Source organism: Magallana gigas, chromosome 2 (genome assembly GCF_963853765.1).
Source record: "Magallana gigas chromosome 2, xbMagGiga1.1, whole genome shotgun sequence".
Lineage (NCBI taxonomy): Eukaryota > Metazoa > Mollusca > Bivalvia > Ostreida > Ostreidae > Magallana > Magallana gigas.
In genome coordinates, this window is record NC_088854.1 from 41,832,679 (window position 1) to 42,088,360 (window position 255,682).

The window sequence follows — 255,682 nt, forward strand, 5'->3', positions numbered from 1 at the left end:
AATTTTACGCAGATTCTGCATTGCGTCGCTTTCCAGGATGACCATGCTTAAATGGGTTTACAACAAAACCGCTATCTTCTATATGAATTTATTTCAATAAGAGATATGTTTTGATCGATGTCTGACATTTTATTTCCATTCGTTTTAAACGTCAATAAAAATCGTATATCATATCTGCTTGTTTCATTCAACGACCATACCATATTTTATTTTGTAAATGTACAGAAAATGATATTTCCTCTAATAATGATTTTTTTCTCCTATGATACAGTAATGCTTTGTTCGCATTGAATTCATTTCCGTTTACTTTTAGGTGGAATAACACATCATCACAAAATGGCTGACCGCTGATCGAAATGACATTTCGTTTTATTAAAAGGATATGAAACAGATAACTTACTCCATAGCCTAGTGGATAAAGTGTCGGACTTGTTATCCGTCCATCCCGAGTTCGAATCCCGCATGGGCTTTTGTTGTTACTTTCTGAAATCATTGTTTTAAATATTCATTTTTTATCCCCAAACTGCAAATTTTTCGCTTATTTGACATTTGTACAGTTTATTTATCATTATATCTTTTATTATCAAAAAATTTCCTGTTAATTTGAATGACTTTTCCTAGGTGTGTTATTCCACCATAACAGAATGGCAGGACGCGTGAGAAATCTGCGACATTGTCGCTCAGTCGGGCTACGATCACTTACCTAAGAGACTTGACAGTTTCTCCGATGTTTAAAAATAGTCACAGTCAATGTAAGCCAACGCTTTGATTCCAGTTCTATAATACACACAGTGAGAATCTGTGTGTCAGAAACCGACTCTTGTATCTATGCAATATGTACAAATATCATGAAAATTCCCAATTGGTAACAAATTTGTATTAGGCTACATGTAAGTTTTTATTTTTATTTTATCGATATATTCTTGTGTTTATTTCATACAAGAACTTGATATTACAAGATCATTTGAAGAAAAGATTTATTTATTTGTATGAATGTTACATAAGGGCGGCGATTTATTGCAGAGTAATGTTTAAACTTTTGTTGTATTCATTATTGTTTATTTTTTGTAAGTTAAAACCCCATATAAGTATCAGGAGGAAATTAAGGTGGTATGGGATACTTCCATATTGTGACGTACTTCCTATCAAAATAAAGAATAAAATCAAGTACAACTATTTTTTTTTTTGTCTTTTCCAAAAGTCATACTAGTAGAACCATTTTAACAAGACCTTGGACTTTCGGTAGGACGTAACTATCTATTTCTTGTGTCAAAACAAGTTAAAAATGTCGCTAGTTTCTAGTGAAATATACACAGATTGCCTGGTCTTAGCTAAATAACCAGACAAATCTGTTGATTTCAAAGAGCTACGTATGAGTGACCAACAATGAAATAGTCAGGCCTCCGTCACTTTGCCGTTTGACACAACCATCCAACGTCCAAGCCCTTGTTAAAATGGTTCTAAATAACAACGTAGCGCAATGGGTTAGAGCGTTAACTACGGATCTGTAAGCCATGAGTTCGAATCCCACTGAGGCTTTTATCACTTTAACCTTTCCAAAAAATTAAATCATATTTTGGTCAATTATTGTAAAATGTGAAAATTCTAAACTGGGAAAGTATTTTAATCATACTGTTCTTTTATCCACATTAATATCGACAGGTGTCCCATACCACATTAAGTAAGACAGCTATTGTACAATATTGTCATTCCTGCTGTGCTTTGTTTAAACACATACATTTTAATTGTTAAAATAATGTGCTGCAGGAAGGACTTTTATAGAAAAAAAACCGAAGAGAAAGATAGTTTTTGATATTTCCTTCAGATTCTAAAATTGCGGATACTGGGTCATTCATTTTTTTCTTCATGAATCTATGAGTTAAATAGTCTACAGTAAAACCAAATCATGTGAGGATCGGGGGGGGGGTGGTTCTGGAATGTTCAGACCTGTTTGGTTCATATCAACAATAGTAAACTTATCATATGGAACGGACCCTTATTCCCTCTGTTTATTTTCTTACTCGTTTCGCTCCTCCGAAACTAAATCTTATCTTGTCTAATTCAGTAAACCACAAAGAATAAAGGCAGATTTAATAGATGCGTTTATTACAAGATCACATTCGGTATAATTGCGTAAATTACGTTACAGTTCATTAAAACTTTACATTACGTAAATATACAAACATGCATGCAATGTATTGGGCGGATGGTAAGGGATATTAGTCCTGACATTCTTGTAACGAACGTCGCAATGACTAAAACGACTCACTACGCTAAAGTTACTCGTGCATGACGAAATTACTGATAATAGAATGATTAATTCTTGCATTGCCACAAAATCAAACTTTTTCTCAACAAATGATTGTAGAGAGGATACCAATAAATCTCCTTCATATTTTTAAATCTTCAAAATAAGTCTGTAGCTGTGCAGTTCGACAGCTGTTCTGAATGATTAAAAAGGCATTGTCCTGTTCTTGTATGCATACTTTTCAAACAAAATGGCATGTAGAATTTGTATTTCATGCTTTTATATCTTTTGGCAACATTTTTGGTCAGTTTTGGACAGAAACAAGCCAGTTCAAGAAATGTTTACATTCTTATCCTCAAATGTACAAGATGGCCATACATCCTCCTTAATCGGTCTTAAATTGAAGTGCGACGTAGTCTCCATACGGAATTCGAAACCAGCGCTTAAAGGCTGAGCACCAAAGTTATTACACAAATTATAAGAATGCTTATCAACTTGTTTGTTTAGGTGGCGGAGAGTTCGCACCAAGTCGTAAAGTCTGACATTAAACCGAGAATATCATTGACTTTATGCATTAGTTATTCCCATAAGCATCCGCTGGCTCCTTTAAATAGTATTTTTAGTTTGTTTTCTTATCTCTCTCGCATTCATAAAGACTAAAATGGGAGACCGTTTAGAAAATGTAAGAAGAGAAAAGAAGTTTATCATCAAAACCAACCATAAAGTTTTAACATCTATAGGTACTCTCTACTTTTCAACCCGCAGGAGATATACGGAAGTGATGTACTAAGTGGTTTTCTTGGAGAGTCAGAGACATTCCGTCACTAAAACAAGAAATTGATGGTACATTATACCTGCCAAAGACGTAATGTTTTGATGTCATTCAGCTACATGTAGGTTCTGAGCCAATTTCACTTCACGATACATAATGGGAACAAATCATTTGAATGCTATCATAGTCGTGAAATAATAATTGCATCTCTGTCTGGTGATCTTTGAATTCAGACAATATCTTTATAGTTGATTCTAGTCAAGATAGTATAAATATACACAGTTGCTCGACGTAGTATAAGTCTTCATCGTTTCTAAAGATTCTGAATTAAGTAAACTTTGACAGTTTAGGGCAAAACAATATTTAACATTCTATGATATCAAATAAATATTAAAAATTTTAGTAATCAATAGCAATATTCATATATGTAAAAAGCAATACTTGTTATTTTAATTTCCGCCACTCTCTTCTTAAATGATGGGGAAGCCCCCCCCCCCCCCCCCCCCCCCGTATCCAGTTTTTAAAAAAATTGAACATTTATTTCGATCATAAATTAGTTACCTTGATCTAAAGCAAAACTTCGATGAACTGATTAAACTACCGTTTATTTATGGTTTATTTGATGGCGTTTTGAACGAATGAGGTGTTATTATTCACGTTCGGTTTCCAGGGATATAAATCGTATACAATTTGAAAACAGTGATTGCCTTTATTAAGATCGTAACTCATTTTCTTTTGTAATCATGCTGTCATTACTTATCAAATGTATACTTCAATATGATTATCAATTCAAAATCTTTTGAGATAGGGAAAGTTATGAGGTTTCCAATTAAGCAAACAAGGATAGTACGTAAATAGCAACCAGAAAAAATATTTTTTGGCGTTTTTCACCAAGACTGCGATGTATTAAACAGAAACAATTGACCATACAACGACTAAATAAATTCGATCCATATACCAATTATTGCTACATGTATATTGTGTATTTCTGAGGAAATGTTAAAAAGCAACTACGTATATGTAAGTCAAAACCTACCCAAACTAACCCATGACGTTTTATTGCTAATCGTTATATACACCCCCTGCGAATATGTTCGGAATGTTTTCTTTATCATTGCTAGGTACGTAATAAATCCATAGGTGCTCGAATGAAAGTTGAGGATACGTCATTGAGATTTGTTCAGTTCCTGTGAAATTTCGAGCGGAAGTATAAGTGTTCGGATAATATTCTCAAAATACGTAAGTACTGGTCATTTTTCATAACATATCCTATTTCTATTTATGTTAAAACATGAAAATCTTTTTAGATATATGTCTTATTTCATCATCTAGAGATTATTTAAACTAAACGATGATATTTAGAACAGAGTTATCGTTCGTGTTCAACCACTCTGCACTTGGTTGAAAGTATAAACATTGGTTTGCTTAATAAAATGCCATGTTTGAAGCTTTTGGCATGCAATACCATGCTTTTAAAAAACTTAAAAGTTTTGTCTGTTTTTATGAAAACTTAATATATCGAGCTATTTTAAAGGAACATTTTGCATAAAGCATTATAGTCTGTTTCACCTTTGATGCTATTACTAGGTCAGGCGCGGATCAAAAACTATTCCTAAAAGGGGGATCGCTACATGTACTCAGCATGTTAATTGTTGCAATAGCAGAAAAAACCTATAATTTATATTGTCATATATATTTCTAGAACTCATCTTATCCACCAATAAAGGCAGATAAAGTTTAAAATCAATAAACTCTAAATTTTATATTTGACTACAAGTACCTAAAGATTCTAGGAAATAGACTATAAACAAGGGGCACGATTTTTACTGCGAAACTGAAAGGGTCAAATAAAACCACTTGGTTTAAATTTAAATGACAATAACATTCGCAGGGGTGATATACATGTATATACAAAATAGAAAAAGATCACACCAGAGGAATATTACACAAGGATACCGCGGTGCAGTGATGCTCTAAGTCCATTGTGAGCCTTTGTAAGCGCCCAATCAATGATTTCTACGGGGGAAAAAATATTAACCCACCATATGCCTGATATTTAGAGCGCAGAAAAGGTATCAATTTTACATGAATTTGAAAATTGTACCATCATTTACAGTATTTCAGAATATAACTAATTTGTTGATACAAGCAAGAGAAAATTTCAATAGAGTTACTCAGAATAATGTGTGATTTGAATCTAGAAAAAAAACAAGATATCTGTGAGCTAATGCTCACTAGAGATACCCCCGCTCTGATGTGAATATGCAAAATAAGCAAAGTCGACATTCAACAGAAAGCTGGCATCCGATTGGTACAGAAATACATCCGATAATATGGCATGTCTAAACAAATAGTGTGTTAAAATTTCAAGCATCTGCGATAAATAGCTGCTAAGGAATCTTTGAGGAAAATTTGTTTGAAAATTTTGGCTAAAATAAACAAAGTACTCATTTAACAGGAAGTTGACGTCCGATTGGTACAAAAATATATCCCACGATATGGCAGGCCTTAACAAACACTGTGTAAAAATTTCAAGCATCTGCGATAAATAGCTGCTGAGAAATCTTTGAGGAAAATTTGTTTGAAAATTTTGGCTAAAAATAAACAAAGTCATTATTTAACAGGAAGTTGATGTCGGATTGATACAAAAATATATCCCACAATATGGCATGCCAAAACAAATAGTGTGTTAAAATTTCAAGCATCTGCGATAAATAGTTGCTGAGAAATCTTTGACGGAAATTTGTTTGAAAATTTTGGCTAAAATAAACAAAGTACTCATTTAACAGGAAGTTGACGCCCAATACGTACAAAAATATATCCCACCATATGGCATGCCTATACAAATATTGTGTAAAAATTTCAAGCATCTGCCATAAATAGCTGCTGAGAAATCTTTGAGGAAAATTTGTTTGAAAATTTTGGTTAAAAAATAAGCAAAGTCGTCATTTAACAGGAAGTTGACGTCCGATTGATACAAAAACATATCCCACAATATGACATGCCAAAACAAATAGTGTGTTAAAATTTCAAGCATCTGCGATAAATAGTTGCTGAGCAATCTTTGACGGAAATTTGCTTGAAAATATTGGCTAAAAATAAACATTACTCATTAAACAGGAAGTTGACGTCCGATCGGTACAAAAATACATCTCACGATATAGCATGCCAATACAAATAATGTGTAAAAATTTTAAGCACCTGCGTTAAACAGTTGCTGAGAATTCTTTGAGGAAAATTTGTTTGAAAATTTTGGCTAAAATAAACAAAGTACTCATTTAACAGGAAGTTGACGTCCGATTGGTACAAAAATATATCCCACGATATTGCATGCCTATACAAATATTGTGTTAAAATTTCAAGCATCTGCGATAAATAGTTGCTGAGAAATCTTTGACGAAAATTTGTTTGAAAATTTTCGTTAAAAAATAAACAAAGTACTCATTTAACAGGAAGTTGACGCCCGATTGGTACAAAAATATATCCCACGATATGGCATGCCTTAACAAACACTGTGTAAAAATTTCAAGCATCTGCAATAAATAGTTGCTGAGATAAATGCGACAGAAATTTTTGTTACGGACGGACAGACAGACAGACGGACGGACAGACAGACAGACAGACGGACACACAAGGGTAAAACAGTATACCCCCTCTCCTTCGGAGCGGGGGTATAAAAACACAACTACAAAAAATGTGTATACCGTATTATATACATCATTTAGCGATATTCTTTTACCTTCTTGTCGAAATTGTCGAGTTATATGCATACAAGGTGCATATTGCTAAGAAAGGAGGTTTGGCATGCATAGAGTTCAAACCCGAGCCGGGGCGGAAATGAATTTAGTAGGTAGTGCTTTATACATACATATGCGCGCGCGCAACGGTAAATTTTATCACTCAATAATATAATTATGAACCACCAAACACGCACACGCCCTACACACCAAATGCTATTGACATACTATATATATGTACTTAAGTTATTCTAAGGAAAGGAAAAGGTGGTAAAAACAAACATGTGATAATACTTATTGACATCAGCAATCGAGCCATTGCGGTAAATACAACCGCGATCACCGCGAGGAAAACAGCAGAGAAAACACGCTATTGATTTTGAAAGTGAAACCACGCTTTATAGAAAAGTATCCTCCAACAGTATTAGGAGGCCACAGTTGCGCACGCGCTCTCCAAGGGAGAGTGGATTTTTATTCTTTTTAAAGTGTGTAATAGAGGAACTAGCCACAGATTGCGATATATCCGTCAAAGGGTAAGTTCCTTTTTTCCCTACTTTTGTGTTTTGAATATAAGAGCTTTCTGCTCTGTATCATGTTTGCGGGGTTTATTTGTGCAGAACTTTACTGGTTTTTAAGAATTCCCAATATGAAAAAAGTTATCAGTATAAATATATGTTTTTAGAATTTTCAGTAATTTTTGAAGACATTGTGGATATCGCTTCTATTTTATTATGGAAAAAATATTTATACAATGCAGTGGTTCTAAAATTTTTAAAACTAGGTCTGTTTTAAATAAAAATACATTTAAAAAATTACAAACAAACAAAAACGGAGAAAAGTTCATATCTAATATCTATTAATTATAGTAAAAAAAAATAATAAAAAAAAAATTAGAAAACAAATCACAGTTTTATATGCTCGAAATTTTTTTTTTTAATTGAAATAAGATTGTATTAAACATCATTGAACAAGAAAAATAAAATGAAGAAACTCTTATATATCAAGAATCACATTATGTACAATGCAAAAAAGTAACTCTACATGCATTTTGGAGCGATATTATATTTCCTCAAATCAAATAAATGATAAAAACGTGGACACTAATTAAGAATTGATTACACAAAAGGATTCGAACTTGCAGCCTAACATCTATGGAAAGATGAGATTTGCCTCCAACAATCTATGAATACGATTCTTAATTACATTGGTACACCGCTGTTATATCTCTTTTTAACATACAATTTGAGAAAAAGCTGAACCAACAAAGCGCGTCTACGAATTGACAACATAATCCCCAAAATTCTTAATTTATTTGTCTTCTTATTTGCATTGTATTTATACCTGTAGGTATTTCATCGTCTTAGCCAATGACGAGCAATCAAGATATGCATGCAAAGTGCATTGGCATTATAGTTTCTACCGATAATCAATTAATATTCAACTCTGTAGTGAATCATAACCGTGACGCAGAAAGGTGCAAATTCTAATTTGTCAAATCCTGTTTTTGAAATCTAAAATATACCTAATTCTTTACCTACCTTTACTACGAAAAAAAAAACAACCAACATTCTTAAATGTCAACTTTCAATTATTAAAATACATTATGATTTCATTAATAGAAAGTTGAGTCATTTATTAAAAAATATTTTTTCAGTTTAAAAACTTTAATTTGCATGGCATTTTTAACTCATTTTAGAAAGATTACCATATCGGTTAAGTCAATTTTTGATCTCTAGTACTTTAAAAGTAATAATGTATGTAATATACAGGGTTTTTCCCACCCCGCCGCCCCTTCTACACTTGCAAACTGTTTCACCCCATATTGAATTCGCCCAGATTCATTTAGAAATAGATACTCTTAATGCAAATTATGATATAAATGTTCGTTAGTCACCCTATGTTAGTCTCAGGTGCAAAAGTTTTGATTTGGTAATTTGTAATAACATGTAATACATTGTCTGTATACTTACAGTTATATAACTTTTATTTATACATGTATGTGAAGTTTTGGATTGTGTTTTGTTTACTGTCACTTATTATTAATTGTAAAAAGTGACCAATTAAACTTTTTAAGGGTGTCACTGTTTTAAGAGGGGAAGACAGACTGGTATTCAACTTGTTTAGAATTCGCCCAGTCTTAAAGAAGTGAAAGGTACGAAATAAAATCGGGTCCGTCTATTTTTTTTATTTTTTTTTTATTTTTTTTTACAGTTTTGTAAAATAATGGCTGCAGCACAGTAATACACTTCTAATAAATCATTACGGAGAAAAGTACACATGTCTTTTATAAGTCTCTTTACATCAATATATACAATTTAGAAAACAACATAAAAATTATGAATATTTATATAAACGTACTTATTCTCTCTCTCTCTCTCTCTCTCTCTCTCTCTCTCTCTCTCTCTCTCTCTCTCTCTCTCTCTCTCTCAAATTTTAAAGGCAATAAATCATGTGCAATTTAGTTTGAATAATTCAAACACTAAGCTGTATCCCCTTCAGCCCTCCTTAAAGGAAAGCGTTGCACAAGAAAAGCATGAAAAGAATAAAAAAAAAGTTTTGTGTATAGAGGAAAAGTGATATCTCGGTCAACTTTTTATATAAATATATACATGCCCATTAATCATTCAAGTAATTGAATAGTTTCCAGCCTACGTTAAAGCTTCGCGTTTCCTATTGAAACCTGTCATTTGTACCTTTAAGCCCAGTTACCAAACCATCACATTCAAGATATCAATTCAGTGGTAAAAGACCTTTGTGTAAACTACACCTCGTGGAGGAGACTGGATTTGCCCTTATTAATGAACACTGTTGTATGCTTGTTAACTCATCACACATTTATTTTTACATGCTGTAGAAATGCAAGGTTACATATATGCCTTTTTCAGAATGCTAGTTTATTCATTTACATGCTGTGCTAGTGATAGGGAAAGACAGGCCCACCCCCCACCCCTTGATAGTGGGGATTTTACCTGCTGCAAAAAGTGAGACTTACTATTGGTGCATATTATCACTGTATATTTTTTTTTTGGCTGTGCTAATGATAAAGTCAGTTTTTTTAGCATTCTGTAAATAGTGTTAAAGTGCACCTTTACATTGCTTTTTCAATATTTATTACTAAGCAAGTGATAAAATTAATCCCTTCACTTGCTGTTATAATGCTTGTGAACTGGACAGCGCGCGTCAATCTAAAAAAATTCCTGATTCTCTCCATCAACCAGCGGGTTATGGTTCCTGTGGTTCTTTTGACCCCTTGACTGATTCTATACTTGTATCTCAATAATACGGATATTTCCCGCTGTCCATCGCTATACAAACGACAGGTCACCGTTTCAAAGGTATTGGTATCCTTTGATTACGGGGATCATATAACCCCATCAATAAGGATATTCACATATGCATTTTTCGTGTTTGCGTAGGATACACTCACATTATGATCTCACTACATTTCCTTGTCTTGTAAAGGAACTCGGTGATAACAATGGTGGTCCAAGTAGCGCAGTGGAGAACTCACTTCTCTCACCTGAGTTTGATCCCCTTGATTTATAGTGGTTGTATCTGAAAGGGTAGATGGTGGTTGCCCGCTTGAATACATGGGTTTTCTATTGGTACTCCGGTTCCCTCAAACATAAATCCCCCCCCCCCCCCCCCGTCTCGCTAACCGTCATACCAACATGAGATATTTACATGTATATATAAGTTGTAGAACTTGTTTATCAATAGTTGTAAATTATAAAGCTCAAAACCATCAGTTCAGTGATAACGAAATATAACTTATCTTTGTACATGTATTGATTTCGTGAACATAATATTTCCATGCAATAAACTAGACATACTGAATGAGAATTATATCAATCAAAAGCCTATTAGCATTTCATCTGTTAAACACATGTTATTGTTGTTACAAACAACGAGTGGCGTTCATCTTGCAACAATGTTAGCATCACAGATTGTATTGGAGAAATAATTACGATGTCACCTGAGGCAGAAAAAATGAAGGTTCTGACCTTACCATAAAAAAGCAAAGATTTCGATTCGTTCTACCCACTGAAAAAAAACCCCAAATTAATTCAAGTATAAAGGATAATAGGAACCCTTCACCCCATTTGGTGATTTGTTTGTTTACTTATTTATTTAATTGCGTCACACGTATAATAAACAATTCACGTTTCCTGGTTACCATCAATTTAACGAATAATACATGTACTTTAAAGAAAACACAAATACGTAGTTGCATCGATTTAATACTGACCACTAAGGTTTCCCAAAGATTCATAATTTCATAAAATCTTCTGCAAACGAGCTTAATCATATTTCATATTTTAAAACCATTAGCCTATAGCTATAACCTGATAAAATCTTCTTTAAACGTGCTTAATCATATTTCATATTTTAAAACCACTAGCCTATAGCTATTACCTGATAACGTTAAACTATGACGAAGCCCAGAAAGGTTATTATCCCAAGAAAGCAAAACTTTTTTATATATATATATATATATATATATATATATATATATATATATATAATCACACCTACATCTCCAAAGATAGCAAAAAGTGTTAGACGATGACACAAGTGTTGAGGTGAAGACATGCGTATACAAAGACCTTCTTAACCAATAAATAGCAATATACGAGCCAAATTGCATGCATTGCTGATCGGTAGGATCTAGTTCTAGTTCAGCATACAGAAGAAAATTGCATGAGGAGTAGACATTGAACGCCCTTTTAAAAACAAGTAAGCATCTTTTAAAGAATTCTGAATTATGATTGCTGTAGAATTGTTAAGATTTTTTTGTCCAAAAAAAAAAAGAATTCTGAATTTAAATTGTTATAGATTTGTTAAGATTAAATTTTTTTATTAAGATTGTTCTATAGATTTGTTTCGATTTAAAAAAAAAAAATCTGAATAATAAATTTTGTAGATTTGTTAATTAAAGATTTAAAAATATAAACTAGTATATATAATGGATAAAGATATGAGAAAAGCAATTGTAAGGAATGTAATGGTCGGGTATTCGAAAAAATTATGTTTCAGCAAACAAAGGCAACATTCGTTTTTTAAAGCACTCCTCCCACGATAACCAAAATGTATTTTTCTCTCGAATCAATTTTTTAAAATCAATATTAAAACTATAATTAGTAATATTTGGCATCAGAAATAATAATGTTAACGTTAACACGTTGGGGGGTATTTGGAATATACAGCATATATACAGCGATCATGACTGATGATCTGACTTACAAAATCCCATGCAGAATTGATTTGCAACAGAGAGAGAGAGAGAGAGGAGAGAGAGAGAGAGAGAGAGAGAGAGAGAGAGAGAGATAGAGCAGGGTAAAATGTATATTACCTTTATGCACTGTCGTCGATAATTATACATTAGTGTCATTAGCTTACAGAAACATAAATGGGCCTACATGACTGGTTTGGGTAAAGAAAATGCTTCCTCACAAATGAGTAAAATGAGTAGGCATAAGGTTGGTTCAAGTTCAGATGATCAACTGTTGTAATGAGTGCATGTAGTTCTGTCGTGTCATGTGTTGAACGGTTCAAACACTGAACCGTACTCCAAACCATGAACCGATCAGGCACTAATTCATTTATAAATTGTAAATAAAACTTACGAGGTAAATGAACTTAAGACAAACGTTTAAAACAAAGTTATACTTTCTTCGTGCTTGGATAAAAAATACAAAGCACAAAAGGCTTGAGGCAATTTTTCTGCCTTTATATCATATTTACTCAGTCACTGGAATCCATTGTGAGTGTAATGAAACGCCTCTAACATATTAATATACGTGCGAATGGTCAGATTTAGCCTTGAGGCATCAGTTTGAAAAATAAACCACAAGTAAAATATATTGCATTCTTTATTGCCAATATTTTGGATGAATAATAACTACAAGTCGATTGACGCTTAACACGAGTCATTTTTTTTTTTCGGGAAATGTTACATGTTACTAGAAGCTGTTTTCCAAACATCCCAGCATTTTACAAAAAAAAAAATTGTCGTCAGTTTTTTGAATCAGGAAGGAAAAACTGGCATAAAATAAAAAGAATAGGTCAAAGGTCACTTAATTATTAATCTATCTTTTTTCTTTTCCTTTAACGCTGAATTGTGTCATGCAAAGAAAATGACGATTGATAAAATGAACATATTTCTTTTCTACTAAAAATGGTTTTAATACGACAAACAGCAGTGTAGCAAAATACAGTTGTATTCTGATGAAACGACCTTGTTCCAGTAATTTAATTACTTTCACAAAGAAGTTTGATTTAACACTATCTATCTCACGTTTATCTCAAGTTTATCTCAAGTTTAATTTCATATGCGTCCATATACAATAATTATAATGTCTTATTACCATATGGGGGTGGGCAAAATGAAATTTTGGAAACGTGATAAAATCGTGTTTGACAAAAAAATAAAATTAAAAAAAAACTCCCACCAAATATTAAAGTTTTGTTCATTTTATTCTTTTTATTTTAAAGATGATGAACTGGGGCCTGACAGTTATGCTTTTGGCGGCACTTACCTGTGTGTTTAAGTGCGAGGACGGATCCGATGCTGAGGGATGGATAGTTGAGAGTACAGACTATAACTCACAAGTCAGTTTACTAAAAAAGCTCATAGAAAGTGAAATGAACAAAGAACGGAGACAAAAACAATTCGAGGAGGAGATGGCCCGACTCTATATGGATTCCTCTCCTTCGGAGCTACGACCTGTTCCACGGAAGAAAAGTTACCTCTGGTTCCGATCGAAATCGAGCGCAAATCCCGTTCAAACTGTACAAACACGTGTGTCAATCGGACAGTCCCTTCACCCGCCACCGGAGGAAACTAACAAACCCAAAGGCTTGTTTCGGTATGGAAAAAAATGAGTGATGCATTAAGAAAACTTTATTTATGTATTTTTCATGGTCTGAAGGTAATCAAATATATGATGGAAGCGCATTGCTTTTTGATAAATACCCCGCCGCACAAAGAATGAATTTACGCCGGAGTTCAATAAACCCGTCTCTGATGTACACTTTGAGATTCTTTGTCCAAAAATTATTACAAAAAATGTTAGAATCAAATTTCTTATTATTGAATTCTTCTTTACAAATATTCAAAACAACTGGGATGAAGTCATCATGTTAAATGTTTTCATCGAGTTTTGAGAATTTGTTTTCATAAAAATAAGCTCTTGTTCAATAATTGTTGGGAGATATTTCCGGGTTGAACTGTTTAATAACTCAAATCTGTTTTGTCAGTGGTAAACAATCATTATCTAAATGTATGTGACAATATATAGAACAACTAATGAATGTTTTTTTCATGTTTATTTTGAAAATACTACAACAAATTAAAATTTTCTGAATAATTTTACAAATTATTTGTTGTTTTGTTCAGTTATGGATTCAAATGAAATAAACAATCTGCTATCAAATGATTTTCAGAAACTTTATTAGAACGCTACAGAAAATGTCACAATCAATTGCTTATATCTGCTAAACCAGTGCATGCAGATATCAAAGTGCAAATTTTTTGGAGCTTTCTGAGATGAATCTAATCTATTGATTGCTGAAAAAATAATTTTGACTGGAGGTACCCTTTAAACGAATGTTCTACATATTCGTTTTTTGAAGATACTTGGGCCATAAAAGGAATTGAACAAACATAAAAGATCTCGGCATGTGTTATCAAAGTGTTCCTTTACCTCAATATTCAGGTAATAGTATTCTCAATACAAAACTAACGACTGACATTTTAATCCCGACCGCGACTTCTCGGGCATTTCCGGTATAAAAACATCCAATGATTAAGTCGTTTCCCATCAATTTAAGTGTCTAATTTGTGATTTAATTGAGATTTATTATTAAGATTAAGAAGCTTTGCTCAAATCCCAACAGATATTCATAGGCGTTCCCTATTTCATCCTTACTGATTTACTATAAAAAACAACAAGGCTTGCAACTCGCCGCCATTTTATGCTACTGGCCGGAGTGACTGAAGTATATACAATGTAGCTAGGCTTGTTTCAAACGACTCTTCTTTTTTTTTTTATTCCTGTTTGGACAGATTTAAAATGGTGTCTAGAAATACCTTAAATATGCATGACGCTAACTTTGACCACTTCCAGCCGAGGTAAAACAGATCAAAATAGCAAAAGTTGTACTATGATTTTATACGGAAGAATTACAAAAATAATCTGATTAAAATGGAGAGCACCTTTGCAGATACCCAGTTTTATAAAAGAAAAAAAAGTAGGGGGGGGGGGTCTTATTGTACTCCGTAATACATCAGAGGCCCGAGAAGTTGGGTTTAACTTTATTCCCTCGACTAAACAATATATCTTTATCGTGTCAATATCTACCGGTACACGAGGGCATATGCGTAAGAAATCCATCTCATTCATTTCAAGTCTTGTTGAAGCTTTTCTTCACCATCGGCTCATGATATACATCAAAGCAGCAATTTCTGACGTAAAGCGCACGTTAATTAAAAGTAAGAAAGAAATGTTCAGACGCAATGTTTTTCTCTTTTTGTTTTTAGTTGGGATATCCTTATTCTCAAGCATAGCCTACATCCACTTCTCTTCGCAAGCCCTAATACATTGTATTTTGACTCTGGAAAACGTGTAACTGTCGTAACCGAAGACGGTTTGACCCATGTTTCGACTCCAGTTTCACTAATAGACCTATTATTTCCATATTTTAAACTAATGCATCCATATATCACAAACAAATCAACAATAACCCGCTGTCAAATTATTTTTTAAACTTCTACATTTATACTCAATTCAGGGAAACTGGAATCAAAACATGGGTCAAAGCGTATACCGTCTTCGGTTCCGACATTTTTACTTTTTCCAGAATCAAAATATGAGGGCTTGCGAAGAGAAGTGGTTGTATGCTGAGCCAGTCCACTTCTCAAAAGAGATATAGGATATCTTCAAAGAATCACGTCATATTCTCGCGCATATTTTGATAAAAAAAAAAAACCACTGGCGTACCATTAAATTGCTATAATTTGCGTGGTTTTCTCAATTTTTTTCCTAGAATTTTCAGTTTTTAATTCAATTTCATTTTGTCACTCAGTCATGGCTCTTTGAAATCATCAAGTTAACTTTGTCTGGCTTTTGAACTATGACTACATGTACACAATTTCTGTATATTTCATTTGTTTAACTTGCTTTGATGCAAGAAAAAGATAGTTACATTCTATTAAAAGTCCAAGGTCTTGTTAAAATGGTTCTATCTATAGAACAAATCAATTGGTGGGGGTCAGCAATTTGTGTTACTTTAAAAGCGATGATTTTACTTGATGACAGAAAATTAATCTACTTCAATGTAAAATTCTAAAGATAATATTCACATATGAGGTGAAAAAGAAATTTGCTTTTTTCAAAACATATTATTGTTTGTTCATTTATTCTAAAAAACAAAACAAAACAAACAAAACAAGCAATGATAGGAAAGTGTAATGAATTCACTTTGTTTTCTCAACTATAAAATAAAAGTCATTGGATGTTAATGAGGGGAGCTGGCCGTGGTAAATTCCAACGTCTAAATGCTAAGTCTCGACAGAAAGAAAACATATTTAATTCTATATAATCCTTAGAGATCAGTGAGCATCCACCTTTAAAATCATTAACCTACCTAACTGTCTATATAGAATTTCAGCGTTTTAAATATTTTTAAAAAGAATCTTGTAGTTGATCCGGCAACGTCCACATTTAAAACAGCAGCGTCAATCTTGCCAGATAAATTGCACCGATTAGACGTTCAAATTGTCGCTTCAGAGTCAATCCCGAATCCTGTCAAATCCCACACATCAATGTGTATATGTTCAGGCCTGTATTAGGATGCATTTTCCCTTATAAACCATACAGTTTGGTTGCAAATCGTTATCAGAACTAATCAGTGCTCCGAACACCATACAATCCTTGCCTAATTAATTCTATCTAGATTTTTTTTTATTGCTTATAGCAGTTCGGGATGGGTTGGTTGTGTTATCAAAATAGCTATTTCATAAATGAGCATGTCTGATATATAATAATTAGTATATTCCATTTACTAAAGAGTTCAATTTGGAGAGCAATGATTTATTGAGTACAAACTGTTGCTCTTTTATCAGATTAAACCAAAGCCTGGCATGTGTCCTATATACCGGTACAATATGTACAATCATGTAGTAAATATGTTTCTAGCAACTTTTCCCGATTTGACGCATCAACATTCAATAAAAACAACAATTATTCAATTGCAGACTGGTACAATAGGACATTTAACTCAACATTATCTAGAACATGTTTTTGTATCGTACAATGTGTTCTTTCATTACTCTTCCCGTGACTTTTTTGCGTTCCTTCAACTTTTTCGTTCTTATTAGATTATTACCTGTGAAACTAAAGGGAACGTTATCTTTATCGCTTTCCAAACCTTTTTGTTATGGCTTGGTAATTGATTTAAAACTTGCTTTGCAGCTTTATAGTGAATCAAGAAACTACAAATCAAGTTCGAGTCTTTTTAGAGCTGTTTTAACAATAGCTTAGACTTTCGGTGGGATGTTAACATTTTGTTTGCCAACCAAAACAAGCTGTCAAATATTGACCTCCTTTCTTCAAAATCGCTATAAGAAGCTCATTGATATTAACAGACTTTAAAAACTGGAAAGTGAAGTAGAGCAAATGTCATTGCGTTCGAAGTATTCATGCCTATTAGCCAATGGCAGGACAGTTACATGTAACCATAAACGCATTCACCAAATCGGAGTATGTCACGAACTGCCAAAAGTCCAAGCTCTTAATAAAACGGCTCTAAAATTAAACAACAGGTGATGAAGAAGTTAACTTTAATTATTTCTAATAATCGGCATTGCATTGCAGTAGTTTCTCCTAGCATTCATAGTATTGATGTTCAAAGTGTTCACTATACAAACGTTGCACAGGCCTAGGGTAACGCGTAATTCTGCTCCCTATAAAAATCAAACCTAAGTCGAAGCGGGTATGGTTGTATTAAGACTTTGGCGTATGCTGAAATAACGTAAGCTAGCTTGATTTTTTTTAATAAATGATAAACCTATGTATTACAATATCAAATGTGCTTTATCAATCCGTAAAAATTAATGGCCAAATTGCATGAAACTCATTCAACGTATTTAAGAAACATATTCTCTTGTGTGTTAACATATGTTATAAATTTATACTCATACTATGCCTTTACAGTCTGTCCCAAGTTATTGCCTCCATCAATTTTTGATGACTTTTAATAAAAATACACATAACTGTTAAAGAAATACAATTAAAATCGATGAAAGGGAATATATCCAAGATATCTTCATTGAACAATTATCCGTTTTCACTCATAAAATTTCAGAGGAACGAAAACAATTTCTTACGGAGATTTATAATGGGAAATGTTTACATCTTTTCTCCATTCGGAAGTACTCGGGATACCTCGCGCAATTTTTTAACGGGCTTATTATTATAGACAATGAAGACAAATGTAAAGTTCATTAATTGTTTTATTCTATATATTTTGGCGATTAGGGCTACGACCTACATAATATAATCTATATAAAATTCACATATGTATTTTTTGTATACAAAGTTACAACATATTTACCCTTATAAACATTATCCTTATAACATATTGACCCTTATAATGCTTATCCTTTAACCTTATCCTTATAAACATTATCCTTATAATCTTATAAACCTTATCATTATAACCTTATCCTTATAGAAGTTTTATAATACTTATAAACTATGACAACATTCATACTGGTACTGGGTGAGCAGAAGTTGTAAGCTATCTAAATTAGATAAATGCGTCTCGAATAAGCGCCAAATGGTTGTCTATTGAAAAGACAACCACCCCCAACAAAGTTTGGTGGAATGAGAGACGCTTAACATATATATATTGTATTTATACTTATGTAGGTGTGGCCACAAGCAAAGTCAAACTAGTTAATATATTTTTTTCTGGAAAACACATTTGTTGCAAAGCCCTTTGTAAGTTAAATAGTAATACACAATTACCAATGTTGGACAGATGAACGCCACCACAACGAAACATCTCTTTTGCACGCCACGTGATTTCTGGGTATTTAATAAAGGACCCACCATTGACCGAGACTAAACGATTCATAAAATTGTTAAGTCTAAGTCTGTAATTGTAGATTGCATAATTGCGTGAAAACGTAGTAATGGGATTTTGCCTATATCATTAGCACCACAGTGAATAACTAAGATTTCTGGAGGAGATTCATACCTTAATAAAAGCTTTACTTTTGGTATATGTCGAACCAATTCATTCCTTCTTTACCTTGCCAAAAAATACTGTAATTATGTCTTTCTAATCCCAAATTCACACCCTCTATGGAGTTTTTGGCGTAGAAGAATGCCCATTGATACGGAAGCGTATCAGTGCCACTTTGTATTTTTTTTTCTTTGAAATTCCAACTTTAAAGTTGGAAATTCCAACTTTAAAGTTGGAAAATGGAAATTCCAACTTTAATCTTGGAATTTCCAACTTGAATCTTGGAATTTCCTTCTTCAAAGTTGATTTTTCCAACTTTAAAGTTGGAATTTCCAAATTTAAAGTTGATTTATCCAACTTTAAAGTTGGAATTCCCAAATTCAATCTTGGAAAAATCAACTTTAAAGTTGGAAATTCCAAGATTAAAGTTGGAAATTCCAACTTTAAAGTTGGAAAAATCAACTTTAAAGTTGGAATTAATAAAAAAAAAAAAAAAAAAAAAAATATATATATATATATATATATATATATATATATATATATATATATATATATATATATATATATATATATATATATATATATATATATATAGAGTGGCACTAATACGCTTCCGTACATTTAATAATCGAGGAACCAATGATCCAAACAACTTTTCCACTACCTATATAAAAAATTAGAAATGACTCTAGACATTACTGAAGTCATATATAATTCTGAAAAGCATTGGAACTCCATTTACCTTGTTTTTTAATTTCTTATTCTGAATGCCCGTAAGAGAAACTATCTGAAGCCGCTCCAATACGGAAGGAATGAGATTTGTAACGAGATTTTGGAAGACCGGCAATTTCTAGAGATTTATTTAATATTGAGCAGAATTGAAATCTTGTAAGGGGACTGCCGTTCAAATGCATGAATAGCTGACCACTAACATTTGGTCTGATTGACAGATATTTTTTCAACCATAATACAGGACATATAGAGTTTTTTGCTGGCTCCATCGTTATCAATACTCCCTTTCCTGACTGATCAGTTTTAGAGAAAGGATTTTTTAACTCAATGTAATCCTCCCCGATTTGTGATTTGTTTTAAATTTAAAATGTTCAATACGAATGATTTGATTTTTGCCATTTGAATTAGCAGTAAATTCACCAACTCGAAGGAAACCATGATAATCCAAAGAAAATGCCGATGAAAAAAGGATAGTCTCAAACTTTGACGAGCATACTAATGATGTCACATTAATAAGTTTTTTGAGAATGTTTTTTGTAATCAGAATGGCAGCCGTGATAATACATAGTCAAATAAAACCCAAATCTGTGAATGTTTTTGTCAAAGCTGCGATAATGATTTTATTTTCGATTTCATTATTAGTGAAGGAAATTATTTAGTCGTAATTTCCGTTTAAGACTGAGGGCGTGTTAGATATATTGATATCAATTTTGAGAGAGAGAGAGAGAGAGAGAGAGAGAGAGAGAGAGAGAGAGAGAGAGAGAGAGAGAGAGAGAGAGAGAGAGAGAGAGAGAGAGAGAGAGTTAACTACTCTTTTGAATGCACGTGTTTCTTTAATATGGCTACATTAATCCAATAAAGATTTTGTTTAAATTTTATTTCTTTTTTGAATCTATACACTTGTACGTTGACTATTATTATTCTGATATGCAATTAACCTTTATAAAACTGTTTGCATTTTTATCCTATCATTAGGTATTGTAGATACATGTAAATGTATGATCATTTTTCGTTTTACCCCAATTATGCCTTCAGCTTTTCTATATTTTACCTGAAGCTGTCCAATAAGAAGAACAATATTGGACAGCCACAGGTAACTTATTGGACGCTGCGTATGGTAAGAGGTGATTTACTGGACCGGGTTACTAATTAGCTTAGTATTCTAGAGTATAGCTTTTGCAGAAAGATGACTTGCCAATACAGTCTCGGTTAATCCGGATATATTTTTGTTGTATATACTTTTACAGAGGGCATTTACCGAAGTCAGGGCTGTCCATTTGTCATGTTTGCTACCTACACTATCTCATATCGACAGAAAAATAACACTGATCATATTCCTATCATAGATCATGAATTTTTTTTTCTACAATACGCTTCGCCTCGGGAAATAGGCTTGCTTGGGGGACTCTGAATCTTGCTGGCTCCATCCATGGTACACTAGTTAGTATTTCTCGAACTGTTTTGTTTTACCGATACAAAATACAATGTATTTTAATAATTCATATAAATATACATGTAATTTTTGTTTAACGCGCTCTCTGATTGGTTGGAAAAAAAAACCTTTTATCGTATGAAGAATCTTGACTGCTCAAAGTAAAAAAAAAAAGTATCAGTTAGGCCACACCAATATTTTTTTTTTTGTTCGTCGGACCCCGCGCGCTCGTATTTAAATAAAACTACACAAATAACATCATTATTAATTACCCACATGCAGGAATTTCTGCGCTGTTTTCTGTTTTATTTCCGCTCTATTTTTTCGAAATTTAATGAGTTTTAATTTATAAATCAGAAACAAGAAGAGAAAATATACTGTGGGATCTTACAGGTTCGTGGGGACGTAATTTCGTGTATCTTTTTTTTCACTGGACGTCCGATGAACAAGAAAAGGGGGGGGGGGGGGGGGGCAGGCAGACTCATCCAAAAAAAGGAAGCCAAAAAAAAAGAAAAGGGGGATTACAACTTTTCCAAACCGTGAAAATCCTAATCCGTGGAGGGAGGGGGAAGCGTACTATACCTTTAACTTCAATTTACCTTAATTTCAATTACCTTATTTTCTTTTCCAAAAAAGTTGGAGGAGGCAACTCAAAGTTAATTCAGCATTTTATTTGTAAATTTAAGAATTTAAGAAAAATGCATGCTTACTGTAAGAAAAAATGGAGAGGGGACCCGCCCCCCTCCGATGCTACGTGTCTAAATATTTAAACAATAAAATGCTTTCTTTGGTGATTCATTCGGGATATGAAGGTAGCACCACTGCAGATTTTTTTTTTTTTGCAATGATCGCTACCTTCATAACGCACATGAATAATTAAAGAAATCATTTTATTGTTTATATTAACATCGTTCTTTTAACTAATTAATAAATTAATCGTAAAAAGAAAGTAAAATTCACTAAATTACTGTTAACGTACATAAGTACGTTAGCTAAAAGAAACAGCCAAATCGTCTCCTGTGAGACTTTGAGTCTGACATCATCATGATTATTTCGTGCAGTCCATGATTTTTATTAGGTAGTTGTAGGTCTCGACCAATCGATTAACAGGGCGTGTCAATTTCAGTCCTGTCAATTTCTTGTCAGTTTCAGCCGCTGTAGATTTCGACCAATCGATAAACAGGGCGTGTAGATTTCAGTCTGGCTGTTTCTATAGAGCTATGAATTAACTATAATTTTTCATAAGAAATAGAGGGAATAATACTTGGTAGATGTAAATATATTCAAATTGCCAGGGTTTTCTTTAAATCTACCATTCTATTATTAACGAGGACGAATTAGTTCGATGGGCTTGACTTTGCGCATTTTTTAAATTTTCATGCAGCCATAGGTTTTGAAATTATAACTTTCTTTTGTAATGTGTTTTATTTTACAAGATTTATATCATATTTAACGTTTATTAGTTGAGAAATAGTGGTTTTATGACTTTTATAGGGTAAAATGGAGCTTACGCGTCAACGTTTCCCGATATTGTAAACTATGCATAAAGCCGAAGAAAATGTACGAATCGATCATTTATTCAAAGCGGCGATGAATTTTCAAAATAATAATTAATTAAAAGAGCATTAAGAGAAACATATTAGTATTCAAAAGATTTTTTTTGTTCAAAATTAGTTTTCCTGGGCCCAAATTCATTTTTTAACATATCCCTGGATTGAACCACGAGGTAAACATTTTTTAAAATACCATTTTATGTTGACTTTTTACAATCGTTTTCACATATTTCATATATATAGAAAAAGAAATTACAAGTATCTCCAGGGCAGAAATACAAATGTATAATTATGCGGGAACTGTGAAAATTTAGCCCATTTTTAAAAAAACAAATTCCAATAAATTCCTAAAGAGTCCATTGTAAAAACTAATAACTTTCGAGACGACTCCCAAGCAAGGAAATCGGGGAGGTAAACAAAGATCTAAAAATAATTAATTTAGAAGTAAAACTTCAGGTAAGGCCTAAGTAATTTCATAAAAAATATCTAGGGCTGAAATAATTCTTGTATAATAAAAAAAAAAATAGTAGAAGTTTAATAATATTCAATAAAAATTTGTTGTTGGGATAAGAAATGGTCTGTTGTAAACATTAACATACAATATTAATATTTATAAAACCATAGCATTTTACTTCTTTATATTTCCTCGAACAACAATTAATAGCCACACAAATGTTGTTAAACACAAATCATCCATGGCTTGGTCATATCCTGTACATGCCCCCCGCCCCCCCCCCCCCCCCCAACTCACTGCCTAGGGTCGCCTTAAGATGAACACCCCAGGGAAAAAGGAGGCCTGACCATAGAGACAGCACCTAGAGTAGCTGCAGACCAAGCCAGGTGGAAATCCCTTTGTGGACGCCTCAAACATCTGTCGATTGAGTGAGTGGGTAATTGTTTCTTTTCAATTTACATTGATTGAAGAAAGACTTTACACAAATGACCACTCATGACAATATTGTGAAAAAATTACAATTTTGGCATGAGGAAAAGAAAAAAATAGTTAACATATTGGAATTGTTTCTATATGTATTTCTATCAATATTATTTACATTAATTTACACTGTATGCATTCATATGATGGTACATATACATGTATTTTGTGACGACTCCAACGAGATGCAATCCATTTAAACCTTAATGGACTAGACTGTCTATTTGCAGGCAAGAATAAAAAACATTAGCTTCTACTGTACGGAGATTTTCGCTACCTTTCTTAGCGACAATTTACGTAATAAATAAACTCTACTTCTTTTGTGGATGTATAAATTTAACTTTATTTCCTCTAATGATGATTCAGTTTGCTTCCTTGTGTATATCTTGGCGCTTATCCTTTCGCCAATAGTGCTGTGTCATTTTCGCCAGATTCCTATTGGTTTTTCAAACTGATTATCCGATATGGATTATTTTTAAATGAACTCGTAAATTTCGAAGTTACCTTATCTCAATACTGTTTCCCTTTATTCTTTCTATTTTGCCACGTTTTCACTGCAAATATCTTAGATTAAACGCTAAGTTTCCTTATGCTGTTAACTGGTGCAATTTTTGTGTAATAAAATTTCAAGGAGAAAGGATCGAGTTATAAAGATGGCGGGAGAAAGGCATAAGCATCTGACAATATTTCCTTCCATTTCATTAGCTGTCAAAACCGATTCTCGTTTAGATGAATCAAGTGTTCCAAGAATACAATGTCTCGGTTGTAAAGTGTGGTTTACTAGTTAATAATGACTCCCAAGTAACTTTTTATAAGGGCGATACGGAAACTATCTTCATAAAACCCTTGTTGATATCATAGTATAGAAGCTATGATGTTGTAACCGAACCCGACGCCAAACTAACAACTTGCACGGGTTATGGACTATTGTAAAAACGTGTCGTTCTTTTGGAAGATTATTTAGCTTTCCTGCACGAATGTCCCCATTTCCGTTCGACCAGAAATAAATGTCGGGGGAGAAAATAAGATATAATTGTTAATTCTCCATTGGAACCGGCCTGAAAAGCAACTGGATAAATTGAACGGGAATTTAATTTAAGATCCCCTTTCATGTTATTCGACAGTGAAATGAGAATTAGGCACATATTATTAGAAAAAGAAATTGCTTAAATAATTTCTTATTCCCCTCGTCTTTCTTGTTCTTCTTTATGCTGATTATTTAAAAAAATGAATTTACGCATCAAAACAATACTCTGTCATAAAAGGGAGGGGGAGGGGGGATGTGAGTGTCAAAACTGTGTAGGCCCATTTTACTCATTTTTATCTTTGAAGTTTTTGTTATAACTTCGATTGATCAACAGAAGACATCCATATTAATACAAACTCCCACTAACATACGTCAATCTTTAGGGTTAATTAAATATGCATATACAGTTCATCTATGACTCACCGAATTTAACGGAGAAAAAGATTAAATCGGAGGGTGCGACTTAACCCTTCTTAAATGTTTCTAGTAAAAGAAATTAATTTGAAAAAAAAAAAAACCGCTAAAAGAAATTCATTTGAAAAAAAAAATCTCTTTTCTTTTGTTTTGTTTTTTTTCCCTAGCATGCCCCTCAATTATCCTTGCATATCAATTGTACACGTTATTGAATTATACCTTGAATGATCAAGGTGTTCTGGTAATTGTCTGACATGCTGTCAAGCTGAGTGAAAGGCACATTATAGAAATCATATACCTAAACGCAAAAATCAATAAGGGACATCTTTCACTGAATTACCATGGAATATCATCACTGTCCGGAAATCCATGTATGGTATTAAACGGGTTTCTTAGATTCGCCTCCGTAATTATACTTCCATATAACATACTCTTATTTCTATTCGAAAAACCAACGAGATTATCATGTACACTTATTAACAATAAAATATGAACATGTATGTATCGCGTGTGAACTACATGTACGTAATTCCTCGCTGTAGATTTTTTTTGGTCATAATAATTTTGCAGTAGGAAGAAATTTATGATTGCAAACTGAAATTGTCATCAACTTTGCAACAATAAACACTGCCACAGTGAAGTCATGATCGGGTTCTGTAACTGTATAACATTTGTTTGTGGCTATATGTATATGGGTAGTCTAAAATATCTGACGTTTTCCTGGCTTTTTAACAATTTTGATATTTTACTTGCCAGGAAATCGTCAGAACCAGCCACATTACGAAAACTGGAAATTCGGAGCCTCCAACTGGAGGCGGCATTCTCGGCTTAATTTTAATAATCATTTATCAAAACTCGCCAATATACCTTTTAAAATAGAAGTAATGTCGTTTTATTAATTAGACGTGAGTTAAACATTTGATTCGACTCTCAAATATTTAATATCGAGCAGAGAAAGCCACCTCAAAATCGTTGAATATTAGTATATTTAGCCAGGAAAACGTCAGATATTTTGAACTAATATACGAATGTGCAATACTCTCCCAGTATCGTATGTAAGTATGATTAATATTTCACAAATTCGGTTTCTTACCAATTTGAAAATAAACATTTTATTATGTATATAACCACTTCAGCTGTAAATGCAAACAAAGATCTAAAAAAGCAGCTATGATCTCTTACGTATAGCACGCAAACCGTCTCTTGGCGCAGAAACGTGAAAATTCCAAAAATGTCTTTTACAACCATTTTAACAGGAGCCTGGACTTTGGGTAGTTGTGTCAAAGAGCGATGTGACGTAGCCCTGTCTATTTCATTGCTAGCCACTCAGCCATGGCTCTTTGAAATCAATAAGATTTGTCTGGCTTTTGAGCTAAGACTGTGCATATTTCACTTCAAACCAGTGTCATTTTAAACTTGATCTGATTCAAGAAGAAGATAATTAAATCTTACCGAAAGTCCAAGGTCTTGTTAAAATGGTTCTATGTAGTGTCGATTGATCATCATCTTAAAAAAATCTCTAGGTTCATTGGGAAAACGGCCGCATTTTAAGATGCTGCACAGCGACTTTCTCAAGGGAGTAATTGAAATTCGTTCATAAATTTACCAGATTATGGAGTTAGACAGTTTGTGCAAGACCCGGCCATGTTTATTGGCATCTATACCACAATCCCATGCAGTCAATTGAGAAATATACGTCCAAAATTCAAGTTTCCGTCGTTTACCACAAAACATTATTTTAAACTCGTATTTGTTTCTAGATATTTATCTTTGACGACTTATGTAGAGATTTGTATTAGCTAAGTGATACGTGATAGCAGAATTGGTGAAGAAATACTAACGTATCTTTAAATCATTCTGAAACTTTTAAAAATGCATATTTCTGCCCCTAAACTCCGTCTTCAGCGTAGAAGTTTTGAAATATATGTAATTGATTAAATATTACGATATTTTGATAACTTATGTAATACCAATGGTAATAAAATAATGAAATTAGAATAACAGTTCAATTTTAAACCCTAACGGTATTCTGAGAATGAGTTGACGTTCGTCTTTTGTTGAAAAAAAAAGCAATGTTGGTTCTCTTTGAGATTTTAACAGGAAACAAGCCGTTAAACAAAAAACCAAATATCAGAAATTGACAGAAGTTCGGGGAGACAAATAACAGGCATTGTATCAGACCTAGTTTGCTTCTCAAATGGTGTCATGATTTTTGTTTGGAAAATGAATGGGAATACCATGGTGATGATCTATACAAGGCGCACCAATTTGACTGGACACCATTCTTCATAACATTTCATTGACTACTAGTATTAGAAAATGAAATAACGTAAGAAAGCGAGGTAATTCCAAGATGGGCACGCATTTTAAAAATCCATCAGTAAGTCTATTTGATTAACTGAGTATTATCTATGGATATGATAAAAAAATTAAAGAACTTTAATAATTTTTAAATTCATTTTTTTTTTGTATTTAGATATGTTTTCAATACTGAAATAATGGTGAAATTCTGATTCCATAAAGAAGGTCTTACCAAAACATTAACAGAGCCGTTTCTCTCTCTCTCTCTCTCTCTCTCTCTCTCTCTCTCTCTCTCTCTCTCTCTCTCTCTCTCTCTCCAAAGTTTCAAGGAACATAGATAGCATTATCATCACCATTATACAATGAAGCATAATAGCGTTGTTTGTATTTTATGAAATAACCAATTGTACCTTTTTAATCATTTCAATGCAAAATTAATCAAAGTATTGCAAATGATTGTCAGGAATTGACCTGTCCAAAATGTATTAGCATACTAGTATTCGGTGGGAAATATGACTGACAACCTTCTCAATGCATTCTAAGAAAAATAACCCTTTCGGAGTTTTCTATAATTTATTCATTTTTTACATGGAGAACTTCTTACTGTTCTCGAAACTGTTATATTTACCACCGGGCTTGGTTGCCGGATAATGTAGTTTTTGTATCATTTATTTCTAAAGACAAACATGATATAAACTGATAATTTAAAATAAAATGTACTCTTCTCATCTTAGCTACTATGTAAATGGATACTTCGTACACTAATTTAACTATTTTTATGCAACCATTTAAAAGCAATTATTATTTGAGATGCATTTGTGATCATCTAAATAAGAATGAAAAATAAATGCTTATATTCACATTAATTTTTTCGTAATTTGTTCGATTAATTTACGTATCGTTGTTTATAAATTCATAATTTACGTTGTCAATGTACATAAAACAGCCACTAAATCGCGCTATTAAAGAACGCTTCAAAATGAGAAATTAAAGAATTTAAAAAAGTGAAAGAAATTTTGAGTGAAAACTTGTTACAAAAAGATATGTTTCACAAGTCATCAGTCTGTGATAAAATATATGTAAACGTGGCTAAATAAATTTAAAAAGTTTATCAAATCCATGCAATGGTTTTAAAATCTTTTCAAATGCAAAATAGCCTGTGAAATATGAACGTCACAGATTTGCAATCCATATCGAAGGGAAATGTACACTGAATGTAAATATGTATCTTTGTCTCTCTCCTCTAATGGAATTTGATTTCGTGCTCAATATGATAGTATCCTGATTCGGTTTTCGGTTTCCCCATTAAGCATAGCTGGATGCTTTCTACCGTTTGTCTCCCGAAATATGTGGATTGCCTCCCTTCATAACATGACGGATGAATAATTTTGGACTTCGCGCCTACAACGAATAAAAAATATTTAGATTGTGTTGGTTTAACAAGTTACAAATAAAACAACAACCTTAATACGCTAAATGATGCTTATGATAAATGTATATGTATATACAGTATATAGAATCATTATTGTTGATTACAAATCCCATTGCTATATATAAAACCCTTTTCAAAGTACTACAAGTATCTTGGTATAAAATACAACAAAAAGTTCATGAGTACGTTGAAGTTTAAAGTAGTTTTCCTTATGCTGGTCATAAATTACAAATTGGTAGAAGCCCGAATTTTACAGAATTTAACTGTATTATTTATTCATGATTTATTTTTAAGAATTTTACACTTCCTTTTGTATAGTAAGGTTGAATTGCATTTAAAATTTAAATTGATTATATTATACATCGACATTTGAATGGAGCAATATCAGCACAATACATGAATACCGCATTTTTAAAGCTTACTGTTTCTGGGAATCTTGCAGATGGTGACATGTGGTGAAAACCTGTCATCTGTGGTCTTTATGCCCTCCCTGGAGAGAGATCCTCTAACGTTATCTGTAAGAACTTTTAAAAAATACGTCACCTTTATGATTCGAAATTTCGAGATAATGAACTCGTTATTACGAGATACTAACTTGTTATCATAATTTTTTTTTAATTAAAAAAAGGCTTTCGTATGACAGTGAACAAATTGCGGAGAAATTAATTCCTATTATTTGGGATAAGTTTTGCACATTTTCAATTAAGAAATGAAGATAATAATTTTTCTATTGATCGACGTATCAAAGAAAAAATTGACCAGAAAACTTCATCAATGCGCGTATGGATACTTTATCGTGTCATGCATTTTCTATGCGTAGTTTTGATTATCAGGGGACTCTGACGTCATAATAACTATTCTACTACAGTTATTGCCAAGATCAAAGAGATGCCGCGGACATTTTTCTCCAATATATCACGAACGTCAGCAATAAATTATCAGATCAGAAATACCTACATGTATTTGTCTCGCACTGATCATGAAAGTACAACTTCAAACCGTAAAAAGTTTTAAATCCATCTAAATTTCACGTGTTAGTTCCAGTCAAAAACGACGTGTATTGCCTCAAATGTTTATTTTTATGAGATCAATGCGGCTGTTACTAGGACCTCCCCAGCAAATTTTCACTGCGTGTTTTTACATAAAATGTATACCGTGCAGTAGTAATAATCGTATTAAATTGTCCTTAAAATATTAGGAATATAACTCAAAGATATTTCATAAATAAGTGAAGAGTATTAAAAATCCTAAGAAAAATTCTGTCGTCTGCATGCGATTCCTTGATACACATGTAAACATTATTAACAAAACCGTTGGGGTTACACAGAACAGCCGTCAAAATGACCCAGATCGTCTCTCTATAGGAGAAACGATCTGTAGAAATACTGGGCGTTAGTAGAATAGAAATAAAGTTCTTGTTTTCGCGAATGTTGCAGGATAACCTCCTCGGTCTCGAAATGTTGTTTGAAATATAAAAGCCTCGGCTAACGCCTCGGCTTTTATATTTCAAAACAACATTTCTTAACCTTGGAGGTTATTCTGCAACATTCACGATATCTCGTACTTTATTTCTTAAATACATGTACGTAAATGGTGTGACCGTTGAACCAAGTGCAGATTTAACACAGCGCAATAGAACAAAATTTACCGGTATTTGAAACAAACACAGTAGGATCTGCATGTCAACTAAAATCACAATAAATAAAGTAAAACGACATTCATTTAATGAATGAGTTAACTCATTCCTTAACAACGAACAAAATGGCGGTTAACATGAGCTGGAGAAAAAATTTTCAGCCCTCAGTACCTCTGATTCACGTTTTTTTTTCACTGATTTTTTTTATATATGTGTCACCATTAAACCTCACTTCGCGAGGCGGGTTTCGTCCCTTCTCACTGCGTTCGGTATCATTTTTAATTTTATTTATTTATTTCAAGTGCACAGTGATGTGCATGTGGATTTTATACTTTCAAGTTTATTCTATAGGACTATATATTCAGTCTGATTATCCCCCTCCCCACTTTTCTCCTTACACTGACGAGTTAATTAGACTTCTAAATATGGAGATCGATCAGTGTATTCATTTAGCTGTTTAACAATTACTTATGAATATAAACTTTTGTGTACATTGTATGTGTATAAGTACTTTTGAGGTCTTCTAGTCACTGGTTCTCTTCCAGTGTTGCAAACAAAATTTTTTTCGGTCAAACTGGTCCAACCCTGAAACAGTAAGACGTGGAGGAACAAAGTTTTCTGACCTCAACTGCTTGTGGAATTTGTCCAGGGCAGCCTTACACCTAAGTAATTAAAATCAAAGCATTACGAAAAAGTCTGGACACTTGGCATTTTTCTTCTTTTTTTCTTTACATATATGAATGTAAAAAAAAAGCTTTTGATAATTATTAATATCACACCGATGGCCATCTTTGCTAGCCAAGGGTATTTCGGTCATTACCGCTACCCATAAATTTTTATGGGGAGTTGAGTGGAGTGGACCAAAAACCCTTGGCTAGAGAATATGACTGATGGTATGGGAAATTATAATTGCCTGAGTTTGTGGGAAAATTATTTTGGGTATGTTCTTGTTGTCTATAGTGAAATGAAATTTTAACAGGCATGTAGCAAACAGGAGAGGAGAGGTGTACCTTTATAGGAAAAATAAACGTTTAATTAAGTCAACTGGCTATCCACTTTTCCTTTGGTCACTTACGTACGAGAGAGTTGGAGGGTCATTGACAATTTTAACAGTTTATCTTATTACAATTTTTTTTTTTATAAAAATGTACGAACCGAAATCTAAAAGCTGAAATATATGCATGGAACTTTTCTTTGCTAAATGATAGTTTATAACTTAATAATCATATCTAAAAGTCTAAGGTAGATCTTGTTAGGAATTTATTGACTATTCCAGCTTCTATAAACACAATAATATCTACGTGTCTGTCGATAAATACAATGCAGAGAGAGAGAGAGAGAGAGAGAGAGAGAGAGAGAGAGAGAGAGAGAGAGAGAGATTACCCTGAAACAGTCTGTTTATCCTTTAAATAGTAGAGACCCAGCGTCAGATGAAGGGTCCCTATTGATTCCATCATGGAGGATAGACTTCCATCCCTTGCTTGTATTGTCTCCTGAATCGCCCTGATATTCTGTTTGATCTTAAAAAAATTCACAAGGGCTGGTTCAGGCCATTGACACTCCCGATGCCTCCACCCGTAGCGACTTATCATTTAATGGGAGCATCGATTTACTGATTTTCATCAAGGGCTGGTTACATAGCCTTAATAACATTATGACAAAGAATTAATTAGTTAAAATAAAAAAAGAGCCCTGTCAGTTTTAATACTTTTCCCCAAGGTTGTTGCTATAAAAGAAATAGAATGCGATTAAAATCTTTTTTTTGTCTTTACCTTCAACGTTATACATAGAGCAATGTAAAATGTATAAGATCATAAAGTGTTCAAAATGGTTACATAGAAAAATATAGCTATTTCACGGTTTTTAAGGGGTGAATTCTTATTGATGTAAGAAACTGCCTCCTTCAAACAAAGTTTATTTGATGTAAACATCATGGGTCGGAAATTTTCTTCAAAATTTCCATTTCAGATTTTTGTTTCAAAGAGGCATAATTTTGAAATCTTGTTTTTAGAAAAAAAAAACCCACATAAAATACCATATGAATAGAATATGAATTTCTATTGACGAAGAGAAAAAAGAAAAAAGAAGTAATTAATTGATGAGTTTCACTCCATCGTGAGTATTTCATTGAAAAATAATTGTTTTGGCTGTTTGCTTTCTTTTGTACTTTACTTATGTAAATATATTTCAATTATTTTTCATTACGACCATTAGAATTAAAATATGTCATGAATATTCAGGTGGAAGGTCACGCTGTTTTAGAAGGACTTAGACACGATTTAAAATTAAAATGTTACTTTTCCTTATCTATGTGTAAAATGGTTTACTTACGCATTTTGAATGTTTGACCAAAATTTGAATGTGTTAAGTCAAGTGATAAGAGAAATGCAGAGGTAAAAAAAATTCATTGTTATGTAAAAAAGCTTGAGTCTTAAATTTGGTTACGAATAACGTAAAGTATGAAATTACCATTTACTTGACAAACTGATTCAATGTGTTCATAAATACAGCTGTAATATTATCAACAGAAAAAAGTATAATTTGTTTGAAAGTTATACCAAGAAAACACACGTGTAAACAATAACAAAGCTCGAGCTTTGTTTACAAACACAGAATTTCAAACTCTGTTACTTGCTTGTAACTCAATTTTTGATTTTCAAATTTTGACAAAGCATTGAAAAATACCTATATTAACCATTCTTAACATTGAAAATCGAAAAATAAAATGTGAGAAGTTTGAGCTCAAATCGTGTGTAAGTCCCTTTAAATGAGTTTCCGAAATAAAATGTTTAATTATGAAAACTTCAAATCCAGAAGTTTCGTTAAAACCTCCAAAACTTACCTCTATATGTGTAATTTGAATAGCTAAAAAATAATGTTTAATTGTTCCCTGTGCCACCCCCACCCCCCCCCCCTGTCTTTTTCTTTTTATTCTCTCTTTAGCGAATAGAGATTTTTAGATTTATAACTTCCTGTTAAACTCTTCCACGAAATAAAAAAAAATACCTAGTTTTTCTTTTGGTTCCGTTGAAAGAAAATAACAGTTAAATCCCTAGCTTATTTCACCTCAGGGACATTCTTATTCGTTAAATACCTCATGTATGAATTACAAAGAATTGGTTTATATATAAAAATAGTTGTTTGAGATGTTGAATAGATAATGCATTTAAAAGCTAAATATTTATGTAACAAGAGACATATCGGCCAAATCGCTCGCCTAAGCACATTGCAGATTGCTTTTTGTAGCAATCTACTTGGAGCGGATCAAAGATCTAATTTCAATTAGATTGCTCTCTCTCTCTTTCTCTCTCTCTCTCTCCTTCGTTATATTCGTATGGTAAATTTAGTACAAAAGGGGTCCATTATTGGTCTATGGTTTTTGGTTGCTTTGACTATTTAAGAAATGACCTCAATGTCTACCCAAGTTATACGAGTATAACCTGGGTTGGGGCAATTTACGCTTTATAATCCGCGAAGCGAAGCGGATTATAATCAAAGAAAAATGTTTTATGTCTTCAAAAAATATCACATATGACTCTTACTCTAATATGTAAAGTAAGTCATAGACTGTCGTGTTAGGCGCGTTTTTATCGAGACTATAATATATTCGGAAAATTTCGGAGTTTCTCATTCTTTTTCAAAACAATGAATCGGGATCGGTATGCGGGATATGCTAAAGACCTGAAATACAAAATGATATATTTGAATATATATGTGCTGCGTCAAATAAAATGACTTTATGTGTGTATTTATTATATTGTCATCTGCAATGCGGTAGAAAAATATCATGAAATGACATCCAAATCAATTATTTAAGCAAAAATAGGAAAACACTGAAAATTTGAATTGACATGAAAATTTGAGCTAACCTGATTTATTTTTTATTCTTTTGAGAACCTTGTGTAACTAAATACCCATGATTATCTTCATAAACTGAAATGTAGATACATGTAAGATTTATAATTCCATTTAGGAAAAAAATTATCCGGCCTTTTTTTTAACAGATTCTACCGGATGAGCATGATCTTACATGCACCTTTAAAATAATCCATTTCTATTTTATTACGTGGCCCCTTGAAATCATATAAACTAATGCATTAAGTTTTAATTCAATACAATTCAACATCAAAATATCAAATTAGTTTGAAATACATAATCTTCAAGAAAATAAAGATGAGTTGATACTTCATACTATGGCAATGATCATACAATTACCGTAAGAAATGCTTTCAGTAACGAACTCGATTCTTAATCATTAATAATAGTGAAATGTTAAACTTCAAAACATGTGGCTGAAAATATATTAAATTTAACCATAAAAATTAGAACAACCAACTCGTTATTTTCTTCTTTGTGGTGTTTTTGTTATGTTAACAACCAGTTGTGATTTACACAACGATTACATTTTTGCGGCCCATTTGACGCTTGCTTCAATATTATTTCTGGCGTGCGACCAGTTCTCGCCGAGTACCATTTCTCGCCAGTACATTGTGACGTCATTTTATCAACACATAAAATTATAAACGAAAAATGTATAGTCATTAGTATTCTACATTAAACATATAAACGATGCTAAAAATATTAAAGGCTTATTAAACCAAGAAATAATTTTAAAATATTTTCAAATGCGAAATAACGTGTAAAATATAAACGTAACATATTTCCAATCCATACTGAAGAGAAATATACACTGAATGTAGACATGTATCCTGTTTTTCTCCTCTAATAGAATCTGATTTCGTGATCAATATATGATAGTACCCCGATTCAGTTTTAGGTTTCTGCATTGAACACAGCTGAATACTTTCTATCGTTTGTCGTCCAAAGTATGTGGATTGCATCCCATCATAGCATGAGGGATCAATTGTCTGCGAGTCTGCAATGAATCAAAATAAAGATTATTGAGATTGTGTATGATTAATAAGCTACGTGTAAGGTAACGGCCTTAATACGCAGTTGATGCTTATCATACATGTATATATCATTATTGTTCATAACACATCCTACTGCTACATATAAAACCTTTTTAAAACTACAAAAAGGTCTTTTTGTATGAGTACATAAATACGTTAAAGTTTGAAGTAGTTTCCCCTATGTGGGTCATGAATTACAGAATGGAAGAAGCCTGGAACATTTCATTGTTGTATAAAAAGGTTGTATTGCATTTAAGGTATCCGATCCATAATAGCCTCAGATTCAATGAATTTGTGTGCATAACAGATATGTATCGGCTTAACACTCAGTATACTTGAACATAATGTTCCTATTTAAGTATCAATATGTAAGTGTGGAATGTGTCCTAATTAATGACCTTTTCCTTTTTTTGAAGAGTTGTCCCCCTTCGCTTTTATTCTATAAAAATTAATTCTACAAAAATCGACATGGTATAAAATTTATTTCAATAGTTTTTTTTTCCTATTGATAAAATACATCTTTCCACCAAAGAGTTTTTTAATACTCCTAGTAATTACTTTTTTATCTTAAAAAATGCGCTTGTCTCCATAGACCTTAATGCAATCTTCATTAATTAATTACTGCTTAGTTAATAATATTTTTGAAAATTTCTCTCGGTTAATCTTTTTCTACTCTTAAATGCTTTAAATGAATATCAAAGTATTAAATACATTATGAATATTCAAGGTTGAAAAATTTGGTCCTAATATGGATCGGATACCTTAGATAAAAATCATATTGATTGAATTATACATCGACGTTTGAATAGAATTTATGCATTATCAGCGCAATACACCCGATTCTTTTTACAGCTTACTGCGTTTGGGAATCTTGCAAATGGTGACATGTGGTGAAAATCTGTCATCTGTGGTCCGAATGCCGTCCCTAGAGAGCGACCCTCTTACGTTATCCGTAAGAACTAAATATAAGGCATGGAAAATTCTTTTAGTAATAACATAAAGCTACTTTCAAGACATTTCATAAAGAAAAACATTAAAAGCAATCTTGACACAACTATTGTGTCCTTCATCTTAGGACACGTTTTTGTTTTTTTAAATTACCTACTCCAGTATGGCCTTTTCAAATATCTGAATTTAAAAAAAGAAAGATAAACCTATAGTTGATAAACTGTTCCAATTGAACGACGTAACAACACAAGTTACACTGGACACTTTTGACGATTCGATAGGCGAAGGATAAGATCAATAGTATTCCCGAACTATTAATCTTCCGAGTTTGTAAGTCACGAAAACGCTCTCCAAAAGCTATCAAGTAACGAAGGAAGTTGTAGTTTATTTGGTAATCAAGATATTTCCGAATTGTATTACGTCTCGCACAGTGGAAATACATGTAATTTTTGTTCTGCAATGATCGCTACATAGGCGTCAGAACCCGGGGTGGTAGCCCCCCTCCCCACTTCTTCTGCAAACTTTAACAGAACCATACCCCGCCCCAATTTTTTTCTTATCAAGATTTTTTATAAGTCTAGCCCCCCCCCCCTTTCCATTTTTGTTCTGACGCCACAGCTCTACCTCCTCAACCCGCATGGATCATCAAAGAAAGCATTCTATTGTTTATTTACAACTTTCTTTTATAGTAAATTAATGAATTGGCACGAGCCTTGTTTACATGACAAAGAATTGTGAGCCTTGTATCTGGCTCATAACTCTAACCCTGACTCTCAATTTTCACATGATCATAAGAAATACATTCCTAAAGCATTGTAAATAATAAAAACAGTAAAATTGAATTTTGACCAAAATCGTGACCATGGCCTTTTATAGCAAATTAATGAATTGATCGTAAAGAGTAAATAATACTGACTAAATTATTGTTATACTATCATAATAATGTACATCAGTACGTTAGATAAAAGAAATAGTCAAGTCTTTTTATGGAAGTTTGAGTCTGACTTCATCATGATTATTTCGTGCAGTCAGTGATTTTTATTAGGTTGCTGAAGGTTTCAGCTGATCGATAAACTGGTAAGAACTGGATCCTGTAGATTTCAACCCTGTCAATTTCTATATTAAAATTAACTTCTGTAAGAAATAGAGGGTTTAACATGGATGTAAATATTAAAATAAAACGTTGTCTTTTTAAAGGTGATAGGGATATATGGGTATGGTAATTTTTTGTTTAATTTAGAGTTGTAAAAATCACAATCTTGTTTTATACAGTCGCGCAAAAATATCCTACTTCATGATGTTTCTCGTTTATATTCATTCGTTTGGATCCATCAATATTATATCATTTTTTTTTTATTCATTTATTTTTCTATTAATGTACATACTGATTTATGTTTTTCATCGGCACAAGTTCACTGTCGATGTCTGATTTTAAACTTTTTGAGTTTATATACAGAATCTATCAACAAGTATATCCATTAAGCTTGTTCACGCTCGGATCTAGAAAGGGGTGAGGCAGACCCTCCTCCCCCTAAAAATTTCAAAGTTATTAATAGGCCTCGCCCCAAACCTATATATCCCTCGGACAACACCCCTACCCTTGAATTTCCGCATGAGACCTATATATAAACTTTGGTGTATGTATTTACTTTTGAGGTCCTCTAGCCCCTCGTTGTCTTCCAGTGCCGCAAACAAGACTTTATCATTAAAATGTCCTAACTTTGAAACAGTAAGACGTGGGGGAACAAAATTTTCTGACCTCAACTGTGTTTGGAATCTGTCCAGGGCAGCCTTACACCTATATCAATAAACAAAATCTGTTAAAATACTTAGTCCAGATACGTGAAGTTTTTATTCATTTTATTTCTACCTTTACACATGTAAGTCAACTCCGTATTCAAAGAAAAAATAAAAGCTTTGATAATTAACATCATAGTATATATATATATATATATATATATATATATATATATATATATATATATATATATATATATATATATATATATATATATATATATACATAGTATATATATATATATATATATATATATATATATATATATATATATATATATATATATATATATATATATATATATATATATATGGGAAAATATAATCGATCCGCGGGGGTGTTAAGGAAGCATATGGGCAATATGCCGTCTTATTTTGACTGTTGTATTCAAAATCGTAAAATTAAATAATTATTTTGAATAAGATCAAAAACTTAGTATCATCCTTTAAAATAGATGTCAGTGCAATAAAATCGGGTAGTACATCACTGCCACATTGGTGCATTATCACGTGACAACTATAAATAGCTTACGTATATTCCTTAACATAAAATGAGATAGAACAACACTACCCCGCGGTTTCCAAAATAAAATAAACATACCAAGTGAAGGCAAAACATTTCAACTTAATCAAAACCGCTGCTAGAATCCTATGTTTTTCCTTATTAAAAATTTATTCATCCGGTTCTCGTAAAACCTTCCCAACTTTTATAAAGTTTGCACTGAAAACGGCAAATTGCATTAAAACAACACTCAACATGGGATTCTAGCAGCACTTTTCAATTTAAGCATTGATTAAACTAACGATACGTGTAAAATTTCAAGTTCAACATACACGGGGTAGTGTTGTTCTAGTTGGATTTTTATATGGTAAACAACGACAGAGGAAAGCCTGGCCGAGAAATAAAAGCAAATTTACATACCTTTTAGCGAATGATTGATAAAACTAACATCTCTCCCAGTATTCTTATGTTCAATTCTCAATAAATCACACCACAATACTTTATTAGAGTTCTTAGATTATTATATTTTGAATATGTTTACAATGCTTTCCGATCAAATTCACACGACATTCAACTTTTAGTTATGACGTCATCAATGTGTAAATCTACGTAATACAAACTAATTTCTGGCAAAAATTGTCTTTGAAGTATTTTTTATTTGTTTTTGGTCTACGTTTCGTTGCTTATATATTTGAATATGTACATAATAACTAAGATTTGTGATTTCACGGAATTACATGTAACTCAGATTCCATATGCTTCCTTAACACCCCCGCGGACTGAGTTTGTGGAAGAGCTCTGGGGCATTTTTTTTTTTGTCTTTAGCAAAATGAAATTCTAGCAGGCATGTAGCAAACGTGAAAATGTAAATGTACCGGCTCATTATCATCATTTATAAAAATATAAACGATTAATGAAGTATATTGGCCATGTCAGGTCACTTAAGAACGAGGGATGGATGGGTAAGGCCATTTTGACATATTTAATCTCACTTAAGAGTGTAAGGGATTAATATAAAAATGTAGGAAAAACGAAGTTTTAAAGTTTATACAAATATGGAACATTTTTTCTTAAATAAGAGAGAGAGAGAGAGAGAGAGAGAGAGAGAGAGAGAGAGAGAGAGATTGAGAGATTGAGGTTACTTTGAAGCACTCCGCGCGTCATCAAAATAGTAAAGACCAAGCGTCAGGTGAAGCGTTTCTATTGATTCCATTCTGGAGGAAAGACTTCCATCCCTTGCTTGTATTGTCTCCTGAATCGTCCTGATATTCTGTTTGATCTAGAAAAATTGACAGGGGCAGGCTCAAACCCTGGACGTTCCCGATGCCCCTTCTTGTAGCGACTTATCATTTAGCGAGAGCATCGATTACAAAGTCTTCATTACATTATGAAAAAGAATTAATTAGTTAAATAAAATTGAATAGAGCACTGTCAGTAGTAATAATATTTCCCAAAAGTGTTGCACATAAAAATAAAGTATAAAAGAAATAGAATGCGATGATTTTTTTCTTTACCTACAACGTTATATATAAAGCAATGTAAATTATATCTGAAACCTTCTTATCAACTAGTATAAGACCATAGAATGAATTTTAAATTGGTTACACAGAAAAATATAGATATTCCACGGATTTTAGAGGGATGAATTCTCATTAATGTAAGAAACTGCCTCCTTGAAACAAAGTTTTTTTGATGAAAACATCATGGGGTTGGAAGTTTTCTTCAAAGATTTTATTTCAGATTTTTGTTTGTATGAGGCATGGTTTTTAAAATCAAACTTTAAGGGGGGGGGGGGGAATGAATACTATATGAATAGAATATAGGTTTCTATTAGCAAAAAATAAATAAAATTAAATAAAAACATAACAAAAACAAGATACAAAGAAGAAGAAAACTGTCATTAATTGATAAATTTCACCCTAAAGTGAGTATTTCATTAAAATAATTATTTTGGTTGTTTGTCTTCTTTTGTACTTTACTTATATAAATATATTTTTTTAGATGAAAGGACACGCTGTTTTAGAGTGACTTAAACATGATTTGAGATCAAAATGTTAATTTTTTATTTCCTATGTGTAAAATGGTATAATTCTTAGAACTTTACTTAATGTTAGAAGTCAGGTTATAAAAGGGATGCACAGATTTAAAAAATTCATTGTTTTATAAACAATACTTGTTTACAAACAGCGTAAAGAATGGAATTACTATTTAATCGACAAACTGATTTGATGTGTTCATAAATACAGCAGTAATATTATTAACAGAAGAAAGCAAAATTCATTTGAAACTAATACCAATAAAACACATGTGTAAACAATAACAATGCTCGAGCTTTGTTTACAAAACGAAGAATTTTAAACTCCGTTTCTTGCTTATAACTCAATATTTGACTTTCAAGTGTTGATAAAGCAATAAAAATATCTTATTCTTAACATCAAAAACGGGAAAAAAATATAAAATTTGAAATTTTGAGCTCAAATCGTGTCAAGTCCCTTTCAAAGAGTTTCAGAAATAAAATGTTTGATATCAAAAAATCAAATACCCCCCCCCCCGCCCCCCCCAAAAAACCCCGCAAAAACAAAAAAAAAACCCACAAAAATCTTACCTCTTTATCTGTTATTTGAATAGCTAAAAAATAATTAAGTTTACGTGGTCCCTGTGCCATTTCCCCCACTGTTCTTTTCTTTATATTCTCTCTTAGCAAACTTCTCAGATTTATAACTTCCTGTAAAACTCTTCCACGAAATAAAAAACTAGTTTTTCTTTCGGTTCCGTTGAATTAGGTGAATTTCTTATTCGTTAAATACCTCAGGTATGAATTATAAAGAATGGGTTTACATATTATCTAAACTAGTTCTTCGAGATGTTGAGAAAATAATACATTTAAAAGCCACACATTTAACAAGAGGCACATGGGCCAAATCGCTAACCTAAAAACAATGTCCCTTCGATCTACTTGAAATTAGATACTAGTGTCTTTTATTAATTTTCAATCTAAAGTAATGATTACATGACAAATTAATTTGTCATGTAATCATTTTCAACTTTAGATTGAAAATTAATAAAAGACACTAGTATTTGATCCACTCCAAGTACATTTAAATCGCTTTTTGTAGCGAACTGCTTAGAGCGGATCAAAGATCTAATTTCAATTAAGATTGCTCTCTCTCTCTCTCTCTCTCTCTCTCTCTCTCTCTCTCTCTCTCTCTCTCTCGTCATTCGTATGGTAAATTTAGTTCAGAAGGAGTCCATTATTGGTGTATGGATTTTGGCTGCTTGGACTATTCAAATATGCTTAACATGTTTCAAATTTGTTGAAACCTAGATGCTTTGCAATGATACAAATTCAAGTTGCTTACGGAGTCCAGATGATCAACATACACCAGATCCATCTCACATCTTATATTATTTTTCTTTAAGGTAGAAACTATTATTTAGTGAAGAAAAATTCCATATATTTCAACTTAAATTTAAGGATCCATTGCAGATAACAAAAGAAATGACCTACAGGGAAGATGGATTTCCGGGAAAAATTCACTTTTTAAAATCAAAGTGTTTGTTATTTTTTATCGTACATATTTCTAAATTTTTCGAATTTGCATGATGAACCTATCATATAGCTCTTGCATTTTTATTATTTATCTTCAAAATTGGCGAAAACAGCATTTTCTCAGTAAAATAGTATATTTCTGCACGGTTTTTGGCCTAGATACATGTATCTTTCAGGACCGGTGTTATATAGTGCCTTTTCCCCCTAGCCATCTTTCCCCCCGGAAAAATGGCTATATAGCAGTTCTTTCCCCCGGAAAAGTGGCTATATAGCAGTTTTTCCCCCACGGAAAGCTGACTATATAGTGGGATTTCCCCCTTTTTGTAGCCAGATTACCCCCACGGAAAACCTACTATATAGTGGATTTTCCCCCATTTTTACTTTCCGGCCATGTTTATTGCGGACCATTCGTGACAATAATTTGCAATAACTGATATGATATTAATTTCTCACAAAAAAGGATAATTATGGCATTTATTAATACATAGAATAAAATACATGGTTTTCCAACCCTAAATATGAACTAAGGCATGCGCCTTCATAACATGCAAGTGTCATCATCGTTTATTTCACCTGTTCTGACCCCTTTTTGGAACACCTTTTACACGGATTTCGGCGGAATACCTCGAATCTTTTTCATCTAATCGATGCTTATCTACAGTTTTGACTTCGACGTTATGAACACGTGAGAACACATTTGAGTGAAAATACGCCGGTTTGGAAATCCAATTTTCCAATGTATTACCATCAAAGTATAAGCTTCTCCCAGGAAACTAACTGACCAATCTTGACTTAATTTCGTAGAGGAAGGGAATAAAAAGTGGAAATGTATTACTCCGTTCGTCCAAAAGGCTATCAATTTTAAATAAATACCGTTAGAATTGACGATCTTAAAAACAGTTATATATTTCTTCTTCTAAATATCAAACGGGAGACAGGGTGCAATGATATGATGAGAAACTGAAATGTTTTAGTTTTACTTTGATTGATGGGGTTCTAAATTATGGTTAAGGGGTATTTTAATTATGTATTAAAAGCATGTGTAAAGTTAGTGTTTACAATTTCGTTTTAAAGTTACGCATATTCATATTTTAAGCACATTTCTACGAAACGCGAGATATTATGATGTAAACATTTTAAAAAACAATGAAATGTCTTCACAACCAGAACAATGTCGGTATCTTTGCTGGTTACTTTGGAAAATGTGAAATGGAGCCTGATTATATTGTCACTCACTATTTGCTAATTTTTCCACTTTTAAGTTTGCAAATTGATTTATAAATATAAAATTTTGAAAACGATGCTATATAAATCAAGATATACGATTCAATTACCTAACAAAATCATACTATTTGTTTCATATTTTTGCAATAAAGATTTACCTGTGTACCATATTATTTCTTCGAACAATTAAACAAGGGTAATTTTAAAAAACAAAACAAAACAAAACAAAAAACAACCAACACATATATTGTGATAAGCTGACTTTTTTTATTAATATAAGCTTGTTCTTCTAATCAACTAACAAGTAAAAAAGTCGTATATGCGCTTAGGTTGGTTATTTATTTTTGATTTTCGGTTTCTCCTTTTATGAATAAAAGTTCATTGATTTATTCATCTCATTATTTATTATATCATTAGTCATTTTATGAATTGATTAAATGATTTGAAGAATAATGAATTTTACCCGCGTACCTTTTTAAAAAAATTTGTTCGTTAATTTAAAAAAAAAAGCAGCAGAATTAAACGTAATTTTCAATCATTTTGATAAAGAAATATATGAGTGATTGTGTATTTCTAAATGATGTTTTTACTTTTAAATGACCGTAAAAATATGTTCATGTGGTCATCTATAGTTTTTGAGATATGGGGCCCTAAAAAATACATATTCTTTATAATTGGATTTCAAACATCGGGCTCGAAAACAACAAAGGCTCCTACCCTGCATGGGGGCTTAAATTTTCGGTATCATCTACTAGTGGTATACCACTATCACTGTGAAAATATGGTTAATTGGTCATCTCTAGAATTTGAGATTCGGGTCATCACTTATAGAACACTATTCAATCATTATAATGGGGTTTTAAACATTGGGCCCTGAAAGAATATACATTGAAAGAATATAGAAAAGCGTATTTACCATCAATGTATTTTAGACGACCAAATGCTTTCAAATTTTTTGAATTATTTTCATGTAAAAAATTAGCTGTTATTAATAACTTATGTAAATTTATCAATATTATTAATAAGAGAGTCAACTCTCCAGGTTGATGTGTACAGTATACACTCTTTCTTTTTGTTTAATATTGTATGTATTGTATATTTTTTCTATGTTGTTTTATACAATATGAGAATAAATAAAATGAAATGAAATGAAACTTCAAGGGCCCCTACCCTGAGGGCTGAAATTTTCAGAGTCATCTTCAAGTGGTAAACCACTGCCACGATAAAAATATGGTGATATGGTCATCTCTAATTTATGAAACATTGGACCCTAAAGAATATGCACTATAATTATTATAATAGGATTTTAAAATCGGGCTCTGAAACATCGGAAACCAAATTTCTCTTAAACAGAGGTTTAGCCTGGATGAAATTTTCACAAACAGACACACAGTCTGATAAATTCATCAAGAAATTCTTAAAACATTCTCGTTTAATACAATTTCAGAACACAGAATTATGCATATAAGTGTATAACTTGTAAAACTTTTTTCAATAAATTACCTAAATTAAGTTCTATGTGTAATTCCATTACACACATGTTCAACTTTTAGCATTGTCTATAAAAATAATAAATCGGCAAAACGAAACTTAACCTGTACAGATAAATGCAGATATACATGTATGCAACCTGGGAGTGTAGAAACGTTGATTTTAATCCTTACTGGATTTCCATAAATATTTTTTATAAAATCTGAACCAAAAACGTGAGGGAGAAACCCTACTGTGGGGGAAAAGCTACTATATAGTAGCTTTTCCCCCGGGGGGAAAGGCTACTATATAGTAGGTTTTCCGGGGGGAAAAGCCACTATGGGGGAAAAACTGCTATACAACACCGGCCCATGCCCCTAAAACAATCTTAGATATTTTGATAGGTTTTGTTCCAAGGGTCGAATTTTGCCAAAAAATAAAAAAAATAAAAACGATAAAAATATCGATCGGAAACTGATTTCTACCATAATGGCCTATATTTACAACTGAAAGTCTATATATGTCCTAGATAGCTCAGTAGCTTAAGCGCTGGCTATATCATACTTGATGCTTTTTGTGCCCGGGTTCGATTCAATCTGTGAGCATACTTTTTCTTTTTAAAATTAACGGCATTTGTAAACGCTGTTTAGTTTTTCATGCAGAATTGTGCATTTTGAATATTAAACGATCTTTTTTCTTAATTGCACACTTGCTCTTTGAATTAAAGATATCGATGGAAAATGTACATACTTCACAACATGTAAAAGCAATCAACCGGAAATATACCCTAGTGTAAGCACGCTTTGTTTGAGAACAAGAATTATTTACTCTGTGTTACTCGAGACAGGTGCCACGTAAAATCAAAGTACTGAAGTGAGTTGATTTTATCGATTATTATTTATTTTAAAATCAACGATATGTTATTTTGCATAGCATGTAGTTTCTTATATGTATTTGAATTGCGCACATTTTTTATAATATGAATTCATAGACTTTTTCGACAATAATTTCGAGAAAACCCCATATGAATCATGTTGTGTAATACATAAAGATAGAATTAATTCCATAAATCTTCGTATCTGTAATCGAAATATTTCTGAGAAATTGTATGGATCCAAGCAATATTGAACTCTAGTCTTGATAAACCAGAAACTATGCTGTATACGTTAATCTCCGACAAGCAAGAGAGACTCTCTGCTTTCGGAGATATACGGAAACAGCCGAGCGTCTGGTTGAATTAGACTATATTGAACTCTGGGGTAGTAATACATACGACTACCAAAAATGTCTAAACTCTTCGTACTGTTTGAAATCTGACAATTTTGAAAGTATCTATAAATAAGTGTCCTTGAAAAACAATGCCTCAGAATACATTACATCGAATTTATTGATTATTTTCTACAACTAAGTCTTGTCAGCGGTGGTGACGACTGGTGCTTACCGGTAAGTCCAAAGACTGTTTCACTTCCGGTTTGCCCGGGTAACTGCATAGGAGAGCTGATTAAAATCAACTTCCCAAAAATCATGCCGAGCTTGAAACTGTTGCGTTTGTCTTTCCAGAACATCTATAGTAAATAGTGTGAGAAGTACTGCAAAGTAGATGCAGTTCGTTCTTTGCAAAGAACGTGTGCATTGGTGACTTTTTAAACCAAAAATGCAGGAGGGAGGTTTATGGATTTTAAAAAAAATGGGGATGGGTCAGTTACTAATTTTCGTCTCCTTGCCATTCCGGCTCAGGTACGTCCCCCTATACAAAGTATGCAGCTGTTAATACAGAAAAGTGTTCAGTTGAATGTACAGTGAATAATGACAGTGTTCAAACGCCTCGTAAAATCCTTCTACATCTACAAACATCATGTATCCTGTTATTTCTGTTGTAAAAACTAAGGCGACGTGCATCATTTGTCGCAAGGAGTCAAAGGGTTTCCGACCTTTGAAATCGCGTCACGCGAGACTTTTCATAGTTCTCATATGTCCTTGGTTGTAAATAAACGCATAATAATTAGAATATCGTATTATAGAATGTAAACTGAAAACAAAACTAAAAAAAAATTCATAAATCATACTACTCGGACAACGACTGTAAAACTTTTTTTCAATCACTATACATTATGAGAACTAGAGCCCAATAGTCTACTGTGTATCGCCTAAAATCAAGATGTGGAACGGAAATTGATATGCTTTTTGCAAAGCTAGAAACCAATACCGGCCCTTTAAGTCAGGTCTAATGTTAGATTAAAGTGTTCCTTTGTACGAGTCATTATAATCAATGTTGTCAATGTATATGGAACAGCCACGAATAGCGCTGTTTAAATAAATTTTTCATGTTTCATTTAGTCATCAGTATTCAACAATATACATATAAACGAGGCTAAAAAAAATTAAAGGCTTATTAAACCAAGCAATAATTTTAAAATCTTTTCAAATGCGGAATAACGTGTAAAAATATAAACGTCACAGATTTCCAATCCCTACCGAAGGGAAATATATATACACTGAATGTAGATATGTATCCTGTTTTTCTCCTCTAATGGAATCTGATTTCGTGATCAATATGATAGTACCCCGATTCAGTTTTAGGTTTCTGCATTGAACACAGCTGAATACTTTCTATCGTTTGTCTTCCAAAGTATGTGGATTGCATCCCATCATAGCATGAGGGATCAATTGTCTTCGAGCCTACAATGGACCAAAATAAAGTTTATTTGATTGTGTATAATTAATAATTTACATGTATAATATAGGGAACAACCTTAATACGCAGATGATGCTTATCATAGATGTATCTGTATATATCATTATTGTTCATAACACATCCCCTTAGCTTGCTACATATAAAACCCTTTTAAAGCTACAACAAGATCTTTTTGTATCATATACAGTTAAAAGTACATAAATATGTTCAAGTTTGGATTAGTTTCCTCTATGTTGGTCATAAAATTACAGAATGGTAGTAGGCTGGAAGGAGTCGTGATTTTTACATTTTCTTGTTGTATAATAAGGTTGCATTGTATAAGATAAAATTTATATTGATTGGATTATGCATCGACGTTTGAATGGAATATATGCATTATCAGCACAATATACCCCATTTTTTTTTATAAGCTTACTGTTTCTGGGAATCTTGCAGATGGTGACATGTGGTGAAAACCTGTCATCTGTGGTCCGAATGCCGTCCCTAGAGAGCGAGCCTCTTACGTCATCCTTAAGAACTAAATATAAAGTACGTCACATTTATTGCATGGAAAATTCTTTTAGTAATAACATAGAGCTAGTTTCAAAACATTTCATAAAGAAATCTTGACACAACTATTGTGTCCTTCATCTTAGGGCACGAGGTTTTTTTTAAATTACCTACTCCAGTATGGCCTTTTCAAATTTCAGAATTTAAAAAAGAAAGATAAATCTATAGTTGATAAACTGTTCCAACTGAACGACGTAACCACATAATGTTGACGATTCGACGGCGAAGGCGAAGATCGATAGTACTCACGAATTATGATCTATCAATCTTACGAGTTCGTAAGTCACGAACACGCTGCTTTCCTCTCCAGACCCCCCCCCCCCTGGAAATGTCAAATTTATTAAATTTACATAATAAATATCCCGAAAATAGGCCTCGCTCCTCTCGGCAACCCTAAATATCACTTTGATCCCACCCCCCTCGTTAGAAAAAATTCTTGATCCGCGCAGGAGACTTATTTATAAACAAACTTTGGTGTATCTATTTACTTTTTAGGTCTTCTAGCCCCTCGTTGTCTTCCAGTGCCGCGAACAAGACTTTATTATAAAAATGGCCCAACTTTGAAACAGTAAGACGTGGGGGAACAAAGTTTTCTGACCTCAACTGTCCGTGGAATCTGTCCAGCGCAGCCTTACACCTATATAAGTAAATAAAATACGAAGCCGAAATGAAGTTTTTCTTCATTTTCTTTTTATACATACATGCATGCATGTAAATAAATTCCGTGACTTAAAAAAGCTTTGATAATTAATATCATAGTATGGGGGATTATAATGGCCTGAGTTTGTGGGAGAGCTTTTGGGCATTTCCTTATTGTCCTTTAGTAAAACTTTAAGTTAAGCATGCATGTAACAAATGATTAAGGGGAAATGTATCTGTTCATTATCATTTAAATAAGAAATAAACGTTTAATGAAGTCAATTGGCCATCCACTTTTTGCCAGGTCACTCAAGAACAAGGGCTTGATGGGTATGGCCATTTTTGACATATCTGTCATGTTATACATTTTGAATTTACCGGATGGCAGTAAATACAAAATGTACAATTTGTCATATTGTAAATTTTGTATTTACTGCCACCCGGTAAATTCAAAATTTACAAAATGACATATCTTTGAAGAGTTTTACATAAAAATGAAGGAAAAATGAAATTTTAAAGCTAAATATTAGGAACATTTCTTTGCTAAATAAGGAGAGAGAGAGAGAGAGAGAGAGAGAGAGAGAGAGAGAGAGAGAGAGAGAGAGAGAGAGAGAGAGAGAGATTACCGTGAAACACTCCGTGCATCTTTGAAATAGTAGAGACCCAGCGTCAGATGAAGTGTCTCTACTGATTCCATCATGGAGGATAGACTTCTATCCCTCGCTTGCACTGTCTTCTGAATCGCCCTGACATTTTGTTTGATCTACAAAAATCCACAGGGGCTAGCTCAGACTCTCCACACCCCCGATGCTCCCACGCGACATAATACCGTTTATCCGGTAATTTTCGCGATGATTCAATTCATGCTTTTTTCGTGAGCACTTTTTCATCGCAAATTAATCAATACCCAGAAATTATATCCGGCATTGTGTGGTGTAGTTAATTTTCAAAATAATAAAAAAGAAATTACTGACACAAATATTTTTTTCCCCTATTTTTGCCAAATTTGTGACACGCGAAAAAAGCCCTCCGGATATACGGTATATTGCAAGTTAGCGGGAGCATCGATTATTTTAATCATTTTTGCAGGGAGTGGTTACATAGCCTACATTTCGACAAAAAAATTATTTAGTTTTACGAAAATAAATACAGCCCTGTCACTAATACAAAAAATCCCAAAAACATGAATACCCCAAAAACATGGAATTCTATCGATATCAAAAGAAAAAAGAAAATTCTGATCAAAAATACTTTCACCGGTTTAGAATTTTTTTATTTTACACTCTTTGACCAAAAAATATTTTAATTTTTTTTTTTTGGAAAGACAAACTTACAGATTCGTATTCAACGCTGCGACCCATTGCGCTACGCCATTAGGTAACAATTTTGGGAGAAAAACATTTTATGAAATTGTCATGTTGTAAATTTTTAATTTACAGGGTGGCAGTAAATACAAAATTTACCAATATGGAGGTGGGCCCATACCACCTAGAGTTTCTTCATTCCTCATTGTGTCTAGTTCAGTCGAGTTGACCGAATATTTGAGAACGACATCTTTGATTAGGTTCGAATCCAGGAACGTTTGGTATTTTTGGTACGATTTTTTAAATCGAATGAAAAAGAAATGTAACGAAAATACTGAAATTAATGAATGTCTGAATAAAGTTATTTTTCAATCTTACATTTGGGATGTGTGCTTAATTTTGTCTAACGTTACTTACTTAGTAAGAACCTTCTTATAAGCATGAATTTTAACGAGAAATTTCAAAACAACGCACGCATCAATGAAGAAAGTTAGTGGGTCATTTTTTATAAAGAAAATTTATCATTTTCAAGATACATGTATATGTCATTAAAATCAAAAGTTCGTACAAAAAAGTATGGATTATCGACGATTTAATTATATAGGTAGATGAAAATACTAGTACATGCTGACAACTTTAATCCACGTGTTTATGTAAACTAATTAGCGGTTATTTATATACGCAATGATTATAATTGCAATCAAGAGCTAATCAGATTTTTTTTAAAGGGCCAAAATCAGATTTATTCATGTAGCTCCGAAAAAAAAACCCCAACATATTTTAAACATGTTGGCTTGTAGAAATCAAATTCTCTTTTGTAAACATCAAAATACCGAAAATATGGTCATCTACTTAAATGCATCTATAAAGATTGAATGATTGAAATGCACGCAAAATGTTGTGTACTTTCATATGCAGGACAAATACAGTCATCTAGGTAGCTGTGTCATTACTTAGAGAGGGCTCTTTATGCATAAGAGTATTAAAGGTCCCTTTCACGTTAAGGGAATAATCCCGCTTTTTATATTAAGTGTGTCGTAAGCTTTCTCTGAGAAAAGAAATATATACGCTTTGACTTTATGAGGATATTATTAATTTTTGTCAATCCACTATGTGAACGATGAAAATCAACAAATTCTTATTTGATAGATACAACCCTTTTATCAACAGAAAAGCATTCATTTTGATATTAGTTCCACGCCCCTTACTGATTATTTATATCGAGAAATACATGTATGTAAAATCATTAAAGAGGGGATGAGTATAGACTTATATGTTTAAATCAGATATATTTATCTTCTTTCATCACAGAAATAAAACTATTTTATTTTCCTTCGTCACAGAAATAAAATATGATTCCCGCTAAAACATTTTTGTTTAATTAAAATTATTAAATATTTATGAATAAAGAATTAAACCTAGATGTAAAGCCTTTTTAAGAAAATGGCAAAGCCCTCAGAGTCAAAACTACATTAATAAAAAAAAATGGATTAATTGGCGAATTTCACTACATTATGAGTATTTTGTTGAAAAAAATGATTGTTTAGGGTTTTTTTCTTTGTCATATGTGTAAATACATCTTTTTTTCCAATACGATCATCAACTTTATAAGATATGTCAAGGATGAAGAATTTTATTTTAGGTAATTGGTCACGCTGTTTTAAAACAATTTCAGAAATATAAGGTTTTAATAATCAAAACATAAAATCAAAGAAATAGGATTAAAAAAATAACCACCCCAAAATCTCACCTCTTCGTTTGTTATTTGAATAGCAAGAAAATAATTCGGGTTTCTTGTTCCCTGTGCCATTTCCCCCACTCTCCTCCTCTCTTAACAAACTTTTTAGAATAAAATATAATTGTAAAAATCTTCCACGAAATAAAAACAAGTTTTCCTTTCGGTTCCGTTGAAAGAAAAAAGATAGTTAAAGGAGGAAGTATTTACACTCTCTTATCTTTCCCTATTGAGTTCACCTCAGCTAAATTTCTTGTTCGTTAAAAACATGATTTAAAAATTATAAAGAATTGATTTTCACATATCTAAATGAGTCTTTCCAGATGTTGAATAAATAATGAACTAAATGCTAATTATTAGCAATGAATGTTTAACAAGAGGCCAACGGGCTAAATCGCTCACCTGAGATCATTCTAGTTTTCCTCTTTTAAATAATTGAAACTCTAAACTCAGGTGTAGAGTGGGAAAGAGTAAAATTTAAAAGGTTTTTCCTGTTTATTCGTATAGAAAATTTCATACAAGAGGAGCGTCGTTATTGGTCGATGGATCTTGGTTGCTCAGACTATTTAAATATGCTGAACATGATTCAAAGTTGAAACCTAGATGCTAGTACAAGCTTTTAAAGAGGTATATATAGGGCCCTTTCCCATCATTTAGCCAAATTAAAACCGACGTGTTTGAACGGAAAGTACCTGTTACTAAGATACAGGCACTTTCACATTATGTTTAGTCGAAATTTCGGACAAGCCCCCCCCCCCCCCCCCGGCCTTCCCAACTTTAAAAAACGATGCTACGGACCTGTGCCATTAAAAATGTCTGATGTTTGCAAAACCAATCACCTAAAATAAAATTCTTCATCCTTGAATTATTCTGTATACATGTATCTTTAGACAAAGCTCTTCTAAAGGTGATTAGCATGGTCTAAAAATGGCGACGGAAGCTGGGTGGTAAGCATATTTTAGATATGATTAAAGCCATGAACTATTATTTGGTATAGAAAAGTGCCATATATTATGGCTTCAAAATTTGAAAATCCATCTACTACTATCTTTATACAGGGCTCTTTTTTACAAGTGTAGACCAACAGAGTCTAAAATGTATCATGTATTTTCAAATTTTGAAGCCAAAATATATGACACTTTTCTCTCAAGGGTTTCAGATCCAAGATATTTCTGCTCAATATTTTTTTTATCATTCAATCAATGTTAAGATATTTAATGATAGCATGACCTATATCTTTCTGCTACCTTTAGTATTTCTAAGACTTTTTTTTTTTTATAATAATAGAATATTTCAAATATTTTTTAAAAATTAAATCTTTTAAAAATAAATGAAAATATAATCATGTTTAAATAACAAAAGTTTTAAAAACTTTCTAGACGTCCACCATACAATGGCCTCTCAATGATCCACCCTGTTAGTATTTAGAAGTGAAGACTCGATGAGCATTTATGTACAGTTACATTAAAAATGACGAATAATTCAAGGATGAAGAATTTTATTTGTGAGTACCAAGGCCCATGTTAACTGTCCTAGATTCCTTGTACAAACGAAAACCTCAAATTTATACCAGCTTTATTGTTACATGTAAATAAATAGTGACAGTGTGAATAAAATTACTTTGTCTATAAATACTTAGAATTAGTAAAAAATTTGTCGAAATCATTGTTGCAATAATTTAAAGTTAAATAATACATAATATTTATTGTCCAATTATATAATATCAAAAATGACATACACCTTTTGTACAAATATTTAACAAAAATAGAAATAGCACCAAGTTCACACAATGGCTTGGCTAGCTGCGAGTTGAGCTGCCTTAAGCAAGCTGCTGTAGGGGGTATCCCTACCCTAGGAGAACATGATCTCATGCTCCACGTAATAATACCCAGACTCGGTTTTGGGTACGTTCATTGCACAGAGTTGGATACTTTTCACAACTTGTTGTCCGAAGTAAGCGGTTCGCTTTTCTTGATAATGGGAGGGGTCGATTCTGCTCACGCCTATTGGAAAAAAAACACCCAATTATGAATCTGTTAAATTTTATTCAAATCGTGTAATGTCTGCCATACATACTAGTATATGATATCATCAGTTGTATTATTTTGTAAGCTTTTGTGTTTACATCCACTTAGTATATATGGATGTAAACACAAATAACAATAGCATGGATATACGGAGTCTAGTATTCGAGTGTGTCAAAGGTCATATGTTCACCGCATTTTTGCACACTTTCGCTTATCTGAAAAAAAGAACTGCAACAAAATGCATTTCTATGAAAGCTTGCTGGTTATGGTGTTCTTTAAGGTTGTGTTTCCGTTTTGACACCTACGGAATTCTTAATACATGAAAACACTCAGTGGGCGTTTACGTCAAGAACAAACTATAATTAGAGACAAAAATACCTAAATGATATAATAACTTTCATCATTCATTCATAAACCGTAGATTCCTTACTTTACGCGTGTATTTATTTTCACGTTTCAACCGTTTTGCATCAAATCGCAAGAACATAAAATTGCGAAAGCCGAATTCTCACCATTGTTTCCTTTAGTTAACATTTCTCCGAAAAAAAATCCAAAAGCGTAATTTTAGAATCCGCAAAACGTGATGATTTTCACGATTTTACGCGAATATTAATTCCTCGCGTTTAATTAGGAGTATAAAATATATAAATGTATAACTATGCATGTTCATTGTTGAAAATCCTTTTACATGTTAATGTTTATTAATCATGCAATCATGTATTTTTTCACAGTCCCGTTTATTTATAGAATGAATTCAATAGCTACCCTATTTAATTTGAGCTATTGGGTAGCTATTGAGTTCATTCTTTATAGATTAATTTGCTACTATAGACTTAAGGAATAAAGAATCATTCTCTGAGTATTACGAGGTGATAATTTCGGTCGGGGCGTGGTCAAATCCAATAAATCCCAAAGGACTTTATGATAGATTTGATCACAACCGACCGAAATTATCACCTCATAATATTCTAAGAATAATTCCTCGTTACTTATATTTCTATAATTTTCAGCAATTGTACGATTTATTATGTTAATATGAATAAGCAAACCCCGCTTGTGCCCCAGTTATACGTCATTTGAATTTATTGGACTGCATACAACAAAATTGAAACATTACAGGAAAAGATACTCAAAAATTTAAATGTTGTAAAATAAAACCCTAGTCAATTGATTTCTGTACACAAATCGAACATAACGTTGGGGGAAATAGATACGTTTTCGACATTGGTCTCGTTGTTACAATTTAATACAAATAATTCGTAGAGTATCACAAACAGAGATTTTTTAAAAGTGTAAGGATACCTAGACTTGGTAATGTCATTATTCTTCTTCTCATTTAAAATGCGATTTTGTATAAGTTACATTAAATTTCCATGTTTTATGTAATGAAATTGTGTCGGTCTTTTTTTCTCAATTGCACATTTTCCTTACTTATTGACTGCAACCCAACCAAGCACTATATCGGTCCGGTCAAACCAATAATTCGATTTTAAATCGTCATTTTAAAACAGAAATATTAAAACCGCCATCATTGTTTTAAACTCCGTCTACAAAACTGAATTTTACTACCGGACGTACATTATAGTTTATGACAACAATGTACCTAATTTTCGAAGCCTATACATGTCTTTGGACATTTTGCTGATGGTCACATGGGGCGTATACCTATCGTCTGCGGTAAATACGCCATCGTTCTCCAGCGATGTTCTAACGCCATCTGTAAGGAATAGTGAATAGAATCAACTGATACTGGTAATATTGACTGATTTGATACGTTACTAAATACAATTTTTACATTCAGCAATGATGCAACATTGGCAGTGGGACGGGACGACTCTATGCTTATCTCACAAATACGTGCATTTTTCTATACTAGTAGTCAGACTTATCATTATTGCTTAAAATAAATTTGTTGCATTTTCTGACTAGAAATAGTCTTGTATTTTTGAAACTTTGTATAATTATTATATAGGCTCAAAATGTAATAATTCTATATAGTATACATACTAACATTTGGCCGGTGTTTACATTATGATGGCTGTGTATACTTGTGTACGTATGCACTTGTGAGTTGCATTTCACACAGAAATCACCGATATGATATCTCTAAGTACTAACTGACAAGCGTGTTGAGTTCTTCAAGACCCTGGTTCTCTTCCAGTGACGCATATAGAACTTTATGGTTAAAATGCCCTAATGTAGACACTTTGAGACATGGAGGAACGAAATCCGCCGCCTTCAACTGGCTGTGAAACTTGTCCAAGGCTCTCTTAATCCTAGGAGAAATAGAAATAACTTGAGAGAGAGAGAGAGAGAGAGAGAGAGAGAGAGAGAGAGAGAGAGGAGAGAGAGAGAGAGGAGAGAGAGAGAGAGAGAGAGAGAGAGACGGAGTTAGTTTGATAATTGGTTAGTTAGTTAGTTACTGTATAATACTAAATCCATCCTCCAGATAGTATACACCCAGTGTAAGATGAAGGGTGTCTATCCCGATCATCGCCGTGGATAGGTTCTCTTCCTTCGCTAATATGATCTCCTGAATCTCCCTCACATTTTGTTTGATCTGCAAATATAGTTTCAATAGTTAAGCCATCTTTTAACGATTGCTTATTTGTCCTATCACCCAAATTACTGGTAATGCCACCTAAAAATTGTCTCCTCCCTACACCCTGGCGAAACAGAACCATATTAAGTATCTTAACATAAAATCTGAGCACAATGATATCTTTGATTGAATTCAAATTGTCAGGAGACCTATTTTGTTCAATTTTAAAAGATCAATAAGTACCCTAACATACCGCCACAAAGTTTAAGGAGGCATCTAAAGGATCAACAGATTACTGATCAGGTCTACCTTAAAATTTTGAATATGATACCGGGTATTTTCGGGCATTAACCATAGTTAAGAATAAACGAATAAAAGAATAAAAATACCAATATCTTAGCTTAAAAATCTATCCATTTTTAACCGGTTTTTTCCAAAGGAAAAATCCGGTTATTGAAATGGTAAAATGGCGGGCGGGCGGGCGGCCAGGATGGTGGCTGCAAAAAGTGTGCCCTTTTTTAAACGGATAACTCCTCCAACAATTCCAAGATAGGAAGTTGTTCTTTAGCAGACCAATTGTGTATATATCAAAGGTGTGCATATTGCTGGGATTTTGATTTCTGATAATTTATGAAAAAAATACCAGCTGTTGAACTTAGTCATTTTTGGCAAATTATTGCATATAGGGTACCCCAATGGTACAGATAACTCCTTCTACAGTTTTCAAGATACGAAGTTGTTCTTTTGCAGATTTATTGTACATATATCAGAGGTGTGCATAATCTAGGACTTTGATTTCTGATTATTTATGGAAAAATACAAACGCGCGGCATTCAATTTGACTGCACCGCTTGGTGTGTTAAAGGACCGACGTCATCCAAAAATAGGCATTCAATGCTTAATTAAAATTAAACTAATTTTAAAACACAAGCATTACATCTTTTTTTTCTCTGTCATATTCTTTCACTTGATAAACCTTTGGGACACATACTGATATAATGGGTATTTCGAGGTCATTTTTGACAGTAAACAAGTATTGAACCGGAGATTTAAATTTCAAAGTCTGTTTATCTTTGTCACAGTTTTCATTTCCTGTGGATTTCGCTGTACACGCCGCTGGCTGCAGATCGTCAACCTTGGCCTGGAAATTTTGAAACCATTTCACCCGTTTTAAAAACACAAAAGCTGGAAAAAGTTAAAATATAACGACCATCTGCAAATACTAACTAGAGGTACTGTGAGCAAGCTCACAATTGATACCCCCCGCTAAGAAAAAAATCATAATGCATGTATTTTTCCAATTATAGAAAATATTGGATGAATCTATTTCATCGTCCATTTTCCATAAATAACAACTGCTCTATTTTTTTTAAAACTGTTGGTCATAAGCAATATTTGTGTGAAGTAAGAACATTCAATGCTTCTCCATAAGAAAGATAATGACCGGACACGAATTTTGCACTTTTTCTGCCAGTGACCTTGACCTTGCCCAAATGACCTTGGGTCAAGGTCATGACACACCCTTTGGTCATAAGCAATATTTGTGTGAAGTTAGAACATTCAATGCTTCTCCATCAGAAAGATAATGACCGGACACGAATTTTGCACTACTTTTCCCCACGACCTTGATTTGCCCAAATGACCTTGGGTCAAGGTCGTGACACACCCTTAGGTCATAAGCAATCTTTGTGTGAATTAAGAACTTCCAATGTTCCTCCATAAGAAAGATATGGACCGGACACAATTTTTTGTATTTTTTCTGCCAGTGACCTTGACCTTGCCCAAATGACCTTGGGTCAAGGTCATGACACACCCTTAGGTTATAAGCAATCTTTGTGTGAAGTAAGAACTTCCAATAATTCTCCATAAGAAAGATATGGACCGGACACGAATTTTGTATTTTTTCTGCCAGTGACCTTGACCTTGCCCGAATGACCTTGGGTCAAGGTCATGACACACCCTTAGGTCATAAGCAACCTTTGTGTGAATAAAGAACTTCCAATGTTTCTCCATAAGAAAGATATGGACCGGACACAATTGCACAGACGGACAAGGTGATTCCTATATACCCCCCAAACTTCGTTTGCGGGGGGTATAATTAGGAAAACAACAGCCCAAAGAACCTTTATTATTTTTTTTTAAATGTTTTTTTTTAACATTAAAGAAATCCAAAGATACTTCATTGCATAGAGCTTTACATCGCAATCTTTTACTATTCTTTCTTTTTTTTGGGGGGGGGGGATTTCGTGACCAAAACCCATGTCTACTGCTTCGCCAAATTAGGGGATATATAAATTACAATACAATTGATTACAGACTTTTTATTCCAAAGTTTTAAATTCAAGTATATATGTAAAAAAAAATGATCATGCCCTCTGATGTATTGTCTGAAGAAAAACATAATATAATGCACACGTTTGCAAAGAGTCAGAACTTCCAACAGGTTATAATTTGCAACATCAAACCTAGCAATTTTGGTATGTAACGTTGTTTTTTTTAATATCTCAGTTGCACCCATCGTCGCGAATTACGACTAATATGTACAGTATTATCCCAGAGTAATGCAGACTGTAGGTCTTGGTTTGAGACGCTTTAGATGAAAATTACAAATGTACGCAACAATGTAATCTTCAAACAGTTGTCTGCGAAATTGAAGAAATGTATTAGACTCCATTTTTCGTTAAAAACGGGATTTCAGTGGGGTACCTTTGCAAACAAAACCAGTAAGGGTGCTTGTCGTGACCTCTATATTAAATCTTTTGTCAACTGCATGACGTCAATGTTCGAAATCCTCGGGCCACCGTACAAGTTAAATATCTGGACTTAAACCGTTTTCATAGCAGCGCATTATATGAAGTATTCAAAAATTTAAAAAAATGTTTACAGTGCTTTCGAACATTGAAATTTTAAGGTCCTGTTACAGTTATGGCCGAAAATAGTCTAGTACTTCATTTAACATCTGGTTTTCCCCCTTTTCATTGTAAATTGAAACGCGTGATTTTCTAACAAAAGAGGCGTTGAACGGAAGTCAACTAGCTAAATACGTTAAACCGTCATTGTTGACCTTCTAATGAAAACTATAAGAATGACAGATGATGGTACCTTACTGCTTTAGGAAGAGAGTCGCTTCACTCAAGTAAGATATTAATCACAACAGTTATAAATTATTTAATATCAAAAACTTTTCTCCAAAAATGTACGTATTCATTTAACAAATCACTTATGCTTCATCTAAAGTATACTGTTACATGTATTTGTTTCCATGTCTTAATTGCTATGCATAAAGAAAAATTTAGTTAAGCAATATTCATACATATAGATAAATGTGCTCTGTATGTTTTTAATGTTGCAGAGGGGCTATAAAATTGGAGAAAATTACAAAAAGTCCTTCCCTTTCAAGATTATTATTTTAGATAATTGATTATTGGGTTTTTTCTCTCTGCATAGCATAGGCATAATTCTGCTTATTAGAATATCATTTTAGTAAAGATTTCGAATCTACAAGTAAAATTGTGAAAAACTATGATCTTAAGTAAATTAAAATGATCCACTTCTAAAACTTTAGAACACAAAACAATAAATCTGATTGTGAAAAAATAAACCCTTGCAAAATGATTTATCTATATTGATAAACATTCCTTGTTTGTAGACAAAATTGAACAATGAATCTGAGCGTGAATCCCTCGTCAAATAGGCTGGACGAAGAGGTCTCAAGGGTCGGCATCCTGAATACAAGTACTGAATCACTGCAGAAGAAAGAATTCGTCAGCGTACTTCACTCCGAGCTTTTGCCGTCCCTGGTTTATGTTTCTCTTCTTCTGCCCCTCGGAGTAACCGGAAATATCCTAACCTGCTGCGTCTACAACCGGAAATGGGAGAGGAAACGCAAAGTGTCTACTTTATTCATATTGACTCTTGCTTGGGTCGACCTGTTGAACTGTCTGTCTACGATGCCTTTCGAGATTGCGTTGTTGGTGAATATCACATCGTTTGACTACCCAATTCTCTGCAAAATCTCCCGTTGGCTGACATATCATCTGAATTGTTTTTCTACTATGATCCTGCTCGGCATTGCGTTGGACCGATTATTTGGCATCAGATACACGTTTAAAAGATCATTATTTGGAATCACGCGATGTAAAATTTACCTTGCTTTCTCTTTCGTTATTGCTGTTCTAACGACTTGGCCGGCTTTGTTTCTTTTTGGAACATACACCAATGTTCACCATGGTATCCTCTCCAAAACCTGTCTCATAGACGACGATTATATTTTGAACCAAAAATCCATTAAACCTTTCTGGCATGGTATCTACTTGATTGTGTCTACTCTTGTTGTGGACATTGTTTTGATAGTAATTTACTCCATGATTGGGTGTTCCATTCACCAGAGTCGTAGGAATTCCTTTAGATTTCGCCGAAGTGGAAGGTTTGCTTCCTCGATCTCATTTAAAAGGTGTTCAATAGACTCGTGTTGCTGCAATACTAAGAACAATTTCAGCTGTTCTAGCTGTAGAATCAAAGCGCAGAACGCACTGACAGACATAGACGAAAATCTCGAAGATGACGTGTTTGTTGATAGTCCCAGAACTCCGAGAGCCCAAAACAAACTACAGTCAAGCAATTCTTTTAATTCGGGAAGTAATCGTAGTAGTAGCTATTATAGTGACCAAATAGTATCAGCGAAAATATCACCAACTGAGAAAAGGCAACAATCATTTAGAAACTCGTTCTCGCGAAAAAGAACGACCAGAGCGCCATCTACCGGTTCAAGATTAAGTCAGTGTTCCAGAAGAAAGTTGAGGTTTGAGTCCTTATCCAATGAGAGCATGAGGTTTGGGCCTCGTTCTGGTACAAGGAAGACCCTGGTGATGCTATGTGTTGTGACCGCTGTATACATACTGACGTTTCTGCCTTATTGCGTCATCGTAATTCTTAGGTACACGTCCCCCGGGTTGTATCTAAGACTCACTAGACCACAGAAGAACATTTATCAGCTGTTTATTAGATCGTACATGCTCAGTATGTCCACGAACTCAATCGTCTATAGTTTTGTGAATAATAATTTCAGACAGGAGTGCTATCTAGTGATTAAATCAGGACTATCTGCATTCAATTCTCGGAAAACTCGTTATTCTGTTAATTCTTGACTTCTTTCTGTCTCCAAAAAAATTTTTATTGTTAGGAAATCTCAGATTCAAAATAAAATATTGTTGACTATTATTCATTACGCTTAAATAAGATGCTAGCTTATCTCAATTTTGTTTAACATTGGACACTGGATTATGTCGGTCTTTTTATACATTTTATGGTATGTTATAGCATGGATTGATTTCCTTATGACGTCATGACGTTGATTGCGTTTGCCAGGTTCAGCAAACAAATTGAACAGCATGCGTGAGCGAGCACTTTTACTTCAAGTCTGCTCAACTGACCTTATTTTAATCATTCATTTAGGAATAAATTTTTAAAGTAAGATGCAAAAAGAGGAAGGAATAAAAGCAAAATCGGGCTGTCCGGCAACTGATTACAACTGGTATAATGCTAGAAAGAAGCCACATGTGTCTAGGACACAAGTCCCAGTCACACGCTACCGTACGGCCAACGGATGGCAATTTTTTCAATCAATTCGTCACCGTTTTCATGCATTTCTTGATCCGTTTTAGTTCGACAGATCCAGCAGAGAGTTTAGACACCACCGGACCAAGGTGTCCGCCTATACATTTGAATGCGATTTGTTTGGAACTCACATGGTTTTCATTGTACTGGATAGCCAGTATACTGCCGTTGTCGTCCGTTTATGTCCGATGAACCCGATTCCCAAAGGGATAATGACCGGCCGTGAAAAGAATACACGTTATTGGCTTTGACGTACTAGTAACCGGTACACAACCGGTTTGTCTACCGTTTAAAGACAGTCTCGGAAGTTTCCCATGTGTTGCTCGTTCGTTTATTGAACCAAACTGCTCATAGTTCGTCAATGGAACGTCATTTGACCATCGCTTGAACGGAGCATTTTCAGTATCCCGTTTTATATGGATCTCGGGAACCTCCAAGATCGGTAAGGTCGATCGACCTTCGTTAATGAACAATCGAAATTGTTGTTTTTATTTTGGTTAAACGTCTCCATTTATTAGCGTTATCCGGTAAGGTGTGACTATGCCATTGCATAATGATGTATTGGTTCAGAGAATATAAGTTTGAGTAGAAAAGATGCCGTGGCCGTTAACAGTAATATTAGGACGACGGTTTTAAAATATGACAATTGTTTGATGTGTCGCATACGTTGAAGAAATCCGTGCATTGCGCTCGATCAGTCTTACAGCCGGTTGAAAGGTAAAAATCTGTTTGATGTAATAATGTATATAAGTTCTAACTAGAATTAACCACACACCATGCCTTTAAGTCAGAATTCCATGAAAATAAGATTTTATATACACATTATCTAGTGTCTTTGCCTGTGATAACACTACGTATCGATTTTGTACTATATAACCCATAATACAAATGAAGCCAAAATGAGGCGCCGGCGGGGTTTTCTTATTTATATTTAAATATTGAATCGTACGATGGCCTAAAATTATATAAATATAAGTAATCATTCTTTGAATATTATGGCAATCGGTTTTTAGAACGCAGTTCGCAGTTCGCAGTTCGCAATTGAATAGTGAACTGCGTTCTATAGAACGCAGTTCGCAATTCAAAATTTAGAATTCATACTTGGGGCCCGCTTGCCTTATATGCAATTGAATAGTGAACTGCGTTCTATAGAACGCAGTTCGCAATTCAAAATTTAGAATTCATATATATTTGGGGCCCGCTTGCCTTAAATGCAATTGAATAGTGAACTGCGTTCTATAGAACGCAGTTCGCAATTCAAAATTTAGAATTCATATTTGGGGCCCGCTTGCCTTATATGCAATTGAATAGTGAACTGCGTTCTATAGAACGCAGTTCGCAATTCAAAATTTAGAATTCATACTTGGGGCCCGCTTGCCTTATATGCAATTGAATAGTGAACTGCGTTCTATAGAACGCAGTTCGCAATTCAAAATTTAGAATTCATACTTGGGGCCCGCTTGCCTTATATGCAATTGAATAGTGAACTGCGTTCTATAGAACGCAGTTCGCAATTCAAAATTTAGAATTCATACTTGGGGCCCGCTTGCCTTATATGCAATTGAATAGCGAACTGCGTTCTATAGAACGCAGTTCGCAATTCAAAATTTAGAATTCATATATATTTGGGGCCCGCTTGCCTTAAATGCAATTGAATAGTGAACTGCGTTCTATAGAACGCAGTTCGCAATTCAAAATTTAGAATTCATATTTGGGGCCCGCTTGCCTTATATGCAATTGAATAGTGAACTGCGTTCTATAGAACGCAGTTCGCAATTCAAAATTTAGAATTCATATTTGGGGCCCGCTTGCCTTATATGCAATTGAATAGTGAACTGCGTTCTATAGAACGCAGTTCGCAATTCAAAATTTAGAATTTCAAAATTTAGAATTCATATTTGGGGCCCGCTTGCCTTATATGCAATTGAATAGTGAACTGCGTTCTATAGAACGCAGTTCGCAATTCAAAATTTAGAATTCATACTTGGGGCCCGCTTGCCTTATATGCAATTGAATAGTGAACTGCGTTCTATAGAACGCAGTTCGCAATTCAAAATTTAGAATTCATATTTGGGGCCCGCTTCCCTTAAATGCAATTGAATAGTGAACTGCGTTCTATAGAACGCAGTTCGCAATTCAAAATTTAGAATTCATATTTGGGGCCCGCTTGCCTTATATGCAATTGAATAGTGAACTGCGTTCTATAGAACGCAGTTCGCAATTCAAAATTTAGTGCGATTGAATAGTGAACTGCGTTCTATAGAACGCAGTTCGCAATTCAAAATTTAGAATTCATACTTGGGGCCCGCTTGCCTTATATGCAATTGAATAGTGAACTGCGTTCTATAGAACGCAGTTCGCAATTCAAAATTTAGAATTCATACTTGGGGCCCGCTTGCCTTATAGGCAATTGAATAGTGAACTGCGTTCTATAGAACGCAGTTCGCAATTCAAAATTTAGAATTCATACTTGGGGCCCGCTTGCCTTATATGCAATTGAATAGTGAACTGCGTTCTATAGAACGCAGTTCGCAATTCAAAATTTAGAATTCATACTTGGGGCCCGCTTGCCTTATAGGCAATTGAATAGTGAACTGCGTTCTATAGAACGCAGTTCGCAATTCAAAATTTAGAATTCATACTTGGGGCCCGCTTGCCTTATAGGCAATTGAATAGTGAACTGCGTTCTATAGAACGCAGTTCGCAATTCAAAATTTAGAATTCATACTTGGGGCCCGCTTGCCTTATATGCAATTGAATAGTGAACTGCGTTCTATAGAACGCAGTTCGCAATTCAAAATTTAGAATTCATACTTGGGGCCCGCTTGCCTTATAGGCAATTGAATAGTGAACTGCGTTCTATAGAACGCAGTTCGCAATTCAAAATTTAGAATTCATACTTGGGGCCCGCTTGCCTTATAGGCAATTGAATAGTGAACTGCGTTCTATAGAACGCAGTTCGCAATTCAAAATTTAGAATTCATACTTGGGGCCCGCTTGCCTTATAGGCAATTGAATAGTGAACTGCGTTCTATAGAACGCAGTTCGCAATTCAAAATTTAGAATTCATACTTGGGGCCCGCTTGCCTTATAGGCAATTGAATAGTGAACTGCGTTCTATAGAACGCAGTTCGCAATTCAAAATTTAGAATTCATACTTGGGGCCCGCTTGCCTTATATGCAATTGAATAGTGAACTGCGTTCTATAGAACGCAGTTCGCAATTCAAAATTTAGAATTCATATTTGGGGCCCGCTTGCCTTATATGCAATTGAATAGTGAACTGCGTTCTATCTAGAACGCAGTTCGCAATTCAAATTGTTGAATAGTGAACTGCGTTCTATCTAGAACGCAGTTCGCAATTCAAAATTTAGAATTCATATATATTTGGGGCCCGCTTGCCTTATATGCAATTGAATAGTGAACTGCGTTCTATCTAGAACGCAGTTCGCAATTCAAAATTTAGAATTCATACTTGGGGCCCGCTTGCCTTATATGCAATTGAATAGTGAACTGCGTTCTATCTAGAACGCAGTTCGCAATTCAAAATCTAGAATTCATATTTGGGGCCCGATTGCCTTATATGCAATTGAATAGTGAACTGCGTTCTATCTAGAATGCAGTTTGCGATTCAAAATTTAGAATTTATATTTGGGGCCCGCTTGCCTTATATGCAATTGAATAGTGAACTGCGTTCTAGAACGCAGTTCGCAATTCATTTTTGGGGACCGAAATTTTCAGGGGCATCTACTAGTGGTATTTCACTTCCACTGTGAAATTTGGTGATGCAGTAATCTATAGTTTTTGAGATCTGTATGGTGTCCGGATAGGGCCATTTGCATTAGCGCGACATCGCGTTCAGATAAACGAGACATTGCGCTAACACATGTACACAACACACCGTCGCGCTAACGCAACTTTGCACAACACGCCGTCGCGCTAACACAACTTTGCACAACACGCCGTCGCGCTAACACAACTTTGCTTAACACGCCGTCGCGCTAACGCAACTTTGCAAGTTTCACAGTCTAGTAGGAAGTCGTGTCCGGAAATATTAGACTGCGCATGCTGAAATATGCATGCACGCAAGCATGGATAAAAAATAAATAAAATGTACTTTGAAATATATATATTATTTTCATTTATTATCAGTGCATATGAATAAAAATATAGTTACTAGTGTGTCACTAGATAAGGATATGAATTTCGTGGATCATTGTTTAGTTGATCCACGAAATTAAATATTCATTGAAGTGCAATTTTAATAAACATTTTGTATTGATAGGTTCATTGGCCACTAATTTACGTATACTTGATATTGTGATTTTCACTTTATCCACGAAAATTGATGCCCTTGAATATCAATGAAACTACAGTATTCAATTGCATATAAGCCCGATTCTCAGAAACTATAGATAACTGCATCACCATATTTTCACAGTGGTAGTGAAATACCACTAGTAGATGCCCCTGAAAAATTCAGGTCCCGAATATGAATTCTAAATTTTGATTTGCGAATTGCTTTCTAGATAGAACGCAGTTCACTATTCAATTGCATATAAGCCCGATTCTTAAACATAGGTAATAACAGATTACAAAGCTCACCGAGACGAAGGATCACCTTTTTGAGGAATCACCTTTATGAGACCACCTTTATCATATTATTTGAAAATCATAGTTAATGATCTTGGATATACATGGATACTGTTTTGACAAAATATCGTATAACAATATCATATAATAAAAATTGTATAATAATCATATGTTCATTTCATAGGGTATTATATGATACAATGTTTATCAATACGATAATATGAAATACTATATTGCATCCTATGATACCAGTACAATATATATCATATATTACAATAAAATACTGTAATAAATAATGATGAAATATGATATTGTAACATATGATATGACATTGTATCTTGTTATACATTATTGTATTTGATCACATAATACAATATCATAATATATTATGATATTGATATGATATGATACATTATAATAATATATGATACAATATCATATCACATAATGCATCACAATATTATACTGTATAATATTATAGCATGATATTGCATTGTATGATATTGTATCATATTTAACACAATGTAGGATATTGTATCATATGATACAATAAAATTAGCTACAACATTGTATCATATCAATTGATACAATATCATGTGATATAGTACTATATTATATCATACAATATCATAGTATACTTTATTGTATTATATGATACAATATCACATTATACAATATCATATAATACATTTTCATATATTGATATAATAATATATTATATAAACCAATCTCATTTCATACAATATCGTATCATATGATATGATATATATTATACAATATATCATATGATACTATATTATGTTGCAATATCATATGAAATAGCATGTGATAAAATATAATATATGTGATATTATACAATATCATATTATACAATATTGTATCATGATAAACAATACTATACATAACAATATCACAATACAATATCATATCATAATGTACAAAAAAAATTGATACAATATCATATCGTATCATATAACTTTTTACAATATAATATATGATATAATATTGTATCATATAAAACAATAGTGTATCATATCATACAATACTATATCATAGGAATCATATTATATCATTTAACAACGAACACATCTATCAAGCAGGTTTTAGATAGGATAATTTTTTTAGCAACTTTGATAATGGAGATCTGCATCTGAAGCTACCTCTGCAGTTCATTAATATTATAGTTAAATCAACTATGCAAGCTATTATCTATAACATTTGTGACCTGTTCCAAAAAAATAAATCTCATCCAGCATCCGAAACATACGCCTCAGATTCAGCATTCAAGCCTGCCAGGTGCATCAGTATCATAAGACGTATCATCCATGCAAGTTTTATGAAGTTAGGACCAGTAATAACTAAGATATAATCATCAGAGGGCACCTGCTCCAAAAACTTTAACAAACTCTTAAAACCTTAACCTCCTTCAGCATCCGAAACCTATGGCTCAGATTCAGCATTCATGCCTGTCAGGTGCATCAGTATTATAAGACGCACCATCCATATAAGTTTGGTGAAGTTAAGACCAGTGATAACTAAGTTATAATCATCAAAGGGCACCTGCTCCAAAACTTTAACCAGCTCTAAAAACCTTAACCTCATCCAGCATCTGAAACCTATGGCTCAGATTCAGCATTCAAGCCTGCCAGGTATATCAGTATCATAAGACGCACCATCTATGCAAATTTAGTGAAGTTAGGACCAATAATAACTAAGATATAATCATCAAAGGGCACCTGCTCCAAAAACGTTAACCAGCTCTTAAAACCTTAACCTCATCCAGCATCTGAAACCTAAGGCTCAGATTCAGCATTAAAGCATGTCTGATGCATCAGTATCATAAGATGCACCATCCATGCAAGTTTGGTAAAGTTAGGACCAGTAGTAACCTATAAATTGCTATCAGAGGGCACCTGCACCAAAAACTCTAACTTGCTCCAAAAACCTTAACCTCCTCCAGCATCTGAAACTCGTGGCCCTGATTCAGCATTCAGGTCTTTCAAGTCCATGAGTAGGTCAAGATGCATCATCCATGCAAGTTTGGTGAAGATAGGACAAGTAATAACTTAGATACAGGACCTGCAACAAAAACTTTAACCAGGTTCGGACGCCGACGCCGACGCCGAGGGTATAGCATAAGCTCCCCCCGACTTCGTTTCGGTGAGCTAAAAACTACCCAAATATGAATTCTAAATTTGAATTGCAAACTGCGTTCTAGATAGAACGCAGTTCACTATTCAATTGCATATAAGGCAAGCGGGCCTCAAATATGAATTCTAAATTTTGAATTGCAAACTGCGTTCTAGATAGAACGCAGTTCACTATTCAATTGCATATAAGGCAAGCGGGCCTCAAATATGAATTCTAAATTTTGAATTGCGAACTGCGTTCTAGATAGAACGCAGTTCACTATTCAATCGCACTAAATTTTGAATTGCGAACTGCGTTCTATAGAACGCAGTTCACTATTCAATTGCATATAAGGCAAGCGGGTCCCAAATATGAATTCTAAATTTTGAATTGCGAACTGCGTTCTATAGAACGCAGTTCACTATTCAATTGCATATAAGGCAAGCGGGCCCCAAGTATGAATTCTAAATTTTGAATTGTTCTAGATAGAACGCAGTTCACTATTCAATTGCATATAAGGCAAGCAGGCCCCAAATATGAATTCTAAATTTTGAATTGCGAACTGCGTTCTATAGAACGCAGTTCACTATTCAATTGCATATAAGGCAAGCGGGCCCCAAATATGAATTCTAAATTTTGAATTGCGAACTGCGTTCTATAGAACGCAGTTCACTATTCAATTGCATATAAGGCAAGCGGGCCCCAAATATGAATTCTAAATTTTGAATTGCGAACTGTGTTCTATAGAACGCAGTTCACTATTCAATTGCATATAAGGCAAGCGGGTCCCAAATATGAATTCTAAATTTTGAATTGCGAACTGCGTTCTATAGAACGCAGTTCACTATTCAATTGCATATAAGGCAAGCGGGCCTCAAATATGAATTCTAAATTTTGAATTGCGAACTGCGTTCTTCTAGATAGAACGCAGTTCACTATTCAATCGCACTAAATTTTGAATTGCGAACTGCGTTCTATAGAACGCAGTTCACTATTCAATTGCATATAAGGCAAGCGGGTCCCAAATATGAATTCTAAATTTTGAATTGCGAACTGCGTTCTATAGAACGCAGTTCACTATTCAATTGCATATAAGGCAAGCGGGCCCCAAGTATGAATTCTAAATTTTGAATTGCGAACTGCGTTCTATAGAACGCAGTTCACTATTCAATTGCATATAAGGCAAGCGGGCCCCAAGTATGAATTCTAAATTTTGAAATTCTAAATTTTGAATTGCAAACTGCGTTCTATAGAACGCAGTTCACTATTCAATTGCATATAAGGCAAGCGGGCCCCAAATATGAATTCTAAATTTTGAATTGCGAACTGCGTTCTATAGAACGCAGTTCACTATTCAATTGCATATAAGGCAAGCGGGCCCCAAATATGAATTCTAAATTTTGAATTGCGAACTGCGTTCTATAGAACGCAGTTCACTATTCAATTGCATTTAAGGCAAGCGGGCCCCAAATATATATGAATTCTAAATTTTGAATTGCGAACTGCGTTCTATAGAACGCAGTTCACTATTCAATTGCATATAAGGCAAGCGGGCCCCAAGTATGAATTCTAAATTTTAAATTGCAAACTGCGTTCTATAGAACGCAGTTCACTATTCAATTGCATATAAGGCAAGCGGGCCCCAAGTATGAATTCTAAATTTTGAATTGCGAACTGCGTTCTTTAGAACGCAGTTCACTATTCAATTGCATATAAGGCAAGCGGGCCCCAAGTATGAATTCTAGATTTTGAATTGCGAACTGCGTTCTATATAACGCAGTTCACTATTCAATTGCATATAAGGCAAGCGGGCCCCAAGTATGAATTCTAAATTTTGAATTGCGAACTGCGTTCTATAGAACGCAGTTCACTATTCAATTGCATATAAGGCAAGCGGGCCCCAAGTATGAATTCTAAATTTTGAATTGCGAACTGCGTTCTATAGAACGCAGTTCACTATTCAATTGCATATAAGGCAAGCGGGCCCCAAATATGAATTCTAAATTTTGAATTGCGAACTGCGTTCTATAGAACGCAGTTCACTATTCAATTGCATTTAAGGCAAGCGGGCCCCAAATATATATGAATTCTAAATTTTGAATTGCGAACTGCGTTCTATAGAACGCAGTTCACTATTCAATTGCATATAAGGCAAGCGGGCCCCAAGTATGAATTCTAAATTTTGAATTGCGAACTGCGTTCTATAGAACGCAGTTCACTATTCAATTGCATTTAAGGCAAGCGGGCCCCAAATATATATGAATTCTAAATTTTGAATTGCGAACTGCGTTCTAGATAGAACGCAGTTCACTATTCAATTGCATATAAGGCAAGCGGGCCCCAAGTATGAATTCTAAATTTTGAATTGCGAACTGCGTTCTATAGAACGCAGTTCACTATTCAATTGCATATAAGGCAAGCGGGCCCCAAATATGAATTCTAGATTTTGAATTGCGAACTGCGTTCTATATAACGCAGTTCACTATTCAATTGCATATAAGGCAAGCGGGCCCCAAGTATGAATTCTAAATTTTGAATTGCGAACTGCGTTCTATAGAACGCAGTTCACTATTCAATTGCATATAAGGCAAGCGGGCCCCAAGTATGAATTCTAAATTTTGAATTGCGAACTGCGTTCTATAGAACGCAGTTCACTATTCAATTGCATATAAGGCAAGCGGGCCCCAAGTATGAATTCTAAATTTTGAATTGCGAACTGCGTTCTATAGAACGCAGTTCACTATTCAATTGCATATAAGGCAAGCGGGCCCCAAATATGAATTCTAAATTTTGAATTGCGAACTGCGTTCTATAGAACGCAGTTCACTATTCAATTGCATTTAAGGCAAGCGGGCCCCAAATATATATGAATTCTAAATTTTGAATTGCGAACTGCGTTCTATAGAACGCAGTTCACTATTCAATTGCATATAAGGCAAGCGGGCCCCAAGTATGAATTCTAAATTTTGAATTGCGAACTGCGTTCTATAGAACGCAGTTCACTATTCAATTGCATTTAAGGCAAGCGGGCCCCAAATATATATGAATTCTAAATTTTGAATTGCGAACTGCGTTCTATAGAACGCAGTTCACTATTCAATTGCATATAAGGCAAGCGGGCCCCAAGTATGAATTCTAAATTTTGAATTGCGAACTGCGTTCTATAGAACGCAGTTCACTATTCAATTGCATTTAAGGCAAGCGGGCCCCAAATATATATGAATTCTAAATTTTGAATTGCGAACTGCGTTCTAGATAGAACGCAGTTCACTATTCAATTGCATATAAGGCAAGCGGGCCCCAAGTATGAATTCTAAATTTTGAATTGCGAACTGCGTTCTATAGAACGCAGTTCACTATTCAATTGCATATAAGGCAAGCGGGCCCCAAATATGAATTCTAGATTTTGAATTGCGAACTGCGTTCTATATAACGCAGTTCACTATTCAATTGCATATAAGGCAAGCGGGCCCCAAGTATGAATTCTAAATTTTGAATTGCGAACTGCGTTCTATAGAACGCAGTTCACTATTCAATTGCATATAAGGCAAGCGGGCCCCAAGTATGAATTCTAAATTTTGAATTGCGAACTGCGTTCTATAGAACGCAGTTCACTATTCAATTGCATATAAGGCAAGCGGGCCCCAAGTATGAATTCTAAATTTTGAATTGCGAACTGCGTTCTATAGAACGCAGTTCACTATTCAATTGCATATAAGGCAAGCGGGCCCCAAGTATGAATTCTAAATTTTGAATTGCGAACTGCGTTCTATAGAACGCAGTTCACTATTCAATTGCATATAAGGCAAGCGGGCCCCAAATATGAATTCTAAATTTTGAATTGCGAACTGCGTTCTATAGAACGCAGTTCACTATTCAATTGCATTTAAGGCAAGCGGGCCCCAAATATATATGAATTCTAAATTTTGAATTGCGAACTGCGTTCTATAGAACGCAGTTCACTATTCAATTGCATATAAGGCAAGCGGGCCCCAAGTATGAATTCTAAATTTTGAATTGCGAACTGCGTTCTATAGAACGCAGTTCACTATTCAATTGCATTTAAGGCAAGCGGGCCCCAAATATATATGAATTCTAAATTTTGAATTGCGAACTGCGTTCTATAGAACGCAGTTCACTATTCAATTGCATATAAGGCAAGCGGGCCCCAAGTATGAATTCTAAATTTTGAATTGCGAACTGCGTTCTAGATAGAACGCAGTTCACTATTCAATTGCATTTAAGGCAAGCGGGCCCCAAATGTATATGAATTCTAAATTTTGAATTGCGAACTGCGTTCTATAGAACGCAGTTCACTATTCAATTGCATATAAGGCAAGCGGGCCCCAAGTATGAATTCTAAATTTTGAATTGCGAACTGCGTTCTATAGAACGCAGTTCACTATTCAATTGCATATAAGGCAAGCGGGCCCCAAGTATGAATTCTAAATTTTGAATTGCGAACTGCGTTCTATAGAACGCAGTTCACTATTCAACTGCATATAAGGCAAGCGGGCCCCAAGTATGAATTCTAAATTTTGAATTGCGAACTGCGTTCTATAGAACGCAGTTCACTATTCAATTGCATAGAAGGCAAGCGGGCCCCAAGTATGAATTCTAAATTTTGAATTGCGAACTGCGTTCTATAGAACGCAGTTCACTATTCAATTGCATATAAGGCAAGCGGGCCCCAAATATGAATTCTAAATTTTGAATTGCGAACTGCGTTCTATAGAACGCAGTTCACTATTCAATCGCACTAAATTTTGAATTGCGAACTGCGTTCTATAGAACGCAGTTCACTATTCAATTGCGAACTGCGAACTGCGAACTGCGTTCTAAAAACTGATTGCCGAATATTATGTGGTGATAATTTCTGTCGGGGAGTGATCAAATCTATCATAAAGCCCTTCGGGCTTTATTGGATTTGATCACTCCCCGACTGAAATTATCACCACATAATATTCAAAGAATGATTCCTTATTCCTTATAAAAATGCAAACCACATACTGCATATGGCACAAACCCTTACCTCATCTTCGGTTATCTGAATAGCTAGGAAGTAATTTGGTGATTCCCGCTTTCTCCGGGCCATCTTCTTTCCACTATCTTCTTGGCTTGTCTTTTTAGTCGGTTTCCCTCTTTTCCTATTTTTTCCTAAACAAACGACTTAAAAATTAGTAACTAAACGCAGATAGATGTATATATTGGCTTTCACTGATAACAATTCTACATGTATAACGCACCGGCGGAAACACATTGAGTATGCTTTCGGTTGATTTTATTTAAGGTAGCGTAAAAGCAAATTTATAAACAATACTTTGGTTTCATCAATATTCGTTGAATACCAATATTCTTGGATTTCGTTATTAATTTGATCCACGAAATTAAGTGTTCATTGAAGTGCAATTTCTATCAACATTTTGTATTGATAGGGTCATTGGCCACGAATTTACGTATCCTTGGAACTGGGATTTTCACTTTATCCACGAAAATTATACCCTTGAATATTAATGAAACCACAGTATTAATATTAAGAATTTATTGTAACTATGTATATATGCACAGACTAGCAATTTTTTTCTTTACTTATCTTATCAGCAAAATACAGCATCTGGTTGATAACAATTTGTCAACAAATTAGAGATGTTTGAAAAAATTAAAAACTTAGATCGAAATGTTAAAATGTTTTTTTTTTTTAAATGCTCGTTTCTCATTGTTTTATATCTCTAAACCGGCTTTACTTCATCATACTTGGGATTGGGGGCCCGAAGGATGAATGGTAACGGTGTCCCAAAATAGTAAATGTTGTGGAGAATTTGTATGGGTTCAGAATTCAAAGTTATTCAGTATGTAACGAAAGAAAGTGGGCGCTTAAGATGTACATTCGGCAGGAATCAGGGCGCACAAGGAAAGTGAAAATTTCATCAATTAATTTTGAATATTTTTCGAATTATAACCGTTATTTGGTTTCTGTTGGATGTGGAATGAGTGGAAAAATATTTGAAATGCAAAAGGTTTTATCATAATATGGGTATAAATATAGCAACACGATGCAATTCATGCAAAATCCTACTTATTTACAACTGTTTTAAATGATTTTGTTGTCTCTGGGTCTTCTCTCCACAAATTTGAAACGTGTAAAGATAACATATTTCAACATTAAAAATGTCGCTTTTTAAAAAAAGATGGAGAGATGACCCAGAAATGACTAATTATGTACTTTTTCAAATTATTTTTTGAAGGATAAAAAACAAAGTCCATTGATATGACAATGTTGTTTCAAACAGTACTTTATAGAGCTTATATTGACAAGTCTCGCATGGCTCAGTGGTTTCGTCCTGGATTAGTGAATATAAACATTCAGTGTTTTGGGGTCAAATCCAACTGGTGGTCTTTTAAAAAAAAATTAAACTTTTTTGCTTTAAATGATTTTTATTATAACAAGATGTTGAATTATAATATGCCGGTATATTTTAATTTGTTGTTAATGATTTCTTGATCTGCTGAATGAAAACTATTTTCTTTTCTTATTACTAGCTTTTTTAGGATATACACAATATAACTTCATTAAAATATGTTTGCATTAACATTTCCAACTAGTTATCGGTTTACCTCTCATTGCCATTTTTTGAAAGCTTGTGAGTTTTTTAATAACCGGAATCGCCATGTACTTCGACTCTCAACATAATGTATTTTTGTTGAAACCTACGAAAGCCGAGAAGGATCATTCGAGATTCGAGATTCAAAATACGAGATTTGAAATACGAGATTCGAGATTCGAAATTCGAGATTCAATATCTAAATTAACCAATCAAATTATGGATCTGAAACCTGTATCCTAGCAACATCAAACTGTTCTAAATAAAGATCATTCGTACATGCTCTTTCCTACAAATAAATGTCTTAATAGCTCTTATATTGTGGTTATAAAATGGTTAAATTAACATTGATAAATTGACCCCACACAGGATAAACAATTAAATTAGTGATAACACTGTGGGCTTTGCAAATCTGTGTGATTTTGTTTGTCCTGTACGTATCCTCCCCCCGAACCATTTACACCCGTTGTGTATTCGCCCAAACTGTGTAAAAATCGGCTCGCGAAGAAAGATCTGTTTAATCTAAATAATAAAAACTGAGTGTGGTTTTAGCTATCAAACGAAATTCAATGAAATAATCGACATGTCAAATTATAGGCTATCATAAAGTTTTAAACCATAGAAGATATAATGATTTACAACCTCAACGACAAAAAAGATAGATAGGAATAGTGTATTGTAGGGTATCAGTGCCATTGTCGATGAGAGAGAGAGAGAGAGAGAGAGAGAGAGAGAGAGAGAGAGAGAGAGAGAGAGAGAGAGAGAGAGAGGGAGGGAGGGAGGGAGAGAAAGAGATAGAGAGAGACACACAGACAGACACAGACAGACGGACAGACAGACAGACAGACAGAGAGTTTTGTAGTGTCAAATTCAGTTTTGATTTAGAATTTAAAATTAATTTGATTTGTTACAAGCATATATAGACAATAATTAAGCCTCTAAAAGGAGAAAAGAGAGGAGGTAGCTAGGGTAGGCAGACCAACTAGCAAGCTTTAATTTTACATCGACACTCTCTCTCTCTCTCTCTCTCTCTCTCTCTCTCTCTCTCTCTCTCTCTCTCTCTCTCTCATCACCAAGCATTTCCTTTTCCGTGAGGGGGTTTAAGGTATTTGTGATGTCTTACATTAGCTCGCGAAATTGATAAAAAAAACCATGAAAAGTTCTTTAAATTGTGTGCGGATGTTGTACTCCAATAATCTGTTTTCAGTATATACATTTCAAGAGAGGGGGGGGGGGGGGGCTATATAGTCCTAATTAGTTTGCCAGTTATTCTGTCCCCACTCTGTTTTCTCTTCGTTTTCCAGGATTTTTTATTTGGCTCGGCAAATTAATATAAAACTTTCTGTGTAGCTCCATAACGATGCACTGTAGATAAATTATGAGTAGTTTTACTTTTGATAAACAGGTACATATCCGTACTTGATTTTTAATTTGACTCTTATAATCGGATTTAATATTCCAATAAATATAGGGTAGGAAAAAGTAGACGGGACTTTTTTGCGCATATCCTACTGTACCATTCATTCAACACAGGTATTAGCACTCATCGAGTTCAACTTGCTTTCCTTTTTTTCATCCACTGGATTTAAAGCTATTAATTTTTGAAAATATTTTGAATTTATGGCCTGATTATATATAAATTAGAGCTGCGCTGGTGCTTCTATTTACCCAAATGGCCCAAAATATAACCAAATGAATCTAAAAATTTGACAAAATTAGTTTTAAACGTACGACTCTTTTTCAATACTAATCGGGTATGTCCTTTAGAAAAATCTTGAACCACACACATTTTAGCAAATAAAACGACAATTGTTTCATTTTTTTATGGGGAGGGAGGTGGTGCCGGTAAAGGACATGTATTGCTTGTGGCAGTTGTGCTATACTCTCATTTGTTATAATAGGTAATACTACATATTGATATAAAATGAAAGTTTCCAATTACACTGTACATAGCTTCTATCATGCATTTTGACCCGTGCGATAGTTTAAAACAATTTTCAAAGCATTTAATGTAATTCAACCGATCATTTTTGAAATTTAATTTTCTGGATCCCCGCCTGATACGTCCGCCTTCTTGTATATTAGAATTACATGTACGTTGACCATATGTACACATTAACTTAATCGGCTATGTTATGGGACGATAACATTTTTTATCAATGATAATGATAAGGATATGTAACAATTAACAGCCTATTTGTGGGTTTTTGCACTGATTATTTGAGATAATTTGCCGCCATCTTTTATGCATTCCACACACCACTCACAGTTTCTTTATTTGGTGTTCTGTGTGTATGGCGACAAATTGGTAAATTTGCACCACTCACTCCTTGTAGCTTCATCCTGACTACATTTTTTATCTGGCTAAGTGTAATGTAGTAGTATATTAAATACACACATCTTTGTTTGCCGTGCTTATTTACATCTTTAGATCTTTACTTACAAAAAAAGTAAACATTTGTATGACTTATATGTAATTATTGTCATTTTTGGTGCGGGGGGGGGGGGGTAGGAAACTACAGAGAAACTTAACTTGGCTGTGAAACATATGCTTTTATTCTTTCTTGTTGATATGAATGAATTATAACAAAAAACATTTACAACAATTAATTTTGAAATATTCATGCACAATCAAATTTTTAAAAAGTTTTACTGTTCTCTGCACAAGAAATCGGCAATGTGAACAAATTGGCACCCTATCATCCCTACCTTTAATTGTAGAGAGTAGGTATCCTTCTATATTGAAAACTATGGTGGCATAGTTCTGCCACCACTTGTCAGATATCCATGTCGACTTGTCAGATCTTGATGTCGACTTGTCAGATAATTATGTTGACTTGTCAGATCTTTATGTGGACTTGTCACTTATTCACGTGTTGGAAAAAGTCAACACTAAAACGTTTCCACGCCCAATTTGTGCCATCCAGTTGACATACATTTTCTGACAAGTCGACATAAGGATCTGACAAGTCGACATAATCATCTGACAAGTCGACATCATTATTTGACAAGTCGACATAATTATATGACAAGTCGAAATCATTATTTGACAAGTCGACATAATATCTGACAAGTCAACATAATTATCTGACAAGTCAACATATAATATGAATGATAATTTTCTTCATTTTATTTTTTCTGTCAAATAATTATGTTAACTTGTCAGATCATTATGTCGACTTGTCAGATAATTATGTTAACTTATCAGATCTTTTTATCGACTTTTTAGATGATTATGATGACAAGTTTATGACAGTTAGTGGCAATAACACGCTTTGACAACAAATTATTGAGTTTTTACGCAATACGATAATTTTCTGACAAGTCAACAAAAAGATCTGACAAGTTGACATAAATATCTGACAAGTCGACATAATCATCTGACAAGTCCATATAATTATCTGACAAGTGGTGGCAGATCCATGCCACCATAGAAAACAATTCCAAAAGTAAGACTCATAATAAGTTGTTTACTGAGGAAAAGGAAAATAAATTGTATTTATTAATAATTCCGTATGATGTGATAATACCCGGTATCTCAATGATTTGTTTATAATCATAGTACTGGTGTATCACTGTATGCATACATAAAAACGATAAGTAATGCTTATATTTATTAGTGAAACAGGACAGATTATTTATATTTAGATTTTTTAGATACATGTACTAATCTTCTTGTGGGGATCTAGAAAGGAGGGGGTCAGGGGATCTGGACCCCCTCCTCGGGAAAATTGGAGCTTATTAAATTTACATAGTAAAATTTTTTAAAATTGGCCTAGGAACCCCTACAGAAAAAATTAGCTACGCTTATGGAGTTCTCTACCATAGCCGCATTTTTACACAAAAGGGGTGAATAAACCCGGGTTTTAAACTATTACTGGTGGTGAAATACCCCAGTGTTCAAACGCATCAGGTGGAAATGCACCAGGGCAAACAAAATCACTTAGATCCGTAAAAGCACACTGCATTATTACTAGTCTACTTAGATATTCTGTGTAAAAGTAAATACAAATAATCATTAAGTTAGGTAGGGAGAAGTGAACATAGCATTTATTTGTAGGAAAGAGCATGTACGAATGATCTTTATTTAGAACAGTTTGATGTTGCTAGGATACAGGTTTCAGATCCATGATTTGATTGGTTAATTTAGATATTGAATCTCGAATTTCGAATCTCGAATCTCGTATCTCGAATCTCGTATTTCGAATCTCGAATCTCGAATGATCCTTCTCGGCTTTCGTAGAAACCTGTACGTAGCCTTTCGAGGTTATAGACATTTAAATCCCAATTGATTCGTGTCGATGATTCCTGAAAACTTACAATCTTGTGCGCTCACTTTCTTTAGCATGTGGGATACTGGTAGCTGTGATGTTGTAAATGTTGACATTACGCTGCCCCCCCCCCCCTCCCCCCATTGTTGACTTCCTAAAGTTCCTTACTGACGAGGTTTCATTTAATAATATAACAATTGAACTTTAAAGAAATATATCGCATAAGGTCGAAAATGGTGGTCAAAATGTTACATGGCATTTGATCTTTGATTAACGTGCCTTGCATGCATGGCTCAATGCATCAATTTGGCATAAAGAATTCGGCTGGTTCGTCCTATTTTGTAGTTTTAGGGTTTTTGTGTTTGTTAATAAAATCTTACTAGCTAAAGATGGCAATTTTGCTTTCGCATGTTTTCATTATGTTAATGTTTTAAAGCAATCGATTTAAATAAATCTCTAAAAACTTAAAATTAGATTTTGCGATCATAACCAACAGACTGCCCATTTTTACTTCTTCTTACTATGGAATTTAGTTTTTGTACGTTAGTGCATTTATAACAAAGGTTTGGGAATAAACGGCATTGTGTGCATGATTGCGTAATTTTATTCACAATTTAATGTAAATATGGAAAGTTTTCGAAATCTGTGATAAAAAAAAATGGTATATTATTCTATATAAAGTTAGAAACTTTCTGCAAACTATACAATTTAATTCAAACGCATTTAGATGTTTAAATATAATTTCCAATAATTTTTTTTTTACATACTGGCCCAGTCTGTAAATGCCTCTGTTTGAAATATGTCATGCAGTCGTTGGGTTATAAGTGAGTTACAGAGCTGGCAATTTTTACATTTAAATTTAAGTGAAAATTCCTGTCTTAGTCCTAAAATGAATGAGTTAAACATTATGTACTATTTATTTATGCTTAAAACGAGTTAGGAGATAGACAAACCAGCTTGAAAACGATTTTTTATTGGTATTTTGAACCTACGTAAACAAAATCAGGGCACAGTCCTTGTTTACCTGACAAAGACTTGTTAGCTCTGTATATTGCTAAAGTTTATAACTCTAGCACTGACTCTCAATTTTCATTTTATCATTAGAAATGTATTCCTAAAGCATTGTATATAATAAAAACAGAAAAATAGAATTTGACCAAAATCGTGACCTGATAATGCCCTTTAAATGCGGATTAAAGTACATTATAATTAAAATACTTTTCACCGGTTTAGAACTTTCAAATTTTGCAAATTTAACCAATAATAACCGTCGGAAACCTAAGGTTAATTACGCTTCGTTCCTCTCTCCATTACCGGGAACGACGCGTTATCAACCGACGGTTTCCGACGATGACCAAAAAGACGTTAAAAATAATTGGAAAGGTAAAAATGTTAAAATCTCCAACGAGTGACGAATTCATGACTTACAGATTCGAGGTGAAACCACTGCTCTACGCTGTTATGTGAATTTGTTTGGAAAATACACTATTTATAAATTTGCAATGTGCACAGGCGATGTGTACATCATGTCACGCTTGATTATACAGTTTAATTTATTGCTTGACGTCAAGACGTCAGGCATATTTAAGGTTTAAAATTAAGTTGCATTCTCCGAAACGACAAGCAATATCATGATATTTCACAAAAAGATTAACCGATGCATGTTTAAGATGTCAGCATTTACATGCACAATTGATGAAAATGTTATATGGCATGTAATAACAACAGCGAGCAAGAGGGACGTTTCACCATGCAGTGCACGTGTGTAATCCACAGGGGCTCGTCACGAAGTTTTTTCAACCTTTTATATATACCACCTCTATACTATAAAATACACGTGTATTTTATAGTATAGAGGTGGTATATATAAAAGGTTGAAAAAACTTCGTGACGAGCCCCTGTGTGTAATCCTGATTTAAAAATAAATCAGCATTCCTCATCGCAACAACAAGTTGCCTATTGTCTATTACGATTGGTGTTGGATTATCTTTCTTACAAGAGAGTCATCAGTTTGGATTAAAACAAATATATTTTTATACAGCTGGAATGTTTACTGGAGGAACTAAATCGCCGAAGCGGGGTTAATTGGCCCGATTTTCGTTCAGTTTGGCGATTTCATTAATATTGAAAAGGGATCAGAATTTGACTCGCGTGTCTTACTAAATGTACATTACTACATTTAACAATTACTAATCAAGTGTGTTTCTTAATTCGTTAGATTTCTTCCAAAGCATCCGATCCAAAGTAAATATACATGTCTGTAGCTGTTACAAAACAAATGTCAAAAAATTCATCTGACCCCCTCCCCACGGATCTTCTGCCAGTTGATGAGTTCATTCGTTGCGTGAACGGTAATAGCAGGATTTCGCGCCATAATGTCTCATTCATAGTTTTTGCGCACCGATTAGTTGACGAGTCCGTTATGATCATGCGAATACCCCAAAGCACACCATGCGTTTACATTACAGCATCGGGGTTGCGATGAGGGGGGCTGCCTCCCCCTCCCCATTTTTTGGCAGCTGGCACTTTTCTTAACTTTATATGATAAATGGAAATATCATGGATTTGCCCCCCCCCCTCCACTTTTGTATGCAATAAATGAACCTGCAAATAAGGAATTCTAATTGAATTGAAGTTACAGATAGGGTTTTTTTCCCATGAATTTGAGAATTCACCCTTTTTTAATTGCTTGTCAAGATGATTTTGATGAAGCTGCCCACACACATTCATAAACAATACGTGTATGTATAACCTTTCATATTTCATATAGTTGGAATTTTTTAAAAATGCCTTTCAGTTGATTTTGCATCTTAATATAACAAATACAATTTTAAAAAACCCATTATTTACTCTACAGCTTTCAAGCTTACATGCTCTTATGTGATATGTGTATATTCCTAAAGAAATTGAATTAATAAAATAAATGAATTTCAAGTGATATGTACATGTACATGTTCTAGATCGAAGAAAAGACTGACATTTCGTCTTAAATTTGCACGTTCCGTTTATAAATTTATGATCAGCAGCGAAAATTAAAATTCATTTCTAATAAGATAGCCTAATTGAAATACATGTATGCATGCTTCCATTGAATAATTTTGATTAGCCAGGCAAGCTTTTTGGAAAACTATTACTTGTTTTGATAAATAGTTCGTCGCAACATGGAGCATCTTCGCAAGCCAAGGGTTTACGATCCACTCTATTCGTTGAAGAGGACAAGGGTAGATCGTAAACCCTTGGCTTGCGAAGATGAACAGTGAGGTGTCCCATACCACCTTAAGTGGACGCGAAAGCGTGATAGGATGCCGGTAAGTTAAAAAGAGTATAGTGCCTTTTCCCATTATTTAGCCTACACCCGTGTTTGAACGGAAAGTACATGTTACTAAAAACAGATACAGGTACCTATCGTTATATGATTTTTCGAAACCCTAGAGTGTAGGTACTGATTTTATAATGGTGTTTATATAACCAGTGATATGTTATCAATTCAGGAAACCTGCATCGAGAATGAATACATAGAACTTTGTGTGTAAATTTAAGTCATCTGATAGTCTGAACCGTGATAACTTCCAGCAAAATGCAATGAATGGATGTGGATAAGTGGATATAAAGTTGTTTTTGTTTTTTTGTACGAACATATTTTATTGTTAAGATGGTATATACTATTAATAGGATCGGACATAAATTCTGTAAACTTAAAACGCCCTCTCCTGTATAGTATAGAATATAAAAAGTATAAAGTATATTAGGGTCTTTGAAGAGATCTGTTTATACTGGGTGTACTCTTATTCAGAATTAAACAAGAGAATTTGAAACAAAATCCAGCAGATTAGATACGTGTAATCTTGTCATGCTTTAAGTGAAAAAGAAATAAAATACTACTGGATGAAATCGATCAAGCAACCCAAAACCAAAAAGACCTATACGCGTTACCACTAGGCCACGCATATACATATAACACTTTCATTGGATGTCTTTTCAATATGTGCGGCTATATACATAATTGTTTTAAAAAGCCACAAATTCAAATGTCTAATTTTCAGTACGAGGACCACGTTAAAACAGAATAATTTCAATGTAAACGTGTAATTACAATACCCGTTGAACATACTTTTAACCGGATTTCTTTGGTTTGAAGTGGTTCAAATAGTCAAATATCAAACTTTTTATTGCATACTAACTATTTTACAATACGTAAAATTTTAATGATTTCGTGTACGATTATTAGGACTCTTTTAACATGCCAATTGTGTGATTTGCATTTCTTTGAATATATTTTAACTAAATATTGTATAATATTGAAAACATCTGATGTTTGCAAAAGGGCTATATTGTGGGCGAAATTGTATACGAAGTGCGCTACCTCTTTTGGTTGACCAATAGAAATGCATTGCTAAAGCGTTTAAAAAAACAAAAATGAAAAAAAGAAGAAGAAATTTCTATAATCTTTGCGAGATTCGTCGAGATTGAAAATATTTCCCTGACGTCTACAGTCAAAATTGCAGCGTTGATGAATCTTGATTATTTCAAAAGATTTTTTTTGCTTAAAACTACCTCCCTGTTAAAATTGAACCTTAAAAATAATTAAATAAAATTTATTTAATTTTATTTTTCAAAGGGATTTGAAAATTAATTTTCATTCAAAAATTAACTGCACTGGGCCTAAAGCAAAAATAAAATTTGACAGACAGAATGACAGTGCAAATACAGTATGCCCCTGATATTTGATATTTTGTGACATAACAATAGACAATTGTGAAATTATTATAACGGGATGTAAATGAATTTATATATATATAGAGGGAGGGTAAAATAGCATAATCATGCTATATTATAAAATTGTACCTCATGATGTGACGATGGTAAATGCTAATAAGCACTCTTAAACGGATCGTAGAGTGTCACTGACTCAATCTGACATCCAATGAACAGTGATGACCAAAGCAAAATCCTGTGCATCAAACTTGATTACATATACCTTTACTTAGTATGCTATGATCTATCTATATCATACGACAACCGTGTCAATATGATTTTATCTGCTGTCAATATATAAGTATGAATTAGAACCATTTTAAAAAGACCTTGGACTTTGGGTAGTTGTGTCAAACAGCAATGTGACGTATGCCTGTCTATTTCATTGCTAGCCACTCTGCAGTCATGGCTCTTTGAAATCAACAAGATTTGTCTGGCTTTTGAGCTAAGACTATGCAATTGATGCATATTTCGCTTGAAACCGCGTCATTTTTAATTTGTTTTGACGCAAAGAAGAGATAGCTACGCTCTACTGAAAGTCCAAGGTCTTGTTAAAATGGTTCTATCATATGCAGAAGATGCATCTCAGAAGGCAAACAAGTATTTGCAGAAGTATATGTCACAGAGAAGATAAAACGCTTTCTCATAATGTTTTTACATACCTTTTTGCATATTTGGAATTTTTTTGGATTTATCGTCATGAAGACCTTTTGGGAATTGCGAGGAAGCATATCTTGTTACTTGATCTGTTAGGTTTGTGCTTAATATTTTCGGTCTCCTAGCACAATATCGCAGATAAAATTTTTTCTTTTCTATGTTCATTTCGACAAAACAAAATCTGCGTGGGTTCTGGTGTTGAGATGAGACTTTGCAATTTTGTTTGAGTGATGTCAACATGACAGGCGCAAACACATTAAGGAAAGGGTTAAGAATTTGGCAAGACTTCTTCAAAGAATCCATGATGGTTTGTTGACATCGTCACGCCTGAGTGATCTCTTCGTACAGTACCCAAAACTGTATATATATTGACCTTCATACAATGAAGGGGTTCAATTTTATTAAAATGTATTAAAATAAGATGAAAACTTTGTGATTTTATTGGTTATAAACATTTAACTTGTGAAGGGAATATATAAATTATACATATCGAAAACTATTAGAACGACATAACTAAGTACTCATTCCATCTAGGTTTGATGTGCGTTTATAATTACGATATTTTTAATTTCTTATTAACGTTGCGTTTCAACATTGATTTTTTTCAAAATGATGGAAGATAAGTCACGGCGGTATGAAAAAATAGAGTTTTTAGGCGAAGGACAGGTGCGTGTGTTATACAACGACGATAAATGAATGAAATCTTTGTTGTTGATATATATTTACTTTATTTTGATGTATTGTTGTATGACAACCGATTCAGTATCAAATAGTTTTGTTCATCTCAAATGACGAGATTCAACTTGTACATTCAATATGTTAATTTTTTTTTCTCATTATTTCTCTCATCATTTTACACCTGTACATATGTATTATAATGATACAGTATAGTAGCAAATACCTTGATTATGACTATTTTGTTGCTTTATCTCTTCATACATGGCCAGAAATTAGTTCTGACTTTTACCCCTTTCTATTTGTAACCAGTAACATTGGTTACATTGGTAACAGTGTTTGATTATGAATGATTTTCAAACTTTGCTGTACTTGTGACAGGTTACAGTGGTTACTGGTAATATTAGTTACAAAACAGAGTTAAGTTTGGGTTAGGGTTAGGATTAGGGTTAGGGGTTAGTTTAGGGCTAGGGTTAGGGTTAGTTTAGGGTTAGGTAACCATTGTAACCAATGTTACCAATGTAACCAATTTAAAAAAAGACCCCCTGTAAATCATGAAAATGACCGTCACCACTGTTACCCTATGTCACCAAGAGAATATAGCTGTAACCATTGTAACCAAATAAAATATTAAAGACCCTCTGTTAAACAGAAAAAGGATTGTCACCTATGTAACCTTGTCACCAATGGATTATAGCTGTAACCATTGTAACCAAATGAAATAAGACCCCCTGCTAAACAGAAAAAGGCTTGTTGCCTCTGTTACCTTTTGTCACCAATAGAATATAGCTGTAACCATTGTTACTGGATGAAATTAAACCATCCAGCAGAAAGAAAATAATCAGTTTTGTCATATATGTTACTTTTGTCACCAGAAAACAGTGCCTTGTTACTGGTTACAAATGAAATGGGGTAAAAGTCAGGACTAATTTCTTGCCATATCTTCTACATCTCATGGCATTACCTTTTTTCCAGTTTGCAACGGTTTACAAAGCAAAAGATCTCAAAACGGGCAATATTGTAGCAGTTAAGAAGGTATGACATTGGTTTAATGTTTAAAAATAACCATAAACAATGTTTTTGTATTTTCTTGGAAACACCAGAATCTACAAGGAATATTCCATATTTCCAACTGTCCTTGTAAGATGGAGTACTTGTGGGTGGTTTAAACTTCTAAGAGTGCTAAATTTTGAATAATGTGGAATCATTAGAATTTGTGATGGCTCATTTTCATGGTATTTGTGGATAGCCCCCGTCCAGGAATTTACGTCCTTGATGAAAACCAATTATATAAAATTAGTTTTCCTACTGACACTTAAAACCTACGCATCCACAAAATTACATTATGATGAATAAGCAAAAAACCCACATACCACGAAAATTGGCTCCACAAAAATAAATGATTCCAAAGTATTGTAGTTGTTTTGTTGAGATTTCAATTATTACCATTGCCTTCTTTTGTAATACATGTACATGTACCATGATGTCATATCATTCAAAATTGTTATAATGTCACTATTTTAGATTAAAGTTGGCACCAGAGCTGAAGCTGCTGATGGCATTAACAGAACTGCTTTACGTGAAATTAAACTACTACAAGATCTTCATCATAAACATATCATAGGGGTAACTCCATTTCTGATTAGTCTACAGCTGGTAACACCAGAAGAGACTTAATGTTTTTCTCTGTGTCTGGCTGTCCATCTCTACTGTAAACGTATCACATTACTAGGCTGTGTATGCTAATTAGTGTGTTTTGGCAAGATGCGGCTTCCACTAAATCAATTACATTGCCAGATGCCACGCATTTATTAATAAGAAGTGTAACATTCAGGAATACCTGTCAACTTGTGAAATAAATATATTTCCCTCCAAATATTATACACACAATATACCCAGTATAATACCATGGATATGTTTACAGTAAATCCCAATAACAAAATAATTCATAGTTCAAAGGTTTTTTTGTTTGATGTAATTGTTTTGAGTGAAAATCAATGTATATATGATAGGAATAAATTAAATATTTACAGAATTCAAACAAGTATAAACTGGGTTAGACATTTTACACTTTATAAACCGCTTCACAGTTTATAAAAAAGTGTAATCTGTTCTGACCCAATTTGTATGAGTGTAAATTCTGTAGCTATTGAATTTATTACGTATAATTCAATTTTTCTATCACTAGGAACAGAAATTATGACAAATTTGCTGTATGATTAACAATAAATTGTACCAAATTTAAATGTAAGACCATGCATGCAGATTGATACTGGAACATCAAATTAGTTTATACATGCAATTATATACCGGTACTTTTGATCGAACCAGTGAAACAAAGTGTTACAAACAGTTATTGAATTAGTAATGTATAAGGTACCTTAATTTGAACCTCACCAATAAGTGAGTAAATTTAAATTGCAAACAATGCTGTTTTGATACTTGTGAGTTCATGTAATATGTTCTTTTGTGAGTTAATTATTTTATTGATGACAAAATAATGCATGAATTTATTTTCAGCTTCAAGATGTATTTGGACTAGGACATCGTTCCAATGTTAACTTAGTATTTGATTTTATGGAAACTGATTTAGAGGTACATTGTAACTTCAAATTGGTTGTATTTGCAAAAACTTTGCTATTAAACACATTTTATAATTTTTTAGGCTTATAAAATACAGTTTTAGCTATGAGTGAATTATTTATTTTATTTGAATATTCTCTTCACATACACGTATGTCTATAAAATATGGCACATGTATTGTATACTGGTATGGATAATCAGTGTTTTGAATTTTCCACATTAATTAAGAGTTAATTATCATCAGGTTCTTTATTTAGGCACAATGAAATATAAATTTGATCACAATTTATTTTACATGTATGTTTAAAAAAGAAATGCATACCCAAATATGCTCTGAATTTTTTTTTTACCAATTTCTTTATTTCAAAATGAATATCCAAACTGTTTGTGATTACCGGTAGATTTCTTCTTTTGATGCAGATCATCATAAAAGACCAAAACATTGTAATGACCCCGGGCCATGTGAAATCCTATGTTCTGCAGACACTTCAGGGATTGGAATATCTTCATTTACATTTTATACTTCACAGGGTAGGCATATTTTATACTTCACAGGGTAGGCATATTTTTTACGGTACTTCACAGGGTAGGCATATTTTTTACTTCACAGGGTAGGCATATATTATACTTCACAGCGTAGGCATATTTTAAACTACACATAGTAGGCATATTTTATACTTCACAGGGTAGGCATGTTTTTTACTTCACAGTGTAGGCATATTTAAAACTTCACATAGTAGGCATATTTTATACTTCACAGGGTAGGCATATTTTACGTGTCTTTTAAGGAGGCTGGGTGGTCACAAAACATCAGATCTGCTAAAAATTTTGCACATGATAATTTTGGCCATAAACTATTTGTTAGAAAAGAATAAGCCCAAATATGTTATGAATAAAAATTGAATATTGTTCTCCATCTTTTTATAGAGCTCTTAACTAAATGAGATTAATATGACCTTATAATAGTCATGGTCCTCTTAATGTTCTATTTCTCAGTGTCCTAGAATCTTCTGCACTCAAGTTGCAATGAATAGACCATTCAGGCACTGTTACAGTAAGGCATGATTAGGTTCAAGCATTGGATCATTATTAAAATATTGCCAGCTTCACATATCAATATGAATATTGTCATACTATTAATAAATCAGGGTTTTTAAAATGGAATATTTCATTTTCTGTGCAGAGTAGCTTCCAATTTTAAAGTGCTATAAAATTCAGTTTGAGATGAAATCAAAAATACTGAATTTGATCTTCCTGTGGGATATTACAATTGTGCATGTATTTTTGCATCATCCCAAACACAGAAAATTCTATCACAAAAAAGTGTTTGAAATCATGATAAATTCTACACTAGCATGTATATTAGATTCATTTTTAAAAAAAAATTGACTGATTATAATGTTATGAAAATCATCAGTGATTCTTATTGACTCAAAACCGTAGTTTGTAGCATTATTTTTTAATGTTATTTTGTGTTTTTCTGAATATTTTTCAGGATTTAAAGCCTAACAACTTGCTGATCAATGATAACGGAATTTTAAAAATAGGAGATTTTGGATTAGCAAAATTCTTTGGATCACCAAATAGGGTCTATACCCATCAGGTGGTAACAAGGTGATGTAAAAAAAATTAATTACCGATAGTCTTAGTTTGTAGAAAATTATCAGTTTAATGATAAATCTGGCTATATTGTTGTTCTATTTAAAAAAAAAAGATTACAAGATAAAAGGTGAACCTGGTTGCGTGGCCATAAAAGTTATTCTACGCGGCTATGTTAAGGCTGCCCGATTAATTTCACAGCGATATGTAGAAAGTCACTTGTCTGTACTTCATAAGATATGACGTCATAGTTAACTTTGACGTCACGATCTGCATTCCTTTCGATCGTTCTTAGGGAATGTATCGTAACGTAATAAGTGATATTCATTGTGCATAATAAAACCGTTTCATTCCTTTACATGGACACTGTTGTAAATACTAGTGATACTATATTCAATATCACTGATATGGAGTATAAGAAAATCAACAGTTTTAAAGCTTCATAATAGGTAAATAACTATTCATAAACTAATGGTTTTGAGACTCCCCCTGCTACATGTAATCTAATAAATGATGATATGTATATGCATATAAAAAACGGCGTGGCGCAAGTGAAAGATAAAAACAATCTTAGCATATTTTACGTGAAATCGGGAGAGAAAATAAGTACCAATGTGAATCTTGCTGGGGGAAACTACCGATTGACCCGATTTTGTGTGAAATCAAGCCTAAAAGGTAAAAATGTTCCCAATTTCGATGGCGGTGCGAAATGTTTTGACAATATTTCAAATAAACGAAATATTTATATGAACCCCCAGCAAGAACTGCAAAATACATTACTTATCGAAGGATTTTTCTTAAAAATATTTTTGATTTAATGTCATTATTCACTTGTGCCGATACAATTTTTATGGCTTACGGCCATCCGGATAATCTTTACGGCAAAGAGTTCAGTTATCTGAACATGCGCGACAAAAAATAGTTCTATTCGAATGTTGCAAAGCTAACTGTTTGTTGTTCATAATAAATATCTTTAAGCAAGATTATATTTTCCATATGTTATTATCACTTATGTTATTGTAACCAATATGAATTGACTTTATTTAGATAAACTCGAAATCTAACGCGAATGAATATTAAATGCAGTGTTTTCCGTAGACCGTTTTTGCATAGAGGTCCCTGGCATGCATCACACAGTGCTGCCATGCTTTCCGCTATGCATACTTACATGTATTATAAGCAAAAAAATCTTTTCCCATTTATTTCAGATCCTAACAGTGATAAGTAAATGTAAAGTTGTCGTTATTTCGTTCAATCTTCATAAAAACGTTTGCACCCGCAGAGAGAGTCGCTAACTTCGATCGACATCGATCTCAGCAAGAGGGGAAAGTGTTTAACGGTTAAAGGACTGAACTTATGATTGAGATATATTGAAACTGGGATTATAAATCGGTAATAAAGCATAAACAGAGGGGCAATTACTACTTGTTTTAATATAATGTGCCTTCTTCGACACCTCCGCCATTATCGAATGTTGGGGATTTTCCAAGATCTATAAATAGCACAATGTTCCCTCGATGGAGTTACCTTGGTTTTGCTATGATTGAACTGTTTATTTGTCGTAAAAATATTGGAAACTTGAGACCAAATGTACTCATATAGAAAACAATATACAGTTAAGCTTGATTGCAAGTCATATACGGAAGCGATGTCACATTACTATAACATATAGAGACATCGTATAGTATGCCTGTGTACACATGTCATGTGAAGAGAGACTGACTGCAAAGTTATAGTGCAGTAATTAATTTTAATTAAATTTGGTGTCAAAACAAGTTTGCTGTAATTGCATAGTTCTGCCTGTTTCTTGCCCCCCCCCCCCCCCCCCAAGAGTTTATCTCTGTACAAAGGGAAAAAAATAAAACAGAAGTTGTTAGAACTGCCTTGTGAATTTATATTTCGTATAAAAGCTTGTGAAGGTCAGCCTCTTAAAAAAGTAGAAAAACCCAGAAAAATATGAATAAATATACATTTATGAAATACAAATAAAATGGAATAATACTTGTTGGTGTAGATTTCATGAGAATTCATTAATTATAGTACATAACATGCAGTACATTTCATCATTCGGTTATATTATTTTTACGCGCAGTGATTTCGCGCTGGCTTTGGTGCTGTTACGTCGCACCGTGCACCAACTCTCGCGCAAGTTCATAGTGCGTAGGAATACAAGGTATACTGATATTTGAGAGCATGTTGGTTCTAAGTGTTTTTGTGTCTTATATAGTTGAATGAATTTACAGTTAATGTACTTCAGTCGTTGGATAAAAGAAAGAAACAAATTGCCGTATATTGGAGTTTGAGTCTGACATCATCATGATTATTTCATGCCATCTATGATTTTCCTAAAAGCAATGGTGGTTTCAACCAATTGATAAAAGAGGCGTCTTGATTTCAACCCTGTCTGTTTCGGTCACTAAGGTTCGACCAATCAACAAATGGGGCATGTTGATATCGGTCCTGTTAGTTTCTATAGATCTATGAATTACATGTAGCTAGTTACTTTCTATAGAGCTATAAATAAACTAAAGTTTCCGTAGGAAATAGAGGGAATCATACTCGATCCATGTAAATATAGTCATATCAAACCCGTAAGCCATTATGGCCCTTCAGGCCTTTGATTATAGATTATTTACAGTGTTAGAATACACCCGTCACGTGCTTTAGAAAAATATATGACGTCACAAAAATACATCAAATATACCCGGTAGTGTTGGATGTCACTGTTAATTTATGTAATAAAAGTTTAAAGAAACTCGCTCGGTGAAAGTGTTTTGCGATAATTAAAAAAGTATCATTTTTCGACATATATTTAGCTTCGGACAGCCTTAACATAGCCGCGTAGCTCACTTTTGGTCTCAATCCCACTTTTACACAGGAATGAAAAGTTAGACTGAGACCAAAAGTGAGCTAGATTAACTTTGATGGCCATTCAGCTTTTTAGTATTTTTACACATAAATGTAAAAATTCCACAATGTGATGTCAATATTTTTGATAATTTTTGATAATTTTCTTTTGACAAATAATGTTGACAGATGGTACAGATGTCCCGAACTTTTGTTTGGTGCCCGCCAGTATGGAACAGGAGTAGATATGTGGGCTGTGGGCTGTATTCTAGCCGAACTATTACTCAGAGTAAGCCCACATACACTGTACCACTTTTACTAGCTGATGAATTCAAAGAATTAAGATGCATTTTAAACTTTCTTATAAATTGATGAAGTAACAGATTCTAGAGGGATATTTTATCTTTCAAGGTGCCATTTCTTCCTGGCGAGTCAGATTTAGATCAACTGAGCAGAATATTTCAAGTGTTGGGGACACCTACTGAGAAAGATTGGCCAGTAAGTAGTCTTCAATATCTTCATAAAGAGAGAGAGAGGGTCAAAATATCACTGCTTGTCAAAATATTTGGCACATTATTGTAGGACATATAAAAGTCCTCTAAATACTCTCTCCTTTACAATCAATAAATGTCTTCATTGACATTGACATGATATTGTGTTCAAATGATCTTTAGAATATACTGTTTTGTATTAGGTAGCATTCATTATAATTAATTAATTTTTAACTCAAGAGTCAATCCATTTGCTTGCATGTTAAACTTTAATTTAAATCTAGCATAGGATAATTTAAATCTAATACAGGAAAATTAAAGCATTGATTGATGCGCAGCTCCTGGAAAAGTAAGCAACATGTTCATGTCCAACTAGAGGATATCCTGTACAACTGTTTAGGGTCATTCTGCTAGTCTTATTTAAGTGTGACTGTGTCAATTCAGTAACTCAACAATTATGAAATACAGGGGTAGAGGTTTTTTGTTATGTGCTGTCTTTAATAACCTTGTGTTGATTTAATGAGAAGACGTTTAATATAGTTGCATGTATTTTTATATGCATTACATTTTCTCAATTGTAGAAAATCAAAGCATTACCTGACTTCATAGAATTCAAGTCTTTTCCTGGAACACCTCTGAAAGAAATATTCATAGCAGCATCAGATGATCTCCTTGACGTATTGGCAGAGATGCTCAAGATGGACCCCATACAGCGATGCACATCTACTGAGGTTTGTACACGTACAATGACATGTACTGTGGAATCAGTAAAATTTGTGGGGACTTAATTTCTGTAGATTTGGTGGGTACCCCTCACCCATGAGTTAACATCCTCATCAAATTATGAATCAAAATCTTTATAAAAGCATTATTTTATTGTATAAGCATGAGTTTACATTCTCATGAACCTTTAAAATTGCATTACATGTTTATAACAAGGAATCTTGAAGTCAGAAACTGCTTCAATGGGATTATGAGGGCAATGAATCACTGCTGAGGATGGCAAAACAGGAAGTTATCAAAAACTAACTATTTGAAATAGATTTGCACATTGTTAAACTTTTCTACTATGATTTCGTATAAAAAATAATGTACTTTGGCTAAAGTGAAACTTTTGATAGACTGATATATTTTGTGATACTGATGGGAATGTCTTTGAGATAACATGTTGTTTATCATTAAAGGCTCTAAAGATGGAGTACTTCAGCAACAAACCTGGACCTACCCCGGGTACCCAGTTACCTCGACCTAACAGTAATAAGATTGTACCTCAAAAAGAGGAGAACATGTCACTCAAAAGGAAAATACAAGCACAAGGAGGTAAAATATCACAGTCTTTGTTAATTTTCATTCAAGTTTGGTTTTAATCATCCTGATAAATAAGTGTATCCTAGCTTCATCTCCTCGTCATTATTATAAGTCATATGCTATAGTGCCCTGAATATTTCGACACCCCTATGTATGATTGAAATAATTTTCTTTTGTGTTTGTTTAGATATTTTTTCTTCCAGAAACAAAAATGTTCAGCTTTCTTCAATTCCAAATATATAAATCTTTGATATTTTAATACCAAATTCCCAATTGAAATATTTTTCAAGATAATTTTGCAGTAACAGCATAGATATTTTTTGCATATTGGTACATGAAAATATATTTACTATTCTACAGGTGGACTTATAAAAAGGCTGCAGTTTTAGAATGACATATTGACAAATGTGATATCAAGGATATAAAAAAAAAACTACACCTATCAAAGAAATTCATGCATATAAAGAACCAGTGCTCTTGAATGGTTTATCTACATGCAGGAATTTCAAACAATGGAATTCATTCTGGACAGAAAATCTTGGAATACCGTATTTATTGTCATATTTTTCTGTGAACACTGTAGTGCCATTTTAAAAATTATAGTTGAACAATGATCTGAAACTCAGGAACGAGGGGTAATAAATGGATTACAATAGAACATGTGTAAAAATTGTTGAAAGTTAAAGGTGCTTTTTAACTTCGCTGCAATTTCAAGTTTATGAGAATATATGTATGAAAAAAAAGAAAAGAAAGATTTTGGTCACTGATGTGTGATGTGTGAATGTTGAGTGCTTCACAGAGTTTTTGCAATTTCAGAGTGAAAGTTTGCTAAATTGGTGTGAAAAATATGTGGTGCACTTAAAAATCAGTTGTTTTTGTTATTGAGTTCACAAGTATGTGGTTATGATTTACAATGCTGTGATGTGTTTTGTCTGCCAAGCAGATTGTTGTTTAATAGTTGTTATGAATGTGTGTTTGTACAGCGCGACAGGATTATAAACATACCTCTGTAAGATTTTCTATTTTGAAAGCAAGTCTTTGCATTACATATACATGTATCAGCTACGGATGCTGAGGTATTAGTGTTTGGATAAATTATTCAAAGGGAAAGTTATTTTCTTAGGAAAAAATCTCTAGCTCTACTTTAAAACTCTATTGTACATGTACCTTAAAATGTATGTTTCTTCTCAAGGCATCATAGAGTATTTATTGACCAAAGTTGAAATACATGTAGATGAACACTTGATAATTAGTATGTAATAGTAACATGAACTAACTTGTTATGACTGTATATGCATCAGTTAAAATAACATTAAAAAATTCAAACACTTATAACCATGTCAAGTTATTTTGTACTCAGGAGTGAAACAATGAAAGAATGAAAATCAAATCAGATCAAACTGCTATAATCTTTGAACCTGTGTACTTAGTAAAAAGGAAGTGTACATAGTTAAAAAGAAATTAATCACAGTTTTGGGGAGAAATATGCTTTTCAAAAATCCAATTATTTTTTTACAAATCCCCAGGAATTCAACCTCATAGTCCTCTGGAGAATAGTCTAGTGCCTGGTGCACTAAAAAACAAATTTTGTTTTACATGTACTGAAAGATAATTTGACAATCATACCAAAGATTGAATCCATGTCTTTTAAGCTTAAAAGAAGTAAATTATTTGTGTTTTGTGAATTGCCAGATATATAATTTCTGTAGTCATTTACATATAAACTTTAAAGGACCCCCACAACATGAAGCCTAACGGTAATTGGTCTGTCTGTCAATACACATGTTCAATATATTTTCTTTTCCTTTGTCCTGTTTAGGTTAAACTTCATCCACAGAGTGCCTATGGTTACAGGGTGTTTATAAGTAAATTTGGACCTATTTTAAAGTCTGAAATCAAGGTCAACAGATGTCTGGGTGGAATCTTTGTATAGTTATTACTTTCTCACCTTTGACCTATTGGATCATATTTCACCTAAATAGAGTCCTTTCTGGCAGAGCTTGGAAAAACATCTCAAATAAAGTAACATCAATGGATTTAACACTTTATAAAGTTGCCAATCCCGTCAAATAAACTTTAAGCAAGAAGCCTTGAATGTCTCTGGTGTAACTTAGGGTATACCTTAACTATGATAATCTTAGCACTCTTTTCATTACTCTATATTTACATCTACCAAGTATTATTCCCTCTATATCATACGGAAACTTATAGTAAATTCATAGCTATATAAAAACAGCCAGACTGAAATTTACATGCCCTGTTCATCGATTGGTCGAAATCTAAAACGGCTGAAACTGACAGGACTGAAATTGACACGCCCTGTTGATTTGGCTGTTTCTTTTAACTAATGTACCTATGTACATTAACAGTAATTAAGTGAATTTTACTTACTTTTCATAGTCAATTTATTAATTAGTTAAAAAAAAGATGTTAATATAAACAATAAAATGCTTTCTTTAATGATTCATGCGGGTTATGAAGGTAGCGATCATTGCAGAAAAAATTTACATAACTGTTTTTTCTGCAATGTTGCTACCTTCACCTCCCGAATGAATTATCAAACAAAGCATTTTATTGTTTAAATATTTACATCAATGTTTATGAAAAGGGGGCCTGTCATGGATGCCTTATGTGTGCAGAAAATCTTGGAACTTAGCATTTTTCTGTCTTCATGGTTGAATCTGGCCAAGAATGTCTTTTGATTAAATTGAATGTCAAAAGAAGTCAATGTAGTGCTAGGTAAATCCCTACAAAATTTCTCCTTGTATTGTTTAATATGGTTGATACTTCACCAAAGACTGTCAATGTGTGTGCAGTCACCCTAAACTCAGTAATTGTAAGTAAAAAATAATAAGTACAATGTACATGTATCATGTATATATAAATTTTTATTAGAAATCAAATCATATACAAATGTATAAATATTTTATGATACATTTTGAATGCATTTTTCAAAAACAGAAAGTAAGATAAGAAAAGTTTATAGAATACACTGCTTATGAAATATACGAATATAAAGATTAGACAATTTACTCAACTCATATTGCATAGAGGTAGATATGAACTTGTAAGAAATAATACTGGTCAAGCAATTCCTTTAGAAAGAAACAAAAGGACATGTATATTATTTAACCAAAATTGTGAAGAAGATGAATGTCACTTTTGTACCGACTGTTCATTATATAAAGAAGAAAGAAATTCATTTTTTCATTATGTCTCAATACTTACCGGTAACACAAATTTTATACCATTTACGAAGAAAGGAACATTTATCTGGTTAATGTCCAATGAAGACAAATCAATACTTACACAAAGTTAAGTGAGTTTCTAATTAATGCTCTCAAAAAAAAAAGACAAAATACTTGAGATCTAAGTGAACGAGTGAGATACTTATACAGATCATGATACCATCTTTGTATTTGTATCAGCTACTTTTCTGACTACATAGATATATATATTAATAATATGATATGACATACTGATGTACATTTGCCCAGCTGTTACATGTTCATGTATGTGTATGGACTATTTGGTAGGTTAAATTTCTCTCTAATAATTGTAATCTTGTATGGCCTCTTGGCCCAAAATTGGAAATAAAACTGTTATTATTATATACAAGTATGTATTAAGTAACAGATTTAAAAATAGATAAATTCATATTTTCAGTTTTTCTGCTCTTTTCTTTAAATACAAAATTGAAATTATAATCATAAACTGCCAATACCATATGACTGTTACAAACAAAAACATTACTTACAAAACACTGACCATAAATGCAAGGATTGTTCTTTTACTGAAAAATATTAAAAAGTCATCAAAAAATGCATACCGATAATTGCCCCCAGGAAACCTTTTTCATTTCCGATAGACACATGTACATTGAGCGTTGCAATTTAATTGATAGCACTATATAATTAAGTGGACTTCCAGAAGAATGACAATTCACTTAGATGTTGGACTGGGCTTTGAGTAGAGAGGCGGCAGCTTTGTCCAAAATCCAGATCAGTTCTCCTTGGGTGGGTTTGACTCTGGCGGCAGGCAGTGGCTCCCCTCCGTCCGACTCCAGCACCCTCTGAATACACATTGATTAATTATAGCAATTAATAATTGTGATGTTATTTAGCATTAGTCATGTCCTTATCTGTTGCTAATTTATCAAATTGAGAAATACATGTGTACTTTTATTAATAGACAAATTATAACACTGTTACAGCTATCACGGTTACAGTGAATTCATACTATCAATGAAGTAAACTTAATTACCCAAAAACATTATGGGTCTTTGAATTACATTTATAGTTATAACATTTCAAAGTTTTTCATCCAACACACATTGCTATAAGTTGTTATACTGTATATGTATATTAAAAACACTTGTGATTTGAAGTGCAACCAACCTCTGTTTAACTGCATAAATTTTGATGGTCATAGATCAAGTTCATGATGATAAAAAATGGACCTTGTGGGGCAAAGTTCAACAATAAAAGGAATTCTTGTATTTTTCTCCGCTCAGAGTTATCTCCCTTTCATCTCTATTACATTGTGCCTCAAAAGAAAACATACCTTTACAATCTCCGCCTTGCCTCCACCACAAGAGGCAAATATGGCACATTCACAGTTATTGATCATTGGAAAGGTCATGGTCACTCTTTTAGGAGGAGGTTTTGGGGAATCACTGATGGGAGCAATTATATCCTTCGTCATCTGTAATTAAAAACATTAACTAGGTATGCAAGGCTGCATGAACATTTGATATTGGTACAGCTTACATTTGATATATTTGAGAAAGGTATAGCTGTCATTTGAAATAGGTATAGCTGAACTTCTTGACCTTTTGACAAGAAATTCCTAAAAACATGTAGTATATTACAAACTTGCAGGAGAATGCTGGCAATTCAACATCTCTAAACATGAATAAAAAATTATGTGATAGCTCAATATTTTGAGATTTAGAGGTTTAAAATGATAAGAAACGTTGACGCTCCCTGAGTGGGACATATGTTTGTAGAAGGTTCACTCCAAACAGAAGCAGGAAACCATTGCAGCCAGTCAATTAAGAGCATGCTGAAAAAGTGCCTTATCTAAGGACATAACACTGACAAAACAACAAGTGACCACAGCAGTGACCTTCTGGCTAATGGCAAAACACCAGCAACCAATGAGTCAATACCTGGATGTGGTCCACTACATTACATATAAATACATGTCAGTTATGGTACTTGAACAGCATTTTATCTTGCTGACCTTAAGAAGAGGGTGCTCAGGGAACAAGGAGCAGGTGTGTCCATCTGGTCCCATTCCTAGCAACAGTAGATGGAATTTTGGGAGGTCCACTCCTCCAAACACCTCGAGGATCTTCTCCTTGTAAGCCTGGGCTGCATCCTCCACTGTAAAATAAGGAAGGGGCAAGTACAATGTTGAATTTTCAACACAAGATTGATAATACATATAATTTGTCAATGAATTGCTTCAAGGAGAGGAAGTGTGCTTGTGATGTACTAGTACAAAAATTAGCTTGCTGCTATTTTTTTGGCAGATAACTTGAAACCGCTGAATTAAGAATAAATGACTACATGTTATAGGAAATCGTAAAAATCTACGCCATTTTACTTCTCCCCATCACGTATTAACATATACACCTGTATTCTAGGTTGCAAGTATAAAAAGTTACCAGAGAGATCAGGGTTGATTGGGAAGATGTTTTCCCCTGGAAGTGGTCCTCCATTGTCCACTAACTTTGATTTGTAGATGGTGTATGTACATTCTGGATCTGTGAATGGTACATGTCTCTCATCACAGAAAAACACTCTCCATTTACTCCAGTCTGTTGTCCTGCTGGGTAAACCATTGCACAGAAACTTGGCCATGCTCCCTCCTTCATATAGAAAATAATGAAAATTTAGAAGGTCTTCTTTATTATCTTAAACATGTTGCTTAGTCATAAGTTTCATTGTAAACAAAATGGGAAAAACATGTGCCGTAAGCAATGAACTTGTCCAACTTATTAGTTATATGTCAGCTGGACAACGTAGATAGGGACCATCTTTAAGGGCTCCGCTTAAATAATGGTCGAAAGGATAAAAAGCATTTTAGAGAATTTAGCTTTGACCTTGATCTATGGTTAACTTAGAAATTTTTCAGCTGGCATGGAATATCTACTACAATCCTATTACCCCTTACAAAAATTACAGGCATTTTTGTGAGACATCTTTCAAACATTTCTGAGAAATGATTAAGCAAATGGGAAATAATCTACGGCCTAAAACTAATTAAAAAGATATCTGTTATGACCTTCACATTGACTTGGTTCAATATAGTCATTGCACAATGCACACCAATCGCCCAAAAGATCTGTTGATGTGAAGTATAAGCCAAATGGGGCTTAGTAGAGGTGTGTGTGTATATATATATATATATATATATATATATATATATATATATATATATATATATATATATGTGTGTGTATATATATATATATATATATATATATATATATATATATATATATATATATATATGTTATCCAATGTGACCTTGACCTACAAAATTTATTCAAGATCACTGCACACCCTTTGACAATAGGCACAAGTTGAACTTATGTGAAAAGTAAGTTTAAATTAAGTTACATTTCAAGGAATATTGCAGCTTATGGTGTAATAAACATCGGGCTCGGGAGACAAGCATCAGAACTCTTCCCATTTTCAAAAAGCAAGTGCTTCTATGTTTATTTATGCTTAAATTTCCAAATTACCCGATAATCCAACCGTAAATTTTCCATCTCTTTCAATAGCTGAGTTTGCTTTCTCAATAACAAGGTCACAAAGCTTAGATGATACGTCGGCTTCTGACTCTAACACCAATATTGTGGGCGCAGCCATCTTGATTTATAATCTCAAGAGACGTTTTACATTTATATCAAATTTATGCATTGAGCTCGGCACAAAAAGTAAGTCATTTTTTCATCTTTCTAAATCATCGGATTTAAAAAGAAACGAAGAAGATGGAATATTAGGAAGTAAACATTTGATCAATGTAGAGACTATAAAATCACTTCCGGTTAAACATAAAATATGGCTGATGTTTTGAGCAATTTGAGACAGTACAACATCAACAAAAAAGAAATAAAAGAAGAAGATGATCAGGTCATATTTGGAGAACTTGCTTGGCCAAAGACTGTTAAGACGAACTACGTCATATATGGGTAAGAAAAGGTTGACAATGTGTTACGGAGCTGAATGTTTATTTGGAATACATGCATCGCATTTTTTTCTAGTAAAACAGAAAGCATGTTTGGGGGAAAAATGTGCTGTAGGCCTAATTAAATGTAATTCAACCTAAAACGTATCGTCATTCTTTGTATTGATCAGGCTTATTTTTATTTCATAAGAACGGGTAAAGATGGAATTCCCAAAGAGTACTACACACTCGATTGCATTCTGTTCCTGTTGAAAAATGTGCAACTTCAGCATGCCCTATACGTCAGAGAAGCTGCGGTAAGTGAAATGGTTAAGAATAATTAGTTGTGACAGAATATGCTGTTGAAATACATTAATTACACATTTTCTTTTGTACTCCTATTTGTCTGCAGATCTGTAGCACTATGGATTAATCCATGCTGACATGCCGCAGAGCTACAGTTTCACACATACAAACAGAATTGCAATTTACCTTGTGCTAAAACCAGCACTAGTTTTGGTTGTTTTGATCTTATTTACTTATGCAGATTTTATTGAATGTTGATTAAACCAAAAAATTCTTCAGATATTTCCAATTACTTTACTTGCCTCTGACTTTTTAAAAATAGGTTCATTGAACACAGAAAATGAAGCATGTGTAGATCAAGAGTCGCTATTTTTACATGTGAACAAACCACATTATATCAATTATTGGGTGGGTTAGGAACAAGTTTAAAAGAATACCAAAGGCATATAAAGTGAAGACGAAATATCACTAATAACTTAAAAAATTGAATCTTTTAAATTTCTCTCTCAATCAAAAGTTTGTTTTGATGAAAATTGAAAATTCCAATGTAAATATAAAGGAATAATGTTTTATAGAAATAACTGGAAAACGGCTTTCAGTTGTAGTCTGTGTTAAAACATTTGCAATGACTAGGGAGTATTCATTCAAAATTTTGTTTTTGCAGGCTAAAGGCGTACCAGTTGTTCGTCGTCCAGACAGAAAAGATTTACTGTCCTACCTTAATGGGGAAACAACTTCTTCAACCAACATTGACAAAAGTGCTCCTCTTGAAATCCCCTTACAAAAGCCTCCACAAGGTAAAACATTGTAATAGAAAAAAGAGGAAAACTTTTTTCATAAAAGAGGATCTATGACTTGATTTTAAAAGTCATCTTATGCTCTTTTAAAAGCCAAGAGAGGAGCAACAGATACACATGAAGGCGACAAAAAGAAACCCAGATTAGAGGTAATTTTGCAGTAATAAAATTTTGTTTAGTAAAAAAGACATTGTATATGTATTTCGGATGTTCTTTTGATTTACAATGTTGACATTTTGTGCACCATGAAATAGCTAATTTTTATACCCCCGCTCCGAAGAAGAGGGGGTATACTGTTTTACCCTTGTGTGTCTGTCTGTCTGTCTGTCCGTCTGTCTGTCCGTCCGTAACAAAAATTTCTGTCGCATTTATCTCAGCAGCTATTTATCGCAGATGCTTGAAATTTTAACACAGTGTTTGGTAAGGCATGCCATATCGTGGGATATATTTTTGTACCAATCGGACGTCAACTTCCTGTTATATGACGACTTTGCTTATTTTTTAACCAAAATTTTCAAACAAATTTTCGTCAAAGAATTCTCAGCAACTGTGTATCGGAGATGCTTGAAATTTTTACACAGTATTTGTATAGGCATGCCATATCGTAGGATATATTTTTGTACCAATCAGACATCAACTTCCTGTTATATGACGACTTTGTTTATTTTTAGCAAAACTTTTCAAACAAATTTTCGTCAAAGATTTTTCAGCAACTATTTATTGCAGATGCTTGAAATTTTTACACAATATTTGTATAGGCATGCCATATCGTTTGATATATTTCTGTGCCAATTAGATATCAACTTCCTGTTAAATGACGACTTTGTTTATTTTTAGCCAAAATTTTCGAACAAATTTTCGTCAAAGATTTCTCAGCACCTATTTATCGCAGATGCTTGAAATTTTAACACACTATTTGTTTTGGCATGCCATATTGTGGGATATATTTTTGTATCAATCGGAGGTCAACTTCCTGTTAAATAATGACTTTGTTTATTTTTTCCCAACATTTTCATTCAAATTTTCGTCAAAGATTTCTCAGCAGCTATTTATTGGAGATGCTTGAAATTTTTACACAGTGTTTGTTAAGGCATGCCATATCGTGGGATATATTTTTGTACCAATCGAACATCATCTTCCTGTTAAATGAGTATTTTGTTTATTTTAGCCAAAATTTTCAAACAAATTTTCCTCAAAGATTTCTTAGCAGCTATTTATCGCAGATGCTTGAAATTTTAACACACTATTTGTTTAGGCATGCCATATTGTGGGATATATTTCTGTACCAATCGGATGCCAGCTTTCTGTTAAATGTAGACTTTGCTTATTTTGCATATTCACATCAGAGCGGGGGTATCACTAGTGAGCATTGGCTCACAGATATCTTGTTGTTTCTTCCTAAATGTTAGTCTTTGTGATAAATACTAAATTGACAGAATAGACCTGAAAAAATGGTTAAGTAAAATCACATCTCATTTGATAAGGAAAAACAAGTACAAGAAGCAAGGTTGAACTGGATCAACAAAATCGATGCACCAAGGGAAACCGCAGTCCTTCAAGCAGCTTTAGCGTAAGGAACAAATTTATGTCTTATTCATAAATAAGTTATGTCAATTATATTAAAAAGATATTTGGACAGATTTTATTTATAGGAAATTTTGAATAACCATGATGGATTTAAACTTTCATTGTATGAATAAAGTATTCTTGCATCATATTACATGTATGAATAAAGTATTGTTGCATCATTTTACAGGTCTTCATCTCTACCAGAGGCCATGCCTCTTGAAAAGATTGCAGCCATCAAAGCTAAAAGGTTGGCCAAAAAGCGAACAATGATCAAAGTGGATGAGAATGACATACAGACAGGGGCCCTAGAGCAGAGGAGCTTTGTCGACGCTGAAGTAGATGTAACCAGAGACATCGTCAGCAGAGAACGGTTATGGCGAACAAGAACCACAATTTTACAGAGTCAAGGAAAAGTATGTATTAATAAGATTTTCCTTTCGTAACAGGAGTTACATAAAATTTTTGTAATTTAACTATTTATTTTTGAAAAGGTAAAGTGGAAATACTAGTACACATTTTGCCTCTAGATATTGATGGTACTCAACCACTATACAATGTAAATGTATATCGTTATTAAACTAATTCACAAGCTTAAAATCTATATGTATACATTGTGTCTTCAGTCTATTTGAAGTTTCTTCATCTATGTTGTGTTTATTCCAATGGATTTTGTAAAGAAACATGATTTTTCCAGCAATTTGCAAAGAACATCTTTGGAATTCTACAGTCAATAAAAGCCCGAGAGGAAGGCACCCAGAAACATCATCCTGCTCCCCATACTCCCTCAGTGGTAGGTTCATGTTGTGTAGTCATAGTGTAGGTACCACCTGGTTTTGTTGGTTTCATACACTATAAAGGCCATTCAATAAGAAAGTTGTTTTACATTTATTGAAGGGTAAACAACATGTTAATGAATCAGTGTTTAAAGACAGTTTAAAGATTTAAAAGAAATGATAGAAATATTTTTAGAGTGTTGATTTTGATAGGAAATTATGGCATGGGATAAATAAAATTTGCATCAATATGTTTATCTGTAAATTTAATTTTGGATAAAATAGTTGGTATTGTGGGCTTTTGTTTTGTATGGTTGTAATATAAGGTAGTTCAGAAAAAACCCCAAAAACATGATGGGTTTGTAAATAGACAATTGATTATTGGTTGAAATCCCCAACCTCCACCCACCCTAGAAAAGTAATGTTATATAGTTTCTTCTTATATGCATTGCTGTATGTGACCACTTTCTTGCCTATGTTGTAGGCTCCAGCTAAACCTCCCCAGCCAGTCGCTGGATACAACAGATACAACCAAGAGTCTTTCAAAAGCAAAGAAGGTATCTATTTTTTCATGCTAAAGCAAACAAAGAAGTTATCTATATGTATGTGCAGTGGGTGGAAAATGCTCTAGAGTTTAGAGTGTGCATTTACTACATTTTAAAGTGTTATAAGATTAAGCATGTGGGGAAAAAATGGAATTGCACAAATCAAGATTAACATGTATGAAAATCAGGTTTTGAAAGTATCACATGAGGATGTTTTTACTTTAAGCATGAACTGCATGTGTTTGATAGTTTAATTAAGATGGCTAATGTTGAAATTCTAATTGCAGACACTGGAGAATTCCAGATTGATACCAACAGATCTTACCACAAGATGACCCTCAAGTTTGTGACGGAGGGTGGACCCTCACAGAAGAAACGCCCCGAACCTCAAAGACCGCAACCCCAGCCAATGTCAAGGCCAGTCTCACAGGCCCGGCCGCCACCCAATCAGAAAAAAGGTATGATCTTAAACTACCCAATTAGAAAAAAGCATGGCATTTTGTAACGTACGTTTACTTTTGGTTTTGATAATTTTAAATAGTCAGATTATTTTTTTTTTCAAAATTGCCTCTTACATGTACAGGGATGTAAAATTTATTTTCACTATCGGACATTTTGATCGTGAATGAATTTAATTATGGTGTATTTTTAGCTTGGTTAAGACAGAACCAAAGGCAATATGATAAGATAATATTCTTTATCATCTGTATCCTCAAAAAACACAACCTAATGCCAGAAAAATGCCAAATTAAAATGTTCATGTATTTATAGTTTGCTGGTGTATGTAAATTACAAAATCAAAGGCCGGAACGGCCACAAAGGCGTCGAGCTGACATTTTTTTCTTTTATATAGAATGATACCAATAATTTGAATTTCTGTACTAATAGTCATATCAAATAATATTAGACTTAGAATAGAAAGTAAATGAATTATGTTTTCTGCTGCTTTAAAAACAAAAATCAGTATATTTTCTTATAAAATAGGTAGTGGTGCTTTTTTAATACAATAACTCATCATAATTGCAAAAATCGAAGAAATTTCAAAGTTTAAAAATAATTTGTTTCTTTCTGCTTCAAACAGTCTTTGAACAACTTTCACAGGTTCATAATTTGAATACATGAACAGTGTGTCCCTAATAATAATAATAAAACATACATTTATTTACTTCAATTCCCGTTTGAAACAAGATTTCCTATGGTATGGTTGTTTACAAACAAATCCACAACACGTGCTATCTAAAATGCTCGACCAAACTAACTGCATTATCGAGTTTATTTTTTGCAACGAAATTACTAGATACGTTTATCGCTTACATTTATTTTGGAGACCGTGCCCGATAACAAATAAATTTACATCTAAAATGTTATTTCTATCGGGCACGGTCTCCAATTAAAATGTAAGCGATAAACTAAAATAATATCTAGTGAATCTTTACACTTAGGCCTGATTGTATTCATCCGCCATTTCTTGATTAAGCAAATTTATTATTATGCAATGAGTTGTCAATCACCAGGGAGGCAAAGTTGGGTTTTTTGTACACAATTTAGTCGAATAAATGGAAAAAAAATCTTGTAATACGTTTAATACTTTTAGAAACATATTTCTTATGCGCATTTAAAAGGCGGTGCAGCGCGTGAATTTTTGGACGATTGCCAATCCAGACGATCGCTAGAAGGCTGCCGAGCATTAGCTCGACGCCTTAAAAAATCATGAACAAAAGTGTTTGATGTGTCACACTGGAGTAATACATTGTAATTGTGTTCAACAATTACATGTATGTCCCTTAGAAAATGAGCATGAGAGAAGAGAGTTTTTACCCAACATAAGTTTAGTATGGTTTTTCCCATCGTCGGAAACCCATGGTCGGTCTCGCTTCTCTTAAGAGAAGCGAGACCGACCGTGGGTTTCCAACGATGGGTTTTTCCATGCTTTCTATTGATTATTTACAGGCTCCAGAACACCTATTATTATCATCCCAGCAGCAACTACATCACTTATCACCATGTTCAATGCAAAAGACGTACTTCAAGATCTAAGGTACATGAGAATTTCACTAACAAATTTTTTGTAGTATTTAACACCTCACATGAAATTTTACTTATATGATAAAGTTTTTAAGTATTTATATTGATACATTATTATCTGAATATTTGTTTGTACATGTATTAAGAGTTTTCTGTAATTTCCTTGAACAGATTTGTGAGCACGGACGAGAAGAAGGCACAGGGCACCAAACGAGACAATGAAGTCTTGATCCAGAGAAGAAAGTCAGGGGGACTAACTGTGCCATACCGTGTCATTGATAATCCCCTCAAACTCTCTCAAGACGACTGGTAATGCTTCAAAACAGTCAACATTTTATTCGATTAGCTTTTACTGGATTGATGCATTTTTTACAATCTGCTCTTTTGATACTTTTCAGGGAAAGGGTTGTAGCAGTTTTTGTACAGGGTCCAGCTTGGCAGTTTAAAAACTGGCCTTGGAATGGTAACCCAGTGGAAATATTCTCAAAAGGTAAAATCTTATGCTGGTTAATGGTATTATAAACAGTGTCAATGAATTTTATTCTGATGGACCTCTGTATGTTTGTGTACATGTATGTCTTCGTGTGGCGGAGATATGAAAATAATAGTTGTTTGTCTCTGTTTGAAATTTTAGTCCTTGCTTGGAACTCTCTTTTTAATATCGGTACTCTGTCCTATTTTGTAAATGTTATGTGTTGCTAGTTTATTTCTTTTCACAATAGTACACAAAATTAAACTTCATTAGTTACCATGAAATGTGGAAAAACCATGTAAAATCCTCTTTCTCTACATGTATACATGTATACTATCAGTTATTTGATGAAATTTTATCAGAAAATATGAAAGGCAAAAGTATTGCTTATCAACATTTAAAAATGAAAAAATTATTTTGCAGTCAAAGCATTTCATTTGAAGTGGGCAGAACTTCCTTTGGAAGCCAACGTATCCAAGTGGGCAGTTACAGTGTTAAATCTGGACCGCATGAGGCGCCATCTTGACAGAGCCACACTCAACATGTTTTGGGAAGTGTTGGACAAGTATGTATTTACTGGTCGGCCATTGTCGTTCATTCACTGCTGTATCAATGCTGCATCTACACACTTCCTTGAAATTTTTACTTACTGTTGATTGGCAAATAATCACGATGGTTTTAATTTCACTATGTTCGCAATGTAATATTTTCCCGCGAAATTAAACCATTAGTTTTCAAAAACGTTTCAATGCTTATATTCTGATCAATTGATTTATAAGCAGCGTGAAATTAAAACCATCGCGATTGGTACTTTAATAGAAATCGCGAAATTTTAACACCGTGGAATTAAAACGACTTACAGTAAATAAACACACTGTGCTGTGTATACAATCCAAATCAAATAATGCCTTGACACTGTGACAAGCTGTAATTTTACTTTCACAGATACTAATAACCACTGATGATGATTTCTTGTTAAAACTCTTTCAGGTACATGGCAAAAGAGAAGCCTCATTTGCGATATTGATAGGAGACTGTGGATGTATTCTATTGACTGTAAATATCTACTGAGGATAACAAACCCTGCTTGTGCTGTCCCTTTGCAATATGTGACTTGATGACTGGGTGTAAAAACAAGAGACGGAAAAATATGTATATGGGGGAAGAAACCATTCTGTCATATGCTATAATTGTGTACATACAAATTGAAAAATGAAATAAAATCAAAAATGGAATTGATTTTTTTAAAGGTTTTGTTGTATAAACTCTCCAGATATCAGGATGAAAAAGGTTCTGTTGTTGAATAAAAAATCATAGAAATACATGTAAAGGATTTTGTTCCATGAAATTTCTCTACATTGCACATGAGTGCAATTCCATTTTCTGTGGTTTCATTAATATTCGTGGGCATCAATTTTCGGGTATAAAGTGAAAATCACAGTTTCAAGGACACATAAATTTGTAGTCAATGATCCTATCAATACAAAATGTTAATAGAAATTGTACTTCAATGAACATTAAATTTCGTGGATTAACATAACGAGATCCACGAAAATTGGTGTTCAACGAATATTGATGAAACCACAGTATGTAATTATTAGAAACCACAATCATACCTGCTAGTCCTAACTTCACTAAACTTGCACAGAGGGTACATCTGGGCATACTTAAGGACTGGTCAAAGAATTTCATTTTGAAACTTTTTTTGTAACTTGTAACGTTTAGTAATTTGCACTATTTACAGTTGCAAAAATATTTTCTTTGATGAACCTATAGAAAAGCAAGAGTGTTCAATTTTGCACGAGCTTTTTAATGATGTCACAATGACTACCCAGTACCCCACACACTTATAGTATGACAGCTATGTAAATAATTTGGTTCATTTGGTAAGTAATAATCAGCAAGTTAAATGCTCAAAATCTTCAGACAAGCCTTTCGGGCTTCACAGGATTTGATCACTTGATCATTGACCAACCAAGTTCAAATCCAAGTGAACTTTTCAACTTGCTGTTTATTTCTTAAATAAATGGAAGTACTGTAACATTAAGTACTGGTTTATAATGGTAGATCAAAATAAAAAATGTAGAAATTATTTTTATTTTACAGTAGTTCCCCATTGAAAAAAGCAAAGGTAATTTCAAATCATCAGATCAATGCATTGTCTTTTTTAAAAATATCCCCCCCCCCCCCCAAAAAAAAGGTGGCACAATCCTTAAATTAACAAGAATAGAATTCCTGGGTCCCCCGCCAGTCAAGCAGTATACTAGTATCGAGTCAATCGACCAATGCTGATTTTCGAACTTGACCAAGGTAATAGGTGTATAAACATTTGGTATAAATGTAATGAAAATCTGTCAAAATTTGTAGGCATGAGAGCGCTAATTTTTGGATAAAACAGAGTCATTATTGTGGTCAGAGTCCCATAACTCCAACAAAAAGTATCGACCAATGCTGATTTTCGAACTTGACCAAGGTAATAGGTGTATAAACATTTGGTATAAATGTAATGAAAATCTGTCAAAATTTGTAGGCATGAGAGCGCTTACAAAAAAGTGTGACGGACGGACGCACGGACACAAAGACACACGGACACACAGACCCACGGACGGACGCCCGGCATTTCTATGTCCCCGCTCCGCGTTGCGGCAGGGGACAAAAAATAACAAGATAGCCTCAGTACATGTACCTGGTACATATGTAGAATTGTACATATATGTTCAAACAATTTTCATTTTTACAAGACAAGTGTTCCTTTCTGCATGTAGTTCAACATGCCTTTCATTATCAAACAAATAGAAGAAGAAAGAAAAATCAAAAATTCATTTCACTTTATTCCAGTATTAGAAATAAGTTTTGCAATTATTCTTTGAGCTTTTTCATCAATCATACATTCATCTGCGTCTCGAGCTAGAAAGCTCTTTTCACGTGGAGACACTTTTTCCGACAAATTAATTGGGTCTTTTTCTGTCACCAAAATGTTTTCTTCTAATCTCACAGCTATTCCTTTGAATAAAGAAAGATTTTCTGGGATGTACTCTGGTCGCAAATATAAACCTAAAATAAACAGAACAATTTTTATTCAGAATAAGACACAATAAATTGATGAAAATGGTATAAATCAAATTAATTGACACAATACACTGTGATAAAGTAAAATCATTTACATGTTTGTGTTGGGGATAGCATCCAAAGAGTATATTCCCACAGAAAATTGATGAGTTTGACATTTCTTTTTCCTTTTGGTTGATTTTAAATGTAACATATACATGTGTATATAAATATCTGCTACAACTCTCTCTCTCTCTCTCTCTCTCTCTCTCTCTTTGATTATATTTTACTATACAATTAGTAAGTGTATAAAATGATGTTTGATTTCCACAAGAGCTTGTAACCACCTCACCTGGTTCTATGGTTAACACAGTGCCTGGCTGTAACTTTTTTTCCTTCGATACTAATGGTGTATCATGAAGATCCATTCCAAGATAATGGCCTACATGATGAGGACAGAACCTGTCAGCCCCCTACAAAAAATGATAAAACTCTCCATAAACATATTTCCAAAATATTAATATTTTGAAAGATAACACAATGTCAATAGAGCCACAGGCTTTCGATAAAAAAAATGCTAATTTATTCATTTGAAACCTGGTTAAAGGGATACACAACATACCCGGTATATTTGAATGAAAAAAATCAAAATATGATAAACATATATCCAGCATACCGGTATATTAATGTTAATGTTGTTCAAATATGAACATTTGCATGTTATAAAAAAATGCCAAGGGAAAAAAAAAAAATAGCCCATATTAACCCTATCAAACTGCTTCCCCTCAAGTTTTAAGTCCAAGAACCCCATGACTTGGAGGTATTCCCCGATGATTGTTATCATCCTCCTGTATATGTCATTCAGGCTGTATTGTGGTGTACACATCTGAATACATGCCTCCTGTACGAGTTGTACAAGTCCAATGATGACCTTCTGCTCATAGGTCAAATCTGTGGAGATATTAGGAAACTCAAAAATTACTCAGCAATGACATGGTGGTCTTTGACATATGCTTTATCTTATTTACTACAAAATTTTCCCCCCAAAAAAACAAGAAATGCTTTTGATACATACAATGTTTATGCTGACTTGTGGCAAATATGAAATAAGTCAACCTTTTTCCAAGAATTTTGTAACTTTTTTTTATGACAATACCGGTATATATTTTACATCCAAAATAGTTTAACCCTTGACCTATTAACATTTGACCTCAAAATCAATAGGGGTACCAGTGTGTCAAGTTTGATGTCCTTTCAAAGATTCTCAAGAAATTGAGTAGGCAACACTTAATCAAACTGTTTGACCTAATGAAATGAAAATGAAGAGGGGTCTTCTACTCCCTAAGTGGCACCAATGTTTCAAGTTTTGCACCAATTTTTGACATCTATATTTCTTGCAAAGAGTTCCAAGAGATACAGGTCAGGAAACTTGGTCTATTGACCAAGAGATGTAAAACAATACGCCCTCTTTATTTTTGCCACACTTTATAAATGCTCTACCACAGTACTTGAAAAATTGAGGACCCTCGTGATATCCGTGGTATATCCCTTGTATTCACAGCCAGCATCTATCAGCAGAAGCTCTCTTGGGTCTATCTTGTAGTTGTTTTGTACATAGTGTATTGTGGTTCCTCTGTTGCCTCCTACAATTAAACAAAAAATTACCGGTACATGTAATTTCTTTATTAAAAAGAAATTTAGAAGCTGTAATAAAATTAAAGGCAGTTAAGGACAATAGTTTTGGGCTCAGAGTGTTAAGATGGATTTTTGTGTAATAAGAACTAGAAGAAGTAATACCATATGCATCCAATATATTGATAATGCCCTATTGGAATAGAGGGGTAGTTAGGCATACAAAAATGAGTTTTGTTTGTTGTGCCAAAAATTTCAAAAAAATTAAAAATGCAATCGGCAGGTTTTTCTATAATTTAATTTTTTGGGCAAGGTTTGCAAAGGGGAATACCGGTAGATTTTATCTTAAAATTGAAAAATGAGTTATTCCCCTTTTTAAAATGGCAATAATATAATGTTGAAGCCTTTGACCTGAGGAGCAAAAGAATGAATACATTACCAGTATTTTTTTTTTTTGGCCTTATAAAAGATTTGGCCTCACTAAAAATTACCTGCAATAACAGGAATATACGCTAGTCGCCCTCCATTCAACTGACAGACATATTCCATTACTGCTTGAATTTCATACTCAAACAAAGGACTGTTCTGAAAAAAGATTAATTTACCAGGAGATGTATATATATTCTCAGTATTTGATACAAAGTTCAAAACAACTCTGTCTAACAATTGAGACAGATGCTTGGAAGCTGAAAAAGGATGGACGGTCATTTCCATTTAAAGACTTTTTTTAACTCTCAGGAAAAGAAGAGATATGTTTAATTAATGTATCAAAATATGTATAAATTAGTTCAAATAATAAGCTACAAAAATCTAGAAACTTCCTTTACAAAATGATACCAGTATATAATACCGGTAGTCAGAAAAATCACATTTAATATTTTTCCGTGCGAGACCAAACTGCTGACCTTTGACCTCTTTGACTGCCATTCATCAATCATGTGATCAACAGCAGCAAACGCTGCCTCGGTTATCTCCATACTTTTCCTTATGAGAGCGATTTCACCTGGCGATTTTACTACTCGAAGCGACTGAACGAAGAGATCACAGCTCTCAAGTTTCTTGTACTTTCCCTGCCGCAAAAAATCGGCCATCACTGATTTATGAAAATCTGGATTTACAGCCTTTTGGTAGTTATACCACAGAGAAAATTTACTATTATCTGTCACAAAAGTAGACAGGAAACTAGCAATGTCTTTTGTGAACTTCACTTCATCAACTCCTGTTGATCTTGCTATACTGTCTTCACCCTCAAATTCACCGTCCCAGATTCTCTGATGCTCAAAAGGTTGAGGAACAAACAAAATCGATTTGAAATTCTCTTCTTTTCCTGATTCAGTGAACAAGATTAAAACACAGTTTGGCTTTGGATAGCCACAGAGATAGTTGAAGTCTGTATTCTGTCGGAAGGGGTAGAGAATTTGGTCGCTATAGTATGCCGGGGGCGCAGCTGGGACACAGAGGAGGAGGTTACGAGAAGTTCTCCAAGGTTCACTATCCAAACACAGCTTTATCAAATTCTTCCTTCTAGTTTTGTATTCTTCTACTGTAATATCTGATGGATCCTTTGAAAGCCCTTCGAGTTTTGGTGAAAGATAGCTGGTGGAAATCCTTCTAAAGTGATTCTTGAAAATGGAAAGGGAACGGAATCCTTCTATTCAAAGGAAAAAAGGAGTAATGAGAAAAAACTATCAACATTCACTCATTTGTAAGTTTATTAATCTGAAATTAATAGACTTTTTTTTCAAATTGTATTAGTATTATGAATGTTCATTATTAATGTAACTTTGATAGAAAAAAACATTTCAAAATAATCCCAAAATATTATGAAAAATCTAAGGGGAATAACTCTGTGGTATTTAAAATACAAAAGAAATTCTGAAATATTTCTGAAGAGGGAAAACTGAAACAGAGAATTCATTACAGGGATTTGGAAAAATAACAATCAATAAAATCAAACAAACAGAATCAAACCTACATGAAACTTCAACAAACTTACTTTGTAAAGCCATCATGAAAAGAGTTACTTAAACCTAATTCAAATCAACATCCTGTCGTAAGCTTCCATGGTTGACATGTCTTGTTTTTTAGTCTTGGCCTGTAAAAAAAAATTAACATAGAACATTTTTACATTTTAGTAACAACAATAACATATGTGTATTTTCAATTACCTTAGTGTAGAAGTGCTTATTATTGCATTGTTTAGCCTTTATGGAACATACATTGTAAGATACATACCGGTATATATACATTGATAAGACTTCATGACAATAGAATCATGGGGCAAATTTTTGTGTAGCCCACTATTTTTCCCTCTCATTGACAATAAGTTATCTTGGGATTGTCATTAATATTATAATCAGCATTGGAGCTGAGGTTGAAATCAACATATGATTTGGGATTGACTTTAAAATTTGAATGAGCACTGACATTGAGATTAACACTGTGACTGGGATCAGCATTGAGAGTGGGATTAACACTTCAATATGGATAAGCATTAACATTGGGATTGACACTGGGATTTGAATGAGAATTGACATTGGGATTAACACAATGACTATGATTAGCATTGAGAGCAGGATTTACCCTACTTTATGGACCAGCATAAGCATTAGGATTGACAATAAGATTTGAATGAGAATTGACATTGAGATATAACATTATGACTTGAATCAGCATTGAAAGCAATATTCACACTAAGATTGGGATTAACATTGAGAGTAGGATTGATATTAAGATTGGAATTAACATTGACACTATAATATATATTGACAGTGGGGTTTACACTACATTATGAATTAGCATTGCCATTGAGACTAGAACCAAAATTTGTACTAACATCGATAATGATACAAACAATGGAAATACTAATAAAAGTATTCAGGTGGACTGAAAGAAAAAGTGAGCATGCTCAAAAAATACTTTCTTCAAAAACAACAGGTTCTATATTTATAAGGGCCAATTTTTTTTTTTAAATTCCAAGCAAAATAAGAGAACTGGAAATGCACATCCATCTACACATTATGTCCAAAAGGTCTACAAAGATTCATGATATTCTGTGCAGTGAATATATTCTGAATATTCTGTGCTGTGCAGTGGCGACGGGTGGGTCAAAACCATTAAACCACCAGCAACTTGTTTCATGGGGGCATATACATGTATATACATGTAACTATATAAATAACTGTCAGAGCAAAGTTTATGAAGGGAGAACTATGGTTGGATGACAACGTCAAGTTGTAACTGTCCTCTGAAATATAACGTTACACGTAATATCCATGTAATATTTTACTTAAGGAGAAATAATCCCCTGGAACTGACAGGTTATCTCGTGCCATGAAAAGAAATTTGGATGTATCTTTGAGGGCGAAGATAATTTAATTATGGAAAGGGGGGAATGTGACGGTCAGAATGGTTCGAATATTTAAGCACCTTGCGAGATGGTACTTAACTGATAGCTTAGGTATTTGGTTGAGCACCTGAGTCTGACTATAGTGATTCAGGGGGGCTGGGTTCAATCTCCGGCTGGTCCGTCAGTAGGTCTATCTAACTTGTTTGTATGGAATGCAAAAACAACTAACACGCAATGAAGTAATGAAGACAACCCCCATCGGCCCATGCTACCAATGTGACTACTCGTTCGAATTTCCTCTATTGTATACAAATATACCCTATTGAAGAGCATAATTTATTCAATGTTCAATATTCTCCATGCAATTCATTTTAACTGGTATGTTTATTTGGTGAAAAGATTTCATGAATCAATTGCAATCGATGACAATATATAATTTAATATATATCAAGGAGTAAGTCATACCTGTACTTTTGGCAAAAGAGAGTTTTACGAACAAGTTAATATTTATGAAAAAAAAAATCTACGGTGGAGTGTTCGGTGCAATCTTGTCAACAAAATGGTGATGTTTAAAAGTGTGTTTGTAGACATATTTATTACATGATTTATTAATTGTTATCTTAAACCACAGGAAAAACCAATTCATTATATTTTAAGTGAGAATATTGTATGAATGGAGAACTAGCTGTTAGAAATAGAAACAAATATCGTTCCACGTGTAATTTTCCCGAATAAGCTTCCATATTATCTGGAAATTTCTGCAAAGGAAACGCGTGCCTGCACTTAAAAAAGGACGCTGTTGTTGTTTTATTAGAACAGCACTGTCATAATTAATTTTTGTGAGTTTTTGAGATACTGTACAGTCCAACTTTTCTTTGCAGATGCAACATTCGATGACGTCTATTGTTAAATTTTTTACCTTAATCAGTAAATGTCGAGGGCATGCACATAAGTTACTTTCAGTTTCCAGCATGCTGCACAATCACTTTTTGCGTTTTGTTTCAAACAGAGGTTTCTTATAAGGAAAGGGGGTAGGGGAATTCATCAATCAGTTCGACACACCCACCATTTAGTGGGTGATGGTCAAACGCCTGTATAAATGTAGTACCTCTGTTTTAATTAATCTACCAAATGGTCAATATAATTAAGAAATAAACAACGTTATTTAGTGAACATGGCGTTATGAATAGCAATTGCTCTGTTGGCATATTCCATGATGCGCGCTAGCGCATCATGGAAAATATGCCAGCACAGCAGTTGCTATTCATAACGCCATGTTCACTAAATAATCATTGTTTATTACTTATATTTGCATCATTTTACCACTCGCAAATACCTTGTATTAGCCTAGACCTTGACATTTAGCTATTACATCTAAAGTAAACATTCACCTTTATGACGTCATAGTATAAAGACAGAGCAATTGCAATTATAGAAAAATAATTGCAGCTCCCCCGTATTGGCTTACAGTGGGAAAGAACAATGGAAATGCAAATATTTTCAAATGACTCCTTTCTATAGAAAACACAGATGCATATCCAGGAATTTTCCCCAAGTGTGAGGGATAATTTGTTTACAGAGAGGGTTCAAATGCCCACTTTTGCTGACATTACTATGTGTATATAATTAAATGTGAATAGTTGACATTATTTTTTGACAGGGGAGGGAGGGGGATGTCCTGACCGTCTTAATGACCTGCGTAGGTTCATCAATTGGACACTGTTGGAATGTATTCTGACATAACCATGTACTTTTTAACTTGGCATTCTATTTTCAAACTCCATGATCTCTTCATATTTTGCTACAGTTTTGGTCATGCAAGTTACAGCAGCCTATGAGCCTTTTCTATTTACTTCTAATTTGAGATTTGATTTTTGATTTAATTTTTCAGTCTAACCCACAGTCAAAATGAGTCAAATGATGCAACAGCTCCAGCTGTTGAAGGACTTTGTTGCTTTATGCCAGAAAGACCCTGATGTGTTACATGAGAAGGAACTCAAGTTCTTCAAAGATTGGCTTGAGAGGTAGGTGGCACCTTACCGGAGTAGAGAAGAAAGGTTTTATAACTACTCGGCACAAACCTCTTGTTTAAAAACTGTAATGACACAAAGATACAGCTAAAATTTCATTCTTGATACTCTTTAAGAAATATTTACCTCTTGTAGTTAGCAACATATGATAATAAAAATATTCGGTATTGTTGGTATCTAGATAAAGACTTGAAAACTGACCAATTTTTTTAATGATTTGTTCACTATAAATCTGTGTTATCTTTTCAGTATGGGTGCCACAGTCCCACCTCCCAATGAACCAGAAGAACCAAAGGTATGAGATATAGCACATATCCTTTTGTTTTCTCTAGTAAAATTTGATTAGATAGAAATATTAAATATGGACTTGAATTGAAATAAAATTTCAGCCAACAATGTAATACAAAATTTTACATGAATTGAAGGAATGGAAGTGAGTTATCTCTCTTAGAAGAGAGTTGGTGTTCCTTTATGATGTACGTGTCTGCATACAGTCATAACATTTTTAAACTTTATCTTTTTTGGCTGATAACTATATTTTAAAAAATCAAAATAACTTGATAAATGAGAAGATATCTTTAACTTTGATATTTGTAGATCCAAATAAATTAAAAATGCTTGAATGTATTGATTCAAGAGTTACATTACATCACAATCTGCTTTTGAACTATTTGTTATTGTCAATTAATATGCATGTATGTCTATAGTCTAGAACTAATACAAGATAATATCTGAAGTTGCTTCCATTATTTCAGGAACCACAACCAGAGGAAAAAGCTGAAAAGAAACCAGAACCAAAACCAGAACCGGAGCCAGAACCAGAGAGTGAGGAGAGTGACCTAGGTAAACAAAACAATACCAGAGGACGGATCAAAGATATTTTTGTCAATTTAAATCATATTTTCAAAACTTGTTGCTTATTAGATTCAGATAATTTAACAATTGTACAATGCAAATACCTTGCCTTTACAGAATAGATAGAAACTTTCAGTAAAAATTAAATAAATTTACTCAGCCTTTTCTTCACCTGTCTTGAAAAGTAAAGTCAAGAACCTACTGAATGTTAACAATTTCAAAAAAAGTTATGTTTGTATTGACCTATACAACCTTTTTTGTTATTTTTTTTTTTTTTTTGCATGGACATTTTTCATTCTATCAAGTCAGATATAGAGAAAAATTGAAGTTTTTGTTGCTTATGATTTCAGAGCTGGATAATACAGGTGTGATAGAAGACAATGACAAAGACCTGCCTGAGGACGGGGATGAGTCAAAGGAGGTCACGGAGGAGATGATGGACTCAGCTGATGAAAAGAGGTCAGCTGCCATGGCTGCTTTCTCAGAAGGTAGGTCAGTGGGGGGGGGGGGGGGGGGTTTAGAAAACAAGTTGGTTTTTTTCTTCTATAATTTTTTTTTACACAGACCCTGAAATGCACTTCATGTACTACACCAGATATATGATTCTCACAAACGATACAGTTAACAAGATATGTTTGTTGCACAGAACGGTACACTTCTCACATGATACAATACAGTTTCAGTGAGATTTTTTGCTCTTTGCACAATACGAAAATCACGCGTTATCCACTGTAGGACATACTTGCCAACTGACCCGATTTCGTCGGGTCACACCCGATTTTTCAACCCTTCACCCGATTATTTTTTATGACCCGGCGGGTCATGCTTTTCACCCGATTTTTGTCGAGCAACCCGAAAATCTCCCGATTTCCGGATTTGGTTCGTAAATTACGTTGCGCGTTTGACTTCCAGTTATGAACCCAAGCTGAGCTTGGATTTACGTAACGCGGAAACAATGCCGATGGCTATAACAGACACATTATGTGTAATTATTATCTTGAGTTCTTTTGACTAAGCGAAGGTTTAAATCATTAGGTGTGATGGCTTCCAAGAAGAAAAGGTCTTCATCGGGGCCAGCGGAATCAAAACCAACAAAAAGAAAACGATATTTTTGTACCTATCAACATATCTGGGAAAATGAATTCCCATAAGTAAAACAAAGTAATCGAGTACAAAACGAGGCTTTTGTGTTCTATATAACGCACATTTGAAAATTGGATTTTGTGCCCAAAATGATCTGACTAAACATTCAAAAACGCTAAGTCATGTATAGGATGCTTTTTAATACACATAACTCTTCCAAATCACTTACAACTTTCATGCCATCATTTACAGAGTTCAAAAGCAAGGTTAATGTAGCAGAAACTCTTTTTGCATTTTTTTTAGCTGAACACAACCTACCATTTTCTGTGTCAGATCACTTTACAAAATTCAAAATCAGCAACTGTTAGTTAAAATGCTTCTTTGCAATAAAGCATTATACATAAGTTTTTAACACATATTTCTATTGTATATACCTATGAAATGCATGGTAAATATGTCGTGAATGTCGTTACGCGCTATGACCAGATTTTTTACTTTCCAAATCTGGTCATGACCAGATTTTCACATGTTGGAGGTTGGCAAGTATGCTGTAGGAGTGTTCAGGGTCTGTTAATCATTTGCGTATGATTTGATTTACAAAGTAAAGTCCATTCTGTAAGACCAGAAGATTTTATCTTAAGTTAACTGTGAATTTTATTTTGTAGGTAATTTTGACGAAGCAATGAAACTGTTCACTGAGGCCATCAAGATCAATCCCCACTCTGCTCTACTCTACGCAAAACGAGCCAGGTAGGCTTTCAGATAACCTTAATTTTGGATACTGTAGATTCCTATTTAAATGCGAAGAATTAATATGCGCATAAAATTGTGAGAAGCATATCTTGCAGTTTTCGAAATCTCGCCTTTTTTGGGGGGGGGGACAAATGTTACTAAATGAGGCTATGATAAGAATTTAGATTTCGCGATTTTATATTCTAGTGATTTGATGTAAAACGGATGAATTGCAAAAATAATAACTCACGTTAAACAAGGAATCAACTGTAACCATATTTATTTTTCTTTAAATACACTATAAACAATTGATTTTGAAATTATGGTAACTTAATTCTTTGTCTCCATTGTAGCATTTTTATCAAACAGAAGAAACCAAACAAAGCTATTCACGATTGTTCAAAAGCTATTCAACTCAACCCTGACTCCGCCCAACCTTACAAGTGGAGGGGGAGAGCCCAGCAGTAAGCATATTTCTGTACTAGTTCTTCTGATGTAGCAGATTTTGAACATGCATATATTTAGAGGTTGCAAATAGTTGTCGGTTATCATGATCAGACAGCCGCAAAACTCCACATTAACTGAAAAAGATGCAGAAAATATAAGAGCAAAAAAGGTCCTGATAGTTACATAACGTTATTGAAAATGGTTGCATTATTCTATCAAGATTCATGTAGTGAGTAGGTGATGTATGATTTAAAAATGAATAATTTTACTTTTGAACTACATGTAAGTCTATCTCTCTGTGCAGATTGCTTGGAAAGTGGGAGGAAGCTTACCATGACTTGACTATGGCATGCAAGTTAGATTTCGATGACTTGGCCAATGAATGGCTGCATGAAGTTTCTCCTAATGTGAGTGTCTGATATTTGAATGGGTTAATGTGTCTTGAAAATTGTTTTACAATTACATATAATTCATGCATGCATTTCAACTGAAAATAAATGATCGGGGGCAGCAGAATTGACTAGAAAATGTCAATATCAGTCTGTAAAATAAGTGTTGATTGAAACTGATTAAATGCAGGCGAAGAAAATAATGGAGCATAACAGGAAATATGAAAGGAAAAGGGAAGAAAAGGAAATAAAGGCCAGGAAGGAGAGGATGAGAAAAGCAAAGGAGGAATATGAAAGAGCGAAAGCAGTAAGAACTATTCTTTATTCCCAAAGTTTTCTATGGTTTCTCTTTCATCATCTGTATTGAAAGTTTTAGTTTGTTGATATGTAATCTTACATATTACATACCTGTCTGTCAGCAGGAGAGTACAAGCAGTGGCGGTGGGGGATTTGGAGGTTTTCCAGGAGGATTCCCAGGGGGATTCCCAGGAGGCATGGGTGGAATGCCTGGAGGCATGGGTGGTATGCCAGGGGGCATGGGTGGTATGCCAGGGGGCATGGGTGGTATGCCAGGAGGCATGGGCGGAATGCCAGGAGGCATGGGTGGTATGCCAGGAGGCATGGGTGGAATGCCAGGAGGCATGGGCGGAATGCCAGGTGGAATGGGCGGAATGCCAGGAGGCATGGGAGGTAAATCAACTTGGAGATTTCTTCTAGTATTAACTTGATAATCAAACTATTGAACAAACTGAGCAAAATTCAGAACACACAATGATAGCTAGTTTTAGGTTATGATAAACTAAGATGGTTAAAACAAAGCTTTCTAAACTCTTCAGCAACTTTTAAACTTGCATTTCATAACTGAATACTGCAAATTGCCTGATAAAATGATATGTTCATGATGTATCTTGACCATAAAGAATGCTCTTACATTTTTATCCTGTATATTTTTTGAATTTTCTATATTGTACACTTGATTATATTGATATCAACCAATATTCTCTCAACTTGAATTGAGATTAATTGGTTTGCAGTAAGCAATGTCAGTAATAATTTTTAATGTTTATTTTGCCCAAAACTCAAAATCTTTTTCTTAATATCAACAGGAATGCCAAACTTGGGAAATATATTGAATGATCCAGAAATTGTGCAAGCTTTTGGAGTAAGCAGTCATTTTCTTTTTTCTGCTCTTTTATGGCTTTTTTTAGAATGGCAAGATCAAAATGAATTATTGCTCAAGTTAGTGCACTGTATATGGACCACAGTTTAATGTGGAAGTTATGTTAATGTGTTAAGTTAATGTGTAAGTTATTGGTCATAAACCTAGTGTTTGATGAAACGACAGTTCATGTGCAATATACTGTTGATGTTAAACCACAGCATGTGACTGTTAATGTTATCGGGAAACTAAGTAGGCTAAGCAAAGACCTGGTAATGTTAAACTACAGTATGTGGAGCATAGACTGTTAATTTTAGACTACAGTATGTGGAGCATAGACTGTTAATTTTAGACTACAGTATGTGGAGCATAGACTGTAATGTTAATGCTGTGGTTAGATGCTTCTACAGTATAACATCAAGTACTGTAGATTCGTATTACCGTAAACACCTGGAATTAACATCTGTGTAAAATCGCAAAAAGCACATCTCATAGATTTTAAAATGCCACTTGTATTCTTCGGAAAGATGTAAACTAAATGAAACTGTGATAAAAATTTGGCGCTTATGATTTTATATACTTGCAATTTGATGCAAAACAGTTGAATTGCAGAATTAAATACTCGTAAAATAAGGAATATACAGAAAAGACATTTGATGTTAATGCTGTCATATGATTGGACAGGACCCTGAGGTGGCTGCAGCATTCCAGGACATCAGCCAGAACCCTCAGAACATGATGAAGTACCAGGACAACCCCAAGGTTCAGGCCCTCATCAACAAGATGGCCACCAAGTTCGGGGGCAAACCACCGGGAGGAGAAGGGGGACCCACGGTAGGTTCATAACTCAATAACTGTAACTTTTAATGACCTCACAATGGATCGTGCTAAATATTTGTATCAATTCACAAGAGCTCACATTTTATTTTTGTATGAATTATTGTTATTATTGAGTACATGTACTATTATTCCTTATTTCTGTACATGATGAGTAGAATTAGGGGCACCAATGGTGAGTTAAAAATCAGTCAATGTTTACAGTAACTTTGAATAAATTAATATATTTATATATATTTTTTAATTCCTTTAAAAATGGTAGACAAGAGGTTGACTAAACCCTAATATATTTAATTTTTAACAGTAATTATGAAATACCTTTTAAGAAAAATAATGTTGATTTGTTTAGAATGCACAGCATTTGAATAAAGTTTTAACATGTGAAATCAATACACTATATCTTTTTAAATTTTTGCAGGTTTAAAGTCATGGAATTATTCAGAACTCAAGATGATCGAAACATGCATTATGAACATAAGTGTGAGCTGCATTATTCTGAAATATTTGTATTCTCATACTGACAGTGTATCATCTCTTTCTATATATGATAATATACTGGTATATAAAGTACTTGTAGTTGGTATTTTACATCAAATTTGGATCTTCATCACGATGTATGGAATTCTTGAATTGTTGTTACAGTAGATGTGTTTTTTTAAATAATAAACTGCATACATTAATAACGTTTGAAAATTCCCATAGTTGCTAGGTATTCTTACTAATTTTTTGTAATGTTTACTTTGGCACATACCACGTATAGCATAATACACAAAGTCCTTAGATGTTTTTTTGTAAACTGCCTTTACCTACTTGAAATGTTGAACAATGCTTTTATCCTTACATTTTTTTTTTTAAATCTTGTGAGTTTTCATTTCCAATTCATTTACATTTCTAACCAACCCTTTGAGACTTTTTAAATTGTACTGATTTAACCTCGTTATGGTTGTAAATAAGCCATCATAAAGTTCAAGTGTTTATGATTTCATTTTTGATTGTTCAGTGATATTTTTTATTAAAAGCTTAAAATGTTTAGTATGTTAATCTTGCATACGATTCAAAGTGGAACATTTTGGTAGCTTGTATCATTTATTATTGGTATTTGATGGTTGATTTGTTTTCAATAAAGATATATTACCAAATCAAACTACAGATTATTTGCTTTAACATTGTGATGAAAATTACATTGGGGCAATTGTACCCATACATGTACATGTAGTATGTTTGTTGTGTATATGAGGATTGTGCAATGCAAGCTTGCTCATTCATATGACTATCAATTGATTCAAACCATTTAATTTTAAGTACAAACTACACATAATTATACTTGACATGGATGAATCCCAAACTTTGAATTTATAGGAGTGGGTGTAGTGATTTGTAATACTAGTGTATTTTGATATCAAAATAATACAGATTACTTATAGTTATATCATTACCACTATTGCATATTTTACAGTGTACACAGGAATGTGGATTTCATTGATAAAACATAGTAATGATAATGGGTTTTTTTATACCCCCTGCAAACAAAGTTTGGGAGGATTTATATGAATCACCTTGTCCATTGGTTGATGCAGTTGTGTACAGTTCATATCTTTATTATGGAGTTACACTTTACACAAAGATTGTATATAACCTGATGGTGTTTCAAGATTTTGACCCAAGATCATTTAAGCAAGTTCATGGTCACACGGAAGTAAAAGTGCATTATTTGTGTCTGGCTTATACCTGTCTTATGGAGAAACATTAGAAATTTCCACTTCACACAAACATAAGGATGTGCCATGGTTTTGAACCAAGGTCATTCACGCAAGTTCAAGGTCGATGGAAGTAAAAGTGCATAATTCTTGTCTGCTCTATACCTTTCTTATGGGAACCCACTGTAAGTTTCTACTTCACACAAAGATTGCTTATGGCCTGATGGCGTGCCATGACCAGGCATGGGGTAATCGTAATTGAGTAATCGTAATCGATTGTAATGATTATTCTTTTTCAAGTAATCGACAGTAATCTGTAATCGAAGAGATTTTTGATTACTTGTAATCGTAATTTAATCGATTACAGCTAAAGAGTTCAGTGTAATTATAATTACTTTTTCGATTACTTTCAATTACTCTTGACATAATCATATTGCAACGTGATGCACTTATTGTATGAAAAAATACTCTTCAAGTGTTGTTTATTTTACAATTCATAGAATAAAATTGTTTATATTCATTTTTTTTATGATTTTCCACTTTCACTTAAAATATAAATATTGGTTCACATGTCATTGAGTATATAATCAGTTTACCGGTACTCCGTGTTTCACAATTCTTTGCAGAATGTTTTAATTATTTAACATAGAGATTTTGTGTCTATTTTGCCAGAGAAAAAAGCAAAAGGGTAAATGTCACTAAGTGTGTTTGTCCTTGTCAGGTAATGAATCCACAAAGCAGTTAATGAGGTGTGACCACTCTAATCATGTTTAGATAACAATTAAAATACTCCCAACAAGGATCTATTTTAAAAATCAAAACAATTACAAGCTCTAAACACAATTCATTCAAATTATGAAGCAAGGCTGCCTAAAAGTTCTTTGCATATTTCCAATGATATTTTTAAAAATTATGAAATTTCAATCAAATTCCAATTCTCGAGATATAACCAATAACAACTGATTAATTAAATATGATGGCAAAAGGTGCAAGGTCAAGATTTCATCTAAACTCGTTAACCTCCAAGAAAAAAAAACTTGTTTACATGACAGAGCTTTATATATTTGCTTATAATTTGACATTTGAATAAGTAGTAGAAGTTTGAAGATTGAAATAGGAAGTTTCAAATTTTCATATCATTCATAATGAAAATACCCCTTTAACTCTAAAACCAAATTCTCTAAGAGTTTTTATATGATATGTTCAGAACAGGTACCATGCACATTCTAATGAAATTATTTCTAAAGTATTCGATTATTAATCGATTACATGTTATAAAGTAATTGATTACAATCGATTACTGGACAAAAATGAGTGTAATCGATTAATAATCGATTACACAAAATTCCCCTATGTAATCGATTATTAATCGATTACATTTTTGAGTAATCGTGCCCATGCCTGGCCATGACCTTGTTTAAGGTCATTTGAGCCAGTGCAAGAATACTAAAAAATGCATAATTCTTGTCTAGGCCATATATTGTAATGAAAAATGATTAGAACCTAAAACTTTACACAAAGATTTTCTGTGGCCTGAAAGTATGTCCTGACCTTGAGCTTTGATCATTTGAGCAAGTTCAAGGTCACTGGAAGACAAATGGTGTATTTATTACTTTCCAATAGAGATCGAAATATTTGAATAATTGTTTTCTACAATTTTTCACTTTATATTATTATATTTGTGACACATTTAATCTTCAAGTGAAATTATATATTTCAAAGTGATTAATAATAATAAAACATTTCAAAATCATAGCGATCAATTCAATTTATCTATTCATGGAAATTCTCAAGGTTGTAAAAAGTATTAGCTTTAAATTTGTGTTGTAAAACTGTATAAAATAAAAGGTTCAGATCACTAAAATTCTGGATTGTTTGTTTGTTCAATTTTCAAATTTGCCACAAATACATATATAGGAACCGTTGTCAAACTGGTAAAGTCCGTTTTTCTTCATGCTCAAAACTCATCACTGTTGATAACCATGTCTGTATTTCTTTCTAAAACTGCATCATTAAAATTGACCAAGACTAGTAAATTCTTTATTAGGCTTTTAATGAAAAAAATCTCATTTACAACCCCACAACTTTTGTTAATTATATTTATCAAGGTGCGTCGATAGTAATACATGTACCAAGATCGCATGATGTAAACTGTAATGCACTTGCAAATTGGATTGGGGGATCCCCTCTCAATTCGCGAAAATTCCAACTTTTTATTAAAGTCTTATTGTGAAATTAAAAATATGCATCAGACCATCGCGAAAATTCCAACTTTTTATTAAAGTCTTATTGTGAAATTTAAGATATGCATCAGACCAACTCTTGCAAACAAATATATCCCTGTGACCCCCCTAAAAAATTTATAGGATCCATGCACGCAATGTAAAAGGAATACTACTTGCAGAAGAAAGTTAAAAAGGAGTGAAGTCATAAAAATTAATCTCTGTTGCTACATAAATGAGGGGACCCCTTTATGAGGAATATATCGTGTAAAGATACTTTCTTAATATTTCATAGCCAATTTGTTTCTTGCGTTTCTTTTCGCGAAAATTCCAACTTTTTATTAAAGTCATATTGTGAAATTTAAGATATGCATCAGACCAATTCTTGCAAACAAATATATCCCTCTGACCCCCCTAAAAAATGAATAGGATCCATTCACGCAATGTAGAAAGGAATACTACATTTTGTTCTTACAGAAGAAAGTTAAAAAAGGAGTGAAGGCTTAAAAATTAATCTCTGTTGCTACATCAATGAGGGGACCCCTTAATGAGGAATATATCGTGTAACGATACTTTCTTAATATTTCATAGCCAATTTGTTTCTTGCGTTTATTTTCATGTAATCTGAGTATTCGCGCATTTTACGCGAATTTTTCTCCCATGAAAAGAGCAATCGCATGTATTTTACGAGAAATATTTTTTGCGTTAATTTTTGTGAGAAAATTTTTTGTGACGTTCTCGCTAGTGATCTTTCCATATAAATATTTTTGGCGTGAAAAGGTTAATCGCATGTATTTCACGTGGAATTTTCTTGCACGAATTTTTGTTATATATATTGCTACGCGAAGTTCATGTGACCGATATCTTTCCATGTTTACCATAACCATGCCATTTCCACATGAGACAAAATTGTTGTGCAAGTGATTTGTATATTTATCACATTCTGAATGCGGGGAATTTAACAGGCTTTGTACGCTCCCGTTCTTTGCTTCCATGGGACTTTGTTTTCTTGGGACCTGGGCCCTTTTTTTTTTTCAAAACACATCCTGTTTTGCCTTAGATTTTGATATTTGACAATCAATCAGTGCTATTTATTGATTTATAGGGACTTGTTTTCAACGTATTTCCTTCTTTTAGACAAGATTGTTATCTTGACATTTAATTTACCAAAACGCTTTGATAATTTCTGGATATACTTCATTAATTGAGAGTTGAAATAAATTCAGACTTTCTAGTAATACAAAATCAAAGAGACGACTTCGTAGAATCTATTATATTTATTTTTAAACATGAAACGTGAATTTAGTTCTGTTGAGATCAGTCAGGTTAATATATTTTTTATTCGATGTATTCAAGTGTGACTGTGTAAAATACGCGATGCATTGAGAAAAAAAAATCCACATCATTGAACAACTTAACATTTATATACAAAGGAGATGTACTTTGAAATACAATACATTGTTTTGTGCAGTCATCTCAAGGATAGGCATCTACCCTGATTTCTGGAATCGATGGCGGAGCTTTCACCTCCATTTCGTAGTCGGGTGGTAACATGGAGGCTGATTGAAGACTTTCCGCAGAGCCGTAGATCTGCCACGGTATAGAAGTATCAGCCACACTAAGGTCAATAAAAAGATCAACAAAATTGTCATCCACAACGGATAATCGACGAGAAGCTTCTTCCACACTTAAATTGTTTTCAGTATTTTCCTTTACGATGCCGTTTAGTCCTTTTTGCCGTTTTTCCGTGTAGAGCTTCTTCTCGCGTCCCTCTTTCATGTATTTTTCTAGTTTGTCGTTAACTTTTCCTTTGTCGTCTGCGGGATTTGCCTTTTCACCTTCTGGGTCGTCAACTAAATTTCCTAAACTTTGTTTTCTTTCTTTACCCCCTATATCGTCTTCCTCTTCGGGCTCAGATTCGACCTCATCCTCTCTCTTGAAAACAAAGTCATAAATAGGCCAATTTTGTTTAAAGTCGCAGATTATTTCATCAATCTGCCCTTTGAAACTTAGCGTCTTTAAGTTGAGTTTCACGGATTTTCTTGGAAGAACATTTTTCAAGAGCATCGGCACAAATCCTCCAGCTAGGGTCGCTAAAGTCTGATTGGTCGACGAAACTTGGTGGACATTACCGAATGCCATGACAACGATCATAACAAAGAAAAGAAAAACAACAATAATGAGGAATTTTCCGGTTGCGCTTAGGAGATTTATATATACTGGTCCTGGCGCACCATGGACTCGGATTTCACAAACTTTCTGGAATAACCGGAGAGGAATTCTGGGAGTGTCGCAAGAATCCAGAAACAATAACAAATGACCGATCTTCCATGAAGGATCCTTCTTTTCAAATGTCAGAGTAGTTGGGATTTCATCCACCGCTTCAACCGGTTTCACCTGAAACGCCACATTTTCTTGCATGTTGGAGGGTAAACTAGCGACCGTCTTCAGATCTTCCACTCTGTCCATGATGTCTTCCACGACGCTCTTGTCAAAGGTGAGATAACTCTCGTACACATTATTGTAACAGTCGTGCATGTATACGATCACTAGAAGCGCCATTGAAACGTAACGAAGGGTACTTCCAGCGTTGATGATAATCCCCATCATCGTGAAAGCCATAACCTCTACAATCAAACCCACCGCTTCCACGATGATCAGGATGATGGCGTAAAGGACTGCTAGACAGAACAGACCCACGATCCACTGAATCAAGAAGCGACGGACTGCGTTGAACTTCCCTTGACCCCACGCAGCGGCGTTGTTGTTTGTTTCATTCATGTGAGCTAGGCGGTTATGCATGCTTTTATCAATTTTAGACAACTTTTTCTGGACCTTTTTAAGTTTTTCTTTTTTCTTGCTTAAAGGTTTTTCGGGTTCTGATTCATAATTACATGTATCGTCATCAAACTTTTTTCGGGCATGAAATATAAGTCTATATGATAGATACAAAGTGGGAATGCAATAAAGAACAAAGATCACTGCACACACAGGAAAAGCGATGAATGAATACAAAGGTGCAACGATTATAGCAATAAGTCCACATTTCTTGAAAGGCCACAAACCAATGCGCAACAAAACTTGCAAAACACTTGTTCGCGACACGTTGGCCATATCCTGCAAAGCGTCTCTCGCTATTGCTTTCAGTTTTTCCCTGACAGATTCGTCGGAAAATCCCAGGATTACCCCAGAGAGAAAATAGAACACATAGGTGGCAATAAAAACGCCGTGTGTGGGAGAAAAATACTGGATAACGTTTCCTTTGTAGAAGTCAAACTCTTTCTTCAGTCCCAAGTTATCTATCACACGTTTCCGAAACATCACTTCGTCTTCTTCAAAGAAGTAATAGATGATAACGCGTACGTAGAATGGAAGTGGAATAAGTAACAGGAGTAGCACCTTAACAAGGGTTTGTACACACATGTGCCACGTGCACTTGGCTTTGATCATGGGTTCAAGGGATGCATACACGCTCAAGTCGCAACATTCCGTGAAAGGGTCCAGTCGTTTGATTTTACAACGGATAAGGTTGTCGTACAAGGTCCTGAAGATCCCGGTCGGTGGGTCGTTGTCAGGGATGATCCTCTTTCCTTTTACTGTGACTCTTAGCTCGGGTACACTGATAGGAACGATTTCATCCATCGGGCATTCCTCTAATTTCTCACGGAACCGCCTCCAATCGGCTATGTCTTCCAGCGTCAGCCTCTTTTTGTATCTGACGGAAGTCTGAGTACTCTCAGTCACAAACATTTTGAGCTTGAGCTCTTTGGAAAGCTTCACGGCATACTCCGCGGCTACATAGGAGGCGTTGTACATCTGGGCCGGCATAATCAGCGGTGCAAAGAAAAACACCATCACCTTAACCAACGTAATGCACATGTGCAGCAGTAGTATCCAGCCCTGTTGAACTTCGTCGCTGCATGTGATGCTATTGTCGGGGTTTTGATTACAGCAGCGGTTGATAAACTCCGCATAGCCATCGTTGTCCTTCACGACCTCGTTACAGACGTACACTGTCCTTTCTGTTCGTGTCTCAAATTGTATTTTGGTGCCGGACTTTTCTTCTAGGCGGAAGTTGTCTAAAATTAGGTCACGGATCAGTTGGATTCTCCCGGAAGCAGTGAGATTGTAAAAGCATCCAAACGGACGGTCAATTAACACAACATTATGGTGTTCTACACCAATGGTCAAAATAGACATGGACAGAACGTCATAATGAAAAGAGAGCATTAACAACGTGCGGCCATGTTGCGTGCGTGTTCGATGCCACCGCCATGGTTTGTAGTTGTAGGTCTGATCCGTTCTTAAAGGGTCATTGGAATAATTAAACAGCTGAAAATTGAACTCCGCGAGAACAACTTTAGGATCGTCCAGAAATTTGGCGAAAGTTTCGTCTTGCAGAGTTATGACGCATCGATTTGGTGGTGCGATGGGGGGCGCCTGCTGCCCAGGGGTCAGTGTTGTCGTGGGGGTGCTACTGGTTAACCCGGAAATGACGAACAAGAACCATGTCAACACGCATGTCTTCATGATTTCTACAAAGACACGTGTTGCAGTTATTTTACTTTTAAACGAAAACTTGTTTACTACTCATAAAATTCAGTAGCATGATGACATTACAGAAAAAGAGCGGAAACTGTTTTATTATACCGGTATTTTAAAAATAAGTTCGTAATTATAAAATTAATTTTAAACACACTTTCTCCATTATTATTGTAAACAAAATGAATAAGATATTTTTGCTAAAAAAAAAGTCATTTATTTAACCACATCATACTACTTTAAAAATCTAGAAATCATTCAATTTGTTTTCATCTACTGCGATGCGTTTTATTTAGTTTAATTGAGAATTATCTGCATACATTACCTCGACTGGTCTCTAGTGTCGTTCCAAACTAATACCCAAGTCGGCGATGACCTGAGAAAATGAATGACAGGTATTTAAATCCGGTTTTATAAAGCTACGTGGGTTAACACTTTATTATGTCATCTGCACAACCTGAAGCCACCTCAGTATTATCCCATATCCAATAGAAGAAATCTTTTTGTGCAATTTCATTGTCTATTTTATAAACCAGATTTGAAAATATTTCTTTTCACCCATCAATCAGCTACGTCGCACGAGTTTTATTTTGGAAAAAAAAAATCTTTTTCGATGATCCATCAACTACACAGGATTTTTTCGATTAGCATTATTATTATTAATGGTAATACCTGAGTTTTTAATCAGACAAATATGTCGCTCCCTGCCTACGCTTATCCTAATCTATAGCTATATTTGTACATGCGTTTGGGATACGAGGCAACCTTAATTTAACGAACGCGATGGTCCATTGGTTTTTAGGTGAATTTCATTATACATAATGGAGTCATTATTATAAATCAGTTTCTGTACCATTACAGATCAAAAGTAAGTTCTCTAACAGACAAAATCCTATTCGCATTCTTCTGCTAATTTGATGATAAACTAGAACTTCAATTTGGTGTTTGAACTGATCAAGTTGAATTAAACAAATCTTCATATAGTGGCTCATCCAGCTAAATAAAAAAAAACCTGTGGATACAATTCTAATCCAGTCTCATCCAGCTAAATAAATTACTGTGGACACAATTCTAATTCAGGCTCATCCAGCTAAAAAAATTACTGCGAACACAATTCTAATTTCAGGTAAGATTTCTACCTGGTTTCATATCTCATAACAGGTAAAACTGTCTACCTGTTTCTTTAAACACTGTGAGCATATCGGCGAAGATTTCGTTGTGATAAATTAGTCGATACTTTTCCATTACCTGCATGAAGCTAGAAAATACTCCAGATATCGTTTTAAATTAACATTAAATCCGTTTGTGCTTGGAGATTTAGGAATGATTCGAACTTTTTGACAATGACCTTTTTCATATTTTGTTAACATGTATTTCTTTTTCAGTCTGTGGAAAGCAAGGCGTTATAAATCGCTGAAAGATTCGTGCAGCCAATGCACAGCGATTCGTCATTTTCGGAACCTCGGCGTTGTTAAGTCTTTCTGCACCTGTACTTTGAGCGAATCTGATGATTTATTTAGATTGATCTTAGCAATAGTCATCTGTTGACAGAAATCTCCCCCATTTCTTTATGTGTCCCTACTCAAGGCAACCTTTTTAAACATTCTTTTGAGCAGAGGCGTGAAATTTTTTACTCTAAAATTGTGAACTTAATTCAATCTGCGGTAAAATAAACCCGAAAAATCGCTCAGTAAGAGTGCTTCAATTAACCTGAATAAAAATAGATTACATTCTAAGTGGGACACGGGTGCTTAGTGAGTTTTTGATACGGACCCCCCCCCCCCATATCCCATATTTATCTACATCCACTAGTCAATGTATGACTACGAACAACTATAAAATTTGTGAAGAATTCAGGTATGAGTCAAATGATCTACATGTACGCGTAAGAAACATAAAATGACGAGCTAGTATTAGAATAAATATGCTTTACATCCACACTCGAATGATTTTTTATAGCGACAAACGGCAATTCATTTTTTTTTTCAATTCAAATGGTCCTGAACATGTACAGAATTCCAGTTATAATAAATGAACGTAAATCTCACAACAAATCCATCATTTATCATAGTCTATACAACTTTTATAACCCTCGCGCTTGTTTACTTATTATGATTTATCTTTTGAACTCGGAAACATAAACATTAAATTTTCCTCTCTCTTTGCCTAGCATAAAAAGATAGCAGAAGTTTGAGGACTGAAAACTTTAATTTACAATGTCCTCTTTCATTGATTAAAAGGTTACGACTCTCGTATAAGCCTATCATCTCAGTTCAAAATGGCCCCCTTATAGAAGATCTCAGTAGACCATTGCCGTTGTACTGTCGAATGCAGAGGAAAGTTTTGGCGACAATCCATATTCTGAATATCACTTTTAAAAATTCAGATATAAAATGAGTAAAAATAATTTTTAAAAAAGTTATTATGTCATAATTCTAACAGATTGTAAGTAAAATTCAAATCAAATGGATGGGGTCTTGTAAGAAAAAAATTATATACACTCTGTGTATGCTCACTTTAAAAAAAAAACGATATCATTTTTTTTGTGAATTGTATATATTCATTCATACATTTTCACACCATTCAACTTTTAAGTAGAGGGGAAATACAACACCCATTTAATAGGGTTTTTTCTCTCAAACATAAGATTAGCATTGTAGTAATATGCATCACCCAATATCAATTCTCCCCTCTACTGAACCACAAAGTCGCTTGGACCCGCCGTCTCCAACACCTTGAAGTCATTCACTTCATCTCTGCATATATATATATATATAGAGAGAGAGAGAGAGAGAGAGAGAGAGAGAGAGAGAGAGAGAGAGAGAGAGAGAGAGAGAGAGAGAGGTACATCCATGTGCATAAATTTGAGATAAAATCTCAGATTTCCTTTATAAAAATGGAATAAAATCAAATTTAGGTAAAAATTTAGATGATTTTGTGGTAAAATCTCGAATTTGAGGATGAGAGTTTTGATAAGGAAAGTTGATAATGGTGGTGTTCTACGCCGTTTTAAAAGTTACATGTACAATGTCATGCAAATACCAAGCGTTAATCATTTCATGTAGTTTAGTAAACCTCCGCTTAAGTTCGTTATCCACATTAACCCAAACTTAATCATCTCTAAAGATATGGACCCACTGCATTACTTAGAATCGTGTCCCAATATTAAGACACCCTGCATACAATTGTATACCCAAATCACTAAATGCAGAGACCGCAAAACAAAACCCGTGGCTACAAATCTTAGTTTCTATTGATTTAACTCTCAAAATGCATTCCACGGTTTGTCGCGATTTATTTTCTTTTTAAAAAGAGGACTGGGTTTTTTTTTTAAATGTTTATGCCCAAGATCAGGCCCCGGGGCCATAAAACTTAGACGAGCTCACTTTTGATCTAAGTCTTACTTTTTCACTATAAGTTCCTTTCGTAATAGTGAGACTTAGATCAAAAGTAAGCTCGTCTAAGTTTTATGGCCCCAGGGCCAGTAGATGTAAGCAACTGTAACAATTTAAAAAAAAAACATTTTCTGAATAATGGCATTAACATCCATTCGTCAGTCGAGTAAGGCTGGGAAGGTAGGGCCCGCTGGGGCTATCAAAGAAACAGCATCTAGAGCTATCTGATTTAAAAATGTAAATTTATTTCATGTAAATTTCCCCCGTTTCCTTATTTTCATTGAGACACAGAATAAATGATATGGTCATAAAACTGAAACATTTTTGGCTTCGTTCGTACTGTCAATACGTATATTAACCATCTTAAAAATTTAGAGTATTTTAAATATTTTTATTACATTTTTTTTATCAGATAAGTTTTGCCAACTAATATTATTCCCTTACTTTAAATTCCATTCACATTTTTAATCTTTATGTACTATTTCAAGACTAACAAATGTAAAAAATAAAAGAGTTCAAAGTCCATGCATTATTATTATTATTGTGTAAAAATAAATTCTCCATGGCATTTTAAAAAAAAAAATATGTTAAGACAGATTTTACCTTGATGAGAGAAAAAGTAACGTTCGGTTCCAATAAAAGGCAACAAATTATAAACTCATCTTCGGAAGAGTAATTTCGGAATCTCCTCTCCACCTTTCCTTGGTACAGACAACCCACCCAAGATCCTCACGGCAACGCACCCACATGTCTCCAGAGCGAATCACGGACTGACTCTACAAGCAAAAACACCTGTTTTTATCAGCATGTGCTTGTAGAATATACCCGGCCTTGTTGACACAACATCGCTAACTTTCTCTAAAACTCTCAAGTGATAGGGGGAGTTGGACGATATTTTTAAGTTGAGGTACATGTATTAAGTGATCAATGTTCTGAAGAGTTTGGAGTAAGTTAAACAATGATGTCATTTTGATTTCTTATTTAAATATCATGTACATTGTGATGTAAAAATTGTTTGAGCATTTTAAAAGTTAGATCATTAGAGTGCTGATCTAAGTAAACATGAAGTTAGTTTATGTGAAATAGATCTTCAGATTTCATGTTTGTCGTAAATTATGGCTGATTTCCGCAAGGTGTAATTCACCCATAGATTGACATTTAAAAAATACATTTACGGGGATGTTTGAGGTATTCCGAATTACTCGGCGATTCTTGACAGTTGCTGCATATTGCATATATATCCAAGAATGAAATTATCCAATTATTATTTAGAAGAATCACGTCTAAACAAATATTTATCGAATCATCAGAAAAAAAGATACCTCGTAATAGCGCGAGAGAATAATGTCGCTTTCACGAGAAAAAGCCTCGAAAATACAAAGTATACATATATATTTACATTTTCCAGTGTCTTTGCCTGTGATAACACTGCGTATCGATTTTGTACTATATAACCCATAATACCAATGACGCCAAATTAAGGCACCAGCGGGGTTTGCCTATTTATATTTAAATCGTACGATGGCTTAAAATGATATAAATATAAGTAATAAGGAATCATTTTTTGAATATTATAAGGTGATAATTTCGGTCGGGGCGAGATCAAATCTATGATAAAGCTCTTCGGGCTTTATTGGATTTGATCACGCCCCGGCCAAAATTATCACCTCATAATATTCAAAGAATGATTTCTTATTCCTTATGTACTCCGAGTAACCGTTTTAGGAATTTCACGATAAAAGTGCGCTAACATAATATAAGTGTTAATCTTAGAACCGGTATCCTTAATTAAATTATTATTCATATTATTTTGTACCCAAAGCTTCGTGTCAAAATCGAGACTTTGTCCCTAAAATCGGGAAAATATATATATATCTATAAAAATATAGTTTGTACAAGTGTGTTAACCAGTAAAAGTCAAACTAATTTTAAATTTTCTGTGCTTGTTTGGTAGTATAAGGGGTGGGATGGGGGCTTAACTTAGGGATTAGATAAAAATCAAATTTAATAGCTCGATCAGATTCCAACTCATGACCATCTGACATTATTAACAAGAATTACACATGATTTATGCATGCAAAGCACACTATTTAATTTAATAGATGTAAAGTTACTAATGTTTTAATATACAATAAGTAGTATTGTTTACTCAAAGTTTCAACAAATAAATAATTAGTTCAATTTCCATTTTTAAACAAAACACATAATAGTATAAACATGGACCAGGGCAGTGTAACATTTCTTCACTTTTAGATATTGGAGGTGTGGAATATCAATCTGAACTAAATATTTAATCTAGCAGCTGTACATGTGCGTAAAATATATTATCATATTATCTAGAAGTGAAGGCAATTCGCTGTAAAGTCGCTGTTGGAATGGAATGAATCTTTTTTTTATCCTCAGATCTGTTCTAGATAATTCAAACATTACTTTCTGTTAACATTAAAAAACAACAACAATTAACCAAAACTTGTTATTTTCAGATTTTGTAAGGAATACATGTATGTGTGTACAGGAGCGCGTCGTAATTAACATTTTGCATGGTCTCTTGATCAAAGTAACGTTCCTTCTGATAACTTACATATCGTCTCAGTTCTTTTCAGGCATTACTTTAAAGATGCAGGTTGCTGGTTATTTTATATGTACTGGTAAAATACATATCCTTTTTCCCTTCACACAAAATCAAAACAACAACAACAACAAAAAACCCACACAAAACAAAAAACAAACAAAACCAAAAGCAAAAACAAAACAGAACAAAAAACAAAAACAAAACAAAAATCAAAACAAAAACTTAACCTTCATTTCCTGGCTATGATACTTTTTCGTGATCAATAAACAGTGACAACAATCAAACTGCTAAGCGGACACCTACTTTTCATTCCTATTTTGTCAAATCAAGATAATTATAAAAAAAAATATGCATACATTTTTCGCTCTAAAAATTATGTACTGGTATGACTTTGCTTTTTTAAAAATCCGTTTTTCCTTTTTCAAAATGTAAAGAAATGTATTTATCTATGTCACTTTTCATGCATTGCATTTGCAAAAGTTGCTTCAAGGGTAGATGATTATCAAAAACATTACAGCACGTCATTTCAACAGATGACTTTTCTTCTAAACATTTAAACTGTATTTTGAGGTCCTATTAAATAAAAAAAAAATTGAAAAAAGGCGAAAAAGAATATACCTACTTAGCATTAAATATTGTCACTGCTTTTTACCTACTATAATACAGAAAAGGGAGCCTATCGGCTATGTAACATTAGTTGAATGAGTAATCTTCTCTTCGGTATATATATGTATGAATTAAGATATAGGGTAACATCATTTCATTTAAGTTCATAATAGACACAGGTAATTGATCCCGATGCTAAAATTCATGACGATGCCAACATGTATATTGCTCAAATTACACGTGCATGTCATTTTGCGAACCTGAAGGTATAAGACGACAAAGAATATACCTACTTTTAAAACACTGTATAATGTCACTGCTTAAAAAAACCCAGGTTCTTTAGAAAGTGGATATCCTATTTGGAGGACAGTAAGACCGAGTGTCATATTTTTTAACGCAGCTGATTAAATGCATATCAATTTGCTGAATTTTAATATTGCATAAAAAAAAGTATGACCCGCGTTAGCAGGGTATGTAGATATTTTCTGCAACCATAATTATGATCATTCTGACATCATTATGATTGTGTCATGCAGTCCGTGATTTTTCTTAGGTTGCTGAAGGTTTCGACCAAATCGATAAACTGGTTAGAACTGGATCGTGTAGGCTTTCATAGTTTAAAACTGCTATACAACCTGAATAAATGCTGCGTAATATTTAGAACAACGGGCATTAAATATATTCTCCACTGTCTCCCTCCAGAAGAATTAATGACACTGGAATAGCACTCTTTTCAATGAAATATCAATAATGTTTGGTGAGTCATCAACCTATAAGACAAGCGCCTCACTTTTTCTCTCATTTTTTTTCACTAAAAGACAGGTTTTAGACCTTGGACTTTGCAAAACTAGTTTTGAAATGCGGACACTGTCTGAGGTTTTAAATTTTTTATCTGTTGAAATAAAAACTCTAAAATTTAATTAAATAGGTAAGAAAAGAAAAAAAGACTAACAAGTAACATATTTATTATCTCTTTTAACAAACAGCGAAGGTTCTATAGAATCTTGTAACAATAGAGACTGCTTTAACGAATGCGGAAGTTCCTGCTTCTCCACAAACTCCTGTATGTCATGTCTTTGCATGCGTCTTAGGTAATTCCTACATAGAACCCCTAAACTACGAGGTGTTTGCATGTGATCTAGCAACTGTCTCCGAATACTCTCACTTTTCGTATGTTTAATGATGAATTTAACGCTCTCGGGGTCTTCCTCAGCAATATCGTTTCCCGCCTCCAACAGGAAGTGAGCAATGGTGACGAAGTTCCGGCACACTGCGTCACATAGCGACGAACGATGACGTGGCATAATTTTAGGGTCCGCAATCCAGTCCGTATAGTAAGTGTCTGACCCCCATAAAACAAGAACGGGACGGTCAACCTCCATCTTGACGTTTAAACTGAGCAGCATCTTCACGAGATTTAGGTTACCTTTGATGATGGCTATGTGTAGCGGGGTCATATATCCGGGCTCGGCGCTCTGTCTGTTAGGATCCGCCCCACACTGCAACAGGTGCTTTACCATTGCCTCGTCTTCGCGGTTTATGGACTCGTGCAATGGGTTGAACCCATGACCTGCAGTATCGTTGATGTCAAGTCCTTTCAAAACAAGCTTGGATATGAATTCCTTCTTATTCACTCCTGCCAGGGTTAAAATCGTCATGAAGGGGCTAGAATCAGTCTGCAGTTCTGCTTTCACAAGTAGATGCTTTCTCTCTAGTTCGTTTTTCAAGATGACACAAACATCTTTTAAATCTAAAATTCTCGCCAGATCGTACGAGGTCGTGCCGTATATTTTTCTGCTAATATCAGCTTTATGATCTAACAAAACGCGAACCATATCAGGGTTATTTTGCAGAGTGGCGTGGAATAATGGATCCTCCTCCACGGGACATAGATACTCAGGGCGATGATTGAGTTGAAAGCCATGTTTTAAAAGTAGCTTCAAAGAATTCACTTTGCCTAAAAGGACAAAAATGATTTTAATGAATATTTATCAATCAAATAGTGGAAGTCTAGGCTTTCCAATAGTCCGAAATAATTAATGTTTACGACTTTGATATTTGACAATTCTGGCATGCCAAGTATCAAAATCGCTAGCTGCAGGTCTGTAGCTCCCGGTCTGAAAAAATTCGGATGGACGACCTGGGAGCTACAGTGCCTCCCATAGTAAAAAAAACTGCAATTTACGGCTCACAAAAAATTGCGCTAGTTTTGGACTGATTAAATTATTTTCACACAAATTCTGTGAAAACAATTAGTACCATTAAATTCTTCAGACAATTTACTACTGATATTGTTACTTTACTTGCCTCAGACTTTCTCTGAAACATGCTAACCGACCTCCGAAAATAAAGTGTATTAATTTACGTCATGTAAACAAACTGCACCACTTCATTTTACGGGGCTGGTGATGGTGTTTAAAAGAATATCAGAGGCAAGTAAAGTGACGATATCTGTAGTAAATTGTCCGAGGAAATTTTTGGAATCAAATATTTGTACAGAATGTGTTCGGAATTGAGTTTAATCAGTCCAAAACTAGCGCAATTTTTTGTGCGCCGTAAATTGCAGCTTTTTACTATGGGAGGCACTGTAGCTCCCAAGTCGTCCATCCGAATTTTTTCAGACCGGGGGCTACAGTCCTGCAGCTACAAAATCGCTAAAAAAAGCCAAGCTGATTCCGAAATCTCTGTCGTTTAACAGATGTTTCGGACTTGGCTTTACTTATATTATAGGTGTACTTACCTTTAACAACAGCTGAGTAAATCAGGGTATGTTGCTGTTGTGGGGTATAAAAATCAGCATCACGTGTCTGGAGCACGCGCCCAGTGATGTAATCATCACCATAGATATCGGCCCGATACAGAGTTCCTGGAGTTGCCATGACGCCATTGTCTGTTAGAAGTTGGACCATTCTCTTGTTGTTCATTTCTACTGCGCAACACAATGCGCCCTTTTGGTACGAGTTTACAAAATTCTTTTGCAGACTTTCCATTTTCAACAACATCTTAACGATTTCATCAGCATTTTCCAAAACTGCCAACATTAGAGCTGAATATCTTTCTTCTCCTCTGCAGCAGACGTTAACATTAATTTTCTTTGAGATCAAAAAATTAAATAATTTTATATCTTTGTTGTAGATTGCAAAATGGATCGGAGCAAATAATGTCGCTTTCGTTGTTTCGTTAAGAGAGCAGTCATGTTCATGAACTAGAAATTTGATGACTCTTAACTTCCCTAGAGCACATGCGCAGTGCAAAAACGTAGTTGCTGCATGTTGCGGAACGTTGTCTGTTGTATGCTCCACGTGCGGACACCGTCCTTCCAATACCCATCCCGATAACTTTTCGATGTGAAATATGTGATTATTGTGGCGTAGTTTCTCGAACATTTGTCCACAAATGCACATTCGATTACGACTTTCGTACTCTGTAAAAGATCAAACACAATATTTGCATTGATGCAGAACAATTTCTTTTCATTCATAGAAATGCAAATATATGGAATATATGATGTCAGGTATTTACCGAATCCTAATTCCTTTTTCATAATGTCTTTGTTCATGGATAGCGTCCATATGATTTCGTCCTCGTCCTTTGCAACCATACATTGTAAGATGGTGACCTGACGATGTCGGGTGGCAACATCGATCTCCGTCATTATCCCGCCCGAATTTTCTCATTCCTCTGTGCCTCTGTCATGCAGAACACAGCGGAGCATGTAACCTTTCGAAATAAATATTTCTGACTTAATGTAATTTACTGTATTCAATTGTTAAGACATATATTTTAAATGTTTCCTTTAGACTATAGATTATGGAGTCACGGTATCTTTACAACTAATAGTATGTACAGAATCTAGATCAGGAATATTTCAATTTACTTTATCAAAATTAGTTTTACAAACTAGGCACTTTTAACTTCTTTTAACAAGATTAATTTTCTCAAGATATCATTAAAAGAGTTGAATGCTACACTGAACAAAATAGCTATGAAGTCCGGTACGAGTGATTCCAAAATATGCTTACCTTAACTCGTTTCCTATAGTTTCTTTACATAATTTAAAATGCATACCTGTCTTGTTAGGTTCGGATCAATAATATCGATCAAGCTCAACGTAATCCTGTAAAGGTTTTTATTCTAAAGGTAAACAAGAGCCAAATTCATACCCAAACAATTTAAAGGTCTACACCATTATTACCTGGGATGTGTTTCGCGCTCAAATCCGCCGCCATTAACTTCAGGAAAAAACGAACAATAGACGTTGGACCCTTTGTATTGTTTCTGGAAACTTTATTAACTGAATACTGACTGTTTTAAAGTGACGACACTACGATATCGGCCCGTCTTTCGGTCGTTCTGCATATTCATTGAGATTAGGCTTAGGCTATCTAACATTGATTGGTTAGTGCTTAATAATTGTTTTTTCGATATTGATTATTGTAGGAAAAATTATGCATGTGCACATTAATTAACTCTCGCAGCACATGTGATTGTATGGTAGGACATATGGAGTCTGGGGTGGGGTTGTTGGGTTAGCGATTGTATCTCGATTTCTTACGTAAATTGTTAAAATCAAATAAAAAATTAAACTACTATTAAATCCTACTGAGATTGTTCACCATTGGGTTGCACTTTTGAAAAGAAATCAAACATAATATTCTGAATTAAATACAAGAAATTTCTCATTCCCATGTAAATTGATGAATATTTTATGATTGTTGCTAATGCTGGCTTGTGACACACTGTTCTTAAACCACTAAGGCAATTACTTTTCCCTTAGGAAATACAACATGCACGAACTGCTTGATTTATTTATTTAATCTTTTATACGATGTCAACAATGAAAATGACAAAAATTTTTTTATAAGAACAATACTCCAGGCCCCACCCTTCTCCAAAATAAATTTTAAAAAGTTAAACAAAAGCATGATCATTTTTCTAATTGTTTATGTTCAAACAATTAAACCAAGTTATCAAAAAAAAAAACACCCAAAAACAACAAAATACTTTCTATAATAGATCAAAGAACAAACGCAGTTAAAACATTATTTCAATATTTGTATGGATCAAACAACTATACAAGAACGGAATGACCCGGGTCACAAAGCACATCATTCTGTTTTTGGTTTAAAAAAAAAAAACGTTTTAATAAACATACAACAAAAGACATTGAAATCTAAAAACATAAATTAAGAGAACGGTTACAGTAGCAGATTCTTTAACTGGAACTTGAGTTAAGTAAAACTTAAGTGTCTACCTTTTTGTACATCCATCTACTGTTACGACATACCGAGTTTGAATTGCTCTCAATATGTACATGTTCAGCAGTTCACACAATAAAAGAACTGTTTTATGTAGAATGTCATCATTGCACTTAATGTATATTGTGTAAAATTTGGTATTCCAATAACATGATAGAATACAATTATAAAATATTTAAGAAACAATACTGGACAATCAACGCGTTCACGTCTAAATTCTATTGTTATGTCACACAACATTTCTCTACTGAGTATGCCATATGTCAGTTTCCATACCCTTTATATAAATAACAACAACACAATCTACAAATGTCGTAATTCCAGAAGCTTGTCAAATCCGGACATATCAAAACAGTCCAGCCTGCACTCAGAGTAACATTTATACGACTGATGAATGGACCACGATCCTAGACCAAGAGAGATCATTGTACAAGTGTACATTGCGGCCTTCTTAGCCACCCTTCCCACCCTTGTCGGTAACGGATCTTCCACGGCTATAACTGGTGCCACATTTTCTTCCGTTTCTTCCGTTTTTTCCGCTTTGTCCTCCTTTTCCGTTTCCCGAATTTCCTCGAACACAGGTTTTGTGTAAATACTGGAATCAGATAGAGACGACGTGACGAACTCTACGGCGTCTTTGGAAGGAGATAAGATGACTTCTTCCACACTTGAACTCGAGGCAGACCCATCTTCTTCAAAAGTCATCGTATTTTGTATTTCCGGCTTTTCATAAAATGACAACTGTTTCAGCCTCGGAAACATTCCACTTCCGGCCGTATTAACCTGTTGATCCGGAGGACTGCTCTCTTTGGAGAATGGTTGCTCTGTTTTGTTTTGTTTAGATGAACCCTGCTCCTTTCCGATGTACTTTCCATCGGGAGAAAACCTCACACCAACGTCCCCCATGTTAAATGATAACCTCGGCCCGCCTACGTGTATAGATTGTCCTCTTGGCTGTGATGATTGATAATCATTTCTGCGATCATTTGAAGGGAAAAAGGCTCTCCTGTGATCCCTGGTGACAGCCTGCCATTTTGACTTGGGACTACGGGTGGTTTGTTTTCTGCGATCATTTGAAGGGGAAAAGGCTCTCCTGTGATCCCTGGTGACAGCCTGCCATTTTGACTTGGGACTACGGGTGGTTTGTTTTACCCGTGGGTGCAATGTAGCATCATCTATTTTTGAAACTTCAGCGTTTGTCTCCGAATCGGAATAACTTTCGGACACGGAAGATACCCGACTCTTAACTTTGTGTTTTTTGCTATTGTACTTTGGACTTTGGTTTCTTTTCCTGGAATGCGTAGACAGATCTACATTATTAGCACTAGAAATATCATCACTTTTTTCAGTCTCAGTTTCAGATATTGGCATTTTCGTCTGCTGTTTTTGGTGCCATTTAGATGTTCCTGCTCTCCCCTCCGATTCTTCAGAATTGGTTGTGATGTCCGAAATGTCGTCATCATCTGACGACGAATCTTCATTTATCATGATCTCATTGGTTATCTGCGGTGAAAATTCCAAGCATTCCTCGGGCTTACCGCCCGCTGGCAGTTCTCCCTTCCGCTTCCCTTTGCGCTTAAAAAGTCTTCGCATTGTGTGCATTAAGTTGAGAATGTTTGTTCCTCTGACGTTGTTTGTTTTTTCACTGGAATCCCCAGAACAACTTAACTCACTATCAGAGTCGTCGTCAGTGGACGACAGGCTGTTAGATTCATAATACAAATCATCTACATCGTCCATAGCACTCGTTCCATTGTTTATATTCAGATTTGTCAAGTCTTTGGCTTTCTGAAACAAACCCTGAAAAACCCGGTCCCCCATTTGCTTGACCTGCCCTCCTAACTGTTCCCCTATCTCGCCCACTTTCCCTTGAATGGCTTGAACCATCTGGTCTTTGATGTCTCCCTTTTCTGGTGATTTTCCACTTGTGGATGGTCCACCTTTTGATTTTTCATCCTTTGGTTTTTCATCCTTTGCTTTTTCTTCCTTTGCTTTTTCATCCTTCGTTTTTTCATCCTTTGCTTTTTCATCCTTTGATTTTGAGGGAGAGGGGTCGTCTCCTTGGGGTTTTTCCTGGGTTTCTCCTGCTTTCACTCCCTTTGATGACGGCCCTGCCTGTTCCGGTCGTTTTCTACCCCCAGCTTGGTTCTCGTCGGAAGCACTCTCATCCCGAACCTCTCTACTTCTTTTTATTCTGCCACTCTTGACTCTTGTTGACTTTGATCCCTTTTCACATCTGTCAAAATCAAAACGCGGGAACAATAATTATCTACATGTAAATGTAAATAAACCAATCTATCTCTTCAAACAATGTTTTATATAGAATTGTTCATCTAAAATATTCGAAAACCTTGGGTGCATGAATATACGTTACCTTGATAACTCGGCATCCATAAAGTTAAACAGATCTCTAAGGGATTCAGAAATCAAGGTGATGTCTTTTATGAAAATAATTTCTCCCTGGATCAGGCCGAGTTGTCGCTCATTTTCCACCAAGATTTCTGTAGCTTTCCGTAACTTCCTTACTTTGGACTTGGTCTAATGTTTTAAAAATTAAAAATCATTATAATAAAACCCCAAGATACAGTACTGTCTTTTACATATACATATCAGGCACGTAGCATCGTTTTTTAAAATAAGGTTGGGAAGGGGGGGGGGGGGGGTAAACACATTCAAAAAATCTTGACAAGCAAAAAAAAATAAAATAAATCCAATTCCTCAAAATAATTAAAATCCTAATCCGTGGTTGGGGAAGGGGGGGGGGGTCAGAGCATAGCGTACCTATAATTTAATATAACCTCAATTTTAATGTTATTTCCTTCCTCTTTATTCAAATTCTTTACATGCAACCAAAAAACTAGGGGGGGGGGGGCAACTCCATTTTAATTTACTCTTTTATATGTAAATTTAAAAAAAAAACGTTTGCTGCTAGAAAAAGTGAAGGGGGAGAGTAATAGAATCATTCATTATTACGAGTGTGGGATAGTGAAATTTCACCGAGGGGACAAGATTCACGGTCTAGGACGAGGCTTTGCCGAGTCCTAGACCGTGAATCTTGGCCCCGAGGTGGAATTTCACTATCCCACACGAGTATATAATGAATGATTATTTTTCTCGCATTATATTACATTATATTATATTATGTACCTTAAAAATGATGTTTGACAACTTTCTGTTATGACGTTCAAAAAGATTACTTTCGGTTTATCCTTCCGCGTGCTTCAAATAGTGCAAGTCAAAATGAGAGCATACGACAGTATTTAAATTAAAAATATAATAAATTGTAATTAATTAAGCAACACAATTGCTAAATAGATAATCTCAATGCACCATTTTGCATTTCCCTACAGTAAACAACGTTTGTTTATGTTTTAAAACGGCGTAGTAATACACAGTGTAAGACAGAAAAATCTCACACTGCTGTCTCACACCGGACAAACCGATCTCACACCGGTGATAATGCGAGAAAAGGTTGTCTCCCCCCGCCCCACCCACCTCCGATGCTTTGTCCCTGCATACACAGAGATTGCAGAAACATTACTTTTGGTAAAGTTGAACGTGAACAATTTATTACCGTCAATTTACTTAACAATGTTTTCTAATCGAAATAAAAAAAGAAGAAGAAAAGTGCATTGTGGAATTCGCCAACAATATTTATGAAAAATGGAATTTACATTAATATATAATCTCGAGAGTTGTTTATTTCGCGAATTCATTGTTTTTTAATATGCGTAACATGTTTAAAATTTGTTTCACAAAGACATCATTAACATGTATAAGTTTGCAGTGACCATTTCATATTTTTTCTAGCATTTTTAATGTGAATAACCCTATATTCACTATTGCCTGTAAATTCTATTTCATTTTTATTAGAAAAAAAATGTTCATTATTTTTGTCAAATTGTTTAATTGTTATACAGCTTTTAAGAATAGCTATATAAGTTATTGTTGCTTATTATGTTGCTTTAACATCATGTCAACTGTTTGAAAAACATGTACTCAGTGGTATGAACTTGTACTTATAATTTTTTTTTTTATAGGAAACAAAACTGTAATCAGTTAGGTCTTGTAACTGCGTTCTTGCCCCACAAAAATATGATTTCATCGATGAAGATCTTGTACAGAATGAAATACATTCATAGAGAATTTGTCAAAACAAACAATAAAAACAGAAAAAAATACAACATCCCCTCCCCTCTCCCCCCCCCCCCCAAAAAAAAAAAGGAAAAAAATCCATATAAATCAGACACTCATATCAAAATAAAAAAATTAAGAGAAAAAAAACCACAATCACAATGTGTAATTTATATAAGCCTTACCGGGCGCTCCTCGAAGGAAGCAATCAAATCGAGAACGTTGTCCTCACGCTTTTTTTTTCTTGACAATTTCTCCGCTATTTTCTTTTCAAGAAAATTATTCGTCAAAATCCCCAGTTGTGACTCAAGTTCTTTGCATCTTATTGCAAAACCTATAACATAAACAAAAAGTATGCATATATAGAATCTAATATAATTTATTGAAAAATTTGATTAAATTAAAAACAAGATTGCACATCGTCGAACTTTTCCACACCTTTCCAAATTTCTGCATCGTTTAAATCGAACACTAAAGAGCCCGACATGGCGAAGAGAATGACATCAATGATGGAATGGAGCAGGCCGATGATCGTCTTCACGTGTAGCAACTGGTGCGACTCGGTGATAGTATGGTTGACCTCTAAAGAAACTCTCCCTTGTTGACCCACAGCGATTTCAGAGTCTTCATTTACCAGTTGCCGCTTTCTCTGTCTTTTTGTAAGGCCCCTCTGTAGTTCTAGATCTCTGCTAGACTTTGTCGCTTTTCTCCTCTCTTCCTGTTCTGCTTGTCGCTGAATCTCTTCGTCCTTCTGCTCTAATGAATGTTCTGATTTGCTCAACACGGGTGAAAACGATTCTATTCCCTTTATTTGTTTCTGCAGCAACCCGATGAAACCCTGGATCTCGCTACCCCGTAATTCTACTGGAATTTTCACAAGATTCACCCATTGAGAGTTGAGTTTGCTCACCAAATCAACGTCTGTGTTATGACCATTAACCGACGAATAGAAGCGACTTTTCGATGTCTCTTTTAAAACTTCCGGACAATACTTACAAATTGATTGGCGAGGATCGTCAGATTGTATTGGTAATTTCGCACAAAGAGCTTTATCCTGTTTTATGTTCACTTTAGTTTTCAAGTTTGTTTCCGGTCTACACTGCTGGTTAGAACAAATACCTATAAATTCGCTGTCCCCGTCTGGTTGTTTTTCCAACATGCACGTCCATCTTGATATTCTATTTTCAAAGCTGCAGTTTGACGTCCGTGATATATCTTGGTGGACAACGCCATCGGAAAATAAACTCATATTTCCTACATTATTTGTGAAATGTCTTGGCGACGACGTAAACAAATATTAACGCGGCAAATAAGGAGACACATGACGTCATAATATCCTCCGCTTAGAATAACGTTTACAATTTTATTCTCTATGGACTCTCATGAATTTGCGGCATGGACTAAAACAAAGCAGTTTAAAGATCGCTTCGCAGGAAATCTGTTTTTGATAAACGTCTTACACATTTTTCATGAGAAAAATTGCTTCCAAAACTTAGCTGGTTTTATGAATCGATAAGACGAGGCATATGATACTTGTAATTATTTATACAAATACTTCCTTGATAAAGGACTGCAATACGATTTATGAATTACATGCATTTTTTGATAACGTTAGCAGGTTCTTAAATTAGTTTACATGTCTTTGTTTTGATTAACGTATAAGACGAAATTAGAAATTAGCTTTGAGTTAAGATTTCAAATTCCAATTAAATTATTCATGCTTTTCGCTTCCCGATATTCAATCAGTTAGATAATATTCTACCAAAATGCGGAAGTAGGCCTACGTATACAGAAAATATTTTTTATGCAAGTCTTAAAACTTCCATGTAATCTTTTTTCTTATTCAATTAAATAGTAAAACAGTAGATTTCTTCCGTAAAATACATTGATAATTTCATTGATAGTTTAAAATATCTAAATTCAAAATTTAAAAGCAATGAATCTTTATAAAAACATTTTAAAATCATAATTACAACGGTGTGTGCAAATTAATTAAGAAGGCTCAATGGTCAACAAATTAATCATCAGATCCACCAAAAACCTCAGTTCAGATATGATTTGTTTACCTATAAACTATTTTTTTTTTAGTAAAAAAAAATTTGGAAGATTGATGTTAAATTTGAATGTTTTCCTATCTTTTTAATTTTTGTATAGAGTCCTTCTTCTTTAGGAGATCAATACAGTCTAAAAATGGCCACGACAATCGAACATCCTTGAGTAAAGTGCGTTAGGTGTTAGCAAAACTTGTTTGCACACAGCGTTGAATTTATGAGGGTACTTGTTTCAGAAATATTAATTCATTTATATTTTTCATTGTCTGCAAATGTGATTAAGAATTAAAATAAACTATTATTCCAAGTGTGTAACCGTCAAACCGAATAATGTGAGCGTAATTTTCGATTTTTGCTTATAACGTTGCACTTGCATAGCGTCGTGTGACTTCAAAATGACACTTCCATAATGATGATAAATAGAGAATAATACATACCCTTTTCCATATCACAGCTTGTATCAGCCCGAGACTCCAATATCAGCCCGAGGGCCGAAGGCCCGAGGGTTGATATTGGTCGAGGGCTGATACAAGCCGTGATATGGAAAAGAGTATCTATTATTATATTTATTACATACTTCGTAATAAATTTAAAAAGAAACCCCATCAACTTGAACAAACTGATTATTCATATTATTTGAAAAAGGTCTGGACATGTACATGTATTTGATAAAAATATGAGTTCTTATTGTTTTAACAAACATGAAGCTACAGAACGGAATTTCATCAGGTTTTAAAAGTTGACTGCTTTAAAACATTTGCTAGCATTTGAAATTTTCAACTGCACTTAAAAATGTCGACTGTAACTGATAATGTTTTATTTTTCGTCTGTAAACATGCAAAAATGCCGAAGCGAGAAAAGGCAGAGGAGTTCCGCAAAGGGTTCGATACGGATCCGTATCAGCCCTGGAGGGCTGATAACCTGTATCAGCCCCGGAGGCCGATATGGATTTTGTGATGTCATCTGTATCACATGTGCAAAAAACCTGTATTTATTACTTAGTATGTAATAAAAATTAATATCAGTATGTTAAAAATATGTTTTTAAAATGTGAAACGATGTGTTATATACACATAATGCAAAATGTGGCACAGTTCTTTTGCAGGGCAAATTGATAAATATTGCCGAATCACCTGCCTCACGTCATATTTCCTTATTTAGTTATCTAAAATAAGCATGTCAATTCGCCCTACAGAAAAGCTGTAACGCAGCCACCGTGAAAAAGGGGTTTACAGTACACACCAAAATCTTATTTTGAAAATAACATGTATTCAAGAGCGATGAAATAAAAAGAGTTCCAAAGTTAAAATCAAATTTTGGCGTAAGGTATGAATAATATTTAAGTTCTCACATGTTTACAAAATTAATACGTATGTGTACGCGTCTCAACACGACTGGATTTATTTTAGAACTGTTAAACAAACGTTAGTATTAAAATGCTTTTAATCTTAAAGAATAATTCTTATTTAATCAGAAATAAAACATTCTACTTAAACTGGCTGTAGTTTTGGTTATATTCTGTCAACATTGTTGTTGATATCATTCGTGTCAAAAGGACATATTTTACAATTTTTTCCAGTCAAAAATATTATTTCTTGGTGCATTTTACACATACTCGTAAAATATTTTCATTTCTAAATCGTTATCTGAACAAATATCACAGGAACCAATAAAAGAAACCATATGGGACAATATGAATATACAAATTTTGAAGAAGATTCTTAATCTTGGAATTGATCAAAATTAAAATCAAACTTTAAATTGTAGTGGTAAAATAAGGAAAAAATTCACAGAAAGTGTTTATTTTTTAACAACTTGATGAATTATAAATGTCACGTCTAATTAGCATATAAGTTTACAATCGTCAGCATTTATTCGGTTTTTTTTTTACAAAGCATGAAAATAATAAAATATATGTCATTGAGGCGAGCAAGAAAAAAAAACCCTGCATAAATGTTTTAATCAACCAACAATTCCAGACAAAGCCCCGTCCACGCATGTCTGCGACAAGTAGTTGAAGTAATCAAGAGACCCATCTGCTTCCGGTGCGCAGCTCATTGGACAATACATCCTTCCGGTGAGGTCACACTGGATGTAATGGTGCCGATCTCCAGCGATGCCATGAAACAGCCGTCCCGCGCTTATTTTGTCATGCGTACAAGGAGGTGAAAAGCGAGGACATGTCGGACAGCAGAGGAAACCGTTAACCTCATCGCCGCCATAGTTGGTGGAAGATGGCGGACGGACGATCGGAGAAAATGGAGTCGACCCCGACTGAGTTCCAGAACCGGAAGTCAGACAGGTAAGAATGTTCTGGTCCCAGACCTCACCCCCCGGACATGACATGAGCCAGGCCTTACCCCACACGTCACAATGGATAAACTTGGTGTTGTCCGCCTGATAGGTGAAAAAGAAACGTCCAGCCTGGAGATTTGCAAGCGTGCATGGGGAAGAATCCGTAGAGTTCTTCTTGCCAACTATACAAGATGACGAGGTGTTGCCGACACATTGCTGACAGGATTGGTAGTACGACTCGAACTGAGGACATTGTACGATGTAGAGCTTCCCTGACAAATCACACATAAGGTATTTTGTGACGTCTGTGGGATGGGGAAATTTCAAGACCCCCTTTTCCAGGTTTTCTTTGGTACAAGGATTGGGGAAGTTCCATTTCTCTATGTAAAAAAATACTAAGATATAAGTTTGTCACTGTTGTGAGGCATGAAATAATAATGGTTATCACTTTGCCCCAAAAACCACAAGCGTTAAAATCTATATCTAATACATGTAGCAAGCATACCTTTGCAGTTATCTGGGCATTCAATTCTTATTCCATCAACGTAGCACTTGACGGCTGTAAGAAGAAGAAGAAAAGAAATAAGATTGTCCCCCCAAATAGATCTAAATTACACAGTCCCTAAGTACATTTTTCCCACTGACCCAAGCCCCCACTTACTGTGGTCTGTATGGTCCCCGTGGAAGGGGGTAATGGTAATGGTACATCCCGTGCTGTCGGTGGCCTGGTTCTTGAGGGCGTCCACTAGGTTGATGAACAGGGTCTGGTCCACGGAGGAGTTGTGGAATACAGAGGTGGGGTTCCCGGGGGACACGGAGTTGATGGTCTCGTAGTAGCTCTCCCCGGGGTATGCGTTGCTGAAGGCTGTGTAGATGTTTCCCACCCCGCAAGTCATGTTTGTCTGATGAAAAATAAACCCATAGAGTTTTCATAACTTTGCTGTTAGCACAAAGTTATTAATTCTATATGCAGGCCAATTTGCAATACTGTTAAGAATTACAAGATATACTCTCTCTCTCTCTCTATATATATATATATATATATATATATATATATATATATATATATATATATATATATATATATATATATATATATATACACGTATTCACAAAATACCTCATTGCCATTTAAACTCAAACGATTTTTTAAATTTTATTAAACAGGAAATGTTATGGATACATCAATTAAGTAAAATGCTTAACTAATGATACCGCTGGTCGAATATGGGGAGTGTGTGTGTGTGTGTGGTTGGGGGGGGGGCGGGGGGGGGGGGGGGGTGAGGAGTGTATCCAAAATCACGTTTGGTTGTAAAAAGGGATACAAGTCAAGGTTTCTTCTAAATTTGAAATCCCAAGTTTAGAATAATAGTTTGATTGCAACATAGAATGTTTTAATTACTCTAGTCATATGTGTTAAGAATAGAGTTATCTCTCTTCCGGTAGCATGAAATAATTACATAATTTACATACAATATCTAAAGGCGTGATACTGTTCTGCTGAGTACATCTATTATGAATCTTGATAGCCACAAGGCAGCAAGTGGCGAGGGTGGTTGAAAAAATATAAAGATAATATGCAATTCAAGCAGAGCGAATAATATCACTCCCCCGATAAGAATCGTATAACTTTTTTATTTAAACATTGCTTAGAGTAGTGCTACCTCTATCCTTCAACTTAAAAAAACCATGATTTGTGCCTGCATTATACAGTAATTTATATTAAATGAACCGGTATTTCTCCTCGGGAAGCAATTTAAAAAAACTTCGAAAGAAAAGAGTTTCTTTTTTTTTTGGTATTCTTATTTTATTTATAATGTTAACTTGATTTTGTTGTTTATTTTGATAAATATTACGTCACAACATGGATGTGTCCCATACCATCTTAGGAGTCTCGATAATAAAAATAATTGGGATGTAAAGTCATAGCGTTAACTTGGTCCCAAATTTAACGCATTTTGAAATTTATTTTTTCAAAGTGCGTTGATTTAGTACCAAATTGACCGCTCTTTGAAACATTTTTCAAAGTGTGTAATGTATTAGAATTACTAGCCACATACCTCCAATGTGACTCCCGGAATCGACGTCAAAACAGCCAGTGGTGGACATTTCTCTATGACACAGCTAAATGTGCTGTTTATGTAAACGGGAGCTGAACAAAAATAGAGAGCATATTATTATAATGACAGCAGTTACTCGCGTGTCTTTTGCTAGCTAGATTTAAGACATTTTAAAATGTTAATGATTTAACGTGTATTACCTCGACAAGAACTCTGAATGAGTTCTTCTTTGAGTGCCCGTATTTCGTCATAGCCGGACACGGTGAACACGTGGGTACAAGACGGCGTGGAGGCCATGTAGTTGAGCTCACTGGTGTCAATCCTTGAACCTACGCCGACAGAAAACATTATGACGCCGCCACTTTTAGCGTTATCAGCAGCGTGTTGGGTGTTGATGACGTCATCAGACTGCCCGTCTGTAATGACGATGACAACTTTTGCTGCATTGGGACGACTGTACGTAAAAACGCTGTTTATTACCGATTGTAAAGCAGCCGCCGTGTTTGTAGATCCGGGATGGAAAGGCAAGTGCTGAATTGCGTTTTTCAGCGGAGTTTTCGATGTGTGTGCACTCAGGTGAAATTCAATCCGGGGCGAATTGGAATATGTAATAACCGAAACACGCGTTTTGTCCGACGCAATATTGAAAGCGTCAACAACGTTACTCATGAAATATTTCGCTCTGGTGAAATCGTCACTCGATAGGGAATTGGAACTGTCAACAACAAAAACTAAATCGATTGCTTCATTTCCATGGCAACCTAAAATTTAATGAGTAAGCTTAAGCAGTAGTTTCTTGTTTTTTCAATTTTACCAAACAATGGAAAACGTTTCAAATCTCGCGAGAAATAGAAATAAGAACAAAAAATACCTTGGTCGAGAAGCTGAGCCAAATTTGTGAAATTGTGGCCCCCAGATGACTGAAACAAGCTTTCATAGGTATTTGCTTGGTCCTCTATCCTCCAAGCCACTACACTATGCAGCTTAGTATACAGTGCGGCAGCAATACCCGAGTACAAGGGTTTCCGAAGATCCGACCACGTGACGTAGTCCCAGTTGATTCCGAACGTGTTTCTGATTATGTTCTTCTCGTTCTGCAGTCCAGATGTCGTTTGGGTTTCCCGGAACTTATCTTGGTCCACCTAGTACACATGTATTGAAATAAACATATAACGAATTTTCAAAAGCTTTGCAAATTTATAAAAAAATATTGCAAACGAGTTTACTTTAGGATTTGTAATGCATCAATGATGTAGAATATGATTTCTCCCATCCTTCATTTTTTTTCGCTCTGTGAATCCTCGGATATCTCACTCTTATAAAAGTCAACTTTGAAGAGGGATTCAATGAAATATATTTTATATATGTTTTACCTGAATTGTTTTAAGGTAGCAAAAAAAAAACAACAACAGAAAAGCAAAAATTTTCCTATCATTACATGTATTATTGGAGTGAAACCTGTAAGTATTTTAACCATGTTAACTGTAAAATAGATCTAGCCTAACAATTTTGGCCCATATCGCCCTAATCCTACCATTGTGACCTCATTTCAGTGGATCTAAAAATGGAACAGTCATTGTTAGCTATTGCAATGCCAATAAGTTACTTTTGTAGATATTACTACTGTTTATTATAATACTTCTTTTTATACAGGAGGGATTTCTGTTACTTAAAGACACTGAAATGTATTGTAACTGGTAACTTAAAGTTAAATATTTGACAGAGGTGAAAATTGAAACTCCCAGATTACGTCATCATATTTGACTTTTGACCTTTTGATATGACCTAGAAATTTGATGTGCATCAAGCATAAACACCTGTGATAATTGTGTCCAAATTTTAGGTTTTTACTTGAAAAAAAAATCCCAAAAGTTACACGTTTTTATATGATATAAGGCTAAATTGAACAAAGATCAAAGGAAGATCATTCAAATGTAGGTATCGATTTTATCAAAATACGCTGTACCTCGATTTTTTATGCTTCCAGTAAATGATGGGTATGATTTACATTTCGTTCTTAAGATACTGGATTAAAATTAACTTTTATAAAATATTGAGCCACTATTTCATGCATTTGAGAAAGTATTTCAAATAGCCAATTTTACGAATGTTTGTAGTACCTTAAGCAAAAAAAAAAAAAAAGAAGCCACATACAGTCATACACTAGTACCCGGAATTGTCATGTTTCAGTTGGGACCTACCTGCCAGATTCCGCCATGATAATTACTCCTGCCGTAGGTCTTGGGATCCGTCCCGTCTCTTGACTGCACGTAGGCCAGACGTCGGAGAAAACGTTTGTCGTCTGCGAAAAGACAGGACTCCCTAATGAGGCTGACCACCGACTCGACCACAGAGGCCCCCAGGGCCCCGGGCTGTCGGGTCTGATCCACGGCCCAGCAACCGGCAACCAATGCCCCCAAAGTCAGAACCCAGAGAACGCCCGACATGGTGTATCCTAGTGTCTGGTTATCTAATGACGGGTATCCTCCTTGTAAAATCTTTTTGTGTCGAGATGAGATCGGCGCGAAGACATCGTTCCGTTGTCATCTTGAAATTGTTGGTTTTTCCAACATTTATTTCTTGAATTTGGCAGAAAACACTCGAGATTATCTGGAAAGGCGGTATCCCGTTCTCGAACCATTTTTGCATTTTTATCAATTCTTGGTGATAAATGAGGATAAGATCATAAGGACCAATCTTCCGGGTTCATAAGTTCCAAAGCAGAACGCAAAAGGTACCATATATCCACTGTTACATGTTTGTTGTAAACATTTTGGTTAATGAAAAGAAAAACAAAATTGATGATTTTTTTTCCCGATGCAAGAGGTACTCTTTTTAAAACCTATCAGGAGTATTGGTCATTTGGCCTATGAAGAAGTGTGATCATGAATAGGTTAGGAAACCGATTGTTTGCTAAATCAACACTCAAAAACAAAACAGAGCTGTATTTTGCACGATCCGATTATGGTTATTTCGACAATGAGTACTGGATTTCCCCCGCCACTTTGTTTCTATCTTCACAACGAGTGATAAGAGAAGATAAAGACATACATGTAAAAAATTTGCCGACAGTTTACAGTTCTTCAGCTATGACATATAGATAGATAGATACCCATGAATTCAGAAAACAAATAATTCTTCAAATCCAAGGCTATACTAGAACCATTGAAACAAGACATTGGACTTTTGGTATGATTTAACATCTATTTCTTGCGTCAAAACAAGTTAAAAATGACGCTGGTTTCAAGAGAAATACTAGTATGCACCAATTGCGTAGTCTTAGCTCAAAAGCCAGACAAATCTTGTTTATTTCAAAGAACCAATTCTGAGTGGCCAGCAATGAAATAGACATGCAGGCATAAGAACTTCACATTACTGTTTGACAACTACCCAAAGTCCAAGCTCCTGTTAAAATGGTTCTCAAATATGCTTCTCAATCCAAAACATTTTTTTGTCTTTTGAAAAGTCCTTTCCAAGTGATAAAAAATTTGACTACAGTCTTTACTGCTTATATCAAAGAGGTCCTCAATCCTTAGATATCTGAAATGTGCGTTGAAATATATGTTTAAATATATATTAAGACTATGTCAAGATTCAAAGGTTTCAAAATTTAGCAGCTATGCCGAGTTGATAAGCTTCATGGAAAAACAACATCACTATCAAAATAAAAACAACAGGCTATCAAACATCGTCCGATTAAAATGACAATGACATGACGATTGTGGCCGGGTAAGAGATAACACAAGTCAACATTTATCATCGGTCGCAAAAAGGTGGTCGGTTGTATGATGATAAAAAAAATTATAAATTAAAAATTCATATGAAGTAATATTGGTGTTAATGTTAAGTTTTTCAGCTTTGCGCAAGGCATGCAAACGTAAATTTACAGACAAAGCATCATATTTTATGCTGGTGTTTCAATTAATTTACTTTTGCTGTTAAAAAGTTTAAAAACCTGTTATGAAATTTTCCCATTTTGCCACGCATTATCAACAGAACAAAAGAATATTTTAGAGCTTTTATCTTGGGAATCATTTCGATTTTTCTCTCAACGTTACACAGTGTTTAATTAAAACATATCTAACAGCTAACCATATAAAGAATAAGACTCTTCCATTTTAAGACTCTGATGTATTTGTGTATATTTATCGAACACCTGTTTTTAATCAATAAATTCCATAGTTTTTCACACAAATTTTATTATATGATCTTTCCGTACACCATACAAACATGAACGAACAAATTATCTACATTATATTTAAAGCAATATCAGCTGTGTTTAAATTCAGAATCTTATTTTTTGCCACACCCCCCCCCCCCCCCCAAAAAAATGTGATGACTTTGCACGTAACCTAAACCTTTATGATTAAAAGTATTAAAACAAATATCAAAATCTATCAGAAGAAAAAGTTTCAGTAATATAGAGTTTTTGTATATATCTAGACATTTTGCAGAGGACGACAACAATGTAATTTTGCTTCAAACAAAGCCTCTAAATAGCCTTTTCCACGAAAATATACTTTTGTACCATCAAAAGATTATGAACCAAATTTTTTTCCGGAGGGGGGGGGGATCAAATGGTAAATTACAATGTTACAATAAAATATTCCGACATGAGAATTGCAGCTCAAAGTGCTGTAATGATTTCAGGCAGACATCAATTTAAGTAGTATTATATCATAATAGTGTATCTGAAAGAAGATCATAATAGTTATTTTATAGGTCACACTGCACATGCCTTTGAATCGTGTTTATATAAAGCCCAAGTATTTTCGACCTGTTTTCGTGGAAATGAAACAAAATGCTTTTTATGCAAGATTCATTTCTTCACTAAAGATAAATCAAAGTACCGAAGAACTGACGGGATTTGATTTTATCGATGGTTATTCATTTTAAAATCAATGATATGTTATTTTTCATGACAAGTACAGGTAGTTTCTAATCTGTATTTGAAATACGCACATTTTTATAATATGAATTTACGGACTTGTTCGACACAAGAATGTTGATAAAACCCCATATGAATCACGTTAAGTAATATTTAAAGAGAGAATAGATTCAATCAAACTATATCAGTGATAGAAATATTTCTGGAAAATTTATGGATCCAAGCAATATTGAACTTTCGTCTCGTTCAACCAAACGCTCGACTATCGCCGTTAATCTCCGACAAGCAAGAGAGACTCTCTGCTTGTTGGAGATTTACGGAGACAGCCGAGCGTCGAGTTGAACGAGACTATATTGAACTCTGGCGTAAGAATACATACAACTACAAAAAATATCTAAATTGCTCGTACCATTTAAAATCTGACTATTTTCAAGGTATTTATAAATATGTTTCCTTGAAAAACAATGCTTAAGCATACATTATTTCGGATTTATCAATTATTCTCAAGAACTCTTCTTGTCAGCGGCGATGATTTGTGCTTTATTCCAAACACTGTTTCACTTTCGGTTTGTCAGAGTAACTGCATAGGAGAGTTGATTAAAATCAACTCCCAAAAACATATTTAAATTTTCGAGCTTATGATAACGAAGCTGCAAATTGTTTCAAGTGTTTCTAATTTATAAACTCTCTCTGTAACGCTAAGCTCTGGCCCCAGTCTGCCACTGTATACAAGGTAATATTCGCCCCGTTTCACCCCCCCCCCCCCCCCCCCTCCGTTCGCTCTAGTTGTTAGCGGACGAATTTAAGACCGGGCGAATTCTTTATTTTTTACTTTAAAAACAATTGTGACAAATTCAAGACGGGGCGAAACCTTTGTTTGCTCTTTTTTGTTTTTTGTTTTGTGTTTTTGTTGTTGTAGAATTTGGAATTACCTAATGAAGATTATTTTGGGGTTGATATTAGCAATTCCGGTGTAGTTGATGGTTATGTTTGAATATTTAAGATATGCATCTTAAAGTTTCATGTAACTCGAATGTAATTTGTTGTGGAAAAAAATTGTTATATGAATGATAAAAGACGTTAAAATACGTTAAAACTTTGATAGCGAAGATTTTAAAATCATATGTTATAGCCGATATACGATAATTTTCTAAAGGTTAAGAATTTTGCCGGAACCTGAATAAGAATTCGTTATAGTTGTTATTCGCTACATTCGTGTACGTTATATTCGAGTCTCTCTCTCTCTCTCTCTCTGTAAAATAAACCACCCACACCGCATTTTCTTTTAACAATTAATGTCCTTTTCCGTAAGAGGTTGTTAGTGCAAGCAAAGATTGAAAAAGGTCCATTTGTTCCTGAAAAAGTTCATTTGACCTTTTTCTTCAGGTGAGCTAAAAATAGAGAAAGGACATATGAAACTGGGTTGCTCTGTACAATATAACATAAAATGATGTTACTTTGTTCTCTGTGATTTGAAATGATAATAAAATAAACTACCGTATCAGTTGATAGAAAATAAGCCATATTTTAACAGATGGTTTTTTGATTTATTGCTAAATACTTCGCCGGTTGTAATAAAGCTCGCTTGTATGATGAATATCAAGGATATAGGCAATTATCAATTTCATTTAATTCTCATCAAATGGATGACATTTAGTAATGGCTTGCATTTCCAGGAAAAATCGCAGATGGACCTAGTATTTTAATGCGCATTTATAAACCAAGGTTGTTATAATGTGTAAAATTGTATGGACAAAATATATGTTTACATGCAGTGCAGAAGTAATATTGGATAAACTGATCACGTGGTGCATTGTACATGTATTAATAGGATTCGGTTGATGCTTTGGAGAACGACCAACCCAGCTCTGTACATGGGTTCTGACCTGCGTCTGAAACCTTGAAGAAACCTTTAAACTAAACCAGAAGGAACTTGAAGATACTCGAAGATGATAAGCACTTTGATTCTTGTAGCAATTGCGCTATTTCCTGTACTTGGTAAGTTTGATATATTTTTATTTTAGTTTTCTAAAAGTAAAAGAAGTATTTTGCCAAGAAGACCATCTCATTATCTACAAATACTCATTGTGTGTACTCTTCTTTCTTTGAGACCCTGTACAGTTTTGGATTTTATTTTCTCTTGCATACATCTTGAGAATGAATAAAATTCATGTTCTGAAGAATTACCTCGAATTTGTGATATTTCTTTCTGCCCATATCATTCCTCATGCTCGAATCTGGAGGAAAGGGAGTCGCACCCAGGGGAAATTTAAATTTCTTTTAAAATTATCATAGCAAAGGTACCGAGATTAGGCCTGGACCACCCCCCCCCCCCCCTGTCTGCAAACACAACTATCATCTCCACCTCCCACCCCCGGGGAAAATTTTTTGGATCCGTGCATGACTTTTACACACGCTTTTACTGCGTTTTCTCAATGTATACCACTTACCCCTTCTGTCTGTCAATGCTTGCTCTTATCGATACCCCCTCCATTACATGAGCAATTTTCATCATATCATTTTTTCTTTTTTTTTAGTTCACTTGAATTGTAGATTGAAGTGATAATATTCAATCACATCTTCCCTCATAGATTTTGTCACTATTGTGAATTTACTTTACTTGATCGCTCTCTTCTACCATATTACATATGCTCCAAAAATACTGTAAACGAAGCGATATTGTTTCTGCATACAACTTTCGTCTACTACTTGTTTCAACATTCTATTGCCTGCTCCAATCGTTCACAGTTCATTTCCATTGCTTTCTGTAGCTTTTTATTAACTCCGTTCTCCGTATTCACTTCGCGTCATCTAGCTCATGGAAACCTACAGAAATGAACACTTTGTACAATCAAACCATATAATACTGCAGAATAGCAGAATTCCCAAATAATTATAATCTTTATGATTCTGTATTGTTATCGTGAAATTTTGGGTAGCTTATTCATCAATATTTTCTACTTCTGAAGACACAACATCACCGGATGGCGGTTTAAATGTTTTGTTAAATTGTTTGCATCAATCGAATTGGTTTGTGGCAACGTACTTTGAAAAAATTACGCACTTTGAATTTTTTTTTAGACAAAATCAACGCACTTTGAAAATATTTTGCAAAGTGCATTAAGTTTTGGACCAAGTTAACCCACTTTGAAATTTTTTTATGAAGGTGCATCAACATTTTATAGTATCGACACTCTTAGCGCACTTTGAAAAAATATTTTTATATCATAAATTCTGGAACTGAATTTCTAATTTGTTGATAGTATGATGATTTATTAACACTTGTGAATTTAATTTACCGTATTTAGAACGGGGATGGGGGTGGGGTGGAGGTTAACCAAAGATACAGGTCAAATACCAGTGCATCATTTAATTGATTACAAGAAGAAGGTCCCCTACCCCTCATTTTTCCTTCAAAAACATGTGATATTCAACAACTTTGGGTAAACATTTAAGATCGGAAAAAGAAATAAGCTCTGTATAAGTACATGCAGTGTTATTGAAAAAACGGGCTGGCCGAACAATAATTTCTCTATTAGTATGTTAAAGAATCTATGTGTTTCATCAGTAACCCTCTTTTCGTATTCTAATCAAATAAATCACTTCAATAAAAGAATATAATTAACATTAACGATCATTAAATTAATATAAACTTAAAAACAAGCATAAGGATGTGGGTTAATTTTCTCGCACTGATCTTCTAAAAAATAATATTGTTTTTGATAAACAGAACTAAGGTATCCTTTTTTACATCATATTTGCAATAAGCCAGTTGAAATTATTCATATATATATATATATATATCATATTCGTTAGGGCATAGCCCAATATACCAGATAAGAGGTAAATTTGCTGCATAATCAAAAAAGGAAAATGCAGTTGCTAAGCGATGAAGTTTAAGTCATATGTGAATAATTCAACCCCCCCCCCCCCCGAATTTTTTTTCTGTGTAAATTGTCGATATTGTCTTATGAGAAAAGAAAAAAATTCTCATCTAGGAACTGTTTATCAAGTTAGCTAAGAATGCAATGAATTCTTTTTTAAATATATATTACATTAAGCTAAACAAGGTTAAAACAATCATTTATTTTATATAAAACTATCAACTATTTTCACTAAACCATGAACATTTTTTTCAAAGTGCATTAATATCGACGATATCAACGCACTTTGAAAAAAAAATATTTTTTTTTCAAAGTGCGTTGACTTGGTCCCAAAATTAACGCAATTTGAAATTTTTTTTCAAAGTGCGTAATTTTTCAAAGTGCGTTGTATATCATCACTGCCGAGTGGTGAAAGTATTGGTCTTGTGAAGCGTAGATCACGAGTGCGAATTCGCCATCAAGTAATGTTCTACTGACTTGGGAAACTCTTTCGAGGTGTAGTGAGCCTACTTAAGATAATTATGCTGTTAACTAAGCATCATATTTTCACGTTCCCTCCGGGAAAATCATGTTGCCCTCGGGAAATATGATTTTTGGGAGGAATAAATCCCCATATTTCACGGACGTTCATGCAATAAATTGTTTATCATAACAAACCACAGGTGGTAATTTTGAATACATCGAGTTATAATCGTTTTTCAGCTATTGCACAGCAATAACATACATCTGTAGTGAATGATCATCGCTTTCTTTCTATGTCAGTTTTCTGCTAATAATGGGTTTAAAACGATATTTTTAGAATTAATCATTACATTTCATTAATGATTACATCGTACATGTATGCTCACCCTCGTGATTCTTCATATGCATGAAATGAAAATTCACGTGGCTTTCATAAGGGATGGAATGTGCTAAAAAAAAATTTGACTTTGACAGGAAAATATAAAGTTTAAATTTATTGCCCTGACACGTGATTGTCTAGAACCAATCAGATAACGCGTTATATAGAATGATTATTGCTAGCGCTCTCGAGCGCTAGCAACTACGTCAATCGCAACTTCTCGGGCCTTTCCGGCAAGCTCGGAAAAACACCTCGAATGTATCAACATCACCGGATGTTAGAATTTTCTACAAAATGGAGTCGCTTCCCATTAAAATAAGTATCGGCGAGACAGTCTTATATGTCGCTTCTGTGTTATATTTTAGTGTATATCGTTTACTTTAATGAAGTTTAGCTCACATCTCAACAGATCGTAAAATGTGTTCTATTTATTTCAAGTTTTACAAAAAGGGGGGTTGTCATGGACGCCTAGGTAATACATTCGAGGTGTTTTTCCGAGCTTGCCGGAAAGGCCCGAGAAGTTGCGATTGCAACTACGTTAGTCTTTTCCACTGTAATACGCATGCTCGACTCCATAGTAGGGGATTCTGGGAATACTGTACTACTGCAGATAAGCTGTACCATTTGAATTTCGTTTTATCATTTTCACATGAAGTTTTGAAATGAAATGTCAAAAAGTACCGTAGGTCTTATAATGCAAAGTTATTTTTGATATAATGATAAAAAGCTAGCTTTATCTTAAATTTCTTCAAGCTCGGAAAACAACTTCGGATATGTTTTCCGAGCTTGACGGAAAGGCCCGAGAAGATACGATTGCTACAAAACAGTACCAATGATTCTTGAAAATTTTCACCTCGAAATTGAAATTACAGTAGTTAAGGCACAGTCAATGAGCCACGCCATGCCTCTATATTCACAGTTCTAAATTGAGACCCCACTCCAGCACTATTCCAGTACACCAATGTGCCTTCCTATTTAATTAATCGATTCAGAAATATAAACTAATGTTTTAAAAATCTGCTTCTGTGTTTTATGATGGCTACAGCGCTAGCTCACCAATCTTTTTAAAAGATAAACTTGTAATGAAGTATAATAAAAGTAACATGTCTCACTTTGATATGCCTTCCTATTTAAGTTAACACACAGCAGGAATTTCCGGGCTTGGGCATTGTGGAAGAAATCAATCCGGAAGTAAAACAGATTTTTCAAACAGCTTATTTGAACTGCACAGTGGTCAAAAATTTTCCAACCTCTAGGGTAAGCACTGTGGCCTTTTGATTTTCACTAGTTTCTTATCAGACTACTCTTTTTTTATTGTTTATTCGTTATTTACTGGGTTTAAACACGTCAAAAATGCTACATAGTAATAAATTATGGATAAAGAAATAAATGTAAATAAACATGAATACTGTGTACAGGGTTATTTTCGCCCCGTGTAATTTTCGCCCTTCTAGACTTGCAAACAGTTTCGCCCCGTCTTGAATTCGCCCAGACACATTTGTGTTTAAAGAAAAATAATTGAAGACATCAGAATTCGCCAAGTCTTAAATTCGCCCGCTAACAACAAGGGCGAAAGGGGCAAAAATAAAACGGGAGCGAAAATAACCCTGTATACAGTATATAAAGCAATGCATAACATATGATTGTATAGCTGGCTATATCATATAACATTGAAACTAATTCTATAAAAAAGATATTTTGATTATTATTAAAATGATTAACGCCTTGTAAGAATTTCTGTTCAAAACTTTTTTCTAGGTACAATGGAGAAAAGTGCCAACAAGGATTCCAAATCATCCATCTATGTCTATAATCAGTGATGAAGATGTTGTCATTTGGGGTAATAAAAATCTTATTATTATACTTTCATGTTAAATACTGAAATCTAAGGTGGCAGGGGACAGTTTTTTTGATACAATTCATTGTAGCCAAGGGATGCATGTCTTCGGAACTCTGTAACTAGAATTTCCTCAGTTCCCATTCAGCACAAATACCTTTAATTCACTCTTTATAAGGCCAATCACCAATTTCTGAAGAAAATTACTAATCAAAACCTGTAAAATTCTCTACATACTGGTTTTTATGAGATTTTGACCCTTTCATATTTTGCTAATTTTTCATGATTTTTCAGCTTTTTAGACCTCCCCCAGCTAATTCCCTGCAGAGGGTTGACCTTCCGTACTGCGTGCATGTTGCACTATCACATGTCACAAACTTACCGGTGTATAGTTTTCAATGTCCCATCCACCTACTTTTCGTGTTATTTTACCTCCCGTCTGTAACTTGCAATTTCACTGTGTAAAGTCAGCACAACAGTCATAGCCGCAGGTTTCGCATTTTACTTCTGATTCTCATGTACCTAACATAAGGGGCCTACGTATTGCATATCAATTTCAACAAGAGACACCCCTCTAACTAATGATAATCATTAAAAATCATTTCATGAATTTTAGCAACACTCATAAGCCTTCAAGTACAGCAACTCTCAATTTTACAAAAATATTGACGGGTACTTTATTCGAAACTGTCCCTTGCTACCTAATTGGTTTGGACGCAGTTTTCTATTACTCTCAGCGTTAGCAACACACTTGGCAACTGGTAACAATAAATAAATTGTTACATGTTCTCTATTCAAAGCTCATCATATGATAATACGTTTGTATTATAAGCGATGACATAAAAATGTTATTCCTTACTTAAATCTTCCAAATGTCATTCTATATCCTAAACTTATGAGAGCGATTTAAACATCAAAATTTCACATAGGTTGCAACACTAGAGGGGGAAAATAAGACACATTTATGACATTTAATGTTTTAAATCCAAATCTGACATGTGGCATTGAAAATAATGACCGGTATCTACACGTATATCTCTCTGATATGCATCATGCAATTACGATTTATTTAATTCAATTTAATCCTGTCTATCAAGTTAGTATATCTACATCTGGTTGCACATGGCGATGATTAAATATAATGAATTCTAAGTAAAAACTGTTAGAACGTTATTTTTTATTTGACCTGATGTTACACTCTAGATAGTTCATTTAAAAAAAATAAATAAATTGTATTTCCTTAATGACTACTAGCTGCCGGTGTAACGACGAAATGTGACCCGGGTTGAAAGTTGACCCGGGGGTCATTTTTGATCGTTGAATATTGAGACCAAAGGCGTTGATTTAAGACCCCAATCCGTTGAAAATTGACCCGCATCGTGGAATTTTGATCATGAAACCGGTTCAAAATTCAACAGCAAATAAGCACAAACTAACAAATCTAAATCTATATTAACTTCGATTTATTCAGCATTTTTTTCATATATATTCTTTAGATTTAATATATGTTTATATGTTTTAGCAGTCGGACGAAAAAAAAATGACAAAAGTTAGGGGGAGGGGCTCAGCTCCTTGAAAATTCATTTTTTTAAATATGAATTTAAATGTAATTTACGCGATAAACTCAATAAGAAATATTTTCTTATTTCACAATTGAAACGTATAGGATCAAATGCTATTTTCTCTTTTATTGCACAGATGAGTATAAATACGCTGTAAAGATACGCAATGTTGGAGACAAAAGCACGTACACGCTGGAGATCAAATACCTCGAAGAGGCGGATGCTGGCGAATACATGTGCATTTTAGAAATCGTTGGAATGAGAAATTTCGAACAGTACTACCCTAGAAAGACTGGCAATTTGACAGTGCAGTGTAAGTATTAATAAATTTCATTGAAGTGGCAGTGGCCAACATATAAGTACATGTATCTGACTTAGTTTTATGACATTTAATTAATAAGCTTGATTACAATTTACTTAAAGGTTACACTAGGGGTAGCAGAGAGACCGCCAAAGCGACATGTTTTTAATTATTTATTTACATGCATAAAATACAACGGTGCAGAGAGTTTTTTAAGGAATAATGGATCATTCTTTGAGTATTATGAGGTGATATTTATTGCCGGGGCGTGATCAAATCCAATAAAGCCCGAAGAGCTTTATGAAAGATTTGATCACGCCCCGACCGAAATTATAACCTCATAATATTCAAAGAATGATTCAATATTACTTATATTTATATAATTTTAAACAATCGTATGATTAAATATTTAAATATAAATAAGCAAACCCCGGTGGCGTCAATTTGGCGTCATTTGAAGTCATGAGTTTTATAGTACAAAATTGATATGTAGTGTTATCACAGAGAAAGCCACTAGAAAATGTAAATATTTTTTAGTAAGCGACAAAGTTAAATGGATGGATGAAGAGTAACTTACATGTAGGCCTACATAAAATTTCCTATAAGAGCAGCTGTAAGAAAATCAAGAAATACTCAGCCAAACTGTGAATTAGGAAGATGTGTGCAATATTCATTGTTAAATACCAAGGAAAAATTACTTATTGACAATAATTATTTCGCCAGTATTTAAGGTGTAAGGAATAATTCTTTGGATATTATGATCTCCCCGTTATAGTCAGAGCATGATCTTGAAAATCCAATAAAGCCCAGAGGGCTTTGGGCTTTATGATAGATTTGACATGTTATATGGTATGAGATTAAGTTTTCATTGTATGCTGGCATTTCTTCATTATCTGCCGATATTTCTTCGTTATATGCTGGAATTTCTTCATTATACTTGCTGATATTTTAACATTATACAGCGGTTCCTGTAACAATTGACCCTGAACCTACCTGCAAACCAATAAACCCAGTAGTAGATCAATTTACATACAGAGGACTGAGCGCAAAACTTCAATGTATTATTACAGGTAAAATAATACGGTTAATGTACTTGTACTTTCAGTCGAATTTGCATGCACAACAGGCACATGGCATTTGGGGGGGGGGGGGGGGGGGGTAGGGGGCGGGGGGGGGGGGCAAGATGGACTGCCCCCCACCCCACCCCAACTGTTTTTTGGCATCTTACATTTGCATATAAAAATGAATTATCATGGAATCCATCCAACATTTTTTGGAAGTAAATGTATGTAAAAAAAATTGAAATAAAATAGGAATTTAGTTTTTCTACATCCATTTAATACTCGGCTGCGATAATAATAATTTTTGACTTGATTGGACTTGAACACGTGTAATTTGTGCAATAACTTTTTTACTTGGAAGGTTTCGAGTAGATAAAATGCTGTTTGAAATAAAATGAAAATAACGGTGAATCATTACTTTAACATTAACTTGATAGATTGAATAAATTCAAAAATACATGTACCGCACCAAATAGATGTATGTCCTTCCGGAGGATAGATATAAATGTTTTGCAAATCTGGCCAAAAAAAACCCCCCACCTGAAATGGAACTGGCCAAACTCTTTGAAATGTGTGTTTTATTGTCATCAAAATAGATTGGCAACAATGTTGAATTTTCTTGTGTTTACATATATAGTGCATTGTAGACATCAAAAGCGTACGTGTTGTATAAGAGGGGTTCTTGAGTCTTACGAGTTCTTATTGGTTTGTCATTTTATGTCAGCAAGCAAACTTCCTATTTCAACGGATTGTAAATTTTTAATATTCTTATCATCTTTTCTTATATCAATGAATCAGCCTCATAGACACATGTTCAATTGTAAAACTTGAAAAAAACCCACATTTATACATTTGAAAATAAAATTAAAAATGCCGCTGGATATCTTTAATTTAAAAAGAAAGTAATAAATCGGTGTTCTTACTAATTAAAGGAAATCCGCCACCAGCAATAAAGTGGATGAAAGAGTCCGAAAATGGAGATCTGATTGAAATCCTGGACGATGATCAATATGACATCACTGAAAAGGACATCAACGTCAAAGAATTCATTTTGTCCACGCTTCTGGTCAAGAAAGTGGAATTCGTGGGATTCGATAACTATGTTTGTAGAGGTGATAACAGTCATGGCAGAGCCGAAGCTTCTATCCGGTTAAACAGTAAGTTTGACATTTTTGCTCAGATGAGGGATGTGCATGGTATATACATTTGTTTTGTTGTTTGTTTAATAAAAAGAAGAAAGAATTGGAAATAAACGAATGCAAAACTAAATCAAATATGATACAACCAAGGTTTAATCAGTTGGTTTTTTTTTTATTATTTTAGTATATACTTTAATTAATATATGATATTAGTTTAATTAAATTGAATTTTGTAATACAAAACGATTTAAAATTTTAAGGATTTTAATTAAGTTCTAAATTATACATTCATGAATTTTTTATATTATATGAACACATTTAGTGATGATTCTACATTTAAAGTGCTATTGAAAGTACTGAAAATTACTGATAGAAATATATATTTCTGAATGCTCTTAAACTTCAATGTAAAAGTAAAAATAAAAGGCGGGACCTTTGGGTTTGGAACCATTTTAACTTAGGTTATTTAATGGCCACGAAACAGTATAAAAGAAACCACAAAGAATGAACTGAAATGTTAAATAAATATTATCTTTTTTATCACAGAGCTTCTGAAACCGGGGATTGTAGGTTTCACTGAAGGTAAGAAAAAGTCATTGTGGTCTTTAATTTTACATCATTAAAATGATTAAATATACATGTATTCTTTGAAAACTCTAGGAGGAGTTATCCGTACAAAAGGGGTTGCTTTTTGCCAACCGACCGACCGCCTTTTTTCACCATTTCAATTACCTAATTTTTTCTTTCGAAGAGTTGATATTTCATTAAAGTAGATTTACGAAGTTAACCTTCATACTAGAACTTAGGAGCCATTCAAGTAATGCTTCTGATATAGATCCCTCAATATGCATTTGACAAGGAATTCTATTGTTTGATCTAATTTGTCAGATGTGATATTTCATGCGTCGTAAACCCTCTAGATATGATTTCTACTTACTCTAGGTATTTGAAATGTATCAGAATACGTTCATATTTTTAACGGTTCATGACACATTTTTATTGAACATTTGCTTTCATTAAGTATCGGCGCTACCTGAAATTGTTGGTGACATTTTACCTGATATAAAGAAAGAAGGAGAGACAGCGTATTTAAACTGTACAGTGGCCAACAAGGGTTATGATACAGTCGTAAGTAAACAATTTTAAGCATTTAAAAACATTGGATATCTCATTAGATAAATTAGACAACGTTATGGCAGATTTGATTATGTACTAAGATTTCGCAAAACGTAGTCAATGTGTGTTTTATCGTACATAAAAAAAAAACAAAGAGGTTTTGCATACTTCATCTCTCGGTTAATTAAGGTAATTAAATAATGAAAGTTTGTGTTTCAGCTTATTTGGGCTTAAAGCTATAGTAAGTTTTTCTGATAACTTTTTTCGTGCATCCTTCTGTCAATCCTGTCTGTCTGTCCTTAAAATTTTAAATTTTTGACGTATTCTCCAAAACCATTGGACCAATTTCAACCAAACTTAGTACAAAGCATTCTTGGTAAGGGGATTTTAGAGTTTGTTCAAATGAATTGCAACGTATTGTTTCACGGAAGTATGTAAGAAGGATTGAAAATTTATTGGTATTTTAAAAAAGTCTTCTTCTCAAGAATTGTTTGGCCAAAAAAGCTTAAATTTGTGTGAAAGCATCCTCGGGTAATGTAGATTTAAGTTTGTTCAAATCGGTGGTAGGGTGGGGCAACAATTGAAAAGAGGGGTGTCGAATCTTAACATAGGAAATCTGTGGATACCAAATTAAACGCAAGGAATTAATTTTAATTGCCACTTTAATTAATTTTATCGTATTGCTGTTGTTTTTTTCCGGCATTTAACTTATTGGATATAATTGTACGCACACTGTTACAAGCCATAACAAAGTTAACTATTGTATTTCTTTTGTTTTTGTTCCAGTTTTTTTGAAACTCCAAAAAGTTGATTTTTCCTAAAAGCGAACAAATTCAAAACTCTCTAATAAAGAACTTATCTAAAATATAAAATATTCCCATGTAACGTCACAAGTATAACAAAAAGTTAAACCTTATCATATATATCCAATTTATGTATAAAATCAAAGTTGTAGCTTTAAAGCATATTTTCTGAACAATTAAAAATGTATTTTGTGCAAAGATAATGGAATAAATAACACTGGTAACATCAAATTCATGAAATCATATCTTTTCTAAAGGTCATGTGGGCAAGACACGGGAGAAGCTATGATGAAAGCGATTATTTGATTAATTTAAGTGAAGACGCCAACATAATTAATGACGGTAAGGGAGTGCATAGAACAAAGTTGATTATATAATATTAAATCGATCGGTCGAAAAGAAATCATGGACAAAGATACAAAAAATATGCACAAAAAGTGAGATTTAGCGCATCTTCAACAAATTCCAATAGGGCCTTCTAAAAAAATTGATAACATTCAAGACAACACAGGAAATCGGGGTCACTAATTTTTTTTTTTTTTATCTAAGAACAATTTATATAACAGTAAAACTTCATGCAGGAAATTTCATCAAAATACATGGAGTAGAAATAATAAGACTCGGCCTAATAGAATAAAAACAAGAAATTGTGGGGTTTTTTAATGGCATATCAGATTCATTTTGTAACTAAACATTAAGATTGTGTGAGAAAACACAAGCACATACTATTTAAACTTAGGACAAATTAAACAATACAAGTATTTACCGGATCGGTGAGATATGTGCAGAACTGCAGACATTTCATCGGGTTTTTTTTAAAAACAGATTTTTTACTGTGTTCTTTTTAGCTTGTTCAACCAGACATGTTTCTAGTTACTGCATTTTTAATAATCTATCAAAAAATGATTTAGGAAAAAAAGTTTATAGAACATGTATATGTAGCATAAATTAAAAAGTCGTACATCGTTAAAACAATACTGGCAACGGTACTTGCTGAATAAAGACGATACATGTACATGTATTTGTTAGGTTTTTTTTTCTTTTTTTGCTTTCTTAATGAACACACTTTTAGCGTAGATTCCTATTTAAACACGAAGAATAAATATCGGGAGAAGCGCATCTCGCGAATTTTAAAATCTGGCTTTTTTTGACAATTGTAAACTACATTCAACTATAATACATGTATTTACATTATCCAGTGTCTTTGTCTGTGATAACACTACGTATCGATTTTGTACTATATAACCACTAATACAAATGGTGTCAAATTGAGGCGGCGGCGGGGTTTGCTTATTTATATTTAAAGATTTAATCGTACGATGGCCTAAAATCATATAAATATAAGTAATAAGGAATATTATGAGGTGATAATTTCGGTCGGGGCGTGATCAAATCTATCATAAAGCCCTTCGGGCTTTATTGGATTTGATCACGCCTCGACCAAAATGATCACCTCATAATACTCAAAGAATGATTCCTTATTCCTTATATAAAAATTCGGCATTCGCGATTTGGTGGAAACTGCTGAATCACGGAATTAAGTAAAATAAGGAATCTACAGTATGTCGTCTGAATAATTATTTCCTATCTTTAAAATAAGATTAAATTTTTTTATTTGTGATGTAAAAAGGTGAAACAGACACCTGAAATCAATTGCAAATTAATAGCAAAAAAACATGTAGCCAATTTGGAACATTGAGCTAATATCGGGAAAAATAGAAATACATGTAGTCAATCAAATTTGTGTGCAAATAAAGTATAATAAGAGATGATTCGAAAAAAAGTGAAAATAAATTTTAAAAAAGGTATAAAAACTATAAGCGATGAAAATGACGCTTCATAAATTCTACGCTTTTCAGACGACGTTATGACGCAACGTCATGTGTTTGTGACGTTGTTTCTCTGTTTTGTTAAAAATGTCAAAAGCACCCTTTTCTCGTGGGCGCAATCATATATTTTGGACCGTCACGATGTTACATTAATAATTCTCTCGTTGTTATATAAATTTTGTTTTACAAATGTTCCTAAACTCTATTAATACAATAATCAATAATATCTTTACTGAAATGCAACAAAGTATTACAAAAATAATTTGGTTTCTTACTGCCCTTTTAACTTAACACATCATTCTGTAATAAAAAGCTAAACGAACCCAATTCTGAATGATTATTATCGGTTAAATTTGTTTTTGCCGAAAACACTATAGTTTCCGTTCATACTTTAGATACATGAAACAGTGTCACGTGTTTTATATATATATATATATATATATATATATATATATATACATATATATATATATATATATATATATATATATATATATATATATATATATATATACATATATATATATATATATATATATATATATATATATATATATATATATATATATATGTTATTTGTTATTACGTTTTATAGATCCACACCTGAGTGTACAAGTAAATACCAATGGATCCAGATTTACATTCATGTTGGTGATTCGAGACCTGACTGTAGCTGACATGGGCATTTATAGTTGTACTGTGAAAAAGTATGGAGTCGACAACTCTGCTTGGCCTGAAAAATCCACTTTTCTCTCTGTGAAAAGTAAGTAAAACGAAAATGACCTTATAATTATTCAGCGTAATAATGAATTGGAAATATTAAGTAATGTTATATAAAGGTATGGAATGCACATCTACATGTATACTACTATATTAAAATAATAGACTCAAATTTTGGGGCTTTAATACCGATAAATTGGAAAAGTACTGTCTTTTGTTTTAAAAATTCTAAACGTCATTGGTACTTGAAGGTTACCAGTTTGTTTATATTTTTTCTCAATTAAGCTTCGCTTATCAATAATCAACGTAAATTCCTTTAAAAAAATCACGTAAATCATCTGGATTTTTTGGATTTTACAATCTAGCGCAAGCGCAATACATTCACGCTCACGGGATCTTTAGTTTAATATGTTTCCACAATATCACATTCAGAAAGGATAATACAAATACGTGTAAATTTTCATTGGAAATCTGTTTAATATTCTGTTCATATAAATTTTTGATTTGTAATGAGAGAATATCATGAAATATCATAATATACAAATCAACTTAATACTTACTTTTGTCATCGTGATGGCAAAAAAAAATTAAAAAAATATTTGATTCCATGCATAAAATTCACATTAAACTTAGGAGAGTGAAGATGGAAGGTTTTATAGTTAAAATGATAAATGTCCTACGAACCCGGTTTTACGATTGAATGCGTTTCGTTTGACTCTGTAGCAAAGAAAATACGTGTACTGCGGTGAAAAAGTATTGAATTCTTCCATTATATGGATTAAATTTTTAGATGAAAGGTATTTACAGTGACTGTCTCAAAAAAGTTATTATGATTAATTTGAATGTTATTTTTAATGCAACCTCATTAATTTTCTCCAAAATCGTTTTGGAGCGATTCTGCAATTTTCTGTTACATAACGGGTATATGGGAGGCATTATAACTGTGGTGAGGGCCTTCCCGAGACACAGTTTGATTATTCTAACTAAGGAGAGTGTAGTGAAATAAGTAGCATTATTGTATGCTTATCGCTTTGTTACGTAAATATTTGAAATGCAATGTCAACACGTGCATGCACGGGTCAAAGTCTAGTGGCATTATAAAAATGCACCATTTATTTATTTGTGAAGAAATATAAGAGAATAGGATAAAATGGATGTTTGCCAAATAGTATGGAATTTTATGATATTACCTTCACTATTAGCAAAATAAAAAATGATTTTTTATCTCAATTATGATTTGTACAATCCAACAAAAAGGGTATACAATAAACCCCTCCCCTCCCCATTTGTGAGACACATACATGATCAATTGAATCAAAGTAATTACTCCGAATAACATTGACTTTCATATTCTTAATCTCAACTTGATAATATTTTACCCCTTTGTGATGAATTCAATATGGACTATTTTATATAGCTCCTCCAGAGATACAGGTGAATCAGATGCCTTCTGTTCAAAATGTTGACTTGGGATCTTCACTCAATATAACATGCGAGGCCAGTGGATTCCCGAATCCAAACATCACATGGGAATATGCATCTGGGTACAAACACAGGGTAATGATCTAAAATACAATCTATTGTGTTCTTTCCAAAGCGACTTAACGAGTTGAATATTGATCATTCCATTTTTCCGTGGAAAGGAATACGAAGTAGTGTAAGTTATAAATTTTATCAACCTATACATTTTTATTTTTAGGGAACACAGTTAACTCTGACTAATATACAAAAAAATGACAGGGGAATCTATACCTGTGTCGCTGACAACGGCATCAGTCCGTCGGCAAGACATGAAGTGGACATTAATGTTTATTTTCCACCCTCCTGTACACCATTGCATTCTGTTGTCGGCCAAGCACAAAACAGAAGGTTTAATGCTAAAATGGTGTGTGTAGTTGAAGGTAAAAAAAAATAAAATACATTTTCTTTCTTATTGTACATGTTCGTTAAATAATGCACAAAGATTAAGAGGTCTCGATTGGCGTGGCCATTTTTAAATTGTATTGACCTCCTTTACAAAAAGTGCTCCATATAGAAATACGGGAAAATAAATACCTAAATCTTAAAGGTAAATTATATGGATTTTTATTAAATAATACTTTATATAGCTAAACATATCATATCTTAAATATTAGGTAGATCTGATGGTTAATTTGTGTGAATTTTCCTTTTTAAGATGATGACTTCTTTATAAAATCAATTTCTATTACTGTCTAATCCACAGGTTACCCCGAACCAAATGTGAAATGGATAAAGGAAACAGAGTACGGCAGACTTGAAATTGAGGACGATGATAAATACGAAATCACCAAACAATATGGTATTCAGTTGGAGAGAAATACTTTTTGGTCAGTTCTTAAAGTTAGGAATGTCCAGGCCAACGATTACGGAGACTATGTTTGTGTAGCAGATAACATTTACGGGATTGGATTTGCAAATATCACATTAATTGGCAAGTGATGTTTCTTCTGTCATATTCTCATAGTATTTGTATTACAATGAATGGCTAACGTAAGTCTTACTTAAACATAATCATTGTGTAAGGAACGTAATAAGCCCTGACAACAGAAGATAAAATTTCCTTTATAATATACACAATTCGTGCCTTCAGTTTCTTCAACAAACGTGAATACTCATTCTGAAAATAAAATTACAACATATTGATGACGTTCAAAAATTCAATAGGCAATATAGTGCTTTAGATTTTCTGACTGCTCATTCTTTGATTTTCAGAAACATTGGACTGTCAAGGGACTGGATGCCCGAGTCTGCCGTGATCCGATGGGACACAACTCCTTACTATTCTTGCTATATACTTTTTATCTTTTAAAGGAATAAACTATACTAATATTTAGCGTTAAGGTCAAGATCTAGTCATGAAACTTTAAGGTGCCTACAATTTAATGAAGTATATAAATTATTTCAAAAATAGCTTTGTTTGATAGTGCGTTAAGTTTTGGTAAACGCCAAAAATTATGTTTTTAATGATTTTAATTAAAATATATAGAATAAATAATAGTTTTAAATAATTTGACCAATGAAATAAATATACATGTACAATGCCTACAGAGTCTCCAAATCGGCATTAACAATTTCCTGGCCACGTCTTTGAAATGATGTCAAATTAAATATAGGTTCGGGATTTCTTTTTCCGTTTTTAAATTTAATATAGAATGTCAAGAAAATGTTTCATTCTTTTACCTGATTTCTTTAAAGCTGTAAAGTACGAGAAGTAATGACGTCATAAGAATTATAGGACCAAAAAAAATTGTCAAAACATGCAACTCAGTCCACAACTCATATTCTTAAATGAAAAGTGCATGAATTTGAGGTAAAAACTCAGACTTAAGACTGAGTGGTGACCTGAGGAAAGTTAGTGATAGTGGGGTTTGGAATCATTTACTAGATCTTGACCTTAACATAAAAACTATACCTATATTTATCTTTTCAAATAAACGGAATGCATTCAATATCCCGCTTCTAGATGTTATCAGAATAGTATAGTCACTCGTATTCACAATTAAACAATGCGCCGGATAATCATGTCGATACCAAGTGAAATTTGACCTAGCATAGGCTCGGTGAATATTGTACTTCTCGGGTAGCTAAATCATTGCACTGATCGAATAAACAGCAATGATTTTTTTATTATATGATTCAGCAACGAACTGACACAGACATATCATACTGAGTGTTATCAAGCGAAGATTTTAGTATGAAGCCATAACCGAACAAATTGAGAAACGCAATATTTCACTGGAAGATCTATTTTTACTCATATGTAGAGAAATTCAAATTTTATATTGACCTCCTAGGTCTATTGCAGGTTAATATAACGTTCTGGTTTTTTTCAACATAGTTGGATATGAGCCAATCATCTAAATCACTGTATTGACCTTAAAAAACAGCAATAATTGTAGAATGTATCTCCTTTAAATATAAATGACTACAAGACTTTTGCATCACAAACAACATGCAAGTATCGGGATGAATATGTTGAAAAATTGTGCAAGGTGTTCACCTTGATAGAATAGACTACTTCTATGTATAAAAAGTCCGATTGCCTATGAAGACAATTGTCATGCGTCTCCTATTTCAAAATAAGAGAATTGGGTGCAACTATAAACAGTTAAATGCATTATTAAGTATTTTATACGAAATGTGAAAGTGAAGCGGATTACACTAGTTGTAATTTTTTTCTGCAATACTCGCTATATGTAACCAGTTTAATTAACAGAAGAAAAAAACCCACCAAGCCTTTCAGTAAAACAGTTTATTAAAAAAACAACATATCGACTCAAGATAGAGAGAATAAAATGTATGCAGTTTGTTAAAACAAGAACATAATTAATCTCGGGATTAAATTGAAGTACATAATAAAGTAACACATTTACTAGTTCATTTCATTAAAGCCATCTTGATTGTAAACCAAACTACTCATAAATACGAACCCTATTTTTTTTCTTCTTCTCGCGATCTGTTCTTGCTATGGGTGACTGCATACCAGGACTACAAAAGGAAAACAAACCTAAGACGCAGTTGTTGGAATATGCGTCTTTAAAAAAAAACAAAAATAATAGGCCTTCCTAAAAATGCTGGTAATTCAATCAGACTTGACTAAAATATTCGAAATTTTTTTCCTCTGGTCGATTTTCAAAATCACGAAGCAACTGCAAGATGTGTACTTTAAGCTTACTATGTCTTATTGGAATATTATTGATTTATGGTAAGTCGAATTCAATAATTAATGAAAATAATCAATTTCTTTTCAAAGTAATCATAGAAAACGACGAAAATGTAATTTTACTGTACCCGTGTGAACTACCTGTTCATTTCCATCTAACTCTCAAAATGTTAAGAACGATTTAGCGATCTTGACCTCTGATTGCGACCCGAGACCTAAGCCTTTGCTAGACAGCATGACAATTTCCGGATTTATAACCTCCTCTCCCTTCTCGGTGCTTCCAGACTGTTGTTAGTTGTCAGTGGAAACGACGATGCTCTGATTGACATATAGCAGTAATAATCAGGTAAAAATAACTGTTTATCCGGATTGCCACCAAAAAAAAAAATCTCGAAGACGAAATGACTGAAATATTTAAATTAAGTACAACCTGTCGCAATAACAATTCAGGCACCAATATTTCAACGGCTCTGATTTTTTTTTCCTCAATGATAATTTTTTTTTACCAAATTTTAAGTGTTTTTGATTTGGAACTATTACTAAAGGCAATTGCAAAATGTTTTCATTAATGTGAAGAATGTGTCCAAAAAAAACCAAAAAACAACAACCCGCAAATGTCTCGTTTTCAGGTTTCATCAAGGGAGACTGGTTTTAATCAATATTGATTTATTTTACATGTGCTCTTGTTAAAATGACAATTAGTAACAAAATGTGAAACTTTCATGATTTTCAAAATTAATTACTCTACTTATCAGGATGAACACAAAGAAGTGTTTGGTAAAAGTATCCGATAACATAAAATGAATTATCTTTATTTTTCACATTAAATCTTAATACAATATTTATGCACAACAATATTAGCTTATCGGAGCCAGAGGCTTAAGGAAGCTTTTCTGATCCAAATTTGTCCGTTGTCTGTCGTCATCAGCATCGGTCGATTCGTTGTCGCTGTTGTTGACTAATTTGTTTAACTACAACCTCTCCAGAACTATTCCTGTTTTGACTGTATGCGAATAGAATATCTGCTTTTATGTTCTTTTTGGGGCTGATTGAAGCATAGTATAGATAAACTATAAATTATTTAAGGAATAAGGAATCATTCTTTGAGTAGTATGAGGTGATAATTTTGGTCGGGGCGTGATCAAATCCAATAAAGCCCGAAGGGCTTTATGATAAATTTGATCAAATAATCATCTCGTAATATTCAAAGAATAATTCCTTATTACTAATATTTATATACTTTTAAGCCATTGTACGATTAAATATTCAACTATAGATAAACCCCACTAGCGCCCCAATTATACGTCATTTAAAGTTACGGGTTATATAGTACAAAATCGAAATGTGGTGTTATCACAGGCAAAGACACTGGAAAATGTAAATATATAGTATTTGCTTGTTTTTTTTTTTAAACATGACCCCACACCTTTTCCATCTCTATCCACAAACGCTCACTTAAATGAATTATGCGCTAAAACACCTTGTAAAATTATAAATTTAAAAAATCAAATCAGAATCATTTAATTAAAAAAAAGTCTTATTGATCTTTTAGAAAAAAAATAAAACGAGAAAATTTAAAAAAAAAAAAATTACTTTCAATCTTCAGACAAAAAATAAAAAAGCAAGAGACCCTTTCGCGACTGCGGTACTGCTCTTTTTTTTTCGGTGGAAAAAAATTACGCAGGAAGTAAAACATCTGGGGTATATTCAAGAGATGAAATCGAAGGGACAAATTAAACTGATGCATGTACATGTAAATTAATTTTTTATTACCTTTGACCCACTACGCAACCGTCTTAATGAAGTTAAATTTGTTTCATGATGCTGCCTTGTTTTCCGACACATATCTATCAATGTAAGAACAAACTTTTCAATCGCATAAACACGGTCAAAAGACCATAAGATTGTATACATACATAGCAATACGAAATGAGGAAGAAATATCGGAATTTGGGGAAATAGGACACGCTTCACTATGGCATGCATTATTGTATAAGGCACTTAAAAATATAGTATACCATTTCACATTTATAAAAATAATTGTGTTTTTTTCCAGTTGGAGCACAAAGACCAGATATTGTGGATGAAATTTTACCCGAGGTAAAACAGAAGACCCAGACAGGGTATTTGAACTGTACCGTGGTGAACATAGGTTCTGAGTCTGTGGTATGTTTATGTCTTCATTATATTTATCTGATATAGCAACATAAAAATTTACACCAGAGTACGGTTGTTTATTAGTGAAAGATATTGAATTGGTGAATTGAAGACGTTTTAGACATTAAGCATGCATGTATAGTATAGGTCATTGCTAATGGTCTGGGTTTTAGCTCAGTGGTAAAGTCCATAACTAGAAACACTTAGGGCCAGGGTTCGATTCCTCAGCTTACCTTTCAAAATGTACATTTCAGGTGTCATAACCAGTGCCCGCTTGTGCAATACCGGTGGTATTGTCTTCCAGAGTCAGTTTGATGTAGAAAAATGTTAGACTTTTTTGCTTAAATCAAATAAACAAAGCATATTTCAAACTATGTGTAATAGGAAATCTGCTTAAATCTCACTTAATATTTTGTTTATTTTGAAAATAAAATACGTTTCTAAATGAATCATAAGACATTAACTATAGCATAATATAACACATAAATTGCATCTGGTTTATATTCTAAAATGCAATGATAATTCCCAGATGAATCTGCGAGGATACTGCTGCAAATAACTGCAATAGATTTGTTTCTTCCTTGAACCACATTTGTTATCGCATTGATTGGAGACATTAAGTGTAAACAAGAAAAATTGTTATGTTATTAAAGTTCTTCTTGTGGTACCGTATTACTTTTCGTCTAATATGTGGGTAGTTTAGAAACGCGAACCTACTAGATTTTTAATGAACATTTCACAAGGTGTTTAATCTGAGAACAATAATCTCCACATAATTTTAGTTAATCTGAAACTCTTTAACAGGTTTGGCTAATGTTAAGTTGGAGATTTATCTGTGTATTTATTATTATATAGACAATATATAAGGAATAAGGAATCATTCTTAGAGTATTATGAGGTGATAATTTTGGTCGGGGCGTGATCAAATCCAATAAAGCCCGAAGGGCTTTAAGGGCTTTATGATAGATTTGATCACGCCCCGACCGAAATTATCACCTCATTATACTCAAAGAATGATTCCTTATTACTTAATTTTATTTTTAGCCATTGCGCGAATAAATATTTAAATATAAATAAGCAAACCCCGCTGGCGCCTCAATTTGGCGTCACTTGTATTTTGGGTTTTATAGCACAAAATCAATATGTAGTGTTATCACAGGCAAAGCCACTGGAAAATGTAAATATACACTGGTATTGCGCAGAGCCAAAACATCATACAGTCTGTTTCTGCACGATGACGTTAATAACGCACAGGCACCTGACGTTATACTAGTATATATCTTTTTTTCAATATAAAAAAAAAATACACCGCTTGCCTAATAGTGCACCTGACGTGATATATTTTTCTCATAATAAAAGAAAATACAAAACTTACCTAATAATAAATTATTATTACGTAAGCGGTGTATTCATTTATTTATTATATAAACTTGTGGAATAACGATTTTACAGCTGACATCAATCACAATAACTGCATGCTACAGTTGTACATGTTGTGACGTCAGATTCTAGTAAGGTATTCAAAAAATGACTTTGACTAGACAGTCTTTAACTTGTGTCTTGACCATCTTTGATTCAGTCAGTAGAATAAAAAATTTTTTGACCATAATCTACATAGGAATATATTATATTTAACTCTAAAAATTAATTATGAATTAACCCTTGCCTTGGCTAATATTGCTCTCCATTAATGAATAAAATGAAAGTTAAAAGTGTATAGAGCCCTGTAACTACAGTACATTTTTAAAAATTGTCCATAATCTTATGGTTTATTAAAAAAAACTGCTGCGCATCATTTACAATGCTGATAGTTACATCATTTCTACACTGTAAAGGTGCAGTGGTCCAAAGTGGAAACGGTAAATGGTGGAAATCCTATTTTGCTCAGTGAAGATGACAAAATTGTGTATCAAGGTAATGTGAATTTTTATGCCCATAAAAAGTTTGTGATGAGCAAGTAAATTTACATAGAATGGAAATTAGTTTTTTTCATTGCTACATCATACCATTGGTATACCCATATTGAATGTTTTGTTTGTATAATAATCATTTGCATTTTAATACGATTTTTATTTATAGAGGAATAATTTTATCTAAATTCTTACTGTAAAAGAGGTTCGCTCTTTAGGTTTTGGGTAGCCATTTTGGGTCATCTCTAGTCTGAAAATTCCGCATCACATAATAATTCTTGTTAAATATGTATATTTTAAATTGTCAAATAAACTTTATTGAATAAAATTGTTTAAACAAAATTACATTTTTACAGATTTTAGCAAGGAACTTTATTTTGTGTCGGAAGTTTTAGAGTACTGTTACTTTAGCCTAATAATTTTCAGCGCAGACCAAACTTCTAAATAGTTTGTGTATTCCGATAATTCATGATAATTTTAAAAAAATATATTTGAACAATATTTTGATACGCATTTCTATCAATATATTTTGGCATATTTAGCTTATATTTCATAGATGTTAAGAAAAAATTAACTCCAATTTTGTCCTAAAATTAGCTTATTTCATACTAAATCTCAAATTATTCAGATGTGACCCCTACTTGATTACTCCAAAATTGTGTAACATCTGTTGTTGTGTTCATTATGTACTGGCATTTGAAGCCACCAGTAAAGCAAGATTTTTTAAACTTTGACTTACATGCAGATATTACTTTTATAGTCACTACATGTGTTCAACTTCATACTGTATTGAAATTATAAATAAATAATAGTTCAACTATAAATATTTTTTTTTTTATTATTTAAATATTTTATTGTCCCAGACAATTTAAACATTTATTTGATGCCAGGGTTGGGATGCCCTGAAGTCATCAAATTTACAATATTATTGTGAAAAAAACTGTACATAGGACATTTTTTGCATATACACACACATTCATACAGTGTTTATGGTTGTGTACACAGAGTAACTATATATACTAAGATTGTTCAAATTTAAAAATAAGAAAAAAAGAAAGCGGAAGTTGGAAAAAATAGAGTATCCCAAGTGTAAATTAAAAACAGAGGACACTTATTGAAGGGAAGAGAAAATATCCCATCGTTTATAAAAATTGTCTTCATTGTTATTTTTTTTATACATATAATGTTCTAAATTTCTATAATACAGTATTTCTCTTTTTAAGCCTTCGAAAGACGGTAACATTTTGTTATTTCTTTTCTTATAAATATGGCGTTTTACTAAGATGATCAAAAGATTGATTATATTTTTGTGCTTTGACAGTTTACCAAACAAAATATCAACAATATTGGCATCAATCATCATATTAGTTTGATCATTAATCCACTCAAAAAAAGAATTCCATAGTTCTTCAACATAAGTACACTCCCAGAATATATAGGACAAGTTTTCAGGATAAAGGTCACAAAAAGAGCATAAATCAGATTGCACAATTCCAATTCTTTTCAAAAATACATTTGTAGTTAAAATTCTGTGAACAATTTTGTATTGAAACCATTGAATTTGTACATCTGTGGATATCTTAAAAATTGCACGGTTATGTAATTTCCACCAAAATCTGTCTACATCAAGGTTAAGTTCATTTTCCCATTTAGTTTCATATTTTGGTTTTTCCCAGGATGTAGCTGTGATTATATCATATATCTCTTTTGAACCCTTTATGTTTTTGAGAATTGGCTTTAAGAAAACTGGATAATATGGATTGTTGAACATAATTGTATTTACATCGTAGGGCAGTTTTAACATTTTAATATTGTTGACAATACCATAATAGGTTGTAAATGGAATCAGTACATCAAATTTATCACAAAAATCTTCATATTGCAGTATTTGACCATTAGTACTAAAAAAATCATATACATACAGAACACCTTTTTGAGCCAAGCATTCATAAAAAAAAAAATTGTTGTTAATTTTAAAATTTTCATTATACCAGATTGGCTGAACAACAGATTCAGACACTTCTGTTTCAACAATTTTCCTAAATTTAAATAGAGCATCAAATACATCTCTCCAAAACAAGTTTGTACAGCAACTTGACAAAACTTTTGTAAACATATTTCCATACAAAAAAATGTTTTCAATTTTTGGCAACGTACTGAGTAATAGTGATTTCCAAGAGGAAGTATAATTTAGAAATCTACGAATCCATGTGATCTTTAAGCTTGTACATAAATTGTTTAGATCTATCATTCTAAGTCCACCATCTTCATAGTTTTGTGTGATACATTTTTTTGCCACTCTTGGAGGTTTATTATTCCATATAAAATTGAAAAAAAGTTGTTCTAACTCCTTCATATAACAAGACGGAGGATTTGGAAGAGCAATAATTAAGTGGATAATTTTTGGCAAAATAATAGATTTTATTACAGTTATTTTTCCAGCTGGGCTTAACAGACGTTTCGACCAAGAAGCAACAAGTTTTTTCATTTCACATAGTTTAGGTAAAAAATTCAATTCATGCATGGCTATAGGGTTTAGGTCTATGCAGTAGGTTATACCAAGAACTGTAAACGGCTCCTGGGACCATCTTATATTAACCTCTGGGAGTATATTTTGCTTGCAATTTGATAGTGAACCTATTTTAACACATGATGTTTTATCATAATTGGGTTTTAAACCTGAGTATTTTGCAAACTGATCAATAAGAGATAAGGCATTTTTTAATGATTTTTTTGAACCATCTAATAGTAAAACAGTATCATCTGCATATTGTAGTAGTTTATATTCCTTCCCTGTTATAACTATACCTTTAATATTAAGATTATTCCTGATCAATATACCCATTATTTCGGCACATAGAATAAACAAGTATGGTGAAATTGGATCACCCTGCCTACATCCCCTTCCAATCTCAAAAAAGTCAGAAAAAAACCCATTTTGAATAACACAAAGACTTGCTTTTGAAAATAATATTTTGACCCATTTTATAAAGATTTCCCCAAAATGAAAAAAATGAAGTACTTTAAACATAAAACTCCATGAAACTGAATCAAAAGCTTTTTCAAAATCTATAAGAAGAACAAGTCCTGGGACCTTATTCTCGTTGCAATAATGAATAACATCATATAGGAGTCTTGAGTTTTCACCAATGTATCTCCCTTTCAAAAAACCTTTTTGATTTTCATGTATAAGAGAAGAAAGGAGAGGTTTCATTCTATTAGCTAGAACAGCAGATAAAATTTTATATGTTGTATTTAGTAGTGAAATTGGTCGCCAATTTTTTAATTGTTCTCTTGGTTTATTTCCTTTTGGAATAATAGAAATAATTCCTCGGGTTTGACTTATTGATAAATATCCTTTCTTAAAACTACATTGATAGGATTTTAATATATATTTATTCAGGTCTATCCAGAAGAATTTAAAAAATTCCGTCGTGAAACCATCAGTTCCAGGGGTTTTATCATTTTTCATGTTCTTAAGAGAACACAATATTTCAAATAAGGTAATGTTATTATCAAGGAGTTGTTGTTCCATTTCATTAACTTTTGGTATATGTATTTTATATTGTGTGAAAAGGTCATTAAGATCTATGTTTTCTATTTGATCATCATAGTTTTTGTATAGAACTTGATAGAACTTTTTAATTTCAGTCAAGATTTCATTTTGCTCAACAATACATTTTCCTTTACTATTGATTAATTTTGTAACATTTTTATTTACATAATTTCTTTTTTCAAGGGCACAAAAGTATTTTGTTGGCTTTTCACCATTCTCAATCCATTTACAATGAGTACGTAGTAAAAGTCCATCCAATTCATATTTTCTAATTTTTTCTAATTCATCTTGAAAATCAGAAAGGGCTTGGGCGTAGGAACTTAGGTGATATGTATTAAATAGATCCTGTGTAAATTTAATTTGTCTTTCAAGGAGCTCCTTTTGTTTTTTCCGTTCCTTAGACTTTTTACTAGCATAATAAATAGTAATTTGTCTTATCTTCATTAATAAAATCTCTAAAAATAGGTCATCATCAATACATGTAGATATCTCGGTTTCCACTGGATTACCTTGTTCCCTATATTCTAATTCAGTTTCTGCTATTGTATCTTTAACTTTCTGGACATAGGTGGGGTCTCTTAATAAAGAATTATTGAATCTCCAAAAACCTTTACCTTTTGTAAAATTGTTAAATTTTAATTGTAATTCAATAATAGAGTGATCTGTCCTATAACCGGGTAATATTGATACGCTATGTAAAAGTGACATTAACTCTTCCGATATTAAAAAGAAATCTAGTCTAGCTTGTTTGATAGGTGTTTTTTTACTCCAGGTATATATTCTTGCATCAGGATTATTTATTCTCCATTGGTCCACCAAGTTAAATTTTTCTTGTAGCTTAATGACTTCTAATTTATTTTTTAAATTATTTTCTTTAACATAATTATGACAGTCTAGGTTGAAGTTTTGAACCAGGTTCCAATCTCCACACATAATTATAAAATCGTCACTGAATTCTTCAATAATGTTAGAGAGTTCTCTAAAAAAATCTGGAGAATCTCTATTTGGACCATACAAGTTTACAATAGTTAGAGAGTATTTGTTATCAACAAGTATACTAGAGACAATGTAATTTCCATTGGGATCTGACTTAACATTTAAAACAGTATATTCAAAATTATTATTAGTAAGGGTCAGTGTTCCCCTTGAGTTTGAATTACCAGGGCTCATTAAAAAATCCAGGCCCCACTGTGCATATACAACACTTTTATCATTTTCAGTACAATGAGTATCTTGTAAACAGTACAGGGATGCTTTTTGTTCTCGCAAATATTTGAACACATCTTTTCGTTTGTTAACATCATGGAGCCCTCTACAATTTAGGGATAAAATCTTAAATTCACTCATTATCAATCAAAGTATTTAGTACAAGCCCATAAACAAAAACACATTCATACATTCTAGCGTGCTGAAAATCAATTGAAAATAAAAAAAATTCTTCCAGCATTGTGCGAAACACTATAAGGATGAGATACTTGGACATTGCGGGGGAAGACAAGCACTCAAAATTATGCATAATTAATCTTAGGCAACATGTTCTAGTCACAAAAATGGACGGTATCAACTATAAATATTTGTTTATTATCTTCAAATAATCAATTTCCATGCCAAGTTTTAGCAAAAATTTTTTAAAAAATTATCATTTCTGTTTGAGGCCCCATATTTTCAAAAAATGGCATGTGACATGGGTCGTAAATAAAACAAATGAACATTTTAGGTCCCCATCTTTATATCCAAGTGGTTTTTGAATGATTGACATTACTAATGTTTCAAGTGCCAACCTCCTTAAGCTTTACAAACTTGAGGTGGCAAATACAGTCTTCACCCCCCCCCCCCCCCAAAAAAAATATCGTCATAATAATTTTTATGAATTATGTGTATATTATAAAGGTCCTTAATTGATGATAGATATTTACTGATCCAGCAAAATCAGTGTGTCTCAATTTTATCGTTTCTTATAACGATATAATATTCTCTACTTCAGAAATCAGAATAAGGCTCTGACAATATTCAAACAAATTGAGTCATATGGGAAAGAATTCTCTTTATAGTATTATTTTTCTTTGGACAGACAGTCATGTATCTCATTTTCTATGGCCAGAGGTATTGAATGTACTTCCACTGTCATAAATAATGAAATATGTCTATAAATTGGGAAACTAAACATTTAAACTGTGCATGATCAATGTTTTTCACATGCATAATAAATTTACAAACAGCATGCTTTCATTTTTTTAAAAATAAATGAAAATACTGGTAGAAAATTTACCACGCAGTTCATTCTTTACCATTTCTAAGTGTTTCCCCCATAATTAATGTAAACAGTGCAGCATAGATTGTGAAACATTTCATCGAGGACTGACTGTACCGGTAGCTACATGTAAAATGCATGATTTACAGGTTAACCTTGGATTGACAGTTCGGGGGACGGGGGTGGGGGATTGTAAAGAATAAAATTGATTCGGAAAATGTTTGTATGTACGATATCATACCCAAGTTTACACATACAACACTAATGTTCTGTTAATTGGTAATATCATATTCTCTTTACAGGTAATACTGTGATAAATGAGGAATCAGGGCTGCGTAAATATGATATGGAGAGTCGTATAAATGGACGGAGAGTCACGTACATGTTGGTGATTCGATATTTAACAGAGGAGGATGCTGGCGATTATTTGTGCACGATAAGAATTCAAGGAGTACAGTGGCCGGAATGGCCAAAGAAGATCGGAAAATTAACAGTACAAAGTAAGTCTGTACATGAACTTTAGAATTTTTGAATTGATTAATGCACACTGTTTAGCAAGATGAAGGCAGTCTTTATAAAGTACGATTAAAGAAACGTGATAAAAATTTTCATTCTTATTAATCACAAATTTGTTTGCATGACTATTTACAGTTCAAAACAGATAATAAACAAATCCTGCTTTCACCAGGAAACAATATATCGGTATACACGTACATATTAATGTAAATTGAAATTATTTTGTTTATGTTTAAATTTTAATAAATTTTAAACTGCTTGTAATGTTTTTTAATCCAGCTGCTCCGCAGATCCAGCCCAGTATAAACTCCATTTATGAAAAAGAAATTGGATCTTCTCTTCAGCTGACATGCGAGTCCCACGGTAACCCACACCCAAACATAACCTGGAAGAGAGAGGACGGACAAGAATTACCTACGGGAGGGTTCCAGTCACGGGTAAAATCAGGGAAAGGGTCTTAATTTCGTCAAGTCTTGATATTGTGCTTATTAAGCTTTCGATCATTTATACTTACATTTGTGAATCCAGAGGGCTCTGATCAGGTATTGATGTAAGAGTTGAAATTGACACCACCCGGAGAAAACCATTGTAAACTGACGCGAACCTTCCAAACAGGCACTATTTATTTCATAATACTAAATATCTTAATTTTAAAGATTCTTTAGTAATGTACGCGCATGTAACAATTCGTTGTGTTACCCGTTGCCAAATGTGTTCCTAACGTTGAGGGTAATAGAACGGATTCTAAACTGCGTCAAAACCAATTAAATTGCAGTATTAAACATGAAAGTATAATGATATATCTTTTGAAAATAACATCATGCAAAAAAACAAACAAAAACAAAAAAAAAAAACACAAAAAAAAAACCCCGTAAAAGATATGACACAATATCAAATAAAACGGCCTCATGAGTCCTCCGGGGCACGGAGAGGATGAGTAAGTAAAAGTGATATCAAATAAAATCCAAGAATGTGATAAGTACCCTCATTTAAGATAGAAATATAGGCCCCAATCCCCGTAATACGACTAATCGATAATTGATAATATTGACAATAGCCTCTGGTTAAACAAATGCACATATATAATAATAATAATAATTATTTCTTGCCGGGTACTATAGACCAGGGTGCGTCTAACATATATGGATACATATAGTCATAAAAGTTATACAAAAACACATACATTTGTAGCATATTTGAATAAATGAAAGAATACACATAATCAAATTTACACAAACCATCAGATTTTCCCATTTCATTCATCTTTTAATTCTCCAATTATAATGCTATCAAAACTATTATATTTTTTAACGATTTAAGATACATGTATACTGTCTCGATTGGTTAATTTCCGACTGGTTTAACTGCTCAGATACACTTGCTCGTGTGTATACTCAATAATTGCAGGCTCGTAGCAAAAAGGGGGGGGGGGGCTGTCCCCTCCCACTTTTTCTCGCAGCAAACAAATATTTTTTTTCTTTGATTCACATTAAAAACCTGAATTATCAGATACTTGGTCCCCACTTATTTCGGAGCATGTAAAAACTGAAAGTGAAAATAATGAAATTAATGGTCAAATTGGACTGTTAGATTTTAGGATAAATGCAAACTTCTGAAACCCCCATCCCCCCCCCCCCCCCCCCGCAAGGAATGAGGGATTTCATAATTTGCCGCGATGTTTATTTGTCTTGTCAAGGTTTTCAGGTTTTTAAGGGGTGTTTTGGTTATACAACCTTTTCAGGGGGCAACGTTAAATCTGACTGATATTCAGAGAAATGACAGAGGGAACTACATCTGTGTAGCTGACAATAATGTAAAACCCCCTGACAGCTTCAAAGTGGAGGTCATCGTCTTTTTTCAGCCCTCATGTAGGCCTGTGCAATCAGCGGTGGGTCAGGCTAAGAACAGAAGGTTTAATGCTAAACTGGAGTGTATTGTTGCAGGTATGAAAAAATATTTTATTTCATATAGTATATATATAGGCAAAATATATATCACTTGTCAGTAATTGCAAAGAGTTAAGACTGTTCTGTACACATTGAAGATATACTAAAGATTTTCTTGGTGATTGACAGGTTATCCTCAACCAAGTATGAAATGGATGAAAGAAACAGAGAATGGAAAACTCATTGAAATAGATGATGATGACAAATATGATACCACCAAGCAGTTTAGCAGCCAGCTACAGAATGATGAGTTTTGGTACACACTCTTGGTGAAGAACGTTCAGGCCACAGACTACACAAACTACTATTGTGTGGGTACCAATAAATATGGTGACGGAGAAACAACCATTTCTTTATTTGGTAAGGCTAGTATGATACAATTTTTACTGCAATAAGAAAACAAAAAGCTATAAGTGTACTATGTGCAACTCTGCAGATGTTTGTTAGGTTTTCAAGGAGTATTTGTTCATATGAAACATTTATATAATCATTTTGTGGGTTATAGTATTTACAACTTTATCCTTCAATATTTGTGAATTTAAGAAGGTAATATTTTTAATAAAAGTAAATGATTTCTATGTCCTGATCAGTTGGATGTTTGTACATAAAGTAAATGTTTGTTCTGTTAGCTAAAGTCTGTCCCAAGATTTTTGCCGCAAATTTTCTTACATTATTCGATATTAATAAATACCTCTTGGTTCAGACGATGTTCACTCAAAAGTATGAACAATTCCCAAAATTTCCCCTTTGAAACGCTTCCTCTAGCTTGTCAGGTTTCAATACACGAGTAAAAAAAAAATGTAAAAATTCTACGGGGATTTCCATTTGTTAAAGAGATGGCGGTATCCAGCTAATAACGTTAAATATTGTGCGAGGTATGCCGAGTGGCTTTCGAATGGAGGGAAGATGTTTTCATTTCCCATTACATGTACATGTATAAATCTACGTAGGAAATCTGTTTTTGTTCCTGTGAATTTTTACGAGGGCAAATTAATAATATGTGAATGAGGTTATCTTGGAAATTTTCCCTTTCATCAATTTCAATAACGCTTCTTTTACATGTATGTTTATTTTTAATTAAAACTCGTCCAAATATGCAGCATGATATATCTTGGGACAGACTATAAAGTGAACTTCTCTCAATATTCCAGTGTTTAGCCATTTGTTTTATGAAGTTGATTTTTTCAAGTTTTGCTAGTTCAACGCATTATTTGAAATACTCTACAACTCTCACAAAATAATATTTTTATAGTAAAATATTAAATAGCTTGTTTACTTATAATATGAATTTATGAATTGAACAATCTTTTTCTTTTTTCAGAAACGAGGCAGTGCCAGGGACTTCTCTGTCCTTATTTGAGTACAGAAGTTTTTTTCTTATTTCTTAAATTCAAAGTGACCGTTATGTATAATTAAACTTAAAGAAAAATATTTGATGTAATTTTCCCAACACTTAAAAAATACATATTAGATATGTCAGTTGGTCAAAACTGTATTTTCAGAGTAAATGGGTCAAATTACATGTAGATGCTTTATAACTGAGCGAGTTAATACTGACATTTTTTATTTGCAATTTTGAAAAGTGTCTTACATATTCCAAATTTTTTAGTTAATACAACATTAAGAATTAATACATGAAGTCAAATCTCTGAGTTTGGTATTTGAGTTTTTGTCATATGAGAAATGTAGTGTTTAACTTTTATATTTCAAACAGAATCTTGCTTTTGTTTTACTCAATTTGAGAAAAAATATGTTTTTATAACCTACAAAAAAAAAAAAAAAAAAATCTCATATATATATAAAAGTTGCATAGATACAGCATCATTTGTTTTAATAATATCCATAGACTAGATCTATTCCACTTCATAATTAACGATTATTAAAGATCTTGTGGAATTATTGCAATTTTAAAAAATTCAAGTAAAAAAAATGTTACTTAGATAACAACACATGCATTTTATTTTATAAATTGAATGTTGACAGTGTAACGCTATCGTAAATAATGATATGTATCGCCAACAATGTTGTTTTATCTCGGGCAAAATGAATTTCATGAGGGTACATATATCAAAGGTTATGTACATGAAAAATTGAATAGAATTCCAAAATCTAATTATTCTAGCTAACCTGTACATGTGCCGAAGAATGTAATGAGCTTTTTGAATCAAAATTTTCCGTTATCTCTTGTTATTGGTATCACCATTGGCTTGGTTGACTTAAACTTTTCGCATTTTCATTTCTCCAGAAACACTGGGCTAATTTCAAAACAATTTTGCACTAAGAATTTCTGGAACAAGAGAATTCTAGTTTGTTCAAATGAAACGATAAGCCCTACATAAAGGATGCATCATAAGGAAAATTAATTTAAAAAATATTGACCTTTTAAAAATTCTTTTCCTAAAATACCGGTTGGCCAGTAAATTTGAAACTGATAATGAGGCTTCCCCAGGTAGTGTAGATTCAATTTTTAAAAAAAAACTTATCCCCAAGAGAAGGGTGAGGCCACAATGGGGTCGAATATTTACTTAGAAATGTATAGGGAAGATCTCTAAATAATTGCCTTTCAAACACCACTCGGCTAGTAATATTAAAATTTATGTTAAAGTATCTCAAAATAGTGTAGATTCAGTATTGTTTAAATCCATTCCAGGAAATATAGTGGGGCCACAATGGAGGTCAAATTTTTACGAAGGAATACTTTAGAAAAATCTCTAAAAATCTTCCGGTCACAATCTATTCGGAGAGAAATGTTGAAACTTATATGAAAGCTTCCTTAGTGTAGTGTAGATAAACGTTTGTTCCAATATGAACCCCGCAGGATTTAAACCTAAAAAAATATTAAACAGCTTTTATGGTTTTCTTTATAACGCAGCTGCTCCTCAGATCCAGCCCAATATCAACTCCATTTATGAAAAAGAAATTGGATCTTCTCTGCAGTTGACATGCGAGGCTCACGGCAACCCCTACCCAAACATAACCTGGAAGAGAGAAAACGGGGAGGAATTATCTACTGGGGTGTTCCAGTCAAGGGTAAAAACAGAGTTATTTCGAAGGGGATCTTAGTCCAGTCTCGATATTATGCTTGTTGAACTTTCGATCATTACTAACATGTGTTAATACAGAGGGCTCCAGGGACTATTTCAAGTACTTTTACTATGAAAATTTTCAGAATTTGCATTCACCCCCCCCCCCCCCCCACTCCCCATAGATCCACACAAGAATTCTGCTCCGACAACTTTGAGTGGTGATTTGTTTATACAATCTTTGAATGGACTTTCAGTTAAATCTGACTGATATTCAGAGACATGACAGAGGGAACTACATCTGTGAAGCTGACAATAATGTAGAACCCCCAGACACCTTCAAAGTGGAGCTCATCGTCTTTTTGAAGCCCTCATGTAGGCCTGTACAATCAATGATAGGTCAGGCTAAGAACAGAACGTTTAATGCTACACTGGAGTGTATTGTTGCAGGTATGAAAAAATATTTTAACTCAAATGTTTATATGTGCAAAAATATATCACTTGCCAATAATTTCTACGTAAGAGTTAAGACTGTTCTATAATACATTGAAGATATTAAAGATCATGATGATTGATAGGTTATCCTCAACCAAGTGCGAAATGGATGAAAGAGTCAGAGAATGGAACACTTACTGAAATAGATGATTACGATAAATATGACATCAACAAGCAGTTTAGCAGTTTGCTACAGAATGATGAGTTTTGGTACACACTCTTGGTAAAGTACGTTCAGGCCACAGACTACACAAACTACTATTGTGTGGGTACCAATAAATATGGTGAAGGAAAAACAACCATTGTCTTATTTGGTAAGCATGATAAAATGTTGACTGCAATTTTATATTATGTTACACACTGCAGATATTTTGAGAGATCTTGATTCCAAGGAATATATGCACTCAGATATAATTATATCATTATATAATTATTTTGTTGGTTTTAGTATTTACAACTTTATTCTTTAACTGTGAAATAAAAGAAGTGACATTTTTAATCAAAGTAAATAATTTTTAACCGGGTTTTCCAACGGAAAAATCCGGTTATTAAAATGGTGAAAATGGCGGGCGGGCGGGCGGGCGGGCGGGCGGCTGCCAAAAGGGTACCCTCATTGTACGGATAACTCCTCCTACAGTTTTCAAGATAGGAAGTTGTTCTTTTGCAGATCAATTGTACATATATCAGAGGTGTGCAAATTGCTAGGATTTTGATTTCCGATAATTTATCGAAAAAATACCAGCTTTTGAACTTAGTCATTTTTTGGCAAAATATTGCATATAGGGAACCCTCATTGTACGGATAACTCCTCCTACAGTTCTCAAGATAGGAAGTTGTTCTTTTGCAGATCAATTGTACATATATCAGAGGTGTGCATATTGCTAGGATTTTGATTTCCGATAATTTATCAAAAAAATACCAGCTTTTGAACTTATTCATTTTTTGGCAAAATGTTGCATATAGGGTACCCTCATTGTACGGATAACTCCTCCTACAGTTCTCAAGATAGGAAGTTGTTCTTTTGCAGATCAATTGTACATATATCAGACGTGTGCATATTGCTAGGATTTTGATTTCCGATAATTTATGAAAAAAATACCAGCTTTTGAACTTAGTCATTTTTTGGCAAAATATTGCATATAGGGTACCCTCATTGTACGGATAACTCCTCCTACAGTTCTCAAGATAGGAAGTTGTTCTTTTGCAGATCAATTGTACATTTCTCAGAGGTGTGCATATTGCTAGGATTTTGATTTCCGATAATTTATGAAAAAAATACCAGCTTTTGAACTTAGTCATTTTTTGGCAAAATATTGCATATAGGGAACCCTCATTGTACGGATAACTCCTCCTACAGTTCTCAAGATAGGAAGTTGTTCTTTTGCAGATCAATTGTACATATATCAGAGGTGTGCATATTGCTAGGATTTTGATTTCCGATAATTTATCAAAAAAATACCAGCTTTTGAACTTATTCATTTTTTGGCAAAATGTTGCATATAGGGTACCCTCATTGTACGGATAACTCCTCCTACAGTTCTCAAGATAGGAAGTTGTTCTTTTGCAGATCAATTGTACATATATCAGAGGTGTGCATATTGCTAGGATTTTGATTTCCGATAATTTATGAAAAAAATACCAGCTTTTGAACTTAGTCATTTTTTGGCAAAATATTGCATATAGGGTACCCTCATTGTACGGATAACTCCTCCTACAGTTCTCAAGATAGGAAGTTGTTCTTTTGCAGATCAATTGTACATATATCAGACGTGTGCATATTGCTAGGATTTTGATTTCCGATAATTTATCGAAAAAATACCAGCTTTTGAACTTAGTCATTTTTTGGCAAAATGTTGCATATAGGGTACCCTCATTGTACGGATAACTCCTCCTACAGTTCTCAAGATAGGAAGTTGTTCTTTTGCAGATCAATTGTACATTTCTCAGAGGTGTGCATATTGCTAGGATTTTGATTTCCGATAATTTATGAAAAAAATACCAGCTTTTGAACTTAGTCATTTTTTGGCAAAATATTGCATATAGGGTACTCCATTTCACTGTATAAGGGTTGACATGGATTATGGATACAGTTTACATAAAAGAAAACCCGGTTTGCTGTCACATTGACAGCTTTTCACTTGTTATGTCCTACGGCAATTGAAGATTTTCACCTAAAATGTATGTAATTAAAAGTTTTGATAGCTAAAGTAAACTTCTGAACATATTCCAGTGTATAATCTGTTTTATAGAATTAACTGTTTCAAGTTTTGCTAATTTAGAGACATGGACATGGACATGTTGTACAACACTTTCACTAAATAATAATTTTCTAATAGAATATATTACAGCTTGTTTACTTATAATATGAATATCTTTCCTTTTTTCAGAAACGATGGAGTGTCAGGGATTTAACTGTCCTTACTTGGGTACATAATTTTTTCTTATTTCCTAATATAAGAACAACCATTGTGTATTTATTAAAAACAAAATATTTGATGTAATTTTTCCACCACTTTAAAATACGTGCAAGAAATGTCAATAGGCCAAAAATGCCTTTTCAGTGTAGAGAGGTCAAATTAGATGCGCCATAATTGAGAGGATGAATACTGTTTTTTATCATGTTTTATCTACAGATTACTAAAAATAGGCTATCAGAAAATCTTAATTAATGCAACCACATTAAGAAGTTAATACCTAAGGTCAAATATCTGAGTTTAATTTTGTAAAATGAGAAATGTAGTGTTTAACGTTTGAATTTCACGAAAAATCTTAGTCGTGTTTTACTCAATTTGAGAGTTGATTGATCTCCACAACAGACAAATAATATATCATACATGTATAGAAGTGACATAAATTAAGCGTTATTTATATATTTCAATGATATATATATAGACTATATCCGTTCCACTTCATAAATAACGACTATGAAAGATCTTACAACTAAGTAGAATTATTGCAATTTTTCAATGTATGCCTTTTGAAATTCAATGTTAACAGTAGAACAGTACTGTAAATAATGATATATGTATATTTTTAACATTTTTGTTTTATCTTGGGCAAAATGGATTTTATTAGGATACATATATCGTAGATTATACACATGAAAAATTAAAAAGAATTCAAACATTAATTTTAGTAAGCTTTTCAGATCAAAATTTGTCCTTTGTCTCATGTCGATGACGTCGTTGTAAACATTACGCATTTTCACTTTCTCCAGAACCATAAAGCCAGTTTAAAACAAACTTAGCATAAAGAATCCCCAGGGCAAGAGGATACATGTTTGTTCAAATGATGGGCCAAGTCCATTGTAAAGGGATATACATGTAATAAGGGAAATAATAAAAAAAAATTATCGTTTTACCAAAACTCTTTTCCTCAAATACCAAGTGGTCAGTTAAATTGAAACTTATGTGGAAGCTTTCCAGGTAGTGTAGATTCAAATTTGTTCAAACTATTATCCCCATAAGAAGGGTGAGGCCATAATGGGGTAGGATTTTGACATACTATTGCATAGGGAAAATTTCTAAAAAAAAAATCTTCCTACCAAAAAATATTTGGTCGGAAAAGTTGTAATTTATGTTAAAACATCTCCAGATTGTAGATTCAAGTTTATTCAAATGGTTACAGGGTTGAGAGTGCGTCATAATGGTGGCGAACATTTTATATGGGAATATTTTGGAGACGTGTCTTAAAATCTCCCTCTCAAAAACCATTTGGCCAGAAAAGTTAAAACTTGTGTGAAAGTGTTCCTAGTTTAGTGTAGATTCACACTTTGTTCCAATTATGATCCTTGGAGGTAGGGTTGGGGATGCAATTTTCCATTTGACCAGTAGAGTTAAAACCTATGAGGAAGCATTCTCAGCTAGTGCTATCAAGTTTGTTTTAAACATTAACTTTGGAGGTGAGGTGGACCCACAATGCCACAATTTTACACAAGAATATATAGAGGAAAATCATTTGTTCACCCTTATTGCGAAAACGATGTTGAAAAATGTGCCAAAAAGAAAATATCTGCTTCATTGTAGGGAAATTTTTAAATATGATTGATTAAAGCTGTTTGATCAGAGTTAAATCAGTTTGCTATTGTTGGTCAGATGAGCGATGTGACCCCTAGGCCTTCTGTTTGTCAATGTACTAGGAGCCGTATTCCACTTCTTATTATTACATTTATTTATAGGATTGTCTGAAAGAAGTCTATTTCTCATTAGTAATAATGTCTCTATACAAACTTTTTCTGGAACTTGTGCTTACCTACAGTGACTGGAATGACGTTTAAGACACGCAATCATTTCTTTATACATAAATATTTTCCACTTGTGCATATAGAGAAAAAAACCTCAAAAAAGTCATTACGTCACTCTTTGTAATCATTGTAAAAAGGAACGTACATGAAAACTAGATGCTTTACTTTAATCGGTATTGCACGTATTCGAATCGAATTCCCGTCGAATGGTAGCTAAACATTGCCACTGAATTCAATGATCATCAGGAGTCACAGTAATGTCATGAAATACAAATGACTAAGTTTAAAGTGATCAACTTTACAGAGAATAGTTGAAGAATTGAATTTCAAACACGTAAATTGGTCAAGTATATAGTTTTGAAAATATGCCTGTATATCCTCTAAACCTCAACTAGTGTCAAATATTATTCATAGTTATGATTGTATCTAATCATTTCAGATTTTGGATACAGGTATTCTGAAGTGGCAATATATTTTTGATAGTATAGGGATTCGTGTAAATAGGTTTTAATAAATGTTTTTATACATAGATGAAATTTTACCTGAAATGAAGCAGAAAGGTGAAACCGGCTATTTGAACTGCACAGTGCTGAAGAATAGATATTGTAACGTTGTAAGTAGCTAATCTAATAAAAACCTGGGTTTTTTTTCACTTATGAATATCTCAAAAGTGTATTTGAATACATTTCCATTTTTTGCAATATGTTATGAATAAAAAAAAATAGTATTTTTTGTACAACTTTTGCATAGAGATAGAATCTAACAAGTATTATATTTTGGAAGAAACACTGGCGTAAGAAAATATCTCGAGTTTTTATAATTCAAATAACTGTAGGCTTATGAAATTACCTAGCATTTTTAAACAATAATTTTGTAAATAAACATAAGAACCGTTGATTTTAGAAAATGTATATTAAATTTGACCTTAAAAACAAATAACAATTTTACCAGCTTTTAACCTTACCTAAGTTGAAAGCTCAATTAAGCTTTCTCAAACACCTTTTGTCCGGCGTCGGTCTTTCTGTCAGTTTGTCCATCCGTAAACTTATTACATCTTTCACTTACTTTTTGAACTGCTTGGTATATTTCAACTTAATTTGGCACAAATTAGGTAAATGGTTTCACGTTTTGGTTTGTTTTCAACGAAGAGCTGCGTCCTTTTTGCAGAGGAGATAATTAATAATTATTGAAAATTTCTTGGTATTTTTCAAACATATTTGTCTCTTACACCATTTGGCCACAGAAACTGTACCTTGTGTAACAGCATCCTCATGTAGAGGAAATTCAAATTTATACAAATGTTTCCCAGTGTTATTATTGGGTCGTATTTTTCATAGGATTGTATGGAGCAAAATTTTTTAAAGTCTTCTCAAATACTTATTCGCCAGATAAGATGTAACTTGCGTGAAAGCATCCTCAGGTTAAATAGATTCAAAATTGTTCCAAACATAATCCCCTGTGGATTTTCTCCTAAATATATATATATATATATACTCCCTTGTCCTTTTGTACTCCCTTGTCCTTTTGTATATATTTGTTAAGTCTTCATAATATTTTAAAACCAGGAATGTGTTATTGCTAGAAGATTAAAATATAATAAAGAAAAAATTGATTTTCAGAAAGTTAGAGATATTGTGTGTTGGTAATGTTAATTTTGATTTTAATGTCCATATTTACTTCAGTTTAGTAGAATAAATAGAATGACTTTGTGTGTTTTATCACATTTCATAGAATTGAAACTAATATCTCATAAAAAATATCAATGGCACATGAGTAAAACCATTGTTTTTAAGTCTTTAAGAGAAAGAAAAAGACCTGACCCTGCTACCGTTGCTGCGGGAAAAAAAAATTGTCAAAGTTGATTAATGTGATAAGCCTGATATCATCACGTGGTATTATTGTCACTTCGACTGTGTGGAAACTTCATGCATATCTTAATATTAAAATATTAGAAACTCTTTCCTTTTATAGTAAAGACCATATTTAAGTTATTTATCTTACCTTAATTGGTCTACGTGTTTTGTACGCATTCACTTACTTACTCAGGCATATATATATATATATATATATATATATATATATATATATATATATGTGTGTGTGTGTGTGTGTGTGTGTGTGTGTGTGTGTGTGTGTGTGTGTGTGTGTTTCCTTGATAATCAAGACAAAGTCTTATGAATGTAAACAGTAACTGTTTATATACTTTGATTGATAATTAAATGCAGCTTAAATGTTTTTACCAATATAAAATGCAAATTATATAATTTCTTTAGGTGCAATGGTCAAAAGCTAGGGTAAATGAAACTGGAAATCCGATACTGATAAGTGAGAAAGAAACGATTATTGATCAAGGTAAGGCTATGTAGGAAATTTTTGATACTTAACTATCAAAAGCTCGAAATAAATTGTATTAATAAGAAAATGTCACTCCTACGTTCATTAGTAATTATTGTTATACTTTCGTGTTAAATACTGAAATCTGATTGGTTTAGACGCAGTTCATAATCTGTTCTATTACCCTCAGCGTTAGCAAAGCACTTAGCAACGCTTCGCGTCGGTTGACAATGGTTTCCTCGGGGTGTCAATTTCAACTGTTATCCTCCCAAACAGGCACTATTTATATAATGGCCTGGTAAATTGTCGGTATTTCCTTCTTAAAGTCTCATAGATCCATGAACAGTTTAAAATATACTTAGGAATTAAAGTATTATCCCAAAATTGTGCTGAATAATATCAGATTGATCAACTTATTTTTCTTCGATTGATGGTCTTTGAAATACTTCAAGTCAAAACTGTGTCTTATACAGACTGCTTCAATTAAAATAGTCCTGCATTAATGAAACGGTTATTGAGGAACATCTTTCTGTCCAATTAAAACATTGTTATAGATCAATGTCTGTAAGATCATGCTTCAAAAAGTCAAAGCAACAAAAACTTAAAGTTATGCGTAATACACGTAGATTGTAAAGCTTAAAACTTTTTATCATTATTGGGAAACCTAATACAATTCCTTGCTTTCTTTTTCTGACGTTGCCAAAGATATCAAGCGATCACAAAATAGGCAACACATGCAAAGCATCTAGAGTATAAAATTAAAAATAAAATACATTGTAAAATTACGCGTTTTACGGATTGACTTCTTTGTTTATGGTGAATAATTAACTGGAAAATGGTTTTTAAAATCGTTTTTCAGTTGCTGTTCTTATTGTGTGGTTTGTTTGCATTTATCAGCCGATATAACAAATAATTTTGAGCCGATGTTGTAGCATAGACTTTTCCCCCGTATAGTTTTTTTTTCTGCCAGAAAATCGTATCTTTTGGATTGTTCCTTCATGTAACTTTACGTTTGCAATATGGTCTTAGTTCTTTGAGAGACATTTCAGCATACTATGAAATCTTAAGAATTCATGGTGGCTTAATTGATTTTCCTGGTATTCGTGGGTAGCCCTTCCCCCGCCCCCACGATTTACATTCTCAACAAAAACAAATTAAGAAAGAGGTATCTTCCTTTCTGAAATTGAAAATCGACGCATCCATGTAATTACATCACCACGAATAAGCAAAATACACATAAACAACAAAATTGACCCTCACGAATTTAAATGATTCCTCAGTTTAAAGCATAACCGTAATTTATACTACATGTGTATTTTTGCACGGTCTTATTATCACCTATTTAACTGGAAATCAGGCGGTAAATGCATCTTATAGAGAAAAGAGAGATTTCAATGGAGACTGAAAGAGACAGATATATAATCAATACAAATGTACATTTTATAGTGCTTTGGTGTTTCATATATTTCCAAGTATAAGCAAAAGATGCATTATTTATCAGCTCAAATTTTTTTATACCCTGGCTGTAAAAATATAGGAAATTTCGATGCAATCCAGAAACAGAACGGAGATATAAACTAGGGTGCATTTTTCCGAGGGGAAACTCACACTGATTTTTATTTTGAATGGAAATGATAAGCTAGAGCTGTTTTTTTCCGAAGGGGAAGAATTTTGGTTCCTTTTTTCGGTGGAAAAACTATGCAGGTTAAGAGTCCATTCTACAACCTTGGGTTAATATTATCGTTAAACTGCCAATTTCTTTTTTAAATACCGTTGTTAAAACTCGTTGGTTCAATTGTTTTGTTTATACCGTATTGTTTTTACCATTTTGAACATAGTCTGTTATTTTAAAAATAAGATGGAAAATATATACTCAGTATATGCTGCTGAGCATAAGTTGGAATTTTGTAATTCAGAGATGTTATCAAGTGAGAAAGTAGGACTGGGAAAATACGATGTTCAGACTCTTACAAACGAGAACAAAACTTCATTTATGTTGGTGATTCGAAATATATCAGAAGTGGATGCTGGAGAATACTATTGCACTCTGACACCTGAAGGACAAACCAGTTATATATGCGATCAGAACACTGGTATTTTATACGTCAATGGTAAGCAAACCAATTGTAAATTCCATTGTACATTCCGAATCTTATTATATTACTATATGTATTATTATATTATTATATTACCGGCAACACAAGTGCTTCTGTTTGATGGAGGTTAATAAAAATATAACACACCTCAGGATCCACGTAATTCAAAAATATTATTTTTGTCTAATTCATATAGTGTTCAGTTTAATCTCATTTTTAAAAAAAATACTATCTTTTGCAGAAATAAATGATGAAGCAATTGTAATTGTTATAAATAAAATCATAACAAGTATTTCTTAACTACTTTTATTTCTTACCGAAACTTCACAATATGCATACCCTCATTTTCATAACACTTTTTCGGAATTTTTTTTTATTATTGTAGTTCAAAATAGATATTTCAAGTAAAACAATTTATAAATATTTATCGAGTATTATGTTAGAAACACATTAATACTATTGTTATTTTTATTGATAAACTCATAAAAATGGCATTTTTACAAAGAAATACCAATTAAAAAAATAAGAATTTTAACACAATTTGAAAATTCTTGGCTTCTTGGCATATGGCATATTTTGTTATCGCTGGTTCACTGACTTTTTTCTTTAAATTTTCGATTCATGTCTGTTGTTTCTTCACCTTTTAAAACATTTATAACCCCCCCCCCCTTAACTTGATCTTGAAAAAATGTCATTAAAGTGACATGGTCACGATTTTGGTCGAAAATTATTTTTCCGATTTGAATAACTACAATGCTTCAGTGAGGCATTCATAATAGGCAAACAAAATTTAAGTGTCATTGGTTGAGTTAAAAGCGAGTTACAGAGCTTACAATTCTATGACATGAAAACATAGCTTTTGTATACATTTTGAATGTTGAAGTAAAAATTTCAAATTTAGAGCTAAAATGAATGTGTTAAACGTTAGGAACTGTTTATCTATGCTTAAAATGAAGAAGAAGATAGAGAAATCAGCTTGAAAAGGGTTTTTAATTGGTAATTTGAACCTTTGTAAACAAAAACAAGGCAAGCCTTGTTTACATGGCACTGAATTGTGAGCTCTGTATCTTGCTTAAAACTTAAAGACTGACACTCAAATTTCATTTGATCATTAGACATGCATTTCTAAAGCATTATTAATAATAAAAATAGAAAAATAGAATTTGACGAAAATCGTGACCATGCCCCTTTAAATGTCATGAAATAATTTTTTTTTCAACATTTTTTCAATAAATATATATCGATACTCCTCATTAATTTAAGGTTCATTTAAAAACGAAAAAAAAATACTGTCTGCGCTATTGTTACACAAAACGTCGGACTGTGTGTTCTGATATTAAAATGAAAATGTTATATTTACAGAGACTTTGTATTGTCAAGGAACTAACTGTCCAAGTTCTTCCGGACCACAGATGGAGCATTTCATGGCCTTCTTGACGTTATTTCTCCTCTGCCTGAAACATTGTATCACTTGATCACGGAGGAAGACCTGTCCATTAAGTCAAAGACACTGGAAATGTACTTGTTTTAATTTCGTATGAGTAATTATATTTGCAAACCGTTAAACAAGTGAAAAAAATGTAGAGGAGCTTCTGGAGTATATTGCGATATACAACTGCATTAATCATTGATTCAACTGGAATCATTAATTCTTAATTAGCCTTTGAGTTAAATTGTGGTGTTTTGTGAACTTATTATTTTTTTTTAATATGTAATGGTATTATAAAAGCGTTTACTTCTCCACATAGTAATTATTTTGGTCATGTACTGAGATGTTTGTCAAATCATATGCTTTGCGCGGATCTAGAAAATTTTCCAGGGGAATCATTTTGTCATGGTGTGAAATTCAATCTTTCGGACTATTTTTAATTATTGTGTAAATTAACTTTTTCGGACTTTGTGTTAATTGTTACCAACACTTTTCATCTATTTCGACAACTGTTTTATAACTTTTTATAAATTTCGCGCAGCATTAATCCCACCTGAGGCACTATCAGTGATGGACAGCTAATCTTTTAATTGACTTCTCTTTATGTTTATTGAAACTCGATCTTTCATCTTATTAATCCTTTTATGTAAAATGTCATGATTTACTCGATCAATAGTTGTTTGATAACTAAGCTTACATCTGTACTTATTATGTTAATCCTTCATTGTGTTGTTCCATTGTTCATTATAAATAATTCAAAATTGAAAACTATCGAGAGTTGGAATCAGACTTTCGGTGCTGATGCATACCAAACTCACGTAAAAGTATATTTCATGTCAAGTCTATATAAAAGTCTGAAAACTTAAACGCGTGTTGGCTTGTTGGTTTCATGAGGCTTGGTCCAACAACAAGAGAATAAGCACAAGGTTGGCCCAGTATTAGTTCTGTACGGGAGAGAGTGCCCCGTAATATTTGGTTGGAGAAACCTAAGGGTAACGACCCCCGGGACTGCTACATATATTTTGTTGTAGTCAGATCCTGGACCTCTACAACAGTTTAGCGAGTTTCCCTAGATTCAGAGTCTACAGATGAAAAAGACGATTTAAACTAGATTCAACATGGAATATTCTTTCCGACCGCAGTAGAGACAGATGAAGTTCAGCTTCCCCTCATGTCAGCGTCCAGTGTGCGGAAGGTACGGAAACGTGCATTCCAACGTTTTATGTTTCGCCTTTAATTAATCAGAAGTGTTTCCGATGCCACAGAATTGGACATTATTCGAGAATGTGTTTTACACAGATGAAGAAACCAACAAAATGTGTTGAAAAGGAAGCAGTTTTAGGTCGTAAAAAGACACAAGACATGCAACGACTGTGCAAATATCTTGAAAACAAACGTACTTTGAGAGAATTGCCGTTTAATTCACTTCGCAACAAACAATTTCATTCTTTGTTTGATACCTCAAGTATTCTATGAACTGAGCTACACAGCATTATGATTAAGATACGCATGCCCAATCAACTTACGAAGAGTATGGCTGAAAATCTACGAAGTGCTGAGTCTGAGAAATGCAAGACTTCAAAATGAAAATACGGATTTGAAAACGAAGCTCCAAGAAAACTCGAAACGTTCTGACATTGATATGTGAAAAGAAAATTCATAAATTAGAAGAAGAGACACACGGTGATAGAGTACTCATGGATATAATGCAGAGGAAACTAAAAGATATCGGGAGTGAACATTCTCAATATGTAATGAAAATTCAGACGGAGGTTGACGATACAATCAAACAGCTGAGGGAACAAAACAACGCCCTGCTGCACACCATTTGGGTATTGGAATGTGATAAAGAACATCTAGAGGCCGTGTTGCTTGTTTAACATCTTGACCGCCGATTTCAACCACACAGGCAGCAAAGAAGACAACAACGCGGTTACCGTCGATGATAAAAAATCAAAACACGTGAACGTGTTTTACGCGGAAGCGAAGCATGTGTCACGGTGTGAAATTCAATCTTTCGGACTATTTTTAATTATTGTGTAAGTTAACTTTTTCGGACTTTGTGTTAATTGTTTCAAACACTTTTCATCTATTTCGACAACTGTTTTATAAACGTTAAAAGTTCCGCGCAGCATTAATCCCACCTGAGGCACTATCAGTGATGGACAGCCTATCTTTTAATTGACTTCTCTTTATGTTTATTGACACTCGATCTTTCATCTTATTAATCCTTTTATGTAAAATGTCATGATTTACTCGATCAATAGTTGTTTGATAACTAAGCTTACATCTGTACTTATTATGTTAATCCTTCATTGTGTTGTTCCATTGTTCATTATACATGTTCATTATACATGTATATAATTCAAAATTGAAAACTATCGAGAGTTAGAATCAGATTCATTTACATGTTCATGAAATGTGTTTCAATGAAATTTAACATCTCAGGTAGTAAGTCTACAACAGACTATATACCATCTTTACTAGCTAAGATTTTACTATCCATTTTACTATCCATTCTGTTCCTATACTGTAGAGGAACAGAGTCACGGTAAATACTTTCCTAGCGAGGATGAATATGCGTGTACATGGTGTGAAAATCCTAATTTTAGCTAGCTGGAAAACAGAAAATAAAATGCTTGTCTAGGTTCGAGTAAACCATTTTTTTAAATGCATGTATATAGACAAAGCTTTGCTACTTACATGTGTTATGCCTATGAATAAACGTATGAATTTTTAGCTTGTAATGCCTCTTCCAAGATAATCATTATGTATTGAAAACAACTTTTTTCACTGCCTTACTATCACATGGTAATTTCAGGAAATCGAAATAATGTTTATTTGTTTTTATTTTGAACATAATTAATTGCAAATTATAATAAACATGACATTAAAAAGGTTTGAACAAAATGTCCCACTTGCGAAGTCCTCACCTTGAAAATATGTATTGTTGATAAATAACAACTGTCATTTTAAAGACAAGTACTATATATACTGGAAGTAAACAAGTCTGGACTTGCAATATAAAGTTGATTTCATCATAAAAAAATATTTTTGTAGATGATATAGGTTTATGAACAGAAGCAAAATTTTGCACTTCATATTACACATTTAACTTTCACTACCCTAAAGCAAGATGTGTATTAAATATTAGATTTCCTAGAATCTTTTTTTTCAACGTAAGATTAATTACAATGTATTTCATTTTTTTTGGAAAAGTGTGACAAAGGGTCGATAAAATATTTTATTTTCAATTGTTAACGTGGAGATATTGTGGGCGCAGTGGGCACAAGAACAACAAATATCAAATCAAATCAAATATGAAAATGGGCAATGGCATGGACCGCCAAATTAAACGCAGGTCCCATAATCATATGCATACAAATACAAACATGCAGCTCAAGTTCAAAGTTCAGACAACATACAAGTTCAAAGTTTACGATTAGCACACAACAAATTTCAACATCAATATGTTGAGAGAATTGACCCTGGGTGGTGCAGAGGTTAAAATACAAGCAGATTGTTTCTTTAAATGCAGTAGCTCAGTATGGAAAGCAAAACAGCTAGCCGTAACTTTCTGGGCCATAAGTACCCTGAACAACAACTGAAATAAACAGAAAAAAAACCTGATCGTAAAAAACCCATTCTTAAGCGTTTTGGTTGCGTTTATTTTCAATTATTTTCAATTATTTATTTTGCTTCAATATTTTATATTTACATTTTCAACTGTCTTAACATTACGAATCAATTTTGAACCATAAAACCCAATGACTTTATAAAACATGAGTGACAAAAAAAGGGCGTGTCTTATAGTATAACCGAAAAATTGTATTTGCTGCGCCGCGTAGTAATACATAGCCTGTGCTACATAAAAAATAGTGGTTTAAAATAATGTTGTTTTAAAGTGTATGAATTGGAAATAATATAAATGTAAGTACTAAGGACTCATTCTTCGAATATTATGAGGTGTTAATTTCGGTCGGAGCGTGGTCAAATCTATCATAAAGCCCTTTGGGCTTTATTGGATTTGACCGCGCCCCGACCGAAATTATCACCTCATAATACTAAAAGAATGATTCCTTTTTCCTTAAATAATGACCTTCAATTTTTAGCAACCTCACTTAATGAGTCTCTAAATGAAAAGGAGGCTGACGGACCTAATTAATCAAGGGTTTGGACATTATGATATGCTATTATAATAGCTTTACTACCTAGTAGATTACCTTTTAATTAATTAACTCCATATTTGAATTACAACATGCTAAAAGAACAAAAAATACAAGTAACCTAGCGAATAAATTGATATAAGCACTGTATGAATACATTCCCATAAATTTTCTTTAACAGACATTATTTCCTAAGGTGTGTTTGCACGTTAAGGCAATTCCATGCTATATATAAGCAGACATTCAGATGTGACAATGGTCGTGGGAACGCCAACATGCTGATTGTTTTATAACCCCCCCCCCCCCCCCTAATCCATACACCTAAATCAACTCAATTTCAATTCAATTTATTCTCTCAAACCATTAACATACACAATGGTACATGAGTTACAGTAATATATTTGCATTAAATTGTGATGTCAAGGGTCTAATAAATTAAATATAATATTATAATACAACATAGTAATACATATGTCAATTAGCATTTAAGTAAGAAATGTTTGACTTGATTTGACGCAAGAAAAATATTGTTACATCCTTCCGAAAGTCGAATGACTTGTTAAATGGTTCTGAGTGTTTTAGTAGTGGCGTTTAATCTCTCGCAGATGTTGTTTGTACCTGTAATTCCTGAGAACAGATCGCATATTTCATATTCTTCCACCGCCCATTTACAGGTTCTAGTCTTCAGAACTTCTTTTAATTCGCTGAGATGGACGAAAACAGGCAAACTCCACATTCCAGAAAATTCTGAGTACATGTACATACATAGCATCAAATTTATTTTCGTCTTCTGCTTGTAGTAGCTGTTCAAACTAGCAAGAGTACACGATTAGGTCGTCAGATTTGTCCCCGCTCTCCTTCAGCGTATTTGATGCGGTTCCAACATAGACAATAGAATTAGTTTCAGGTTGGGTAGAACCTCAGACACAACAATCTGATAAAGCAATGTATATAATTTCTTTGTCAACCACTAAGACGTACGTGTCTTCAATCTACTATATATGCTTGGCATCAGTAATTTGGTCGTCTTCCAAAAGCTGTCATGAATATGTTGGGACTTTCTATCATTTAAATATCAAGCTATATGAACAGGCTATCTCCCCCAAAATAAAATTGCCTTTGGCAACTATATATATAGAATAGAGAGGTAGAAATATCCAAGCTCAAACGTTGTGTCATTATTAATCAATTTAAGGCAACAAAACACTATTGAATTCTTGATTTCTGCTTAAATCCACAGGGGCCCAGCCCGTTTTAACCTTTATTTCAATGTAACCATCTTTATTAATGATTACATTGAAATTAATGTTAAAACGGGTTTGGTCCCTGCGCTTAAATCCAAGAAAAACACACAGAAATTTATGTTTAAAAAAACCCAAATGAATGAACAATTTTATTTGATGAAATTTATGAATATTTCTTGTGCGTTACACCAAAGACTGTTTTCTTTTCATGGTTGTGAATATAATATTTTTTATGTATTTTTACTTGGTGTTCTGTTGGCATCTTTTAGCAAACAAACAACAAGATCGATATACCTAATACAAAATATGATAAATTGAATCTGGTTGTAAGTACTTTGTTTTTTAACAAGTGTTACTTGAAAGAATAACTTGAAAGAATAAGAATAATGAAGGACAGGCTAATCTAATTTGGCCTTCAACAGTTTGTTTAAATTTACTTCCAGAATCCAAATACATGTACACTTGTCAAGTCAGGGAAAATAGTTATGCCACGAACAATGCCATTTATTTGATATGCCAGTTCAAGGGACAGCACATCGTGTGAAATAATTCGTTTAGTTTTCATTTGCTTTGCGGCCATTAAAATTTCGTGCATTTTGGTCATTATTATAGTGCAGGAAAATATAATTCTTTCTATACTTAAATAATGTTTGTTTAACGGCAGGTGTCAGTGTTGTATTTAAAAACTAAAATGATAATAAAAACTCTCAGGCTGGTATGTCCTTTAAATAGCATGTGTCATTTTAAATACCTCAGGAATTCCCGACACCCGTGTCACGTGACTCACTCTTACCTGCGATTTTAAAATGGTGGACGTTTGTTTGAATTTCGGACAAGCTTAAAGATGTTTACGATTACGTTTATAGTTTTTGTTGGAATATCGTCGATATTTGGTGAGTTATTAAGGTCTTCCGTTTCCAACGGAAGACCTTATTGTTTTCGTACTGTTTCTTATTATTATTTTTTTCCACAAATTTTGTGCACGCGATTTCTCAAAAACTATTCGGCCGATTTTGACCATTTTTTCACAGATGATTGCCAGAGGTCATAATTCTAGAAGTTTTTTGAAATTTCGAAATCGTCACTTCCGGTACCGAGTTACGGCGGATTGTCTATTTTTTTACGACCTATTTTGTGCAGAGCTGATCTCAGAAACTATTAGAGAAATGAATACGAAATTTTCAGGATTGGTAGTCTATAGTTTGAAGTTGTGCACTATTATATTGTTTTACGCCAGTGACGCCATTTCTTTGAGCTCGCCTAGGCACGAAAATTGGGTCCGAATTTTCATTCAAAATTTTCATACGTTTTGATTTGTATCTTTTTATCAGTTGATATTTTGTTAAATAATATATAACAAAAGTGGTAGAAAATCAAAAGTTCTTTCCAATAAAATCAAGAAAAAGGGGCTGGCACCTTGAATTAGGGGCCATGAGACTCGTAAAGTCTACTACGAATAACTTGAAAACGATAAATATTTTGTTATGCATTATAGAATCAAAGTTGTTAAACACTACATTATCGGTTTGAAAAAAATCATCGTCAGGCCCATGTTTGACGTAATTAGGGATTTTTATTCATTATCTTAAAATTTAAAGAGGGGGTGTTAATTATAAAACTGTATGGATATTTCATGGTATCATTGAAAATATAAAAAAAATCGACCGGAAGACCTACTCGTTACTCGTAACGAGGTCGTATCTAGCGATACTAAAAACTGCACAATCTTCTACAGAAATCCGTATGTGCATGGCGTTTAAGAGTGGTAGACAATAAGTTAAATAATGTTGTCTGAGGTGGGATTGGAACGCACCTTTGGGTGCGCGCGTACGAATTTCATTGACCACGCAGGGAGTGCCATTGAAAACACTTAATTCATGGACGTGAGAGTGTGTTAATGCTACGCTAAGTACATTAATAGAAAGGTCAGGTCTAAATAATGTTAGTAATTTTTTTCCACAAATTTTGTGCACGCGATTTCTCGAAAACTATTTGACCGGTTTCAACCATTTTTTCATAGAAGATGAGACTTAAAATGAACTTCATAACTTATTGAGATTTTTCCTGTCGTCACTTCCGGTACTGATTTATCGGCCGTTTTGCACATTTTTACGACCTATTTTGTGCAGAGTTGATCTAAAAAACTATCAGAGATATGACTACGAAATTTTCAGGATAGGTAGTCTATAGTTTGAAGTTGTGCACTATTCTGTTGTTTTACGCCAGTGGCGCCATCTTTTTGAGCTCGCCTTGGCTCAAAAATTGGGTACGAATTTCTAATCAAAATGTTCATACGTTTTGCCCTGTATCTTTTTATGAGTTGATATTTTGTTAAGATATATATAACAAAAGTGGTAGATAATTATAAGTTCTTTCCAACAAAATCAACAAATAGGGGCTGGCCCCTTTTTTCAGGGGCAAAGAGACTCGTAAACTCTATTACAAATAACTTAAAAACGATAAAGATATTATAATCCATTATAGAAACAAAGTTGTTGATAATACCAATATCTATTAGAAAAGATCATTGCCACGCCCCTTTATTACGTAATAAGGGATTTTCAGGGGCCAAAGTACTTAAACTTTAAAACGCAATATATCTAGAAAAGGAGACATATTTTGTAAGACATCATAGAAGAGAAAATGTTTGCATTTATGATTCTAATCGATTCCTCTTGTCAAAACACCAACGTCTGTGCCCATTAGGGATCTACAGGGCTGGCCCCTAAAATATTCAAACATTTGTATCTCAAAAATAATCAACAATTTAAAATGGGTGTAAGAACAAAAAACGTTTGTATTCTTAAGACCTTTTCAAAGAAATCAAGAAAAAGGGGCTGGACTCTTTAATTAGGGGCCAAGAGACTCGTAAACTCTATTACAAATACCTTAAAAACGATAAAGATATTGTTATCCATTATAGAAGCAAAGTTGTTGATAATACTAATATCTATCAGAAAAATCAATGTCACGCCCATTTATTACGTAATAAGGGGTTTTTAGGGGCCAAAGTACTTAAACTTGGACGCAATATATCTAGAAAAGGAGATATATTTTGTTAAGCATTGTAGAAGAGAAAATGTTTGCATTGATGAATCTAATCGATTCCATTAATCGAGCTCCAATGTCTGTCTCCATTAAGGATCTAGAGAACTGGCCCCTAAAATATTCAATCATTTGTATCTCAAAAATGAACAACCATTTTAGGTGGTTGTAAAAGCAAAAAATGTTAGTATTCGTGGGACCTTTTAAATGAACTCTAGGGAAAGGGGCTGGCCCTTTAAATTAGGGGCCAAGAGACTCGTAAAGTCTTTTAAAAATACCTTAAAAACGATCAAGATTTTGAAAAGCATTATAGAAGCAAAGTTGTTGATCGTCACAATATTAGTTTGTAAAACTCATTGCCACATCCACTGATGACGTCATTAGGGATTTTAGGGGACTAAAATCTTATATCTTTAATGTGCTGTATGTGAAAAAGCTAAACTTTTTATCAAGCATTTGAAAGGATATTGACAATCGTATACATTATATAAAAGGGAGGTGGTTGAGTGGAAATTCTGAAATTTCTTTGATATTTTAATAGTATCGTTTAAAAAATTGAACGGAAGAACTACTCGTTACTCGTAACGAGATCGTATCTAGTTTTTGTTTCTTTTTTTCTTCTGTAGACACAAACATTCTCACTTGAAATTCCAAATAGGTGAAATGTAATTTACTTTTTCACGTGCATTATACACAGGGCGAAAAACAATCTTTAAGCAAGTCCTTAAAGGTGGCGTAAAGGTGACTTAAAGGATATACAATCTTTAAGCCACCTTTAAGTCACCTTTAAGCTGATCTTATAGGTCCTTAATGTCCAAACTTCTTTAAGTCACCTTTAAGCCATCTGTAAGCCATCTTTAAGTGGCATTAACGCTCCCTTTAAGTTGTCTTTACACCAGCTTTAAGTTCCCTTTAAGTCAAGTTTAATCAAGCTGAACAATTAAACATTTATTAAATGCAAAAGCTCTTTTATAGGAATGGGAGGGGGTGATCCGAGTGATGATATAATTTCCAAGGAGGGGGGGGGGGTGTTGCAGGCGGTTTAATTGTCGCTCCATTTAACACAGATCGCTATCATCAACACCGCTCCGATGGACACAGATTGCCATTTTAAAATTCTTCATATTTTTTTTGGTTTCAAAATTATTGTAGGGGTGAGCGTAATCTCTGTATCTAAATCTGTGAGGGAATTATATTAAATTATATTATTTTCATGCATTGTAACGAAGTATATCATTGGTTCTTTTGACATCACGTGTCAAAGTATAAAAATGCAGATTGACCTGTACTTTCTAAAAATAAGCTTTAAAAACTCAGATTGACCTGTACTTTCTAAAAGTAAGCTTTAAAAACTCAGATTGACCTGTACTTTCTAAATATAGAAATAATTTTGTTTTAATCTTGCCAATTCTTCTTTGGAAAATAATATAACGAATGTAGCCCTTTCACTCGGTCAATTCATAGATATATCGACTTCACAGAAAAGCATATCGACCTCGCACTTCGTGCTCGGTCGATATGCTTTTCTGTGAAGTCGATATATCTATGGATCGACCTCATGAAAGGGCTATATTTGTATAATGTTTGTTTCCTATTATGAATTATCGGTAAAATCTCTCTCTCTCTTTCTCTCTCTCTCTCTCTCTCTCTCTCTCTCTCTCTCTCTCTCTCTCTCTCTCTCTCTCTCTCTCTCTCTCTCTCTCTCTCTCTCTATGACACTAACACAGAATATACAAGATATACACAACAGGTGTGCTGTGTGCCCAGGTGCAAGTCAGGGTATCTAAAGGCGTTGAAATCTTAGTATGTATGTGTATACGAAAAGTCTAGTGAAAAAAGGTTTATTTACATTTGTAATTCATTTTCAAAGCATTACACCCTAACTCTAGGTTTTAAAAATGTTACGTCTACAAATTAAAGATACATTTATGTAAGAGTAAAATCTAGAGGCTAATTATTTACTGTATCGGTGATTATAAAAAGGGGTTAATTATTTTAATATATATACATGTATAAGGGTAAATATGTCACATTCCCGACCTGGTACATCATACAATTGTATGTACAAGTATATGTATACATCATTTGCAATTGCCACATGCAGTAAATACGTCACCGGCAATTGGTAATATTGTTTGTTATAGAATTGATTGGCTAAAAATCATGTATACAATTAAATATTTAAACATACTGAAACGGCGCCGTGATCATTAAAACCGGGAATTTGCGTTGAAGTAATACACTAAAAGTTTCAATGCATTTTATAAAAGAAATGATTTCATCTTCTTCCTTGCATTTCATTTAACTATGAATTATATGAACGTATAATTATCTACTTGGTTTAAATTTTTTATCTAAGTAGGCCTACTAGCAAGTCTAACGGTATAATATTATTTTTTCACTGAAGACCAAGTTCCATATTTCATTCTAAATACATGCATGCATGTTTTTTACAAACTGGATGGAAGTTAAAATCTTTTCAAGTAAAAAATACACATTTAATACATTGATTTAATATCCACCTATATATAGGATATAAAAACCACTTAAAATATGCAAGTTGCCGTGCTGAAGAGGGAATGAGGTGATGCTGGTAAACGAAGGGTCCCGGGTTCAATCCTCCTCTTGGGCGTTTTGTTGTTTTTTTTAATTTTATTTTCTAGAACAAAAACCGTTTTTAATACCTTTTCTATCATAAAGTTAATATATTTTGTTGGTAAATTAAGCACAATATTGAATTAAAAGATTTTTTAATGGCTTAAAGGTGGCTTAAAGGTGGTTTGAAGGTGGCTTAAAGGTAGCTTAAAGGTGACTTAAAGAAGTTTGGACATTAAGGACCTATAAGTTGTCCTTAAAGGTGGCTTAAAGATAGTCTTTAAGCTGCTTTAAGCCATCTTTACGCTTTCTTTACGCCACCTTTAAGCAACACATATAGCTTAAAGGTGGCTGCTTAAAGGTCGCCTTTAAGCTACCTTTAAGCACCTTTAAGCTAACTTTAAGAAGGAGAACTTAAAGATGGTCATTCATCCTGTGATAATAGTGTTATGACACAGGTATGTATGTAAGTCTTAACGCGAACCGAGACTGATCTATATTATCTATAGAACGTAATTCAGTTTAGATATTCTATTGAAATGAGCACAGAATAATCTGTTATAATCACATTATATAAGTACTAAATGTGTGTTTTGATAGAAAGAATTCTTTTTATAAAGATGCGACAAGGGGAATAACTTTCGAACAACAATATGTTTTCAATATTGTAATACATGGATTGATTGTATAAACATTGCGCAGTTTTCAAATTAAGAAAAAAAACCCATTGAAGTAATCGATTAAAACTGCATGTAAGTATATCAAAATTTGTATGAATCAAATTACAGCCAGATGTTCTAGTTATATCAACATTTTCTTGTCAAATTTTGAAGTTGTGTACAATAACCAGCAGACATTCTTCACATAGAGATGACATCATGTACCGGTGAGCGACAGTTTTCACGGTTACCACCCGTACCTGCATTTTATTACATTCGGGCCATAACATTGTCAGTGAAGTATAAAACATTCAATCAAGAGTAAAATAAGAAGCTGTATATTGCACTAAAATGATATCCATTAAACTATAAATCGCAGAATTGTATACACCTAGGAGATTAATTAATCAGGAACACGAGTGTATTTGTTTTGATTATGATTAACAGGTTGGCACCAATCTTTTGAATATTTCGACGTTCAAGTTCATTTATTTCACTCATAAAATATAATGTTACTTGAGAATGACCGACTAAATCAAATATGTTTCTAATTAAAGTACACATTTCATAAGTATTACATAATTTGAAGATGACATAAGTGTTCTAAATTTTAAGATGTTTGGGTTTTTAAGATAATGATAAACATGTGACAGTGCACTACATTCTAAAACATAATGAAATTCATCGCCAATTTGATTGGCTTCACATAAGCCGCACTTGCGGTCTTCACGTGGAGCATTGTTCCATCTACCAATTTCTATAGGGAGGTGATGGTTTGTAGTTGTATATTTAACAAACAAGTTTCTTAATTTTCGTGGTAGTATTAATAAATAGTCTTCACAACAAAAATTATATTTAAAAATACGATATATAGTACCTTTTGACGAACTATCTAACTCACTATTCCATTTTTTGACAAATTGATCATTAAGATTTTGTTTGACAATGTTTCTAACCATTTTACGTTATCAGGATTTTGCTGATGCCATTCAAATTTAGGATAAACCACAGCTATCAAGAATGTTTTTTATACAAACTAGCCACTTATTATTGATTTCACCTCTAATGTAACAACTGATTAAAAGATACGTAAACATAGTTTTACATAACTTATTCTCCTGGCATAACATCATCTTTGCCCAAAATCCAATCATTCTCGTATTAATTGTTATATATAATGGAAAACGACCTGTCTCCCAATAGACCATAAAACTTGGGGTACTACTTTTACACTTTAGTATGTGTTTAAGGAACCTTAAATGTACACGCTCGATAACATCAATATTTTCGTAACCCCATATTACACAAGAGTATAGTAAAACTTGTAAAACAACCTTGTCAAATATGTCTATTTGAATATCAAAGGACATGTCAAAATATCTTATTTTTCTAATAATACCATACATAGCTTCCTGGGATTAAGCACCCAAGTGTTTCTTGGCTTTACAAAAAAGAGCCAGATAGGGAAAATAATATTCCTAGGTAGTTATACTCTTTAACTACTTCTAATTTATCATTATTGTACATAAATGAGCACTTAGGAGCAGGTCCTCTGGAGAATATCATAAGTTTGGTTTTTTCACATTAACTTTAAGTTTCCAGTATTTACAATATTAATATATACAAAATTCGTCAACCGCATGTTGTAAATCTTAAGCCGACTCTATTAGTATGACAGTGTCGTCAGCATAAAATACAATAAAAAGTTTACTGTAAACAAGCAACTCTTCTTCTAAATCATTTGTGATACTACTTAACCCATTGACATTTCTCTCACTCATAAAGTTTTCTATATCGTTGATATACATGAAAAATAGAAAAGGTGATAAATTTTCTCCTTGACGTACGCCAAAGTTACTAAAGAAAAAAGGTGAAGTTTCGTAATTCAATTTTACTTCTGATTGAAAAGTTTTTGACTTGATACCGTTGTACATGTTTTTTAAGAATGTAAGGCATTTGCCAGTTATACCACTTTTATGAATTTTAAACCATAAACCCTCACGCCACTCAGTGTCAAATGCTTGCTTAAAATCAATAAAAGCACAAAAGAGTTTCCAAAAGGGGATATAAATTTAAAGTGCAATTTTGATGTTGTTGAAATTATTGTAATTTTGAAATAAATTTGTAAAAATTCATATCAAATCCAACAACCTTTTTTTTTTAGCAAGTTCTTCAAAAATCATATAGCTATAGTTTGCCAGATTGATTCCCAAGAATTTTTTTGGATACTAGCTTGCATTTGGACCAATCTCTGCAACAGTGGGGTTACAAAATTGTTTACCAAAAGTCGTTACATTTTACCTACTGCGGATTTGACTTAATTACTTAGGAGAAAAGAAAAATCATAAGATTAAAATTTATATGACTCTAAGTTATGAATAAGCCCTTTATAATCTATTATAGTTAAAGCCCAGCGACCAGACATTGTGGATGATATTTTACCGGAGGTAAAACAGAAGAACCAGATAGGTTATTTGAACTGCACCGTGGTCAACAAAGGTAACGAATCGGTGGTAAGTACAGCTAGATCTACATAATGATCATATATTTACCATGCTAAACACTGCGCTTGTCTTATTGAGCGCCATTAAGGATGTTAATCGAAAAAGAGAGGGGTGGTGCATATTAATTAGAATTGAGATTCTGATATTGATCGATTTGAAATACATGTATAGTGTATAGCTGATATACCCAGCATGTCATGCATGTGTACATTTTTTATGCATGTATATTGGCAATGGATATTGCCGTTATATTGGCCAGGACAGCTTAGTTAGACAGCGGTAGAGTTCATGACTTTAAAAAAGGGGTTCTTTGATTAATTCCTTGTGTATTAAACTGGTAAATTTACATTCTTCTTGCCCTGGAATTGCAGATTTAACTCTAAGACCTTCCAGATGCCAGATATTCTCTTTTGAGAAGTGGACAGTCATAGCCTATGTAGGCTATGCCTGTCCACTTCTCAAAAGACAATAGGTTATGCCTGTCCACTTCTCAAAAGAGAATAGATGCCAGATCGATGTATTTCTTTTTCTCTTTGTTGATTATTAAAAAATAATATCATACATGTATACCTGCCTGCATATCAATTTATGTCATGCAGGTCCTTTAACGTTTAAAAATTGCTTTAAAAATAATTTTTAGCTTACATTGCCTGTGTATTTTACTTTGCAATGCTTATTAATTAAGCTAGTATAACTTATTGGCGTACTAGCTGGTAGTCATGTATATGCATCCTGAAAATTCTCAAAAAATATATACCGGTAGATATTAACATCTTCCATGCAGTGTCTTTGTTTGTGATAACACGTACATCAAGTCAATCTTGTAATATGTAGCCCAATACAGTTCACCGATATCATAATCATACTACCTGTATTACTGAAAACTATAAAAAATATATGAAAAATAAAAAAAGAATTCTTTGAATATTATATGAGGTTATCAAATACGGTCAGGCGTGATCAAATCTATCAGAAAGCCCTCTGTGCTATATTGGATTTTATCACTCGGACCATATTTGATCACCTTAATGTATTACTCAAAGAACTAAGTTCTCTCAATCACCATAATTGATGTTACGTAACAGACATATCATATAGACTATAAATCAACGTACAAATATGAAAATGTCAGCCATCAAATAAATAATCTAAATCTTCACCAATTAATTAAATCTCAGTTTTACACCAGTGTTCATTTTGTGCGATACGGGTGTAAAACTGAGGTTAAATTAATTGGTGAAGATGTAGGATTGCTAAAACTCCTAGACATCACAGGTGTCTTATCTTTGATTTAGTAACAGTAAAATAAAACAATATTGGCACCTAATTTAAATAACCGAAGAATATGTCATTGAGATGTTTTATTCACCTCTGAAAAGCCATTTTTGAACATAATGCCTCGCTTTGCATCAAATATTGTTCTGCATTTGTGATCTAGATTATTGAAAATAAAAAAAATGTATAAATCTTGTGTAGTTACAATGAAACTTTTTATCTTAATATGATCCTGCACATCAATACGATCCTGAAAATTACATATTTTTCTACACTTAACAGGTGCAATGGTCAAAAGTGGAAACGGTAAATGGTGGAAATCCTATTTTGCTCAGTGAAGATGACAAAACTGTGTATCGAGGTAATGAGAATGTTTGTGCCCATGCAATCTTTGCGACGAGCAAGTTAATTTACATAGAATGGAAATAATTTTTTTTATTGTTACATAATACCATTGTCTTGACAATCAAGGTATACCTATGTTGAATGTCTTTTCTCCTGGAATATAACTTATTTGCATTTTAATAAGCTTTATATATATAAAAGTTTGAAAGAATGGTTAACATGTTGTACTATTATGCTTTCATCTTATCTTAAGTTTAACAAATCTGAGGATTATATTAAGATTGCCTTGAACTTTCTCCACCTCCCACTCTCCCAAAAACCTACCCGCCCCCCCAAAGATAATTAACATAATAATTTTTTATGAATATATTTATATCATTTTTATTGTCTTTGAAATATTTACTGATCCAGCAAAATCAGTGTGTATCTATTTTATTGCTTGTTATATAACAATGTAATATTATATTCTACTTTAGAAATTAATAGAATAGGGCTCTATCAGTATTCAAACAAAAAGAGACATAACAATGGGAAAGGAATCTGCAGTATTTGTTTATATAGAGGGACAGGCAGGCAGGCACATATCTCATTTTCTATGGTCAGAGGGGAACGGCAATGTATTTACTGACTACTTCCACTGTCATAAATAATAAAAAAAATGTTGATCAATTGGGGAAGCTAAACATTCAAAGTGTGCATGATCAATGCATTTCACATGCATAATAATTTTACAATCAGCAGCAGGCCTGCTTTTATTTAATATTTAAAAGAAATAAAATTTTAGTTAGAAAATAAAGAGTGCAGTTTACTCCTTACCAATTCTGAGTGCATGCGCATGAATTTTTTTTTCAGATTTCAATATGATACTAGTAATGGAAAATATTTGAAGAAAATGAAAGCAGCAAGAGCTCCTTATTGTTTCATAATCAATCACGCAGCACAGCTAAGGCTGTCAATAAATTCCGTTCAGACAAAAAGTACGGGAAATGTGCATTATGGCATCACAGTATATTACATGTGAATTTGAAATATGCTATGTAACTTAAAAACTTCTAAGATCCTTGTAAAATCTTACAAATTAATTATTTTTTAAATGAAATTAACCCTGTGACCTTCAAAATTATTCACATATGCATTATAAATTACAGTTTCTACTAACAAATAATCTTATCTTAACAAGTTCGCAACGTTTTTCAAAATCTACGATATATTTAACATCAAGTTCTTTTATAATTCAGTTGTGAATTTTGACATGATTATGCCCTTGCAATATTGAATTTTTTAAATGACCTCAAAACCACAAATACATCTGCTTGTGCCATGCGACTGTCATATCACGTGACCACTATGAACAAAAGATATTGTACTGCAATATATATATATTAGAAATATATTGCATTTGAGTGACTGTTTTTGATTTTCAAAAGGACATGCCAGTTGAACTAAAGTATACGTGTTTTCATCACAAAAATGTGCCGATATTTTTATTGGCCGCCTTAACCGTGCTGCGCAGTCAACTAAGATTCCTGACTTTAAATTAAACCACTGTAGATGATATAACAGTAAAACACGCTTTAAACAAAGTGCAAAGGACGGATGATTTTACTTCGTTATAAGCGTAATTCGTTATATCTGCCAATATTACCATATATAATAAAGTCTCAGGGAATTGAAATTACTTCGCTGTAAGCGTCAATTCATTATAAGCGTGTTCGCAATAACCGTGCTTTACTGTACCTGTGCACTCGCTTACCTGTTAGCTCCTTTTGTACACTCCTTTGTACCTGACAGTGTATATATATCAAAAGAGAAGGTGCCACAATTAATATTCCATTATTGATGTAAATCTCAATGCAATATGTAGAGATTGTGAAACATTTTGTCACGTTAGGACCGAATAAACTAGCTAGTACTGGTAGCTGATTTTTGTAACTGACAGTTCAGGGGGCTTTTAAAGATTGAAATTTTGTCTGGAAATACATGTAACTGTGTGTATGAGAAAAGTTATCATCTTTAGCCAAGTTTTTCACATAAAAACTAATGTTCTCTTTATATCATATTCTCTTTACAGGTAATACTGGGATAAATGAGGATTCGGGACAGCGTAAATATGATATTCAGAGTCGTATTAATGGACGGAGAGTCACGTACATGTTGGTGATTCGATATTTAGCAGAAGATGATGCTGGCGATTATTTGTGCACGATTAGAATTCAAGGAGTACAGTGGCCGGAATGGCCAAAGAAGATCGGAAAATTAACAGTACAAAGTAAGTACTGTAGATTTATTTATGTAAATTTTTCCTGCAATGATCGCTACCTTCATAACCCGCATGAATCATCAAAGAAAGCATTTTATTGTTTATATTAACATCTTTCTTTAACTAATTGATAAACTGATTATGAAAAGTTAGTAAAATTCACTCAATTACTGTTAATTTACTGAAGTACGTTAGCTAAAAAACCAGCCAAATCGTCTCCTGTGAGACTTTGAGTCTGGCATCGTCATGATTATTTTGTGCAGTCCGGGATTTTACTAAGGTTACTGTGGGTTCAGACCAATCGATAAACAGGGCGTGTCAATTTCAGTCCTGTCACTCTCAGCCGCTGTAGATTTCGACCAATCGATAAATAGGGCGTGTAGATTTCAGTCTGGCTGTTTCTATAGAGCTATGAATTAACTATAAGTTTCCGTAAGAAATAGAAGAAAATTATACTTGTTAGAAGTAAATATAATATTAGTTATGTTCATCTATAAACGTTAATGAATTTTAATTAAATGCTAATTGTATTGTTTTCTTTTTAAATCCAGTTGCTCCTCAGATCCAGCCTAGTATCAACTCCATTTATGAAAAAGACATAGGATCTTCTCTTCAGCTGACATGCGAGTCCCACGGCAACCCCTACCCAAACATAACCTGGAAGAGAGAAGACGGTCAGGAACTACCCATGGGAGGATTCCAGTCGAGGGTGAAAACAGTTATTCTGAAGACTTGGGTGTTTAATTTCGTCATGTCAACTTCATATTGTGCTTACATTACTACCATGTGTGGATCCAGAGGTTTCTGAGGCCTATTTAAGTAAATTTACCCTTTGAATTTTTCCAAGGAATGGGTGAAGGGGGGGTTTTCCAGAATTTACATAACCATTCCCCATCCCCACTCACACAAACACACGCACACAGTTCCATGTATGACAACTTGAGTTGTGTTTTGTTTGACGTACAATCTTTGTATGGACTTTCAGGGAGCAACATTAAATCTGATTGATATTCAGAGAAATGATAGAGGGAACTACATCTGTGTAGTTGACAATAATGTAAAACCCCCAGACAGCTTCAAAGTGGAGGTCATCGTCTTTTTTCAGCCCTCCTGTAGGCCTGTGCAATCAACAGTGGGTCAGGCTCAGAACAGAAGGTTTAATGCCAAACTGGAGTGTATTGTTGCAGGTATGAAGAAATATTTCATGTCAAATGGCATATATGTGCAAAATATGAATAATCACATCATTGTCTTGAAAATCTCTTTATAAGAGTTAAAATTCTCTGTCATATATTATTACATCAAATGCCTCCTGTCAGTTTGTCTCTATATATTCAATATTCATTTATTTTCGCATAGTATACAAGGCGTTTATAAAGCGTACAAGCATACTTTGCTAAAAATAGAGTATAGCAGATATGTTTGCCATGAAAAATTATATAAACGCCGACAGCAGGTTCCGAACTCTTGACCCAAAACCATTATGTTTGCTAACCTAATGCGATTCCGTTATGCGACATCAGCTGATATTAACCATCGGTTTTTATATAGTAAAACTATGATGTCCGGATAGGGCCTTTTGCGTTAGCGCGACATCGCACTAACACACAACACGCCGTCGCGCTAACGCAACTTTGCACAACATGCTATCGCGCTAACACACAACACACTATCGCGCTAACACAAAACACGCCGTCGCGCTAACAAAACTTTGCACAACACGCCGTCGCGCTAACGCAACTTTGCAAGTTTTACAGTCTAGTAGGAAGTCGTGTCCGGAAATATTAGACTGCGCATGCTTAAATTTGTAGGCCTGCATGCAAGCATCGATTTAAAATAAATAAAATGTACTTCGAAATACATATATTATTTTCATTTATTATCAATACATGTGATTAAAAAAATAGTTACTAGTATGTCACTGTATAGGTATATGCTAGCGTGCATATAAATTATTAATGAATCTACCAATTGATAAATTAACCTTAAATATTTAGTATAATTAATTAATTCAGCAATAATATAATTATAACATGTACATGTCACAAATTCATATTAGGTGCTCTGTATATTACCAAAGCAAAGAAATCTTTAAATGTAAAATTACAGGTATATAATATGTCATGAATATATTATTGTTGATTTAATGAATTATATTGAATATTTAAGGTAAATTTAAAGACCTTTCTGGTGGTTATTTATAGGGACTAGAAAACATTGAAACGTCACAGCTACTCTTAGCAATGAAGGCACATCAATTATAATACAACAGTCAGCATAATGATAAAAATATTTATGTGTTGTGCATGTTCTATGCCTAAATAGTACTACACTTGTAAGGGTTTGGTGCATAGTGGGTCCGGCTCATGCAATTTGTATCAAACCTACTATTATATAAATGAGGATACTAAGAATTTATTGGTAAATTTACAGGTTATCCTCAGCCAAGTATGAAATGGATGAAAGAAACAGAGAATGGAAAACTCATTGAAATAGATGACGATGACAAATATGACATCACCAAGCAGTTTAGCAGCCAGCTACAGTATGATGAGTTTTGGTACGCACTCTTGGTGAAGAATGTTGAGGCCAAAGACTACACAAACTACCATTGTGTGGGTACCAATAAATATGGTGACGGAGAAACAACCATTTCTTTATTTGGTAAGCATAATACAATTTTTACTGCAAAAAGGAACAAAAAGCTGTATGTGTATTATGTGCAACTATGCAGATGTTTTTTTTTAGGTTTCCAATGAATATGCATATATACATGAAACATTTATATCATTATTTCTGTGGGTTATAGTATTTGCAACTTTATACTTCACTGTTTGTGAATTCAAGAAGGTAATATCTTTTGATAAAAGAAAATGATTTTATGTCCTTGCCAGTTGGATATTTTTCACATAAAGTACATGTAGAGTAATTCAAAGTTCTGTAAGCTACAGTCCGTCCCAAGATTTTTGCCGCATATTTTCTTAAATTACTCGATATTAATAAATATCTCTTTGTTCAGACGATGTTTATTCAAAAGTATGAAAAAATCCCAAAATTTTCTTTTTGAAACGCCCTCTCTAGCTTGTCAGGTTTCATTACACGAGTAAAAATAAATGAACATGTATTAGTTCTACGGGATTTTCAATTGTTAGAGAGATGAAGGTACTCGGATGATAACGTTAAAAAATTGTGCGAGGTATTCCGAGTGACTTTCGAATGTAGAGAAGATGTCTACATTTCCAATTATAAATTTACGTATGAAATCTGTTTTTGATCCTGTGAATTTTTACGAGGGAAAAATATAATTCGTGAATGAAGTTATCTTCGAAATTTCCCCTTTGTGTATTTTTATTAAAAGTCGTCCAAATGTGCAGCATAAATATCTTGGGACAGACAAAAAAGTTAACTTCTGTCAATATTCCAGTGTTTAACCGTTTGTGATATAATGTTGATCGTTTCATGTTTTACTAGTTCAACCCATTATTGGAAATATTCTACAACTCTGTCACTTAATAATATTTCTTTGTAGTAAAATATTTAATAGCCAGTTTACTTATAATATCAATTATCCTTTAAATCCATTCATTACTTTCCAAATGTAAGCTAAATACTATAATACTAGTAAAAACAACACACTGTGTCGAATAAGCAACGACACGCTGCAGCTATATTTGGCATATTAAATGTACAAATACATAATTATGACATAAAGTTGGATCACATGATTTATTTACTTTAATAAAACAATTCTTAAAATTTAAACTTTGCGCTGTACGTGTCGTCCTAAACTGGTATTTAACACCTAAGCACGTCTTTATGTAGCCTTGCTAATAAACCGGTTCTAAAGAACCAGGTGACACAAACAGGTATTCGAATGAAAACTTTATATTTTCGGGAAATTAATTCATTTTATCATACTTTCATGTTAAATACTAAAATCTGATTGGTTTAGACGCAGTTTAGAATCCGTTCTATTACCTTTTAGCGTTAGCAACACATTTGGCAATGGGTAACAGCGAACTGTTACATGCATGTAAATTATGCGCGTACGGTTCGCCGTAGAATTCACTTCATTTCTATATAAAAGCAGTAAACATTTTTTGAGAATAAGACATTCGGTGTAATAGAATAACTAGTGCCTGTTTAGGAGGGTAACTGTTAAAATTGACACCCCTCGAAAACCATTGTCAACCTCCGCTTCGCGTCGGTTGTCAATGGTTTTCTCGGGGTGTCAATTTCAACAGTTACCCTCCCAAACAGGCACTATTTATTTCTGTCTAATTCGTTCCTCAAATGAAAGAAATCATATTTAAACAATCTTTTTCCTTTTTCAGAAACGATGCAGTGTCAGGGACTTCACTGTTCTAACTTGAGTACAGATTTTTTTTTCTTTTTTCCTAAATTAAGAGTGACAATTGTGTATGATTAAAGACAAATATTTGATGTAATTTTCCCACCACTTAAAAAAACATATTACAAATGTCAGTTGGTCAAAACTATATTTTCAGAGTAAATGGGTCAAATAAGATGCTTTATAACTGAGCGCTTAAATACTGACATTTTTTAATTTTTATTTTGAAGAGTGTCTTACATATTCCAATTTTTTTTTATTTTTTAGTTAATACAACATCAATAATTAAAACTCGAGGTAAAATCTCTAAGTTTGATATTTGAGGTTTTTTTTCATATGAGAAATGTAGTGTTAAATGTTTGCATTTCACGCAGAAACTTGCTCTTGTTTTACTTCATTTGAGAAAAAGAAATTTTTATATAACCTACACAACAAACATGTATAAAAGTGAAACTCATTTTTTATTACAATAATATTCATAGACTAGATCTCTTCCACTTCTGACATGTAATTAACGATTATTAAAGATCTTGTGGAATTATTGCAATTTTGAAATTGTTGACATACTTAGATTTTTAAGTGAAATATATCTAATAAGTTTACAACACATGCTTTTGAACGTGTAACGCTATCGTAAATAATGATATGTATCTCGAACAATTTTGTTTTATCTATATCAAAGGTTATGTACATGCAAAATTGAAAAGAATTCCAAAATTTAATTTTTCTAGCTAACCTGTGCCGAAGACTGTAGTGAGCTTTTAGAATCAAAATTTGTCCTTATCTCTTGTCATTGGCATCGTCGTCCGCATTTCCATTTCTCTAGAACGACTGGGCTAACTTCAACACAAAATAATTTTGCACAAAGAATTTCTGGGCCAAGAAGATTCAATTTTGTTCAAATGTATGATGCGCCGAGCCCTACATAAAGGGTATATCATATATATATATATATATATATATATATATATATATATATATAATTTAAAAATGATAAATATCCAGAATAAAATCACAAATTGATCCTATTAACCGCCATTCCTGGCTCTTCAGGCAGTTGTGTACAAAAAAAAAAAAAACTATATTTTTTTTTTTGTACACAACTGCCTGAAGAGCCAGGAATGGCGAAAACGTTTGCGGTTAATAGGATCAATTTGTGATTTTATTCTGGATATTTATCATTTTTAAATTATTTAAAACTGTGCCGATTTATTTTTTGTTGTATTGGGAAATTATATATATATATATATATATATATATATATATATATATATATATATATATATATATATATATATATATAATCCTTTTTTACAGAGGCAGCAAGCTCTCAGACAGGCGTAATTGCTGGAAGCGTTGCAGGGGCTTTGATCTTAGTCACAATTATTATAATCATTGTGATTTTTGCTCACAGGCGATACACATGTATCAAAGGTAATATTTGTTGATACTGGATGCACGAAAATTTTTAAGATTGCAATTGATATCCGTCCGTCGTCATCAATCGTCCGTGTATAAATAATTGAACACTGCTATCTTATTCTTGAAGCGTACTTGGCCAATTCTTTTCAAGTGTAATATAATGCATCTTTGAAGTAACCAAAATTTTCATTTGTACATTTAAAAGAAAATCCAAACTTATTGTTATGTAAACCAGGAATCACTGAAACAAAAAAGTCACACAAAAATGCATGTAAGAGAAATCATTTAACCCTCTACTATATTTATACATATCTTGAACCCATGGCAGGGGTTCATAGCAAAATCGTCATATAATAGTGTTGGATGTATTTTTTAATGAATATTTTTTGTTTTACTAATATACTGCTAATTGAATACAAATCATCTTTTTAAATAAATGCCCTTTGTGAAAGATTTTTCTAGTTCAAGGGAGTGGAAGTTAAAGGGAGAGGGAGGTGATAAATACATTGTAATCTGTATCGATTTGATTTTCTTAGATTGCCGTTTAATTGTATTTTACCTCAAACTCAAAGTCTGTGTCTGCACGGCCAGCGCGATATTTTTCGTTTACTGTTAAAAGCTATATTTGTCTTTTTAGATGGCCATGTGGTTAGCGTGCTGGCCGCTCACTGCTAGGAGAGTGGGAACCTGTCAATGATTTCAATTTTTTCTAACTCAATATACCTATATGCTTTGTTTGATGGTCAAGTGTGTATATTGTTTGACCACTTAATTATTTTCCAAGGCTTCTCTTTCTATAAATCTCTTATGTTTTCTATAGTAATTACATTGTGATTTCAATCGATGGATGTTGGAACCCAGCATTTATTGTCGATGTTCAACTAAGAAGAAATTATGATAAGTCCTTATTTAATCTCAGTATGTTTAAATGCTACACATGTTCATTGTCAACTAAGAAAACAAACTTCAAATCACTAGTCATATCCTGCTCTCTATCCAAAAAAGGTTCTAATCAAAAGAAGATAATAAAGTACAATGTGTACTTGTACACAATGACCTAAAACTTCTCACCTCATTTTCAAAGTTATTTTCAAAGCATTCAAGAGGAAACCAACAATGTATAAAAGGTGAAGTTCATCCTTGAATTTTACGTTGTGCAAATGTATTCAAACCATTTATTTTACATGTTTCAACTTTGCGTTGAAAAGAAAATCCCTTAAAGAATCAAGAACCTAACAATAACAGAAGTAAAATACAATCTAAAAGAAAACAATATTGCACATTCCATTTGACTGTAAATGATCCTGAAGAAATTATTAAAACAAACAATAGGGAACCTCTCTATGTATAATGTGCAGTTGATAGAGCCATTTATTTCCACATACGAGAAATAAATTTTTTAAATCATGCATTTATAAGAGTTAAGATTTTTATGATTTTAATTCTGATTGTCAAAGATGCAAAGTTTAAAAACAAAAAACCTTATTAAATGATGCCGACTTTTACAATCGTAACATTTAAAATTTTTTACAACGTTTAATTTTTAAAGTAGTCCATGTATCGCACTACGTCATAATGCGGATTTTACAATGTTGGTTCGACTTTTACATAGCGTTATAGGTATCTGGTATTTATTTTTCTCTAAATCATTGTTGTAGACAATGGCAATAATAAGCAATTAAAACGCTAATGTAAGTTTTGTGTGTGAGATAGAAAATGATTAATTTTAAGACGCTGGATTTCGTTATAATAAAATGAAAAACAAAATTTCTGACTAACCACAATCTCTGGTAAATGCTTACATCTTCTTTGTTTTGACCCCCCCCCCCTTCGACTATTTCTTTTTTTTCCCCACTAAATCCGTTAAAATGTAGAGACAGAAGCATGTTCTCTTCATATATACTTGAATAATTAGAGACAGAAGCATGTTCTTTTCATATATAATTTATCGTCCACTAATTAATATTTAAACAATATCTAACATTGTTGACAGACCTCAACAGAAAGCTGAAGCAAAATGTTATTTTTACGGAATTTTTCTTGAGTGTCTGCTAGGTTTAGAGCTTATAGCCTGAAAATTAGTCCGTCAACATATAATTTATTTCACAAAATCTTTTTTTAAGAAGTCATTCTAAAGAATAAACACAGTGGATTTGGGTTTGAATCCATAAGATAGTAAAAAAAAAATTACTAAACACGCATTTTTGATATTCTATTTTGACACATCAGTCCATAAAGCTAACCTACTTGTAACAATTTGCGCAAAATTAATGATGTGATGTGGTTTAAATTAATGTTTACTCTCTATTTTGTATATCCAGCTCTAATTTCCACAAAATTGATATTTATTTTTAGGGAAAACGGGAATCTAGCAAATTTCCTCATTGTCATTATTTTTGCAAGGAGTACACATGTCTGAGAGGTGATAACAAAAAAAAAAAATAACTAGCATGTAAACATGTATATTTGTACGTGTATTGCTATAATGTATATCTATCAATTGAAACCAAGCTTCAAATGATTGAGCTCATTTAGTGCCGAGTATAGGACTACCTAAATATTTTTAGCTCACCTGAACCGAAGGTTCAAGTGAGCTTTTCTGATCACCCGTTGTCCGTCGTCCGTCGTCCGTCCGTCCGTCCGTCCGTCCGTCCGTCTGTCTGTCTGTCCGTCTGTAAACTTTTCACATTTTTTAACTTCTTCTCTTAAACCACTGGGCCAAATTTAACCTAACTTAGAACAAGGCATCCTTATGGTAATTGGATTATAAATTGCTAAAGTAAAAGGCTAATCCCTTTTTTAAAGGGAGATAATTGCGAAACAGTGAAAATAGGGTGCATGTCTTTAAAAATCTTCTTCTCAAGAACCACTGCACCAGAAATGCCAATATTTACGTAAAAGCTTGTATATATTTTGAAGATTCTAAATTGCAAAAATCGTGACCCCGGGACCAAAACTGGGGCCCCAGGTGGGGTTCAAAGGTTAACATAGAAAAACATAGGAAAAATGTTTAAAAATCTTTTTCTCAAGAACCATTGCACCAGAAATGCCAATATTTACATAAAAGCTTGTATATATCATGAAAATTCTAAATTTCAAAACCGTGACCCTCCGACCAAAACTGGGGCCCCAGGTGGGGTTCAAAGTTTAACAAAGAAAAACAAAGGAAAAATATTTAAAAATCCTCTTCTCAAGAACCACTGCACCAGAAATGCCAATATTTACACAAGAGCTTGCATATATTGTGAAAATAATAAATTGCAAAAATCGTGACCCCCAGACCAAAACAGGGGCCCCAGGCGGGGTTCAAAGTTTAACATAGAACTACATAGGAAAAATGTTTAAAAAATCTTCTTCTTAAGAATCACTTCACCAGAAATGCCAATGTTTACAAAAAAAACTTGTATATATAGTAAAGATTCTACATTGCAAAAATCGTGACCCCCGGACCAAAATTTGGGCCCCAGGCGGGGTTCAAAGTTTAACATAGAAATACATAGAAACAATGTTTAAAAATCTTCTTAAGAACCACTGCACCAGAAATGCCAATATTTTCACAAAAGCTTGAACATATAGTGAAGATTATAAATTGTAAGAATCGTGACCCCTGGACCAAAACTGGGGCCTCAGACAGGGTTCAAAGTTTAACATGTATAAGAAAATGTTTAAAAATCTTCTCAAGATCTACAATGCAACAGTTTGAGATATTATGCATACATCCTTGGCTATCGTAGATTCTAAATTGTTAAATTCGTGACCCCCGGACTAATACTGGGGCAACAAGAGGGGTTCAAAGTTTAACATAGAAATATATAGGAAACATGTTTATAAATCTTCTCGAGAACTACAATGTTACAGTTTGTGAGATTATTATGCAAGGATCCTCAAATAGTGAAAATTCTAAATTGTAAAAGCTGTGACCCCCGGACCAACACTGGGGCCCCAGAAGGGTTTCAAAGTTTAACATAGAAGTATATAGGGAAAGTGTTTAAAATCTTCTTCTCAAGAACTACAATGCAACGGTTTGTGGGATTACTATGCAAGCATCCTCAAATTGTCAAGATTCGTATTTGTGTAAGCCGTGACCCCAAGACTAATACTGGGGACCCAGAAGGGGTTTAAAGTTAACATAAAAATATATAGGGAACATGTTTGAAAATCTTCTTCTCAAGAACTACAGTGCAACAGTTTGTGGGATTACTATGCAAGCATCCGTGGCTATTGTAGATTCTAAATTAACAGGTCGGGTACACTACCTTATATGGATAGCATTATTTAACACGTGACAGTATTTTCGTCAAACAGATTCTCCAATCCAGTGAATGAGTTGCAATGCATGACGGTCTACAACGTGTTTACGATTCAACAGACGCACGTGGTTTTTGTCTGTTTTATTTACAATAATTAGTTGCTTGCCGGAATGTTCGTACATCTTGCTTTTTACTTTAGAAGGTAAAAAAGGAAAGATTACGTACCATTAACTTTGTTCCATGCTCACATTGAAAAATACTGTTGTTTTAGGTGATCAATTGTTGCTTCAAAAATGATCAGTATCAAACGACTGACATACATACGCATACAAGTACAAACAGGTTTTGATATGAAAAAACTGCACAGTTGTGTATTGGTGACTTTATCATTGTGCACTAGAAATAAATACAAGTAACTGTACATTTTTAACATACGTGAATAGCCACGGTAGTAGAAATGCACAAATATACAAACGCAGAAGCGCAAGCTGTGCAGCATTTAGTATTAAGCATTCTGATGAATGTCCCTGAAGAAAATATCAACGCGCATTCTAATAATGTTGTCTTAAATATGGGATATCGCGTGAAAAAACGGTACTCGCTGCTTCTAATTCTATAGGACGTACCTCTCTTTTGAACATTGAAAATGGGGTATTTAAATAGGTTGATATAAGTCCTCATATGCAATATTTTATAAATGTGAGCATAGAAATTAAAGTTCAGACATAATTGTCAATATTAATTTCATAAATTCTGAAAAATCATTCAAAATGAGTTTCCAAAGTACAATTCAAAATGGTATATATTTTCAATACGCTTTGTATACACTGAAACTTGTAGTAGCCCACAATGCCTTGCAACTCATTCACCTGATTGGTTTGTCGATAAAAGTAAACAGATGGCTAATTTAGTATGCAAATTTATGCCGACGTCACAAAATATAGTGGTCTCGACCTGATTAGTGAAATCGTATACTGGGGCCCCAAGAGGGGTTAAAAGTTTAACATAGAAGTAAATAGGCAAAATGTTTAAAAATCTTTTTCTCGAGAACTGCAATGCTACAATTTGTGAGATTAATATGCATGCAACCTTTGATAATGTAGATTCAATATTTTAAAATAGTGACCCCAAGACGGATTCAAATTTTAACGTAGAAGTATATATGGAAAATGTTTAAAAATCTTCTTTTCGAGACCTACACTGCTTTGTCATATTACTACGTAAGCATCTTTAAATAGTGTAGATTCTAAATTATCGATCTAACACTGGGGCCCCAGAAGGGATTCAAAGTTTAACATAGAAATATAGATGGAAAATGTTTTAAAAAATTTCTTCTCGAGAATTACAATCCTACAGTTTGTGAGATTACTATGCAAGCATCCTCAAATAGTGTAGATTGAAAATTGTTAAAGCTAACCATAAACCCTGGAACAATACTGGGGCCACAGAAAGGGTTTCAAAGTTTAAAATAGAAATAGCATACGATACCAAATTTAATGTTACAAGGAACTGTTGTTCAGGTGAGCGATGTGGCCCATGGGCCTCTTGTTTTTAAAATGTAAGGCCATTTTATATAAACAAAAATAATGAGCACTGAAACATCTAATAGTTGATATTATAGCATTAAATGATTTATTTTTGACGTCGTCGTGTCAATAACTGCCGTCAGGTGAGCAGACAAATTGAATAACACGCGTTAGCGCGTAATGATTATTTGTCTGCTCACCTGACGGCAGTTATTGACACGACGACGTCAAAAATAAATCATTTAATGCTTATATTTTCATTCCCTTACTGAAGAAATCAATTGTTCACTTAAATAAATCGATATAAAGTGCAGATCACGGAGGGAGTGAATAAGTAACAGCAAGAACAGCTGCTTTGTAAAACCGATTTAAAGTAGTTTTCGCTTCCAAACTGTTGAGATGAGATCGACGAGCATGTAAATATAATCCATGATAAATAACTCTTGAAATGTTGATTTTAACAATAAAGTCAACTTTTTTTGTTGAATAATTATAAAACATGGTGTTTTGACAACATTCATGATATACATTTTTTTACCGATAACATAGAAATCACTGTTTGAGAACTACTTATGTAAATTACTCGTAAATTCATACGCAGTGAATAGGTGTTGCATTTAGAGGCATTTAAACATCACGGAATTTAATGGAAAATCACAGTAGAATGTAAATATAATGTTTTTGGTGCCTTCACGCCTTTGTAAATGCCAAAAGATCGTGGTGTCTAAATGTCTCATCATTATGTGCAATTACTATTTCATTGCATAATTAATTTAGTACAAAAACTGTAAAATTGAACAGCTGTATAAAAGGTCCAAATTCGATTGCTTGAATATTGGTTTAATGGTACCTATATGCATACTCTATAATATAGGGCCATTGTTGTTTGGAATTAATAAATTGCAAAATTCCTAATGTCCATGTATCAAAAGATTAATACATTATGTTGAATAAATGTTTTTTTTTAGGATTTGAGAAAAGAAATAGGTAAGTTTTTTTTTTACAAGATCTTACGAAACTTTTTACATATGTGTAAAATGATATTTTTATTTCAAGAGTTTAAACAAAATTGCAGAAAAAATCTATAAATAATATTGTTAAAATGACACATGGTACATGTGAAAATCTGTTAACATATTTAATAGCCGTGAACATGAATTAGTCTATTCGTGGGTTATTTTGTGTCATATATGATTTAATACAGTTACCAGTCTGACAAATTCATAATATTATAATTAACTTTTCAATGAACAAAGTACATTGTATTATAATTTTTTTTTTTGAAAATTTAGGATCACGCATTATTCAACATTTGCATTATCAATGCTTCATATTTATTTAGGGATGTAAAAGTAGACACAAAGAAAGAAGAATCTAACTATTCAAGCATAGAAGGTAAATAAACGCTATGAAAATAAAACTTGAAATAATCATTTCTAAACCCAGCTAAGCCCGGTTCCGACGCCTATGCTACACAGTTATGTGTTTTCCAACATAATTGTAATTTAAATCTTTGACAAAATCTAATCAGAATTTTACATCATTTTTTGGTAGTAGATTTATATTTTTGTTGAAAGTACTAGGAAATCTTCGAAAATAGGTCACTGAAGCGTTGAAGCGGGGGCTGTGTCAAAAATAGTTGGGACCGGAAGTATTTGATAAAGCATCACCCGTTTGATAAAGCAAAGGTTTTTCACACGGGTATATATATATATATATATATATATATATATATATATATATATATATATATATATAAATATATATATATATATATATATATATATATATATATGTAATGGGTATTTAAATATTATCTGAATTTAAACAAACGCATATTTTTTTCTATTAATTCTTTAAATTGTTGATTTAGATTAAAAGACTTAATGATATGGTATTCTCTAGTAAATGCAATTTGATTTTAAGGTAGCTCCATACTCGTAAAATGCTCTGAGGAAAGTTGAAAAACCGAACTGATTTCGATTTAATAGACTTAAATGTCATCAATTGTTAGAAAAAATATACATGTCATCACACTTTTTGAGATGCCAGATAAACATAAACTAAAGCATATTTTAGCATTAGAAAAATGTATTTTTTTTCTGTCAAAAGTAAAATCTTGTGGGCAGAAATTTGTTTTTCTTGTTTAATTTTAATGTCAACTTTATCAGAAAACTAAAATTACAAAAATATTTTAAAATTAATCGTTGGAATAAGAAAAACTATAGCATTTAGACACACAACTGAGAGAAAAGTCAGAAAAGAGTTATTTCCCCTTTGCATAGATAAAATATATAAAAATTTGGAAATTTAGTATAAAATTAAGTGCAAAAATATCTTTAACCTACCAATAATTCTAATTACATCCATGTGATTATATTCACATAAAATAAATAAAACTATCTTGCACAATTTTTAAAGAATTCAAAGTTTTACAAAAAAGTGTGACGTCACAGAACACTGGATCTACTTTAAACAGTTTTTTAAAATAAAATCATTCAATTACAGAACAAAAGGACTATACACAAAGGTTTGTGAATTGCTAAAAGCTTCAATTAAAAATGCTTTAAACGCCGTTGCATTGATTTGACTAATTTTGTTTAAGATCACTTATGTGTATATGTTTATTCATACAGTCATAATGAAAAGTTAATGGTGAAAGATGAAATTATTAAAGTTTTTTCACTTTGGAATATGTAGGTTAAAATGGTTATTTCTTTTAAATGCGTCGTTAAGCTAATTACTTCATATGAATATTATGAATTTATTAACTTAACTTAAAAGGACAGATGGTAGTTATTATTTTTAAACTACACCAGTTCTTAACAGAGGAGATGGTATAAAGATTCAAGAAAAACAATCTTATTAAAAAGTAGGAAGCTGGATGTTTTTAATCTGATAATAATTTATGGCTAATTAAATCACATTTAAAATTTTAATTTAGATCTTTTGACAATCAAGTAGGTACTCCTTTTTGAAAGAACATCACGATGTGAAAAATGCTGACATTTTAAAGTAGTTGAAAAACATTTACAGCTTCATTCATCAAAGAACAATAATAATGTTGCGTTACGACCTTTTTTCTATTATTTACAAATCATAGGGTTTTATTGACTGACTTTGTAAAAGAATAATACAATTGTATTAAGTGAACATGTGTTATATGTATATTCTTTTAAAAAAAATCACGATAATATGTGATATATTGCTTCTAAATCTCAAGTAAAATCAGTCAAACAAATCTTTAAAAAGACTTTGCCAAATAAAAGCAATGTTTTTGGACGTATATTGCAGGGACATGTATGACAAGTTAACACCAACTGAGAACACTAACCAATACGAAACTATTATGCGAACAGGTATTCAAATTTTATTGAAATTGATAAAAAACAATAAAATGGCATTAATAAAAACGTTATAATTGAACTCTACATTTACGTATGTTATGTTCATGAAATAATTATATGGTGAAATGGTAAAAAAAATGATTTATCACAAAAGAATAATTTTATCGTCATCTTATTTCAAAAATATAAAGAACTCAATATACATCAAAACAACACCTTATACGCTTATTGTTTTAAGTAAAACATTAACTTAATATTATTTATGTTAAACCCCTTCTTTACTTTTCAAGGCAACATTGACGCTTATTTGTTTCCTTTTGAATAAAAACAGTAACACCTCTTGATTGTTTATAATATAATATTACAAACTTCGTGCAAATTATCCATAAAAAAGTCGAACCTTTTTTTACTAGCTACAACTACCATTGACATTTCTTAACAATATTATAGTATATTTCGATTAAACTACGTCAGTTATGTTAAGTCACGTATTTATTTTGATTCATTAAGGTCTTCCGTTGGAAACGGAAGACCTTATTGTTTTTGCTTTGTTTCTTTTCCTCTATTATTAAGGTCTTCCGTTTCCAACGGAAGACCTTATTGTTATTGCTTTGTTTCTTTTCCCCTATTATTATTATTTTTTTTTTCTTTGACGTTTTCTCAAAAACGCTTCAGCCGATTTTCATGAAACTTTCAGACCTTACTGAGCACATAATTGGTAAGAAATTTATCAATCAAATTTTTGGTCGTCATTTCCGGTCCCGAGATATTAAAGATTTTATGTTTTTGCTTGTTCACGCGTTTTCTCAAAAAGTATCAAAGATAAAATTTTCAAATTTTCAGTGGTGGTAGAGAGTCGTTAGCCACAGTGTCTCTCATATATCCGGACGTCTGTCGTCACTTCCGGTCGTCACCGGAAGGAAATGAAAAACCTTAATTTTACAATTTTTTGGATTTGAATTTTTTTATTTTTTCATTCGATAGAGACGCTCTCAAAACTACAGAATATGAAATTCGTTTTAAAATCAATCCACGCATTCTTGAGATTTGGGACTCCAAAGTTCTGAAGCGAGGGTCCGCGTAGCTCAGTCGTTAGAGTGGTGGACTTGTGCCCAGGCGACCCGGGTTCAGTCCCTGAGTGCCGAATCTTTTTTCTCTCTTATTTGTGTTTTGATTAATGGTTTTATCTTTAAAATTATGGATTTGAATGTTTTCCGTTTTATTTTTGTCATAAATAAAAAAAAAATAGCGGCTTTTTTTTCAGTACAAATAGAGCAAATTCTGTCAGCAGCTCTCTAAATTCCGACGCTCGTCGCATCGCCCACATCAAAGACATGCCGCCGAAGTGCCCCTGCAGTTCGACCACATTAGAGTTCGCTGGGTCGCTTTGCCGGCATCAAAGAAATGCCGCCATCTCAATGACTGTATGCAAACAACATTTAGCAATGCACCCACGTTATTCTACTCGGCTTAAAAAGTAGGACTGCTTAGTATTTAATCCCATATATAGATACACACATGCATGTATACATGCGTTTATTGACATAGTTTGCTTACATATTGATTTCCTGAACATTATAAAACACTATGTAATCTCTCTCTCTCTCTTTCTCTCTCTCTCTCTCTCTCTCTCTCTCTCTCTCTCTCTCGTACAAATGTTTTAGCATTTAAATAAGAACTAGTTCAGGTAACATGCAGTCAATTGGATAGAGGCTAAATGTACATTGGCGTCCAAAAATTATACATGTATTTATTTCAAGTTACAGGATAATGTCTATGGATTAAGATAATTTGAAATTCATTGTTTAGTGATTGTCTTCTTACTGAGTGGAAGTCAATGCTAAAAAGTCATTTTTATTAAAGACGGTGTACTTTTTTGTGCATGTCTAAATACTGATACAAATCTGCTGCCTGTCTGGGATTAAGAAAAACCTCCGAAGTTTATACACGTAACTATACAAAAAAAACGGGTGACTGCGACAAGGTTTGAAAAATGACCACCCGTTTATGAGTGTTTGAGCCTAAGAATAAAAAATCAATAGTTACATCTTTCAAACAACGCTTATACATTGTTCTAACATATGTATTTTATTTAGAAATTGTGTAATGTGTGATATTTAGAATTTAATATTTTACGTTTAAAATAGAAGTCACCGATCGACCCCCCCCCCCCTCCCAGTTCATTTAGTTTTTCTGGCCCGATTTTCCTTGATCTTTGATCTTGGGCCTTTAATTTCAACTAATTACCATTCTAGATTACTGTACTAATGACAAGACCAATTCGTTCATTTTTAAGAGAGTTATGAATTTTTGGGCCTTTGAGTTTCGATTGGCGAGCTTGACATGAACTGTAAAAAAAAATTCTAACTCCCAAGCCCTTCACTCAATCCTAATGAAAATTCGTGAAAATGAACCTCGGACCCCATTCTTATTGTCTCTTAAATATGCAGCGGATTGAACAATTAAGACGGAATTCCGGAGATTAAACAAAAACAGCGCTTATTGCCTATACCTGGAAATTAAATTTACACAGTACACCCACCGACCCCCCCCCCCCTTCCTATTCACAAAATCATTTAGTTTTTCTGGCCTGATTTTACTGGATCTTTCATCTTCAACCCTTATTTTCAACTTAGTTCAATTCTAGATTACTGTACTAATGACCAGACCTATTCGTTCATTTTTAAGAGAGTTATGAATTTTTGGGCATTTGAGTTTCGATTTGCGTGCTTGACATGTACTGTAGAAAAAAATTCTAACTCCCGAGCCCCTTACTCAATCCTAATGACATTTTGTGTAAATGTACCTCGGACCCCATTCTTTTTGTCTGCCAAATATGCAGCGGATTGAATAATTAAGAAGAAATTCCTGAGATCAAACGGCGAGTATAGCCTGTACGGGGACTTAAAATTTACACAGTACAAGGGATGTAAGCAGCCGCGTAACATTTCTGTTGCATGTATATTTCTTGTTTTCCGTTTAGTCTGTATCTTCGATAGCGTGTGAAAACTACTTATGAATATTAGAACTGTGGAAATTACTGTCATCAAATTTTTACCGAATAATTTTACGTGTTACTGATTTCGTTATTTCTACATTTATAAAGATTTTATCAATCCTGCTGAAATAGAACAGTCAAACATAATATTAACGACACGAAAAAAAATTCTCAACACTGAAATACATGGGTAAAATGCATCAGTCACTGTTTTAGGACTTCCCCTAATTGTTGTTAACCGAATCCGAGATCCACACCTCCAAATTCTATTTTCGATTTATTTAAGACGAAAATCAAGCTCGGGTCTTTTCACCCTCCTCGAGACACAAACACGCATCAATATTTCTAATGACATCGCACTATTACCAAACCTGAATAGTCAGACATCTTACACGTTGTTTTTTTATCTCATACAAAAACTCAGCTCCTCTCCCGGGCAGAAACACATCAAATTCAAATACAAATTCGGGAATTATTTCGCGTCAGCCATGTTTGAGACACCTGCAAAGGTTGTGTGTTCTAATCTCGCCGGATCCCAGATTTGTTCTTTCTCTCTATTTCTTTCTTTCCTTTTTATTTATTTTTCTAACTAAAATATTCAATATAAAAGGATTGTTGGACTGTAGCACAAGTTGAAAAACACTCTTCAATTAAGATTTAGACAAAAACAGTCTTTTATTATTAGGGTCTTCCGTCTTCAGCGGAAGACCCTTCTATTCTTATTGTTATTAGGGTCTTCCGTTTACAAAGAAAGACCCTCTTTTTTTTTCTTCGGTTTCTTTTTATTACAGGTCATTAGACCTGTTATTAGGTCAAAAGACCTTTTATTTGATATGATTAAAATTGGGCTGGTCCTTCAAATTAGGGATCCAATGGGGTGTATAATCCTTCATCCATCCCTCTTTTAGATCACATCTGCATTCCCTTATTTTGTTGATGAAGATAAAAGGCAAGGTCATTTCCTCTTCTAAAAATCGGACGGAAGACCTCCTCGTTGCTCGCAACGAGATCGTGTCTAGTTATTATTATTATTTTTTTTTTTTTCTGTCACGTTTTCTCAAAAACGCTTCAGCCAATTTTCGTGAAACTTTCAGATCTTATTCATGACAAAATTTGTAAGAAAATCACACGAGATTTTTTTGGTCGTCACTTCCGGTACCGAGATATTAAAGATTTTATGTTTTTGCTTGTTCACAATTTTTCTCAAAAAGTATTCAAGATAGGACTTTCAAATTTTCACAGAAGGTAGAGAGTGAACGGCCGCAGTGCCCTTCGCATATCCGAACGTCCGCCATCACTTCCGGTTGTCACCGGAAGGAAATGAAAAACCTTAATTTTTTAATTTTTTGGATTTGAATTTTGTTTATTTTTTCATTCGATAGAGACGCTCTCAAAACTTCAGAATACGATATTCGTTTTAAAATCAATCCACGCATTCTTGAGATTTTGGACTCCAAAGTTCTGAAGCGAGGGTCCGCGTAGCTCAGTCGTTAGAGTGGTGGACTTGTGCCCAGGCGACCCGGGTTCAGTCCCTGAGTGCCGAATCTTTTTTCTCTCTCATTTGTGTTTTGATTAATGATTTTATCTTTAAAATGATTGATTTGAATGTTTTCCGTTTTATTTTTGTCATAAATAAAAAAAAAATAGCGGCTTCTTTTAGTACAAATATAGAGCTCTTTTCTGTCAGCAGCTCTCCGGTGCCCCTGCAGTTCGATCGCATTAGAGTTCGCTGGGTCGCTTTGCCGGCATCAAAGAAATGCCGCCATCTCAATGACTGTATTGCACACAACATTTAGCAATGCACCCACGGTATTCTACTCGGCTTAAAAAGGAGGACTGCTTAGTATTTAATCCCATATATAGATACACACATGCATGTATACATGCGTTTATTGACATAGGTTGCTTATATATTGATTTCCTGAACATTATAAAACGCTATGTAATCTCTCTCTCTCTCTCTCTCTCTCTCTCTCTCTCAAGTACAAATGTTTTAGCATTTGAATAAGAACTAGTACAGGTAACGTGGAGTAAATTGGATAGAAGCTAAATGTACATTGGCGTCCAAAAATTATACATATTCTATATCAAGTTACGGGATAATGTCTTCGGATTCAAATAATTTGAAATTCATTGTTAAATGATTGTCTTCTTACTGATTGGAAGTCAACGCTAAAAAGTCATTTTTATTAAAGATGGTGTACTTTTTCCTTTTTTTGTGCATGTCTACATACTGATACAAATCTGTTGCCTGTCGGGATTAAGAAAAGTCTCCGAAGTTTATACACGTAACTATACAAACGAACAGGTGACTGCGACAAGGTATAAAAACTGACCATCCGTTTATGAGTGTTTGAGCCTAAGAATAAATAGATGTAAAAAATCAATGGTTACATCTTTCAAACAACGCTTATATATTGTTCTAACATATGTATTTTATTTAGAAATTGTGTAATATGTGATATTTAGAATTTAATATTCTACGTTTAATATAGCAGTAAACGACCGACCCCCCCCCCCTCCCAATTCATAAAATCATTTAGTTTTCTGGCCCGATTTTACTTGATCTTTGATCCTGGGCCTTTAATTTTAACTAATTACCATTCTAGATTACTGTACTAATTACCAGACCAATTCGTTCATTAATAACAGAGTTATGAAGTTTTTGGCATTTGAGTTTCAATTGTCGTGTTTGACATGTACAATAAAAAAAATTCTAACTCCCAAGCCCTTCACTCAATCCTAATGAAAATTTGTGAAAATGAACCTCGGACCCCATTCTTATTGTCTGTGATATATGCAGCGGATTGAACAATTAGGACAAAATTCCTGAAATTAAACGGCGCTTATTGCCTATACCTGGAAAATAAATTTACACAGTACACGCACCGACCATCCCCCCCCCCCCGCCCCTTCCTATTCACAAAATCATTTAGTTTTTCTGGCCTGATTTTACTGGATTTTTCATCTTGAACCTTTATTTTCCCAAAATTCAAAGACAAATTCGGGAATAATTTCGCGTCAGCCATGTTTTGAGACACCTGCAAAGTCTGTGTGTTCTCTATTTCTTTCTCTCCTTTTTATCTAATTTTCTAGCTAAAATATTCAACATAAAGAGGTGTTGGACTGTAGTACAAGTTGAAAAACACTCTTTAAGTAAGATTTAGACAAAAACAGTCTTTTAATATTAGGGTCTTCCGTCTTCAGCGGACGGAAGACCTCCTCGTTGCTCGCAACGAGATCGTGTCTAGTTATCATTCTTTTTTATCTCCTTTTAAAAATATAGATATTCACTTAATGAAATCATTTTCTATTTCAGATAATCGTGGAAATAATGAGTATCTTTCTATCTATCTATCTATCTATCTATCTATCTATCTATCTATCTATCTATCTATCTATCTATCTATCTATCTATCTATCTATCTATCCACTCATCTAGCTATCAATGTATTTACCTCGAATCAACTCATATCATAAAGAGCATTTAGATTAGTCTTTATTTTCCAGAGAGCTGTATGAACAATTGCAAGAAAAAGAAAGTGGAAATAATGAGTATCTATCTATCTATCTATCTATCTATCTATCTATCTATCTATCTATCTATCTATTCTAGCTATCAATGTATTTACCTCGAATCAACTCATATCATAAAGAGCATTTAGATTGGTCTTTATTTTCTAGAGAGTTGTATGAACAATTGCAAGAAAAAGAAAGTATTGCAAAGAAAGGAAATTCCGACAACCAGAACATACCGCTTAAAACTAAAGGTATACGGTATTTTTTCCCAACAGTTGAATAATTTAATTATTTCGGTTGTTGCAATGCGAAAAAATAATATACAAATAAAAATATAATGCAATGTTGAATTGAAAAAGGTACGAAACGCGTGAAGTAGTCTCATTCAAGATGGAATTTTGGAAATTTTATAAAAATGCTTTTATTTTACATGCGGGGTTTCTTCACAAACGGTTAAAGTGATAAAAATGACTTTTAAAAAATAACGATGTATATTTTTGATGAATATTCTTAAAAGGGAATATCCCTATACGACCCTATAAAACAAGGGTGCGTCTTTTTACACAAATGAACCAACATGTACCCATAATAAACTCTAATAATACCCCTAGTGACCTAATGACCTTTGATGTACCCCAATGATACAACATATGTCATTAATGATTCCCTTGATTAATCTTTGTACCAAAATGCAACACAAATGAATAAGCAACTACACTACAGCGCAATTTAAGAACTATAGACAAGTGTTACCCATTGAACCCAAATAATATCCCAACCAAACTCATTGATCCCCCAATGATCTCCAAGGAACCTTAATCTTTGCCTCATTTAACCTGAAATAAGCCCCTTGCAATGGTATGATGCATTTCGTAGTGAATATTAAATTTCAAATGATACATAAATATATTCCATCTATACAATGAACCCCAACCATACCCCCAATTAACATTATTGTACACAAAAATTAGGGTTAGGATTAGGATGGTAGTAGAAGTACTTAATTGAGTCCCAATGATACATTAATGAACCACTTCAATGAAAAACAATATGTTATATAAAAAATCTTATTTTCTAAATAAACGAACGACACTAAATGCTAATATATGTTGTTATACTTTCATGTTAAATACTGAAATCTGATTGGTTAAGACGCAGTTAATAATATTTACTATTACCCTCAGCGTTAGCAACGCACTTGGCAACGGGTAACATTAAAAAATGTTACATGCGCGAAAATTATGCGCGTACGGTTCGCTGTAGAATTCACGTTATTCCTATATAAAAGCAGTAAAATTTTCTTAAAAATTTTAAAAAAGACATTCAGTATAACAAAATAAATAGTGCCTGTTTGGGAGGATAACAGTTGAAATTGACACCCCTCGAAAACCATTGTCAACCTCCGCTTCGCGTCGGTTGACAATGGTTTTCTCGGGGTGTCAATTTCAACTGTTACCCTCCCAAACAGGCACTATTTATATAATAACTATCCCTGCTGATACGTACAGTGCACCTTACTGACCGCCATAGTATGATAATGGATGAAAACGTTCATATATCGTCAAATATACCTCCAGTGCATTTAATCCTTAAAAAAGACACAAATGAAAAATATAAATCTTCTTTTAAAAAGCCCTCGTTAAAATATGTGTACTCAATTAATAATGTTTAAAACAGTAATTAACATTGTTAACGCAAATAATAAATATGTTGAACTTATTTCACCTCTAATGAATTTTACAACCTCATTTTAGGAAGCCTAACTAGTTTTATACATCTATGACCACTGGGCACATTCATCATTTGTCTTGTTATCATCAATGATTAGTGCTTTGTGCCAAAAATTAATTTTTGTTTTCTTTTTCACTTTTTTGAATTAAGGATATCTATTCTACTATTTAAAAATAATGGAATCAATTTCTTTTCTACTTTAAAACTGGTGAATCATGTAAATATTGTACCAAACTTAATTATTCCAATCGGGACTTGTTTTTCTATCAGTGTTTGTTAATTAATTATCTGTAAAAATTAAGTTCTAATCCAAACACTAAGGTACTGACGGGAGTTGATTTTATTGATTTTTATTTATCTTAAAATCAACGATATGTTTGATGGCAATTCATATCTAAGCTGCATTTGAATATTAACGCAAAATTTTTCTAATATTAATTCTCGGGTTTTTCCGACAAGAATTGTGAGCTTTAGACGGAAAAACTCACATGAATAATATTGTAAAACAGTTAAAGACAGAAATAACGCCATCAAACTCTACGATGCATTATGTGTCAGTAATCTAAATATTTCTGGAAAAGTGTATCCTAGCTAGCAATTAGAAATAATAAACTCTAGGCTACACCAGTACTGGCCCAGTCTTCAGATTGAACAACCTGCCCTTGGTACAAGAAACGGCGCTTTTTATGATCAATGACAGCAAACTAGTCTCATTGAACTCTGGCGTAGGAATACATTCGATTACAAAAATATCTAAATTGTCAGTACCATTAATAAACTTACAATTTTCAAGGTATTTGTATTTAATATTTCTTGGAAAACAATGCTTTTAAATACATAACATCCAATTTATCGATTATTTTCAAGTACTAAGTCTTGTCCGCGGTGATGATTTATGCTTAAGTCCAAACACTGTTTCAATTCCGTTATGGAAAGGTAACTGCATAGGAGAGTTGATTAAAATCAACTCCCAAGCAAAACGGGATTTTGGATCGGATTCTATATCTATTTTTGTTTTATTAATTGTTAATAACTTTTATTTAATTGTTTCAATCGAATAAAAATATGATATTTACTTCATAAATTAACCATACTTTTTGCTTTTTATTGAAATGTTTGTAATCTTTTTATAGATTCAAGCGATGATAAATTCGTGGGGGCACAATATGCTAAAGAATATACGAACCCATCATTTGTGAAGTAAACCGTTATTTATGTTTGCTTCTGAGGCAATTTGTATAGTACTTCAGAGTATGCTCGTCATCTGTGGGAACATTGTAATGATTAAAGCAAAGACATGTATTAAGTATTCACATTCATAATATATATATGAATTAATTATTTCATTGAATTTGAGTTTGTTGATTTCATATCGGATAAATGTTCATTTCTGTTTGATTTATCTATCTATTCATCTAGCTATCATTGTATTTACCTCGAATCAACTCATATCATAAAGAGCATTTAGATTGGTCTTTATTTTCTAGAGAGTTGTATGAACAATTGCAAGAAAAAGAAAGTATTGCAAAGGAAGGAAATTCCGACAACCAGAACATACCGCCTAAAACTAAAGGTATACGGTATTTTTTTCCCAACAGTTGAATAATTTAATTATTTCGGTTGTTGCAATGCAAAAAATAATATACAAATAAAAATATAATGCAATGTTGAATTGAAAAAGGTACGAAACGCGTGAAGTAGTCTCATTCAAGATGGAATTTTGGAAATTTTATAAAAATGCTTTTATTTTACATGCGGGGTTTCTTCACAAACGGTTAAAGTGATAAAAATGACTTTTAAAAAATAACGATGTATATTTTTGATGAATATTCTTAAAAGGGAATACCCCTATACGACCCTATAAAACAAGGGTGCGTCTTTTTACACAAATGAACCAACATGTACCCATAATAAACTCTAATAATACCCCTAGTGACCTAATGACCTTTGATGTACCCCAATGATACAACATATGTCATTAATGATTCCCTTGATTAATCTTTGTACCAAAATGCAACACAAATGAATAAGCAACTACACTACAGCGCAATTTAAGAACCATAGACAAGTGTTACCCATTGAACCCAAATAATATCCCAACCAAACTCATTGATCCCCCAATGATCTCCAAGGAACCTTAATCTTTGCCTCATTTAACCTGAAATAAGCCCCTTGCAATGGTATGATGCATTTCGTAGTGAATATTAAATTTCAAATGATACATAAATATATTCCATCTATACAATGAACCCCAACCATACCCCCAATTAACATTATTGTACACAAAAATTAGGGTTAGGATTAGGATGGTAGTAGAAGTACTTAATTGAGTCCCATTGATACATTAATGAACCACTTCAATGAAAAACAATATGTTATATAAAAAATCTTATTTTCTAAATAAACGAACGACACTAAATGCTAATATATGATAACTATCCCTGCTGATACGTACAGTGCACCTTACTGACCGCCATAGTATGATAATGGATGAAAACGTTCATATATCGTCAAATATACCTCCAGTGCATTTAATCCTTAAAAAAGACACAAATGAAAAATATAAATCTTCTTTTAAAAAGCCCTCGTTAAAATATGTGTACTCAATTAATAATGTTTAAAACAGTAATTAACATTGTTAACGCAAATACTAAATAAGTTGAACTTATTTCACCTCTAATGAATTTTACAACCTCATTTTAGGAAGCCTAACTAGTTTTATACATCTATGACCACTGGTCACGTTCATCATTTGTCTTGTTATCATCAATGATTAGTGCTTTGTGCCAAAAATTAATTTTTGTTTTCTTTTTCACTTTTATGAATTAAGGATATCTATTCTACTATTTAAAAATAATGGAATCAATTTCTTTTCTACTTTAAAACTGGTGAATCATGTAAATATTGTACCAAACTTAATTATTCCAATCGGGACTTGTTTTTCTATCAGTGTTTGTTAATTAATTATCTGTAAAAATTAAGTTCTAATCCAAACACTAAGGTACTGACGGGAGTTGATTTTATTGATTTTTATTTATCTTAAAATCAACGATATGTTTGATGGCAATTCATATCTAAGCTGCATTTGAATATTAACGCAAAATTTTTCTAAGATTAATTCTCGGGCTTTTCCGACAAGAATTGTGAGCTTTAGACGGAAAAACTCACATGAATAATATTGTAAAACAGTTAAAGACAGAAATAACGCCATCAAACTCTACGATGCATTATGTGTCAGTAATCTAAATATTTCTGGAAAAGTGTATCCTAGCTAGCAATTAGAAATAATAAATTCTAGGCTACACCAGTACTGGCCAAGTCTTCAGATTAAACAACCTGCCCTTGGTACAAGAAACGGCGCTTTTTATGATCAATGATAGCAAACTAGTCTCATTGAACTCTGGCGTAGGAATACATTCGATTACAAAAATATCTAAATTGTCAGTACCATTAATAAACTTACAATTTTCAAGGTATTTGTATTTAATATTTCTTGGAAAACAATGCTTTTGAATACATAACATCCAATTTATCGATTATTTTCAAGTACTAAGTCTTGTCCGCGGTGATGATTTATGCTTAAGTCCAAACACTGTTTCAATTCCGTTATGGAAAGGTAACTGCATAGGAGAGTTGATTAAAATCAACTCCCAAACAAAACGGGATTTTGGATCGGATTCTATATCTATTTTTGTTTTATTAATTGTTAATAACTTTTATTTAATTGTTTCAATCGAATAAAAATATGATGTTTACTTCATAAATTAACCATACTTTTTGCTTTTTATTGAAATGTTTGTAATCTTTTTATAGATTCAAGCGATGATAAATTCGTGGGGGCACAATATGCTAAAGAATATACGAACCCATCATTTGTGAAGTAAACCGTTATTTATGTTTGCTTCTGAGGCAATTTGTATAGTACTTTAGAGTATGCTCGTCATCTGTGGGAACATTGTAATGATTAAAGCAAAGACATGTATTAAGTATTCACATTCATAATATATATATGAATTAATTATTTCATTGAATTTGAGTTTGTTGATTTCATATCGGATAAATGTTCATTTCTGTTTGATTTTTTAACGTCTAAGACGTCATTTGTTTTGCAAAATAAAGTCTTAATGTCAATGATTTGATTAATACTTTTAATTACCATTATACATGTATGTTTTACAATTAAAATTACAATAAATTGCTTTATTTTTCCTCTGCGCAGGTTGTACAATATATTAAACAGGAATGCACTTTTATAGGATTTTTAGAAATCAATTTTAAAGGCTTACATAAAATTATGGTAATTATTATGCTGGAATTATATATGATATACAGCATAGAACCATAAATGAGTCAACCTTTTATCTCACCTGTGCCAAAGGTTCAAGTGAGCTTTTCTGATCACAATTTGTCCGTTGTCTGTCGTCGTTGTTGTCGTTGTTGTAAACTTTTCACATTTTCATCTTCTTCTCAAGAACCACTGGGCAGATTTGCCACCAAATTTGGCACAAAGCACCACTAGGTGAAGGGGATTCAAGTTTGTTCAAATGAATTGCCACGTCCTCTTTAAAGGGGAGATAATTGAGAATTATTGAAAATTTGTTGGTATTTTTCAAAAATCTTCTTCTCACAAACTATTCGGCCTGAAAAGTTTAAACTTGTGTGGAGGCATCATCAGGTAGTGTAGATTCAAGTTTGTTCAAATCATGGTCCCCGGGGGTAGGGTGGGGCCACAAGAGGGGGATCAAGTTTTACATAGGAATATATAGAGAAAATCTTTAAAAATCTTCTTCTCAAAAACTATTAGGCCAGAAAAGCTCAAATTAAAATGGAAGCATCCTCAGGAAGTGTAGATTCAAGTTTGTACAAATCATGGTCCCCGGGGGTAGGGTGGGACCACAATTGGGGAATCAAGTTTTACATAGGAATATATAGAGAAAATCTTTAAAAATCTTCTTCTCAAAAACCACTAGGCCAGGAAAGCTCAAATTTGACTGGAAGCATCCTCCGATAGAGTAGATTTAAGTTTGTTCAAATCATGGTCCCCGGGGGTAGGGTGGGGCCACAAGAGGGGGATCAAGTTTTACATAGGAATATATAGAGAAAATCTTTAAAAATCTTCTTCTCAAAAACTACTAGGCCAGAAAAGCTCAAATTAAAATGGAAGCATCCTCAGGAAGAGTAGATTCAAGTTTGTTCAAATCATAGTACCTGGGGGTAGGGAGGGGCCACAAGCGGGGGATCTAGTTTAACATAGGAATGTATAGAGAAAATTTTTAAAAATCTTCTTCTCAAAAACCACTAGGCCAGGAAAGCCCAAATTTGATTGGAAGCATCCTCAGATAGAGTAGATTCAAGTTTGTTCAAATCATGGTCCCCGGGGATAGGGTGGGACCACAAGAGGGGGATCAAGTTTTACATAGGAATATATAGAGAAAATCTTCAAAAATCTTCTTCTCAAAAACTATTAGGCCAGAAAAGCTCCAATTAAAATGGAAGCATCCTCAGATAGAGTTTATTCAAGTTTGTTCAAATCATGATCCCCGGGGGTAGGGTGGGACCACAAGAGGGGGATCAAGTTTTACATAGGAATATATAGAGAAAATCTTCTCAAAAACTATTAGGCCAGAAAAGCTCAAATTAAAATGGAAGAATCCTCAGGAAGTGCAGATTCAATTTTGTTCAAATCATAGTACCCGAGGGTAAGGAGGGGCCACAAGAGGGGGATCAAGTTTAACATAGGAATATATAGAGAAATTTTTTAAAAATCTTCTTCTCAAAAACCACTAGGCCAGGAAAGCTCAAATTTGATTGGAAGCATCCTCAGATAGAGTAGATTCAAGTTTGTTCAAATCATGGTCCCCGGGGATAGGGAGGGGCCACAATTGGAGGATAAAGTTTTACATAGGAATATATAGAGAAAATCTTTAAAAATCTTCTTCTCAAAAACTATTAGGCCAGAAAAGCTCAAATTAAAATGGAAGCATCCTCAGATAGAGTAGATTCAAGTTTGTTCAAATCATGGTCCCCGGGGGTAGGGTGGGACCACAAGAGGGGGATCAATTTTTACATAGGAATATATAGAGAAAATCTTTAAAAATCTTCTTCTCAAAAACTATTAGGCCAGGAAAGCTCAAATTAAAATGGAAGCATCCTCAGGAAGTGTAGATTCAAGTTTGTTCAAATCATAGTACCCGGGGGTAGGGAGGGGCCACAAGAGGGGGATCAAGTTTTACATAGGAATATATAGAGAAAATTTTTAAAAATCTTCTTCTCAAAAACTATTTGGCCAGAAAAGCTCAAATTTGAGTGAAAGCATCCTCAGATAGAGTAGATTCAAGTTTGTTCAAATCATGATCCCCGGGGATAGGGTGAGGCCACAAGAGGAGGATCAAGTTTTACATAGGAATATATAGAGAAAATCTTTAAAAATATTCTGGGAAAGTTTTCGGTCCAAAACTCAGTACTTAGTGTGAAAGCACAGGTTATGTAGATTTATGTTTGATGAAACCATGATTCCCTAGAGAAAAGTGGGGCCACGAAATGGGAGGGGGGGATATATAGGAATAGAGAAAAATCTTCTTACAGTTACTACATCAAAAGGGGCTTGGTATTTGCCAAAAAATAAGAGGTGGATAAAATTGGCAGATTTTCAATTTTTTTTTAGCAAGATATACTGTACTCAGTTGTCAGGATATTTTGATTCTGTAATGCTAATTTAATCAGAATTAAGGCAATTGTTGTTCAGGTGAGCGATGTGGCCCCTGGGCCTCTTGTTTAATGGCTGCTATTGTTTTTAAATAAAGTCAGCTTACTTGAATTCGCTGCCAGCTTCAAATTAACTCAAATCACTCTAATATTGTGTAATATTATACTTTCATGTTATTGGTATAGAGCAGTTGGTAATCCGTTATATTAGTCTCAGCGTTAGCAACACACTTGGCAACGGGTAACACAACGAATTGTTACATGCACGTAAATTATGCGCGAACGGTTTGCCGTAGAATTCACTTCATTTCTATATAAAAGCAGTTAAATTTTCTTTGAAAATAAGAAATTCAGTATAATAAAATAAAGAGTGCCTGTTGGGAGGGTAACTGTTGAAATTGACACCCCTCGAAAACCATTGTCAACCTCCGCTTTGAAAATTTTCTTTGAAAATAAGACATTCAGTATAATAAAATAAAGAGTGCCTGTTTGGGAGGGTAACTGTTGAAAATGAAACCCCTCAAAAACCATTGTCAAACTCCGCTTCGCGTCGGTTGACAATGGTTTTCTCGAAGTGTCAATTTTAACAGTTACCCTCCCAAACAGGCACTATTCATATATTATTATACTTTCATGTTAAATACTGAAATTTGCTTGGCTTAGACGCAGTTGATAATCCGTTCTATCACCCTCAGCGTTAGCAACGCACTTGGCAACGGGTTACACAATGGGTTACATGCGCGTAAATTATGCGCGTACGGTTCGCCGTATAATTCATGTCATTTCTATAAAAAAGCAGTAAAATTTTCTCTAAATTAAGACATTCAGTAAAATAAAATAAATAGTGCCTGTCTGGGAGGATAACTGTTGAAATTGACACCCCTCGAAAACCATTGTCAACCTCCGCTTCGCGTCGGTTGACAATGGCTTTCTCGGGGTGTCAATTTCAACAGTTACCCTCCCAAACAGGCACTATTTATATAATGTCGCCTTTCTGAATCAGTACTTCTCGACATCTTCTTGGTAGACCTGTGCACAATTTTTGAATGTAAAATAATGGAATTTCATTCCAAGTCTTAGTTAACTGTGTTTTTAGGTCATTTACATTTCGGATCAGGTAAAGTCTACATTTTATTTTGTTTTTCATTAATAGCCAAACATTTTCGAGTGGACTCAGGTCAGGACATTGGGTTGGCCAGCTTATCTGTGGTATTCTGTTCTGATGTTTCCAATTTTCAGATTCATTGGACCGATGACATGGGGCATTGTCATCTTGAAAGTACCATGTATTGTTGCCAAAATGTTTGACAACAACCTGCCAAATATTGTCATCAAGTGTTTGAATATATTTCTGAGAGTTCATATGCTAAACTTCCTACCCCATAATATGTTATACATCCCCATACTATTATTTTGATATTAGCAGACGACATTGGTGCAAAATGGCCAAAACACTCGGGTCTCCATTTTTCCGACGATTTTCTCCAGACTTTAAACTTTCCGTCAGGTTTAATAACAACCATCATTTCATCCATAAACATCACCTTCTTCCACTGGTTATTAACAGTCCAATGCAACTTTCCTCGGCATCAAGCTATGCGTTTCTTTTTGTTTACGTTCCGAATTCCAATGGACTTCCTAGAAGATCTCCTTGTGAATCCCAAAGAGTGGGGTGTTCTTTCTACTGTGCGACGAGAAACTTTATTAGGTGTACTGTTATTAAAATCAGCAGTAATATCTTTCAAAGTTGTGTTACGAGCATTTTTTACTAGCCTGGAAAGTGTCCGTTCTCCTCTGACAGTTAAGAATCTGGACTGTATTTTACAAAAGAACTTGCGACAAAGTCGTAAAGATTTACAGTCTCGTACAATGATCTTAAAAGAACAAAATCGACATAAAACCATTTGTTAACAAATATTTTAATTCCCATGATTATATTTTCCAGCCATAAGAATAAATCATTGATTAGTTTGTGATTAATTACCATTCATTAATTTGGTCGTAGGTCTTAAGTTCTTTCGTAAAACGCAGCCATGTGTCTTCCCTTTCGCAGCCTGTTTTCTTCATTTCTACGTTCCCTCCAACACTTTAAAAACTTAGAAATTGAAGACTTGTTTATGTTTAAAATTTTATATATTTCTGACGCCCTGTGTCCACTTTCTATGAGTTATATGATCACCTTTTTAGTGTCGTCTGACATTTCATTACCGTGTTTTGCCATTTTGTAAACAAGCGGGGAAATGTAATAATAAAATTAAATTCCGTACGGAAAATTCTGGAAATAAAAATTCGTGAGTGTTACTCCCCTTGGGTCACAAAAAAGATAAGTGTGACATCGTTTTATTGTCTGAAACGTAACTTCGAAGTCTTGAGGCGACGGTTATTATTGGGCGCCATTAAAAAAGTTGACTCATTTTTGGCACTATGCTGTATATGAGATGTTATAAATAATATTATAGATTTAAATATGTCTGTATCCTTTTTAGACGAGGTCACACAACCCCGTTTATTGGTTTACTGTCAGCCGAAGTCTCAAACCGGAAGGCACGCGTAGAACACATAAAATTGA

The 255,682-nt window shown here is 33.4% G+C and overlaps 16 protein-coding genes and 1 long non-coding RNA gene across 29 annotated transcripts; 8 read left to right on the forward strand and 9 right to left on the reverse strand.

Moving 5' to 3' along the window:
• Positions 1–7,000: 7,000 nt before the first annotated feature.
• On the forward strand, positions 7,001–14,136 carry LOC105317052 (uncharacterized). Its single transcript, XR_898222.4, has 2 exons — positions 7,001–7,290; positions 13,253–14,136. It is a non-coding gene; the product is annotated as an uncharacterized lncRNA (long non-coding RNA).
• Positions 14,137–27,963: 13,827 nt separating this feature from the next.
• LOC117681301 (A-kinase anchor protein 7-like) lies at positions 27,964–51,970 on the reverse strand. 2 transcript variants are annotated; one of them, XR_010711142.1, is made up of 9 exons: positions 51,812–51,970; positions 49,384–49,520; positions 48,607–48,755; positions 47,985–48,086; positions 46,316–47,553; positions 31,854–31,990; positions 30,982–31,132; positions 29,257–29,358; positions 27,964–28,803 (listed from the first exon to the last, which is right to left on the reverse strand). XR_010711142.1 is itself a non-coding variant. In XM_066076693.1 (5 exons), the coding sequence occupies exons 1-5, from the start codon at positions 51,869–51,871 to the stop codon at positions 47,402–47,404; spliced, it is 600 nt and encodes a 199-aa protein (XP_065932765.1). In that variant the 5' UTR covers positions 51,872–51,970; the 3' UTR covers positions 46,243–47,401. The 2 variants fall into 2 exon arrangements, 1 of the variants encoding a protein (XP_065932765.1); XM_066076693.1 differs by lacking the exons at positions 27,964–28,803; positions 29,257–29,358; positions 30,982–31,132; positions 31,854–31,990 and having other exon boundaries at positions 46,243–47,553.
• On the reverse strand, positions 34,680–41,577 carry LOC136269505 (A-kinase anchor protein 7-like). The gene is made up of 5 exons (XM_034445122.2): positions 41,236–41,577; positions 39,773–39,909; positions 37,981–38,129; positions 36,241–36,342; positions 34,680–35,346 (listed from the first exon to the last, which is right to left on the reverse strand). The coding sequence occupies exons 1-5, from the start codon at positions 41,293–41,295 to the stop codon at positions 35,081–35,083; spliced, it is 714 nt and encodes a 237-aa protein (XP_034301013.2). The 5' UTR covers positions 41,296–41,577; the 3' UTR covers positions 34,680–35,080.
• Positions 51,971–53,277: 1,307 nt separating the features above from the next.
• LOC105317791 (A-kinase anchor protein 7) lies at positions 53,278–85,336 on the reverse strand. Of its 3 annotated transcripts, none has more exons than XM_011414519.4 (6): positions 84,994–85,336; positions 73,736–73,860; positions 56,247–56,383; positions 55,942–56,099; positions 55,427–55,540; positions 53,278–53,799 (listed from the first exon to the last, which is right to left on the reverse strand). In XM_011414519.4, the coding sequence occupies exons 1-6, from the start codon at positions 85,289–85,291 to the stop codon at positions 53,648–53,650; spliced, it is 984 nt and encodes a 327-aa protein (XP_011412821.3). In that variant the 5' UTR covers positions 85,292–85,336; the 3' UTR covers positions 53,278–53,647. The 3 variants fall into 3 exon arrangements, with proteins under 3 accessions (XP_011412821.3, XP_011412823.3, XP_065932766.1); XM_011414521.4 differs by lacking the exon at positions 84,994–85,336 and adding an exon at positions 84,422–84,556; XM_066076694.1 differs by lacking the exon at positions 84,994–85,336 and adding an exon at positions 81,005–81,098.
• LOC105317789 (D(2) dopamine receptor A) lies at positions 59,066–61,585 on the forward strand. The gene is made up of 2 exons (XM_020063029.3): positions 59,066–59,501; positions 60,015–61,585. Exon 2 carries the CDS (start codon positions 60,028–60,030, stop codon positions 61,510–61,512), a length of 1,485 nt encoding a protein of 494 aa, XP_019918588.3. The 5' UTR covers positions 59,066–59,501; positions 60,015–60,027; the 3' UTR covers positions 61,513–61,585.
• A 213-nt stretch (positions 85,337–85,549) lies between the features above and the next one.
• On the forward strand, positions 85,550–95,826 carry LOC105317788 (cyclin-dependent kinase 7). Its single transcript, XM_011414518.4, has 11 exons — positions 85,550–85,654; positions 86,639–86,698; positions 87,188–87,289; positions 88,184–88,258; positions 88,667–88,777; positions 89,742–89,860; positions 92,882–92,981; positions 93,104–93,190; positions 93,765–93,914; positions 94,368–94,503; positions 94,852–95,826. The coding sequence occupies exons 1-11, from the start codon at positions 85,598–85,600 to the stop codon at positions 94,878–94,880; spliced, it is 1,026 nt and encodes a 341-aa protein (XP_011412820.2). The 5' UTR covers positions 85,550–85,597; the 3' UTR covers positions 94,881–95,826.
• Positions 95,827–98,356: 2,530 nt separating this feature from the next.
• On the reverse strand, positions 98,357–101,463 carry LOC105320092 (6-phosphogluconolactonase). Its single transcript, XM_011417876.4, has 5 exons — positions 101,246–101,463; positions 100,163–100,366; positions 99,736–99,878; positions 99,055–99,195; positions 98,357–98,563 (listed from the first exon to the last, which is right to left on the reverse strand). Exons 1-5 carry the CDS (start codon positions 101,370–101,372, stop codon positions 98,438–98,440), a joined length of 741 nt encoding a protein of 246 aa, XP_011416178.3. The 5' UTR covers positions 101,373–101,463; the 3' UTR covers positions 98,357–98,437.
• A 49-nt stretch (positions 101,464–101,512) lies between these two features.
• Positions 101,513–109,392, forward strand: LOC105320091 (parafibromin). The gene is made up of 14 exons (XM_011417875.4): positions 101,513–101,695; positions 101,882–101,987; positions 102,641–102,773; positions 102,867–102,922; positions 104,258–104,343; positions 104,530–104,755; positions 105,037–105,132; positions 105,600–105,672; positions 105,948–106,118; positions 107,611–107,698; positions 107,857–107,994; positions 108,084–108,175; positions 108,581–108,722; positions 109,148–109,392. Exons 1-14 carry the CDS (start codon positions 101,565–101,567, stop codon positions 109,182–109,184), a joined length of 1,575 nt encoding a protein of 524 aa, XP_011416177.2. The 5' UTR covers positions 101,513–101,564; the 3' UTR covers positions 109,185–109,392.
• A 1,578-nt stretch (positions 109,393–110,970) lies between these two features.
• LOC105320090 (xaa-Pro aminopeptidase 3) lies at positions 110,971–114,938 on the reverse strand. Its single transcript, XM_066076695.1, has 7 exons — positions 114,834–114,938; positions 113,743–114,488; positions 113,329–113,422; positions 112,714–112,848; positions 111,972–112,156; positions 111,558–111,678; positions 110,971–111,211 (listed from the first exon to the last, which is right to left on the reverse strand). Exons 1-7 carry the CDS (start codon positions 114,847–114,849, stop codon positions 110,982–110,984), a joined length of 1,527 nt encoding a protein of 508 aa, XP_065932767.1. The 5' UTR covers positions 114,850–114,938; the 3' UTR covers positions 110,971–110,981.
• A 1,964-nt stretch (positions 114,939–116,902) lies between these two features.
• LOC105320089 (hsc70-interacting protein) lies at positions 116,903–124,568 on the forward strand. 2 transcript variants are annotated; one of them, XM_011417869.4, is made up of 13 exons: positions 116,903–117,025; positions 118,078–118,210; positions 118,466–118,511; positions 118,972–119,059; positions 119,422–119,559; positions 120,820–120,904; positions 121,240–121,350; positions 121,638–121,740; positions 121,913–122,029; positions 122,142–122,412; positions 122,829–122,884; positions 123,566–123,715; positions 124,137–124,568. In XM_011417869.4, exons 2-13 carry the CDS (start codon positions 118,095–118,097, stop codon positions 124,140–124,142), a joined length of 1,287 nt encoding a protein of 428 aa, XP_011416171.3. In that variant the 5' UTR covers positions 116,903–117,025; positions 118,078–118,094; the 3' UTR covers positions 124,143–124,568. The 2 variants fall into 2 exon arrangements, with proteins under 2 accessions (XP_011416171.3, XP_011416174.3); XM_011417872.4 differs by having other exon boundaries at positions 122,145–122,412.
• A 4,331-nt stretch (positions 124,569–128,899) lies between these two features.
• On the reverse strand, positions 128,900–136,384 carry LOC105320088 (uncharacterized). The gene is made up of 3 exons (XM_034445126.2): positions 136,178–136,384; positions 132,505–132,555; positions 128,900–132,172 (listed from the first exon to the last, which is right to left on the reverse strand). Exon 3 carries the CDS (start codon positions 132,165–132,167, stop codon positions 129,114–129,116), a length of 3,054 nt encoding a protein of 1,017 aa, XP_034301017.2. The 5' UTR covers positions 132,168–132,172; positions 132,505–132,555; positions 136,178–136,384; the 3' UTR covers positions 128,900–129,113.
• Positions 136,385–139,699: 3,315 nt separating this feature from the next.
• On the reverse strand, positions 139,700–149,389 carry LOC105320087 (ankyrin-1). Its single transcript, XM_066071783.1, has 4 exons — positions 149,264–149,389; positions 142,275–142,472; positions 141,493–142,176; positions 139,700–140,709 (listed from the first exon to the last, which is right to left on the reverse strand). The coding sequence occupies exons 2-4, from the start codon at positions 142,405–142,407 to the stop codon at positions 139,700–139,702; spliced, it is 1,827 nt and encodes a 608-aa protein (XP_065927855.1). The 5' UTR covers positions 142,408–142,472; positions 149,264–149,389.
• On the reverse strand, positions 143,547–149,393 carry LOC105331105 (nucleolar and coiled-body phosphoprotein 1). The gene is made up of 4 exons (XM_011433152.4): positions 148,583–149,393; positions 148,330–148,478; positions 146,385–146,548; positions 143,547–146,246 (listed from the first exon to the last, which is right to left on the reverse strand). The coding sequence occupies exons 1-4, from the start codon at positions 149,391–149,393 to the stop codon at positions 144,314–144,316; spliced, it is 3,057 nt and encodes a 1,018-aa protein (XP_011431454.3). The 3' UTR covers positions 143,547–144,313.
• Positions 149,394–151,981: 2,588 nt separating this feature from the next.
• On the reverse strand, positions 151,982–157,055 carry LOC105331104 (uncharacterized). Its single transcript, XM_011433151.4, has 7 exons — positions 156,752–157,055; positions 155,422–155,692; positions 154,751–155,311; positions 154,551–154,642; positions 153,152–153,392; positions 152,996–153,049; positions 151,982–152,870 (listed from the first exon to the last, which is right to left on the reverse strand). The coding sequence occupies exons 1-7, from the start codon at positions 156,995–156,997 to the stop codon at positions 152,158–152,160; spliced, it is 2,178 nt and encodes a 725-aa protein (XP_011431453.2). The 5' UTR covers positions 156,998–157,055; the 3' UTR covers positions 151,982–152,157.
• Positions 157,056–161,202: 4,147 nt separating this feature from the next.
• On the forward strand, positions 161,203–178,001 carry LOC105331102 (cell adhesion molecule Dscam1). The gene is made up of 14 exons (XM_034445132.2): positions 161,203–161,436; positions 165,299–165,420; positions 165,922–166,003; positions 167,699–167,875; positions 168,826–168,933; positions 169,857–170,081; positions 170,610–170,645; positions 171,085–171,191; positions 172,240–172,324; positions 174,407–174,574; positions 175,949–176,088; positions 176,231–176,432; positions 176,756–176,983; positions 177,265–178,001. Exons 1-14 carry the CDS (start codon positions 161,388–161,390, stop codon positions 177,306–177,308), a joined length of 1,773 nt encoding a protein of 590 aa, XP_034301023.2. The 5' UTR covers positions 161,203–161,387; the 3' UTR covers positions 177,309–178,001.
• Positions 178,002–179,017: 1,016 nt separating this feature from the next.
• Positions 179,018–206,038, forward strand: LOC105348786 (lachesin). Of its 7 annotated transcripts, none has more exons than XM_034445133.2 (16): positions 179,018–179,257; positions 181,272–181,381; positions 183,208–183,286; positions 189,392–189,589; positions 189,885–190,042; positions 191,347–191,548; positions 191,681–191,911; positions 192,873–192,911; positions 194,424–194,581; positions 194,832–195,024; positions 195,153–195,383; positions 197,457–197,495; positions 199,843–199,925; positions 201,586–201,664; positions 203,563–203,757; positions 205,105–206,038. In XM_034445133.2, the coding sequence occupies exons 1-16, from the start codon at positions 179,209–179,211 to the stop codon at positions 205,215–205,217; spliced, it is 2,157 nt and encodes a 718-aa protein (XP_034301024.2). In that variant the 5' UTR covers positions 179,018–179,208; the 3' UTR covers positions 205,218–206,038. The 7 variants fall into 7 exon arrangements, with proteins under 7 accessions (XP_034301024.2, XP_065932768.1, XP_065932769.1 ...); XM_066076696.1 differs by having other exon boundaries at positions 191,467–191,548; XM_034445139.2 differs by lacking the exon at positions 179,018–179,257 and adding an exon at positions 179,392–179,561.
• A 5,304-nt stretch (positions 206,039–211,342) lies between these two features.
• On the forward strand, positions 211,343–236,208 carry LOC105319790 (lachesin-like). 3 transcript variants are annotated; one of them, XM_066076701.1, is made up of 12 exons: positions 211,343–211,474; positions 219,284–219,393; positions 220,942–221,020; positions 223,076–223,273; positions 223,816–223,973; positions 224,250–224,451; positions 225,698–225,928; positions 227,599–227,912; positions 228,347–228,547; positions 228,933–229,049; positions 235,782–235,800; positions 236,156–236,208. In XM_066076701.1, exons 1-8 carry the CDS (start codon positions 211,426–211,428, stop codon positions 227,691–227,693), a joined length of 1,122 nt encoding a protein of 373 aa, XP_065932773.1. In that variant the 5' UTR covers positions 211,343–211,425; the 3' UTR covers positions 227,694–227,912; positions 228,347–228,547; positions 228,933–229,049; positions 235,782–235,800; positions 236,156–236,208. The 3 variants fall into 3 exon arrangements, with proteins under 3 accessions (XP_065932773.1, XP_065932774.1, XP_065932772.1); XM_066076702.1 differs by lacking the exon at positions 228,347–228,547 and adding an exon at positions 231,393–231,459; XM_066076700.1 differs by lacking the exon at positions 228,347–228,547.
• Positions 236,209–255,682: the final 19,474 nt, after the last annotated feature.

Excerpts from the sequence above, each read along its gene's own strand:
- LOC136269505 (XM_034445122.2), bottom strand. The coding sequence starts at position 41,295 with ATGGCACAGGGACCACGTAAACTTAATTATTTTTTAGCTATTCAAATA. Across the intron at positions 38,130-39,772 it reads GACGCGCGGAGTGCTTCAAA|GTGTAAGGCTGCCCTGGACA; the intron begins GTAACCTCAATC and ends TTATTGATATAG. Across the intron at positions 35,347-36,240 it reads TTGCAAGATTCCCAAACGCA|ACTCGCAGACAATTGATCCC; the intron begins GTAAGCTGTAAA and ends GATTCATTGCAG.
- LOC117681301 (XM_066076693.1), bottom strand. The coding sequence starts at position 51,871 with ATGGCACAGGGAACAAGAAACCCGAATTATTTTCTTGCTATTCAAATA. Across the intron at positions 49,521-51,811 it reads TTCAAATAACAAACGAAGAG|ATCAAACAAAATGTCAGGGC; the intron begins GTGAGATTTTGG and ends GGATTTTTGTAG. Across the intron at positions 48,756-49,383 it reads GATGCACGGAGTGTTTCACG|GTGTAAGGCTGCGCTGGACA; the intron begins GTAATCTCTCTC and ends TTACTTATATAG.
- LOC105317789 (XM_020063029.3), top strand. The coding sequence starts at position 60,028 with ATGAATCTGAGCGTGAATCCCTCGTCAAATAGGCTGGACGAAGAGGTC.
- LOC105317791 (XM_011414519.4), bottom strand. The coding sequence starts at position 85,291 with ATGGATTCTTTGAAGAAGTCTTGCCAAATTCTTAACCCTTTCCTTAAT. Across the intron at positions 55,541-55,941 it reads AGAACTCAACACGCTTGTCA|ATGGCGTTAGAACATCGCTG; the intron begins GTTAGTACTTAG and ends TATTCCTTACAG. Across the intron at positions 53,800-55,426 it reads GTATAGGCTTCGAAAATTAG|GCGTGAGCAGAATCGACCCC; the intron begins GTACATTGTTGT and ends TTTTTCCAATAG.
- LOC105317788 (XM_011414518.4), top strand. The coding sequence starts at position 85,598 with ATGATGGAAGATAAGTCACGGCGGTATGAAAAAATAGAGTTTTTAGGC. Across the intron at positions 92,982-93,103 it reads TAGCCGAACTATTACTCAGA|GTGCCATTTCTTCCTGGCGA; the intron begins GTAAGCCCACAT and ends TTATCTTTCAAG. Across the intron at positions 93,915-94,367 it reads AGCGATGCACATCTACTGAG|GCTCTAAAGATGGAGTACTT; the intron begins GTTTGTACACGT and ends TTATCATTAAAG.
- LOC105320092 (XM_011417876.4), bottom strand. The coding sequence starts at position 101,372 with ATGGCTGCGCCCACAATATTGGTGTTAGAGTCAGAAGCCGACGTATCA. Across the intron at positions 99,879-100,162 it reads AATCAACCCTGATCTCTCTG|TGGAGGATGCAGCCCAGGCT; the intron begins GTAACTTTTTAT and ends CTTATTTTACAG. Across the intron at positions 98,564-99,054 it reads GCAAGGCGGAGATTGTAAAG|AGGGTGCTGGAGTCGGACGG; the intron begins GTATGTTTTCTT and ends ATGTGTATTCAG.
- LOC105320091 (XM_011417875.4), top strand. The coding sequence starts at position 101,565 with ATGGCTGATGTTTTGAGCAATTTGAGACAGTACAACATCAACAAAAAA. Across the intron at positions 101,988-102,640 it reads TATACGTCAGAGAAGCTGCG|GCTAAAGGCGTACCAGTTGT; the intron begins GTAAGTGAAATG and ends TTGTTTTTGCAG. Across the intron at positions 107,995-108,083 it reads AAACTCTCTCAAGACGACTG|GGAAAGGGTTGTAGCAGTTT; the intron begins GTAATGCTTCAA and ends GATACTTTTCAG.
- LOC105320090 (XM_066076695.1), bottom strand. Across the intron at positions 113,423-113,742 it reads GGCAGTCAAAGAGGTCAAAG|AACAGTCCTTTGTTTGAGTA; the intron begins GTCAGCAGTTTG and ends ATCTTTTTTCAG. Across the intron at positions 111,679-111,971 it reads AGGGGAAGCAGTTTGATAGG|GGGGCTGACAGGTTCTGTCC; the intron begins GTTAATATGGGC and ends CATTTTTTGTAG.
- LOC105320089 (XM_011417869.4), top strand. The coding sequence starts at position 118,095 with ATGAGTCAAATGATGCAACAGCTCCAGCTGTTGAAGGACTTTGTTGCT. Across the intron at positions 118,211-118,465 it reads TTCAAAGATTGGCTTGAGAG|TATGGGTGCCACAGTCCCAC; the intron begins GTAGGTGGCACC and ends TTATCTTTTCAG. Across the intron at positions 119,560-120,819 it reads CATGGCTGCTTTCTCAGAAG|GTAATTTTGACGAAGCAATG; the intron begins GTAGGTCAGTGG and ends TTTATTTTGTAG.
- LOC105320088 (XM_034445126.2), bottom strand. The coding sequence starts at position 132,167 with ATGAAGACATGCGTGTTGACATGGTTCTTGTTCGTCATTTCCGGGTTA.
- LOC105320087 (XM_066071783.1), bottom strand. The coding sequence starts at position 142,407 with ATGACGGAGATCGATGTTGCCACCCGACATCGTCAGGTCACCATCTTA. Across the intron at positions 142,177-142,274 it reads GAAAAAGGAATTAGGATTCG|AGTACGAAAGTCGTAATCGA; the intron begins GTAAATACCTGA and ends GATCTTTTACAG. Across the intron at positions 140,710-141,492 it reads TTACTCAGCTGTTGTTAAAG|GCAAAGTGAATTCTTTGAAG; the intron begins GTAAGTACACCT and ends TTGTCCTTTTAG.
- LOC105331105 (XM_011433152.4), bottom strand. The coding sequence starts at position 149,393 with ATGAGTTTATTTTCCGATGGCGTTGTCCACCAAGATATATCACGGACG. Across the intron at positions 148,479-148,582 it reads CGATGCAGAAATTTGGAAAG|GTTTTGCAATAAGATGCAAA; the intron begins GTGTGGAAAAGT and ends TTTATGTTATAG. Across the intron at positions 146,549-148,329 it reads CTTCCTTCGAGGAGCGCCCG|ACCAAGTCCAAAGTAAGGAA; the intron begins GTAAGGCTTATA and ends TTAAAACATTAG.
- LOC105331104 (XM_011433151.4), bottom strand. The coding sequence starts at position 156,997 with ATGTCGGGCGTTCTCTGGGTTCTGACTTTGGGGGCATTGGTTGCCGGT. Across the intron at positions 155,693-156,751 it reads ATCATGGCGGAATCTGGCAG|GTGGACCAAGATAAGTTCCG; the intron begins GTAGGTCCCAAC and ends CATGTGTACTAG. Across the intron at positions 155,312-155,421 it reads GGCTCAGCTTCTCGACCAAG|GTTGCCATGGAAATGAAGCA; the intron begins GTATTTTTTGTT and ends ATTAAATTTTAG.
- LOC105331102 (XM_034445132.2), top strand. The coding sequence starts at position 161,388 with ATGATAAGCACTTTGATTCTTGTAGCAATTGCGCTATTTCCTGTACTT. Across the intron at positions 167,876-168,825 it reads TGGCAATTTGACAGTGCAGT|CGGTTCCTGTAACAATTGAC; the intron begins GTAAGTATTAAT and ends AACATTATACAG. Across the intron at positions 176,089-176,230 it reads CATCTGGGTACAAACACAGG|GGAACACAGTTAACTCTGAC; the intron begins GTAATGATCTAA and ends TTTTATTTTTAG.
- LOC105348786 (XM_034445133.2), top strand. The coding sequence starts at position 179,209 with ATGTGTACTTTAAGCTTACTATGTCTTATTGGAATATTATTGATTTAT. Across the intron at positions 190,043-191,346 it reads CGGGAGGGTTCCAGTCACGG|GGGGCAACGTTAAATCTGAC; the intron begins GTAAAATCAGGG and ends CAACCTTTTCAG. Across the intron at positions 195,025-195,152 it reads ACTGGAGTGTATTGTTGCAG|GTTATCCTCAACCAAGTGCG; the intron begins GTATGAAAAAAT and ends GATGATTGATAG.
- LOC105319790 (XM_066076701.1), top strand. The coding sequence starts at position 211,426 with ATGTTTACGATTACGTTTATAGTTTTTGTTGGAATATCGTCGATATTT. Across the intron at positions 211,475-219,283 it reads TGGAATATCGTCGATATTTG|TTAAAGCCCAGCGACCAGAC; the intron begins GTGAGTTATTAA and ends AATCTATTATAG. Across the intron at positions 225,929-227,598 it reads AACAACCATTTCTTTATTTG|AAACGATGCAGTGTCAGGGA; the intron begins GTAAGCATAATA and ends TTCCTTTTTCAG.